The sequence below is a fragment of the Molothrus aeneus genome, chromosome 1 (assembly GCF_037042795.1).
Source record: "Molothrus aeneus isolate 106 chromosome 1, BPBGC_Maene_1.0, whole genome shotgun sequence".
NCBI lineage: Eukaryota > Metazoa > Chordata > Aves > Passeriformes > Icteridae > Molothrus > Molothrus aeneus.
This window is the reverse complement of record NC_089646.1, coordinates 142,417,203-142,705,560: the sequence shown is the minus strand read 5'-3', so window position 1 is coordinate 142,705,560 and position 288,358 is coordinate 142,417,203. Positions and strand designations below refer to the sequence as shown.

The following is a 288,358-nucleotide window of genomic DNA, read 5'->3' as shown; positions in this document are numbered from 1 at the left end:
AGAAGTAGAAATAAAGAGCTCAAAACATTCAATGTCACAGCAGATGCTGACTATGCTATGGAATCCTGTCTCAGTTCTTTGCATTAGAGTTCAGCAACTTCTGGTTTAAATATTTCAGCTGCTCCTTTGCTCTTGCCTGTTACACCTACAGAAACACTGCAAGCCTTGAAGCACAGTGTGAAACATTAGATATAGTTTATGAGGACAGCAACTGGTAATTTGGAATCCAGAAGTGAGACCAGCTTGAGCTGTTCCCTTTCTCCCCTCTTTAAAGGCTACAGCTGCTTCTGCCAGGATAGCAGGGCTTTGGTGAACATTACAGCTGTGGCACAGATATTGCCATCTGCACAACCACAGGTGGCTGCACAATCAGCCAAGCACATTTCCAGTGTTACACAGAACCACCTTCCCACTGCCTCCTTTTCCAATGTACATCTGCTCACTGCTACAATTAACTAGAAACAAATCTGTTTTTTAGCTAACTATGTCAGTTTACTTGCATGTGTCCCATCATGCAAATACTTGTAGGATATTACCAATGGTGATGGCTCACAAATCCTGAATTACAAGCCAGTGTTACTTAGAACAGTCCTTCCTTCAGAAGGTTGAAGTTTAGGAAATATTTATGTTAGCAATCCTTGTTATCAATGGTTTGCAATGGAAAGATTAAAACACTGACATTAAAAAAGCCACAATATTAACCAACATGCAAAATGATCCAGAGAAGAGCTTTTCTATCCTGAAGATCAATGCAGGCACTTTCACTAGATGGTTTTTGAATTTTATAAAATTTTAGACTTGGAAGAAAAGGAAAAGCCACATAGCTAAATCAGTCTGTAGCAGCGAACTTTCCTGCCTTCCCAGCATTCCTGACACTGGTCTCACTCCAGTTCTAAGAACAGATGAAAGCAAGACAGTGAAAACAAACCTTTTTTGTTTATCGTGCTTTTTTTCTTTTGAGTCTCCTTCAAAGCATAAAAGGTGAGATTAACTTAGAGGATGTAGAAATCACAAATTGCCTTGGCATGGCATTGTATGGGAAGGAATAAAATTGATTATCAGGATCAAAGCACCAGTGCTCTGAAGTAAATCATGTTCTGCATGCAGAGATTTAGTATGAACTATGTTTTCAAATAGAATAAAAGAAACAAAAATGTAATGCAATACAGGCATGTAACAGAGGATGTTACAGAGAGGCTGAAGGCTCCAAACCTACAGGGACGTCGTCTATTCTGGGAAAGACACACTTTCAGATTAATTTATTTGTAGGAAATATCAAGATAACTGAAATGTTACTTCAGTGGGGTTCTGGGGTGAAAAAACCAACCAAAGAACCAATAGAACAAACAAAACACCAACCAACCCAGACCAGTAATGAGTCTGTCAGTGTGGATGCTCAAAAAAACAGATATGATTCCATCCAAGCCCCAAGAGCAACCTTGGCCTCCATTCTCCTCCCTATAGCTGCAGTAACTGCACCTCTTAAATCAGTGACATCACATGGACACAGAGGGGAGAATGGAGCCCCAAGCCCAGCCATGATCTCTTCTTCTGCCTCTTCAATGGGGCACATCAGTTTCTTCTGTTTCCAGGGACCATATCTGAGGCTTATGCAATTGGACTTACCTTATATGCTCATATGCTCAAAGCTCATAAGAATGCATTCATGAAGGACTGGAAGTACTCCATTCCTCTAAAAACCAGCATACAAGCCATGGAGACAGGATGGTAGAACAAAATCACACAGCAAACTCCTCTTACCTGGTCTGCCAGGTCAAGAGGCAAAGCTCCTCACAGAGGTGGGGAGGAAGTTACAAAGCTCTCAGCCCCAGTCTTTTACAATATGTTCATATTTGCCTCAAACTGTGCAGAGCCATCCAAGGAGTTCTGAAAAGAGGGCTGAGATCCCTGCTGCTGCAGAAAAAGAGATTGCACTTGAGCTCTCTCTGCATGCAGGTCTCATAAGCATGATAAAACACATAAAACACTTCCTTTGACATGGGAAGCTGAGCTGCTTCAGATGACATCAAAACTTACTTGCAGAACTACTGTTCTTGCTGTGTTCTAGCCATAAGACACGTTGGGTTTTTTTAATATAAACTGTTGCTCAAAAATCTTGTTTACTGTGCCATTCAGTTGTCAATAAATGAAGCAAGACAAAGGTAACTTTAAAGAACGTGTTCAAATATTTAAAATTACATTAGATAGAGCTCTGACTAACAATGCAATATTCTTCTACTTCATTTATTCAGTGCTCAGTAGTCTACTGTATAACAGTAGCATCTGGCTGTGTTGAGAATCTTTTGTGAGACCTCAGAAGTGAAAATTCAGACAATAAAACAAATATCCCACAATGCAAGCTTAGCTGTTAGAGCCAAGTTTAAACCCAAATATATTATTAACAATGAAAAACATTTTTCCAGACTTTGGACAAATTGCAGGACAGCAGTGTCTCTCATGGTGTGCTGTTTAACTATGAAGGCTCTGCAGAGCTCTCCTTCCCCTGCCCCATAAAAGTCACACTGGCTCCATCAGTACACCTGCAGATGAGAAATGACAAAGGAGGAGGCAAAGCTACACTTAGCATCTGCCATCCCTCACAAACTGGAAATATGGAAACCAGAGGGGGTGAATATTCCCAAAGGAGTAGGGGTGTCTGTCTTGTCTTTTTTCCTCCTAGAAACAGCACAGTATTTTGTGAACTAAATCAGAGAAAAGGCTTCTCACCATTACAGCTAATTCCAGGGGAATTAGTAGTCCTGGGAGTGCCATTCTGCAAGTAACATGAAGGCAAAAAATATGAGGACAACATTGTCCCAGCCTCAAAAGCTTGCTGCTCTTATTGCAATAATGGGCTCTCCCAGAAAACACTGTCTGCCCACATTTACTGGCTAGTCCTGATCAGACCAAGAGGAATTAAATACATGTTTAGAAGGAGTGAGTACTTCCAAGTCAATACTTGAACTGATTGGATTAGTGAACCAACCAAAGGTTTAAATCAATCAGTTTGCCCATAATGATGGGAGACAAATAGGAACAACTAAAAAATATTTTGTGGATAAAGACCAGGAAGAGCAGTAATTAGCCAAAAATCTAAATAATTATTTTATTGACTGAGAGAAATTATTGTTATTCCTGATAGGAAAGGAAGGGAAGGAAAGAAGGTTGGGTATGTGTTCTGCCATGTAGAATCAGCTGTTCAAGTAATACAGGACAGACTCACAACTTTTGCAGTATCTGATGAAAGTTACATGGAAATTCACTGAGTTTGGAGAATGGGCATCTTTGTTCTTAAAAGAAGATTGCAACCTGCTTCATGCTGCAATTTTCTGCATTTCAAGGGAGAATTTGTTGGTTTTTTTCTTGGTAGCTTTTTGCAAATATCCCTGGCGTCCTTGTTGTGAGGGGAGGAAATTATTAAACCAAAGAGTTGAAGAATAATTACATTTTTCCTCAGAGATGGATGTGAATGGGGAATGCAGGGACTAACAAATTCTTAGAAAACTCCTGGAGGGAAAAACCCTATCAGCCTGGCCCAGGTGCAGAGACAGACACCATGCAAGTCCTGACATCTGCCTACAACAAGGAATGAACACCCAGAGCAATGAGTGTTAAACCTTGCAAGAAGCGAGAGACACCTGCCTCTATCACTGTTCAGCTGCCTAAAAGAAAAAAGCACATGGCAGATGCAGCTGCACCAGCTGGGCCCACCTTTGCAGCAAAACTGGAACTTTTGAATGAGGGCAGGGCAAGAAAAGCATTGGGAGTTTTCATGAGTCTTGGAACCCGGTTGAATCCAACTTCCAGAGAAAAATTACTCTCTGATTATAAATATAGCTCACAAGCTGCTGGGCCTCCAAGAGAGGGAAGATGACCCCACCAGACATCTTTGCTCAGGTGTAGCTGGCTGTGATCGAACTGGGAGTGCCAGACCACATCTGTGAGCAAGAGATGCAAACAGTAGAGAGTAAAAAAAATCTGCTCTCACCCCCATTGTGGCCATTTGAAACCCTTCCCACTGGCTTTCTGAGGCTTCCTCTAAAACTGGTTATGAGGTGCTGTAAAATCAGAATCTCCAGTGTCGGATAAGAAACTGTAAAATAAAGCATTGAGCCAAACAGAAAATGGCTATTCCTTACTCTTACATATGCAGTTCCTCTTCCTAACCACCCCCCCCCCCCCCCCAAAAAAAAAACCAAACCAAACAAAAAAAGCCTACAGCTGTTTAAACTGCTGTTTGCTTTATCAAAAGTTGACTGGGTCTTCTCAGTGCATCCTGTTTTCTGGGCTGTTTTGCCAAGGGTGGGCCATGCCAGTGCCCTCACTATGGCAGTATCCTATGTGAGTGAATCCAACCAAAATCGGCTCTGGCTCACACTTGCGAAATACCCACTCCCCTGTGAACAGACACAGCAGCAGATTGAGCAGATGCTCAGTAAGAGCATTCAAATTTCTAAATAAATGCTTTTCCTGTCTGCGATGCTCTTTCAAAAGCAGTACAAATAAACATTCAACGATCATAGCTAAATCTATCGTCAGGTTCCACTTAGCACTTGTTCTAAATTGAATTTTATGTGTTTGCATTAAACACAATTGGGGTAGGGGAAAAAAAAGGAAGCCATCAGCAGAAAAATCTTTCTTAACTAAATTCTATTCCTTTTTTCTATCTGTAAGTGAAGCCACTCTGTTCTGTGAAACATTGGCAACAGTTGCTTTGCACCAGTTCACAAGTAGATGGAAATCCTCATGAACTGGAGAATATGAAAAAAAATGTTACTTACCAGTGTAATCATATTCTTGATTAAATCAGAGACAAGTGTGAAGTGAAAGTAACTGCAATGGAACTACGACAGTTTTAGGTAACTCATCCTGTGCTCTTCAGCAAAACACTGAGCAAGTGGGGGCTTAGTGACTGCCACAAAAGGTGGGCTTGAGACAGATGTGAGTGGTTGACAATGCATGGCCTCTGAAATGCAAGAGGGCATGCTATATAATCAGAAAGGACTCTGTAGCATGGGAATGTATTAATTTATGATAACATTGCTCTTAGATTGGCCACAAGGCCCATCAGGTCATGGAATATGCTGATAAACTTGACAAGCAATCAGAATATATGATTATTGGAAAATGTTCACAGCTGTTAGAAGTGAGGCAAAGGTGTTCATACACTGTTATTGAAGACTTGGCTTTATGACACCAGATAATTAAAGCATTACCCATTTAGCCTTTATGGCCAGTATATTACCGTTTATTTTTCAAATGCTTCAAGCTACTAAATATGATGAGGAATTAATAATAAAAGAAATAAAGCAGGAAAATAATTCTACTGAGCCAAGTTTCACATGTATAATTGATGCTCATTCCATTACCAGAGGCCAAACGTTCCTTGTTTCACTGACATGAATAGCCCCATTGATATAGTGCAAGTACAAAGTGATCCAACCTCCCATGAGATGCTTATGTGGTATTCCAAGCTCAAACAATATTGTACTACTTTAAACGGATGATAAATTCTCAGAGATTGAAAAATATTGATGTAGCCCTTTTACTTTGTAGACTTAAAAAATTACACATGGTCCAATATTTTGAGTGCAGGCATTTTACAGCAACAGCCATTACTAGAAATCCTTACCAACATTTCTTCAAGAGTTTGTTAAAACACTTGGAATGTAAAGTATTCACAGATTACTCTTACTTTTCTTTGGCTGAAAGGGAACATTGTAAAGTAAGACCACTCCTGGAAGCTTTCAAATGACACTAAGTATGGTAACCAGTGCCCTTTTTTCAGGGCAGAGTAAAGGTCTGCAGCTGTTGTTGCTTTTGTCAAAATCTGATTCTGTTCCCTTGAAGATAAGGTAAACTACATAAAAGCAAGAAAAAAAGATTGATGCAGTGTCTGTGTCAGATAAAAGCTCTTTCTTGTAGCTCTCTTTTTTCCTTAGTTTGAGCACAGCACTCAGTTTTACAGGCCAATCTGAGATGTTGCAGAATTGTTGTTGTATCAGGCTTGACAAAGTGTTGCTTGTCCAGACTCAGAGTGATGGTCCTGGCTGGCTGATTCAGGCTTTAAAAAAAAATGGAAGGAATTAACAGAAGTGATGAAACAACATGTGAAAGAAGGTGACAAAAGGAAATTCAAGTCCTATATTCTGGATGATATATGTTAATAGAAGTTTAAAGTCTGCAAATACAGCATATGAGGCTCAAACTGAGCATCCTGGTGAGTGCCAAGGCTGTGTGATCCCCACTGCTGTGCAAAAATTTCCCAAGGGAACATATTAACTCCATACAGAAAAGAGAACTGAAATCAAATTAACCATCCAGGGTCACACCACAGAGACATTCTTCTTCTCTAAATTTAGTGAAGACCATGAGATTATGAGTTACTTCATCCATCTGTATCCTGCAATATCCTGTATTTCAATCCATGTATCCCAGATCAGTGGAAAGCCAGCCTGAAGGACAATCCATGTATCTTATGGCACCATTCTGAAAAATTTAATAATTGCCTTTTCCTACGGGTGTTCTCTGAAGCTGCAAATAGCAGTGACTGAAAGAAACTGAAAAGTGTTCAGACTTGCAGGCACCTTCCAGAAATATCACAAGCCATGTTTTTATGTCTGATTAGAAAGAAATCTTTTCGTGCTTCTTTCCCAATTCTAGTAATAGAATCCAAATGCACTATTCAAATAAGCAGCCCTTATACTTGAAAAGCAATGCAGAAAAGCAGGAGTCTTAGACATGTTCAGCACTTAGGTGAACTGAGGAAAACTTCCATTTTCAGTGCTGGTTCTTTTTGACACCTAAACTATCTGACTAAAATCAGCCTGGTTTCAGAAATTCTGAACATTCTCACCACTATGCCTACTTTTGAGTCGTAGTTTCCAAGATGAAAACCTGATTTTAAAAAGAAAGATCAAAGCCTAATTCTGTAGTATCTGAATATGGTGTGGCTGCTTGCAATGCAAGGATCATGTAGGACTCAGCCAGCTCTTTAAAAGCCAGGGCTTTCCACTCTTAGTCATAGATTCATATTTACCCCGAACACCATAACCATATCCCCAGAATTCTTGGTGTTAAATTCAGAGTTAAAATGGGAATAGATGCTTTTCCTGCTGAGCACAGAAGTAAATCAAAATGAAGCAATAAAATGAAAGCTTCATTGCTGTCTAGCAAAGTTATTTTGTATTAAAAATTTAGTATACAAAACTGTACTCATGTTGTGCAAAATGTTTGGTATACTTCGATAAGAAGCCAATGGTAATGGCTTTCTTAGACAATTTAATTTGTTTTATACTGATTGTAGGACCTAATAAAACCACAAATTCTTGACTTGGCATGCATTAAAGGAAACATAACGAAAATTGCAAAATGCCCTGTGCACAAAAAAATCCAGCTATAGAATGAAGGAAAATGTGACTATCCATAAGGAAGCCAAGTGTGTGGATAGCAACATTGAAACTTACCTAAACTTTACATTTGCACAGGAAGAACTGCCACTTGCAGCACTTTTAAAAGAAATTTAAGGAAGTTTTGCCTTGCTAATGCAATATACTCTTTCTATCATGATAAACAGCAAGGTAAATGAACTTATAGCAATGAGTCTTCCTGACCTCCCTATCTTATCCAAAAGACCATGAACTACAAGTGTCAGGCAAAGAACCCAAAGAATGCCATCTCAGTAGCTACTTTTATTGCACTGGCACCAAACAATAACAATTAGAAGCCAAAGTAGGAAGGAATTCTTACCCCAGAGGGCTCCTATCCCAAGGTCTCAGTTCTGCAAAAATTCAGGTAGAAATAATTCTTTGGATTTTTTAAAAAGCAGCATTGGTGTGCATGAGCAGAACCTGATGTCAGGTGTTTGAGGAGGGTTTTCTACCACAAATCTCTCTCTATCTCTCTCCAACAGATAACAACTTTGACACTGCAACACACACGCACACTGGTTGCTCTATCTAGGAGCAGATCCAAGAGTGCAGATGATCTGTCACCTAAACTGAAGTTCTGGGATTTTTACATTTCTATGCATATTTTTTAAAAAATTGCACTCCTGAGATTTTCTGTAGGGAAAGTCATAAGACCTGCAGCAGGTCTAGTCTACTTTTTATTTATATAGTAATAAATCAGGAGGAACTGCACCAAAGTTGTTGAGAACTCAGGAGGGAGTGGGATCAGTCTGCGGCTATCAGGAGTCCTTCCATTTTATTTGTTATATTTACCTCAGTCATTTTGACATCAGAAAACACAAGAGGACTAAGCTGAAGTAGCAAGGGCCTTTGGCCCTGTGATTTGAGGGATATAGCAGTTAGATAAGGACCCTTATTCCTTTGGCTTATAAACACAGCGCCCAAAGCAGTTTAGAAAGCTGAATCAGCCTGTTGCAGATGTGTCCTTCACTCTGGACTCTGACAGAGTGCAGCCACTGAGATCTTCAGACCTGCTCATCAGGATGGCCTCATGCCCCTCATGAACCCATAGACTAAAGAACCTAAATTTTGATGTCATGATATGTTCAGAGATTTAATTCAAGCTCACACTCCAGACAACAGCCTTCCCTTGCTTTCCTACAGGCCCAGGCTCCCAGACACCTTTAGAGTAGACCCATCTTTGCCAACATGTAGCACAGAAAGCCTACTCCATTTTCCCTGGTACTTAAAGCCCTGAACTATAGCAAGGAGACACACACAAACAAGTCTTTGCTATGCCCCAGTTGGAGCAAAACATTGGACCCAAAGGGGTCTCTTTTCACCAGCCTATTAAGCATTCCCTGTTAAGGATTTCTAAATTCTGCTGAAGCTGTTAAACTCCACCAGAAAATTACTCTCTGAGCCAGAGAGGAAGGAAAACTAAATGGTTGAGAAAGGATGATTCAAGACCATGCTCTGAGGGGTAATGAATTCTTTACAAGAAGTAAAACAGCTTCACAAGCTAAATTTGTCATTTCTCCTCCAAGAGCAGCAAGATCCAGTGTTGAGTTTCTGAGCACAGTCTCAAACCTGAGTATCTTAAAACTCTTCAGGCTTGTATAGCCAAACACTTAACAGTTCATCTTCCAAAGGTCTTGGGTTTGTTCCTGATAACTTCAGCTGTAAAGATTAATCCAACAACAACTAAATCAGACCACAGAGGAGAGAAACAAAGTGGACAGATGATCAGAAAGCCCAAAGAGGCCATAGCTGAGTGACTTTGGATACCCCCATGGGACTGTGGATGTCTTGGGATGTTAAAGCCCAATTTGTAGCTGAAGAGGCTTTGAGGCTTTCAACAATGCCAAAGCATTCAGTTTAGGTACTCAATGAGGCTTTTAATATTCCAACATCATTTATTAATCAAATCCAAAATATTTTTGCTGAAATCCTGCAGTTCCTGCACCTTTCAGACCTCTACCCTTTATTTCCCAACCAGAAGCAACCTGTTAGAATGAATGGACCAAAAATCTGACACTACAAATTCAGTCCAAATGAAAACCACCTTACAAATTCAGAAAATGCTTATTCAGATGACTTACTGGACTATATCTAAACCTACTTTTGATTGTTAAATGTTAATGGAAACCATTGTAACAGTCTTTTAAGAGAGAGAATTTTTATAGCAGTTAAAGAACATTTTTACTAATTGAACTAAACTCTGATAGTTCAGTTACCAGTGGCAAGGAGCAGCCTAAAGTGAGTCAAATGTTAGGGGACAGGGACATAGCTCTGCATGTCAGAACATCCAAACTGCTTCTCTCTCCTCAAGCAGAAGCTTAGCCAGAAATTGTTAAATCTCTGTACAAAGCTGGCATGGAGCTTCCACTCTCCTTTCATCTCTTTCTCTCTCCCACAGGTGTGGAATTAGCAGCACACTTGACTTCTGATTTCACCGTCTACAGAGAAAAATCTTTTAAAATACTCTATCTCAGCTCCTCTCCTTGTGGGGAAAAAGTCATATCAGCTGCATACCCTGATGTCTCCAGCCTCCAAAGGAAAGGGCAGCAGGTGCAGGTCCAATTAAATGTCTGATAATGTTGCTATTTGTCTCAATATTGTGGACAGTAAAACTGCTCTAAATAGAACTTCAAAGCATAAATCCTTCAGGTTTACTGTAGAGACATGTAAACCACAATTCAAAAGTCTTAGGAGGGAGACCAAAACCTAGACACAGGTATGGACTCTTTGGGGTAAACAGGCTTCTAAGAACTCCAGGCAGTGCACTGGGGTCCATAATGGCTGAGTACAGTTCACATCTATAAGAGCTATCCATTTCCCCACAAGGAGGGCCTGAGCTTTAAGCAGCAAATTAGGATGAAGAAAGCAACAAAGAGACCAAGGTATCACTCCAAAGAGACCTGAATAAATGTCAGAATTTTTACTTTAAAATAAGCAACTTACATCTTACTGCCATATACTCCAGAGTCTGCCCCAAGCAGCACTTTGAGATGCTCAGACTTCTAGAACAAGGCCATGGAGGGAGCTAGGCACTTGCACAAGGAAGCACAGTCCCTATACACTGAGCAGAGACCCAAGTTGGGGCACCTTGGAGACAACAAGGTGTAAAAGGTGCATCAGACCTCGTTCACAAGCATTCCCATGCTTCAGCCCCCAGTACGGCTGGCAGTGTGTGCCTATTGCTTGCTTATGGAAGGAGTCATTTTTCCTAAGACTGCACCATCAGTTGTGCTGTAGGTAGTCATTATTTGGCTACAAGCCATCATGTAGGATCATTTGCCCAGCTAGCAGAAGACCAGGGTTTATTTCCTGGTTCCACTGCCTCATCTGAACCTGAGCTTCTCAAATTGTTCCCTGGAACTGCTTTTAGACTGCACCCTCATCCATGGGAAACATGGATTTGGATTCCCCAAGGGAGTTGCCTTATGTGTGTTGGAGTGCTCTGACTTCTCTGCTAGCAAACAAACACAGGAGTGGTGTTTATCCCACAGTGGGACCCTCTGTGTTCCATGGTACAATTTGTGAGAATGTATTCCCTGGGTGAAGTCCTCCAACTAACACTTAGAAAAAAGAAAAGAATTTCTGACTTCAGAGGCACTAGGATGGGAGATAAGCACTGAACTCTTCACCTCTGAGAAGTCAAGATATTCCTGAGCAACATCAGTCAACGGATGGATGGATGGATGGATGGATGGATGGATGGATGGATGGATGGATGGATGGATGGATGGATGGATAAGGATGGAGCCTGTCAGTTTAGGCAATAGCTGAAGTTTGAAGATGTCCTTTTCAGATTAAGGCCTTCCAGCCCCACCCATCTGTATGGCATTGTGGTGGTTTGGTTGTCTATTATGACACTAGGAGTTTGGGAGAGAAAACAAAGCTACAGAACATCATCCTTCAGAGAAATCTCAGGATCTCTGGACCAGCTTTCCTCCCCTGGGTCACATAGGAACCCATAATCTTCTGGGTCACAGCCTGAGTGATACTTTTCTCAATTTTATGCCCAAATAGAAGATATTGGGGGGAGGAAGTAACCTGCATTAGGGTGGAGTATTTTGGCTTTACTATAGTCCTGGCAATAAATACCTCACTGGTCACTCTGTTGACAAAGTACAGCTCCTCAGGCATTCTTGGGACTGTTACAGTGATATATCTGTTAAAATTTTCAATCCACTCCAAAATTTAAAAAAAAAAAGTATTTTTCCCCAGTTCATTCTGTTGTCAGGAGACAAATGCTGTAGTCCACACTCCTTCAGACTAAACAGCAGAAAAAAACCCAAAAAAAAACCAGCTGTCCTCCTCTTTATTAATCTATAGCAAGGTAGGGAACACCTCTGCCTTCAGTATCAACAGAAAAAGAGAGAGAGCTAAGAAGGCAATGCATCTCACCTTGTTCCTCAAAACCAAACCAACTTTCCTTTCTTTCTAAAACAAAAAGTAGGGACTACATCTTCCTTTAGCGCACTTTCACTGCTATGGGCAGTGGTGTTTTACTCCTAAGTCACCTTGTCGATCTGTTTAGAGAAAACTTCCTCTGCTCTCCCTGTTTCTAACCTCAAGCTACAAGAAACTAGCTGGGTTTAAGAGCAATGACTGGTTAACCCATACTCTGTAGTCCTTAGCAGTCCATGTGAAGCTGAATTCCCACTGTGAAAAGAGATTTAATTGCCAGCCCAGGTTGGTTGTCTCATGGTCCCACCACAGCAGGTGCTGGGCTAATTCACTGCAGGCCTTCACACAGGAGTCAAGTCAGTTTATTTTTCAAAAAGTATCTTTGTGTTGCTGAAAATTGCCAAAATACAGGTAAGAAAACCACAACCTACTTTTCCCGTGGAGTCTGAAATTTCTGACTTATCTACAGGTTGTTTCACCAAAAGCCAAATTCCATACTGGGGGAGCCTATTCCCATTTCCTCTTTGCTTGCATAAATCCCAGACTACACAAATTCATTTCAAGTTCTCTTTATATTCAACATTAGTGTCAATCCCATTTTCTCCAAGTCCGTGCAAAATTGTGGGTTTGGCCTATGGGAGCTCCCATGCAGTCCTGCATGAGCATATGCTTCAAGGGATGGTCTGAAAACATATTTTCAGTGACAACTCTGACAGAACTTTAGAAGATAATGCTAGAAGGGTTCAGTTCTCTTATGAACCCAACCCCAATGCATCTTGAAAGAGACTGCATTGCCTTCTATGAAAATATCTATAAACCCAGTTTATTGTTAGAGATATATTTCTAAAATGTCAAGGTATGCAAGAGCATTTTAGGTAGTCTGTTGAGGGATTTTTTCATTTTTCAAGTTTTCCATGATCACTTTCCACATATCTTATCTGAAAAAGTGCAAGATACTGAGTTCTGTGTTTGCAGTCATTAAGGAACTGAAAGTCACCAAAAGGGTTATCTGGGCTACCAGAAAAATGAAAGATGCTCGTCCTGGTAGCAGACATTCTCTGGTATGACTAGCACTTCTTTCTTGCTCACACAAACACTGAAAAATCCAGTGGAGGCAAGTGCAACTTTGTGAGAAAATAATATGTTAGAAAGCCTGTTTCAATAAATATAATGTTGCATAAGTGGAACTCGAAACAGAAATAAAAAGGCACCTTTGCCTTTTATTAAGTGTTGATTGCTAACAACTTGGACCTAGGCCCTCCTAGTTCTGTCTCTTCTTGCCTGTGGACCCTGCATCACTCCAGACACACTTTTGTTTCAACACAGCCATTTAGGCTAGAGGGTCTGCTTCTGCTCACAAGGATTTTTGCGGAAGGAGAAAGCTGCACTTGTATCTGGGACATAAGTCTTGAGCTCCTTCATCAAAGAATTCAATATTTCAGTTGTATTCTTCATTCCTGAAAACCTTTTCCCTAGTTCTGAGGAATTTCAACTGAGGAAAAATTAAAAAAAAATCCATATTTCAATGTGTTTATCTTTTAAGGAACCTTCATATAGGAATAGCTTAAAGGATCCTTAAAATTTTCCACTATGAGTGAAAGACAATTGGATGAAGGAGTTGAAGGAGTTGGAGCAGAAAACTATCCTCAAAGCAGCTGTTCCAGAATAGAAACACAAAGGAAGACTCTTGTGGTTTTTGAGTGAGTTTGGGGCCAATTGGTTTCTCAGAGGTCATTATCCTCCACTTCACCACCATTGCACTTATTGGGTTAAGTCTGAATCCCTGGAGGATTCTGAACTATGTAGCTTAGGCTGCCAGGGTGAAAGAATCAGGAACAGGTGTTTATAAAAAAGTGAAAAACATATTAAAATAGAAACCTAGCACCCAGATGCAAAAGATACCTTTTAGTTCATTGCTAAAAAATAATTGATGCAAAATCTCTAGATAAATGCTGAAATGCCAAACTCATCTTACCTGCTGCTGTCATTGGGCTAATTATAGTGGTTTCTGAACCTCTGCAGTTAAGCAAATGACAGGGTTTCTATTATAAACTTAATTTTTAAAATTCATCAGTGAAAAAAGAGCCCTGCTTTGAACTAAAACTTGCAATCTAAAAAAGTACATGATTTTGCAGACAGAGAAAGCTTGTTTTATAGCAGGAGAAGTAAAAATGTAGCTAATAATTTTGATTAGTAACTAGTTTTAAAATATCTCCTGCACTGGATTTACCTCTAGTATTTTTATGATATATTTTGCTGCATAACCTAAACATTTATATTTCAATAAGTAGGACTGAATAAATTTTAAATGGTTTGAATATAATAGCCGTAGAAAAAAAATAGCAAACAACACAATTCATTCCAGTAGAAATAAAGAGATCATATTTCAAATAAATGTTTACGCTTACACAATGGATATCTAAGACATCCACTATTATTTTTCAGATTTTCCATTTAGACTATTTGAAAATATCTCCCTAAGTGTTATTCCCAGCATATTTACAAGTATTTTTCACAAGGAAATGCAATAAAGATATGATAAATAATCCTATCTGGCCATGCCTTTCAATATTGGTGTAATCTTCTGGAGTCAAGGAGTGCCAGTCTAAAACATCATTATCTAAATATATGCTGATGGCAGGCAGGGCCCTCTCAACAGCAAGGTCCAGGCTCAGAGAAATGCAGCGAGGCACAAACCCACTGCTTCAAAAAGGAGATTTTCTGTTTAATGATCCCTTACTGAACTTACTCCTTTTCCTTTGCCATGAGCAACCAAGAAGTAACATATTTAGGATCATCTCTTACTGATCCCTTGCTCCATCATGAGCTGAAATTCAGTTTTCATGGTGATGGGCACTAAAGCCACACAGAGAATAATTTCTGCAAAAGCATCAAGCACTAAGATATTTCTGTCCAGCAATTCAAGAAAACAGGACTACTTTTTATTAAGAGGGTATTTTTTTAGTAAGAGTGTATCTTTGAAGGACCTGGACTGCACAGTAAATACTCACTGTACAACTTTTCAACATTCACTTCTCCAACTTCGGACCGCTCTAATAATACAAAGGGTACAAATAGATCTTTTACTTACTTGCTGTCCTTTTGTTGTACTTTACACTGAGGTTTTCATTCTTTGTGAAACAAAACCTCCAAGTGACTCCTCCAAAGAATACTCCTTTGCACCATCAATCAGCCTGTTCCTGAAATTCAAACATCTGTAAGTCCCTGTAATGACATGACCCCAAAACATTCATCCAGCAGCCTCTACCCAATGAGCCCTTTGTGGCCCTTGCAAAGAGACCAGAATTCTTAAAAGAGGTTACTAAAGTATCAGTAAGCTAAAATAACATTTTAAGTATTCGGAATTCACCTGAATACAAATACATTTCTGATTTTTAAAGATTTATCTGTACATTTATCAAAATTATTTTACAAAGGAAGTCATATTGAGCCTGGAGAGACTTCAGTGATTTTACTTTATATACCATCACTAATCTATGGTTATCAATTCCAACAATACAAAATAGCTGCAAAGAGAAAACAGGACAAAAATAAGCCACTGGAATAACTGGTCATTCATAACAAAATTAAATATTCTGAAAACCAGGGTCTACTTTTAATTGCCACACCAGCCCAGTATTTTTATGAGTGCTATTTGTGCACTAAATTATTTAATAATTATGCAAAAAGCCCTGAAATTATTCAAGTTCAAAGCTATTTCTCTTTAGCCTTTGTCCAGTATGTAAAGTAAGAAAACTACTTGTTTTTGTGCATTTTTTCATATTCTCTGAAGACTGTAGATTCACTTTTTCATGCGAACATTAAAATACCAAACATGAACAGATGTTATAAATAAACAGCCTGTACTCCTGCAATAAGTTGGGTACTTGCCTTTTCTTGGTGTCCAGTTGCTACTGGTTATTCCTTTCTCTTGTTGTTTTGTTGTTGTGGGGCTTTTTTCCCCTTCAGTTGAGTATCCAAGGATCTGCTCTCCATCATCAGCTGAGAAACCAAATCCTGAGTGGCAGGTGGTCTGTCCCACACTGAAACAGACTGGGATGGGATAGAAAGGTTTCTGCTTTTTCAAGTTGTACTGAAAAAAAACTGTTTAGTTTGAACCATTTTCCCTTTGACAAGCCCTGTGCATGTCCTCAGACTCTTTGTGATTTGCTGGAGTAGGGATGTTTTGGCCAAGAGCAGATCCATTTACCAGACCTGCAGAGCAACCAGGGACCTCAGAAGTTTTCTGGCTGGTCAAAGTTCCTCTGCACAAAGCTCACTGGTCAAAGCTCACTGCAAAACTGCAGCTCAGGAAAGTTTCTGACCAGATATAAATTTGGGGGGTTTGGTGCAACTCATTCTCAAGCCAAGCTGAAATAAAAACCACATGGATGAATGTGGTAAATGTATTCATGGCTGGGAGGGATTAGCAGGGAGTAGAACAAGCTATACCTTTCTGAGACAGTTCACTGCTTTCATCCTTGCTTTTGGTGCTGTTAATATGCTCCTGTCTTACCCCACAAACAGAGCAGCAAGGCTGCATGCTGGAGAGAAAAGTCAGAGTTACAACCTAACACAGCAGGTTAAAGTTTCCCCCAGAGGACAGTCTTGTACTTGAAATATACCATTTCTTATAGTCCTGAACATTCAGTGTAGAAATCCTGATTTCTATAAAAACTTTGTTATAAGAAAGTAAAATAAATCAGTGAAACCTCAAATTGCAATGCTTATATTTAACTCAATACCTATGTTTAATAGATATTTTTTCCTTGAGATCTTTGTAAAATACATCTATTACCAACATTCAAGTAAGAATTAAAAGGTATTTATTTTGTTGAAACACAATTACCTAAGAAATCCAGCATTAAATATGTATAAAATTTCCACTCCACTTGAAATTTCAAATTTGCTAGTTCTACAGCACTTTGTAACAAGTTTTGAAACCCTTTCTCACAATACAGGAATTCCTATTTTTGCTCTGATCTCCAGTCTCTTACTTGACATAAATCATACACACACACCCCTTTCATACAGCTAATGAACACGGGTGGAATGCCAAAATCAATACATTATTTTATAGGTGCTGTCACTGTGTTCAGTGTTGGCACCCAAGGCATCCAGGGAGCTCACAAACAATTGAACGGTGTGGGTGGATCAGTGGAGCATAGACCAGTACCCAGCTGCTCATGTTTACCCAATACTGGTTATATTTGCTAGGATGGTGACAACAATGAGAGGATACTTACTCCTGAGTTGAAGCAGGAAGAGATTAGCAACAACCAAATAATAACTGGAATAGGCACCCCTCAGTTTGACACAGCCTCACCCTAAATGAGCCACTCCTGTCTCTACAAATCTTTCTGTACCTCGTCATTTCAAATTCTTTGACAATGATATAGCCAAATATGAAGATATAGCCAAATATGAAGATATAGCCAAATGTACTGGAGCTAAACATGAGGATCTGCTTAACTGAGGCCATTTCATAGCCATAAAATGGATCCCCTTTCCTCTTCAGTGGTGGTTACCTTCTTGTTTACCAAATACATTAATTAGAAAGCAGAGATCTTGACTAATTTTAATTTATGTGACTAACAGATTGAACACAAGATGGGTGATGCCAATTCCAGAATATGAATATTTGCCACCTGGATCCATTCCATTTCTGATTTAAGAAGATTTTTCAGTGATAAGAAATGAAGCTGCAACTTCTGTATCTTTGACTCTGTAACCACGGAAACCAGCATTAATTATATGTATCACTAAGTTTTAAATATATTCAAATTTAACACATAACTCTGAAAATATTGAGGTTGTTTTTTCTTTTCTCTCTCACCTTAATATGTTACAGTTTACCTTCTGGCTTATTTGGCTTATAAGCAGTTTCACTTATAAAATGATAAAAATATGTAGGTGAAAATTACACTCATTTTCTTTTATGTAACCAAGAGGTAGAGCCATGTAAATGTTTGATCACTCACCTCCTACCACTGCTGTAATCACATGTGTGGGGTTACATTTATGTTAAGGACATGCCATTCCCAACAGTGAGAAAGCAGCAAAGTTCTGCCAATGACTTTACAAAGTAGCAACATCTCTATGGAGGACAACAGTGAGGGCTCATGGAAATGTGAAGGAAAGGAAATAAGGAGGAAAGAACCCCAAAATTTTCTCATTCTTCACACTGCTGTACCATAACCCCATAATAAATGTCAGAGAAAAAGTTTCCTCTGAGGAAATCTTCATTCCCAGACTTGCAACCAACATTTTGGTTTAGTGAACTGCCAAATTTCTAACCATGACTGCTCTGTTTTACCAAGTTCCATGCCTGATGCCTGAAGGATCCTGAACCTGCACATTCATCATTTGGGCCATGAAATTATCAGAGACACATTCAACTACTTCATACTTTTTTCTGCAGCTAAAAGGGCATCTGCTATAGTCAAAATATGATGTGGAAGCACCAGAGAACTGACAGCATAAAGGTTTTAGATCAAAAGCCTTATCAGTTATTATCCCTTTTTTAATTCATACCAATAGCTGAGTATGGACATGCAGCTCCAGTGCCAGAACACAGGTGGATGACAATGATCCAGGCTTGGACCAGAGCTTCTGGGTATGATCACACAAATGAGCTCAGCAGTATCTGGGATTGATCCCTGGAAGCAGAATTCAATCATAGCAGTGTTAAATTGTGAGGCACATCCTTTGGATGTTCTGGCCAGAAAGAGTTAATTTTCCAAACAATTCCCAGACACAGCTCGAGAGCTGACACAGATCCAGGACATTTTGTAATGCATATTTTGGGTGTGGCTACTCTATTTTGGACACCAAAGACACCTATTAGCATGGACACAGCCCATAAGTGCCAAAACCCAGACCCAATATGATATATATTATAGCATAAAAGGGAGCACTGAGGTAGAAGTTTGACTTGACACACACATGAACTCGGCCATGCAGAGGAACTTGTTCAGTTCTTCGTGACATCTGGCTGTTGGTCTCCATCTGTATTTCACAAAAATTTCTCACATTGATATCAATCAAACTGAACTGAAGGAACAACACAGAAATCTGAGAAGGCTACAACATCCTCCAGGGCTGTGTTTTCTCTGAAAATTTTAGTGTTCATAACCAGCCCCTGCTCAGGAAAAAAACCTACCCATCCCTGGAGTCAACAAAGGACAAGGGTTGTTTGGGTATTTAGGGAGAGGTCACAAGCTTTCCTAGGTTCCTTATCTAGTCACTGCAGAGAGAGATCCCTCCAGTAGGTGATTCAAATGAATTGTTGAAATTCAGCTGCAGTAGAGGGCAATTCAGGGCCATGAGCCTCCTTAGACAGGTTAACTTCAGGTGCCTCCCATCACAGATAAATTCCTCAGAACATTTCAAAATAATTTTTGATCATTTATTAACTTAAATCAAACACTTTGCATTTCATCATAAAACTTCAACAAGCAACTGCAACTTCAGAATGTCACCTCTAGTAGATAAGACTGAGGAAAAAAGGGGAATGTCAAGTGAAAGTCTTCTGTTAAAGGCCACAGGCAAATCAGCTTAAACAAAATCTGATATCCATAGAGAGTTTGATTCTCTGTGTTTAATAATACCCAAGAAATGCAGGTGGGAAGAAATACCTGAGGCTATCAACTGAAAAGAAAAAAACCCAAACAAAGCAATACTGAAAGGGTTGCCTCACTTTATCCTGTCCTGGTTCACAGAAGTGACTTTAGATCCGGGTGCTTCTTTCTACGTGGTCTTATTGTGCCAACGTTGTGAATCAAAGATCATGTTTATTCAACAACAAAGTACCAAAATGATCACTTCTTGTTTCTTCCACTTCTTGTGGAAAATAACAGATTTGAGAAGCAGAAGTAGATACCACTGAACCAAAGACACTAGCAAAAATATATACATTCTCCTTCTTATGCTATTGATTTGCTCACTGGTGTTGAGATGCAACATTTTTCTTTGGTTTACTTACTTTTAAGGGTAGCTTTCAAGACACTAAAATGTGGGCACTGTAATGATTCTCCTGAAGCCTATGGGAGCAATTTAGTAACCTCTGGAAATGACATATTAGGATTGCATAGACCTTCTTATTTATATTGTAATAGCTCCTATTACTAGTGGACATTTTGGAGACAAGCTGGTGCAGCCCCTGTGCCAGGCTGGGCCAGCAATTATTTGTCCTTGCTGAGAGTCAGGGCACTGCACTGCTATGCCAATGGGCTAATTAATTCCTGAAAATGCAAGCTGCCCTAATTAAAAAGCTGTAAAAACACAACACATTTTGAAACAACCTGAGTTCCACATGGCGTAGCACTAGTTGACACTATTGATTTTTCTCCCCATTTTGCGGGGCCAAATGAAGTTAATGGTCTGAGGGTTTCCACTCAGCAGCCACTGAATCTGATCTACTCTCAGTATGTATCCCCATGCAAAAATCAATTCAACTCAGATTCCTCAGCTCAAAAAGATCAGCTGGAAAGAAAGTAGTATGCACATCTGTACTGTCACAGTAGGTGTGAAGGAGAGAAACAAGGAATGACTACCAGCTGTTTCTTACTAGACAAAATTTAGAATCAACTAATGAAGTTACCAGGCAATAAGATGACAATAAGCGAAAAGAAGTTGCCTACCCCTAAGAAACACACACAAAACAATAATTAAATTACACAGCTTGTCACCACAGGATACAGTGGTTTATAATCAAGTTCAAATAGGGATAAATTCAGAGAATCCACCAAACACAAATGGCCCAGGTGTAGGATCTCCTTGAACACTGTTGTAATATTTAAATACTTGCTGTAAACATTTGTAAACATTGTCCAACCAATGGCCAAGAGAGAAGGCAGGATTTGTACCTGAGTTATTGTGTCTGTAGTTCTCTTTGTTTGTCTTGGTCACATCCTCAGGGCTTAAGAATGAGAACTAATTATACTTAGTACAGACACCAAGGGGATTGCAAGGCAGTTTTGGAGACACATTTCCCTTTCCCAGTGGATCAAGGGCCTGATTACGCAGACCTATTCCTAAAATACTCCCAGATGACCACACATCCTCTGGCAAACCCTGCAAATGCTGTTATGTTGTATCACCATGCAAATCTTGCTTATTGCACTTAAGAATTTAAAAATCTCCATTGGTGGTTATTTTTTGCTATGTTTATGAAATATTTTTTCCATATTACTAGATTATTGAAGTCCTAAACTCATCCCCTTATTATTTTTCAAAAGATAAAGAGCTGAAGGGAGAGGGGGTAGAGAAGAGGATGGCAGTGCAAAATAATGGAGTTTGCCTCCTCTTTACTTAATCAAGAGGTCTATCTCTAGAAAACAACCTCTTTGTTACTACAAGCTTCTCACTACACAAAGTCACTGCTCTATTGATCCTGGAAAATAACACTGACCTGGAAAATAACACTGACAATGAACTCTTCTCAGGCCCAGGATTTTCCAAATCTTTTCAGATTTTCATATTTTTAACAAATTAAATACCTTACATTCAGCTATATTCTTACAGAAAAATTACTCCAATGAGAGATATAGTGAGACTAAATGAAAATGGTCTTTGAACCTCTCTCTGAGGTTGCTGAGAAGGCTAACTCAGATGGGTTTACCTTCTGAGTTCCAGTTCCATTATTTCCTATTCACTGCACGTTGGACTGGCTGCCAGGACTCACTGATATTAACCCTACTTCTGAACTCACCCATAATTATCTCCAGAATATCTGACAGCCAACTGAGTGTAAAACTCATTGGCATTTCATCCTATTACAAGAGAAAGAAATGGGCCCATTGAACTGGCTTCTTTGTCCAAGCACAGCACTCAGCATCTGCGTGAATCCCTATTCCCTTTCCCACAAAGCAAACACTGCTCTTGCTGTAAGAGGGTAGCAGCCCTATTCTGCAGTGCAGCTCAGCACTTCATCCCATTGTCTGCAATACATCTCCTATAAAAGCAAACTAAGCCCACCCATGCCTGATACTCGTATTAGATAGTGGAATCTTAACAATCCATCCAAAAAACTGCCAGCATCCATTGTAGTACAAGGCTGTTGCAAGGAGGATTTACAGGTAGCAGGTCTTCAGTTGATGGTGGTGTTACACATCTGTGAATTCCCATTGCTGAGCATAATTAGGAAGTATTTACATATGCTACTGCTTTTCACTGTTCTGAGGCACTCAGAGGATGCCAAGCTATTGTATCATAAATCTCATTGTTGAAGCAGATGGAGCTCCTTGCTCAGTTAAAACTTAGAGTTAGGCTTAATTAGAAAAGCCTGTGCAGCATATTCTTTATTTCTTTACCAACTTATCAAGTTCTTCATATTGCAAAGCAATTCAGATGAGAGGTTTTTTGAAATGTGCTGCTAATAAGCATTTTTACACTGTCTCTTGCAAACAGCTCAATCACTAGACACTGAATGATTATTTCCCACCCTTGTCCAGGCACAGTTACACTGCAATTTTCCTCTCTCTTTCCCTCTTCCAGAAAAATTACACAAGTGGCTGTTTCTCTAGTGTTGCCCTTGTAAGGATCTCAGAACACTGCTCCTGTGAATTATCACAACACTTCTTCAGGATACTAATCTCATACGCTTTTGAAGAAATTGAGTGCAAAGAGATTAACATGAAGATTCTTTAAAAGCTGATGAAGGTTTAGTTGATTTTCTTTTTTAGCTCACACTAGCCTCACTTTCAAAAGCACAGCTCAGCCACAAACCCGGGCACTGAAAACTGTGAATGCTTCAAATCTTAGTTAATTTTACAGAGGACAATTTGGATCTCTTTTGGTACCCTGACTAAGGTACTGTTGCAATTCAAAGCTGTAGAACATCATTTTGCAATTTTTGGTCAAAGGGTGGGCTGGACAAGCCTGCAGAGTAGGAAATCTGTTTGGTATTTAAAAATAATTTAAGGAATTTAGTAATTTCCCCACACTGTTTCAGTTTTGCAAGGCTTCATCACTCGGTCCTGGGGTTGTGTTTGAGAGGTTAGAGCTTCTCCACAGCACAACCCCATGCTCAGCTGGGTGGGCCATGGTGCAGACCAGCCCAAAAAATCACTCCTTGCCTGTAGCAGCCACACACAGCAGCCAAGAGGGTCTCCAAGTCATGTGTTGGGGAGCAGCTACAGAGACACAGCTTCTGGGAAAAATCACCTCAGATAGTGCACAGCTAGTGATATAAAACCCAGCTAAAATCAGTGCTGTGGCCCTGGCCTCACTTGTGTTCTAGAAATACAATGCTGAGACCTGAGCTGGATCCAAAGGGATTTGTTTATTGGTCTTGGTGATGTGTTGGCAGCCAAGTGAGGTAAGCAAACAGCATTTCTAGATGCTGAAGTGATGCACCTCAGCTGAGTAGACCCTGCCAGATCCAAGCAAACTCTTCCATTGGGGCACTGACAATCCACTGCTTGTGTCCAGGGCATTGGCAACTGCCAGCCAAAGCAGATTGTTGGTGCTGCCCACAAAACCTTCTCCCTCCTCCCATCTGTTCACCACATCTGGATGAGGAACCTGCCCTCCAAACTGGGATCTGTGGTCCAACCCTCTCTCCCCCTCAGGCTTCTCTGCAATTTAACAAACTTCTATCTTTACAGCAGTCTGGAGATGCAATGTCTTCAGAAGCACAAAGCTAATAGGAGCGACAGCAGCAGTGTCCTCCTTTCCCCACCCAGTAACACCAAACATGACATTTTGAAACAAAATTTGGTCAGTGTTAGGAGCAAGATTACAGGATACAGGTTGCTTCTCATTCCATGTAAACAAACAGGAGACTTTGTAGATGGATTCTGAGCATGTAGTTGCACTTTCCTTAGCAGAACAAGTATTTTGAGGCTTCTGCTCTATTCAGCCCTTGAGGATATATTTGCATTCAAGACAAAATTTCTTTCCTCTATTTCATGATTCTGTATATCAATGTGGCTGCAGCAAGGCCAGCATCCTCTTAGGGGTATCAGACCAAGCCAAAAGCAAAAGAATAGAAAGAACAGTAAGAAGGTAAAGCCCAGTCAAGCATCAAAATGGACTTTGCACTCTGGTAATTCCCAATTTGTACTCTACCCAAAAAAAAAAAAGCAAGCTATGTAAAATAATTTAAGAACTGCTGGGAAAAGCAGGCAGGTGAAACGTGCAAGTGCACATAAGCTATCACCACAACCCATCATAATCATGCTGTTCTCATGTTCCTGCTGTGACCACCTGCAACTCCTTAGCTCTCTTGGCACGGGAGAAATGCCAGTTTCTGGCCTCCCACCTTAGCTTCTTCTGATATAACTTAGTCAGAAAATTTTGTCACATACTACTACAGCCTGAAAATGCCCATACTGTATCTGACTCACCACTCCTGGCCCTTCTTAAACAGGGTTAGGGCTTTCAATTTTGGGATTTGCTAAGCAGCAAAATCAGCTGCTGACAGAACACGATACGTTCAACAGTCCTGAAACCTAAGGAAACACAACAAAGCTAAGTGGCTAGGCAAAGCCCACAGAGGTAATAAAGGAACAAAATTATTTACATGGGAAGAAACTACAGCAACTTCTCAAAAACAGATCTGTGAGTACATTAACTTCTTGTTAATCACAGTAAGGAGACTGAGAGATCACATACCAGTCACTAACTACTTCAAATGTCACCCTTTTATAATTCCCTCAAGCCACAGACAACCTGTGTTCCAGAATCTCCAGATTCACACCAGAGACATAGCACCACCAGCTGTGAAAGTCAAATTATCTGCCTTTCCAGTTCACATCCTCCTGAGCAATGGTTCTTCCACATTCAGAGAGTGTGCATAGCAACTTCTTTCTTCCATCAACCTGTTACCTTCCAAAGATACCCATTGCTCCTCTTCGGGCCAAAATGTCTGTGGAGAGATCTGTGCTGTGAGTTCTCTGCACCCTGGTCTCTCTAATATTGTTAGTGACTATTGTCTTTTCATCTTTGTAGCCTTTTCTTGTCATGCCACATTCAGAGGCCTTGCCACAGCTTGATTTCTCTCCCTGGTCATAGTCTTCCTCTTCCCATTTTCAAAAGCTAACTACAAAGATTTCCCACACGTCACCTTTCTTTTCTGGTAAAATATCTTTCCTTCCCATTGTGCAGGAAATGTGTACTTTGGTCTCTCCACCTGCTCAGAACTTCTTTCTTCCCTTCACACTGTGCAATTATCTTTCACAAGCTGCTTTAAGCTCTGCAGCAACCCCAAGTGCTGAAAATCCCAGCAAACATCACTGAACAACTGCTTCCTCCAGTGTGAAAATCTCATAAATGTCAGATATGCCACTATGTGCAGTGTTATCTGTACATCTCCCTTCAATCTCCACCTCCAAAATAATCCCCTCACCTCTGAACAGAAGATGCTTAACTTCTACAGCCAGCAGCTGCTTGCCACAAGTGTCAAATTAGCAGTAGAGACTGAACCCTGCTGAGTTTTTACAGCTTTCAAAAGCTGTGTCTCACTCTATCTTCTGGTTTTTGAAATGAAATCTCCCCATTCACCCCATTGTCCTAGCTCATCGACTCCTTTTAATGAGTTAAAGCTGTTCTTGCATCTCATTTATTCCCTCACAGCAAAGTTCCTTGCCTGAAAAATTATGGGCACATTTGCTCCTTATATGTTATGATTCCAAGGTCTTTACAAGGGCACTTTTAAATTTTCCGTGCTCTATACAGCACCAAACACAGCAGGTCCTAACTTTGTGCATCACTAAGCACTACACAGTGAAAGCCAAATAATGAATAGAGCTGTCAATATTTAACTTACTGAGCATTTCCCTGGGGCCCTCAACACACCTCTCAGAAACTCCTGCTTAGAGGTTCTTTCACAATGAAGAAAACTCATCCATTTGTTCAACTCATTTTTTTGATTTTTCTGTGGTGTGACCTGCAAAACACCAACAATACTTCCATATCAGGTTCATCATCTCTCAACACAAGATCCTCTGGCTTTTCACTCCCTCTCAGATCAAGGAAGCTCATTGAAGTGTGAGACTCCCTAATCTAATATCTTCAGCCTTTTCTTACCACACATTTCAAGTTCAATTAGTGAGAGTGGAGAGGGGACAATACTGACATGCAGGACAGGCTTGAACAGGCTTTTTCCCTTTTTCCCCCGATGTGGTTTAACCCCAGCTGGCAAGCAAGCCCCAGGCAGCCACTTGTCACCCCCCCACCAGTGAGATCAGGGAGAGATTCAAAAGGGGAAAAGCCTGAAAACTCATGGGTTGAGATAAAGACAGTTTACTAGGGAAAGCAAAAGCTGTGCACACAAGCTAAGCCAAACAAGGAATTAATTCCCTATTTCCCATGGGCAGCCAGGTGTTCAGCCATCTCCAGGAGAGCAGGGCCCCATCACACATGATGGTGACTTGGGAAAAAAAACAGCATTACTCCAAATGTTCCCCCCTTCTTCCTTCTACCTTCCATTTAATGTACTGAACCTGATGTCATATGGTTTGGAATATACCTTTGGTCAGTTTGGATCTCCTGTGCCACTGTGAAGAAAATTAACTCTACCCCAGCTGAAACCACCACACCCCACAGACTGTGCTCAGTAAAAAGTAGGCAAGGGAGAGAAACTTTAATGAAAAAGTTCCTTTTTCACCCTTAAAATTAAATCTGTGTCATCCTTAAGGAGCTCTGAATATTCCAAGGACACCCAGACTAGTCCAATGGACAGGAGAAATTACATGCCTACAGGCTGATTCAGAAAGATGTATTCTTTCCCCAGAAAAATGGAAATTTCTGCAAGCTAGAACAGTAGTTGGGTTTTTAAAAGCAGACCTCATGAGCAGAACAAGGCACAGGAAAATAAAAAACAAGGGGAGAGAGAAACTGTCATAAGAGTGTGTTTAGCAACTATGCTTCAAGGTCTTACTGAGCAGTGTATAAAATGTAACACACCAGGACTTTTCAGCTTGAGGCAACAGGGAAGGGAAGGAGGGCTAATTCAGCAGGTCCCACTGCTCACTGGTGCTGTGCCAGCATTCAAACAGGGGAAAACCATGAAGATAATCTCCCTTCAACTTGCAGCTTAAAAGTACATATATGAGGCAACTTCAAAATATATTAAAGCTTCCCACACAATTTTCAACATAAAGAAAATTAAGAAAGTCAGGCTTTGTCTTAAAGAATCACTTTCTTCAAATTGAGAAAGTGCTTAAAGTTGAAAGATTCATGAGCTAGATTCACAGTGGGTACAGACATAACCAGAACTTTTGAAAGGAATTACTCTGACTTTCCTCTGATGAGCATCTACCTCTGTTGTCCTAGTTGCAAAATCTCCCCTCTCAAAAACAGATCACCTTTTTGGAACCAAAAATGCATTCATGTTTATATGTTCTTTGTTGTAGCTTTGAAGTAGGATTGCACAGTCACTGATGTTTAAAGGAATTTATTTTGCCATGTCTGGATGTCTGATCCTGCATAAATAGATTTTTGTTTAAGAAACCCTTTGTTTCCTGCAGCTTTGTTGCCCAGGGGTTAATTTTGGCATGCCACACGCTAAGGAATATATTGCTTTGAGTCAGAAAACAGCAGGGATGCTGTTTGTCTGGAATGCAAAGAGAATGGAGCCAATCACTGCAGAAAATAAACTCTGGGCCCTATGCTTTGTCGCTGCTCTGGTTCTGAAGGTGGCACTTGGTCTGCCTGATCACAAAAACTAGACATTTTTAATTCAGTGACTCAGTCCATGTGTGTTTGCTGCAGAGTGACACACTGCTGTAAAACACTGAAGCATGATATCCAGAGGGAGGTCCTGTCCCACTGGATGGAACAATTAGTGAAATTTTGCAAGCACAGCTCTATCCTGAAAGAATTCTGACTCACCAGGATACCATGGGAAACTTGCACTGGATTAGAAAATACTTCAATCAATAAGACTCAATGGGTGTTCCCATGCAAATACCCATGCAAAGGGTGAGACCACCAAGAATTAGGGGACAAACAAGACAAGCAAAAAGGCCAGTATTAGTGGCAAAGGATATTCTAAGACTAGCCCCATGACTCAAGAGCTGCTAGAGGATTTGTTCTGGCAGCCTTCCAGGTCACTGCATACCAGCCTCATTCAGGTTGTCAGAGCCAAGCAGATCTGAGCTGATCATGTCCACTTGTCTCATCCTCATTTACCATGAGATGGCTCTTAAGATATCCCAACACCTGTGGCACTTTAACAGGAGAGAGGTACAGAGCAGGGGTGTAGCAATAAGAAAGGGAAACTCATTCATCCTGTGCCCTTACGTTTAGCCAGAAAAAGAGATTGTAGAGACAGTTCTCTGGAGAAAAAACAGGAGTACATCATTTCTGTAGCAGGTGGCAACATATTCTGCCTAGTACAAGGGCAAAGTGGCATCAGAATTCTTGAAAATCCCACATTAAAAAAAAAAAAAAAGAGGAATATTAAGATCTCCAGGGTGTGGCCCTCCAGGCTTTGTTTTCTGATTACCAGATTGGAGGTTTTGTGGCACTGGCTTTGTAAAAAGCAGTGAGAAGGGACCAAGTGACCTCACCACTTAGGGAAGAATACTTTTGTCCTTCAAATAACAGCCTCTTTAGCCAGCAGTCAGTTTGGTTGCAGTGGGGAAGGAGAAGTAGCCACTGAAAATGCCCCACATGAGGAATCCAGGCAGAGAAGATCAGTCCAAGGTTACATCACTGCCCCCTCATGCCAGGCTAGAAGCCCTGTAGGTATCAGATAGTCCTGCTGCCCTCAGTTGTGCCCACACAAGAGCAGCCTTCCTCTGGGACAAAAGGGCAGGAAGGTTCCAGCATCGCCCCCGTTCCAGCACCTGATGGAGGAAAGGGGAGGGTTTACCCACCATCTCCCTTCTCTGCCTCAAGTACTACAAGAGGTGAAACCTGTCTCACACAGCTCTGACCAGGCCCCTGGATCCCTGTTCATAAGAGAAGTGGGGAGAGTGGTGGAGGCAGTCTCTGAAAGCTCCATGTCTCACTTTGTCCTAAGGAGAGGGCAAGAAATGGGTTCAAATACTTCCAAGCTCCTTCTTTGTCATTGCCCCTCTTCCCATCTCCACCCCTGTAGCTTACATCTACAGAGAGGGGCCTGAGAGACTCTCCTGCTTTCTTGCTTCATGCAGATTCTCATCCTTCCTTTGTCAGAAGCCTTTAGCCTCTTTCTATTTGAAAACAGCTTTCAGGCTTTCTGGACTTCCCAGCAAAATCCAATCCAAATAAAAAAGTCCTATTTCCCTCTTAGATTTCTTCCCAGCCTGGCTTTGGGTCCACATCAGCAATGCCAGTAATGACAGAGACTGCAGGAATCCTCTCAGCTCATGCAAGAGCAGCCAGCCCAGAAATCCTTTAGGATTTTCCTCCAGAACACGCAGAGTCGTAGCCCTGAACATTTAAGCCAAAGATCTGGTTCTCAAGCACATAAAGAGGCAAGAATCAAAGAGGTGGTGCTGGTTCCCTTCTTTTGTCTTTAGGGCAGGGAACAAGTATAGGGAGAATACAAGGACAAGAAAAGGCAAAGGAAGGCTGTACCTCAAGATCTCTGCTTCAGTGACTCTCAGATGGGAAAATATGGCTGTACTGGTCCCCTGGAAGTCTGGAGAAGGTAGGTAGATTTTGGCCATGCAGGCAGTCAGACCTCAGGAGACAGGAAAGCATCTACAACACAGCCCAGAGCTCAGCTGGGCTGTACATGGTGTATTTGTTAACAGCTTAGGTTCACAGCAGCCCCCAGGCTCACCCCTCTTTCCAGTCTGTGTGCTTTTTCTCAGTATCTGCAGAGCCTAGAGCGAGTCTTGCTCTTGGTCCTTGGCCCAAATTACAGCATGTAGCCCACCAATTCCTCATGTTCTCTTCTGAAAAATGCTGTCTGGACTGTGAGATCAAGAAAAAGGAGTGAGGTCTCCATGTTTGACCACAGTGAGGTTCCTGCTACCCATAATTGCCCAGCTCCAGCTCTAGTTCCATTCCTATTCCCAGCACAAGTACAGTGACAAAAATTTCATGCTTTGGGTCATGACCAAGCATGGGCTCCTCTGACTGCCCTGACTGCCCGGACAGCCTCACCCCCTGGGAAATGCACACATGAAGGACCCATAACTGCAAGACCACGGAACCATGGCCCCTATCTGCCTGTCTTCTCTGTCATCCTGACACAAGGCATCCCCAAAGTAATGTGCAAATCATCATTGCCCCACTCCTCTTTCATTAGCCAGCAGTTTTCTTATGAGAAATATCCACTAAATCATTGCCACACATCCAAGAGCACTTCTGCATCCACCTTCCCCTCTCCTGTCTATCCCTATAATTCCCAAGCACCCTCACAACCCCATGCAAAGCAACCATAGCCTCAAGATGTGCCATGAAAGCTGACACTACAAAACCAACTACTTGACTTTCAAAGCCATCCTGCCTGTGGGGAGCTATCAAACACAGCTGTTGTGGATATGCCAGCAAAACCAGAGTGAAGCAGCAGCATTACTGGGACTTTAAATCAGACATGGTTTTCCAGCAGCCATTTTCCTGGTTGATCTTTTAAACACTTCTGAAGATTTCTCTCCTGCCTGAATAGAAAAAGCAGCAGTTCCCAGTCCTGAGCAGAAATTAACTCATAGCACTGCTCTGAAATCTAAGCCTGTGAGCTGGTGTATTCAATCTCAAAGGACTGGACCAGCATCCATGACCCAAGCTCTGCTCACAGATTCATTTTATATCAAAGGCCATCGTTTTTCACAGTTCTTGAAGCTGCTGGGCTCTTTCTGCTGCCTGTTGTATACACGCAGTACTGAACAGCACTGTGGGGTATGTTTACCCTGTAGGGTAAACCCAAATGAACAATTCAATCACTAGGAAGGAAAAGGGTTTTACTGTGGGGCAAATCTATCTGAGTGTCAGTAACTGATGCCCAAATGGTATAAAGGGTTTAGTCCAACTCTCATTAATTTCCAGGACAGCTTCTTGGCTAAGTTACACACACTCCTTTGAACCGTATCTTAAGGCCTTCATCCCCAAAGGAAAACAGCTCTTCAGGCAAAAATTAATGCAATGAATAAAACATTTAAGCAAGATCCTTGAGATTTTATTTTCCCTGAGTGTTTGCCCAGTGGGGGCCTGGCATAAACATGCAGGTCAGAGACAAAGCTGCAGAACAAATAATTGGTTATTACTTCTGCCAACCTTAGAACTAATCACTACATGGATATCTGTACCACTCCTTCTGTCTTCTGCTTTTGACCTCTGCTTTAGTATGCTCTTTAAACAGAGAATTTTGAAAAAGAGCTTATGCATTTTGCCACTCCTCTCCTCTGCAGCTTTAGGGAAAGCTCAGCAACACAGTTCTTTAGGTACCTTCAAAACTGCCAGCCCTGAATATTAACCCATTTCCCATTTTACCCTCATATTTCAGAGTTCTTCAGGACTAGAAAAGAACATCAGTAGACTTTAAATTCTCTTTTTATAATTGAAAAACATATTCCTCCTTCCTGCTGCTATGAAAAGTAAAGGATGCAAGAAAGAAAAGTTAAATGCTCCAGCAGAGTCTTAGATGTCCAGCCAGTTATCAGTATCCCTTTCTTAATGCTGTTTTTAGATCTCATGCCTTTATCCCTCCTTCATTTCCCAAGCCAATACAGGCCCACTCCTACAGCACTGTTCCCCAGCTTAGTGAAGGAAATATTTTGCTGACTAGTGAAGAAGAAATTCTAATTCTGTTTTCTTTACAGAAAGACTGGAATACTCTCCTGAGGAAAGTCCTACAAGGCAAATTGAGTGAAACAGTTAAAACAAGGTATTTTTCAGGAACAAGGGGGGAATACACTGTAGAGAACAGTCCTTAACTGGCAAGAAGTAATGTTACACCTAAATGTACAGAAAGTGCTTGATGATAGTGGGATGATATGGCTTCCACAGGGATTTTCTGCCAGGAAGAGGGAGAGTAGCTGAGACGTAAAGGGAGATGTTTGTATCCACCCATTAGCACTGCCAGTGCACAGGACTGAGGAGACATCACACAAAGACAATGCACTCCAGCATGTCCCTTCCCTCCCCTTAGCAGCATTCATGTCCTCTGGATCCCTTTCCCCCCCTGCTTTCCTTCATTTGCCTCTAGAACAGCTGTGCTATATTGACACTTCAGCAATCCTGACTTTTCTGCTCCTGACACAATCAAATTTTGTAATGATAGGGGAAAGAAAAGAGGGGGAAAAAATGAGCTTGTCTACCACAATTTTTATTCCACTTCCTGCATTTTTAGTGCATTTCTAGGGCTTTTTGGAAAGAATTATTCTGGATTGGGTCAAATAACAAGTGCTGTTGTGGGAAGCCCCTACAAAGAGAAAAATAACTGAAAAGCGGTAAAATCTTGTCGGAGTGCTGTGGAGTCAATCTGACAGAAAGTGTTCATTAGGATCTAGAAGGGCCTTTTCAAAGTCAGTATTAGCAGGGGAGTGGGTAGTTTTGCAAATGAGTTACAGGATGAGGGGAAGAATCAAAGCACAGTTCTGCCAAAATCTCACCCACCAGGCATCACTCCTGACACATCCTCCCCTCATGCGTGAACTGTACAGTGCTATGGCTTCTGTCCAACATCATGGCCCCACCACATGAGGCTGTGCCAGGGACTCAGACCCACCAAGCATCTGCACTGGGGACACAGTCTCAGTGCAGGAGGGAGGAATATGACATCTAGTTGAGTCTTACTACACACATGACACCTGTACAACATGCTACTCCCACCTCCAGCCCATTTTATGACTAGATGGAGGAGGTCTCACCCACTGGGGGAACAAAAACACACCAAAAATGTGAGCATGGAGCTGTCCCAGAGATAACACTAAATCCCAGACTCAGTATCACTAAGCAGTGAGGGATCTGACACTAGTACAGCACACGAGAGCATCCACAAAATATGTGAAGAACAGTCAGGCCCAGCATAAAAAAACAAGACTGCAGTTAAAGTGAGTGCCTGAACATAAGTTCTGTACCACAGCACTGACCTTACAGAAGGTCTTCCTATAATTAAATCAAATTCCACAGCAACTGTTTATGCTATACTGTAATTGGACCAGCTGCAAGATCTGCAGTGATGGAAACCCTTTGAAAAGGTTAGAATTATAATTCTATAATATGAGCCTATTAATGGACATTTTACCATTTCAACAGTGAGTCAGGAAAAATACTTCTTTTTCTTTCTTTCTTTCTTTCTCTTTCTTTCTTTTGCTGTGGATGCAGACATTGTGAGCAACTGTCACTCATACTTTTTTTATTTGCAAATGTTTCTCTTCCTTTGGGAATAGCAATCATGAGATCATTTGAAAAGAGGGCTTAAAGGCTTAAAAAAGTTGTAGCTTTTTGCACTAAAAGAAAGCTTTGGAAAAAAATCTCTAAAGCAATAGGGTTTTATATTGAATAAAAGCTACGAATAATAATACTTTCTTTTCCTTTCTTTTCTAAATGTCACTTTGCAACTTCAGAATTTAGAATTCAAAAATCTACTTTATTCCCAGCTAAATATAGCCCTGCATTTAGCCCTGGCTGAGGTTAAGGTGTTGCTACAGGAGCTCCTATTAGTCTGCCATATTCTCCAACCACAGCAACAGACAATTGTTTGTCATTATTTACGTGTGGTGCTGCATTTCCCAATGTTCTTGCAGGAATATGAATCACACTGACATTCAGCAGGATTTGTGCTCCAAGATAATATTTGAAAATTCTACCCATAAATATTTATATTCAAAATATTGCCTGAAATATATCTCAATAAAGCCACTGTCCCAGTTGCAGAGAGTAACGACAGAGTAACATAAATAGTAACAGCAAAACCCAGGCACTGCACAGGTGAGCCATAAAGGTGGGTCTCACTGAGGGGGAAGGCTGAGCGTGGTGCAGTGTGGGGTAACACAGTGAACCATCTCACTACAACCCTGACAGACAGCAGCAGAGCAGAAAAGCCCAGGAACAGCTGGTATTTCAGGGGCATTTCAACCCAGCACTTCGTGTACTAATTACAGCAAATGCTAATATCCTGTTCCAATGGGACAAGGGGCAACAGTTTCAAACTGAAGGAAGATTTAGTTAGAATAGATATAAGAAAGAAGTTTAGAAGTTTTTTATAATGAAGCTGGAAAAACAGTGGAAGAGGTTGCCCAGAGAATGGTAGATGACCCATTCCTGGAAACATTCAAGGCCAGTTTGGATGGAGTTCAAGCAACCTGGTCTAGTGGAAGATGTCCCTGTCCATGTTGGGGTGGGGTAGACTAGGTGACTTTTAAAGGTGCTTTCCAACCCAAACCATTCTGTAGTTCTCTGATTCTATGAAATAACACAGCCCTGCCCTGTAAAGCTCAGTCAAGACTATCACTGGCAGGGAGGCTATTTACAGACCACGAATGAGACGGGGCTGCTGTGGAACATGCCTTGAGCTGTTTTATTTTTCAGCATCAGTCTCATTACATGATTATGACAATGGGAAGATGCCAGCAGCTCACATTCCAGGCAGCAGACAAGGAACTTAATGTTACAACTTACTTTATAAGCTTCTTGACCAATCACACAAGCAAAAGCATATTGACAGTAGTTCTATCCAATCACCATAAGCACACGTAGCTTTGGTTAAAAAAATGCTTGCTTATTTCGAATACAATACCTGCTTGTGAGCCTTAAAACACAATGCACAGAGGTCCATTATTAAGCTTTAACCTCCCTAATATCTTGTTAGATAAACTTTTCTGTAGCTTAGAGAGCTATTCTACACAAGCGTTAATACACAGATCATTGTTCTATTTGTCCTTGCCTTTCTACAGTTTAAATAATTTTTCTGCTGACCTATCTCATGGCTGCTGCTTAGCTCTAATCACAGTTCTGCTGTCTCTGAAGCCTGCATTTTGCAGCTTTCCCAAAACCCTCTAATTCTGTAGATTCCCACAAAGACTCTTGCACTCCACAGAGCCCATGTGCATGGGCACAGCAGGGCTTTTACCCCCACAGCAGGGCCACGGGCAGGGGGCAGGCATGGCTGGCTCCAAGGGGCTGCTGTGAAACCTCCTGGCTGCAGGGCCAGGCTTGGTGGGCTCACATTTGTACTGTTGGACTCAGAGAAATGGCAAGCCAGCAACCCCAGACTTCCATTTCCAAAGGTGGAGCTTGGTGGAGCAGGGAGATAATTTTGCAAGGTTTCAGGGATTCACCTGAAGTGCTGCATGCTGGGATGGAGGTGTGAAAACAGGAGAGCTGGGACATGGCAGCCCCAGAGGATGGGCCAAAGAACAGTTCAATGTCCTTCCAGATGGCCCTTGGATGTCAAAGCAGAGTTTCAGCAGTGAAATCATTGTAGGAAAACTTTCCTATCAGAAAAGAGGTGTGGAGGAGAGGTAAGTATCAACTGAGTACAAAAGCTGTGGAGCTGGAAACAGCAAATCTCTGGGTGAATTGGTATCAAGGGATCAGATAGTCATCTGGCAATTCTTGTCTAAGATTTATATAGCCCTCAAAGTAAAGTGAGGAAGACAAGAAGTTGATGTTGCACAAGTATTTCTCACAGGTGGTCAGGGTGAAAACCCTTAGGAATAAAACCCTGGAGTGATCCAAAGAGACCCAGAAGCTACAAGCAGACACATAGAGCTGAGAGAAGACTTTGATAAGCAGTTTTCCTATGTCAGAAAACAGCCTGCACACATGCTCCCACAGAAAGTAGTTCCAGAGTCCCATCATCTCTCCTGCCAGGACATGGCTGTCTTTGAGGGAAATGTACCCACACGGACCACACCAGAAGGAAAAAGAGAGCAGAAAAGCTAATTCCATGGAAGGACATTTAAGAAAAGGAAGTTTCTTCTGTAATACAGGTATTCACAACTTCAGCTTTGCCCCCAAAACAAAGACACAAAGCTCTTAAAGCAAACATTCCAGCACTCAGTGTAAGTGCAGAGCAGTGGTGCTGGTCAGGTATGAGATCCTCAGCTCTGGCTCAAGGGCCACATTCCCCTCAGCACTTACTTATATTCTGGGTATCTGGGTACCCAAGAGTGGTCTAGATCATCTTAGCACAGCAGCAGAGTTACAGCAGCTCATGCAGCCCACAGTAAGAGGCATGGAAAACTCACCTGAGCTGTGGTCTGCTGTGATGACTCTGCAGCTGATCCAAAAGCCAAGTGAGAAGCTGCTGAGTATCTGCACAAGACTGCTGAAGTGCCCTGGCAAAATTTCCCCAGAAGAGTAGTGGATGCCCAGCAACATGGCATCTTTTTGTTAAAAAGCAATAATTTCTCAGTTTCCACAATTTTGCTATTCACCATCAAGTAAGAGAGAGAGGTTTCAAATATACATGTGACTGATCAGATTGCCTGGGTGATCCAGTGATTTCCTTAGGCAAATGAAACAGAAATGTTAATGCTGTACAAGAACTGAACCGGGTACAGCAATACCCTTCTCATCTGGCCATTGCCTGTGTCACAGAGAGCAGCAAATGGGCTTACTTTCATTAAAGCCACAGCTTCAATAAATCTGTTGCTCTAGCAAGAGCTACCTGTGCAAGCTGGTTTGAAAAACATTAAACCCATTTTTTTTCTGTTCTAGTTGGCAGCTCTTGCTAACCCAAGTGACACCCACTTTTTATAGAACCCTTTCTCTGCACACCACAGTGCTAGAGCACTCCCCAGCATTGAAACACCTTTGTCTCACATCTACCACTGTCATCAGATTTTTGTATGAGTTCACCAAGCCAAGAAGCCAAGCAGACCAGCCATAATCTCCAGCCATGCATGATGCACTGCCCTTGATTCAGTGCTTCTGAAACAGCTACTGAGTGGAAGGCTGGGCTGATGCCCACATCTCAGCACAATTGCCAGGGTGATGTGACCCAGCTGGGTTACACATGGTTTGGATACATACTGCAACCACATCACCCTGCTGCACTAGAAATAAACTTTCGTAACTGCTATTTGATAGGGGAAGGAGTGTGGTGAAAGGGCTGGGTGGGACAGAGTTAGGATTACAGTAAATAGGCTGTAATGTCACAGGCAGCAATAGCAGCCATGAGATCAGTTACATGCCATTAAGAGTGGTAACTCCTCTCATTTCTTTGTTTTTTTCGGGGTCTGAGTCTAGCATGTGGCTGCCTGAACAAATCAGCTTAATGTGCTTCTCCATCTGTTGGGATACAGTGTGATAAGCTTGTATAATTTGTAAGTTAATTATTTACATATGTTCCTGAAACTGGAGGAAAAGAGAAAATTGCATGCAGGGAATGAGCAAGGATGGAGGAGAGGCTGGGGGACACAATGACTGTGTTCACCTCTGATCTCACTGCAGCTCCAGGATGGCTTGTTGTTCCTAAGGATTTTCAGAAAAATAATATGAGTGAAAGAAAAGAACCCAAAATGCAGTCATTGGGTTTCCAGCTGAGAGCAACTAATGCTGAAGGAACTTAAGGACTGCTACAAAGTCCAAAGCTACCCTGCTGAAGCACCAGGCTTCCAAGTCTGGCAGGAGGGAGGTGGGAGCCACTGGCACCCTATGATCCTGCTCCCCTAGTGCAGCTCACCACCCCGGGAAACACACTCAGACCTGTGCAGGGGCCAAACAGTCCCTCAGACACAGGTGCTCCAGGCAATGTGAGGAGGAATCTTAACAATTTACCAAACCTTTTATAATTTCAGTGTTTACCAAAACCAGTTTTTGTGAAATAAGTATATTCCCATCAAAAGACAATATTTCCCCCAAACCTTCTACAGCTTGTTATTAGCTAATTTCACATCACTCCATCCTAACTTATAAGTGCACCTTCAAGACCACATTGAGGCCATGAGAAGATGCATCTGGACCCTACCTACCTCCAGCTACCCTGAAGTGGTGCTGTCCCTTGCTACAGCATATTATAGTAAACACATTCTCATAAGAATTCTGGCCTGTGAGAAACAAATACAAAATATATTGAATTAAAATTTCCTCTACAATGTCATATTCTGGTTAGAATTTTATTCCTAATGCAGACTTCCCACAAAAATCAGTGAAACTCATCTTTAACCAATCAGAACAGATGACCATAATTGCTGTGATTCATTTCTTATTTCTGGGAATGAGGGTCCTGGCTGGTTTTGAGAAACAGACAATGCTGAGAAGAAAATGCCACAATACTGGAGAGATTTTCTGCAGCTCTTACTCAGAGAAGAAATTCTTACCAAGACAAGTAGCACCATCCTCTGGACAGCAGTGGGAATCCAGCACAAAGCAAACAGGTTTGGTCCCTCAGGTAGTGCCAGATTCAAATCTCACTGTCTGTGGGGTTCCTGGTCTCTGCAGCACTTTCTGGAATTCACCATGAGGTCTCCATCCACCCTATGCTCAACAGTCTCAAAAATTTAATTCAGTATAAAAGAAAAGCCACCAGAGTAACAGATTAGGGTTATAAGGAAAAAGAAATCAGCTAAAAAGATAAAACCAAGGACAAGCAATATATATGAGGCTGTAAGCAGAGGTCTTCTGAGAGCTATTTACTGTACAGTTTTACAAAATGTAGATCACTATCACATTCTCCAGATTAACACAGAGTCATTGAGTCAAAGCACAGAGTTCATTCTGAGATTTACATTAAGGAAGGTTTTGACTATGCATTAATATAAAAGAAAAACTTGGGGTTTTTTTCATATTTCATTTATTGATTTAAGGACCTTGCAGAGAAAGAAATCCAAATGCTGGAAGATTTATAGTTCAAAACAATTCCTCTGTCAATAGATTCTAGGATATGCCAATTTCTTTATGTTATTTTCACATTTCTGTTTATTTCTAATCTGTTTTCAAGTTTGCATGCAACTGTGTAAGAACAAATTAAAAACCTAACAGTTTCTTCTTTAAAACAGCACTAAATTGGGAAGTTCATTCTTGAGCAGAGATATCTGATTTTTAACTGTCATGGGACAAAAAAAAAGATTCAAATCATCACCCCAGCTGGAAAAATCAATGGAGAGGTTCTGGCAGTAGTTTATCAGAGAGCATTGATAATTCCTTCTTGTTCCTATGATGTCTCTAACAGCATTTTAATTAAGTAAGCTGCTTAAATGACAGAGCTTGAAGGCTGACATCACTTGTGCAAGATACAGAAGCAGAATTTATGGAAGAGGTGAAATTCACAGCTCTTCAACGTACAACAATGCTAGATGATACACAGGCATTGCATTAGGGGATTTCCACAAACATCCATTTGCAAAATCTCAGTGCTTATTATAGCTTATAGCTGCTACAAAAAAAAAACCCACCTTTTGAATGAGCAGGGATAGTGACAAACCTAGGTCAGATGGGACTGTAAGATCATTCCATTAGGTTTTCAGACAGTGTCCTGAAAGGAAAATCATTTGGACCTTTAGGAAAAAAACCAAAGATCTTATTACTTTCAATATAGAGCAGAAATTAGATTTAGCCTTTTAATTTCCCTAAATACACTCCCAGTGCTAGAATCTGAATAGGAATCAGATGATCAGCCTGACAGGTTGGTGTCTTTCTCCGTTTCACAAGATCAGATCCAACTAATAGCATCATCCTTATTGAGAAACTTGAAAATATTTCACACCAACAACTGGAGTTCATTCTAGGACACATCCTTGCAGATGTTGAGAGTCTCCAGTTTTGGTGACAGCAATGGGAACAAGTGTTCAGCTGGGCCCATTCAAGGAAATAGTACTTGACTTTTGCTCCCCTGTAAGTGCCTCCTATGTAGATATCAAGCACAGATCAAGCTAGGGTTTGGGGATGGTTCATTATAAACCTATCTGGGTCTTTGTGCAATGGCAATAATTGATTATAGCAACAGATAGGACTGTGGACCAAACTTGCAATATGTTCTATGTAGAACCACATCTTGGCTATAGAAAAAAAAGGCAAAAATCTCATATTCACAGATGCAAAGACATTTTGCCCAACTTTGAACTCTCTCCAGACATTGCAATTGGGAGCAGAGCTCCAAGCACTGCAGCCCTGGCCTCTTGCCAGCTCCCTGCCCCAGGCTGATAGTGCAGGCTGCTGCTGCTGCTGCTGCTGACAGAAACTCTGAATTGGTTCAAGGCTGTGTTTCCCAGCCCAAGACAGAACTTTGCAGCACAGATTAGGAGAGCTGAGATCAAGGACTGATGTCCAGGACAACAACAAACCACAAGGGCCTTGCATGGAAAAGAGGCAGTTGCTCAGTTCTGCTGTTCTTGTTGGGTGGTTGTGCTCTATTAGAAGGGAGCCCACGTTGTGTATGCACATATCCAGATGTGCTGTGCCTTCCTCTCACCTCAGGAGCAGACAGATGGGCCCTCCCAACCTCCAGACACTCTCCTGTCCAAGTGATGCTTCTTCTCTCTTGATACTGAATGAAGATCCACTGGACCATCCTTCTCCTTGTTGTGCTCCAATCCCATTCTCCAGTGAACTGCTTTAGTGACATGTTCCTTATATCTATAATTGCATGGAAGTAGAAGTGCATGTCTTCCTCCACCTGCCATGCAATCTTCCAACACCCATCCATTCTTTGCAGATGAGTTTCTTAAATGGAAAATAGCTCAGAGCATGATCATTTCTTCATGCAGTCAGCCTAAAAAAAAATCTAAAGGTGAGGGATTTAAAATATGTAGTGCAATGACTGCAGTTATCAGATCTAAGGAAGATGAGAACACAAGGACTTGAGCTGCACAGTAGCTTCTAAAGAGATGAATGTACTGATCACAATACTGAAAAACAAACATACTTCTGTCTTACCTTTTCTACTAAAGATGCAGAAAATTTTCACATAATACCTGTGTATTCTTCTGCTATTGATGTTGAGCTCCTATGTACATTACACTGCTTAAAGCTGAACTTGTTTTATTTAAGTTAAAAAAGCAGCCTGCCTACTTCCCATTTCTTAAATGTTACTATTGTTCAGCCTTTCTTCACAATGGTTTCCTAAAACCTCTCTAATGGCTTGGTGGTTGTTTAAAACAAACACAAAACCTATTTTAATTGCCTTTTTTCCCCCTAGAATGTTTTGGCCCCTGAAAGTGGAATCACAACCCCAGGGCCATTGGTTTGGGGAGATAACTACCCTCAACCAGTGCTGGGAACCTTTGGCCTCAAGATTCATGGCTCTGAAATGCAAGAAAATATGATACAGCCTGTAAGGGATGAGGGCCTCACTGCTTTTGCTCTATGAATGATTCCCCCTCTGCTTGGGAAGAGGTGCATCAAGTTCGTCCATGCACAATTCATATACAGCTCAAGGACCCAGCAGCTTTTATCTAGGATGCTGTAGGATAAAACACACAAAAATATCTTTTCCCCAAGTTCAGCAAACCAGAATTCTCCTTGCTCTAGTCTCCTGCTGTAATTCATGAATTGCACTGAAACGGAAAACTGCCTGGAAATCTAGTGATCACAGATACTCTAAAAATGTTCCCAGTAATTTCTGGTTTTCTGTCTGGCTGAAATTATCTGATATTTCTGATCACTTTACTAAATGTCTAGAATTTCAATATGTGGTAGTAAACATTACAAACTAGAGGGACAGTGCTTGAAATACTTGCACTAGTAAGAGAGCAGGGAATGTAATACATGCTCATCTTCATCCTGGAGAGCATTGAACTAGACCTGCCTTTGCAGGGTCCCAGTGTTCAGCATGTGCCATATCCAAAAACCCTGTTTTTTCTTCAATAAAGCAGACTGTAGCAGCTTTGCTTTCACAGGTCCACTTCTGGTCCAGTGCTGACCTGGACGGAGCTGGGGGAGGGAGCAGGCAAGAGGAGGCACAGAGGATGTGGTGCTAATGAAGGATCATCAGGCCTTTAATCCAAAAGGCATTACTACTTCCACAAGGAGGATGTTTTATGGTGTCTGTTCTCCTACCACAATCCCTGAGAAATTGCAGCAACTGATCTCCCCAAAGGAACCCCAGTACTCATTTTCTCCACTACAATTCTACATTTTAGAGCTGATTTTCTTCACCGTCTCCAAAAAAGCAGTCTGAATTTCTCTAGTTTTATGATGCTGCACTTTATAGTCCACTGGACAAAAAGTTTAAAACACCATGATTCTTCCCTTGCATTTATTGCACAGTTACTTGGAAGAGAAATTTTTAATTGCTAATTAAAAATTGTTCTCTTCATTGCAGCCAGCTCTTGTAGTTATTCACAGGGGGTTTTGTTACTGTTGCAGGCACAAAACTCTAAGTGATGCTAGTAAAGTTGCTGTGGTGTAAGGCTGAGATTTTCTCATCCTAGAAAACTCCTGTAGCTTCATATTGTGACCTTTTGTAAATCCTCTCCTCTGTGCTGGTCTAGATGCATCTCCAAATGCATGACATTTGAAAAGTAAGAACTCTACATATGCTGTAATTACACTTATTTTTGTCAAGGTCTATGCAACTCTTTGAAACACTTGCAGTAGGCCACAATCCAGCATACCCTGTAAGGCAGAATCAACTTCTAAGGAAACAGATTAATGTATTAAATATATTTGCATAGTAGTCTGCACAGCACATTAGTGAAATTTTCAGCAATGAACCATCTCAGTATTTTCCATGAGCTATTTTGAGTAGAGCATTACTACAACTCCTTCTGGGGCTGCTTCAGTGCATGCAGCAGTCTGATGTACTCAGTGAGGAGAAAGGGAGTCCCACAGTGGACACTGGCCAAGAATCTGAATCCTTGTAATTTTGCCAGGCTACTCCAACAAGCCTTGTTCTCTTTCTCATAAACAGTAAGATGAAAAGGCTTTATCTGTTTACCTACTTCAGGTCAGAATTCCTTTGAAATGTCTGTGTCTGCTCTAGAGAAGAAGAAAAAGTTAATACTTTCCCTAACTTCTTTGCATAAGCCTTTGTGCTAGTATTGTCCTGCTATTTTTTATTTGTCAGATCCCTTAAGGCCATTGCTATATGTATCTAAGCCCATCACAGCTTAAACAGAAAGGCTTCCTGCTTAATAGTAGTACTGATAATTCTCTTCTTGTCAGTACTAGAAGCATTGTGTCCTTTGACATTTCTGTGATGTATAAACCTGTTGTCTGGAATACAAATGTGAGCTGAGAACTGATTTCGTAACAGAGTAGATTTTAATTTTCTTGGAAAAGTGATTCAACCATTTTATGTTCTGATTCCAGCTTTTCCACTGGACAAGCAGAATTTGCCATGATTACACAGCTGTGAATGAGTACTTCAACATGAATGTTACCTGACAGAAATGATTACTGCAATGCCCAGGAAGGGCTAGTTTTAGTGAAATGTCTTCTATTTGTTGCCTGTCCTTAAGGTTGCTTCTGCTTTGCAGGAGGTGCTGAGCTTAAACTGCAACTGGTTCATTGAGCAGATCCATTAAAACCAAAGACTGCCAGCACATTGCTTCCCTTTGAGTGAAGGCTACAAGATAAAAATCAGGATGTAAAATTGTAGGTTCCAAAATTTTCTTTAAGCCTATTTACAGAAATGTCAGACAGAGGATTGTCAGACTAAGTCCAGATCCCCACTGGAGGAGGCTGCTCACTCTCTGCTCATCCCCTGGGTGAGCCCTTGTGCTTCCAAAGAGACCTAAACACTTAGACATTAACTCCCCTCTGGAGAAATGTAGTGCTCTCCACTGATTGTCTAAGCCTCTGGTCTTAGAGACCATTGACTTAGTTATGGGAAGGTAGGTACTGTCTTCTCCACTGCCTCCACAAAATCAAGCTCCACTTTTCTCTTAAAAAAAAAAATAAAAGAAAGAAAGAAAGAACCATAGTTGCAGTTATAGAGCTAATGTGGTAAAGACAGTCTGAGTTGAAGATTTTAATGAGAAAAGTTACCTTAACCAAACAATAAACCAGGTCTTCTAACATAGTTTGAGAAACTATGTTCTGGATAGGTTTAATTCTCTTCTGCTTGAATACCTCAACTCCAAAATTTATTAGGGTTTATTTAAAAAGTTGCCAACCAGGTTCAGACTGTGACAGTGGCTTTTCCCTGAATTAGTGGTGAATCATTCTCTGCAGTCACACATTTTCAAAGTGGTATTTCAGTGATAATGATATGACTTAAGGGGAGGAGGGGAGGTTAATAGACCTGACTTGTTTGATGAAGTTCATGAAAAGCAGTACATTATGTACAGCAGCAGTACGTATTTTACAGCAGCAGGCTCCATAGCAAGAGCTGCTCGATAATCCCATATTGCCTGGCATACCTGTGGCATGTATCTGCAAAGCAACACTAATGAAGAATCAATTTTTTTTCAAAATCTTAATTCACCACTATCTATTAGCATGTTTCAAAGCCTTCTGAATCTCAGACTCAGTTGTAAATTAAACAGTGTTATGGGAAGATGAAGGGGAGTTTGAAGTTTTCATTTAAATAGCCTTTGCAGGTAAGATAATTCAGGCTCACTTTTCCCTGCTGCAGCTGTGTGCAATTTCCAGTCAATAAGCTGCGCAAACGGCGGCTGCTCACAATAAAGCAACCAGCAACAGCCACAGCAACTGATAAAGAAGCAGAAACATGTCCTAGCAGGGATTGCCCTTTTCCACAAAAGCCTTCAGGGCCAGGCTTATGCAGGGGAGACCACACACAGACAAGGGAGGCAACAAGTTCCCTGTGGCCCCAGGGCTGCTCCTCCTCCCAGCAACACCGGTTCGGCAGCCGGCGCCCTGGAGAAGCCAGCACAAGGTACAAGAGGTGTCAGCAACCTCCCAAACCAGGCACAGGTGACGGCCCTGTGCCACCCTCTGAAGGGTTGGTGGGGCATGTCACCTCCCTGAAGCCAAGAGCCCTTTGCAGTCCTTTCCCACCATGCACAAGATGCCTTTCTTCTGCCCAGCTTCCTTGCCTGACCCCTTGTCAATGACCACTCTTCCTTGCCTCATTCTTTTATTCAGTTTCTCTTTCATATACTTACAAATTACTTATTAATACACTTAAGATTCAGCAGGTCTAAAGCTCCCTCACCATTAAATGAAAAGCAAAAAGACAGCCTAGCATGGCTCTTTTCTCAGCTGCTTCCCACTCCCCCACATCCTCCTCAGCTGTCTCCATGTGCCTCCTCTAAGACAGTGAGACTTTGCTGTCTCACTGCTTTGGCACAGAAAGTACTCAGATATTTGCCAGCAGCATTATGCAAGTGAGCCAGAGGTGACCCAAATACGGGGTTTGCCAGTTGGGGTGGCCCATGAGCAAGATGCAATCCAAGAATGAATTTGTCTCAGTTCTGGTGCCATCCACCACTGGGCAATGAAGCACACAAACCTATGACCAGAATGCTGTCTTCTTGTCCCAGCAAAACATCAGGTGCTGACTCTTCCATCATGCTGTCTCAGACACTTGTGCTTGCATTTATGAGTCTTAATCAGCAGTGAGGATCCACTCCAGTGCTTGGTTCCCAGGCAAAAGTTACAGCCAAGCTTGGAGAGGTAGGATCACCCCCCCTGGGAGTTTCAAAAACATCACCCTTTATTAATTTCTCAGTGGCTGTGGTTTTTAAAGGAGAAAAATCATCTCTTTCAACATCATGGTAAAAAAAAAAAAAGAAGTGAAACACAGACTTTGAAGTGGTGGGGAAGCACCATTACCTATTCACAGACAGCAGTCTGGTGTTCATGACTTTTGATAGAGAGGCTACATGCAGCAAATGCATGTAAGGACACATTTCCTCCAGAGAGCAGTAAAAGTGCACTCTTCACACTCACATGCTGTATAAGGTTATTTTCACACAGGCTGGCTCCACCTGTCCCCTGCTCTGGGGAGACAATTGCCCATCCTTCTTTATCCTTTCTTCTTTCCAAGGCATTCCAAAGTTGCTGAGTTCATCATACAGGCAGGTGGATTGTCATCCAGCTTTGGCCTTCTCAGTTCAGCTTCTTCTACCAAAATTTGCTTCTTCCAGCTTTCATCTCCTACCCACTCGAAAGGCTCAAGTCCTTGATCTAGTTATATTTTATGTATTCCCAATGTCTGACAGTATAGTCAGTAGCTCTGAGTTTGATATCCCTTATCTTTTCTCTGCTTCTACTACTGCTCCTTTGTCCATTCATAGGTTTACTACAAATCCTATAATGGAGGCAGAATTCCCAAAATACTAAGCTGGCTTTAAAAGTTAATACTTGGCCCAGGTCTAAAGAAAAAAAAAATCTATATTTAATTTGTCTAAGAAATTACAGTTCCTACTAAATAATAACAGAATATTAGCTGAACAGATGATGAAGATAAATAGAAAAAGAAAAGGCTTTAGCTTTATTATTGCATTTCCTGGTTAGTCAGAGTTTATTTTCTCCCCTTGGAGACTGCATTGGCATTTTTTGCATTGAATACTGTAGTCAGCCTGCACAGTGTGTTACCAAAGTCACTCATGATGATATAGTCACTCAAAAAATATCACAAAGATATCTCACAGAGAAATATTGCAAATAATAAGACTATGACTAGGGCTTTACATCTAGGACTATTCTCTCCTTTTCTTGGCTCTGTGGATTATATGTTTCCCTCCTACAAGCCTCGCCACAAACTCACCTTGCCCACACAGCCCTGAACAGTCATAATTCTACAGACCTGGGGACTGCTCAGTTCACTTGAAAATTTCCAAATCAGAAGGCATTCACTAGGGATACACGAAAGTATCCCCAATGTCACATCCACTGTCAGGATGTAAAGACAGCAAAATCATCACTTTCCCAAGGGATTCCCCACCACAGCAGATCCAGAGAGTTGGATTAACACACTCCCCATCTTCCCCAAAGTGCACCCATCCCAAATCTCTCCAATGCCCCTGTCATCCTCTGCCAGCCCCCAGCAAGCCTCCCCACCTGCCTGTGCAGAGATCTGACAGGCTGCGGAATCTCAGGGGGCTGTGGGGAAGCAATTACAAATGAATTTTGGATTCTGGATGAAAGAGCTTGACAACAACTGCTCCAGCCTTTCTGGGAAACACAGAGAAGCCAGATCCTAATCTCTCAATCCTGTCCTGACAGTGTGATCTTGCATCAGTCACTGCCATCTGTGTGTTCAGATTTCTCAGGCACCAAACAAAGCCTGGCTGTGCTCATTTACCTACAGAAGTGTGGGGATGCAGAGTGGATTAATTAGTACTCATGCAGAACGCAGAGAACAAAGTAGCCCTATGCTTCTAAATTCCTTCAAGCCAAAGTCACCTCTGAACAGTCAGGTTCAAGAATGGATTTGGTCTATCATTCCCAGGTATTACTTTTCCTCTAAATAAGAATGATTTCAGCCTTTCCCAAGTTCCAAACCTGATGGGGACTGATTCCATGAAACAAGTATTAAAATTGCTTTTGACCTTCCTCTATAAAAGTAGAAAGATTAAATACCCACATTTAGAAGGTCACAAGAACCATTCCAGCAATGCTCGTGTTCTACATGTTCTAATTATCTCCCTATGGTATACTGGGGGAAACATTCAATTTTGTTAGAAGGACCTCACAAGTGGTTGGGGTTTCACCCCTGGTTAAAATAAAAATAATTTCAACTGTACTTTCTCGGCTTCATTTAGATTCAGGCAGGATCTGAGCTCCCCCTGCTGTTTGCAAGGATAAAAGTGACGTATGGCTGAGCTAGCTGTATTCCTCGCACCGCGTTTCTCTGGCCAAGGCAGGCTCTAGGGGTCACGCAATTTGGTCTTTGGCTTGGGCTGCCTCATGGAAAGAAATAAGTAGCTAAGCATCAGTAAAGGCCCGTTCTTACAGCCACACCACTGAACACGGAAAATATTACGTTCAGAAGGAGAGAAGATAGCTTTGCTTAAAAACAACAATTTGATGTATGAGTCAGAAGAGGAGAACATTTACACTAGCTCAAAAAGGTGCTGACCTTAAACCATCCTCTAATCTGTGGCCAGAAGAGGATCCAGCCCTTTTATAGCAGGCAATATTCCCAGCAACATTCCCAGAGCTGAGGCTGTGTGATGCTGAAATTACTACATCCTTTGTGCAAAGAGGTAGTCTGCCCATGGAAAGATGTACTTTATATGTGTGAAAATATTCTGAGCCCAGTGCCCCTGCCAGAACAGCCCTAAGTCAACAGGGAGCAAGTTTACACTGGGGAATCAAGGGTTTGGGGATGCTCACCCTGACAGAACGAAGAGTCCGGTTATCACGAGCCAAGGGTTTCAAGTCCCATTATTAAAATGCCTCTGGCACCTCGGTGTGTGGTATGAATTCCCCTTAGATTAACCACTCATTGCCCTCAGACTTTTAATTCTCTCATCAAAGAGGCAGACATCTCTGAACTGCTCTCCAGGGAAGGCTAAATTAGATGCTCTGAATCACCCTCTGGAAGGGCCCCTTGCACAGCCCAGACGGGGAGCACATGGCAGATCCTGAGCCAGCTGCGATGCGCCAGTGCTTCAGCATCAGCCCTTGATCTCCCCATCTCATTTGGTGCTTTTTTAAAAAATAATGTCTTTTACTGATGTTAACCCCAAGGGGGGGAAGAAAAAAATAAATTTTTTAAAAATTTAAAAGTTTGGTAAAAAAAAAAAAGAAAAAATAAAATAAAGGCAAGTTCTTCTAATAAGGATTCCCAACTGCTAAAATATTTTCCTGTTTTTCTGGTTGTATGTCAAGTTTCATTAGACTGTGTTAATGAACTTGTTCCAGGCAAGTTTTGGCACAGTTGTTGTTTGTGGTTTTGCCTAACACATGTTAAAGAGCAAACTAAGTCTGGCTTTTTTTCAAGTAATTTTAACAATCAGAAATGTTGGGTGGGAATACAAAAGGAGAAACAACTTACATTTGCAATTCAATACTTACTCTACAACAGTAAGAAAGAAAAAATTTAAAACAGTGTTCTGCACTTAGATTTGTCCCTCTAACATGGTACAGGGATGAATGGCACTTTTAAGGGGGATTCAGTATGGTTTTGTCTACATTTGAGTTCTGTTTCAAAGAGCAGCAATCAGAAGGTTCTTCACAAAAATCCTGCTGTGCTCTTAATGCAGAAAGTATTTACACCAGCATAGCCATTGTCATTCCTAGAAAGTTTCAGTAGATTAGATACATCTTTGTGCTGTAAACAGAAAGGTCACATACCACTTTTTGGGGGTAGAACTTCCCAGCTTCCAAGTATACATGGCACAAAAGAAGCTAGGTATGAACAGCAGAGATATCCAAAGGAATGAGGGCTACTAAAGCAAGAGCTTAGCATCATCAGTATTTTCAATATCTCACCCCAGCCACTGCATTCTTGGAATATCAGCACTGGTTTCTGAAGAAAAGGAAGTTAATGGCACTAAGGAAAAAAACTCCATCTCCTAAACTTTGACTACTGCAACAGAGATATTCTGCAAGAGAAATTTAAATCTCTAACAGCATCTGGATGATAACAGAGGGGATGAGTCAGCCACATGTTGTTACTGCTTGCTTTGTTTATGTTTCCCATACTACTTTGAGTTTCTCCATTATTCATTTTTATTTATTTTACAGCACTGGGATTGCAAAAACTGAGAGCTATTACAAAAACAAGGTCAATGCCCTGCTGAAAGCAAAGTTTAGCAAAACTATCTGTAGAGATGATTCTGCAATCCTCAAATTGAAATGAATTGTGAGAGCCCAAAACAACTGCCAGATCACAAACTTCAAGTGGAAGGCTTGCTCAGTCTTCATCCAACTACTATGTGCATCAACAGAAATCTAAATAATTTGTAGATGTAAAGATTTCCACATCTCTATAATCAGCCAGGTACACAATATGCACCATTCAGGACAAGCCCCTTAATACCAAAAAACCTAGATGAAAGCTGTACCACTCAAGAGCCACGTTTGACACGTCTGTGCTACTGTCACTGACAGTAGTACACAGCAGTCACCCTGGTCCTAGAGAACTGCCTCTTCAGGACAGGTTTCTGAGGTGCATTTCTTTGTCCCACTGTTATCCAGGTGACAAACTGCTGTGGAATAGGAAGATGTTTATTCCTACCACACTATTTCTCTCTGTGTTCTAACTCCTGCCTTTATGCCACTGCCATCTCGTCAGCTCCAACAAGTATTTCTCAAATCAATTTGGCACTGTGTTAACAGCTATCAAAATCCCTTGGTTAACCATCAGCCAAAGAACATCTTTCCAGCCCTATTCCTTCCTCCAGCACAATGGCAAACAGCACCCAGTAGTTTTCTCTTACCACATCCCAACTCATACCAAATAGGCTCCCTTTACCATTTTTTCTACCTACCAACATCTGCAAGCAGTACAGGTGCTTAACCAAGACCTGAGAACTTTGGCCACATTGCATCACTATCACACACCTTTAACAGGCCAATAAAGGTGGCTACACCACATGGCACATTGGCAGCACACAGAAGCACCAGGAAAAGCCCATAGCATCCTCTAATGCAAAGTTGCTTAACCTGCCCCAGAGCAACACCACTATCCTCTGCTTACACCCTTTGGGCAGTTGCATCCAGGTTTCCTGAAAACTGGCAATGTAAACACAGCTGTGGACTTGGGTTCTGCTGAAGCCTCATTACTGCAGTTCAATTATTGCTGGCTTTTCTCCTCCAAGTTCCCAAATTACCTCCAGCCTCTATGTTGTTATAAACTAATTAGGCTTTAATAAGTCAGAAAAGAAGGCAGATTAGGATAATTAAGCCCTATGATTGATTACTGGGGCTGTTGTGGAATATACCAGGTGAAAGGCAATGAAGGAGAGAGTGGATATTTGCAGAGGCTGGACAGGGCTAGAAAAACAGACACCCAGATAAACACTGAGAAATATTAGTCTTGAGCTAAGCTCAGTCAATTCATCATAAAAAAAAATAAAACAAACAAACAAACAAAAAAAAAACCTTAGCATAGATGCATCATTCTTTGGTTGCAAAGGAAATACCAAAAGCTTAGACAGAAGATGCTGAGGTGTGGGCCCGCAGCATCTCACCTAATGTGCTCATCTCTCCCACTTGCTGAGGTAGCAGCCTGAGGGGTGCAGTGATGGCAGTGCTCTGTCCTTTGCATCAACCTTTCACACAGACAGCACAGGAACAAGGAAAACACTGAGCCCTCCTCAGCTTTCTTTGCCTTGGGAGCTTTCAGTGAGGCTTTGAGTCAGGCAGAAGTACCTGCCCCTGTGGCCCATTGCACTGAGTGCTTGCAGCCACCCAGCCAGAAGGGCTTTAGCAAACACCCCAGAACAGAGCCAGCTCTGTGCTCTGACTCATGCCCTCTGAATCCAGGCATGCCATTTTATTTCCCACATGATAATAAAAGGGTAGTAACACTCAGCTAGTCGGCTCATCACATCAGCATAGCAAAGGTTTTATTTAATAACCTAACCCAGCTCTGAAATACATCCAGTTTTAAACCAGTTTAAAGTAAAAACTTCTCCAAGTGGTTATGGATGAGTCAGTTTATCATGTTGCTTTAAGTGAACTTTGATAAAATGTTCAAAGAAAATTGCTGTCCCTGTGTGAGGCAACTCTGACTAACAGGGAACATTTTCAAGAGACAGCTACATTTTGAAAAACACCCAAAGTAATTAGATTAAACCAAATAATTTCACCCATCCTTTCTTCTTATTATGTATCCTCAACACATCTGAAGATATTTAAAAACCTGCAAATGTTAGTCATATCTGGGCAGAATACAATTATGGTTCATTGAAGCTCTGGCTTATCAAACCCTGGGTAAAACTGTGTGGCAAAATTAGGAAAGAGCGAAATTACAACCCTGTCTCCTGTGAAAATTAAAAAAAAAAAAGTTTTGTTCCAGAATTAGAAAGTTCCACTTGGCAACATTAGGATTATGATTACTTAAATATGCCAAGTTATCGGTCCCTTGACAAGCACATTAGAGACAAATCCTTTTAAGTTGCCAGCCCTATAAATACACAGATTTAACAGGAAGCAGGTAGGCACTGATGAAAAAGAACCTCTTATCCAAGAGCTTTCTCTGAAAAGTATAGCAATGAGGTGTGGCTGCTTGATAAGATGAACTCAGGACCCAGGACTAAGTCACTGAACTTACACGTTGCAGTAATCTACAGGACAAAGGTTTGTAGTGAAATATAACTGCAATAGCCTAGTCTTAGAAAACAGCTCTTAAGTAAAGGTCTGTGGGGTCAGAACACTCAGCTAAGGCGCAGGAAAACTATTGTGTCTCCAACCTGCATGGTTTTGGGCACATCATCAAATACTACTTTCATTCTGGATCCAGCACCCACATTAGAAATAACTGTAAGCTCAGTTCAAAGTTGTGAACATGAACGCCCCTGTTCAGCTGCCACATGAGCATCTCAGGTCATGACCCCACATCTTTTGACAAAATGCCAAGTTTTGTGAGGTTGAGCTACTTCAAACCTTGTTCAAACCTAAACCCAGCATCCAGGTGTTCAGTCACAGCTCTTTCACAGGCAGGCTCCTCAGGGAAAACTGTAGCACCTGATGCTCTTCTTGCAGAGCAGAAGTCTAATGATTGACACTCTCAGCCAGTAAGTGGGAAGCTGAAAGCTGAATTATTTCTTCTACTATCAGAAACAAGAAGCCCTGTTTCTCCTCTGCTAGGTTACACATTAAAACACAAACACTCTGAAACAGAGGTACAGGTGCACTTCTACCCTAATAGTTTGGGAGTTTGCCTGCAAAGAACTGAAAGGTTGGGGACAGTTCTAAAGAAAACCATTGCCACTTTATGCTCTTTCTGAAGAGTAAGATTATTTTCTGCTCAGTGACAAGATTTTAAAATAAAGTACAGATGCTATGCTCATATAGCAGCCTGGATTGTGATATTCAGGGCATTTTTCAAGGAATTACTATTTGCACATTTGAAAGACTGGAGGTTCAGGAGAGGACAGCTTCTCCATAGCTGTTGGACTGGGTAGGTGATATCCTCAAAGTCCTTTTCTGATCAAAAAAAATGAGACTCACAGTCAAAATTTAGAAGGTGTGTGCATTTCCCAGCTTCACTCTTTTGTCCCTGCGACCCCCCCTCATTTTTGGAGCAAGTGTTTCTAAGTAGGCACAGGGTTACAGGGAGGTGCTTGAATTAAGGCTTCTGGGCCTTGGGATTTACCACCCACCCCTGTTCTCAGCCACCCTGACTAATGAGCTGTAGGCAGCTGCACGCTGCATACATTGACTCTGGGTGATTCCCTGCTTGATGTTCCAGCTCTTTGGGGTCATCAGCTTTTCTGTGCCTCAGTCCTCTTCTAGAAAGACTGCATAGCCCTGAGGGTACTTGTGTACATGGAGAGTGGCCCCAGGAAGGAGATTCTATGGAGATGCCAAGTCCCTTTTTTCAACCCTTCTGATACATTGAAGACAGTGACAGATTTGGATTCTGCTCTAATCTCTCATCACTTGACTTTTAGATGTTGGAACCCTTCTCTGGGTCTCTTCTTGTAATCCCCCTCTCAAGAGCAGTTACAGAGAGGTGGGACTGACTCATGGCACTCTCAGCTGATTCTGCAGCACTGTTGCTAAAGGGCCACACTTTCTCTGCAGGTTGCTGAGATGCATGCAGGGAGCTGCAGTAATTAATGTCAGGCAGATACAGAAGAGGAAAGGGTTGTTTCTAGTTGTGAAGAAGCAGGTTTGGCAGAGGTTCTGCTAAGACAGTTCCCACACTTGAGCTGTAAAGCAAATGCAAATGTTTCATAGTGCCCTGAGCAAATTTCACAAAGTTCAAGCCAGGCCAGCATAATGGCTCCTCTGAAGAGCCTTCCTCCTCAGCTCCTCCTCACTTTCTTCCCTGCTGCTCCTGTGCAAGAGAGGGAGGCACCAAGAGCTTCCTTTCCCTGGTGGACTGCTGAAAATGGCTCCCTCCACATAAGCCATAAAGAGACAAGCAGAAGTGTGGACAAAAGCTCAGGCTTCTTTTCCTTATATGTAGGGATGATTGCCATTATTAATCTCACAGCAGCAGAGGTAAATATGATAACTACATGACTCAGGATGTGCCTTAAAGGTCATTCTCTATTCCTATCCCAAGCCAAAGGGGAAGAAGGAAAAAAGCCTGTTGTATTCATGTTCTCATTTCTCTCTGAGGTGAGTCACCCTACCAGTTAAACGCTATAAAATGACAAACATTGGTAAATAAGATAGGATTAATGATACTGATGACTCAACTGAAATAAACACACATCAGTCACAGCTCAGCAGCCTGAAAGAACCTTATGAAAAGAAAAAACCTGCTTAAATCAAAGACAAGATGATGGTTGCAAATCTGCTATTAATAAATATTTTTTTATGACAAAGCATTCCACGCAGTATTTATATTTCATTATGCATAACACAAACCAAGCGACTGAAAACATTACTCATAACAATTGTGGAAAAAAACTGTGAGAACTCTTTTTCATTTCTGCTAGGGCAATGCAATTGCCTCTTTTTAAAAGCAACAAACTTTCCTTTATATAAAACCCTTTTGTCCCCTGGCCTTGAAGATGAGGCTCTATTCACAGATTTGCACCTGTTTTTTAAAGCTAAATCTGAGAAACAGCCTGAGTGCCCAGCCAGCAGAGAGTGCCTGGCTCCCCAAGTCATCAAGGAACTGCACAGCATAACAGGTGTACAGGTATGGAGTGCAGGGAAGTAAGCCTGCAGCAGCTAGAGGGTGACAGATTGGCTCTTCAGCTGCTGGTGAAAGGACTGTAGCTTTCACCATTGGACATGGGAAACCATGGGACATTTCAGGGCAGAGCAGCCATCATGGTCTTTGATTGCATTGCTCTTATGCCTACAAATATTCCCTAAGGGAAAAGCATGAACGGTGGCACAGCATCATCAGCAATGTTTTATCACCAGCATTTTCTCAGGATATGCTCACCTATGCACCTGTGGCCTCCCCTCTCCAGCAATGGACTCAATAGACCCTGTGCTTCCTGCACATGCTCTTCCTCCTGTATTTTCATTTTTCCTAGATTAATAACTCTCATTCATCTGATAGCATTTTTGTCCCTAAACAGTGTCTTCATCTGGAAGAGTACAAATTAAAAAGACTGAGCCAAAATGAAGCCTAGCTATTACAGGAATTGATGTGTGGGTTTTCTTGCAGGAGGCAATTCTTTTTCTGCCTCTGCCACAAACTCTCTCCCTGATAAAGTCTGGAGATATAAATCTTGCCTCCCAATATGTGGCTCTCACTGAAGTCACCAGCAGGTGTTTGCAGACAGAGGGTGGAATTTGCACATGGGGAAGAATCACTTGCAGTTTGCTTTTCAGAGCAGTTAAGCCTGATCTGTTGGAGATATGTATGTGAGTCATCTCACACTCACTCACTTTTCTCCCCTTCTGAAGAGTGAGAAAACTTCAGTCTAGTAACCACATATCTGCTCTACAGCATCTTTATGTTTTCTTCTCTGAATGCTTCACAGACAACTTACAGAGGGAGAAAATTTGCACCAAAATATTGAACAGTTTTAGGCCTGATCTTGTGGAACAGAAATTATGGACTTTCCTTCTTGATCACATATCTCAGAGTGTTTTAATATACCAGGATATAAATACAGAGAAAATGAAATGTCTTTGGGTGTAAATCAGAAATAACTCAAAGGAAGGCACTGGAGGATTTTTCGTCATTAATGGCAGTATACACCATATATCACATAACAACAGACTTCAAGGCAAAACTCTGTTCTCATCTAACATGGTATAAATCCTGAGGAGCTCAGCTCAGCACACCAGTACTAAATGACTGAGCTCAGCTTAGTCTCCCCAGTACTAAATTCATTCAGCTGTGTTTCTGATTTAGCAGCTGCAATGCAAATGTCAGTGCTGAAAAGGCTCTGAGGACACCAGGCAGCTCTGCAGTTAACCTTGAGGCTGGGAAACTTCTTTGGGCAGCTGGCTCTGTCACAGGCTCTGTTCTCTAATTTCCTCAATCCCAAATCAATTTTGCCTCTTGCAAGCATAGTTTATTGTTTTTCCCACAGCTTCTCTCATTTATCAATTCTTCATTACAAGGACAGGCCCTTAGTAGAAGTTAAAAATCTCTGACTAGGTAGAGAAATTAAGTGCTCTGTTATACAATAAATGCAACTTAATCCCCACGTGGCACAACTCTGGCATTGAACACTGTCCATTTCCTTGCTCTGCTTGGCATTAATCGTCCTTGTCTACAGGCTTTTTAAGCAAGAAGACTTTTAGGAGGTAAGTATTATTGGCTATGTGGCCTTGTAACAAAACTCTCCTTTGGAACTTCTGAATTCTTCCCTGGGCAATTGCAATAATTTCAATAGCTCTGTGTCCCCCCGCTGAGTTCATATGAAAACAATTAGGTTCTGAGAAAGCATCTACACAGCTGAGCTTCCAGTCCAAAGGAATGAGGAAATCCCTCCTCCAGCTGCTGTGAATTTTACGTAAAATTATCAGTGAGCACAGTCCCAAATACAGCTTCTCCCCCTGAAAATAGTTTCTCCAAGTTAATCTCTAGGACTGAGCATTTTTCCATCATTTATTTAATCTGCTTTGCTTAAATGATTCTTAATAAAAAATTTGGGTTTCTGAATGCTCTGGATTATTATCAAATCATTTACAGACACAAACTGGAATTACAAAAAATAGCCATGGCAGGGGAGTATGATTAAGATGCCTGTTCCAGGTAAAGCATAATTTTCACATTTGAAGAGATATAACAAATAAAAATTTGCAACATGAAGAACTGAATCCTGAAAAAATAAGATAAAACAAGTGGTTTATCACACTGGCACAAATGTTACAAGGGGCAAAGGCAGTCACTGGAATCCCATACTGTGAAACTAGTTATGTTCAAGCAAAGAGCTGCTCCTGCTGCTGCCGCTGGCCTCACCCACTGCTTTCCATCTCTCCTGTGCCACTGTGCCTCTAAGAAGCCCTCTCCATCTCAGTAGTCCTTTCCAAAGAGGAATGGATCCCATCATTTGCAACATCCAAAATAGAATAACTCCTTGTAATCTCAATTACTGCTTATTACCAAGAGAATACAGGTGCCCTGAAGTGCACTTGAATTTTGCCTGGGTAGCTCTTGTCCTTGGAAGGAGTCTCCTGACGACATTTCAGGGCTACTTACGTAGTTTCTTAGGCAAACCTCTCTGCATACCAGAGCTGATCAGTACATTTTCTACAAAGTAAAATTTGAAAATTGAAGTATTCTTGTCAAGACATCAGGTTTTGAGAAAGTTTTTTTTCAAGAGTCATATAATTTACATCCTGTTGGTTAGGAGATGGGGCAGATGAAAGAGCTTGGTGAAACTCCTTTCCCTGCACAGTGGAGGAAGAGCTGCAATGAAATCTTTCAACCAGGAGGAGGGATGAGGCTTAAACAAGACTCTCACACTCCAGGCACCAAGTGCCTCATAGATAAGGAACAAAAAAGCAGTCTGACACCTTGAAAATCACTGCAAAACAGAGTAGTCATCTTCTAAGTCAGTTCTGCATATACAGCAGGCCTGAGAAAAGTGGTTTCATGCAGAGAGCAGTAATTGAAAACAGTCATTGAAGCAGTAAACAAAACCAGAACCCTAAATATGAATGTGCAGTAAGTGATGGTATACGTTTTCCTTCAATATTAAGGATTTAAACCCCACAGTGCATTTGCAATAACCCAGCCTTGTTTTTAAAACATTTTGTTCCAGATAGCACAAAACCCCGCTCCCTCCTGGCAAGGAGAACAATAGTTTCCTATTGGAAGCTGAGGATAACTTGTGCTAGGGTGAGAAATTCTGCAAAGTTCAACCAAGGCGCTCACAGGCAAATGGGTTCTGTAGCAAGAATAGTGGGTCAGAACATTTATTTTTTTTACTTCTTGTCTGAAAAAGACACCTCCAACAACAAAGAGCCACATAGCAACATGCTCGGGCATTGACTCTGCACTGAGTCAGAGGGAAGAATGCCATTTCATGACTCACCAGCACCACTTATGCTGCATTGTATAGTGCTAAATAATCTAATCTGTCTATCTACTTGAGAGCCTTTAAAGAGCACTAGTATGCAATGTAAAGAGTTTTCATTGGCATACATGAAAGGCATTAAAGTCTGGATCGCACTCAATGGAAAGCTGCCATCATTTCCACTGGGAGTTGGACCAGAGTTTATATATGCAATGCATCATGTTTGGGAAAGCTCTTTGGGGGGAAAAAAGGAGGCTTTTAAAATCAAAAGGTAATAGCTATCAAAGACAGTGGTTTCTGGACAAAGTTTTGTTCTCAGGTATTCTGCGTTATCGGCAGATGCAGATCTTTCTTTGATGTCGATGAGAAACCAGCTCATCAGGGGAGCCCTACACTGACAGCCACATCTTCTCTTGCAGAGGAGGCAGAGGACAGTCGGTCCTGAGCTCCCCGGACAGGCTTTGGGTTTCCCGGCGCGTTCCTGCAGGTGGCACTGCTAAATTTTTTAACAAAACTGAATTTTGTGAACTTGAAGTTCTCAATCGTTTAGTAATCTTATCTGAGTGGAAAACCCAAACCATGGGCGCCATTTCCCTGTCCCAGCAGCATGCCTCACAGAGGCACAAAGGAGCCTGTGTCTGATCTTTTATCCAGTGAAAGTCCAGGGGAAAAAGAAATGAAAGGTCAAGACTTGTACTCGTGTCATCACCTGAATACTTTCCTGCTAGGATCTCAGAGCAGATGGACAATCCTGGATCTAATTTCCTCTCAAGAAGACAATTACAGGATCTCCCTACCTTCTAGGTTACACAGTAATACACAGGTGTGTCAGAGATGTTTCTTGCCTCCAATGTAAAACCTGTGCTTCTCTTTCAGTTCACAGCCTGGGTTAAATTAGCCATGCTGCCTACTGTTGGCTCCTGCTAGCAATTCCAGTGCCTCACAAACAGTGCTGTAAGATTACCACAAGTGCCATGTTGCTTCTTATCTGGCAGAAGAATCGTTTCTTCTTCTCCACCTCTACTGACAAATACAGATGTTTGCAGCAAACTGAAACAGTCAGTCAAGGAAGGAAAAATCAAAGTGGCAGTGGGAAAAAAGAGCCATCTGGAGGGTAGAGGATAATCCACCCCAAGGACTGTTCACCCCTCATCATCCCTGGGTATCCCATCTCAAATCTCTAGGCCACAGAACTTCAGTGCATCTGCACACAGCATACAGCTGACGAAGAACCACTCATCAAAACATCTCCCTATGCAAGAGCCAAGTTGTCAGCTGGCTACTCAACAATGGGCTGACACTAGAAGGGCAGTCCCAGACAAATCCAAATATGTATGAAAATATCATCAATATGTGTAGTTTCTACTGCTAACACTATCTACTTAACATTTGATACATAACTTCTGAATAAGTTCTCTGAAGCTCAATATTTTTCTCTCTGAATAGTGTATGCAAAACCACAAGCTTTCAGAGTCCTGCAAAAGAACTGTGTTTGAGGAGCATCATGTGGTAGGAATTTCCAAGTGTTCAAGAAATTATGTTACAAAAACATCCCTCTCTTGCCCCAGTTATGGCTCTGTCACCATCAGTTTCCTTGATCCCTTTTGTCATCAGATGCCAGGAACAGTAACTAGCAGGGACACATGTGCTTGGAACATCCTACACAGAAAGCCTTGTTCCTTTCCAGGCTATCAGTCCAGAAAAGCTTCCAGTTTCCCCCCACCCTGGCTGCTTTCCTTATGATGGGAAAGGAAGTCAGGCAGTAATCTGAGCACACCAAAATTATAGCTTCTTTGCTGGCCATATTCAAGGAAACATTAGTATAATCATAAGCAGAGGCAAGCTTGTGTCATGACTGCCTTCTTTGTACCTCTTCTTCTGTTAATGGAGGATCTCTCAGCTTCTTATGCCAGCATTGAAAGATGAGAGAAAAAAATATTCCTCTTTTCTTTTTTTGCATCTGTACTCATTTGACAGGCACTCAACCCAAGGACACTTCTTGCCTTCCAAGGTGAAAGCTCTCAAAAAATTGATGCTGATGTATCTTGTAAACCCCTAGTTTTTACTGTCATCATGGGAATCAAGTATCTGGAGAAGAGATTTGACTTATGAGGGATGGCAGCATTGGCAGCTCAAAAGTTCATTCATCCTCAAGAGCATATATATCAGCTGAAATGAGTTTCAAAGGACAATTCTCTTCAACTGATTTACAGGTACACCAGCAGAGACAGAGACACTTCTTTCAATGACATAATTTTATTAGGCCAGGAGCATTTTTGCTACTGCAGCCAAGATCGGGATATTTTTATTTCGTTTGTCAGAAGGGAAGCTTTACTTTGCATGCATTTAGCCTCAGGAATAGAGTTTCCTGACAGTATTGCCAAGAGCACATAATTTTTGCAACAGAGGCAACACTGGGAAAATTATGTGCTTCACTGGTCTTGACTGGAGTCCATAAATGCTTTTGCAGCCGTCACAAAGGGCCTGAGCCAAAGTGTCCAGCACAGGTGTTCTGAGTGGCCACATGATTCTAGCACTGCCCTTCTCTGTCCTGAGGCAGAGGCAGCTGCACTGGGCTGCTCGTGCCTGCCAGCACTGGGGCAAGCTGCCCAGCTCCACCTCCAAGGAGACAAAGGCGCCTGCAGGACTGCATGCACTGCCGTCACAGGCACCACCTTGGAAGAGACTCTAGAGAAGATGCAAAAATGCTTTATTTGGATCTACTGGGGATTTTCTCATTCCCAAGCTACAGGCAAACAAGGCAGTCAATGGTGCAGTGCATCAGCTCACCAGACAATCACACTCCCAAAGCAGAAGTATGAGCAATGCCCATGCACAGCAAAGCTGATGGTGACATGACATGAGACAGCTTGTAGTGAGAAAGGGTAAATTGCATAACATTTCCCACCTCCTCAGCAAAGTCAGCACTTCATGAGGAAAAATGAGGTGGCACAGTTTTATATTTCTTAGGTGACATTTTTCCCCCCTCCATGAGAAAAGGAAACTTTTCAGCCCTGGCATTGTCACCTCCAAACTGAGCCTGTGGGACAAATTTTCAGCTGCTGACTCAGACAAATGCCCAGTGCTTTCCATGGGAGTTTCACCCAAGCTATGACTGCAGGATTTGGTCACTATTCTATATGAAGTCATTTTAACTCACATCTATGGCACTGTTCATGTAAGAGGTTGCCAAAGTCCATGTTATTCCAATGTCTCCTCAAAGCTCTTCTTTAAGTCAATGCAAATTTTTCTCTATCCCAAGGGTGGTGGGCAAAAAATTAGAGAACTGTGAATGTGAAAGCTAATTCCTCATTTAAACTTCTCAGAGGAGAATGGGGTTTAAATCTAGGAAACACTAAGTATTGTTAGGTAGGGACCATTTTTTGTGCTTCTTCTGTAACAATAAGCATTTGGCTGAAATTTAATTAATAGCTCCTTTGGATGGAATCATTGGCCCTGTAGAGGATCCCATACTTTGCTGTCACATTAGATTCATGTCAAATACAATGCATTCACATTATGAATATTCTAACAGCAGAGACATAGTCAAACTTTCTTCCAGATACACAGGGCTCAGCCTGACCCAGCTGATCACAGAAATACTTCACCCTGGAGCAAGGCAGGGGGTGGTGAGATCAAAGAATACTCTCGTTTGTCTCAGATGTTTCAGCACTGGGGTTGTTGTACAGCAAGACATAATCGGGTACTTGGATGGCAGACAGCCATCTGCAGCACTGAGGTGAAAATTATCGTGCTATAATTCAAGCCCTGTCATGCCTCATTCCTTAATTATATAGTTGTGATTACAACGGAATCATCTTTCTATAGCATGTCCCAAGCTGACATCACTTTGATTAACAACTCATTTATCTGATTACATAGTAACTCAATAACATTTTGAATTGGAAGGAAACCAGGAAGCCCTTTCATGCCCATTCAGCTTCCTAGCTAGTGTGCATATAAGTACCCTGTAATTTTATCTTCTTTATTTATAGCTTAAAGGATGCTTTAAGGACCTGGGGAATGGAACAAGCAGTAAGGTACAGAGATTTGAAGATAATAAAAAACCTAAGAGCCATGAGAGAAGGAGATAGATCCCAGGGACCTGTAGCATTCCTGCAGCTGGTGCCATCTTCAAGCTTATGTACATAACCATTTGTTACAGAGGGACTCAGAGGCCCCAGGTATGTCATAGCCCTATTATGTTCTGAGCAGGCCTCTAATTGAGGAGAGTCTGTTTCAAAGAACTCACAGTCTTAGGCTTTGATTCAGAAAAGAACTGAGGCATTAAGTCTCTGACTTTAGGCTTCATTATCATACCTCCTCTTGCAACACCGACTCTTTCTTTTATGACTCCTAACGATTCCCATAATATGGTGCAGTTCAAATCTTCAAAGTGCTATAAAATATAAGTAAATTAAGCTTTAAAACTGACCCAGTGAGATCAACAGAGTTGTTTCAAAAGCAGAAACTGAGTCATAGAAATATGAAGTGACTTACCCAAGGCCCCGTGTTAAATCATTGATAGTAAGTTAAACAGAGAAATGCTAGTTCCTAAATCTCTGTTAGCTCACCACACCTTGCTATTTTTTCTTTTTTCATCCATTTGCTTTAGGTAACTTCATATATATGCTGTTGGAATAAGAGAAGATGGCCACTGCAAATGACCATACAGCCTTAGCCATGGGTAGGATCCAAGGGAGAGAACTATAGGACATTGCAAGCACATTTCAGCAGAAAGGATGCCCATCAGAAAGGGCTGGTTAAGTGAGATCAGTATTGAACAGAAGTGCACTCATTCCATTGAAATTTCCAGCTAGAGTCAAAGTGGCTGACAGAGCCATTGCTTGGTTCATTCTTCCTACTGGACTTGAGCAGCACTTCAGGGAGCAGGAATGTCCACTGCTGTGGCTGGCATCTCACTGTAACCCAGAAGGCTTTCCATTGCCTCATGTCTCCATACAAAGCTAAGGCATTGACCAGAACTGTTGAAACAATTAAAAATCATGTAATCCAAAATCGGTTTTTAAGATCTATGACAATTTTTTTTAAAGCTGATTTTTCACTCCAGCTTGTTCAGAACAGTTTTGATAACAAAATCATGCTTTTCTACATTCCACACAACAGTTTTAGCTGATTAAAATAGCACTCCAGCTTGTAACATCCTGAGGAAAGGGATGTCTGCTGCACATGTAAGGCAGTGGTAACACCTGCCTTGTATGTTGTTCATTGTCAGTTCATGATTATTATTACTTCTCTTACCCTTTATATAAAGCTCTATTCAATTTCCAAGGCATTTCCAAAGCCAATGTGTGGTGAACACATTGTTATCAACTCTGCATATAAATGTTGTGGAGGCATTTCATTAATTGATATCTGCAGGCTGCTCTGAGTTTCCAAGACACGGTTATATCCACTAAACCCCAGATCAAGCCCCTCATGATGAGATGTGCTGCACAAATGCATATGGAATAAGTCACTTGCTGTCAAAGTTCACAACCTGTGTGACAGATCCAATGCAGCAGGTGTGACTATCACGTTCTCTAGTTGTTTCCTGGTCCAATGTCTGTTTATTGACCTCCCTGCAGTTAATCTGTGAATACTTCCCATTTCTCTTCTTAACAACACAGACATGGCATGCAGCCTGCTGCAAGAGAAAGATAAAGTTCATCATGTGGATACTCCACTTGCCTGGAAATGTTTTCCTAAGTGCCACTAGAATTGAAATGCTGTGTATGCATTCATGGCAGATTGCAGTTGAACTGAACACAAAATGGCAGCTGCATGAATACTACAATACCTTCTAATACATTTAGAGGGGCAGCAGAAAGCAAATCATCAGCATTTTACCATCACTGTGAGTTCATGCTGAAATGTAAAACCAGAGCATGATCAATTTTATTAACAAGCAGCAGGAAGAATCCACAAGAAAATTTCTAACCTGCTTCAAAACCACCAGGAACAAATCTCCACTGTACAGCCCATTGCAGTAACAGTTATTTAGCTGTCTCACCACACAAAGCCATCTGGCTTTGGTTTTTGTCCACAACCCAACATTCATTATTTGAAAGGCTGGAAAATGTCTCAGGCCAAAAGTTGTCCATCTCTGAGCAACTCTGGACAGATTGGGATTGTGGAGTGAGATCCATCATTACAGATGTCGGGATCCACAGATCTTGGTATAAATCCAAACTCGTAACTCATGAACACCCATCCCTCCCCAAATCTGAGCAAATTTGCAGTATCCTGAAGGGCTGAAGCCGCTGCATTTGCTCTAGACATGCTCTGCTTTCTAATGGGGAATAAAAGACAAATCACAGCGAAAACATGATTGTGAAAACTGATTGCATGACCCGTCCTGCTTCACTTCTAGCCCAAGGCATTGATGCTAGGGGAAGACAGCTATAAACAAACTGCACATAATTATTCCATTATTACAGTTCATGCCTACTGCGTGGGTGGGAATTCTTCTATCTCTAGTATGTTTCCCTGCCTAGCTTCCTCCATCCCCCATCATCTGTTCGATTAAGTAAGCCAAACAAAGGACATTACCTCAGTGTATTCACAGAGCCTACCAAAGCAACAGCAGACAACGTTTGAGGAACTTTCAGACAGGTGTGCATTCATCTGATTAATAATAATAATAATAATAATAACAGTAATAACAGCACTCCCACAACCTCCGTGTTCTTTACTTCTTTTCTTTGACTTTCCAGCTATACCAGGTGTAAGTTATTTGCATTTTATTATTATTTTTTAAAAAGCAGTCATTAGGGAGGGTGTGAACATAGAAGCACACTGCATCTGGCTAAAACTTTTGCCAAACTTTGACTCTTCCTTGCATTCCAGGGTTAGGATCAGAGAAATAAGAGCTCTTGTAATGTGGTGCTATAGAAACATGTACCTCTCAGCCAGGGCCTGATTCTTTACTCATTTATATGGATTAAAATCAGGGTATCTGCTTCAAATCAGCTGAACATTACAGAGCTGGAATTGTAAGAAGAAATTTTCTTTTTTTCCCTTGTTTTGAAAAAAAATTAGGGAAATAAAATGAGAGTTTTCATGTGGACAGGTTTCCTTTGCATATTTATTCCCACAAGTACAGAGTTTTGTTTGTGTGGTTAATGACAAGGTGTATTAATTGGGCAAGAAACTATGTATGAAATAGTGACCAACAACCTCCCTAGAATATCCTAGTGCTTCCATCAGTTGAAAGGATTGCATAATGAAACAGAAGTTGGATAGCTCTTACTCTTTCTGTCGAAAAATGGGATGGACTAACTCTTTGTAGGGAAAATCTTTCCCACACCTTTATGACCCAAGCCTCAGTGGGCCTGGCTGGAAGAGATCTTGCAGCACTCAGGAGTACCACTACTAGATACTAAAAATCCTAGTTAGTGAATAGTCCTAAATGATAACCTAAATTAGCCGTGTTCCTGAATATTTTGTCTCAGAAGTTGTGCTTTTCTTCCTCCACTTTGATTAACATCACACCAGCTAGGATGGGTACCTCACCCACAAGGACAGGCTACATTAGAGTTGCCAGCCTCATATGTATCTCAGCAATCTGACATTTCTATTGAAACATTAGAGGCCTTGTCCAGTTTCCAAGCCCTTGAATTCACGCTCAGCTTTCAGCTTCTAGAGGATCATAGACAGATGTTATTCTACAATAGCAGAGAAATGAGGCAACACCTTGGCTGGCACATCACTACACTTTTCAGATCTGTTCACCTGTAGGGTAGGTGGGTCATTAACTTCTTCAAAGACTGCATTCCACTACCAGCTCTCTTCCAACTGAGCCCTACTTTTTATTAGCATCTCTTTATGGAGTAAAGGTTCATTTCTTCAGCTCCAGCTCACTCCTGGACTGTCCAGCCTGCCATTGTCCTGGGCAAGGTGCTGATGTTTACAGCTGTGCACCATGGAGGGAGGATATGGTGCCATCACAAGTAAATGTTGATTCCTCCTTTGTGAGCTGCTGTAAAGGACTGTGCAAAGTAGAGGGCAATGGAAAGACAGTTGCTTGTTCCCTTAAAGGACGACAGAACACACTGAATTCTGAACACGCAAATCAACTTTCTTGCCCAAAACCAAAGAAAACAGGGCTCATGCAGCTTCCTGATCCCTCAAAATTTTTGCAGTCAGGTTTTGCTCATAAGCCTACATTAAACTTCTGAATTAACAGAAAGTAAAGGATTATTCTCCCTCATCTAGAATTTTCCCATTTTGTGAAAAGAAAGAGATCTCTGTAGAGGAGATGGTTGCTCTGCCTTCTGCAGAACTGCTTTTCTCCATCAAAAGAGCAGTATGCTATAATTAGCTGGTCAGGATTTGAAATACAGTTTTAGCTTTTAGATCATTTCATAGAAAGAAACATCTACAGCCTTTTAAACTGTAGTGAAGAAATTATTTATGTTCAGATAAAGACTAACATTTTGTACTTTGGAGTTTGCTAATAGCAAACAAAACTTGCATTTATTATTTGCAAGGTAGACTAAATTTGTGGCAAGACTGGACAAGGATGGTGTGACTTTAAAAAGACCTGCTTTCCAAAGGGCTTCAGAAGACATCTTACTATCACTAAGATCTTCAAAAATGCTGCTCAGCTGACATCTAGAGCCACAGGCAACCAAGTTCATGCCAGAAGCAGCCTCTTCCTTCTGACACTATCAAGCCTTTTTGATAGTATCTTAACTAATGCTCAAATCCTGTCTGGGCAGGATTGAACCTACATATTCTCCCACTTGTCTCCAAGGTTCCAAACCAATAAATATATTCTAGGTTTATTCTGTACATGGACCCAATTCATGGCCAGGCCTTGTACAGAATACTACTGGTGAGGTGATTTTATATTTATCACAATACCATTTTAAGCCAATCCTAGGTGATTACTTTTAGAATGGGGGATATCTATATTTATCCCCTTTTCCAGCAACTCAGGATGTGGAAGAACAGAAAAACAAGTGTCTTGTCTCTTAAATGATAGACCTAGCTCTGAATACCTTGGTACTAGTGAGAAGACATGTCCTTCTCTTCAGCGGGCAAGAATTCTAACAGCAAAATCCCACACAGTCTATACCAGGACTGTCCTGGAGGAAGGTACCCCATTCAAGGGACCCAGCTGTTGAGCTCTTTTCCCCCATTTCATGCAAGGTAAGGAAGTATGAGTGGTGAAGAGCCCAGAGTCAGGGCACCGTGAGACAGCAGGATGCAATGTCCATGAGCCCATAAGGAGTTGGCCCAAAGGGCCTTAGTAGTATTTCACAGAGAAATGAAACAGACTGTGACCATTGCAACACTTGACACCAGAACCTGCAAAGTCAGCTGATTTTGCGGAAAACTTGCTGGTGAACAAGTGTTGGCAACATGTGCTTGGTACTTGCATGTGCTTTGAAACTGTAACATCTTAAACACCAGACTGAATGTGCTGTAAATGATTCATTTTTCTCTTTCCACTATTTTTAATAAAACCACATTGCTTGTTAGAGAAAACCCTCTCCCAAGAACCTCTATCAGTAAAATCAGTGAAGCATACAAGTGCCCTTTTCTCTGTTCAACAGCCTCTTTCAAATTCCTCTTTCCAGCCCTCCAGTTGACAGAAGAAGCTAAGTGCAGCCTGACCCAGTACACAGGAACTTCATTCTGGTCCTGGACTGCCTGACCTTCATCTTCATGGGAATCCATTTCCCTCTGTGGCTCTGCAATCCCTTGCTCTTGTTAGACTAAATTCTCCTAGAGAAAGACTGCTTCTCATTAACATGAACTCTTTTACTTAGTAGAAGTCTGACATAAACCCAAGAGTTTTAATGCTTAAATGATGTAACTGCCCACCTAGGGGAATTTAAAGAAGCCAACTACTAATGATACATTCAAAAATGATCCTCAGGCTGGAACTTCTTTAAGCTTTGGAGCAATATCAAGAGCCTGGAAATAATTCCCAATATTTCATTTGTATGTCTTGATTTTCCAGTTCTGATACAAATGCAGCCAGCAGTAGCTGGATTCCAAGGAGGAGGCCTGTATACTGCCAAGAGAGATGATTTTGTGCAACCCTTATCATTCAATTTACAAGAGATGCCCAGAAAAGAAAAGAAAAGTTAATAAGCATCTTTTAACACTCAGCGGGCTGCAGGAGAGGCTTCCTGGGTGCATGTGAAGTCTGCAGTGTCTCAACCTTGAATGCACTGTCTGTTAGAAGTGAATTGCACAAGCTCAGATTTCCTCAGAAAACAGCAGTTTGTTACTGTGGGCCTGCAATAAGTTGCTACAGCACCGAGAAATATTCCAGATAAGCAAAATCTTCAGAATGTAATACAGTGTGATTGCTTTCAGGAAATGTTACAATGCTGACCCTGCTACATCTGAGTGAGTCAGGTTTGCATGGCAGGCAACTGGTCCCCGTGGGTGGGATTTCTTCACTCTCCAAAAGTCAGACTCCAAGAACTGCTCTAATCACCATGGGCTCACTATTTCACAAACAGTGAAAAACTTCACAAGCAATTTCACCCCAATTACTTCTTCCCTTTGACTTAAGACAAAAGATAAAATTTGTCTGCATCAAACACACATTTATGTACCCTGTATTGTAGATCCAGAGATGGCTAAACCAGCACTAAACCTTGAAGCTGGAATCAAGGCCATCATGATTCTTTCCCCTTTCTTGTGTTCACACTGCCCAATTCAAATGCTTTCACACATGGTTTAGCAACTGAGATACAGACCATCACACCTCCCTTCATAGAGTGTGACTGATGCTTTCAAGAGTTAACTTTGAATGGGAGATTAATAATACTAATGGATAAAGGTTTAAATGTCAGCAGTAATCCTAAAGACTCCACACACTAAGAACCAAACCAAACAAGCAAACAAACAAAAACCCAAATCAACAAACCAAAAAAAAAATCCAGTTACCTTCATTTGATTCCTTCTTAAGCAGCTGTACTGCAATTCAATGACCACAGCTGGAGAAAAATAATAAATTTTTAGTCAGATCCTTGATTTTCAATTACCTTTAAGCAGGGCAGTACCAAGGCAGAGGGTGAACAAGGTAACAAGGTGACAAAGTAGTTAGGTAACAAGACGAGGTGAATCTGAAGATTCATTGAATATGCTTTTCAGTTATGATGAAAGTCTTTTTGATGGAATGATGGAACCTGCAAGACATTTTGCTAATAAAATATCATCATCTTTTTTTACTAGTAAGTCTTGATTTCTAAGCATTAGGCAGAAGATTGAAATATGCTGTGAATTTCAAACACTCAAAAAATATATCCCAAAAAATCCTAAGATATACATCTGCTTGACATCACTGTTTGTACTGACAAAATTTGGCCTGGCATCTAAATCCAGGTACATCTTAAAGTCTTTCCTATGTCAGATTTCTGAGCCATGTGCCCAGTACACGAGATAACAAAAATCATCAAAGAGACACTAATTTTGCAACCAGGAGCAATAAATCTCATAATTCTGTAGGATTTTTTTTCTCCTTTGGTCAACACAGTAAACTCTCCTTACAGTTTGATGACAAGGTTTCTGATCCAAGTAGAAGATCCATTAGAAAATTTTGGGGACATAAAGTTCTAAAAACATGAAAATAATTTTGGATCAATAAGACAAGTAGGAGCAACACTTAGAAGCAATAGTAGTCAGATCAACAAACAGGATTGCTGCTTAGTTGAACATGGGCATGCTAACAACAGAAAAGGACTCATGTTTTGAAGGATTAGGTAAGCAGCATTATTTACCTACAAACATGAGAAAATAAATATATAATTCACCAAGCCTCTCTCCTTCCCCCATAAAGTAGCTTTCTCATCAAATATTGACTGAAAAAAAATGTTCCTTGTACTCTTCAACTGAACTTTCTAGTCCCATTTCAGTTGTTTCTTACAACCCTTACTCAGTTTGCTCTCCACCAGTGGGGAGGCTTGGGGTGCACCAGGAGCTGGGAGGGGACACAGCCAGGGCAGTTGACCTCATTTGACCAGAGGTATATCCCAGGGGATACAATATGGCATCATGCTCAGCACATAAAGCTGAAAGAAAAACAAGGAAGGGGGAAGGACTTTTGAAGTGAAGGTGTTTGTCTTTCTAAGTCACCATTACACTTGATGGAGCTCTGTTGTCCTGGGGATGGCTGAACACCTGCCTGCCCATGGGAAGCAGTGAATTTATTTCTTCTTTTGCTTTGTTGTATTTTGCTTGCATGTGCAGCTTTTGCTTTGCCTATTAAATTGTCTATATCTCCAATCCACAAGTTTTCTCACTTTCACCCTTTCAATTCTGTCCCCTATCCCTTTGCAGGGGCAGTCAGTAGCTGTGTGGTGTTCAGCTGCCTGCTGAGGTTAACCCATGGCAGGGGAGGAAGCACCAGGAACTGCTCAAGCCCCAACTCTCAGCTCTGTGTGCTCACAATGGCCTGCAAAGCACTTAAGCACCTGCTCAACTCAGTGCACAGGTATATCTTCATTGACTTTGCTAGGACAGGTATGCCAGGTATGCAACATCATAGGGCAAAGCTGTTCACACAGCAGTTTTCAAATGCTTCCCTGTTAAATTCAGTTTCTCATGACTCTAAATATTCATCCAAAGAGTTTAGTATCTGTTGAGTCAGGACGCTACTTGTAACCCACTTGGGGCATGACCTCTAGTGTCAGAACTGTCCTAAAGCCATGTGAGCACACAGCGAGTTTCTGTGGTGATTATATGTCAGTGTGTGACCACTACACAAGCAAGGGAAACCTCCCCTCTCTCATTACTGAGGCTGGTTTGGGCACTAGTCCAGTTCTGCCAAGTCCTTTATCTTCCCAAGTAGTTAGTAATCAGTTTGTTTCCACCTCACCCATATTTACTCTGGTAGCTGAACATCATCCCAATAAGGTGAGCAGCTCATTTGGTATTCCCTTTCCTAATTGGAGCCTTTAGGCATCAGATCATGTTCGTGCAAGACAGCAGAATAACTCAAAGTTATAACTCCAGTTACAACTCCAGTCCTAGTTGATTGGGGCAGTAGAGAGCATTGATACATATTGTCTGCTGCATTTAAGATTAATTGGTTGCTGTGACCCAACACTGCAGATGAGTTTTAGGTACCATTTTATACCACTGGGATAGAGCATTCCCATATATCTGAAATATCTTGCATAGCTCCAGTTTCAGCCTATGATTCCAAGCACAATATAACAAATTAACTAACCAAAGGAGCTAATAATCAGATGTCTCATGCTAAGAGACTAATAGCAGAAAATTAGCACAAAGGAAAATGTCATCTTAAATGACTGCGTAACTGTTAGATAGTCCAGAAGAGGACTGCTGGAACCAAGTATGTGCACTCTGTTGCAGCAGAGAAGGATGATCAAAAATCAAACGTTTGTCCAGAATGGAAATTTTTACTTTGCATTCATGAAACACTTGTAAAAAGAAATTTTTACACTTTCAAACACATACCATCTCGTATTTTGACCCTCATTTTCCATGTAGACAAGTATTTTCTTAAAAAATCAACACTGTCAGATTCATTAGCTGAAGTGACTAGACTACGAGCTAGGCAGTCCTTGAGGCTCCATCTATGCTCTGCACTGAGACAAGACTTCTCAAAGGCAATTCAATCCCATCCTAAGCAAAGTAGGTTTTGTCACCTGGTATTTTTTTTCTTTCCCTTTAATTGAATGTTGCCTTGTTGTTTTATAGCTTGAGAGGTTAAATAGGAACACCACCACCCTCCCTTTGACTTTCTCTCTCCCATTCATTTATTTGTATAACTCTTAGTCATCTACTCCCTAACAAAGTAGTCCTATTCTTTTCAGTTTCTTCCTGAGGGAAGTCTGTCCATGCTTAATTATTTTTGTTGCCTGTTCTCAACCCCCCTGTGTTTCTGCTGTCTCCTTTGTCAGGGCAAACTGCAGTTGGTAGTCCTGATTGTAGGGCTGACAATTCACACTAACAATTCACACTATGCTGACTAGTTGTGCAAGACATTCAAGTTAGGGGAAGAGAAACTCCACATATCTTGCGTAACTAACCAAAACCATGTAAATTACTACTGAATATGCAACTAGGACTGCTCTGCTTCCTACAGCAAAAACAAAAAGGATGGGAACTTGTTGGTAGGCTTTTGTGTGTGTCCTGCTTCAAAGCCAAGAAGAGCTGAGGCTGTAGGAAGAAGCAGGAGCGCTCCACAGAAAATTTAAATACAGTCTCAGACAGGGTGCCTTACTCTCTAAGCCCCCTGCTTGTCCTGTTTCACTGTCGTGGTTGTTACCTCACAGTCCCTTCTCCTTCCCTGCAACCCCTGCCTGCCAGCCTGAACACCAAAGCAGCTCCTACCACTCCCAGCCAACAGCCCCTGAAAAGCCCTGCTCTCTTACTCTGCCAAACTCACCTTTCTACTTCCAAATCCCCTCTCAGCCCATCCCAGTGGCATAGACATCCCACCCTGACCCCATCTCTCATCCCTCCTCAGATCTGCCCTTGCTGAAAGACAGTGGACAGCTCAAGCAGGCAGCATGTCCATAGGAGGAGGAGGATGCCCTCTGACAGACTTTGCCCTGGGGAGGGCAGTAATTGGGCTGACAGGGCCAATTACCACAACTGACTGTGTCCCTGACCTGCTCTTCCCACATAAACAATTTTCAGTCTTTGCTCTGAAGGACCCAACTAAAACATGGGCCACACTTCTCAAAAATTCTCCCTCAATGGCACCTGAAAATAGACGAAAAGAACATGTCAAATGAAAAGCAAGAGCTGTTGAAGCCCTCAAAACTGCCTTCATTCCCCCCTTCCCCTCCCCCCCCTTTTTTTTAAGCAGCTGAGTTATTGTCTGACTGGATGGAAATGTGATGCTCTGTCATGCTGTTCAGACCAAATGCAGGTGGAAAGCTGCTCACAAAAGATCATCAACCCATGAGTGACTAACAGTGAAAAAATGTGACTGATTTCCAGCAGTCTGGGTGTGGATTACTGGCACCCGCAGCGAGATGGCCACAGGAGGGGAGGCTTTCCCGTGAACCAGTAGCAGGCTGGTATGTCCTTCTAAGCTGGTTAAATAACACAGTATTGACTCTGCCCCGTGGCTGGGCATCTTAGGTAAGAGTGAATTGTGAAATCCCAGCCCAATATTACCCTTGACACTTGCTTTTGAAGAAGTTACCACAGAAACCTCAAAAGCAGGTTTCAGTGAAACACACAAGGCTTTAGTCCTGCACCAGCCCTGTACGAGAAAGTGTATTTCATCCTTTCCAAGCCCCCAGAACTCCACAGGGGTCCTTGTCCCAAAGTCAGAACTGCCTTGATCCCATGGAAATCCCCATGGATGCAGTGAGACCATAAACCCCCAGAGGAGTCTCAAGCTGAATCTGAGAAAAGAGCTGGTTGAAAACATCAAGTAACTGCCATGCATGTTTACAAACCCTAGTCTAGGTCTGGGTATCTGGCTGATGAATAGGGATGGCAGCAGATGGCTGCAGGGGTTCCCATCTTCACCTTTGAGCCCTGCCCCTGCTTCAAGACAGCTCAGCTGCTGGTGTGGCAGTAATTGAACCACTGAAAATTACAACCTGGTGCATTAAGTAGAACCAAAGCCAGTGCCAGTTTTTCTGTTAATATTACTTGTCTGAAAACTGTGCTGGTTCAACAGCTGCTTCCCAAAGAGCTGAGCCACCTTCACAGCCTGAATGAACACTTCCGAGAGAAAGGTGGGGCAGACAGCCGGCGGCAGGAATCACAGCAGCCATCCCCGGATAAGTCATCACTGCCCATGAATCAAAGGGCTTACAAACTGGATCCAAGATGGGATGTAAAATATTACACATAGCTCTAATAACTCTGGGGGTTTTTGAGCCTCATGATGTATGGCATTCCCCCGTGGCACAGACTAAATCCATGACTGAATGCTTTCTAAGAAGCTTAGGAAGTGATTGTATAAAATTAGTATTAACAAGTTTCACTATTATTAAATGGAAAATTAAAGCTTTCAACACTTAGCTATTCAAGGTGTTTGCTACGCCAATGCTCTGTAATGCCCTCATCAACAATAATCATCATTACGGTTGCTCCTTAAAAGCTGGGGAAAAATGCATAATCTCTTGTAGTATAATCCACTTTCCTAGAGCAGGCATGAATTTAAAAATCTATTAAGAATGGTGTGTACAGAAAGTAATTTCCTGTAAGATCACAGAATGGCTTAGCCATAAATAGAGAAAACTCCATCAGTTAAGTTGCAAAGGATAATCAGACATACCCTGTCCCAGATTCATAACTTCAATTTATCTGTTTGACTGACTTGGCTTCACTTAGCATATTATAGTTTGTGGTTCCAGTGTACCAGGATACTTAAGGAAACCAAAAACCATGAAGGATGTTTTCTTTGCACCACATTTTGGTAATTTTAAAAATTATGAGTTTTATTCTCCCCTTTTTCTCTTATTTTTTGAGGTCCTCAGCACTTACAGGCTTCAGATCCATTGTGTTACCTTTAGCCTGGCAAAAAGGCACAAATTCCCCCTCCTGGGCCTGCTAAGACAAACCAAAGGAAAAAGCTAATATCACTGCCAGCAGGACGAAGCTCTACTACCAGAATAAGGGGCAGTAACTGTTGCTGTGTCAGAGACTCAGAGTTGTCCTCTTGCAAGAGGAGAAAAAGAGGGTAAAAATGCCCCAGGGCTACAATGAGGCAGCAATCTGCCAGGCAGTCCAGAGAGCTTTATCTGAGTAGAGAACAATGGAGAGGGTCCCTATAGTTTTCCTGTTTTGCAGATGAGAACATGGGGACGAAATTACTTAAGGCCATCCAGAGGGTCAGTGGTAGGGCCGGGACTAGTTTTCTCACAGCCTCTGATCTGTACACAGTTTTCTAGAATACCAAATTCTACATATGGCATTCAAAGTTAAATGATAAGGCTTGAGACATCAAGAACAAAGAACAGTTCAGATTTGCTGCTCTGATGGATCCTTGACTGCCTTCTTTGCTGGTATTCATAAGAAAGGAACAAGAGGGTAAAGGAGCAAGCTAAAATCACCCAAAAAACTTTCAGATTCTTGCAAATATTTGTGTGGGAAAAAGTTTTGTGGGACAGCCCCATGTACACTGAACAGAGAGGCAATAAGTTCTCAAAGGCAGGGCAGTCCGCCAGGGACCCAGGGAAGGCTTTAACGGATGAAGCTCTATGTTCAGCAGAGATTAACTGAATGTGAGATGTCTGAAGTGAGACACTTCTGTCTCAGTCTACATCAGAAGAACACACCTCTGTGCTCCCAGGATTGTCAGTCTTGAGTTGTTCCTGAAGTGAAACTCCCAAACCAACTTTTTCTTATTAAAACAATAATTTAAAGAAAAAACTTAATCATACAGCTATAGTTCTTGGGTTCAGATTTCTGAAATTTTTGTGTTGGGGGAATGGAATGGCCTTGAGTTTAGAACTTCTTTGTGACAAAGAAAAAATGCTGCACCAATGTATGTGCAATATTCACTAACCACCTTCTAGACAACACTGGCAAGCTTTCTCCAAATGTTTATTATAGGAGGCACAGTCCTTGCTCTCTTGAGTTTAGAACTCCTTTGTGACAAAGAAAAAATGCTGCACCAATGTATGTGCAATATTCACTAGCCACCTTCTAGACAACCCTGGCAAGCTTTCTCCAAATGCTTATTATAGGAGGCACAGTCCTTGGTCTCTTCTTAAGATGCTGTGTAGCCAAATATACCCCAGAAATGCAAATCTGAGAATCCTGTGAAGTGCCAACATGAGCAGAGGCTGTGACATACCCCATATGTCAGCCCTTGGACACTTCTGCCTATGTCCACCCGTGGAAACTGAGGTATCAGTAATTCTCATGATCGCCTCAGCACAACTCTTCCCTCTCCCCCACACTCAGTGCAAAGCACTTTCCCTGAATATCCTGGCCTAGATTTTGCCATCAAATATCTTAGTGCCAACTCACTTTTGATGAAATGGGGTCTGTTCTTTCATAAAAAGAGCTTTAAATAAATCTCCTATGTGAATACTCAGGGTACAACAAGCAGGAAAAATCGGATTTTCAGGAGCCCTCACTGTTGTTTTTCATTAAAATTAGAAGCAAATGCTCCCATTAAGCTTGAGGAGAACACTGCAACCAGTGCTAAGCTATTTTAAAATATCCTGTCTGTATTGACTAAAACCTACAGTCTTACTCCAAATGAAAATCAGTTCCATGCAAAAGGCTTAAAGGAACTAGACTATGAAAAATCCATAAATTAGCTCATAGGCTAATCATCTCTTCAAAGTCCTTCTTATTTGTTTCCTTGGAAATGTAAATGCAGCCAGAAGAAAAAGTCCTGAAGCTCATGAAAGTGCTCTCTCTATAACTACATGAAGAAGATCTGAGGATTTAAGCAAACGATGAGTGCTCAGTAATAACCTCTTCAAAGTGTGCCCTGTATACTAATGTCCTTGATTGTGATAGTCAGAGGAATAATAAAACTATACTGACTAAGATTTGCTCATTCAAGTGGTGCCTGCTTGAAGCTAATTCTCTGCATGGAGGTCAAATTCAAGCCACTAAAAAACTAATTCAAGCCACTATAAAACTAATAACCAGATAGTGCAGTGGTTGGTTGAGAATCCTGCCAATGTTTCTAAAAGATATGGTTGATGACTTTCTCTTGGTTTTAATAGGTCTCTCTTTTTCCTGTTCAGATTGTAAATGAAGAGGATTTGGAGGAATGGAGCTTTAGTCTGCCCGATTTAATCCAGCATAAACCCCTGCTTCCACAAGGAGATACCAAGTAAGTGGTCAGAGGCCACTGTGAAACAAATTGTTGGGAACATCTGGGAGCAAATTTCGCAGAAGATCATTGTTGCACAGGATTTTAAAAGGAATGATGAATTCCCCTATAATAGACACAACTGAGATTAATGCATTCTGGTTTAAATCTGTATTTCCCTTCATATTTCCCCATTTTACAGAATTTATTTCATTACATCTAATCTCAGGAACACTGACACAGACACTTTCTATTTTTGTTTGGATTTTCCTACATGACAGGCAGAATTTTTTAAAAAGCAACACACCTTCTGTTATTTTGCTAATCAGTTATATTCTCAGATTCCCTCATTGCTGAAGAACCTGTTGATTTTACTGAAGTATGAGTTCTTTCCACTCAATTAGCAAAGACCAATGTTTTAAATGTATGTAATTTTTAATGTTTTCAGTCCTCTCTTGTGTAGACACAAAAATGCAGTTCCTATTCTTCCATGCCACCAAAACAGAGCTATTCCTAAAGAAGCCTTCTCCTATACAAGCATTTGTGTCTACCTCCTAACATCCCTAACCAAAACCTGACCTGAGAATTAGGCCACCCTACCACTCTACCCAACACTATATCAAGACATTCTGAAATTACTTCTTCAGCAAATGTATCATATTATACCTCTTTTTGTCAGACAAAGAGAGCATGACTGCCCACTTACATAGTCCTAACTACATCTTCCCAGAAAGTATAGCAGCAGGGAAATGTTCAAGCTTCCCTCTGGCAACTGAGGCTCCCAAGTCCCCTGAGCATGAAAAGGGCAAAACCCCATACTAGAAAGCACAATGTCACTTGATCTCCAAAGGGTTATTTATTGCCCACATCACAGAAGCATTTTCACAGCACGTTCCCCAAAGAAATTCCCTCTCTAGGACTTCTGATGCCTTTGCTCAGCCAACTGGGAGGCCCTTGTGGATAATAAAACAAAACTACAGCGTAGTTCCTACCCATGCATGGCTCTAGGAGAGAAAAGCCAACCTCCCTAGGCACCTTTGCCATCTCTCGCGAGGCTTTTAGGAATGTGGAGTCGCATGTACTTTTCTATTTGATGGGAAAAGAATAGCAAGACATCTAATAGTCCTCTGCATGTTTACAAAGAAAGTAAATTTAATCTGTGCATCAGGAATTTTGTCCACCCTCTTATTCTACTCCTTTCCACTGAAGGGTTGGCTTGAGGAAGCTTGGCTGTCACCAGGGCACTTGCACTCTTACGCTGCCTTCTCTGAGAGTCCATCCTGCCCAGATGAGCTCTCCAGCCCTGAGACAGCAGCGGGGACCATCCCCTGCCCTGCCAGGCTCTCGCTGCAGCAGCGCCAGCTCCGCTCTGCCACCCGTGTCAGACCCTGCTCCGTGTTCACTCCCTGCTCCCTGCCGGGTGTGTCAGTGCCCACCCCAAACCAGGACGGCTCTCAAAGCTCAGCCTCCTTCCAGTCAGGGCCCTGACTGCTGCTTGCAGAGGGTCCTCCCTGGCATGACCAGCACCCTCCCCATCCTTCAGAGACCACACGCAGGGTGAAGAATGTCCCACCCTGAGACAGCTCCCAGCCCACTGACTGTGACAGTCATACTGGAGATGTGGCTCAGACTTCCTCTGGTAAAGGGATGGAGGTTATATGTCCCACACCACAGGAACATCTGGGTGAAACTTTTAGAAGGAAGTTCTGACTTCATATGTGCGTTCTGTGATGTCTTCTGACTCAGGTCCTAAGTGATAAATAGGAGTAGGGGGAATCATGGATCATGGAGGGGTGTAGGCACTCCTCTACTCAAAGCAAAGCAGAAGCAGAAACAGAAACAGAGCAGACATGCCTAGAAGCAGAGTTCAGGGATTCCCAGAACTTTGTTGGTAAAAAGCTGGTGTCTGCTAGCTTTATATACCTCCTAATTTGTAGTAGATTAGTTTGTTTAATGTCTGGGCTTGCTCTTCTCAAGGGCTGAGTTTTCAATGCTGAAGTTGTGCAGTGAATTCATCTTGACTATAATTAAATGGCTGGTGTACTAAGAGCACCATACCAGCATCTGGGAGAGTCACGTTCCAGTCCCTGCTCCAAATAGTTGTGTTGTTTTTTTAATGTGAAACAGAAGCCCACCATCCAGAGGCATTCATAATGATTCCCAAAGTCCCAGCTGACATGGAATTGCATGCATATCCCAGGGCTCCACCACCACCCAAAAGCAGATCTGAGCCCTGGCTTCCCACATGCCATAAGTGCTTCCCAGCATTCTCATCCTCTCAGACATCGGTGGATTTTTTTCATATGTTATTCCTGAGACAGACTGGACCATCACAGACAAACAGGTAGAAGTACACCTACCTTGTGAATCTCATTAATGAAGAAGCACACCATGGCCTGGTTTCTCCAGAGTAATCCAGAAATGCAAACATAGAAGCAATGAAGCAACAGAGACATTCCTGGAAGAAATGGTACTCCTCATATACAAAAAAATGAGAGAGATGTTTTGAGAGCTTAACTTGACAATTAGCCATTTAAATGTGCCTTTCAAGCTTATCTCCATGCTTCTAGATCATGAAGATCTTCAATGTACTTCTACCTACAGTAGCTCAGCACCTTTCTACACTACCTGTGTTTGTTCAGTAGAAGAAATACTGATTTTGTTGTCCCCATACATCACCCTTGCAAGGACTGGAGCTGAGTAGAAATGAGCTCATTAAAAACTGGTAAATAAGCTATTATATCCATTAAATGTGTGTATATACATGCATGTAGTCAGGCAGGACAATTAGGTTCAAGGCATCATTATATCCTACACTTTAGACACAAATATGACTCTGGATCCTGCCTGGAAAAGGTAACTAGATGAAATGGAAAGTGGTTACTGGGTTGAGGGGTGCTATTCCCTAGCATATTACACAATTACCCTCTTTCCTGGAGCATTATAATTAACATCACAATCTTGCACACAGGTAAATACAGGGAGAATACTTTTGTGCTACACTCCTTTAGGGGCTTTAAAGGCATTTTTTCAAAAGCATTCAATTTTGATCTCTGCTTCCTGTTAAAATGCAGAGAATTTGGAGCAACACTGGGATAAGCAGAGAGCTCAGAAATGCTCAACAACATATTCAGAGCTCTTAATACACTTCTGTTCTTCATAATGGGTAGAGGAGAGGAGGGAGAAGTAGTAAAACTACATGGTCATAATCCCTTTTTGATTTTTCCTCAGCTCCTAGGGATACAATCTTAATAGAAGGGCAGACCAACTAGAGAGCATGTGACATCTGGGTGAAAAGTTTCTTGCACTCTGGGATGGTAAGGAGCAGGCTAAGTTTTGAAAGCAGACTCTTTGACACAGGGTCTTGCATTTGTCTTGCTGTCACGTTGTTACCACACCAGATCACACTGTGTGACATAACCAACAAACCCTGTTGTAACCTGCCCTAGCATGTGTCATGGGAAGGCAGCCTGCTGCTTGCTGCTTGTGAGGGTGCTTCAGGAAAAAGGCAATCCTGCTACTTCCCTGCATTCTGAAGGTTACCAGAAAGGAAGTCAAACATAAAGACCTGCTCTCCTCCTGCCCATCCACAATCAGCTCCAAGCAGTCATCACTTGTCCCCCAGAACATTTCAGAAATTCCACAGCACACAGCAATATAACACCGTTGAAATGGAGTAACGTCCCATGAAGAAAGAGGCTGCCTGTTGAAACCTACTATTTCATATTCAAGTAGGAGGTGGTATAATAAGCACACCACAGCAGTCCTGGCAGTGCTCATCAGGGAGGACAAACGAACTTTTTAGCGCTGACTCAAGGCATTTAAATATTTTCTTCCACTGAAGTTTTCACTAATCCTCTTCGCACCTTGCCTTCTTCACAGCAGTGGAATCAGTTGGCAAGTGAAACCAAGTAACTACTCAGAACCTGCAAACTTTTCCCTTTCCTTTTTGCTACATTCCACAGAAATTGCCAGTTGCCTCATTTTGTGGATGTCCCCACAGATGACATTTAAACAAGCACTCTCCTGATTTATCTTGTCCCCGGGGGATTTCCAACCTATGTGGACTGTGTTTGTGGATGACAAAATACATTGTCATACCTCAAATTAAACACATTAAACTAAATTACTGTCTCTCATGCTCTTTCTCATTTGTAAACTAGTAAATATGTATCATTGTTCCTGACATCTTCAACACCACAGACTCACCTTTAAATTCGGAGAAATAAATCCTGTCCCACAGCTCAATAAGGTTCTTTTTATATTCACCAAGCAGGTCTTTCACCTCTAGGTGCCAGCTCAGCCAAATGGTGAGACATTCCCTTGCACCTTAGCATAAGGGTGGATTTCATCCAGCAAGAAAATTTTGCTTCATAGTGAACAGAATTTAACTGTGAGCCATGTAGGTAAAGAGTCAAATTATTTCTCTTCTCAACACCCTCCAAAACAGCTTTTTTGTCAACATGAGGTATTGGGAAGAAAAGATCACTCTGTGCAATGTTATGTACAGACTCCTCTGGTACCTACTTATCCCACCAAAAGCATCATAGTGCACAGGTGAGATCATCTGTAACCCAGTCATTGCAGAAGAACAGAATATTCACATATTTCAATGTTTATAGTTTAGGGTGACAAACTAGAGTGAACAAGACACAGGTCACATTCTCCCACCCAACCTGCATTGCAATGCCCTGAGCTCTGACTCACAGGTCCTCATTCCTCCACTCCCTTGCTGAATTTCCGCAGCAGACCATACAGTGTGACCATGACAGAGCTCCTGGCAACTAGCCTGTGTCTCTGCCTGCTGCAGCACACAGGGGCCATGAAAAGCCAACAAATCCCTGGGTCCTTTCATCAGGTGCTGAGAGTCCTTCAGTGCACCAAGGCAGAAATTTCACTGCGTGCAGGAGCAGCCCAGAGGGACCTCAGTGTGAGTGGCACGGGGAGAAGAGCAGCTCACCCCTGGGTGTGCAGCAGTCACTGAAGTGAGCAGCTGTGGGTACTGGGATTAGTAAGAGCTGGGATGTGCAGCTATCTCGGTGAGAGAAGCAGATTGGATTGCAGCACAGGCTACTGTTCACATATGTGCAGGGAGAAAGACAGTGTTAATGTTTCCAGGGACAAATGGGCATGGCCACAGCCCCAGCTCTAGAACCAGGCACCTTCAAGAGCCCCAGGATGCTGCAGCCATGGGCAGGTAATGAAGGAGAGGGGTGCTGTGGGCTGAGGCTTGGAGGGAGTAGGACTGACATTGCTGCTGGGCCAAAGGCCTGACAGTGGTAGAGGGACTCTACAGGCAACATCCTTCTTAGCTTTGAGGCTGCAATGTGAGGCAGATGCTGCTGCCACCATGGCCACAGACATGAAGCAAGGCTGGGATGGTGGCTGGCACTTGGGTTACGGGGTTGACAGGGCCCTGTGCTGGTGGCACGTGTGGGACACTGACACAGCCACTGCAGCCAAGCAGCCATCTGCCCTCAGGAGCAGGACTGCGACCAGCAGCTGCAGAAAACAAAATCTCTGCTGCTGGCAGGAAACCTGCCCTCCTTGCACTGCAATCTCATGGGATCACCTCAGAGAAAATGGCCGAGTGCCTTGGCCAGCGCCCAGGTGGGGCAACAAGGGCCAGTGCAGGTGACTCGGGCCGTGCCAGACTCCTCTCCCTCAGCAGCAGAGCCTTCCCCGTGCTGCAGCAGCACCCACTCACCCCAGCCATGGGCACCACTGGGCTCCACTCCACAGGGACCCCTGACAACATTTTTAAGGTTTTAGCGCCAGTAAACCCTCCCAGCTCCAGCATAAAATCCTCTCAGCTGTTACAGGAGCTTCTCAGTGTCACAGAATCCCACCTGCCCCAGAAGTGCCAGGCTTCATGCAGCCCCTCTCGCCCCACTTTGGTTTCAATGCACAGTTTTGGTGAATGAAATGGGAGCAAATTGCTTTTAATTATACTGCTAAGTTTTGTTTTCCACGGTTTTGTCCATGTGCAGCTCCTACTGCAAATCCCCATTTCCTACAGGGTCCAGGCTGCTATAATTAGTATTAGGTAAGTTAAGATAAAGGATAGATGCCTAGCTAATTTATCAGGGATCCAAGAAGGAATGCACCCTGAATGTTGAGGCATGTGACAGTTAAGGTCTATAATTTCTCACATCTTCACCATCTTTAGTATTTTGAGGATTCATTAGAGCAACAATTGCATCAAACTTGTTCACTGGGCATTTGAGATGCTCATCTGTAAAAGCACTGAAACAACATTCATGCTTTTCCATCCTACTTCTCAGCAGCCCTTATATACCAATTGCCCAGCTTTCAGAGGCAGCAAGGCATAGAGGAAAGGATTGCAGAGAAGGTTTTGCAGAGAACCTTCATTTTCCAGGAAATTAAAAATCCTGGGGTTTCTTCAAAATTACAGACATTAAAATGATTCAAGAAAACATGCAGATGATTGGAGGGAAGCAGAAGTCTCACAGCTGGAGAAATTTTATTGAATCAGATCATATCAGACACTACATCAATACATATCAATGCTCAGAAAGCCCCAGATTTCCAGCCTTCTAACCCACAAGCCCATGTTTTCTTCACTGTATGTCCACTACTTTGAGACTAGTACAGTTGCATATTATAGTAAACAGACATGTGCACCTCTGTTACATTGTTGTTATCATATTCCTATCTCATACATAGATTTAAAATATTTTGTGTTCCCTGTGGGTATGCTTGTTCTTCTTAAAAGCAGAATATTTTACTACATTGCTATACAGTATTTCTACAACTAGAAGCATTATTAGTAATAGAATACCCTAAATTCCAATTTACATTCAAGCATCTTTTGCTTCTGGCTGAAAAAACATGCTTGCAGTGACTTCACAACCTCCTAAATTCTAACTACAGCTATACATCCTCTGTGAAAATATAAAAACAATTTGTCATGATTCATGGGTAACCCTCTCTGTTAATCCTAATGATATGGTTAGGAGATGCAATTTGCAACCTACTTTAACTTTTAGATTTAAGGACCTTCAAAGTGTGTCCTTCTGCTGCTCTTCAGCACAAGGGCAAATGGATAGTAAAAGAGGGGCAGCACACTTGGCCATTCAAAACCAGAAGTGCCAGATGAAAACAGGAAACCAATCCAGTCTAAGAGCAGCAGCAAACTGTAAATATGCATCTCATTGGAAACAGGTTCTCAATCTGCAGTGTTCTGAGCATACACCCTTATGCTTCACAAACGCCTGGAGGAGGACAGCAAAGCTATAAAACCAACTGCAAGCAATCTCATCTTCCAAGCTATGGTCTGGCAGTCTTATAAATGGCTCAAGAATGACATTCCTTTGTCTCTTGTCACTGAGTCACTGATTCCCACATCTTAGCTGGGGAATGGAGACATAGTCTCTTCTGACCCTGTGTTTTATGGTTCCCTGACCCCATTAATGCCTGCACAACCCTTATGGTAATAGAGAAGGGACCAAGCATAGCCTTTGGATGACAGTGAGACTCTCATCCATCCCTGTACCTGTGTGTCCCAGCTAATGTCATTTGTGCTTCCCAGTCCCCATCATTTACTGGCCTCGTGACTGCTTCTTGCTGCATGAGCGAGACTGCCTGGCTGGAGTCCGTCCCCGTAATGCACTGCAGTCATCAAATTGCCGTGATGCATCCTGCCAGTGCAGACAGCACGGAGACTGCAGCACACTAAGTAAGGGCAATGTAATGCGGCCACGGGGCCAAGAGGCACAAGAGGAGCCGGGACTGGAAGCACAGGAAGCCTTCTCCATGAGGCATTAGAGATACTCATGCAGGCACACTGATTAATGCTGCCTCTCCCAAAATGAAATATGCCATCTCAAGGTCAGCACATGGATGAAGAAGCGCACCAGACTGAAACTCCCAGCTTGCTCATATTGAAAGAAGGAAAAAAGGAGTGCAGAGCAGAGGAAAGCAAGCGGTAACAACAATGAAGATTATTGAGGAACTTAATAGGGATTACTGCCTGTAATATAGTAAAGATGGTAGCTTTTTCTCTCCCTTTTCATCTTTTGATTCTTTCTAAAAAAACAGCCTTGGCTGATAATTCTGCAGACTGGCGCTAAACAGTGAGCCACTTTCAGGTCAGGAAGAAATTCCCATTACAGTTGGCAAGGCATGCACATGGAAGAAAGTTCAAAAGCCTCCACAGGAAAATTGGACAAACAGTACATGGTGTACAGAAGTCGCCTCAAATAGGGGCTTCTAAGGGTTTTAGCTAACCTTGAAGGCAAGTGGAAGGCATTTAAATAATCCACAGATGAGGAAGGAAGGGAGCAATACAGCATGTGGGGATTTGAACAGGTTTTTGCCTCTAGATTCCTGGCAGGGATATTTTTAATGGTCTGTGGGGGTGAGGTTTTTGCAGGAAGTCCAAGGAGGCTACAGGAATTGGTAATTGCTTGCAGGAGCTTTGCTTCAGTGAATGCTGTGGTTTCATTACACCTCTGTAGAATCAGGCCCCATCATGTTTGTGAGTGACACCAGCTCAGGGCACTGTCTAAAGGCAGTGGTTATTATTAGCATCCATGCACCGTGGATGTACAAGCTTTAACCACTCAGGGCCAGCCTTTGGGAAGAAACAGCCTGTGTTTATCTGTGTACATTTGCAATGATTCATGAGATTGTCTGCAATCGCTGTAAAAATAGTACTTACGCAACTCAGGAGCTACTACTGAAATCCTGACATTATTGGGTCTTCCCCTCTTAGTCACACTCATTTCAATTAATTTCCATGCTGCCAAGAGAACTTCATGCAGAAAAGGCATAAACCTGAAAGAGGAACTGGGGGAGTTAGGAAATGCAGCAAAAGGGGATGATCATTTCTTTGCAATTGTGATGAGGAAAGATTGCAGCTGTTATTCCCCTGTAGAAGTGAAATGTGCAAAGTCAACGAAAAAAGGGAGACAAATCTGTAGAGTGTTTTTCCTCCTTTTTTTTTTTTCTTTTTTGCCAAGCTGATGTTTTTCTTTACTTTTAAGCTGAGCAGCTAAGGCAAGGCTAGGAGGTATAAAGGAACCTGTGTTTTTCCATCAATTTTTTTTCCACTCAGCACCTATTAGTGCTGTCCAATCCCTTCTCCACTTCCACCTGGGCCCTGCTCTGCACTTTTTGCTGTATTCACAACCTAGGGTGTGCCACCTCAGCTCCATACCCTGGTGTGGATCACTTGAAGGATGGCTCAGATCACACATAAGCACATTAGGTTTAGCCCAGTCACACATAAGGAACCTGTCAGACCTCATCCACTGAGCTGTGGATCACACCTGAGGCCCTTGTCCCATACACCTTGGAGATTTTCCCAGCCCAGACCTTATGTGTCCACCACAAAAGCACAAACAGACAGAGAAGAGAGAAGGGCTCCTTGTAGCGTTCACAGATACTCTTAAAAATCTTTCAAAGTAGAACCTGTAGGGCCTGATGATGAGCACCTTTCCTATACTGGCAAAATAACTACAACTTCTGGTAGATCCTCTAAACACAAGGATATTTGGTGCAGGAGCAGCTCCCTACTGTGAAGAGCACACAGGGTAGCCCACAGGCCCAGGCCATCAGGACAAGGGCACCTTTGGCACAAGAACTCTGAATTCCTGTTCACTCCCATATTAACTGAAGCCTGTGCTGTTACATATGCACAGAATTGCACTGGTGTGAAAGTTCAGCCTCAGCACTGCAGACTGGACTGGATTTGTTCCTGGTTTCTTTTACAATCCATCTGAAATCCAGCTGGAAATTTTAGAGCTCTGTGCATTTGGCCCACTGGAAAACAAGGCTTTTGGACTACACTCTCTCAAAATGCCCATTTGCTGAGTCTGGGGTAGAATATCATTTGTGTGTGAAGGAGGCCTAGATCAAGGCCTTCAGAAAGTTCTTGCCAGAAAGTTTGTCATGGACAGTGAAGGAAACCCAAATGACAAACTGCTTTATGGAAATCAAATCTCCTCAACTCCAAAATCACAGCAAGGCAGGTGTACAAAACAGAATTGAAAAAGGAGCAGATGTACCTAGGCCAACTCATACAATGAAATGTGGTGCACAAGTCAAATTTGGGTCCCTTGTCACAATAATCTAGTGTCTTGAGTGTCACTGTAGTACTACTGAGGCTTCCAGATAATTTCTTCACCTTCTCACTCTGGGATTCCTCCTAATTCTTCACCTTGGCATGGAAATGGGATTTCAGAACTCAAGGTGCACAATACAAGCAAAAGCAGTGTCAGTTTCCTAATAGGGTAAATAAAACTTATACCTCACTGAGCCAAAAGTTTACTCTTCAGGGCTACATGGTAGAGGATGCAAAGAAACATGTGGGGTTTTAGGAAAATAAGAATATAGCAATCTAGCACATGTACACAAGACACTGAAAGATCCTTTAACTGTACCCTGAGGTCTCCCACCTGTTAGTTAGACCTGCAGGTGGTATGAAAAGGAGCATTTAAACAGAGAGACACAGTCAGGACAGAGCTCTGACTTGAAATGCAAACACTGAAAGGTTCTTAAGGCCATCACACCAGGCTGGGTACCTTTTATATGAGCAGTGTTTCAAAAAAATTTACAGGATTAGATCACAGCCTCTCAGAATGCTTGATCAGACAGCACTGGAAAAAGCACAGCCCCTGAAACCTGCTCAAACAATGAGCAACAGCAGAGGTGTGAAAGAGGTAGATAGGACATGGAGAAAAAAGCTCTTCTCTAATGTTTCCTATCCTTTCTAGCAGTGTGATGCTATTTAAGGACATTGGTCTAATTTAGTTCCAAAATGCTTATTTCCAAAATGCTCTCCAAAAAGACAAGAGATGTAGCAGGTCAATGTTCTTGTTACTCAACTCTCTCCTGATATTGAGACAGAGAAATGTCCTTCAGAGAGACATCCTCTGTACCCATTTCATTGGGTCTCTAATGCAAATAGAGGTGGTGATTTGCATATAGACAGCTTTTTACTGGAAAATTGCTCTTTCTTGTAGAGCAGAGAGCAGCCTTCCATTGGTAATTAATGATCCATGTTATGCAGCCAGCCAGCACTCAACACAGTGGGGCTGTACACACCATTCAGATGGGGCACAACCATTCAGAGGTCATGTTTTTCTGTCCCACAACTGGACTTCTGCAAGCAAGGCCCCTCATTAAAAAAAGGCTCAGGATTGCAGAAGAAAAAGAGAAGACCATGAAGAAGAACAGGAAGGATGACAGGGAACGATACAGATTAAGAAACATCTGGACAGTTTACTGTGAAAATATTCCCACATGTGAGATAAAGGAACGAAAAGGGTGAATCTCATTTGTGCTCCACTGATTCTCTGTGTAACAGCCTGACTGAGTTCTCTCTTGTCCAGAGTACAATCATGGACATCTAGTTCATGGCAATCAAAAGGCCAAAAGTACTCAGAAACAAAAACCTGAAGTAGCAGAAGTATAGGATACTGGATTTTCTCTGCACACAGGTAATCTTAGGCAAGGGGCAAATATTCACTGAAACATCCATTACCCCACATGTAGGGACTCCTCTGAATGCCGAGTACTTTCCTTCCAGTCTGTTCCCAAGAAGGGAGCTCCCACTGATTCAACACTCAGAAGCAAGCATGGAATTTCCATGTGGTTTGCGTCCTCATTGCATGAGCTTCTTGCTTCAAACCTCATTGTCAGAAAGCTTTTTCCTGAAATCCATCTTCATATACCCTTTCTCTAACTGTCTGTCATCCTCCCATGCTGCATATTTTCCCTTGGTCAGAGGAACTGTGACCAAGGAAAAATATGGGAAGGGAACTCTGACCAAAAAACTGTGTTTGCCCACCAACCACATTAGCTTTCCTTTAAAGGGAAAGGAAATCACTCCCACCAAGCAGCACAGCATGGGGAGCTCAGGGCAGAGGGAAAGAGAGCTGAGGTGTTCATGGCACAGCAGTGAGCAGTACCACTGGGAACCACACAGTCCTGGAGAGCCCTAATGAAATACATTGGCACCAGTATAAACCATTGTCTCTCTGATTACAAAATGGCTGTGTTGAAATGACTGCCAGGCCCTGCTAAAACACCAAGCTCTTATATACCACTTGTCAGCCATCATTTTCAAAGTGCTTTCAGAGGAAATGATTTATGCAAGGTCACTGAATAGAAACAAAATTAAACCCCTCTGTGTCTGAGTCATCTGCCAGCATCCTAACCACTGAGATACTCCAGGAAACCCTGGCTTCTTTGTCATGTTAGCCATCTACAGCACGGGATACAGCAACAGCAACAGCTACAGCTGTACAGCTGGAATATCCCCAGAGTTATCAGGACAGATTTAGTGGTGCAGCTCTGAAGAACTATATGTAAGAAACAGATCTTCTTTTCATGTGCAGCAAAGTGATGCAAATCACAGCATATTTCTTCTCTGAAATCTATAGGACAGAGGTTCTCAGTAAAGCCACACTAGTATCACATTTACACTTAAGGTCATCAAAGCAGGAAACAAATAATTTGAGAGATAGAAGAAAAACTGCAAACTCTACAGTTGCATGTGGTTAATGATCCTTCCTGTGACCTTTCAGTTTCACACCTTATCTTTTCTTTAAACTATTTATTTAGAGAGAGGGGTTTTATATGAAGCATACACTTGTATCCCTTTTCTTAAAGCATTTCAAGATTAAAGTGAGATCTTTCGGTAAGGAAGTTAGAGAAAGAGACACAATGTTTTTCTCTAAGTAGGGTTACAGAGCTAAGCAGGGATTCTGCACAGTGAGGCACAAATTAAGCTGGGGAATAAGGCTGAAGTTTTGGCTTGCCAAATCATGTCAGGTTAGCCATATCATCACCCATTTGGTACTTTGCTTGGCTGGGGAAATGGTTATCTCAACTCTCTGTACTGTGAATGGAAAGAGGTAACAATGCAAGTTACAACCTAAACTCAGAAGCAGACCTATGAAGAACTCAGGGTAATATGTCTATCAACTATAGGAACACTCACTACTAAAGCTGGATGGCCTGGCTTCACTCCTTTGTCCTAGGTCACCCCTCTCGAGCACCTCCTTTTAAGAATTAGGAATCATAAAATAGTTGTCAAGATACCAAAATGTATTTTCTTGGAGGAATAGACTGGAAGACTGAATTGGACAGGATTAAAAAAAAAAAGTAAACTAAACTTTCAATCAATACACACAGTATTCAGAAAACTCTGGAAAGCTCACTTTAATCAGCAGGGTACTTGCACATCACGTCACTTAACAGGAGCCAGAAACTCAGGCTGAGGACATCACTTTGAATGTCTCCTTGGGAAGCAGCTTCAACCAGCATCCTAACATGCTCACTCCCACTGCACAGCCTCCACTGAAGTACTGTGTGTCACTCCCTCAGTTTGCTGAAGCTGTAAACTCATCCCATTCAGTCTTCTGGGAACTGTTTTGCTGTTAAAAATGTAAATAATAGCAGCTAAAAAACTAACCCATAAAAAGCTTTGAAGTTTGCTTACAAACAAAATGCCTTCATAAACTCTCCCAATCATGTTTGTGCTAAAATATTGACTTTACAGGGAGGTAAATATTTCTACATTGCTTATTGCATAGAAGCTCATTCCTGCTGTTTATTCACATGCCAAGGCCAGTTAGTACTGCTGCAGAGCATAAAATCTCAGGCTAGAGGCTTCAGTACAGTTCCCAGCTTGTTCTCCCTGAAGTTAGCCAGTGGCAATACTTTCATTAACTTTGGGGAGAGCCAGGTTTTATTTGCCTGCCTATAGTGCTTCTCTGTGCCTTACAGTGGGCTTCAAAGGCTGTTGTGGTCTTTAGAAAGACTGTTTTTGCAAGCAGAGTGCTGATCTCTCTTGTGTCCTGTTGTTGGTCTGTGGTGCCTTGCACAAGCCATTCTACAAAGTTCCAATCATTTGTTTTTCCAAGGTAACAATCAATTCTGGAGGATATTGGCAGCTGAGTCACTTCTAGCAAGGGCAAAAGGTAACGCCTGTTTGTGCAAGTGTAAGCCATATCCTTTCTTGGGGCTGTGCCATTTGACTATGGAGGGTGATAATTTTGCCCATACTCCTCTCCCTTATATCTTGTTCAGGTTTTATTTTTCATGTCTTATTTGCAGAGCAAGGGAATTCTGACTTTTTTTAATTTTTAATCCTGTGGCTACATCTCAGAGTAAACATCTCAGGCACTGGACAAGTTAATATAAAGTACAGCTATCAATGCAGAAGAATAACCTCTCCTATCTGCCCTGGCAGAAAAGAAAATATTTCCCCAGAAACAAAATAGACCAACCTATTATATTTCCCTGACAAAGTCACTTCTATATCCTCCAACTCACCTCACTCGTTACCAGCCTCCCAAACATCCTCCCTCTCTGCTAAGCTGGGAAAAGAAAGGCCAGAAACAGCACTGAACTCAGGCCATTCCCAGGCATGGAGAAGATGGACCAAAACCAGCATTCTCAGTCCAGGGCTCAGCCAGAAGATTGTTGGAGCCTGTGGTCACAGCCTTATTGAAGAATGAGGAAAAACTCCTGCACTGACAAGCTTTTGCATCAGGTTGAGGCAGGGAGGGAGGAGAGCTAAACAGCCACACAGCTGCTGACCTCATGGTGGAAGGCACATGCTTGCTGTGTGCAGGCCTGGCAGAGGGGAAGCAGAGATAGATCTTCCTCAGCCAAACCCTTCCTCTTCCCTCTCCTGCCCTCAACACTTCTGCAGCTGAATGAAGGTGGTCAAACAGCCCAAAGAAACAACAGGACTTAAGGTATATTGTAAGTCAGTAGTGGAGGTATGACTTGAATCAGCCTTCTGGATACACTTGTTATACACACAAAAAAGTCTTCTTGTCATGCATTTTTTCTTTTTTATTCTTTTTACCTTCTTTTTGCCTGTTTTCCCTTATTTGTGTCCTTTCCAATCCCCATCCTCGGCATTTAACCAGACATGTTACCTCCCCTCACAACCCCAGCAGGAGTTTATGATGATTCCCCTTGCCAAGTTGAGATGGAGGATTTTGGAAAGGTGAGTCCACTTGGCTGAACTCAAAAGTTCAGTGCAATGCCTGCCCAATGCTGCTGGCTTTCCTGCCAGGTAGAAAAATTAATTCAGAGCTAACTACTGTGCAAATGCAGTGGCACATGTGTGGAATGGACAGATGGACTGAAAATAAGGAGATCCATACCCTAATTCTCTATTTTTTTTCACAGTCAGGAAGTTGTTCTGACTGCTGAATTTTCCCACATTGCAATGTCCCCCTTCCCCACACACTGACACACCTTTATGTAGCTTTGGGCTTCATGCTTGCAAACAAGGAAAGACTCATCTGGGATATGAAGATCAGGGGCAGTCTTGACTACAGTGAACATAAAATGGTGGAGTACAGGATCACAATGTGGACTTCAGTGTTTCTGCAGTTAAATGAGCAGCAAAAGGAAAACCAGGGCAAAGGTACCTGGTGCTGAATGGGGCAGGAGGCTTGATGAAAAGGCCATGGAAAATGCCAAGGTACTTGGTTCACATCACTTTTTACTAATGATACCTGCCATCAGAAATTGCAGGGCTTTGAGGTTAGAGGGAAGTCTGGACCATGAAATTCTTACCATTGGTGGGTGAGGACCAAGTTAGGGAATTTAAAGCAAATATGCACAAGTCCATAAAACCTGATCCCCAAGTACTAAGGGTGCTAGCCAGTGTCATTGTGAGGCCACTTTCAGTTATCTTTGAAAGGTCAGGGCAAACTAGCTTGTTTATGTGGGCTGGAAAAAAGTAAATGTCACTACTATCTCCAATAAGAGCAAGGAGGAAGAGCTGGGGAACTACAAGTCTCATTTCTGTCACTGGGGTGGTGATAAAACAAATATTCCTGGAAATCATTGCCAAACATGAAGAACAAGAAGATGACTAGGCCTATTCAGCATGGATTTAATAAGATGAAATAGAGCTTAAACCAAATAGACTTCTGTGATGAGATACCTGGCTTCATGGATGAAGGGAGAGTAATGGATCTGTTTGGGATAGTTGTTTTTCTTCACTTTGGCAAGACTCTTGATACAGTTTCCTATGAAGTCCTCATAGATGAACTGATGAAGTACAGATCAAACAACAGGATAGTGATATAGACTGACAGTTTGCTAAATTGCCAGACAGTGATTACTGTCACAAACCCAGCTGGAGGCCAATCACTAGTGATATGCCCCAGGGGTTGATACTGCAGCCAAAACTCCAAGATATTCATTGATGACCTGGATGATGAAGCATCATCAGGAGTTGTTCCTATCCCTCTGCTCAACTCTGGTGGGACACACTTGGAGTGTTGTGTCCAGTCCTGGCTACACGCTGAAGTCAATCCAGAGAAAGGTCATGAGGTTGATTAAGGGATTGGAGCATATGCTGTATGAGAGGAGGCTGAGAAAACTGGGGCTGTTCAGCCTGGAGAAGCATCTTATCCTTGTGAATGAATTCCTGATGGGGAGTTGTTAGGAAGGTGGAGCCATACTCTTCTCAGTGGCATCCAACAACAGCACAAGGGGCAATGCAATAAATTCCAATGACTGAAAATAAAAAAGTGTGGTCAAACATTGGAGAAAGTTGTGCAGAGGCATTGTAAATAAAAGAGAGGTATCTCAATATCTGGAGATACTCAAAACCCAACTGAATGTTGCTCTGAGCCACTGTTTCTGGCTGTCCCCACTTTGAGCAGAGGGCTGGGCTAAGCCATCTCTAGAGGCTCATTCCAGCCTCAGCCCTGATGTGATGCTGTGATACTGGATTACCTTAAATATGCTGCCCCATACACCCCAAGTAAAGCGAAGCAGAAAGGTCTCTAAAACTGATTCTTCTTGTTTGACAACAAGGCCCTTTAAAAACAATAAATGTGTCATTCCTGTCCTGCTTTCTTAGCTTGTCCTTCAAGCTCTGCTATCGATTCTAGTGTTTCATTCTCTTTATTCATTAGGTTGTTTGGGTTTTTCCCCAATGAGTAACCTGAATCTTTTCTAATGAAATTTAAGCCACTCTTATAGTGCCCTCACTAATCATTTAAGAAAGCTTAAGTCGCTTTCTGTATTTAGGGAATGCTCTTGTTCTCCCTTTCAGTCTTTTTTAAGTTGAGTATAATTTTTGCAGTCTCAGCATGTCAATACAATTCCTTCCTGATCTCTGATCATTCCTATTTCCCCCTTCTGGCCTCTCCCCATCTGACCCAAATCTTTACTGGAGTGCCCCAGACTCAACATAATCCTGAAGCCAAGGCCTCGCCAATGATAAGTTGAGCAGAAGGATGACTTCATCTGTCTCGCAAGCTGCATTCCTCTTACCAGAACCCAATACAATGTCTGCCTTTTTTGCAATCTCATGACACAGCTGATTCATGTTCAGCATGTGATCTACTATAACCCTAGAGTCTTCTCTAAAGAGAACTGCCAGCTAAACAATTGTTCCCTGTCCCAAATTGGTCTAGTTGCTCTATTTCTGCTCAGATGTAGCATTTTGCACCTGCACCACTGAGCTCTTCCTTTTTTAACCTATTTCTGCAATTTGTCACAAAACATTTTGAATTCTGACCATGGCTTCTAACATACACTCAGCTTTGTCATCACCAGCTGGTTATAGAAGAGGGTGAACCAGCACAGGCCCTTGCAGAATTCCACCAGCTACAGTTTTCTAGATGGATGGTGATTAATTTATAGTTAAACTAATAGTGCACTGCACAAGCACAAGATAACAGTCACTATTACATAGTGACTTATTCTAGAGAGCATTTGTCTGTCATGTCAGACTACATCACAACAAAAATCAAGATGGAAGACCCTTCCCTTGTCCGCATCCCCTAAACCATTAGCCCTACTGTAATAGGAAAGATCTGCTTTACATGAGTTGCTTTTGATAAATCCATGTTGACTGCTGCTCATCTTGGACTTGCATGCAATTTGTTTAATACTTTTTCCAGAGTTTTCCAGGGTCTGGAAAATGGACATCAGTCCGCCTCTTCCTTCTCTTCTCCTCTGTTCCCCATTTTAAAGAAATAAGCAGTCAATATTGCTCAAGAATACCTACTTTATGGAAGAGTCCATAGGAAAAGTACTCAGGAATTTGTGTCAGAGCTTCAAGCTGGAACCTCAGGACTGGCCAGGTCTGTGAGACTTTTATACCAGCTCCAGGTCTCTATCCATGAGTTGGCTCTCTTGTCTGGCATAAGACAGAGGACACTGACCTACTTATGCATGAGTAAACTTGAATAGGACTTTCAAAATTGCCACCTCTAAATGTCAGTGCTTGAAGAATGATGTCTAACTAGCAGAAACTGATAACTCCTGTGCCAAATACTGGAAAGATCAAGAATTTTAATATGCAGGTATCTTACACTTAGTACTAGAGAGTAATTGGTTTCAAAATAATATATTTATGTCCTGGCATTTTACTATGAATCTTTTCTTTATTACTGCTCTGCTTTATAGCTTTCTTGAGATAAACTGGTACATTTTATCAGAGGTCTCATTTATCAGATATAGTCTTAAAAGTAAATTATGCATGCCTTTGCTAAACATGTGCACTTCCAGGCCACGCTGCCTTAAGCAGTCAAACCAAATCAAGCTGCTCTAGGCAAATCTCCCACTAAACTTTTCCCCTCTCTCACCTTTCCCCTGACTGGCAGGTTTTCTCTCCAGTTTTACACTTGATGGCTCCCAGTCAGGTTTTGTTTTCCAGCAGCCCAACTGTCACTGTCCCTGTTTTCCCAGAGATAACATTTCTGTACGTCAATGTTCACTATCTATCCAAGTCACATCCTTCCTTAGATTTTTGTTCCAGGACTTTGCAGTCAGTACCTGTTGCAACAGGGGGTCTTGCAAACTCAGTTAGGCAACCTGATTGTGTTTGATGGAAGTATCTTGAGTAAACAGCTCGTTATGTGCATGGCCACTTGCTCAAGAGGTTGAACAGTTGCATTACTCATTTACACATGGGATGTTTTGAAAATAAAACCCAAAATACTGCCTTCTTATCAGATAGTGTTTAACTCATTCATGTTTGCAAAAGATGATTCTGAAATTCCCTTTCTAGAGTTCCTTTCCTCTTATGACTGTTTATAAAATGTGACCAAGTTTATGACAACCTGGGGGAGGTAGCTGCGATTAATCAAAGCACAACTGAAGTACTAACATCCCGCCTATCTGAAATCTCCCTCTAGTTTCAATTGAACAAGGTTTTCCTTTCCACTTCCTAGCCTAAATTGTTGCTCTGGAATGTTAAATATTTGACACAGATCACTCCAAAGCTGGCAGTACTTCAGCAGGAGATAAAGTGACCTCTGGGAACTATTTGCAACATTTTCAAGAGGTTCTGAAATCCTATAAGGAGGCAAAAAAAAAGGATCTTTACCCAGAATAAGATTTTCATCATTATTAATTAATAAGCATTGTATTAATTTTGCAAACAGATAAACTGAATCAGAAAACCCTCAAACATACCTGCATACCTAAACTAGAGCCAACTGTAACTGAAGAACACTTTCAAAAATTTGACACTAATATCATGATGCCAAATTAAAGGGCTCGAAGCCCCAGCTTGAGTGTCTACAATTACAAGTGAATCTGACAGAAATTCACTGCAATTCAGGATATAGCCTGGTCCTGGGATTGTGCTGAATGACCAGCACAGTAGGAATGAGTTTGAAGAATGTTGTCTCCAAGTAATCACGTTGATCAAGAGGGAACATGCTATAATGAATCAAGTTGCATTTGAAATCTTCCTTGTTATTAATATGACATGAATTAAAGGGCAGTAGGGGATATAATAAGCTGAAAGATATGAAAAAGCATATATTTCTAAAAGACAAAACTCCTATTCTGATAGTCAGTGGGGAAAAATAAGGTTTTTGTTATAGTGCTAATTAGCACTATTCAAATAATCAGTTTAATTCACCTGATGCTATGTTTTTAGTGCTGTGGACCAGAGATCAATAGCCAAAGCCTCAGTCCTACATTTTTAACAATTCCTCTTCTTTTTCCCTGCTGGACTCTCAAGGATGTAACTTTCTAGATTGGCAATTTTCTCTGAAAAAAGGTTGAGTAGCCAATTTTCTTTACTCTCACATCCATCTGGCCAGCCACAATAAGCCACAAATTTCAGAAACTGCAATAAATATAAAAACAAACAAGCAAAAAAAAACCCAATCCAAACTATCATGGAAATAGCAAATTCAACTACTCCTATTAAATTATGCTGCTTTAAACACACCCCTGGAGCCAGGTTTTCAAGTGTTTATCATGCCCATTTACTGCTGGTTTGTTTTTTTTTTTTAAATAGATCCATATTGGATGCTGAGCACCCACCCTCTTGTAAAGACCTGGCATATGCAATTAGACCAAGCAACTATTGTGCAATCCTAATTACCTGTTTACACACACTTAAATAAGTGGTCACCACCAAAGGCCATGTCTATACTGGTAAAATAAATGTTCCTGGGACTATTTCTGGCCCTAAGGCCAACTGGCATGTCTGTACCATTAAATTCCCTTATCCATCAAGACAGAGCAGCCATATCCAACCTTTTCATTGAGAGCTGAATAACCTCTATGGACTCCCAATGCTTTGGAATTGTTTGGAAGCCTGCTGGTTAACACCATCCAGCATTGCACAATGGAACTTTTTAACTATTCAATACCATGGATGATTGTGTATCAGAGGCCAGGAATGTGTGCTTCTTAATGTACTAATATGGACACAGCCTGAGAATCAACTATGACCTGAAAGTCTCATGTTAGATGACAATTACTTTTTTATTCAGAACAAAAATAAATATCCCTCTGTAAAACCAATGAAGGCTGTCTATGCCTCTCTATAGACTTCATTCAATTTTAGCTTGGTTGCTATAAAACATATATATTCATAGTGCATATTGTTAGTATTTATGTTGCAGATTTTCCAAGGAACACTAGTCAGGGGCAAGGACCCTTGCATGAGTTGCAAATGCAAAAACAAGAAGTGTCTACTTGAAAGGTTGCAAATTCAAGACATATTATCAACATGTATGGGACTGACTGCCTTGGCTGATGCAGATGCTGATGCAGATAGATGGCAGCTCCCACTGCCCCTGCTAATCCCAGGGTTGGACACGTGGGAAGCACAGTGTTGAAAGATTCATTTGAGCTGGCCAGGAGCCAGCTCCAGTCCAGATGTAGTCTAGACAAATCAGGCTGTAGCTGCCAAGAGCTGGGGCTTGGGAGCTCGTAGGCAGCGCTGCGTAAATACAGCCTGGCTTCTGCAGCCTGCAGCGAGACAGACCCTGGCTGTGCCCTGTGGCTGTGCCCTGTGGCTGTGCCAGCTGGGTCTCAGCTACCTGGGGCAGCCCCCCTGTGACACGGCACCGATGAGCTCCTGCCCCACATTGATCTCCTGCTGCAGCTCCCGGCCACTGCGGTCTGGATGTGTCCACATCAGAGCAACTGGGTCAGTGTGCAACCACCTGCCTTCAGCCAGAGCTGGGTGCAGGCTGCCAGATTCACCTGTGGGTTTCCCCCAGCTATTTCTGTTCTATGGCAGCACCACAGGGCACGAGGACATGTCAGTGGTGGGGAGAGCCCGTGGCTAGTGCGTGTGGCTGGGTCAGAGAGTGACAAGTTTGTGGCTGCACAAACCTAAATTAATCTTAGTACTTGGGCGTAAATGAGGTTGATTTGTGCCTGACCCATGCATGAATGGGAATGATATTTTCCCATAGTCATTAGTTTTATTATTGAAAATTATATATTTTATAAAAGAAAAAAAAAAGGAAAGGTATTTGCTCTCTGTCATGCTCTTTCAAAATTATTTATTTTTTTCTCTGTCTATGATAAACAAAAAAAACAGCAGCAAGCAATCTGTAAAAATGACACTATTTGGAAGTAGCAGTAATAGAGTTTCCTGCGTTCAGCATCACAGCCTTGGCTGCTGCTGGCCTGTTCACAGCCTCCCAAGGCACCGATTACATTCTCCATATCAATTCATGGACTTCACTGAGCTACTGCTCTTGAGAAACTCCTGACCTTTTAGCTCAGCTGTGGAGCCACCGTACATCCATGTGAGCCCCTCCTATGGCTGCAATGTGGGGAGCTGCTGTTGGCTCCAGGGCTGCTCATTCTGCAGCCTCCCCAAGAGCCTCTGCTTCCCACTGCTTCTTCAGAAAAAGTCTTTTAATCTTAACTCCTCAGCTGAGTTCAGAACTGGGCATTTTGATGTCCTCGTCTACTGCAGACAAGCTTTAGGGAAGTCTGAGCCCAGGTGAGAGCTGCCAGTTCTGCATTGGTGGCATGACTGCATTTTGTGTTTGTTTTGTGTTGTTTTGGTTTGTAGCACTGCTGCAGCTGCTGAGTTTCTGTGCTCAGTAACACTGTGTGATGAACCCAGGCTTGCAGTATCTCAGAAGGGCAGCTACAGAATTGGTTCCTTATTCACTCTAATTCTAGTGCTTCTGAAGGAGCTTGGAGTAATTTGGATTATTTACAGATATGGCAGGAGATGTTTTAGCATGCAGCACGCTGGAGTGTCTGTGCACAAGATGGAGACAGAGAAAAGCTGCCACTCCATGACTCTCCCATCAATCTGTGCTCTTGAAATTTGTGTTAAACTCTGCCTAGAGGAAAAATATTAGTCAGAACCCGCACCCACTCTCACAGTGAATGATCTCCATCAGGAGCAAGTACTGAGATATACATTATTTTGTTTAAATTTAGTTTCAGGTTCAGAACTGTGCCAGGGGCTGTGGTGTACTGCTTTCAGGAAAGGGCGATTCCCACTCAAACAGGTACTTGAGAGGAGGGAGGAAAATTGGCCAGCCACATGTGAGTGTTCATCACACAGGACAGAGATGAGCCCCAAGCAGGTACAGGAGGGCTTTATTCAACCAAGAACTACCAAACCAAGCCCTGAAAAAGAAGCAATCAAGTAATTTCTGGGAAAATGGGTAAATACTGCCATGCTCTCTTAGAGGATGTCCAGGGGCAGGCAGGCTCTGAAACTATCTGGATCTACTGGGATGGATATCTCAGGGGTCTCAGAGCCTAAGAATGGCAGCCCCTCCTCCTCCACATCAGAAGAAGCAGTACATGGTTGTGATGTCCAGGACAAATTCTGCAGCTTCATCCTAATGTAAGCAAGGGTGGTCTCCATCTCCACCCTTTAGAAATGAGTCCTGGCTATTTTTTCCCACCGTACATCTGTGCTTTTTTTTTCTGCATCTCCTGCCCCACTGGCTGGGGCTCCATTTGGGGGTGATGTTGAGATAATTGGAAACAATAAGGCTTTCCTCACCCAAGGGTGCGCTGAGTGAACAAAGAGAGTTGTGAGACACCTCAGCAAGTGCCCTGGTTCCCTGCGCAATGCCAGCAAAGCCTCCTTGCCCAGTCACCCTGCCTCCACAGGGGTGTCTCTGATGACCAGGGAAGAGACTCACAGTGCTGCAGCAGCACTCCAGCCCAGGGTCCCCGGGGACCTCCCAGCCCTGCCACATCTCCTTTAGCTATAGCCATGCTCAGGTGCCAGGGCCTCCAGGAAATGTGACCCCTGCCACTGTAACAGGTGTGCAGGGCTGGGCCCTGCGCTGGGATGTCACGATGCCACAGCAGGCAGTGCCAGCTGCATACCTGGGCTTTGCTGCAGCCCTGCCGCTGGAGGGGTTCCAGTTTCTGCTGGTTTTCCCGGGTGATTGGCTGTAATCACAGCATGGAGAGTCACTGAATGCCAGCACATATTGTCACAGGGCTGCAGGCAGGAAGGGCTTCCCAACTGCCCCCCGAGATCATCACCTCAGCCTCAGCAAGCACTGAGTTTCAGCTCCCCAGCTCCTGAGGACCCCTGCACCCAGGGGGAATTTCTATCCACATCTTCACTGCCTCTGCTCCTGCCATCATCCCCAGTTGCACCAGTGACAGCCCCTGCCTCAGAGGGACCCACCTTCCTTGGGGGTGGGAAATGACCTGTTCATCAGTGGGGTAGGCACAGGAGCCCAGCTCTGAATCCTGTCTTCCCAGAGCATCCCCAGCATGACACCTTCTGCCCTCTCTTTTGGTTATTAATCACAGGTTTTCATGGTTTTGGTTTTTTTTTTAATGAAAGGCCCAAGCAGGTCCAGCTGTCAGCTATTCCTGTTCTCTGGGTTGTTGATCCTAGGGGAGATGTCATAGCTGGCAGCTCTCCGATGTCAAGCACAGACACTGCAGAGGAAATAAAAAGAATCTTGCTGCTTTCCAACAGATAATTAAACATTTGCAAGCCAATTATTTTACCTCTTTTCCCACTTCTTTTTTTTATAAAGACTACTTCACCATCACCTTCAGAACAGCTATTGCTTCCCTCCCTGCTGTGCAGCAGCCTGGCAGAGAGCAGCACTTGGAAGAAGAGTGCAGAGCAGCTTTGCCATAAGCATTGCATCCCTGAGAGATTTTTCATTTCTTCTCCAGCCCTCCCAGGACAACACAGGGTTCTACTTGCAGCCTCACAGACAGCCCATAGCATTAAACCAGGTATCAGCTGCTGCTGACAGGGTACTGGGAAACTTTGAGACACAAGGTTTCCTCTGCCGACTGCAGAATCAAAAAATGAATGCATATAATGAATTTAACCTTATCAAGTTAAAATTTTCTCTGTGACTATGTATAACAGTCACATCATAATATCCTGCAAGGTGACATTTCCTGTGAATAGTCAAGTTGTCAGGAAAGACAACAAAGCAAGTGAAGTGATAAATTAGGAGCAAATACTTGATGAGCACATTAGCATACAAGAACTTGTTTCTTTAATCTTCTATCAAGCATTTAGTAACAGGGTGTGGGGGGGTGTTAAATGAAGGGCTCTTGCAGTTATTTGCTGGTGGAAGTTGATGCATGTGCTGGGAGGAGAGCAAACAGTCAGTGCTGGCCAGCAGGAGTAGATCTTCTTGGCCTTGCTGATGTCAATGCCTGCTCCCTGCATGGCAAAGATGCAACATGTGTTAGATAAGTGAGTCATCCCAGGTCAGGCCCACAGCCAGCAACTGCTGAGCTCTTTTCCAAGCTCTGCTACTGATTTGCTTGATGGCCTTTGTGGGTTTGTCAGGTCAGAAATTTGTTATTGCACTCTCAAACTGCCCCTTCAGAAAGCAGCTGGTTTCTTGGCACCCACTGCTTCTCACAGCTTCCTAAAATAGCAGCTTGTCTCTCTTATGTCCTTGCTTTCCTACCTGGATAATGGAGACAATTTCTCCAATGTATCCTAGTGGTGTGCAAACAGAAAGATCTTGCCAAGACAAATGTGTAACATCAGGATCTCTAACCCTTTGCTGTAGGATGGAGATGTTTGAGTCACACAGACTGAAGCTACAGAAACACTGAACTCCATGTGACTGACTTCACCCCCTCAAGCATCCCTGGGCTGTTGCTTCCCCATTAATCTCCCATTAATAACTACTTTTTTACATCTGTCACTTGGCCAACTCTTAGCTTGTACCCTATTCATCCTGTGTAATGTGAGCTCATTAATCAACCTGTCGTGTGGTGGAGAAAGCCAAGAATACTGTGTGAACCAGATCTCTAATCTTGTCCAAAGGAAAAGGCAACAGGTTTCTTTGACAGAACTTACTTTCTCCAAAACCCTGCTGATTAGCATTGGTCCTATTTATAACCTCTAATGGCTTGTTCTTGGAGACCTGAATGAACTTTTGGTGATTGTGTTGAGGGATAATGTCCTACTTACCAGCCTATTGCTCCCTGGTGTACCCCTTTTACATGTATTTAGTTCCAGAGCTACTCTGTGAGTCCCCCATGCCTTTAGAATTCCCCTGGATTAGTAAATATAAAACTTTACCAAACATTTTAATCTTCTCCTTTAAGATACAAAGATAGCCAGTACAGATGATGTAAAAAATGTTTAATTTTAGCAGATGCTGCCTCACATCTCCATTGTTCCAGATGGTAAATGATGTACTCATTCCATCTGCAATATCATAAGGGATGAACATCCATCTTCTTCCCAAATGCAGAATAGAAATAGACTTTTTTTTTTTTTAACACAGTTTGTGATTTTACCATCTGCATTTGGCAATTGATCTATACAGCCATGGGGATGAGTTTGGGAGAAGAGGCAGCATTGTTCCTGACATGATTATGTCAATGTTTTCCATATTTCTTTCCCTCTCTTGGCTGTTGATAGTCTATTAATCCTTTGGTTTCCTTTTATCAATCACTTACATTGTTTTAACTTGTAATTTATCATCATCGTTGTTGTATTTCCTGTGGGTTTTGCCTGATTTATACATCATTTCTTCATGTTATATTGCTCTTTCTACATCTCTTCTAAAACAGGCTATTTCTTACCCCACATATCTATTTACCATCTCCATGATATCATGGTTTGTTGAACAACCAGGAGAATAGTCTTGGATATTTTCCAGTTTTCATTAACACTTCACATTTTATGTGTATGTTCCTAGTCAACTATGCCAGCAACAGTTTTAAATACATGCAAACACGCACATGCATGAACACATAAACACAGCACAACCTTGACCACTCAGACATAAGAAGACCAAAATAAAAAAAAAAGTCACGTTATCAATAATTTATTTGAAGTGGGAACGCCAAAGAACAGACTTGGCAATGTGTTGTAATGACATCAAAGTGAGAGACTGCATTTAACCCACCCTCAATATGGTGAACAGGCCTTCAGCCATGTCATTACTAAAAAAATTTTGTAATCTTTGTCTCCTGGATGGTGGTGTCTGCTGCTCCACAGAGCTCTCAGTGAAGTAATGTGATGTACCAGCCCGTGTCTCTTAGAAGTTACAGTCTGTCAGCATGTGCTTGGGCTTCTGACAATGACACACATTCTTCAGGTCTGCTGACTTCACCAAGGGCACCAGCATCACTAAGATTTTCTTCTGAAGAGGTTACAAGCTAAAGATTTGACCGCAAGGTTGCAAGGGCTTAGCTTGCCCCATGGCTACTAATGTTTCATTGGCAGAAACCCAATCTTCGATGCAATCTCTTCCAGTCTTACCAGGCCATGCTCTTGTCTATGGCTTAACTGTTGTTCCACCACAAGCTTTGCCAAATCCTCCACCTCCAAGATACCATCTTCATGGACAAGCCCAGATGTCTGGAGCATTAAAAGCCATTGATGAAGTGAAGATTGTCAAGCATTATAGATGCAGAGATCCTCCTCCCCACATAGGGCAGCAATAACATCCCATTGGGTTTTGGGTTCAACTTTGTTTGTATTTCTGAATATAGAAACATATGGGTGTTTATGTTCACAGATATGTCTGTACAAACTGCATACATAGGCTGATAATTAGTGCTCTAATCTACTTGAATGAGATAAATGTAATTTGATTATGGTCTGTGGTACAAAAACAACTTCTAATTTTTAGATTGAGTGATTAGTCCTTCCATTTCTGTCAGAAGGAGGGTCTCTTTTGAGCTAGCCAGTGCTCTTTGAAGTTTAAGCAATGTACCCCTACTTCTTTAAACTCTGGGGAACTGCTGTTGGCAGCATGAAATGATCCAACTAACAGTGAATTAAAATCCTGGTGTGGTTTCCTTCTCTGAGCTGTGAAGAGCTGACTGGAGAACTGAACGCCCTGTTCTCTTGAGCAGTGTGGTGGTCTTTTCAGCCACCCATCAGTATGTCATTTCCAGTTTTATTAAGTGGAACTTCACTCCATAAATCACATCTCATTTCTTGCAGTACAAGAAGGAAGACATTTCCTGCTGGTACTGGGCACAAATGCTGTGCAGGCTTTTAGAGCTTGGCAGCTATACAGAGCTCATCCTGGTGCAGGAGGACAGAGGTCGTGGGTTTCTGAGAGCATCAAAATGCTTTTGACTCTGGCCCTTTATAACTGACCTGAGTAGACTGCATGAGTCCATGTGGATGCTATTCAATTGATTCAAATCAGGAAGGTAGGACAAGCTAACAGCAGTATGAGAGGAGAACAGCAGACCAGCTGCTCCAACAAGCCTCTGCTAGGCACTTGCCTCAGTGCCCAGAACACCTATGTGCAGTCTGGGGTTGAGTTTCTGTGTGCTTTTCAGGTTGGATATTTACCTGTACTTAACAGCTATGTATCAGTATCTGCTGCATTCCCCCCTCAGTGTGCCAAACAGTCCCCTCAATAGTACAGTAAACAGTTGCTTTGTCTTTTGTCTTTATTAGTCCCACAGGAGACAATATTGTCTTTGCTTATGACCCTGTGCTCCTGCTGGCACGGCTGTGCTCCTGCCAGAGCACGTATTAGTTCCTGAGCTCAGGGTGCTTACAATGTCTTTTGTTACATGCTGACACAGACACACACACGCTGGCTTTCCCTAATGACGTGAGTCTCTCAGAAAACTGAGAGCTAAATTCCACGTGGCCATGGGGGCTATACAGGATCTAAAATACTGTGGGATGTCTCCCTACATCTCAGAGCTGATTTCAAAGGAACAGAGAGGCTAAAGCAGGGGTGGGAAGAAAGAAAGTAAAAATGGTGATTTACAGGCCTTCTGGCATTGATGATCCTGATGTGGCATTCTCTTGCCAGAGAATGGTCTTTTCCTAGCTGAGCTGCCCATCCTGAGAGCATGAGGGTATCTGAGCTCCCTCGGGTCCTGCCCCAAATCCCTGCTCGCGGTGACATGGGCCCTGCACTCCGCTAGCTTCGGTTTCATCATTCCACACATCTCCTGGCGCAGGCAGGCATGGGAAGCAATTCTTGGCAGCTGCCTCTGGAACCACATTAGTACTGTACTATAGGAGTTACTGCCACTGAGATGTCCTCATCTTCATCTGGCTCTGTCAAAGGGAGCCACTGCCCTTCCTCCAGGAGAGACCACAGTAGGAGCACAGCAGGTACAGAAAGGAAAGCCCAGCATCGAGAAGGGATAGACATCTGCTTCAGCTGGGAAGCCTGGCTGTCTACAAAGCAGCTTAAAAGGTTATCCTAGGTAAAAGGAGGCAAACAAAGCAAACTTGTGGGCTTGTTTCCGTGGATACTTGCCTGGAAGTGGAGGCATCCTTTAGAAGTCTTCATAGCCACAGTGCCATGGATTGTTATGAATCACTTGGGACAAATACATCCTCAAAGCAACAATGACTTTTTAGTCCATTGTAAGTAGCTCATGTGTTGATGTTTTAGAGAATAACATTGCTTAATGTGTTTATACTTTCTGAAGGATGACACAAGAATGTCTCTTTATAAGGTAACTAGCTCTTGTGGAAGGATTCATATGGCAGGTACAGCATTCACAGCACTATTATCCAGAGCATCCTGTTGTCATTTGCACAGGTTTTTTTTCAGGTGTTTGGACATATACTTTGTCACTGTTAATATTTTCTTACTCCAGCAGATACGTGCATGGCACCCTTTTACAGCTCCTTCCAATTTTGCTTGCCGCAGGGGCAAAACATTTTTCAGAACATCCAAAAAAAATTTAGTGAGCTCCCTTATGTGTGTTTATGTAGCCTTTCATCAAAGACTATAGAAAGAGGCCATGTGGTCTTGTGGCTAGATCAAAGCTAGAAACTCCTGAGATCTAATCTGGGCTGAGCCAGTGACTCACTGGGTGGTTTTGGCAAGTCACATGATCTGTTTGCTCAAGTTCTATCCAGCTGAATAAAAGCAGGAGAAATACATGCAGAGTCCGACCTGAGCTTTCCAGCACAGATGTATTTACAGGAAATAAGCTAAATTTATATACCACACTGCATGCTGCAGTTAATACTCTGTAACAAGGATACCAGGCTTCTGGCAATACATACTGGCTTTGGGCCTGTGGCTCTTTCTTTGCATCTGCAGTTCTCAAACAATCTCAACACATGCAGGACTACCTGAAGAAGGGTAGCAATATGGGTGCAATCCTTATGGGTGAATCCTTAGGATCTTGCTCTGCAGCCATGTTCTTCATTTTTTAACCCACCTCCAACAGTGGGTTATCACACCTTGTCCCCTGCACTGGCAAAGAAGTGTGTTCAGTTCTCTTTCCAAGCTAACTTGTTGAGAGAGTTGGGGCTGTTCAGCCTGGAGAAAAGAATACTCTCTGAAGACCTTGTAGTACCTACCAGTACCTAAAGGAGCTACAAGAGAGCTCCTACAAGTAGAGGAACCTCTTGCAATGGCATGTAGTGACAGGATAAGGGAGAATGGATTTAAACTGAAAGAGGGTATGTTTAGACTGGACTGAAGGAAGAAATTCTTTACTGTAAGGGTGGTGAGACAGTGGAACAAGTTGCCCAGAAATTTTATGAATGTCCCATCCCTGGCAGTGTTCAAGGCCAGACTGGATGGGGCTTTGAGCCACCTGGTCTAGTGGGAAGTGTCCCTGCCCATGCTGGAACCAGATGATACGCTAAGGTCCCTTACAACCCAAACCATTCTGTGGTTCTATGATTCTATTATTTTATTACCCTTTTACCAGACCCTCTCAGGACTCAGTGTGTGAGGTGCACAGGTCCTTCATGGATGCATACAACAGCATTTTTCCTTTGCTCATGCCTGCAGCCTGTAATGCTGCTCTCAGGCTACATCTGAGTGGGAAAAGCCCAACACAGCAGCTGCCTGATCCCAATCTTCAGTTAGTATTTATCCAACAATTCCTCCTGGAGAGATTCTCCACTGGCAAACAATTTCCCTCATGTCTTTTTCCTTTACACCAGTTTTGAGGCTGAGAACATTCAGAAGGCAATCCTGATCCCAATCTATATTGTAATCCTTTCAGCCCAGCACAGGATGGTGTGAGCAATCTGTTTGCCTGACAGTCATCATACCTGGAGGATGACTGTGTGCCTGGGGTTACCCTGTCATGTGCAGTGCTGTTGTGTCACAGGCCAGGGGGTAGGAAGGGGAGTAAAAGGCTAAAAGTAAAAAGTTCCTACACAAATCCAAGATTTTCACTATTACTGAAGCTCTCCCATTGTCTGCTCATGCTTGAAAGCCCAGTTAATGAGTCCTAGGGTGCTTCTTTGCTTTCATTAGACTGGGTGCACCCTCAGAGTCATGCAAGCACATGCCTTGCTACCCCTTTTTCTCCCTTCCCCAAAGTAAATAACCCAGGAGGCTGAGCTGCAGTCACTTATTGAAACAGGGGAAACAGGAGCAAAGTGGCCAATGGCCTGGCATCACCCACACAACTGTAAAATACAACCATCACTCCTGGTATCACCTGGGAAATTCCCACCCTCAGTTGCTCCAGTCCCAGGTCTCCCTTCCACATTTTCACTCCTCCTCTCCCTGCCAAAGCACTGGTGGGTTCTCGAGCACAACATACACCCTAACACAGAGCAACATTTCCAGTGCCAGAGCATCTCATGGTGCTGAATATGGGTGTTCCCATGCCTCTAAAATCTCCATGGACTGGCTTTACTTTCAGAAATGGCCATGTTTCTCTTATTTGCAGTCATTTGCAAATGAAGCTGCAGCTGAAGAGCCCAGAGGATGTCTCATTGCTGGAAGTAAGCTTTGAAGATGTTTTTGGGAGCAAAAAGAGATTCAGACCCTAAGTCTAAATCTCAGAAGCTGTTTTGAAGTACTAAGGAGCCATCCAGATTCATCTGCAGTGAAGGGAAGGGAGTTTGAACCAAAACTAATCAAAGCTCTTAAAAGGATTAAAACCCACTCCTACTTAACACCCTGCCACTGGCCATCCTGCTGATTTTACTCTAAACCCAAAAGAAATTATTCATGTTTGTGCCCCAGGGGAAATAAAACCAGTTCTCCCTGAAAATATCCCTGGATTTTCCTGATGGGCTGTGACCAGATTTTTGGTAGTGGGAGGCTTCAAGGATGGCTACTGTGAGAAGCTACCAGAAGTTTTTCCAATGTCCAGCAGAGCCAATGCCAGACGGCTCCAGGATGGACTCACTGCTGGCCAAAGCTGAGCCATTCAGAAATGAAATGTTATCACCTCTGTGCTAACACGTTTAAGAAGGAAAAAAAGTTATTGTGCAGAATGTAATTGCAGCCAGAGATGAGCAAGGTGAGAACATGTGAGAGGAACAGCCCTGCAGACAGCCAGGTCAGTGCAGAAGGAGGGGCAGGAGCTGCTCCAGGCACCAATGCTGAGATTCCCCTGCAGCCCCTTGTGCAGCCCATGGTGAGGCAGCTGTGCCTCTGCAGCCCATGGAGGATCACAGGGATGCAGAGATCCACCTGCAGCCCTTGGAGGAGACCTAGGCTGAAACAGGGGGATGCCTGAAAAAGAGCTGTGACCCTGTGGGATACCTGTGACCTGTGGGCAGGGACCTATGGAGCCATGGAGAGGAGAGTCACCCTGGAGCAGTGTCCTGGTACAGCTTGTGACCTGGTGGGGGACCCCTGCTTAAGCAGCTTGTCCCTGAAGGACTGCACCCAGTAGAATAGTGACCCACATTGCAGCAGTTTGTGGAGAGCTGCAGCCCATGGGAAGGCTCACACTGGAGAAGTTTGTGGAGGACTGACTCCTGTGGGGGCCCCCCAAGCTGAAGCAGGGGAACAAGTCTCCCTGAGTAGTGACAGAAACAACCTGTGATGAAATGACCATAACACCCATTCCCATCTCCCTGTGCCACTGAGGGGGAGGAGGTAGAACTTGGGATGGAGGTAGGGGTGGGGGTAAGGTGTTTCCAAGATTTATTTTACTTCTCATTATCTTACTCTGATTTTGGTAGTAGTAAATTCAGTTTATATCTCCAATTTGAGTCTGTTTTGCCTAGCATGGTATTTGAGGAGTGATTTCTCCCAGTATTTCCATGGACTGCAGTGACTCCTCAGTGCTGGGCTTGTCCTTCCCCATCACAGCAGCCACAGCCAGACACCCACCCCCACTGCCCAGGCTGGACAGGGAGCCATGGGACTGCACAGCTGGACAGGGAGCCACAGGCTGGACAGAGAGCCACGGGAGTGCAGGTTTACAAGTCAGGGTCTGAAACTTGAAACAAAACATCATCAAACTCCAGCAGTGTTGGCATCCCCTGTGCTCTACTGAATATATTAACAAGCAGGAACACAGTAAATTCCAAGATGCAGTGGAGTAATTAAAACAATTAAATCTTTAAGACTGAGATTATGTCTTTTATTATCGACCCACAAGGTGAACAGAAAAAGAGATCTTTATATCTGTATCAGCTCTTCAGAAGAGATTCCTGAAAACAGCCTAGGAAACAGCACCCTTTCCCAGCATAGAAACAAGAAGGGACAGAAAGGACAGAAAGCTCAGTCCTCTGCAAGGCTGTAATCCTGTCCTGCTCCTTCCCATCTCCTTATCTCCTGCTTCCCCCAAAGCCTCTCCAATAAACCTTCCACACTGGGACTCATTGGATCTGAGATGAACAATTCTTGCATTTTGCACGTGGCTGAATTGCACTCCAGTGAGTAAAAAAACAACCCCAACAGCTGAATTTGGGAAAAGGAACTTCCCATCTGTGTGTCAAGTATGGGAAGAGTCACAACTTCTGCCCCCAGCTCATATGGCTCTGTCTTGGACAGTAAAGCCCAGAGCAGGGCTTTACTTTGCACAAAATGCTGATGCCAACAGATACCATAGTAGTGGAAGTAGCTTTAACAAAACCCTGCTGCTAGCACAGCCCTTCTGAACCCCAGCTGCCTTTTCTTTTTTTTTTTTTTTTCTTTTTTTTAATTGTTTTGAAAGTTAATTGTTGAGCCTCACAAAAAAAGTAAAAAATTTGAGTTAGGCAACTATGCCAAGGTTAAATTGGGTCAAATCCTGAAATCTTGACTTCAGGCCAGACTCTACAGTTCCCACTGATTTATACAGGAATGTTGCATGCACTGGAGAATTTCTCCCTGGTTTGCTCCAAGGGCTCTGCTGAGTTTGAATCTCTAGGTTTGACCCAGTAGAATGGCATCGCAAAGTGCAGGCCAAGCCTGATTTGCCTCAGATTACAGTGGTTGTGTTATAATTTATGCCAGAGCAAAACTCCTGAGTATACACTGAATGTAGCTGCCTTAAATCAGAGCTACATTTCTAGATACACCCTTATGATCTGGGTGGGGATTTTCTGCATGTGGGATCTGTGGAACTAAATACCCCAAGCATGGAAACTGGATCATCCCTGCAGAAGGCTTGGTGGAGCTGCCAGGCTCTGCTTGCTCAGAGGCATCTGGTTTGAGTGCAGCCTCTTGAACTCCCACCAATGGGGACTCTCATGGGCTCACAGCAGAGAGCTCAGTGCCCTGCTGGTCACTCCTATCCCTGGCTGTCTTTGCTTCCATAACTCCTTGGCACTTTTTAACATTTTGCTAGCAAAGGAGGAGAAACTGGGATTGGAGATGGCTCCATTGGTTCCATGCTGTGTGTCCTTGTCACCAGGAGCATCCTCAGCTGGCCCATAAAGGAAAGACCCAGCTCCCTCAGGCTGCCCAGCATAGAAGCAGATATGAGATGGATTCTGTATGATTTCTGAGCATGCATTTTCTATACACACTCAGAGTGACTTGTTCCTCCTTCTTTTGAACAGCTGCAGCAGTCTGGATCAAGGCCATATCACTATCCACGTACTTTTTTTTTTTTTTTGTTTGGTTGATTGCTTCTGAATTTAACTGCTTACTATTAGATCTTTAACTGAAGAATTTCTCACATTGTTTTTGAGGACAACCCACATCCCTTGGTAGCTGCAAACATATGTAAGAAAAATGCATTATCCAGTCAATTGGTAGCTTATCCTGTTGGGTGTTTAATGTGATGATCACTGGAAGAATTCACAGTGCTGAACTGTACATTTTCTATGTTTGGCATGTGGTGAGACTAAATAATCCTGTCTGTTACAAAGTCACTCATGCTAGTGGTTTCCAAATGAATCAATAACCCTTTTAAAGCCACAGCTCTGAGACCATCTACTGCTGTGATCCATCCACCTCTGGCTTTTGAACTGCCTACAGTCATACCCACCATCTGTTACTTTATGCAAGTCATCCCATTGACTCCAAATGGAGCTGGGGGTGTTCAGGGCTTTATGTTTAAGTGGCAAACCATGGAGACACTTCCACTCCTCTGGAGCTGGGAGTCCATTGCAGCTGGTGTGCTTTCCAAAATGATTCATCCTGACCTTTGCTTGAGACATACAATGGCTTCCTAGCAAAGATGAACCAGATTTCCAGAAGAAACACTTTAAAACCATAGTGGAAATTTTCTAGAAATAATTAAATGCAATCATTTGCAATGGTCAAAAGATCTGGACACCTGTTTGCTGGAAAAGCAGTGAGGAGGGAGGGGGCAGCTGGACCATCACTCAGCTATCCCAGTGCCCAAGGAAGATTAGCACCTGGGTAAAGGGCAAGGTGACAGGTGCTGAAGACAGCAAGACTGAGGTCAAAGTGATGGGAAGAAGAGACATAAATATTGTATTGCTTCTCTAGAGGCCTCTACACAGCACAGAATAATGCAATGATTTGTGTTGGTAGGGACCTTAAGTGTCCTTTTGTTCCAACCCCCCTGACATGGGCAGGGACACCTTCCACTAGAGCAGGTTACTCAAAGCCCCATCCAACCTGGCCTTGAACACTGCCAGGGAAAGAGCATCCACAGTTTCTCTGAGCAACCTGTTCCAGTGCTTCTCAAGCTTCACAGTAAAGGTTTTCTCCCTAATATCTAATCTAAATCTACCCTTCTTCAGTTTAGAACCATTCCCCCCTATTCTATCACTACACTCCATGACAGAGTCGCTTCTCAATGTTTCCTGTAAGGCCCCCTTTAGGCAGAGGAAGATGCTGCAAGGTTTCTCCAGAACCCTCTCTTCTGCAGGCTGAACAGCCCCAGCTCTCTCAGCCTGGAGAAGTACTCCAGCCCTCTGATCATTTTCAGGACCATCTCTGGAATTGCTCAGCAGGTCCATGCCCTTCTTATGGTGGGGGCACCAAAGCTGAATATGGTATTTCAGGTGGGGTCTCACCAGGGCAGAGGGGAATGCATGTGGCTCTGATCAATCTCACTCTGCCTTCTTGCTGTGGAGACTCTCAGCTGCTTGGGATGTGTGTGCTGGGAGCCCCCAGGAGCTCCTTCAGCTCTGAGACTGCAGATGCTGAAAGCAGGCACTGAGCTACATTGACAAACCCAGCCTGGGGAGGTTCCCTTGAACCCCTGACTATGAGGTGGGAGCCCTGGTTAGCATCAAACCCCTTCCTGCCTGTCACAGGTGCAGGGATTTTGCCAAGGGAGGATGTCAGCTGTAATAAGCAATCTCTTCTATCAGCACACAGCCTGAGCTCCCTGCACCACTCTGCCTGTCACTGGGTGAGGCCTTTTCCTCTCAGGCTCTGACTCATGCCCACATGCGTGAGCAGGATGTGCATCACGGGCCAGTCCCAGGTCAGCAGCTCAGCCCACGGCAGCCTGCCAGCATCCAGAGCCATGCCCAGGGCTGGGGACAAGCTGCATGCCACTGCAGCATCTTCTCTCCAGCACACCTGGACATCCCAGGATGGACCAGCTCCTGCCAGTGGCTAATACTGGCCATACTGTCTGTCTGCAGGTAGCAGGGCTTGCCCGAAGAGCCTGCAGGCAGGGAGGTACCTCCTATCTGGGGTCCAGACCCATCCTGACACAACAAAAGCACTCTCCCTGCAAAGCCACCCCTGCCCCTTGCTGGAGGGAGATTGCTCAGGGCTTTGGCTGCAGTTGGCACACACACATGAAGCGCCTGGGCCACAGCACAGCATGTAAAGGTGTTCCCTCTCCGCTCAAAACACAAATCCTGCTTTTCCCCATGTGCCCAGAAAGAAAGAAGAAGAGGAGATTGAGAAAAATGTTACTAAGTCAGGAAATCATTCTGGAGGAGGGGCAGCAGTTCCTCTAACCTTGCACATGGGGAAAGAAAACTATTTGCTGACTTTGCCTTATTTTTTAATTTATTGTTTTGCCAGCTGCTCAGATGAAAGGACAGAACTGCCTGCTGTAATGAGGCAGCCAGTCAAGCATGTCTTTGCAGCATGAAGCATCTGGCTGGGACACTAGTAACAAGTAGGGAATAGTCCAAAGGGTTCATGGACACATCCTTTCACATCTCTCTTTGAACAGAGAAACCGGACATTTGCTTGCTCTTGCTCACATGAAAATCCAAAATCTCCTGGAGATCATTGCCTTCAGCAGACAGTGCTCTTACATATCAAGGATCACAAGACCCATGACAAAAATTCCCATGAGTTCACTGATGAAGCCTTTCTGCCCACTGGGCTCAAGTCCTCACCACTCTGGGGGCTGTGGCTGCCTCAGAAGGCTCCCGACCTGCACAGAACCCAGTGTCACCTCCAGTCCCCATGGGGAGTGAGGGCAGCAAAAAGATCCTCCAAAACTGGGTCAGCTGCTCCTCTTTAGTCATTCCTGTGATATTGCTGTTGTTTGAAACATACTCCCCTTCCAAGCAAGGTAATTTATTGAAGCAGTGCCAAGATCTGCTGTGGAATTCATTGCTGCAGGATTTTGAGACCTCAAGGTACCTCAAGGTAATAGAGTCAAAGCAAGGGCCGAGCAAGGCTTCCAGTGATAGGAAGGTCCTTGGAGGATGCTTAAATACCAAGGTGGGTACCAGTGGGCCACAGTTTAATGGAATCATGCAATGCTTTGGGTTGGAAGGGACCTTAAAGACCATCTAGTTCCAAAACCCCCACTGTGGGCAGGCACAACTTCCACTAGACCATGTGGCTCAAAGCCTAATCCAGTTTGGCCTTGAACACTTCCAAGGTTGGGGCACCCTCAGGTTCTCTGGACAGCCTGTTCCAGTGTCTCACTACACCCACAGTAAAGAATTTCTTCCCAACCTAAACCAACCCTCTTTCAGTTTAAAACTGTTACTGCTTGTCCTATCATTACAGTCCCTGATAAGTCCCTCTCCATCTTTCCTGTAGGTCCCCTTTAGGTACTGTGTCCCCGCGCTGCAGGGAAACACCTCAGGAGGTGCCTGCTGGGCACCAGCCACACTCCCATGCATATTTGTAGGCATCAGGCAAGGGCACGTGCTTCTCCTGGGGCCAGATGGACCTGACAGCATCCTGCCTTCCCCCACATCCAGGCAGCTTGGGCACAGGCAGGAGGGTGGGGAGGAGCAGGGCTCCCCACCACCCTTGTCAGCCAGCAACTTCATAAATGCACCAGGTGGGTTTTGCACTTTCACCTGATGTTTGAGGGTTGTTGCCCCCCTGCTTAGCAACAGAGGCTGCTGGGTGAACTTTGTGAGCCTAACTCTGCTGCCATCAGTCACTGGGGGAACACTCACACCATGTATCCCACTGCTCATCTGCAAAGTCATTCTCACTGCATGTGCAAGTCTTGCCCCAAATTATGTGGGTATTTTTTCTCCAGTTGTTAGTGCAGCAAAGGAAACTCATGGTATTAGAGCCTCAGTGAGGCTATGAATCTGACAAGTTGAGACTTGACAGGGATGTTATCACAGGGCCCAACAATGGCTTTATACTCAATTACATTTATGGTTTCTTCAATTAATCTAAATGTTTATGGCTTTTTCACTACCAGGAAGTTAAGGAAATTTTTTTTTTTTAAATCACAGAAAGGAAAACAAATTTCTGTAATGAACAATTTGCTGGTGCAAGGCTCTGAGACAGGAAAGAAACTGAGCAACTATCTTGGGTGGTGGGGAAGAGTCATTTTCTGTGGTGACCAGAGCTATATTTGATTTCTTAGGCAATGTCAGCTTTTGCATGCTACATTCTTTGGCTAATTGCCAGCCTGATGTGTAATACTTTAGCCACACTGTTGTTACTTAATCCTTTCCTAATCTGCAATTTGCGCAAGAGGAGTAAAATCTAAGCAAAGCCACTGAGAACATCTCCACTAATAATTTATCAAACTCAACTTTTGTTGTTGGCAGGAGACGGCAGTTGATGGAGGTGAATGTTTTCCCACAACAGCGCCGTATCATAAACACAGGGCAGCTGATTCACGCCACACTTATTTTCTGTCATCCACCCTTGGTGTCACCCTGATATTTCTTCGAATGATAAGCCTGTGTGTGTGTGTGCTCACAACACACCGCCGAGGCCCCAGTTTCATCTCTTTGTGCAAATTACACATTAATTAACCATTAATAACAGTGGGAGTTGCAGGCAGAAATCCACACCCGCCGTGATGAGACTGTGCCCTTGGTGAGCAAGTGCCTTTATTAATCACCTGCACCTCAGCTGGAGCTCCTGCACAGCCCTGCCAGACAAGTGCCCCGCAGAGGGAAGCGCTCACCAGCCCTAATCCTGACTTAAAGAAAAGCCTTACCTCTTGCTCTATGAATTTTATTTATTTTGGTCCTCTGGGCAGTGCTTGCTGTTGTTAGAAACATGATTGCTTCATACAGTTATGTTAATGTTTGCATTTGACAGAATGTAATTGATACTTGGCTGCTCCAGTTTCAAAGCCAAATTAGGAAATGAAGTGCTGCACATTAGCTTGTTTAGCTGGTTAAATACTGTAAATAAATACGTACAGGGCAATGAAAACTAATGAGTTTTCTTTAAGGCATTTTCTAAATAGCTGGCTTCACAAAAAGAAGAAAAAGATGCTGCTGTGAACTCATATCCTGAAGGATTTCTCATTTTGCTGCAACAAAAGTTGATCCTGTCTGAAATCTGAACACTGGGTTTCACTTAGAGAAAAGGATTTTGCAAGTTATGGAGGAATCATGGCAAGAACTGTTGCAAATTTCATGGTACTTTTATCAACAATACTTCTGTGACATTGCATTTAACAAAGCCATTTTTTGCAAGGGATTAATTCAGACCATGGTTATATGTCAAGTTATTCTTCTCGATGCTCACTAGAAAAACATCTTTGTAAGAAGTATTTGTGCTGCTAAATCTGTGCACTGCCATAAGGCTGAATGTTAGGCTTTTTTCCCTGACAGAATGCAACAGCATGAAAAAAGTAGGGAAAAAAAATTGGTTTTCTATAAAGAGATAATCTGTTGAGAATTGCTTGACAGAGTGCACTTAGCACTGCTGGAATAATAAGTGTTTCTCAAGTTCTCTGTCAGGCCTGCCCTCAGTGCATTAAAGGAGAGCTAGAGGAGAGTATTGCACTGGCACTGTGATCCAGCCAAGGGCAATGAATTTTCCTCTTGTACATCTATAAAATAACCCTGTTCTTTCACCCCTCTGCTTTCATAAATACTACATTGATGCAGAACTGCCTTTGCCTAACTTGAAGATGTTCTACTAAAATCAGGGCACCGTTTAGCATAGGTAGAGCTGAAACTCTACCAGTCCTTTTTGACTGCAAATAACCTCAGCAGTATCACCTCCTTGGCAGAGATGTTGACCTTAAACCTGAGCTTGCTGAGCTGGCTGTTTTATCTGGCACTTTCAGAGGAAGCTGGTTTACAAATTCTGCTGTGCTACTTCAAAAGAAAATTATTGAACTGGTGCCTAAAATGCAGCTGAAGTACTGAGAGTTGATAAAAATACATACTTAGGATGTAAGGTCCATCCTGACTGGGAGGTGGTTCGATGCTGGCTTAGGACGGAGACCAGGATGTTGTGAAAAACCTCAATTTTTCCTGCGTTTTTAGCAACAACAGAGGACTGAAGTCTCACAGCACTTTTCAGAGAAGGCAATTTCAAGGTGAAAATGGTGACCACGTCTGCAAAATACCTAAGAGATTCATGTGGTCCTCAGCCAAAAGGACCATTTAAAAATAGACAAACTATGACTCTCTCAAAAAGAAATGTGTGCATTGCATAAATCAAAGTTCTCACACCCACCATCAAAAGTTTAATCACTTAATATGCTGGTTCTTTCAACACGTTCTGAAACTTTGTATACAATAATACAAACGATGGGGTAACGAAGCAATAGCAATTTATTCTGCTGTACAAACGGATGTTGCATTATAATCCCTAAAGCAATACAGAGGCTGTTTGCAGATGTTACTACAATTTGGCGTTTATTTTAATTGCTCTGCAGCACAGCTCATGTGAAACAAAGTCACGGGATGACCTACACGTTCACCTACTGAGGGTGACTTAACTGCAAGGGGGAGAAAAAAATGTTTTGAAAGTTTTCAAGGTTTCACTTAAATACGAACCTCCTACAGCTGTTTTGAAAGGATGCATCAGGGCTCCTGTCTAAGCCTGAAAGCATGGTAGGGCAGGGGGTAATTTAATCAGCCAGGCTATGCAGTGTGCATATTTTCACAAGTCTTGCAAGAATGACATCAGTAAAGTAACTTGAGATATTTTGGTGTCTGACATTCACTCAGCAAGTGCTAAGAAAATATGCTTACTGCACAGATCACTGGCTTCACAGAGTGGGAGTCAAGGTAACTCATGAGAGTCTGCACACTTTCCTTTATCACTGACCAGGTCCCTATTCCCTCCTTTTCACTTTCCACTCTCCTTCTAAAAGTAAAAGCTGTTTTTAAAGTTGTTCCTGCTCAAGGAGCTGCCTAGAAGCAGTTGCTCCACTAAAGAGATTTCAAGCAAAAGGACAAAGTTAAACATGAGGCAAAGTATAAATAAAAATCAAGACTCTCTTCCTCCTCCTTTCCACTTGTGAGCGATGATCTCACCGCTCCGGGTGGATTGCAAGGGTGGCTTGATCTCTTTCACGAAAGCACATTCTCTAACCTTGATACTGCAGCTATTTATACTTCTCTCATCTCACCACAAAGAAAAGCAGCTCTAATAATCCTTCCCTTCGTTTTAATGAGAGCACCGTGCAGCAGCAGGGTCAAGCCTCTGCCCACGAGCTCTAGCTCCCTGTAACACCAATGCTCTTGGTTACTGCCTCTCCTTCTGGCTGCTCACTTTTAGACATCTGAGATCGGATTTTCCACTGGCTGAAGCATCACATTGCCAGACACACAGGTGCAGGATGACAGCCCTGCTGTGCCACAGCATCTTCTGCTCACAGGGCACAGAAGGAAACAAATGCATGGGCTGAAAGGCAAGAGGGTTTCTAAAATTCAGAGGCAGAGTTCTAAAACTCCTCTCTCCCTTGTTTATCAGAGGAGTAGGACATCCCATTTCACATAATCCCGGGGACATCCCAAGCCTTTTCCACCTCACAAGAGGCAGGATCCATCCCCTGTCCCCACTCTCCCTGGAGATTCAATCCCAGGCTGAGTTGAGGGAGTTCAGGCTAAGGCATGATGGAATGCATATCCAGACCATAGAGCAGCTGATAGTCTCTGAGGCCAAACCCCATATTTTCAGATTAAACTAGACACACTGAGCTGCATTCCTCTTGAGACACCATAAAAATTGGGGACAAACATTATGAAACCAAGTTTATTAAAACTTTCTACAAGTCAGACTTTTATCATCCAGGTTTCCACAGACATATACATATGTACAAATTGGACATAGTGTTTTTAGCTTTTCTGGCAGAATTTTCTACCAATATATACAAATGTACTGTTTTTCATAGAAGGGTTAAACTGTATCACAGATACAAATGTCAAGCAATCATGAGAGGTTTAGTGCAACGGAGAGCTGGAGCGCTCTGCTCTTAATGCTCATGATTCTGTCAAGTTAGTATTGCCAACAATAATTCACATTAAACTGCTCTTCGACACCTCTTATTAAGACAAAGTACAACAAAACAAGAAAACAAAACCCCAAACAGTAAGGTATGTACAAAGTACACAGTCCATGAGGTATACATGGTATTCTTGCAACGCGTGGTGGGACTGCAGCTTGCCAGGGTTAACCCTTAAAATGACTTAACTCGAACTGGGTGGTGTTGGGAACATGCATCACCCACCTCATGGCCATTTTAGAAGCCACACTCTTGCCTAAGGTGAATGGACATCTCTGCATAAACCACTGGACACATGTGAAACTAAGCAGAAATCTTAGGCAGGACTAAGCTTTACTTACCCCCAACCCAGGAAGCTCATGATTCAGATATATTCATTATTCACACATATTGGAAAGACTATGAATAATCATGCAAAATAAAAACAAAAAAACCAAAATTTTAAAAATTAAAAAAAAAAAAGGAAAAAAAAAGGCGGGGGAGGCTGGAGGCAAACAGCATACCTGAATAATCAGCTTAGGGTGTACGGAGATTTTACTCTTAAGACTAACTTTTTGTGGGGGTGGAGAGGGAAAGAGGAGGTGATGTGGTATTTTTAAGAGTTAAGCCGGTTGAAAAACATGGCCATGTTTACAGGTACTGTACAAGACACCCCTTATCCTTTCCAGGGGAAGGTGCCCCAGCCGATAGTGTTACGGTTTGGTAAACGGATACGTTTTGGCACTCGGAGCTAACGAGACCTGCTACTTGACAAGCTCGCTGGGGGCATAAAGTTATATAGGCTACACCGTGGTAACACGAGGCTTAAGTCTATTTAAAACGCTTTCCTGGACAGCGAATGGAATCAGAAGGGATCCAGCTGGGAGATCCACTGGTTTCTGCTTCAGAAAGAGCCACAGCAGTGATTTGTCTTACGGGTGGATGTAGGAGCTTCACGCCTCTGAAAGCAGGATCAGCTGGAGGAGCAGCAGCGAGCAGAGAGCTGGCCATGGTGGGTGAAGACCTCCTTCCCTCACTATCGTGTGCTTACAGTCAGAGAGCTGCTTCGTGGGCTGGCTGCTGGGGCACGCTGAGGCGATTCCCCTTTTAACCATTTCTGTCAGATTTGTTCAGGCAGAGGTGCGCCACGTGCCCCTCTGCCCCTACACATTGTGGCCAGGGCTCCACACCTCTGCAGCTGCTGCAGGAAAGCAGAAGGAGCTGCCTTTCCATCCCACACCTCGCCAGACATAAGACTCTGCAGCCAAGATGTGACCAGTTACACCGGAGGAGGATGCGGGAGGCAGAAGAGCCAGCGAGTTCTCACAAGGCTGCACAAGTCCTCCAGGGCTGGTGGGACCGACCAGCAGAGCAAGAGGATGGAACTCTGAGTACACTTAGGGAGTGGAGACCTCCAGGGTGGCATTCATTTAGACAAGGTCACTTTTCTGACCATACTGGCACTTTAAGATGCTGTTGAGTTTGCAGAAGTGGGAAAATGAAACCCTACAAAGATGCCGGAGGTAAGAACTGACGAGGTTTTTGAGATTTCGGGGTTAGCAGAAGAAGGAACTAATATCATCACTGTCTCCATGATATTCTGGGACAATCTGATCTGAAGCTCCTGTCTCCTGGTCTGTATATCCAGGCTCCAAGACTGCCTCAAACCAAGGGTGAAGCAAGATCTCTGGAGCAGTGAGTCTTTCGGAAGGCTCCCGCCGCAGGAGGCTGCGGATGAGGCAGCGGGCTTTGGGGGAGACGTGGTCAGGAATACAGAACTGTCCGCGCCGGATTTTGGAAAACAGAGTGCTAGGGTCCGAGTCATGGAAAGGATAGCGTCCCACCAGCAGGGTATAAAGCATCACTCCCAAACTCCACACATCGGCCGATTTTCCAGAGTAAGTCCCCGTCGTGTTTAGGATCTCAGGGCTGACGTACGCCGGGCAGCCGTGCTTGTCTGACAGTGCATCGTCTTCACCTTTGATGATGTGTGTGTCTTCCAGACTCTCCAGACGCAGCTGAGTCCTAGGAGGGCAGGAGAGGAAGCCACATGTGAGAAACAGCAACAGTAGTCGTGAGCAAGCACAGCAAGCCCCTGCCATGGCCCCATTCTCTCTGGCATTGGCACTGAGAAAGGAAACACCTCAACTTGCAGCAGAGAAGTTGCCCAGACGCCCGGGAATGTGTAATGGAAGTGCTGCTGTGTGCATCGGGCCGGCATTTAGTGACACTCCTGTTTTTTTATTACCTGGAGATTTTAACAACACAGAGGACTCTTGAGGAACACCAAGTCTCTGCTACCCACGCAGGTTGCAGTGCCACTGCAGGGGGTTAATTGGTGACATGGCACTTTACAGCCACTGTGTGCCGTTCAGGCTTTGAGCAAACAGCATCCAGCTGTGCGATTCCACAAACCACAAAGCCCAGCTCCCCTCTGCACTGGTGAGGATCATTGCCTTCCCTCAGCCCTCAGCTTTTTTTTTTTTTTTTTTTTTTCATTTTAGTTCATAATTTATTCTTTTTGCCTTTTGGAGCATATCACCACACCCACCATCTCCAGGTGGAGATGGGTCCACCCCAACCTCCTATTTTGGAGGGTAAGGGGAGCTCCCGTCGGCAGGGAAGCCACCAGGCAGCCCTGGAAGGGCTCTGCACTGCCTGGCAGCCTGCAGGGGTGTAGATATGTTGGCTTCAGCCTGTCCTCAGCCTGACCTCGGCAAATACCCATTGGTTCTGCAAACGGAAAATATGACTCAACGAGAACCGTGGGCCCGGGATTGGCTGCGGGAGCCCTGAAACTGCACCTGTGCAGAGCCCGCGTCGCCTGCCATTGCTTAACCCTCTTCTTGCCAAATGTGATGCACATGACATCGCCTGTGCAACACGTTATTTCCAAATGAGCGAGACTGTGCGCAACGTAACATTTCAACAAATGTTTCATCTTCTTATGGGAGGGAAAAGCTGCAATAGTTTCCTTCAAAGGAATAGCTTTCTTTACGTGTCAACATATGGCTGTTTCAGAGGGGCAGTGCTGGTTAATTTTCTTATCAAATTCGTAAAAGACATCCTGAAGAATCATTAGCCCAGTTTAACAAAACAAACAAAATCCCTTTTTCTTTTGCATCAGTAGTATCACCTTACATTTTTATGATATTAAGCACAACTCCATTACAGGTTTTACTTAGTTTTTTAACATTCCTTGGGATAAGCAGCTAGTCAAGAGTCAGTTGCTGTATTTCTGACTCTGCCATGTGTGGTGAAGCACTGCAAGAGCAGCAAACACTCCAGGGGAATACTGAATTATTTCCCTAATCTAAATTTAACAACTAGATTCTATGATCTCTTCTCTGAACCTAGGCTTTAGGCTAAGTTTTAGAAAAGTGATTTTCTTTGATGCAGGATTCCCAAAGCATTATTTAACCACATCCCACCTTCCCTCCTGTGTGTGCCCACGATCCACGGGCATGGGGGGCATGGGAAGCACAGCGGTAGAGGGGGGATAAAAGCCTCGAAGGGTTCATTCAGCAGCATCACTTTCATCAGCAGAGTGGTTCAGCAAGGAGACCCTACCCAAGTGCTGGGGCTCCACCGTGGGTCACAAGGCAACTCTCCCGAGGAGGGACCAGAGCTCCAGCTCCTCACATTTCCTGCTCCCCCAGCTGGGCTGCTTCCTCCCGCCGGTACAACACCTCAGCATCTCCCCTCTCCCTCTCTGCTTTTTATTCATTTGACACTGAATGAGTGGCACACATGACATCTTCTGGCGCTAACGAGCATCTGAGCTATCATCCCTTTGTCTGCCAGCGGGTTTCACTGAACTTCTGCTGAATGAGAGGAAGCTCCCGGCGAGCTTCCTCCCTTTCATCAGTCAAGATCTAAGAGGGAGTGCGCCCCGGTTAGATCCGTGACCTACTACACACACGTGATGAGGACCTACTCGGATTGCTCGCAGGTGATGCCCGGCTGACGGGGCTGTTTCCACTCCCTGGCACGCTTTTTGTGTCTCTGGATGTGGCGTTCCTCCCTCCCCACTCACCCCAGGGCTGGCTGCTGACTTACCTCTCTTCATTAGAGAAGACAAATTTCCTGAGCTTGAGGTCACCAAGTACGATGGCTGACTGGTGGCAGTGAGCTACAGCGGAGACAATCTGCTTGAACAGCCGGGCAGCCTCCTCTTCCCTCAGCCTCTTGCAGCTCCTCACGTAGGAGTGCATGTCCCCAAAGTCCTTTTCAAAGAACACATAGGCCTTGGTGTCCCCGAGAATGACTTCGACAACCCCGGTGATGTTTCTGTGTGACGGCAGCTGAATGTAAGGTCGGATCTTGTCCTGGTAGTGTTTGAGGGGGAACACCTGTATTGAGGAAATTAAACCCAAATTCATTCTCAAGGGCGTTGAAAGCTGCAGCTCGCGTAGCAACTCTCCCCAAACAATGACGAGAGAGCGGGAGGGGAGCCAGGGCTCGGCAAGACCGGCAGGAGCGGCTACCGAGACCCTTCCTGTTCGTTGTATATTGAAAGGCTGGGGGGGAAACTAAAATAAACCACTATTCCCACGGCCTCTGGGGGGAAGGCGCTTCGAGGTAAGCCGGAGTCCCGGCTCACTCGCAGGGCGTACAAACGCCGCCGGGGGCTGGCCGGGCGTTCCCAGCCGTGGAGCACCGGGAGGATGTTCGGCAGGGCTGTCCCCGCACCGGCAGGACCCGCTCCCCACCCGCGCGGCTCCCGCTCACCTTGCAGCGCAGCTCCCGGCCCGAGCTGACGCTCAGCGCCCGGGACACCTGCTCCCGCTCGGCCAGCGGCAGCAGCAGGTACGAGGCGATCAGGCTGGGACCCGCCGCGCCGCCGCCGCCGGCGGGAGAAGCGGGAGCACACGGCGAGCCGGGAGCGCTCAGGCAGTCCGGGGGGCCGCATTCGGCGAGCCGAGGGCACTTGGCGGCCGGCGCTTCCTCGGCGGGGCCGTCGTGCAGGGGCTGGAGGCGCTTGGCCGGGGCGCTGCGGCAGCGGGCGGCCGGCAGCAGGGACGCGGGGCGGCTCATGGGGGGAGCGGAGCGGGCGCGGAGCTACAGGCGGGCGCTGCGCGCTGGGCGCATCCCTTCGCTCTCCCCGCCGAAACCTCGGGCCGTGTCCACCATCTGCTGCCGAGTCCGCGCTAAAGTAGTTAGAGGCTTTAAAAAAAAATTAAAAAAAAAAAAAGGTGATTCTCCTCCTCCTCCCGGCCCTGACGCACGGGGAAATGGGAGGAGGGAGGCTGGGACACGCCTGCTCCGCTCCGCCCGCTGCTCTCCGCGCCCCGGGCCCGCCGTGCAGCCGGGCGGGGCGGCGGAGTCGCTGCGGGACTTGAAGGGGGCGGCGGGGACCCCCCCCCCCTTCGACCTTAAATAATTGTGTCGAGAAAGCGAGGCCACCTTCCTTTCCAGGATCTTCTTGTTCATACAATTGCAGATTCCCAGCCCCAGTCCTTACTTTTCACTAATCCTAAATAACTAAATCCCTCACCCCAAGGTTTGCATCACAGCGCTGTTGAGTGAGCATAAGCGTTTACTCATACGCGTAGACGTAACGTGCACCATCAGAAATACTTGGCACTGGGTGTTTCCCATGTTAAAACTATATCTGCTGTCCGAAAAAGGAATAGCTCGGAGAGCCAGGCGGCAGCCAGCAGCTGCATGACCTGCGAGGAGCAGACTGAGAGGAGCTCCACACAGCTCAATAGCATGGCTTTAAAGGAGTTGTAAATAGACTTACAGCCGGGACTGGTAGTAAATGGAAAAGGAAAAAAAAAAAGAGACAAAACCAGACAACAGATCATCCCTGGGATAAAAAAGCAGACAGCTGTAGTTTTTACGAGAATGCTTCAGAGAAAACTCTACAGTTTTCTGTTTATATATATGCAAATTTTCTGTAATTTAGCGCTGAAGCTTCCCTAATATTAACACAGGGACCCTGCATTTTGTTATTCAGTAGGATCAACTCCTCTGTTTTGGTTTCCCCAACCCGGGTCTGTACAAGAGGCAGAGAGGGCTGAGTGAGGATGGGTCACCCAGCTCTGAAGCCTGTGATGCCACGTGTGCAGGTATTTGCTCAGATTCCTGATAGATAACTGCACAGCAAACCCATGCATGCCTTCAGCTACTTCTAGTGTATTTTAAGAAACACATGAAACTCTTGTGCAGGATGACTCATAGCATAGCAGTCCCATTAATGCATTTAAACATAAAACACATATGCCATAAAGGGATATCCCAGGGCCTGCATTTCTTTCTTTTTTTTTTTTTTTCCCCAGAAATAAAATTCCGTTAATGCCTGCAGATTGTTTCTGAGTGATTCACCACAACTCTCAAAGCACACTATTTTATTTGGTTCCTCTCATAGGTAAAACACATGCAAGTATCTATCAGACCTTTTGTTTTACTTTTCCCTTCCTGGAAGTTTAATGATTGGAATGCTGCTGCTGCTGGGTGAATTTAGCTGGTAGGATGCCACATGTGTGGGCTGCTTCCTACATCTGAGACAGCACAAGGTGCAGGGTGGGGGGGAAGGGTATCAGTACCTTTGGGGACAGGGGAAGGGTGCAGACAAAAACAAAAGAGCAATGGACCTGCATAAAGGTTCTCATGGGCATTAGTAGTGTGTACTGGTGTCCCCTGTAGCTCTCTCAGAACTGAGATGCAATGTGAGCAGGAATGAAGGTGTCAGTGTTCCCACCCTCCCAAAGATCCCCCCTCTCAGCTCATGTCAGATCACTGTCCCTGCTGAGGAGAAGGGCCATACCAAGGATCTGCTGCAGACATTGTTGGAAGCTGCATCCTTCATCTGCCCAGCCTCCCATTCATCTAAAACCTCTAGCTCCACACCATGGGGACACAGTGGCACCTGAGCACAGTGCTTGGTTTGAGCTACTGCAGCCAAATGGGGGATGGCACCCACTGGTCCTGAGGAAGGGAAAAAAACACCTCTTGTCATCCTGGCTCCCCCAAAAACCACCTGGCATGTGAGGAGAGCAGAGCTACACACAGCATTGTACCTCACAGTCCTGCCACATTCTCCTGGTGCCTGGGCAGCCTTTCCTCACAGGGATTCCAGCAATTTCATGCTCTGTATGTCTGTCTCTGCTAACTGGAGCCCTAAAACTGGGTGTGCAGTCTCCAAAGGCCAGGAAAAGATAACCCCTGGGGCATTCATCCCAGAAGCACTGGTGGGTGCCCTCTTCTAGCTGACTGTATATACTGAACTATAGTTGACTGTCTACATGTGACTGAGACGAACCAAAGCTTAAATCTCCCAGGTCTTTGAAAAATGGGTGAAGTTCTTGACAGAAGGAAACCTTTGTTGCTTCTTTAAAATGCCTGGCATTCTTTCAGTACTCAAAACCTTAATGCCATGGCTTAACATATAGTTGCATTTATTACTCACATTAGTATTATGTTTTGGGTACAGAATATAGGAAAAGGTCCACATCCAGACTCCCCTCCATCCCCACCAAATTCCTTTCAAGATGCAGAGCAGAGAAGTGATTCCCACTTTGGCTTTTCTGGTTTTTCTAATTTTGGCCAACCCCCAAAATAAAAAAAATAAAAAATAAAAAGAAGGGATGCCAAGGATATTGTCTGATGACCTGCATGGCATGTTCTTTTGCTCTTTCTCAAAGGGCTGAAACTTGTCCTCCTTACCCATCTCTGCCAGTGCTTGCATGCAGCCCTGGTGTGGTTAGGAACCAGTGCTGAGAACAGGAGGAATTCCAGGAAGAGATTTGTGAAAAACTGTTGCAACATTTCAGTATTATAAGATTTTTGCAGAAAATGGAGCTACCACACTTGACACAGCAGCCTTGTGTTTGTTGCCATCATACCACTGGCTTTTAAGCATGCAGGCTTATCTCCTGCACTAGTCTCCTCCTGAAGTCAAAAGCTATCTTTTGGGGTCTTCCTTCTATTCCCTGTGTAAACCTTCATCATTCCATCTCCCCCTTCCCAAAAAGAGACTTTTCAGGCTTAGCATGTGTGATGAATCCTGTCATGGTAATTCCCAGTTTTGCCTGTGGTGAATTTGAGCCTGAATGGCTTTACAGCTCTTCAAAATGAACCAGGGCAATGTTACACATCTCCAGTGAACAGCAGTGAAAATCATTGTGGAGCACACATCAGTGCACAATTACAGACCTAATGCTGGGATAAAACATTGACTCTGTGGATAAGTACTGCTATCCAAGTGCCAGAAAAAATAAACTGCTGTGAGCCAGCAGAATAGAACAGGAACCAACACTCAGATGTTCCAAAGGGACTTGGTACCTGTGAGGTGGGCAGGGATGACCTTTGGAAGTAGAGTTCAGTAGGCTTCATGCTTGGCAAAGGATAACAGTGTGCAACAGGCACCTTCCCAACACTACTAAAGTCTGAGGAGCTCTCAGTCAAAGGACATTGCAAAATTGTTACAAAAAGTAGATCCTGCCTTGGAAAAGGCCAGTCAAAGCAAGCAGGACTGCCGGCTGTCTCCTCACTTCTGGAGTCCCAGCTGCTAGGCAAGGATCTGGGACTGCAGCAGAAAAAAGAGCCTGTGGGATGTGTATCACAGAATGGGCACATCCTAGCAGAGGGAAGGGTCTTATCCAGCACAGATTTGCCAGAGCTATGACAAGGTGAATATTGCTCTTCATATATTTTTTCTCTTTTTTGAAACAGATAAGCAGCTTAGTGCATCTGTGAGATGAAGACTGAAAAATCCAGAATTCCTGGTGCTCAGGCATTGATCCTCCCATTCCTCTTATTTTATTTTAGGGAATTTTTGTTACGTGGTTTTCAAGCATCTACCTGCCTTGCCCTCAGCCAGTGCTTACACTCACCTGAGCAGCTGCTTTTCCTTAGATGCTCACAAAATTATCACTGTTGCTCCAGTTCTCTGACCCTTTATAACTAGAGCAGCCAGAGGCAATGAGAATTGTGTAACCATCTCCCCACTTCCCAAGTGCTTGGGACAGGTCTGGTAACTTTGACAGTATGTCTCATGGGACACACAGAATAAATCTCTATTAGATTAGGGCACTTATAAATAAACTGGCTGCTTGTCACAGAAAAAAATGAAAAGGTCCTTATTTTAGTTACCAGATGACAGAAGCAAGGAACACAAATATTTTGGCTAATATTAAACTATTGGTAATCGATGAAAAATCAGTATCTTTATTTTAAAAGTTATCTCAAACCATGTAATGAAAATTAAACTACTGCCAGATTGAAAACCAACAATTTAAAACCAGCATGTCATCTATAATCTAATGGTGTACAGAATTACCCTGCACAGATGGGGCTCAAAGAGTAGTCGTATGGCCAGGTGATAAAGAACTGAAAGTGATGTTTTTTATAGCAGAGCAGCATCTGTGATAACCCACAGCCATCCTCAGACACTGTGGAACTTGGCGGCAGATTCACCGCTGAGATATAAAACACATGACGAGCACGTAGTGACATCAAAAGCAGTGCAGTGTAATGGTGTTCAGATGTCTCCCCTCAAGCCCACACAAAAGCTGCTCTCAGGGCTGCTGTAGCTCAGAACACTCAATGATTCCCTTTTGATAAGCCTGTTGTTAACAAATCCAAGGAGTCTTATGAGCAGCACCTCCTGACTTTGTTCCTTTGCTAACTGGAGAGCATGAAGGCTTCTTCTGTTGCCTGGAAGACGTGTGAAGGTTCAGGTTTTAGACCTCAAATCCTGTTTTTACTTCAGAAGTCGATTGCACAAGCGGACAGTGAATGAGTGTCTCCGTTTCCCTTGCGGTCAGAGAAGATCCTATTCATACTGAGTTTACAAGCAAACACTTCCTTTGGTAAGCTTCCCATGCAATTCAATTCATGTGCGTGCTTTCGGGCTCTGTCTTTGGGTCTGGACTAACATCAGAACAAGCAAGAGAGGCAGGCTCTCTTCTCAGCCCACCACAGCCTTTTCTGCAGTGCTTTGAAATGATGAAACACACAGTGTTTTCTGCATACTGCTGCAGTCCTGTCAAGTCACTGCGATTATTCACGCATCAAGAGGCTAAGCACATACATGGGTATCTACTGGATGATGTACACCCATTCCAGAATTTTACTTGCTTAACAATCAATCTAATGTTTTTGCTCTTTATAGTTACTGGCTGGGAGCCTAGAATCTGCTGGCACCTACACACAGGATTTTCCTCTGAGCATTCTGTGACCACGTCAGGTGTTTGAAATATTATGTATTAACAATAAGTACTTTATGACCAGCAAAAAAATTATTATTTATGGAAGACCTGGAATTTGCCATCAGTACCTGTAGTGAGGGGCCATCAGCTTAAGGCTTTGACTGTACTAACAGAAAGAAAGACCGGTCCTTGGGATATTCTTACATTTTCCATTCCAGGAAGCCCTTTTCTAAGTGCATCTTCTTCACTGTATAATAAAGCACTATCCATTAGGCAAATGTTTAGTTAATGGACACAGCAGGATCCATATATGAAGATTTTTAGGGAAGGTAAGGATTAAGATTCACTTGAAATGGCAATGAAACTTAATAAAATTGCACAGTGAATTCTAAGCTAGTTCTGGCCACAATACTGGAGCTATTCTTGAGAAAAATGTCATGAGGTACTTGTGACCACAGGTAGGTAAGACCTTTGTCATCAGCCACTCATGAGGAAACATGAGTATCCAAGAGGACATTGTCTAAAATACGGCAGTGTGTTGGCCTTGGCTGTTGAGTCATCAGTATCACTTCCTGCAGCCCCTGCTTTTGCTCCAGGTATTTCTCAAGGGAGCACTGACTTAGTCTTTTTGATTCTTCTAGAATGAATAAGATCACAGCTCCGGAGCAGTAATGATGAATATGTCCTTGATTCAGAGGAATGTGCACTCCTTTTAGCACAAGTGTGCTAAATCTTCCATGAGATGCCTGCCTGATTAGTTTTTATCTTTATATGGCTTCACTGATTTGAAAACTTCAGACTCTCTAGTTGTAAAATGGAAGAATCTGTTCAAGTGAGAGAGCAAGCTTAAGTGAGCAAGTGTTAATGGCTTGTGCCTCAGGGTACCACTGAAAGCTGTTGTATGTGGATCTCTCTTGCCTTTAATTCACTATTTGCCTAGACATTTCTTTAATCCTCCAAAATACTACATGGAACTTCTCTAGCAGAGACAGATTCTCTCCAGTTTTCAGTGACAGATCCTTCCCACCTACCCTGAGGTTTGCTACATTTGTAAAGCACACCTTATGGGAAAAAGAAAATAAAAAACAAACACCTGACCTCTGAATTTCTTTTTAAAAATATCATTGCAAAATTTCTGACGTCAGACAATGAGACACAAATTACCCTGTGAACTGTTAACATATGCCTGTTTACATATGATATCTTATAGCCAAAGCAGATTAAGATTTGAAGGTTTAACTGCTGTTGAGTTTCCACTATGTGAATCATACAGATCATACAGCTTATTCATCACAGGCACTTATTTTTATTCTTTAACTCTTTCAAGCTACTTCTTCCCAGAGTGGAGTTTAGGGGGAATGTGGGACACGTGGGAACAGAGAGATCACAACTGCACAACAAACCCTGAACTTTGCAAATGAAGGAGCAAAGAGCTGCCATTAACTGCAGCCACCCCAGTGAATCAGTAGTGGTTTGTATCTTGCACCAGGTGAGCTGACAAGCACAGAAGCCTTCCCCAGCTGCCACGGTCAGTCTGTCCTTCCACCTAGTTAAGAGCCAGCTGCAATGATGGCCAACCCTGGAATCTTTCAATTTAAGGAGGAAAATTACTTTAAGAACCAACAGGAGAGAACCAGCCATGACAAAATCAACAGGATAGCTCAAGTTCCAGGTTCAAAGAAAAAAAAATACCATTCAAGATACTAGGATTCCTTGGGTGCTATGATATAGTTTAAATTCAGAAATGCCAAACATTTTGGTGAAAACTTCATTGATTTTAGTAAACGCAGACAGTTTATTCTAGCACTTGAATCTGTGTGGTGCATCACTGATTCTAACGGGACTCAAGTAATCTCACCAGCAACACTGGCACAAGTGAACAAGTATCTGTCTTTTTCTGGATAACATGGCCGTATTTTAAAAGAGGCATCTCTGCTGATAAAAGAAAGAAACCTACCTCTGTTTAAATACACATGCCTATTCACCTCAGATGTGATTGTTACTAAAGCTAGGCAGGCCAGTGCTGCCAAAAATCAGTCCATTTCTTTCAGGTAAAACCAAGAAAGATTTCAGAACTTCACTTGCTGTTCAGATTCTCTGATTCACTGACACTGCTTGGCTCAGGCTAGCAAAGGAGAGAAGGAAGATGATGTAGTTTGAAGCAGGAATATGAACATCCAAAAATACCTTTCCTCTTGGAGTGGCCATAAGTGACTGTTTGACTATTTGCTCTTTTCATTTAAAGTGTTGCTTCAGATTTGTTTGGTTTTTTTCTCCCAGCTGCATCATCTTAAGCAAGCAGTCCACCTTATTACCCGTGGATTAGCTAACAGAGGCTGAGTGCAGCACTGTGATGGGTCAAGCCTTTTTCATGCAGGACAACAAGGTGTAACCAAGGCAGCAATCTCCCTCACAGCATTACTCACTGGAACATGAGGGCAATGAACCATATCAGGAACTGCAGCAATCCAAGGCTATACTGGTACAAATGCCACAAGTAGCAAACCAAACCTGCTGCCACCAGTTTGTTGGTAGGAATCTGGGTATAATTTACCATTTATAATGTTATGTGTTATTGGAAGGCACACTCAGACACCAACACAAGCTAAATTTGAGGTGCAGCACTTGTTTGTAGCCATGGAAAATGTATGTACATCTTTGCATCTGAAAACTTGGGAGGCTGGTTGTCACTAGGGATTGAATTAGGTCCAAGAGGACAATCTTAATGCACCTCTGCCAGAAACTGCAGAACTTGTTTAACCAATGCAAGTTTCTGTTTCTGACTATTCTGCTTAGAAATGGTTCAAGAATAAATTTAACCACAAACTTAAAGATGAAACAAAAAGGACATTCCCTCCCCCTCCCAGTTTTTTTTTTTTTTGAAAAATGCTATTGTTAACATCCTCCCTTGTGGTATTTAACTGAAAAATGGTGACCCACCTTAAAAACTATAGGTTTGAGCCCTGAGGTATTTTAAAAGGGACCAGATTTTACATATAAAAATACAAACAGGTACATACTGCTCAACCACCCCCCAGTCCCTTTTCAGTTATTTCAGCTGGGATTCCATGGCAGAAGCACCCACGCTCACTGCAGAGTTGGGAAAGGATGGACCTTGGGGGTTAGACCACATAATGAAAATTAGCCAGCCAATTCCCATCAAGTGTTTTGAACACAAAAGCCCAGTACAAGTAATAATGGTTCAGTTCTCTTTTTCAGCTATGAAATCAGCTTGCAGATTAATATTCTTCAATTACAAAATAACAATTTTCAGTTTGAAGTGGTTTGTGCTCTTAAGTGCAATTGGGGTTAATAATGGTCTATGAAAGGAGAACTCTTAGCAAACAGTAACCCAGAGTGAAAACCTTAGCACATGGGTACCTCAGCTACATTTTACATTAAATGTCAGATTGTAAATTCAGAGAAATTACATCTAGCCCACTAAGGATCCCAAAGCTCAAAGAAACCTGTATTTTCTGCTCACATATGCCAAGAGATAATTGTCATCTGACTGCCAAGGCAGCTTCTTTTACCTATGGCTATTTCTAACTCATGTATATATATGCCTCATCTGTCTGATGTGTTCAGATCAATTTAGGCAATAAATAGTGTCACAAAGTTTAAGTTCTTTTCTGGATCTGTGCCCAAAAGCATAGATATCTGAAGCTTATACAAAAAGATTAACTGTTTTTCAATCCAAGGCATATGGTTACAATATATTTGTACTATCTGAAATTTAGTTATTGGAATACCTCTGTAAATAATTGTAATCTTCTAGCCTACAACATTAAGGTAAAGCCTTCTGGGACTCCCAAATGAAAAGAGCCTGTATTAAATGCTTCTGAATTTCAAAAGAAAAACGTAAGTCAGGGCAGAGAGTTCAAAATTATGAAAAACAAGGCCAAATCCTCAAAGCTGAGTGGTTGTTCTCTGTGGCCACAAACAAGGTATAAGTGTGCAACACTTTCTGCAAATTGATCTCCAAGGTTTGTGTTACAACATGGGCATGGTCCCAAGCACTGAAATCCTTGGTGACAGTGCCCTACTCCAACCATGCCCAGTAGTTACAGAGACAGTAACAGAACTATCTGCAACACAGAGCAAAGCACTCATTGTTACATGCTAGCAGGATCTGCATCGCTAATATGCTGAAGAAACTAGCACACTGAAAAGGAAGTTTAAATGCTGCAAAACATACTTTATTTACCAAATGCAAGCTTTTAGAAATTCAGGAAGGTAGAAAAAACCCAAACAAGTTCAACTGGAGTTCCTTATATTCCTAAGTTTAAAAAATGCTTTCAGTTACAGCAGAGACCTTCAACTTTATAAATAAAACATTTAACAATGATTTACCTATAAATGAAACACTTAACAAATAACAATGAGTTATACAACCTATTTAGAATCAGCAACTTATCTCACAAGACCTTTAATAACAAATTTAATTTTCTTTGTGGCAGTAGCATATCCAGCTCACGTGTCCTGGGTTGACCAGCTTTGTTTTTTCTGACTGTCAATCAGTCTTCTAAGTATATCATCTCGTACAAGATCTGATCCTTTTACATCAACATGGCTACAGCCCATTTTAGGACATCTGTTAAAATGAAAAGAGAGACTCTATTAAATTGGAAGAATTGTATTTTACAGATATGGGATTTGCATAACACCTGCTAGATTTATTTTTTTTTTCATTCTTTCTCTCAGTTCCTTGTTACCTCTTGTCCTCTTCACCACTTCTATGTGGAAAAAAATAAATCTATCTCAACTGGTGAGAATCATCAGCTAAAGGAAGGAAAGAAGGTGCACAGTGAGAGAAGGAGCCTTTCACCTGTATATCACTCTCTTGCTGCAAGCACACAAGCTGCCTTCATCAGCAATGATATCAGCACTGCATGGACACCTTTCTGTGTTGCTTTCTCTCTCTGCAGTCCTCTAAAAACTGCAGGTAGATACTGCTTACCTCACTAAACTGCAGTGGGGCAGTATAATCTTCACTGGCAGATAAGCAGGGAGATTATTTTCTAGGGAACCAAAAGGGAGTGAGTCTTGCCATGACTGACTGGTGAATCAGTGGACTATCTAGTTGGTGTAAAAATCAACCTGACTTTTTATGAGCTGTGAAAGCTCAGAAAGGAGAAATGGGGCCAAATTAACAGCCTCTAGATGATAATCAAATACAAAACGTCTTACAACTACTTGAAACAGCCAGATAAAGACAGCAGGGTAAAAGATATTCAGGGACCAAAGGTCATTTTCCTTCGGTGGCAGCCCAAACATACACAGATGGTATCTATAGTAAGAAGTAGCACTTTTCCTGAAATTTTTCCTCTCTTAGAGTAACATTTGTCTGAGGTGCTGAACTTATTTACACTCAGTGCTCATAACTTTTACTCCAGATTCGTCCACAGGTTACTGTGTTTGTCATAGATCAGTCATTTAATTGCTCTGTGCCTCAGTTTTCCCATTTATCACCTTAATACAGCAATAGCTTGCCAGATTAATGAATAACAAGTGCTCAGAAAGCTTCCCACATTTCCTGTAAGCATAAAGTATTAGTATGTCCTTCCAGGCAGTGGAAAATAGTGAGCAGAGCAAGAGACGTAAGAGTTGCCTCAAGGAGTGTGTGACAAGTCTGTCAGCACGGGCTGTGTGTACGTCAGCTGAAGGCTGGCAGGCAGGCACTGCACTGCCAAGGGCACTGAAGGCATCCTGTGGATTCCAACTGGGAAGTACTTGTGAGGAAACAGCCACTGTGTGTCTGCAGAGTGAGCAGCAGCTCCGATTCCAGAGCCAGGCTAGCGAGGATCCTGCCCTGCTCTGCCAGGACACCTGCTCCCACAGGAATATCCCTGGCAGGAGCACAGCCCAGCAGCCAGGCCATCAGACTGGCATTCTGAACAGGGAACTTGCTGCAATAGCTGGCCTGCTAAAACCCATCATCTTCCCACCACAGCAGATGATGGGTTTTCAAAGTAACTGCATTTTCATGAGAAAGTTTAAAATTACCGTAGGTTGGTCAGACTGGGCAGAGAAAACCAAGGAGTCCTTCTTAATTTAGTTACAGGGAAGCTGTGGCATTGCTCTGTGTCTGCTTTTCTAGCACTGGAATAACTGCTGTAAAAATGGTAAGGCTGCCAGCTAAAAGCTCAGGATTAAGAACTGCTAGTGTTCAGACTGCACAAATAATTTTGGTTTGAGGATAAGGTAGCTTTTAAAGCTGGGTGTTGTACAGCTGATATGACTTTTTTAACTCCAGAGTTTCTCTAGTCTTCCATTTCTTAAAAGGTAAAATAAAATTCAGTCCTGTGAACCTATTTGTTTTTCGGCAGAGCTGAAACTTTTGGTCCACTACAACAATTCCTCCTAAATTGACATTGTTCTGATGGATTTAACAACACAGAGAAATATTTAGATACAAACATCCTAAATTCAGTATCAGAGAAAGTATTCTTGTCATTGGGCTGTTAAGCACATGCTTTTTAGCCTCTCCCTATCCTCCAGAACACTCACTTTCCTCCAACTTGAGAGCTATTACCCAATTCCTGTTCATTTTTCCAGCTAAGTTTCTGTCCACCCATGTTGCTGGTTTTGTTGTTATTCCCAGTTATTCCCATTGCAGATTTTTCCCTAGATCTTGTAACACAAGCAAGGTGCTTCCATCTAGTTCTTCAAGCTGTCTTGACACTGAGATAGTGGCTGAGCATCCCAACTGATGCTTGGTTTTATAGCAGTGCTTTCCTGTAACAGGGAAGGAGCATGGAATAAAAACTCCAGCTCCACCTTTGTAACCCTCATGGAGGACTGTGTAGAGCCTCACACAAATGCCAGAGCAACAGATGGAGGAAATAAACTGCCTGTGGCATTATCTTCAGGGAAATCAGGTTGCTGGTCCCCAAGAGACCTTCCTAAGCAAACTGCACATTTATTAAGAAGTCCACAACTGGTAAGTTTCCATGAAATCATCAGCCCCAAAGCAGGAAGGTCTAGCATAAATGGTATAAAAACAAAGGTGAAATCAATGATGAGATGATATGTCCTCTCAACTTGCTCCCAAAAGCATTAGTGTTCAAGCCTCTTATTTTTCTACTTTTTTTCTGTTTTTTTCTTTAAATCATTATCATTTTCAAATTTAATGTGCAGATTTTGAGGTTTAAAAATGCATCTTTTACATCTTTTCATTCAAAAAAATATGTCCCATGTGGAAAAGTGACAGACTATTTTGGTGATATAAGGAAAGAATTATTTAACTGCATCATGGTAGGAACTGCACTGCACTATCTAATCTCATTCTTTAATTCTATCTAAAATGTTGTGGTTTAATATTTCTCACTTTAACAGTTGTTTTAATATTTCTCAGCTGTATTGGAATATAACTGCAAAAGAAGGTGCACGGAGGAAATTTTTTTTTCATTTACTTCACGGCATGCTACATAACCAGTGGGAACAAATCAGCAACTAAATTTTAGGAAACTGAGGTCTCTCTTTGTTGGTCATGGCTATATGAAATCCCTTTACTTCTGTTGTGCAGCTACAAGTAGCTGTAACTTCCCCACACAATTCCTGAATATTTCCTTACACACTGTTTTCATTAAAAAGAAAAGCACCTTCACGTGTCTAGTTCTAATGAGGAGGCTGTGATTTGGGCAAATGCTGAAGTTTTACTTTCTGCAGCCTTTTCAATCCAAATACATTTCCTAGAACAAGTGGAGTAAAATTCCACTTACACAGCAGAGCAAATAGCCTTTCCACACATTCTTTTTAGCTTACCGGACTTTTTTCTTTTTCTGCTTCTGAGTTTGGATCATTTCTAGAATGGCATCTTCTTCATAAATATGTCCACAGACCTTGTTCCTCACTGGCCTCTTCATTGTCACCTGCAATCAGTAAGGATTGATTTAAAGGAACTGATAATGCCCATGAAAATGCTTCTTCTGAGATTCTATGTGAAACAGCAGAAGTGTGTTTGCCACTCATACATGGCATTCCAGTCACATACGGGATGAGGTCCTGCTTGGTACACTGCATTCCCACTTACATGGGTTTTCTTCCCAAGCTCTATTGCTCTTTTCTGAAAATGCTTAAAATTTATAATATTGTTGTTATATATAATGTTGTTTAATAGGTACTGCAGATTTGTAATACACAAACCAATGAAGAATATGAAATAACTACTTCTCTGTCAATTACTGTAGCAGTGATACATACCTGTGTAATGGGACAAATAAAGTTCATCTGACTCCGAGTCACAGCTAAATCTTCATCGATTTGTTCAATGGTGTCATTACCATGATCTTATTTATGAGAAAGTAGAATGGCAAAAAGAAAAAAAAGTTTCTTGTTTAATGTAGATTGCCAATATTTAAAATAAGCTAATAAAATCCAACATTTGCCAAGCACTGTCTCACAGTGATATCTAAAATACCACAGCATGTTTCTGCACCACTCCATGAACAAGACACTGCAAAAAATACTGTACTAGAATGTCTTTTAGAAAATGTGGATTTTTATATTGTAACCACTTTGCGTGTGTGTGTGTGTGTGTGTGTGTGTGTGTGTGTGTTGCTATTTACAGGCAATGCCAGAAAGAAAGGCTGGGAAGGAGAGCAGTCTGGCCTGAAGATATGCAAAACCTTTGGTATTCACTATTCAAGTTCACCAAAACCCAGTTACACAGAGGTGAGTCCCCAGAACCTAACAAAAGATGAGGTGGAGCAGATCTGGCAGTCCTACCCTCAATATCAGTTTGTATTTGAGTGTCATAAATGGGCTTGCTGTATAGCCTGTACATACTGTACGCACTTTAAAAGGAATTTGTACTGTTTATCATAATGTATCATTTATAAAGCAATGCTGTTGTTTTTTGATAAGACTATAATTAGTGAAAAACAAAAGCCAAAAAGTGTCACGGTCAACAGAAATATTATTGAAGTAACCTTAAAGAGGAGAGGCAGAATGAAATTTCTGACAATTCCCAGAAAACACCCAGTGGCACAATGCCAGGGGATAAAGGGCAGACAAATGAGAATAAATCCATCTAGAGCTGGAGGATCTGCAGGTCTCCACCTTTACCAGAAGAAGAAAGCAAGATATAAGCAACTCTGTGCACTCAGGGGCACACTAACTAGTGTTCATGCAGAAGTTAGTTAGCCAAAGTCAAAAGCTGAGACATGGGAGCAGCTAAGGAAGAGACAAATGTGTGTGTGTGTGTGTATACATGTATTTATATTTATATTTATATTTATATATATTTAGAGAGAGAGAGAGAACTAAGTATAGCCTTAATGAATTACATACATGTTGTTTTATCTTCTAGCTCTCCTCTGTTATTGCAAATCTAGGCTTTTAGTTGAATGCATTTGTTTATCTTTGAATCTTATCTGGTAATAGTAGCAAATTTAACACCTGCCATAGCTTTCCATTCCTTTGGGGTAGTTCTGCAATGACTTTGCAGAGGCAGAGAAGGGCCCGGGGGTGCAGTCCTCAAGGTGTCCCAAGCAAAGAGAACGTTTTTCTTTCTAGCTGCACAAGCTGCACCCCAAGGGAGGAGTGAGAAACACCACTGAACACAGAGAGTTCAGAATTACTTCATGATTTGCCTTCTACAGTGCCTCAGCCTGGGTTCCCTGTGCTGCTGTTGCACACTATCAGCCAATCTCTGCCTCCCTGGTATTCAGTCTTCCACATCTGTTAAGGACCAGTGTTTCCTAACTTATGGTCAGTGCTGCATGCCTGTGTGATACTATCACCTTCCGGATGATACCAGCAGACATCACCCATGGAGCAACCAAATCCTCTCACACCCAGCCTAGGCTGAGCTCGCTGCCCTGGGAGCCAGCACAGCCCTGGCTGGGGGACTCCTGGCATTGACGTTGCAGCCATTGCTCCACCACAGCACCTCTTGGTATGCCAGGCCTATTTCCAGACCTTCCTCCTTAACAGAGCTTGCCTTTCTTTCTATTTCAGTATTCCAACCATTTAGGAATGTTTCTGACCCAGTGCTCTTACCCCAGGTATTGGGGTTGGAACTAGGTGACCTTTAAGGTCCCTTCCAACCCAAACCATCTTATAATTCTACTCCTGTGAATACCACAGGAATACTCAGGCATTCATCAAGGGTATTTCTGTGTCTGCTACTAAGGTCTCATGCAATCAACAGGGTGTGGATTCTGGGGGAAAAGGAGCTCAAATGTCCAATGTCCATCATAATTTCAAGGCTTTAATCTCCAAGAATATTAACATACCTTCATCAGATACTGACCACCTAACAAAAGGTCAAATCAGAAGGAAAAAGTGGGCACAATTTAACTATAAATACCAAAACTGCAATGGTATGGACACCAGAAATGCACTTGTGTTAGTCACCAGTTTTCAGAAAAAAACTCTGTGACATATTATCCTTAAATTGCTCATATATATGGTTTATTCTATCATAAGCACATAGTATTTGAAGAAAGCACAACTTTTGCACAACTTTGGGAAAGAGGGGTTTTTTAAATAAAGCTTTTGAAATACCAAGCAATGGGTGAAATCCCACTAGGACAGCAAGGCTAAGCAATATTGGAGTTATTGGCATGTGGCAGCTTTGGAAAGAGCAAATTATCCCAGGCTGGGGTACCTTTTTCCCATACTGGCTTTGGAGGTGATTCAGATGCCTCATGTTTAATGGTTGAAATTTCATGAGTTGAGACCTAATCCTTGTAGGTGGGGTATATTAATCTTCTTGGATTCAAAGTGTCCTCTTGCTGCAATCTTATCTTAAACACTTCAGGTTGCACTTCATTTGCAAAGATTTTGTATACAGCCTATCAGAGTGGGGCCCTGGCTTCAAGGGGTGATCACAGCCCAAATGAATCATTATTTAAAATATTTCCTTTTCATAATCAGCTAATATTTTTAAAAACAAATATGCAAGACTGGGATGATGCAAGTAATACCTCAAGCATGTCAATAGCAAATTACCATAAATCAGATAAACCACCCACAGATTTGTTGCTATTGCTTGATGTTCTACATTACAGGAGAAGAAAGGAAAATCACTTTTTTCAGTGACAGTAAATTTTGCAGACATTACACAAGACATACACACACATCCTAAGCTGGTCAGAAAGACGCTCTAAACTGTAGCTCTATATCTGTAGCCTCTTATTGAAAAATGTTTTCATTAAGGTCAAAGGGATTTTTTTACCAAATGAAATGTATGAAAATTTTGAGGATCTAAATTGGAAGTCTGACTATTCTACAGAAAGAAATAAAAACACTGGATCATACATACTTCAGCTAAGTCAGGTTATAGTTTTATAAAATTGAGTTTTCCTTGCAAATTAAAACCAGACGCAGAAAACACTAAGTTATTGTTCCCAAAATTGCCTTAAGTAACAGAAGTGTACATCTTAAGTAACAGAAGTAACATCTATTTTGGTAGTCTGAAAGATCACATATTAAGTGCCTTAACAGTTTCTAGTTTTCCATTCCAGCCAACTGAAACATGTTATGAGTATTAGTAACACATTTTCTATCTTGCTATCTCAGCAATGATGTTTAAAGCTGTTGTAATAAAACTGCATTCTTATAAAGGTATCTATTTTTGGTAACACATCATAATGAATTTTGCAACTGCCAACGGTTTTTTTACTTCTTCAATTTTAATTAAAAGCTGGTATTAATTTATATCTTTATCACTTTCATCTCTTGATAATATTGTGACTAACATGCCTTTGCTCAGTTTTTACTTTGCTGAGAGAGACTCAGGACTTTTAAGACAAGAAGAACTTTTAAAAATAGGAAAACCATAGTGCAGAGACATTAACTGCTGAATTGTGAATTATACTAAGCATAGATAATATACATGTTAAAAAAACATGAGAGGAAAAATCCTCTCCACTGTCATTGTTATTTCTGTGACCAAGAGACTGCTGCCTGCTCACTGCTCCCAGTGTCAGCAATGCCCTCTCCCCAATTTCTGTTTCTCTAACCTGGTTCTCAGTGAGTACATGTTGCAATGTAAACTCAATTGATTTATTTCCTTTTGTGCTGGGCTGTTCTGCCTTCTCACCTGCCACAGTCAGACACTAATCCTGAGAATCAAAGGGTAATGTTAAGCATGTGGGATTGAGTCTTTGTAAGCCTGAGACACCAGACAGACAAGGTCTTGGCTCCCAAGAGGGTCTATTGTACTGCTGACTCCATAGAAATAACAGCAACTCATCCAGGCTGGGAAAAATCCTATCTCTGAGAGCTCCAAGAAAAACATGAATGTTATGAGGACAAGTCAGATGCCAAGTGTTCCTGCCAGCAGGGCACAGAAAATAATGAAAGGTGGGGGAGGTGAAGGACACTGTCACATCCAAGAGTTGTGTTCTAGGAGTCAGAAGACATCTGGGCTGAGGAAAGGCCAGGGCCAAGTCTAAAGGAAGGACCTAACACTGCTGAGAACAGCAGGTAATGCTTGAAAGTGGGTCAGCATGCCCATCACTGCTCTGAATTTGGGTTAGCCTTCAGTCCAGAGAAGCACACCAGAACAACTGTCCAGTGTCCTTCCCTAGGGATGGATCTGCAGTAAATGGTGTAGGAGTGAAAGAAGAGGGGACACAGAGAGTAATACCTTCCTGGCAAACTCTCCAGTCTCTAGCAATTTGTGGCCAAGGACTTCCTGAGTCAGAGGTAATATCTTCATACTTAATAAGCCCTGGAGTTTTCCTTCAATGAATCTGTCTAAACTTGGAGAGGGGAATTTCGTCCTGGACCTTTCAGCTTGCTTAGAGACAGTTATCTTTGCTAGAAAGGTTAGCAACAGTTTAATTTTCCTTGAAAATTACTGCAGAGGCTGCAGGTTACAGTTTAATTTGATTTTTAAGAGGGAAAATAAGGTGTGCAAGCTACAGCTGCAGTCAAACAGTTCAAAGGCTTTGCACTTTTTGCTAGAGGCATGTGATAGTTTAATTTGCCAACCAAGCCAAACTAGGCTTTGCATTGAAGTACATTACAATTTGATTACTTGCTGGTGTTGCAATACAAAGTTGATCTAAGGAAGGTGGCCTCTAACATGTTGCTCCAGATTGCAATTGCAAATTTACTTGCTCCTGCCCAGGCCAAGCAACTTGCTGGTAATTTACTGCCAAGTGCTTTGTATGAGCCCTGTTTGACAGGAACTTGTGTAAAAAGCACACAGAGGTGCATTTGGTCCATCCAAAATAAAATGACAATCCTGTAAATGTAAGCCATTCTTATTTTCCTGGAGTATGAAATACAAATTAGATTAATGTATTACCAAATTTTTAGTTCCTTTACATAATAGTGAAGAAGGAAAGGATCATGTCTTGCACTAAATATCAATCCTCTAAAAACTCCTTTAATGCCATCAAATTCAGAGCTCTTGTATATTTTACAGTACTTTGTCCCACTAAGCTACAGGTCTTATAAAATACACTATTCTAAATGGAAATACTGTTCCCATTTTACCCATTCACTGCTGGGTAGAGCTGCTTGATGCCAGTTTTCCAGAATGGCCTTTAAATGAAGAGAAGCTGTGATTTGATGGAAATGTTATTGGACAACTCTTACAGAAATAATGTACGTGAAGGAGATTTAAAGACACTTGCAGCTAGATACAATTTTCTGTTTAATATATTAATAATAAAATATGACTACGAATCCTAGGGAAAGAAAAAACAACAAGAACTCCAGAAAACCCTGCGAAATCTCCAACTCACACACTAATCAAAGTGAGAAGAGAACAACTTTGCCTTTAGATTTTGGAAAATTCAGACTGTTCCCACTGAAATTCAGTGGGAACTGTGTCTGTAGAACAGAAAGGATATCTTTGATTATAAACCACACAACTCAAACAATTTGGTAGGCAAACAGAGAGGCAGCTTTCTTGCTCCTTCTGTTATTGCAAAAAAAACATGAGAAATCCACACTTCAAAGTCCTGGGATGACATTTTAAATGGCAGTTTCCTCATTGCTGCTGCTTGGACTCAGCCTGAAGAAGCTGCTGGGGGAGATGAAGATTACCTAAAAAGATGTCATGAAGGCTCATCAGTAAGCTCAGAGGAGCTACTGTTTCTGGAAAACCTAAGGTGGTCGTATTTTTCCATCTTAACTACCATCGCCCACGATGACATGTAAACTTAAGAAGCAGGTTAAGTACCAGAGACTTGCTGAAAATAAACCAAACTGATAAACACTGTTCAAAAAACCAGGAAACTCTAGGTCTACATGAATGCAAGCTAGGCATGGGACAATGGAGCACAAGTATGAAGGATGCCACAGTATGAACAAAACATGAAAACTGGAATATCTTATGAGGAAAAAATATATCAGACACAAACTACTAAATTGTAAATACATTTTTATTACTTGGGCTTTCTCCTGCTCTTCAGAAGAAAAAGGGCTGAGCAATCACTGCTTCATGCAGTATAATAAAGGCAATTGCCATGCTTAGAGAGCATAATTTCATGTATCAGAGATGAGAAGAATATCACACACATTTGGAAAATGAAGAAATTCACTCCAGGCACATGAAAGAAGAAGTTGCAAAAGATGCAACCAGGAAAAAAAAAGCCTACCATTTCATTAGAAGATGAACCACTTTCCATTACTAACATTGTGGTCAGAATCTGGAATGTCACTGATGCAATGCTAACCATCAAATGACATGAACATGTAGGGCTTGCCTACACAGGGAAGTTGTTGCAAAATAAGCGAGGGTGTGAATTCAGAATGCATTAACTACTTGGCACTAACTCAGTGTGTGGACACTTCTATTCTGCACTAGGAGTGCCTTTTGGCTGTTTAGCCTAATCCACTTCCACACTGGACTTGAGGAAGGCACTGTTAATCCTGGGCTGGAGTGGTGAGAGGACAGCTGTTGGTATTGACAGTGGAGGGGAGGCCCATCCATTTTTGCAGAAGTCCCTAGCAGTCCCTGGATGGCCTACTCTGTAAATTTAACTCATATTTTCTCAGAACAGTCCATTGTAAGTATTCTCTACAAGCAGAAATCATGTCTATGACAACTGTCAACAAAAGGTAACATCATGTATCTGGTAACCCCTGTGGCTGGGAGTCACTTTGCCCATTTCAGTATGTCATTTGTGTGTTCTTGTAGACATCCCCTTCTAAAAAGGTGCACTGGTGAGGGATTTTCAGGTGGAACATTCTGCTAGAATATGCTCCTGAACAGAACTGTTCCAGGATAACAGACAGAAAACACTAAGAGCAGTGATGGGGCAAGCACACCAGGTAGCAGTGTCCCTGCAGTCCATCCAACAGGCTGCTATGGAACCAGGGAGCAGAAAACCCCCCAGCTACACCAAATGATCATACCCCTAGAAAATTAGCACTCAGATTGCCATTTCAATCTGTCTCTTCACATTCTCCTCACAAGACTTTTTGACAAAGACTTCTCTGTTTTCCTATTCTAAACAGCTCTCTGAAAACACCTTAGAGTAATAACTCACCTGCCCTGGTGCCAGGAGAGTTGTGAATACAGACACATGGAGTTTGTCACGTGTTGGGGGCACAGGTAGGAATATCTATAAACTATACCATGAGAGGGATGAAGCTCTAATCCCTGAAGACTAACCTGTTGATTTTGTGATTGGCAAGAATGACACAGCCTCAGCACCTCTGAAACTGCAGAGAAAGCACAGGAAAGAGCAATGTGTCACCTTTGAGAATGGGCAGATTTATAATACAGAAAACCAGCTCCAGCACCCCTTTCATCCAAAGAAAGGAGGGGAGAACAGATGTGCTTCTCTTTACCAGAAGACTGATGTAAAATATTGTTCTTGAATAAAGACGTGAGTACCAATAAGAAAATGTGAAAACAAAATGGTGAGAACAAAATACCCTTTTTTCCACCCCCTAAATGTTGAAGCACTTGAAATAAATTTTTAGGTGCTATATTTTATCTTAAAATAAGTCTTAATGAAGACAGCATTTGGAATTTTCTTCTTAGTGATGCATTTTAATACTTTACAATGCTTTCTAAAATTCTTACCTACTTTCAGAATGAGTTTACTTAATTTTAAAATGTAACATCAAATGAATATAATTCAATGTGTAGTGAAGCACTACATATATCCACATAACCTTTTGAGCTTTATTATTAGGATGTATAAAAAGAGAAGTTGTGTTAATTTCCCAAGTTTTTTAATAGAAATATTTTTTTTCTGTATTTTGCATATAAATTTCACCATTCCAGTTGTTCTGAATTCTTCAGCTTTCCACTGCCTGGAACACCTCTGGGATAGCCTGGCACTGCTTAAGACACTGGCTGGGTACTTGCTTGGGGCTGCATCTCCTGCTCTGCTCCTGCCTTGGTTACCAGCCCACAGTCCTGACAATCTCCTTAGAAGGGGAATTTTTCTTAACCAACAAATCCTGTGTAGAAGTACTAACACCCTTCTGCTTCTCTTGAACACAAAGCACTCCAGAAAGAGGTCAATTATATGATTGTGACCATTTCATTGGTGGAAAACTGAGGCACAGGGCAGGAACACATCCAGAACAACCAGCACCCTGTGTTTGAGACCATTGTCTTTCCCATTAGACCTCACTGTCTTACCCCTGACAACTAAGGCTACAAATGATTTCCAAATACATTCTTAGTGAATGCATCAGTTCCACACTAAAAGCAAAAAATACAACACAGAAAAAAACAAGTATGTTCTAGTAATTGCACAATATCTGGTTGTTTATTCTAAGAACACCAACACTTGCACTGGAGAACACATGGTAATTTTCTAGTAAGTAATATTTATAAAATAATACATCTTTGCTAAGTTACATGAAAACAAAGAAAAAATAATAATTCATATCAAAACAAAATAAGAAACAAAACTGAGTTGTTGTTTAGGGGGGTTTTAAGAGGGACTTACAGCAGTTGGCCATTGCTCCATCATAAAACTGCATGGTTTCCATTTAGATTAAAGCAGGTTGACATATTGCCTGTGTGTGTATGAAGACATTCTGCATTAGCAGATCTTCACTGTAAGAGCCCTCAGTAAAATGTTCCCTAAAAGTAAAAATGTTCCTAATCCCAGTATACAGAGCATCCTCCAAAACAATGTCATGGTGGCCAAACATAATGTTGGCATTGGTTTGAGATGATTTTTCTCAACCTGTCCTGTGATGTAAGATTAGGCTTCTTGAGTGGCAGTCAGTAGAAAAAAGTCTAATGCTAGAGCCCTGAGCTATAAATACTCCTGGATTATAACTGCAGAAGCCTTGTAGCTTCTGATGGTAATTAGTAGTTAATTTTAAGTCTGATTGATATTTATTTTAAATCCCTTTCTGCAGATTCTCATGTGCCAAGGAGTGTAACTGGCAGAGTGCACCTTCTTTAATGCTACATGCATCAGAAAACTCTTATCATTCTATCACTGTCATTTATATCACAAAACATGCACTTCTGACTTCACCTTGACATTCTGCATGGTGCAGATAACAGAACAGAGAATCTGGAAATGCCTGTGCTTTATAGCAAACATGCTGGGATGACTGTGAGGGGCTTAACTAAGGTCCAACACTGGGCACAGTCTTTTAAACCCTCAAGGTTGCTCTATGCCTACACTTTCTTCTCCAGATCAGCTTTAATAGGGGAGTGAACTGGGACAGAAAAAGGACCTGAACAGCCTCAGCACAGATGCACACAGCAGCAGAAACAAGAATGGCAGAGCAGGACAAGCAGAACAAGGGAATCTAATGTTGAATTGATGGGACAGCAGTTGCAGTGTCACTGGTACTTTTTAATAGGGATAATAAGCACACAGCTAAATCACAGGGCACCCTGCACAGTCTTCATCTTTCTAGCAAAGGAGTTAACATTACACTCATTATTTTAGTCTTATTACCAGAATGGAATAACATCATAGTTTACCTCTTAAGAACTATTAATTTTTCTTGCACTATTTGGTTGGCACTTCAGCCCTTGCAGAAACACATACAATCCTTACATGATGCTGAGGAAGATTGAGGGTTTATATCTCAAAATAAACAGTTTAATATAAGTGAAACAATCAAGCTGCACTAATTACATAAGGAGACCAAAACTGAATACAGAAGAGCTACTCCAAGGAATCACCTTTTTGTCGCTGTTTCTTTCATATCAGCAATCAAGCAGATTGTAGCCTTACAACCCAGAATTTAGGGTAGCTCAGTGTTACTGGCACTTTCTGGTTTGTAAAGGTAGTTTAAGATTCCTCCTTTTCTATACATTTGGATAGAGCTAGTAATAATATGGAGGAGCTGGGTTCAGTAACTGGAAGGAATGGAAAACTTTTAAGGATTAAATCAATATATTAAAGGGGATCAGAAGAAAATTGGAGAGAGACTTTTACCAGGGCCTGCAGCAGCAGGGCAAGGAGCAGAGCTTTTAAACTGCAAGAGTACAGATTAGATTGCGTGTGAGGAAGACATTCTTTACTGTGAGTGTGGTGACACACTGGAACAGAAGAAGCTGTGAAAGCCCCATGCCTGAAAGTGTTGGACAGGTCTTTGAGCAGCCTGATTTTGCAGAGTATGTCCATGGGAGAGGGGTTGGAACCAGATAATCTCTAAAGGTCCCTTAAACCCAAACCATGTATAGTATTTCCCTGATTCCAAGGTTTTATTTACAGATACCAGTCCTGGCAGATAACAGTTTTTTGAAATCAAATACCACCTTGGCATGGCATGCATGCCAACACTAGAACATGTAACACAATTTAGAACATTATTTGTTAGATCAAGAAAATGAAATGCACTTTTAGTAAAGACCAAAAAGGGAGTCTCTCCTTTAAAAAATGGAACAATAGAAAATTCTAGTCACAGACAAATGGCACAGTTAAGCTCTCCCTATGACAAAACACACTCAGCTTTTACTGAAAAACAGCCAAGATCATACACTTCCTAGAGGTGTCCTGCTAGATTTTTCATTGCAGAGCTAATCAAGGTATAGCATCCCATTTCATGTAAACGAAAATATAAAGTTAAAGGACTCTTCAGACGGCACATACTTAAATAATAACTATTTCTAGCCTGAGAGTCCAGGGGAATCTGGAAAACAGCAGCAAGTGCATTGCTGTTTTTGTAAACATAGGAAATGATCACTTCCAAACTTTCAGCTGCTTGAGGTGCTGGCCACCCATATATGACAAACCTAGCAGGGAAGAGTCACCGTATTAGTGACACCCACAGGTATGTGGAAAGGGCAGTCATTTAGCAGTAAGCACAGTTCCTTGGGAAGTGACAGTCTTTGCAATCACACATTCCTGGGTTACTACATTTGGCCTCTGGCTTGTACAGCACAGAGCTTGAAACCAGGAGCTCGATTATCACTGACAATGCTGATCTGGAATTTCAGGAATGGGTTGTAGTGGGTCCCAGGAAGCAAACAGCACTTATGAAGTGAAGAAGCACTCTATGCCTTTGCCAACAGAGAATGTTATGTTGCTCTGAGATGTTGCAAGAGCATGAAAGCAGTGTGGGAAAAGTGCAAACAGAGCTAGTGCAGTAGGAACTACAAAGAGAATCACATTATTAACCAGAGAGGCAGGAAGGTGTATGGAAAGTCACACCACTCAGTGCCTGAAAATTTTCTTCAGCAAATTATTGAACAATTGGACTGTAAGCAGCTCAAGGATAACAAGGTAGTAGGAGACAGTCAATAAGTTTATTGACAAATCAAATCATGCCAAACCGACCTAACCGGATGCTCTGATAGATGAACTGTCCCTGCTGGACGAGAGAAGTCAGCTCACCTACATATCCTGATCTTAAATACAGCTTTTGGTGTTTTCCACATGACAGCCTCCCAGGCAAACTAAAGAAATCAGTATAGATCTTCACCCAGATCCAAGAACCAACACAATAATAAGCTTTCTTCTGATTACAGCTTCTTTCTTTGCTAAAACAGAACACTGGTGTAACAATCATTACAGCAATGCCTAAAAACCATAATGGAGATTAAACAAGATTGTACAAGACACTATACACATTCATGAAAAGACAATTCTGGCATTGCAGAGCTACAGTCTAAACAATCAGACAAGGGAATATTTCACCAGCACTTTCAGAGATGGGAAACTGAGGCAGAAAAAGATTAAGAGCCTGATTTACAAATGAGCTCAGCCTATTTCTTGCTGAGCTTGCTTGAAATTCTGGCCATAATCAACAGCATGGAAATCACTAGATACTGAGCTCCTTTGAAAACCAAACTTCAATATGAAAATTTGGCCCCCAGAGGTCTTTTGAAAATCAACATCAAGAGGCTTACCCAAGGTCACCCAGGAAGTCAGTGGCAGGGCTGGGAACTGAACTCACATCTTCTGACTCCCACTCTGGTGCATAACTAATGTCGCCCTGCGTTCTTGTTTTAATTAGCTATGGGGAGATCTCAAACCAGAGAATGCTTTTGAAATGAAAGAAAAGAAAACTCTCACAAGTGTATTTAGTTCCCTTTAAGAAGCATCAGCACAATGGGCTTCCAGCAACTCACAAGCAGGAAGGATTTCTAGCTTCTTTAACAAGTTTCTGTTTTCCTCAGAGAACATCCATTGTTTGTTGTTTACATATATAAAGGGATTCATTGGTGAACATTTTTTCTCTAATATTTTTTTTTTAATTGCAGTATGCCTATGACCCATACAAATATTTTTGCAGTGACAAATGAGGATCGAAAAAGGAAGCCTGCAGAGTGCAAACGCTCCTAAGGATTAGTAGACAACCTCTGGGGCAAGGAGTGGAGACTTTTGCTATTGCTTATTATTACTACATTTTTCCCTAGGTAGAGAGAGTTGTTTGAAGTGGTTTCCTTGCTAATGCAGTGGCAGAGCAAACTATTTACTTTGCATGTACGTGTGGTTGCTTCAGTACCTCTCCTGCTGTTCCTGTGGAACACCTAAGATGCACTGCAGCAGTCCACAAGTGCTTTCTGGAACATCTAGATTGTCCATATTTTCCATGGCTTTGGCATCATCCATAGGTCTCTAAGCACCTTTCCTGACAAGATTTTACTGGAGAACTACTGCAGCCATCTCATGAACAATAAAATATATAAAATTATTGCAAAGGTAGAAAACAAGCCAAGTTTGTAACAGCTCCTTTCAGTTCAACACATTTAGCTAAATCCTAGATGTGGAATTATTTTGTCAAAGACAGAATAACAGCTTTGTATTTCTATTCTTATTTTTTCCATTGAAAGCTTCAGCCTACTTTTCTGCAAAAGACTATAGAGGTTGATCTGCCAGATGAGCTCTTCAAAAGGAGGAGCAGGACACTTCCTTAACTCTCTAAGCTTAATCTGCTCTCTGTGATCACAAGTGACTCTGCATTTACTGGGAATCTGAATGATAAAAGCCAATAAATTTTGCTTAGTTTTCCTCAAACAGAAAGCTACTCAGTGGATAGAAATGGAAACTATGGCTCATGCTCATGGCTGGAGATTTCATAAAAGAAGAGCTGCTGGGTACATTATTCCCAGATTTCTGTCAAAAGAAGAAAAATGTCTTCTTCTTTCTTCTTTTGAAGAAAGATATTTTTCTTCTTTCCAACCTTCATTTTTCTTGTACCTCATCAGTGCTATTTTCAAATCTGTTGTATCCTTTGCGATGTGTTTCACTTAGGTTTAGAACAGAATCTTACTTCTCTGTCAAAAGCACCTTCTACTTTTCTTCTTCATAATTTTCACTGCTACAAGTTTATGTGTCCAGCTGCAAAGTTGTGCAACTTTAAAACCAACTTTATCTAGTAAAGCCAAGAAACACTTCACTAAAGGCAAAGCAATAGTTTTGGGAAGCAAACAGATGGTGGAGTGAGAGTGATTGTGTACAAGCAGCATGTTTGTTTCTACAGATTAGCTGGGCATACAGCTTTTACTTAGGGAGCATTTTTAATTTCTTTTTATCAGCAAAAAGATAGGGTTAGCTTAGCGCTGGTTCAGGGATTACTAGTGTTTCTACAACAGAAGTCATTGAAGGGGGAGTTTGAGGGAAGGCAAATTTATTTTACAGGGCTCCCTTTCTGCTGGAGAGTGTCTCATGAAGGGGTGGCACGAGAGAAAGCAAAGGGACACTTTGGAGTAAACAAGTGAGGCTGGGAACCAAGGCTGTCAGTGGTGCCCCAGCAGAAGGGAAGTGGTGATGCCTTGGAGCACCAGCACTGCCAGGTGTGGCTGCAGCCAGGAGGTCCTTGCAGGCACATGCTCCCAGAGCCTGCTCCTGCCTATCTGTCAGGTTCTTTTTTGCCATCTTATCTGTCTCTTGTTTTATTCCACACCCTCCTCTTCTAGTATGGCTTTCTCATTGTCTCCTCTCACTTATCTTGGATCACAAGATTCTGGGGGAGGGAACTCATCTTTATATAGTAAACAGGCAGTGCTGTTATGGCACTATACACAGAATTAATAATAACTCATGCAGTATATAAAGTGGAACTTCTCAAGCTCAATTGTCTAGAAGAGGAGATCTCTTCAGTTAATGGAAACTATTACTGAAAATCTTAAACAAACCACGACCACTGCTGAACACGCAGGTTACACATTCTGGAATGCTGAATGAACAGGCTTATGTGGGATCATCCAAAACCTTTGCAAGATGATAAATCTGAATAATTAAGCTCTCCCTCATTACAGGTCTCCAAAGCACATTAATCAGGTCTCCACAAGAGTAAAGTTCCCTCTGGAAACAGGAATACATCTTTGACTATTTGTTTGTTTTGATTGGCTGGATTTGGTAAACTGAGGCTGCATTTCAGACATTGGGGTTGACCATATACACTGTTATATGTGCCATATAAGTTATGCATTCTGCTGTCTGCATACTGACCCAGCAATAGATCTAAGAATGTACATGTCTTTTATCTCTTTTTACTTGTGACAAGCATGAATTTCCAAGGGCCTTATGAAATACTTTCTCCTCCTCCAAGAGAATCACAAATAGAGAGGGCTCTTTTCATTTTGGTTTAGTTTTGAACTAGTGAATTTGACTCTATATTACAATCCTGACTATGCAGTGAGCTCCACGAGGGCAGTACCAGCAGTTTTGCTAATTGTGTTTCACAGACATCTTGTTGTCCCTATACTCACTGAAGGATGGAAATCCCTCTTTACATATAGTGCTGTCATGGCCAAAATCTTGAGAAAAAATTTTCTAGTCTGTTGATCATACAAAATTTAGAATTTAAGTAACACTCAGACAAAGAATACAATGCTTTTGAAGACGCAGGGGAAATTTTATTTGAAAGAATTTAATTAGAACCCTGCCAACACTGATCTAAAACCCTGAAAAAAGGATAAAAAAACTGGTATAAACCAGTAGCATCAGCACCACCCTACTGCACTCTCACTTTAATCCTGCAAACATGTCTGGCATAGGTAGCCACAGGCATCTTTTCTCATATGCAACATTATAAAGATTTAGTTATTGGATGTTTGAATGTTTAAAGTGGGTTAAGGATTATACTATTGTAAAAGCAAGTCTCCAACTGAAATCTTAAGTTAGCAGTACAACATTACAAACTTCTTTATAAAAGTATTTAACTGTCTTGAGATAATACACAGCTTTTTAATGTTATATGTAATTTTTTTTTTAAATAGAGTACTTAGCAATATTAGAAACATATATTCAGTATGATTGGAAATTATGGAAACTTTCTTATCAGAGGCCAACAGAAGATTTAATCCACTGAGCACTACTTGTCATTAGTACACATGTAGATGGGTGAAAATGCATAGAGTTATTAACACTTGAGAAATTAGGAAACCTTATAATCAAAACATTATTTTACAAATTGATTTAAATATAGAAGAGGAATATGTTCAGGCAGGTTTTCTATTTCAGACATGTTATTTCCCTTTGAAACTTCAGAAAAAGAAGAAGCAAAAGAGGACAACAGACATGTCAATGGCTGAATGGGTGGGTCAGTCTTCCTGGGAAATGAATCATACTTTTCATTCAGTTTTATGAAAGCCTTGCTTCGAGCATGCCTCTAATTACTATTTGTTGCAGTGGCACACCAGTCAGCCATGCAGTCCAGTTTACAAGGATTAGGTAGTTTTCTGAGTGTTTTCTGAGGTTTTCTCTTTAGGACACAAATTACAATGTGATTCCCAGCATGCAAATGAGGACTGGGAGAGCTGATAAAGGAATTTTAGTATAGGATGGTCAGGAAGGTTCTTATATTAGAACCTATTATATTATTATAGTAGTCCAACTTGCTAATTGAAAATGTACAGCAATCATCAGTATGGAGTGAGATAACCAAATCCTGTGGCCACAATTAGCTCTGCCTCAGAACTGGTACTACAAGGATATATAAACTAACCCACATTATGGCATGTTTTTATCAGTTTTGGTATTTTATTCATGTTTTTATTATTGCCTTGCTTGAGTACCTGCTATGTAAAACTGAAAGAGATTCTTCTGTGGGTAATTCCAGCAAGAGTGCCCAGCCACTGTGTTGGCAGAAAGAGCACCAAGTCAGGTGCTGGAAAGTCTCACACAGTGCCTCAGGAAAGTCAGCTAAGCAAAGGGATCTACAACTGTTTGTAGGGACCTTGTAACTGCTAAAGATTCACAGAGCACATGTTGATAGCAGCACTTTTGATCTCTCATATTTAGGAGTTTGGTGTTTTTTTCTGCAACAGCCTCCTACCATCAGAGATTTAGAGTTCTAAGGCTTTTTTAGAGTCCAAAACTCTTTCTTTCAAAATACCAAGAGACAATATTGTTTCTTTCAAAATATGCCAGGAAAAGAAAGCAATAGCAGCAGTCTTTCCCTTTCGTAGTAACTAAGAAATAGGAGAAAAGTTCAGCTACTCTTGGATAGTTTGCAGCCCTACCAAGGAAAGAGGCACTGAAGCAGGACCACTGTGCAGCTGAAGCAACAGATTGAAAACAAGAGCCAAAAACCTTGAGAATGACTTTGCAGCTCCAAGAGCAGGGCATTCAGCTGGGATAAAGTTTTAAGCTTTTTCCTTTGCTTCCTGGGTTTTTTCTAGTCACATGCTGTCTGATGCAGTTCCTCAGTACCTTGAAAGCAGTACCAGTGCCAATACCTGGCTGCACACTACACCACTAATCTTTTAGCACAGATTTGTGTATTCTATGCCAATTTCATTTGAAGTGTAGACTTGTGTGCTCATTCCAATGAAAAACAATTATAACAAGGGGAAAAAATAAGAGAAGAGCTACAAAAACTACACTTGCTTAGAAACTAACTGTGGAAAAAATACAGCTGAACTATACCACATTGACCAATTTATTGAAACAACATTTTCTCCTTTCTGCAGCTATAAATTCTGGAACATAGTTATTAAAAAAGATTTTTTTGGTTTTCAGTTTACCTGTGTTTTATACATTCAAAATATATGTCATTTAAGTAAAACTTGAATCACCATCTCATTTTAGGCTGTCTCATTTATATGCAATGATAGTTTCTTTAGAGGCAACCTGAAAAGAAAAAAATAACATAAAACTTTTCACAGACTATATTTACAGAATTCTGCTGATTTAATTTTTTTGTGTCATAGAGACAATATATATATTTTATTCTGTCACTAGACTTTTGTCAGTGAGTGACTTCAACCAGTCACAACTTCAACTAGTATTTGCAGTTTATATACATCTTTGCTTTTCTAACCTCTCTCTTTTCACCTGGTCATGTATCTCAATATATACAGGCTGGGTGGAGAGTGAGTGGGTTAAGAGCAGCCCTGTTGGGAAAGACATGGGGGTGTTGGTTGATGTGAAGCTCAACATGACCCTGCGATGTGCACTTGCAGCCCAGAAAGCCAAACACATTCTGGGCTGTAACAAAAACACCGTGGGCATCAGGTGGAGGGAGGTGATTCTGCCCCTCTGCTCTGCCCTTGTGAGACCCCACTGGGAGTGCTGTGCCAGCTCTGGGGCCCCTGAGACAGGAAAGACATGGAACTGCTGCAGCAAGTCCAGAGGAGGTCACAAAGATGCTCAGAAGGCTGGAACAACTCTCTCATGAAGACAAGCTGGGAGACTTAATGTTCTTCAGCCTGGAGAAGAGAAGGATCAAGGGTGACTTCATAGCACCTTCCAGTACTAAAGGGGCCACAAAAGGGCTGGTGAGGGAATTTTTACAAGGGCATGGAGTGACAGGACAAGGTGTAAAGGCTTTAAAATGCAAGAAGGTAGGTTTAGATCAGATGTTATGAAGAAATGCTTAACATGAGGGTGATGAGTCACTGAAACAGGTTGCCCAGAGAAGTTCTGGATGCTCCTTTTCAATGGCCAAGTTGGATGTGGCTTTGAGCACCTGGTCTAGTCAAAGGTGTCCCTGCCCATGGCAGTGGAGTTGAAACTAGATGGTCCTTAAGGTCCCTTTTGACCCAAACCATTCTATGATTCTCCCCCTTTCACATATCTCAACAGTGAGAAAGACATAGAAAGGGCTGAAATAAAATTTTTAGGCCAGAACGTACAACTCAAATTTGCACAATAGCCTACAAAATGAGGAATAACAAAGAAAAATATTTAAGCTCTCTAGAATTCAACATCAAACATGAATTTGAGAAATCACATTGTCTGCCTGAACCTGAAGGACTATTCTGAAACCTGGTAATGCTAATAAAAGAGGGACGCCTTTACAAGGATGACCCTTACTTCTAAGGAAGTCACAGAATCTTTTTTTTTGCTTTTTGAACTATGAGTTTAGTGAGGGAATACCTGTTTTACATCGCTATTCAACAAGCAACTCTTGAATGTAAACTTATGAGAGTCAGAAGATAAAGTATATAAATAGAAAACCTATAGAAAAAAAGAGCAACAGACAGAAACTTGTCTAATACATCACTTGCAAACTGACTTTTAGGCACCTGAACAAAAATGTCCTCATTCACAGGGCGCTCTTATGCAGGATTTCTTTCACTTGTGCCTCTGTGTTAAGAAATCAGGACACCCACTCCCATGACTAAACACGGGGTCAATTTGTGCCAGTAAATGTTGTAATAGTCAATCAGCATCTCTTCTAAGAAATGATATTGCTGGTTACCTCATGCATTGAATGAAACCTTATGGTAAAGCTGGCTCTCAGATTAGAATATTAGTTATCCACAAGCTCAAAAGTATCTAACCATACATTATTTTCCTGTCTTCACACAAAATGCTCCAACAAATTCTACATATTAATGCAATTATTTGCACATCCTCCTTCTGCAGACTTGTGTTAATGACAAGAAAATCTTTAAAAGTAAACAATTACAGTTACCTACATATTTTTGGCATGCAAGAGCATATTAACACAAATTACTGATCTCAGATGGCTCACGATCATTCCTGAAGTCCAAGGGAAAATGACAAAGAAAGTTAAGTATTCCTGCCATATTTCTAAAAGCACAGTTAAAAATGTTTGAACTTCTTCCTAGCTTTTAAATATTTTTGTCCACAACACAAATTAGCATTGTTTACTCTTAATAATTTTCTCTCAGAGGATTTGCTCTCTGCATCCTGCCAATGGTTCCTGGCAAAGCTCAGTAAGGCCATGGAACAACCTCTCTGCCATTTGTGGAGGCCTGCCAGAAGAGGCCAAACAGAAGTTAAGACCTGATTTAAACAAGTCTCAGTTTCTGTACAGCTGTGATTAGGTCCTTTGGTTAGTTACCACCATAAATCATATCAGAGAATTGTGTTCTGGGGTGGGCAGAGTGAGAAAATGGGAGGGGGGAAGAATCACTATGTATTTTACCTGGTAGATACATGAAGAATTTTAAATGCAGGACAAGAAAAGTGAATTCATTTGTTCTGCTCAGTGGTGAAAGGCCACTTTTCTACAGTTCCAGCAGATACAAAGACCCTCTAATACTCTCTGCCCCTCTAAACTCTCTGCCCTTCTAAAACTATAGAAGTAACACATGACTTTGTAAGGATTCCTGGACCTCCCTTAAACTAGAATAATTTTCAAGAATGATGCTTCATCTGAATTAATTAAACTTCACACTAACAATGAGAATTAGCTAACTATCTTCCCAAAAATTACAATTCCAAAATGTTATACCATTAATCCTTTATTCCCAGCAGATTCGTAGAGTGAACTTACTAGAAGAAATCATGGGCAGTATTAGAGTAATAGAGTAATTAAAGTATTAGAGTAATTTTCAGAAGATACAATATTGTGAAATTGTAGGGATCCAGACAGGAATTTTCTGAGCCAGCTACCTGACTGGTATATATGTTTTGATACCAAATCCAGCATACATGATACAAGTCTATTCTGAGATTAAATTATGTCAAGACACACAGTAAGAATTACAAAGTTAGCAAAATTGTGTTGTAAATAATGATTTAAAAAATATCCAATATCAGATATTTGGCAATGAAAGGGACAACATCATGTCATGGGTTTGACACTCAGCATTTCCACTCAAAAGTGGACAAGATAAATGCTTAGCAAGAATAATAAAAAAATTACTCATATCTTACTAAATTATTTTTAGTTAGGAGGTTAATATTTCCAAGAATTTCCCCGCAAACAGGAACTGAGGTGTAGGAGGTTCCGCTTCAAAGATTATTAAAAAAAAAAAATTCTGCAGGATTAGGGAATGATGCTTTAATGTACTGAAAACTGGAAAAGAATCAGCAGTAGAGTCCATGATCCCTTCTGGGGATCTTTGTTGGAACCAATTTTAGTCAATATTTTCAGTAATGACACAGAGAAATGAGAAGGTGGTGACATGTCCAAGTGTGAAGATTCCATTAAACTCAGGGAGCCAAGTGCTGTCCTGATAATGAGGAACTACATTAAAACTTCACAAAAGTAAGTGGTCAAAAAGGTGGCAGAAGAGCTTCAATGCAAACAAATGTACAGTGATTAATCTAGAGAAAAATAATCTAAACCATCTGCACAGTGCTGAACTCAGACCTTGTAGTAACAAATTGGGAAAGAGATCCTGGAGCTGCCAGTCCTGAGGCAGCTCAACGCACAGGACTAGGAAGCCAAGAAGCTGATGTGCATCTCTGGCAGTGGCATTAGGAACATGGCACTGGGACCTCCCTGCCTGGACATCAATCACTGGTGTCCCCCTCTTAGGGTACTACGTGCAGTTCTGGTTTTTGCAACTCAAAGTGGAGTTACAAAAGGTACAGTAAAAGCCCACTAAAACAGTGAAGGAGAGGAGTTAAGTGCTTTATGTGGAGAGACTAAAAATGCCAAAACTTGTAGCCTAGAACTGGGTCTGCAGAGACTGTGAGTAAATAAAAACAGAGAACCAAGCATAGGAGAAGAAAGGGGAAGGGAAGCAGATTTGGGTAACAAGTCAAGTGGCACATGGCAGATGAATTGGGCAAGAATTAGGATGGTAAGATAAAAAATACTGTAGCAGTTGGGTTGCAGAATAGGTGGGAGTGACAGGCACAAGAACAGTCTGGGCAGCAGAACGTCAGGAAAATCTGGAAAGGGTAGCAGGAAGAAATACCCAAGGCTGCAAGAGAAGATTTTCTACAAATACATTATGTTTTCCTTAAGTCTGAAATGAAACTTGAAACTCCAGAACCTCAGCACTGGGAAAATCTCTCATTAATGGCTAGTCAGAAAACAAACATAAACTCTTGTTTTGCTGTTATTTTGTAGTCTTAGTTGCAGGGAACATCTTATACCCAAATGTTCCACATCAGCTGATAACATGCAGGCTCTGTACAAATTTATCCTTTCAATCTTTTCTGGATGGTTCCACATGAATTAAATTGCTTGTAGTAACATATTGAAAAGAAATTTCTTTGATAGTTCTTGACCCCACTTCTCCAGTGGGTTTGCAAAGTATCTTCTCAAGAGGTGAAGGAGACCCACCTGCACCATTCTGCTTTATTGCTTGGAATGGAATACAACTATTCAAACATTTCTGGCATTTCTTTTCACACACACATACCACCCTCGCCCCCCTCCTGCATGAAAATAAGTCAAGTTTGCTAGTTTTCCTTCTGAGTCAGAGTGAAAAGATGGATTCTTTTTTTTCTCAACCAATTCTAATCTTAATATATCTGAGATCAAAATCAATAAAAACCCCACAAAACACAACAAAACAACATAACAACAGCAACCACCAAACGAAAAGCAATACCAGTTCTTCTGTTTCTTAAGTTTAAGTTCTAAAATTTTCCTCTTTCAAGTCTTGTACACAAGTTTTGTCCTGTTCTGGCTCGACAATACAGATGAAGTGGGGTAGTGGGCTAGCAGAAGGTTGGTAGGTGGAAAAGAAGGGAGGAGTAAGGCATAACAATGAGACATATTTCTTAAGTTTTATAAGGCTATTTCTGTGACATTTCAATGAATCATTTTCTAACACCAGTAAAACTTACAAAATACTCAAGCCTGTTTATTAGCCATTGCAATAATGGATAATAAACCAACAAGGGATTCCTTACATCCCTAAGAGAGAGTTGTCTAAGTCCACATATGCTACTGAGTATACAGTCTTCATGAAAATACAATAGCTTTTGTTCCATTTTAAAAAATTAAAACATTAAGACTAAAAAATTCCCCTCATTTTGAAAATATCTCATTTTTCAGTTGAAATACTCATACCATTTGTGGTGAGCACTCCTTAACCCCTGTAGAAAAATGGGAAGCTCTGCATAATCCTGATAAGATCGGTTTTACAAAAGAATGTGTCTAAACACTGCTTACAAAAATTTCAGTTTACAGGAAAAAAGGAAATCCCCACTGAAGGAATTGCACAAGATGTACCAATTACAAGGTATAACGTTGTGACATAAGGATGTGTTTTTATTTTGATTTCTGATGACCATATGAACTGCAAAGGCAAGACTTCATCAGGTTGCATCGTGAGCATGTAGCTGGTGTCAGCAGGCAATAAACTCATTTCAGCCACTTTATACAGACAGGTAAGTTTATTATTCCTATCATTTGTATGAGAAGAAATAGGCATTGAAAAAGAGAAGTAACACTTCTAAGTATAAAACTCCAGGCAGAACATTACAGAATCGATCACTTTTTTCTCTCATGAGAAAACCAGAAATTAGATGAAAATGTGACAAATATAGTTCTATGAGCTGCTTACATACTCTTTAATAAAAAATATTCCCAAGTAGAAAATAACACTTTCCTATAACATATATGGCTGATCATTTTACTGAAAGCAAAATAAAAAAAAACATGAACATTAAAAATGTTGAACTATGTAAATATATTTGGTTTCTCTAGAATTTAGGATGTACCCTTTTGACCTCATGTCTAAGTAAATAAATGTCCTTCTTCAAGCTATTCTTAAACTAAAAATCTTTTAAGTTGATTATCCATATCTAAATATAATTCCATTCATACTTATCCATATCAATAGTTTTGCCTTGAATAACAAAATATTTCCTAACAGCAAGTGTGATTAAATACCTCCACCTTGAAGTGCTTGAATTATGCAATACTCTTCTGAAACATCTTGCTAGAATATTCCTTGACACCACTTGTATGCTTTCCTTTGTATTAAAAACATGCAATTAAAAAAGTATTCATCAAAATTTGCTTCCAGTCTTAAGTGCCCCTGTATGTTCACTCTAGAAAGACATTATCTACCCAAGTAGCCAACATAAACTATTTTCTGTATTTTCCTGAATTATGATTCATTATACTGGGGTTTTTTGTGTTAAATTTTTGTAAGTCTTGAAACCTAAAGAAGAGAGTAGGACATGTCATATCAAAAATATTTTTCAACAGGATAACTTTATAAAGTACATAATTTCTTTCTTAACAGTATTTGCATATATTATAAAACTCTTGGGCAGCAAAAGAAATCTATTCAGTTGCTCCAAAGAGAACTGTATACAGACTCAATTAACTACTTCTTCCTAAGATTTTAATGCCTACTCATCTAAAATTCAGCGATGTAAAACATCAAATAAATTTTAATAATAGCTACACTGTATTCACTACATGAGAGTCCTCCAGTCCTCCGTTCCCATTACCATCCAAATATTTCACAATCATTTTGAACAGATGAATGGGAAGAGCTATCTAACTTTGACAAGGCTATCATCTCCTAGGAGCATGGCTTAAGAGCTATTTAATAGTTTTGGCATTCTAGATGCCTTAGACATAACTTCATGCATCAGTTGTTTCCCAGCTATCCTCACAGGCTTTGTTTTGGTTTGGCTTTTTTCATATTAAAAGCTTCTATGGAAGCTAGTTTTTTCTTTTTTTATTAAGGCAATAATTTAACTTCTAGGCTTATTTTCTGCCTTATTTTAGCTTATTCCTCTTATTTTGCATATCTTATTTATCTTTTAAGAGAAATATATTTGTGTTGTTCTTGTGTAATTATCTTGCATTTTTTGCCTATTTCCTGCACAGACATTTTAAAAGAATAAAACACAAATTCATTAGACTACATTAACACTATGAAAAAGAAACTCACTGATTTCTGCACTTTTTTTTGCAGAATCTAAATTTAGGAGATGAGTGCTTGTCCATAAATTGTCCAGGAAGTTATGGAAAGAAGGAAAGCTAGTGAGTTTCTAATATATATAATTTGTGGTTTTGCTTTTAAAAACCAAGTGCATTTGACTTTTGTACTGGAAATTAAATTAAGATTTTTTATTGGTTTTACAAATTTTGAATTGATTTACTTGCATCTTCTGAACAACTACAGTGGAGCAGATGAATATTTTGATAACATCACTCTCTCCTGAAGATAACCTGTCATGTGCATTATGAAACAGTCCTTTAATTATACAGTTTCATACTTAAAAAAAAAAATACAGCATAGCCTGTGTTATTGTCAGCACAAGAAGGCTGCAGAGCAATAAATAGATCAGTCTAACATTTCATTCTATCATTGTGACTCACTCAGTGTGTGGTTCAGTGTCTCATTCACTAGAGACACCAAAACCAGAATTACACAAAGACCCATTTCCTCCTAGGCTCTTCCAGATGCTGCACTGACTGGTGGGGTGACCTTCAGAAAATAATTTTCCCTTCCAGTGTCTGAATTTCATCATTTGACGTGCCTTCGTTGGTAAAACACATGAAGACCTAGTGATTAAAACCAAGGTATATATGCAGTAGTAATTAAGTAAAAGCCAGTTATCTTGTACATATGGTGCCCATAGAGCCACCAGCACACTCCCCAGTCTGGGGACAAGGACCCATGACAGTGACTACTGGCTTTGGTATTACATGACTACCAAAGCAGTTATCTTCTGTACACATGCTGACAAATACCAGATTAGAGTGAGGAAATTCAACATGAGGTAAAGAGGAACACTAAAAGCAATGGACTCCTGAATGCTCATTCATCCTTCACTTTGTGTTCTCGGTGAACCTGCTGATAAGGAACTAATTTTACTATGTTTTTTTCCTGTTTCCAGCTTCTAAAGAAATTCAAAAATATACTCAACATATTTAATGGAGATGAATATACAATCTAAAGACAAAAATGCAAACAGTGGCAGTGAAAGAAAATAACCAAGCACTGGGGCTTATTGCTGGTTGTCATCCAAAAAATCCCAGCTATGTGTGGACTCACAGTGCCAACAGTGATGGACAAAGATGCCAGAGGGAATAGAGGAGCAGGAACCTGCACTGTTGCCACCCACTACACCTTCACAGAAGATGATCTTTTTGCATGAAGATATATTCTGTAGTGCTAATACTTTCTGAATCATAAAATGACAAAATTGCTGCTAGAAAAAGGGACTGCTGGATATTTAAGTCTATCAAAGAGAGCTCATATTACAAAAGACTCGGAAAGGATGTGAAACCTCACTTCCAAGTACTTATGAAATAAAGCATGCTTAAAGAAACTTCTGCTAAAAATGAGTAAATGGCACATGATTATGCTTTGCTTCTCTATTTTAATATAAACTCTCCAACCTAAAAAGCTGACTTCAATTGAGAAACTATTTCTGTGACGGTTAGTGTTCTGCCTTACAATTTCTTACAGTATACCTTTGCTTATTTAATTTAGATTGGGACCTCCCATTCACTATTTTCCACCTTCTTTTAAGAATATGACTTCAAAATAAGACTCCAAGTGTGTAATAAAAATTACTTACAAAACCAAAAAAAGACCCTTTTTACCACACTCTCCTCCTTCAACCCCTGCAAAGTAATAATAATGAAAAAAAACCCAAAAGAAAATAAAACCAACCCAAACATAAATTAGTAGAGGCTGTAAATATTACTCCCAATAAGTGTTTTGAAACATGCATCAATCTTCTTGCAAAGGAATAGGTTGGGACTTAGAAGATCTGGGCATTATCAAGTGTAACATTTGGGTTTGTGCTTTACAGAAATTAGGAACATAACTGAATTTCTCACTGTTCTGTATCTAGACTTAGTTTGTTCTGAGTGGGGATTATTTCTTACAAAACATTTGTACAGCACCCAGTCTGATGGGATAAGCATCTTAATTAAGATGGATAGAATTTATTCCTGTGAAAACTGTGAATGCATACATAAATATGAATAGCACAGCAATGGGAACAGATTGGTGGGTGGGGAGGAACTTGAAAATGTATGCAATAAGAACAACAAAGCAATCACTCAAGAAATCCCTCCAAACAATACTAATTTGTCTAAATATGCTGACAGCAAAATACAGGTAGGGGGCCTTAGTTTCTACAACTGGAAATACAAATAGGCACATGAACAGTGCAGAACTCAGTGCTAGTGACATTGGTCACAGCACTGGTATGGCACAAACACATGCAGCATTCACAGATTTCTCAGAAGAAATCAAGATATTGAATTATTTTCCCTTTTAATGTATGTTGCATCCAACTTTTAAAAAGTACAGCACTGTTTTTCTCTCCATAACTCTCCTGTTCTCTTATTGCAGCAAACATCTACAAAAGTCAGTTAAAGATTCATTTATTTCCCTGCTGATTTCCCATAAAACTTGTGACTCAGCATGTCATCTGAACCTGTTACTCTGTGTACTGAGAGGACATAGAACACTTTTGCAACCATGCTGCAGCTGCACACTTTCCACCTCCTTTTTCTGTGAGCAATGCAAAAGTCATCGCTGAGCCTGGGCTGATCATTACCCTGTGACTAAACTGAGCCCTGCATGTGAGAGGGCACGCACACTCTCTGCTGGAGCCATTGGCCTTCTTTAGGCACTAGAAATGCAGCTACTTTTTCTCTGATCACTACAGCAGAATGCTTTCTTCTCTCAAAATAGTTCTGATGTTCACTACACTCCTGAGGGATTCCCTTGCATCACTGTCCTGCAATAATTCTTTCTGAATGAGGTCAACTTTTAAAATCGTAGATATCTTTTCAAATGCAGCCTGGAATGATTCAGATGTTAATTTTTGAGTATTTATTAGAAATATTTACAAGATTCTCCTTTTCACATGCTTATGATGAACCCTTTCAGTCTGAATGCCTGGCTGCATCACAGACCTAGGACTAAAACCGTTTCATTCTTAAATCAACCTTTCTCACATTACTTACTCCTATTTGGTCTCTGAATTTCTAAAAAGGTTTGGTTTCTGGATTTTCAGAATATCTTTTGTTTCCTAATATAACCATTTCAGGAAGCTACTTATAAAGTTTTTGGGGGTTTATTTGAGGAGGCATTCAAAAGACATACTTCAATTCTTGGGTTCAATATTGTATTACCCTAAGTTTCTGCATTTAGGATAAAGAGAGTGCTTCACTCTGCAGGTTTAAACAGAGTCGACTTGAATACTGTAGGCATATCTTTATCCAAAACAAGAAGACTGTGCTCTCTAATTTGTTTTCTTGGCATGATTTATCACTTTACAAGCCTTTCTTCTGTCTTTTCATTTCCAATCTAGATTTCTTCATATGGGAAAGTATTTTTGTGCTTTTAATAGTTTTTCCTGCCTGTCTCTGAACTCTAACTGCCTTCTCTTTGAAGATAAAATCTCTCCAGAGGAATATGGCATTCATGGTGAGGATTCATAATTTGGATCTTATCTCTCAGCTTTTTCTATTCATTTTTAATATGATGCTTTTCCTCTTGCTGGACAGTGATGAGCCTGATTTGGGGGATCCAGAAAAGAAAGCGCTCATTATTTTGGTCCCTTCTTGTTCCTTTGTTAGTTACAAAAAATCTTGCTGGAGAGGTTTCTGCTTCTAAGGAGCTTGGGAGAATGAGCCTGCAATGGAGACAGCTTCATCCAAGGACCCTAGTGTATTGCTGGGATCACTTCTTGGGAGGCTCAGAGCTCTCCTCCACAGAGTTATTCTAAAGAACACAAGTGTAGAACAACAAAACCATCTGACTGTAACATCTACTTGACCTCATGAGATGACTCTGTTTTGAAGTGTATTTTATACTGACTTAAGTAGGAAAATTTCTGGCAGAAAAGAACTTAATTTCTCCTTCTGCAATGCCTTGATTTTCTGTACCACATCCTTTGGAAGAAGAGACTGCTGGCTGCCAAGGAGAAGCCCCTTACTGCACTCCTTGTGCTTGTGCCAGGCTGTGGGACCCAGCTGACACTTCCCAGATGTCCTGTGGGCAGACAGGAGGCTTTGAGTTTAATCACACCTCTGCAGACTTGAAGTTCTCTTTTCTGTAGGCATTACCCCTAAACTTAGCTGTGCCAGCTTGAACTGATCTATGGTATGCTTACTACAGCTCACAGTTTTTCTACTCTAGACCAAGTATATCTTTATTTTGTTTTAATTTACTCAATAAGTTATTGTGTGATGTCTTTTGTTCTGAATGGACTCCCAAGTCACCTCAAACTGAGTCTCTTTCATGACAAAATGTTACTTATTTCTGCTTAATTCATCCTCTCCTCGTACATGTTTAATTGCTTTTTGAAATAAAATGCTTCTAGTGTGACATAGAAAGGAGCTTAATTTTTCCAAATCTGATAAAGACTTCATTAACCACAACAATTTCAGATTTTGTATCACAGGTCAGGAGACCAGACTAATTCCATATTTCAATAGTACTTTATTGAAATTATTCTCATGCTTAAAAAGCTCAACAATGTTAACCTGTTTACCACCTGAACAGAAATACTTTTAAGGCTTTCTGAAAGCTTTATGTGTTCTGGCACCCTAACTCTGAAAATTATCTCTGTTCATTAGGGCTAAGTTTCACTTGCACAACTTTACTCCTGGTTAGCAGGCATTTTACTGGGGCTCCTTCAGGCCAAAGTTACTGTACAGCAAGTGCCCTCCAGGTTTATGTTCTGATTTAAGGTGTGTAAAAAGACTGTCTAACAGGGGAAATAAAGAAACACTATGGTTAAAAAAGGGATGATTTGAAAGAAAAGGTATTAGCCTGTGACAGAAGAGAAATGGATTCTGACTCTGTTCAGACACACTTTCTGGAAGCTACTGTACAAATCACTACAATTTACATCCACAAAGAGAATGATGTGTCTAACTCCCCATGAAACTCCTGACAGTTAAGGCCCCCCTTTTTTTTTTTTTTTTAAATAAGTCTTCTTTTTCTGGGTCTCCAGTATCCATCCACAAAATAGGCATTACTATAAAATAGCATTCCTTCTGAAGCAGCTCACATATTCCAATTAATATCCACAGTACAGAAATCCTAGACTGTACTGGCTGTGTGTGGTAACTCAAATAGAGAGGGGGAAAACAGAAATACATTTCAATCCCAAAGCTGTACTTGTCTTTAAAATAAACAGTCCCAGTATTTCAGCAGTCACAGTTTCTCTGACACACACTGCTGCACTAGGAAGATTCCAAAAGAACAAAAACCTTAGTGACTCTATTAAGATGGAAAAAAGTCTACCAGCAAGGGTATAGGAACCTACCCTTCCTTTAAAAAAAATTAATAGAAAGAAGAAACATTTCTACATTTGAAACAGAGTCAAAGATTTTCTGCCAAAATATTGCTGTCATTAAGTTTTATGCATTTGATTTACTGCTGCTTCCTGCTGCTCCTATTTAAACTCTCCTTTCCAGCAGGCATGTAATCAAAAACATACTGTGTTCCAACAGCTTGCTTGTCATGGCTATTTATAGGAAATAATTACTGATAGAAACTTTAAAAGAAAAATAAAGTCATACACATGCAATTATTTGGAAAATACTAATCAAATTCAGTTGGATCAACACTTCACTACAAGATGTGAAGCTCAAGGCAGAATTGAGTCACATTTTCTTATTTTTAGCAGCTATTTCATATTGCCTCACTAAGAAACTACAGTGCAGTTGAATCCTAGCATGTCACAGAGATGTGAAGCTAAGAGACATTTTTTTCAGCATCAAGTTATCTCATTAGGTATGAAAAAAGTTTTCTCTTTATGAACTCTCACATTGGTGAGAGCAGTTGTCATTTGCTCAATTTATTTACAATCTATTCTAAAAAACAGTGTAAAACAGGTCTTGGGTTCGATGACAGCAAAAGTTTTTGAGAAGACATTCCTTGAAGTTCCTAGAGTTTGGAACTTTCATGTTCTGCTCAAAAATAAAATGTGCTTGTTAAAAAGTTCAGTAACATAAAATGGAACAAATCACCATGTATGGTGTTCAACAATCTGCTGAACAGATGGAGATTTAAGGCTGCAAGACTGCAAATTAAAGAGCACCCAAACATTTTCAAGAAACATTAATACAGCAAGCTTGTTGACAACACCAAAATCCCTTATTTTAAGGCTTTTCAAGACTTAAGCCTCTTGTTTTTTGATGAAATTGTCAACTGCATCTTTTCAAGCTAACTGTCTCAGCACACTAAAATTGTAATGAGAGACAATGATTCAAGGAGACATGGCAACAGACTACTGGAGGTCAGGTATCACGAGAACATGTGCCTACAGCTGGAGCTAATGAAGGTTTCATGTATTAGATACCCTGATGTGAGGGAAATGGATACCAGCATGAAGAACTCCAAGGAAACTGGCTGCCAGAGTCCACTCCATTATTAAGAGATGGTGCCCTAGAGATGGTTAACTCTAGAGTTAACCTGTTCCACTGGTAAGAGTTAGTATAAGGAATCCAAAACCAAGTCACATCCATAAAGGTGCAAAGAAACTGGAGAGCAGCTGTGTTGGTCAATCAACAAATTACAGGCAAGAGGAACATCCATCTGTCCATCAGAGCTCTGATGCATAAGGTATATGCTGCTATTCTATTACCAGCAAAATAAACCACAGAGGACAAATTGGGTAGTGAGAAAATATACATCCTGGCAATCCAACAGAAGATTTTCTGTCAACAGGGCAAGGTTCTAAGAACTTCTGGGATTTTTAGCTTGGCTTTGTTACCTGTGAACGCACAGTTATTAAATAAACAGGGCAACAAAGAATAAGCTTCCCTCTATCAATGACCTTCACTTAGCAGCAGCACTTTAGTTTTTCCAGGGTTGAAAATAAGGCAGCTTTAAGACAGCCAGCTGGCAATATCACCCAAGTCACTCCATGGGAGATGCTGAACTTACAGGTTCTTCTGTGTAAAGAGAGACACGTCTGTATTTCACCAGCATACTGATGAGCCTGCTTTCTAAATTCTGAAGTGATGGCTCTACAAAGCATCATAATAAACTACCTGTGAGACAGAATATGGCCTTAAGGACTGACACATTTCAAAACAGTTGATGATGACATACAGTTGTCTGCCAGCACCTGCTAAGCCTTTCTCAGAAGTGCATGAAGAGCAAGAAGAATAGCCTCCAACATATCAGCAATGTCCCTCAGTCACCAAAGCAATAAACCACAATCAAACGTTCTTTTTGCCATTCAGCAGAAACACGATGATGAGGCAACCTAGATCTGAGAGCAAAGAAATTAAAGCAGACAAAGCACCTAGTACAAAATACACAGCAAAGCCAAACTTGGCCTACAGCCTTTCCAAACGTCCTTGACAGGCAAATTCAAACTATTCTTTACTCTTTTTTTTCCAAATGGAAGAAATCTTAGTATTGCTGAAGTCAAAAGCAATACTCTCCATTTAACAGTGCCTGTAATTCATCTGCAGGAAATTAACTGCCAGGCTTTAAAGCATTTTTCCTCTTGGGTAATACTTGGAACATTCATCAACTCTGTAGCAGGATCCCAGAATTTCTGTTTAGTTTTCCTCTTGGTAGTTAAACATTGCAGCAGCTTCTATGTTGCTACGTTTATTTACATTTTTAATAACCAAATAATAAACTTTCTACTTCCCCTATATTGATGGCCTTTTTTCAGTCTGAGCTCTTCGTGTTTCCTTCATGTTTCTGCAGGTGCTAGTAAGTGAGAAGCTGTTTTGGATCATTTTGAGTGTTCTACCACTTTCTGCTCAAGAAACATGATTCTAGGAACAGACAAGGCAGCTGTCAGGAGATTATTTCACAGATGCACTTGGCATAATGTGAAGCCATTTTCAGCTGGCAATGGCTGGAATAAATATGTAATACCACCACAGAAAAACAGCAGGCTTAGGAAAAAAATGATGATGAAATCAAGAGTACGCAACAGCACTGCTGAACTGTGTTTTGGTGTTCAAAATGCCCTTCCAGAACTTTGCATGTATCTCAGTTGTGTTTAGCTCTACAAGTCCACACTCCCTTTCAGGAGGCACCAAACGCAGAGGCAAGAGGAGACTTAACAGGACAGGGACTGACATAAGGCTATCAACAGCCTAGGTCAGTGGCACATCAAGCTGTGCACATTTAGTGCCTTGTTTTACCTATCAAACTCCACTTTTATAGGGCAATAAAAATATTTCCTTGATTACACAATAGGTGGACATTCAGTTTTGCTGTTTATATCAGGAATTTGCTTATGCTCCAGTTTCTGTTGTGTTAACAATTATGAGATCACAAGCCAAAGTGTAGAGAACAGAGATTTTGATGTTGAACACTCTCTTATCTTGCCATCCAGAGTCTACACTGCAGAGCAAGTTTGATTACAGACATGTAAAATTTCTCACAAGCATGTTTAATAAGATGAAATATTTCTGGATCACTTTGTGTAGCTGGAAGAGAATAAGTGAGTTTATTATTTGTTACTTTTCAGGTTTATCTGTATTCAGGTACCACTCACCTGTGTATAGTGTTTTACCTGAAAGTTTTGCTTATGTTCTCCCAGAGCAATTCCTAATCAAAAGAAACACAATAGAAGAAAGATGCAGCTTATATACAATTAAATTAAGCACTTTTGCTTCAAATAAGAGGCTTATTCACAGTGCTGTAAGAGGAGACTGAAAATGCACACTGTATTGTGTGGATACAGAATCCATAGCTAATCCTACATAAATGCAGTAAAGTGAAAATTCCAGAATTAACAAACAATGTGCATTTTCTCTTGCACATCACATTCCATAAAGCATTTGTACTGTAAGCTGCTTGGAGCAGAGACCTGACACTGTTAATTAATCTATAAGAACCATGTACATTAGGCACCACGTTTAAGACTTTTTCTTCTTTTCAAAGTTCAAAAGAAAAGATTTGATTTTACAGCTCTGCTATGAATTAGAGTCCAAGGAACAGAAAGCAAAATCTCCTTTTAAATAATGTAGCTGATTACTTGGGGTTTGTTTTCATGATTTTTTTTAATTTGTGATTTACCTTAAATTATAGGAAAGCAGTTTTGGGGGTTTGGGTTTAATGTTCAAAAAGGTGTTCACATCTAAAAATCTCCAGTCTCTTCCAGCTATACCACCTGCCTAGTATCTGGAAGAACATTCAGGATCACATGTTCAGGACACATCCTGAGCTATAGCCAACATTCACAATTTCTACAGTCATTAAGGGATAAAAACATCTCCTAGAGAAGAAGCTTTTGTTAAATCAAACACTTGGTTGGGGTCTACAGAAAGAATAATTACTGGAACACCACATTTTGGTGAACTTTGGACTATATCTATTTCTTCTTAGAAAGAGAAGACAACAAAATTACAAACTTCCTTAAAACTCAAGAAGAGGAAATTAAAATCTTCCCAGTGCCCAAATTCATAACTAACTTTTAAAGTGATTTTTGAGAACAAATAATCCATATCATGAACACATTATGCCCTTATTGTTCCTCCTATTCTGCTGACCACACTTTTAATACATGCTAGCATTGTTTTAATACAACTCAAAAGAAGACAATCCAAAAGGACAAAAACTGAAATGCAATTGGGGAAAAAAAAAAAAAAAAAAAAAAGAAGAACCAGACTGGGCATGTATATTTTAAAAAATCTGACATTGTGTGAGTTTATAAATCAAAATTAGTTGTTGTTGTTTAATAGTTTTCACAAGTTACTTCCATACCCAGAACAGAACAGCAATTGAAATGTTCCAACTATAATATGCCTTTGCCCAGATATTTTCTTCTGAGATTGTTAAGAGGATAAAATAGCATGGACCAAATGCAAAATTCTTTGATGTAGAGGTACATCCACGATTGCTTATCTTTTGAAATCAGCCTCTCCTAGAAATTTAGAGCTTCCATACAGATGTAGCTGCAGCAAATCAGACTGTTCTAATTTATGATAAGAAAGGGCTCCCACACCTGCAGCTTTGACCACATTCCCTTCACCCTTTCCAATCCACTCCTTCTCAAGCCATTCCAGCATTATCTCTCCCCTGATACCACTTGTTTGCCACAACTATAGCATTTAAGATTCAAACCTAAACAATCCCTGAGGGAGCTGAATACTCTTTATTCCTATGAATATATATCATTATGAATACAAAACTATCATGAACAAAAGCATTTTTTCAAGAGCAAGCTTTGAGTGTATTTTGCTACAGCAAATAGAGAGCCATTGCAAAGGCAAGTATTTTGAACAATAGGTGTCTGCACACCTGGGAAGTTCACAGTCAAAATGTAGGCAACCAGCCTACATTACAGAATGTAATGTTCCTTTAAAAATCTCAAAATACTAATCTGGACAATTAAATATAATGGCTTTTTATGTAGATATATATGATAACTGTATAAAACACTTGTGAATTTTTCAATTCTGAAAGTTATATTTGTAGTTTAGTACCATTTATAACACGGGTCCTGAAATGCTATTCACTACTGTGGTGCTTTGTGCATCCATGCTATTTAAAAAAATATTTAAAACTAACATTTCTTTCTTCAAGGATTTCCAAGATAAGACTCCACTCATCAACAGGCTGTATGCCAGTGGTTTTCAGTCTGGTGATCTGTGACACTGTAGAGTTTAAGCAAACTTATCCTTGTGAGGCTTAGACTTGCTCTTGAAGGGCCAAAACTGATAGTGTGTGAAGCCTGCATTTGAAATTGTTAACTACTACATTAGCAAAAGATAAATCACACCTATATGAGCAGGATAAAGATCTATGGACCAGCCCGCCTAAATAAAGAGAAGCTGTTTAAAAGATGCCTAGTATCCTGGATTTCCATAAATACTCTGTTCATTATTTAGTCCATACCATGTACTGGATTTACTAGTTTGTCAGGCTGTCTTATAGGGTGGGCGTAGACTTCTGCTTGTCAAAAAAAAAGTCACTACCTGTGCCTTTTTCTGCTTCAAGAACTGAGAGGAGATCACTGTTCTCTGGAAAAGGACTAACTGTAACATTCTCTACTGTTAAAATATGGATAAAGTCTAAGCTCTAATCTTTCCAAAGTGCTACAAGAGGATCATCACTAGTCATCACAACTGGATGCTGTACCAGCCCCAAACTTTGCCTGCAGATACTCAGGTTTTATTGCCTCTTTTCTGTTGCACCTGTAAGGAAAAACCTAAAACACTCTACTGTATAGAATGCAACAAAATAGTAGCACTTCAATAAAAAATATTAATTACTAAAGAAAAATATATAAATTTCTTTCATGTCCCCACGTAAAGCCATCTGACAAGGCTAGTATCAAATAAATTAAATTGATGGTACTTGGTTCTCAAACATATGCACAAACAGATCACATTCAGCAGTTTCATCAGAAATAGCATTTTCAGTAATACAGAAAAACAGAGCTTCCAATTTTCCTAAATGGTATCAACTTGGACTGAAACTGGTTGAATTTCAGTCAAAAAAGTACATCCAGGCACCAAAATCACAGAGCCAAGGAAAATTATGCAATTTTACCTCATAATTCTGACAACTTGTTCTTTGGACAGCTCCATTACCCATTTGTGCTGAACTAGGGACCTGAAGTTGAGCCCAAGTGTAGGGAATAAATATTTGTCTTCCCTATAAGGTCTGTCCATTTTACTCAACATTAACTTTCTGAAAAGCCAACGCATTTGCTTCTGGGCTTAGTAATATTGAGATGTAATCTAGACTCGGCATGAGTCCAGGGAGAAGAAAGGAATATCATCATTCCCCTACCTAAGCTAAGTGGACTACATGAAGAAAGAAACTTTCTGATCAAAGTGGGATAAGATGGAAGCCTTGAGGAAGAAAGAGGAAGATTGGGAAAAACAGCCTGAGGGGGATGGAATGAATAGAAGACTGGTAGGGAAAGGAAAAGGGAAGTTAGGAAGGGAGTTTCCTTATTCCAAATTTAGAAAAGGAGTGATTTGAGATGACCTATGAAACCTGACGCAAGACTGCAGTCTGCTTTGCATAAACCCTGAAGTCAGTGGGAACTGTGTGCCACGTAACAGCTCTGATACTATGTCCTAGGTTTCTCAAAAGCTACCCAAAACATTTATGTTAATCTCTCTGAATTTCAGTTTCCCATCTGTCAAGTAGGAATAATAATAATCTTCTCATTTGGATAATGTAAAAACAAATTCATTAATGCTTGCAGATACTGTAATAATGAGGATCATAAAAAAGCACAACAGAAATACTAACTCTGCATTAGGAATAGAGTTTAATTAGCTCGTAGTAAACAACAAGTGGGACTTTTGTTCTCTATGTTTATATCTTAGCAAAATAAAATCTTGGTATTTAAGAACTCACAGACTAAGCAATACCTCTAAGAGCAGTAAGTAAAAGGGACTGACCATATAGCCAAGAACGAAGACAATATGAAATACTGAACTAGAATTGAGAGGAAAAAGTAAACTGTGATTGTAACTTAGAGGCTATCTGATTGCTTAAGTTGGAATGGATAAAACAATAATTGAATTCAGACACTTTTTAAGATTGCAACTTTCTTAATTGCCTTTTGACTCCAATAACTGCCTTTTAACTCCTCATGATGTGTGTGCTTATACTGACATTCATTCAAGCACTCACGAATCTTCCACACTGACACTGTGTGCACACCTGTATATATGTATTAAGTAATTTTCAGTTAAACAAATAAAACACATCCAGAACTAACACATTCAGTGCTACTACATAATGACGTTAACAAATTCACTTGTAGCATAAATTATTCCTGTACAATAGCAGCTTGAAAATGTATTTTTCAATTCTTTTGAACTTATACTAATCTTAAAATAACAAATGATGAAAGTTCAAACAAAAGCTAATTTTATTTAATGAACTAACCAAAGAGGTATTGTGAAACTATTGTGCAACCAAATGCTAAGCTAATTATTGTGGGAACAAATAACTGTTGCCATAGTTACTGGACAGTATTTTCCATAATCACTTTTATCTCTTCAATAAATCTTTGTGACGCAACAAATATAAAAAGTTGACTGTAAAATGACTATTATGTTTTGAACAGCATTTAGGTATGAGTGATCTGTCATTGTACTTGTGTTCCCATGTTTGTCAGAGCGTAACAAAAGACAGGTATTTGCTCAAGTTAACAGGGAAACAATTACAGCTATAGCTTGGCTTCTGGACTGCAGTTCATGTTGCTGATTTTTAGCACAGACATTTTCTTTTTTGTATTAGACACATTTGTGTTGCTTTGTTTGTCTTTAGACTGTAAAGTATCAAGAAGGCTGTGTTGTTCTCTCTTTTCCCCCCATTAGTGTGATACACTTTTATGTTAGTTCACATTAGGGGATGCAGTGAACTCTACAGTAACTGGAAGCTAAAAGCAAAATTTGGGTCATAAACAAGTGAACATGAAAGCCAACATCAAAAGCATATATTACTGCTGACTGAAACAAACTCCTCTGCTCTGACTGAATGCCCCTGTAAAGGAGCCCAGTCTATATTATGCTACAGATTCCTTAACTGGCTTCTGCAAAAAGTGCCCTGAACTAACAAATATTCTATGTTTTCCACATTTTTATGTCCACAGTTACACCAGTGGATTCATGACTAAATCTAATGCCTGTAATTAATCCCAGTTTAAAAGGTCCTGAAAAAATAACTAGTTTTGACTGGCAAACCCCAGATAATAAAGACAAATAAGGATACCACAGAATGGCTATCTATTTGGAATTTTCCAAATTCAACATTTGAGCATAGACATTGAAATGAAATCCCCAATATTAGAAAATGAATAGATATTTGTATTGATTGTCTTTTAGATATTTGTATTAAATGGCATTTCTCTGCTTCTCTGATACCCTGAAATTTCATGTAACTCCTGCCATCTTACATAGGATGCTGCAGATAGTCCCACAGACCAGATGTGGCTTTAAATAGGCTTCTGTCTTAAATTTATGAGTAATGGATTATCAGCTAAAGCTAGCCACAAATTCTAAAATGAAAAACATAATGTTGACCGATTTCATATGTTTAATAAAAACACCTTGTGTATTCATGAACCTTTTTTTCACGTCACCAGTATGCTTCTGATTTTTTTATGAGTTCCTGAAGGGGAAAGAACTTCTCAAACATAGAACAATCTCATTGTACAAGGTGCTCCAAATTTGCAGCTCCAGAGGCAGGAAGTCTGGCCATTACAAGGTACACAAGATTCAAAGCCATGTTACATGACAGAAGCTCTGTTGCCTTTATAGTTTCTCTGACTGTCCCAACAACAGACTGTAGGTGTTCCAAGACTGGGAATATGGCAGCCCAGAGAGGCAGGAAGAAGGTCTCACAAGGAGAGGTTGTGTTAGAGCAGTCTTAGGGTTCCTGAAGCTGAAAGTGAAATTCCTGATAGTTTCATAATGTTTACATAAACAAGAACACCCCAGTTCAAGTCAATACTGGGAGATTGTGTTGTATTTCAGAGCAACAACTTGTCCATTTTTTACCAGCAAGTATTTTCACAATTTTCAATACATAAGAAATCTTCTATTTTAATCAGTTCAGCAAACAAAAATCATATTTTTGGCTGTTTTCACCATATCTGTCAAGCACAAGGACAAAAGAGAGGTGGAATTTACAATCCAAAGAAACTTCATTTCTATAATAAGCCCTACAAAAAGTTGCACTGGTTTCTATCAAGTTTAGATCTATGCAGATTCCACAATGTTCTTTAAACTTTGCAGGTCAAAACACCACCACTGCTTCCTGAGGAAGCAGCACAGCTCACAGAGGGGACGACTGGCACAGGCCATCTTCACATTTCACTGATTTTTGCTGCTCCTATTGCCCTCCAAAAGTCTCATGGCACCTGTGCAGCTCAGATCTGAGCCTAGAACTGGGACTCAAAACTCTTTATCTTCCTGCTTCTCAGCTGCATCAGAATCTAACGTATTGTTTTAAGATAAGAAACAAGATGCATAAAAAAGCATGTAATCAGAGGGTTAACAGAGGAATCAGGTAAGTGAGAAGGCCCAGCATAGAAAATAAGCACTTATAAAATAAGATTTGAAAACAGCAAAGAACAAAGAGGAAATCAATTCTACATTATTACAGTAAAGAATACTTGTAATAGTCTAAAAGGGACTCTAAATGCTGAATTTTGGATCACATGTTAATGACTCATGCATTCCTGGATAATTTTTTCCTCCTTTCTAATTTTTCCAGCCCGGTAAGAAGCTTCATTATTAATTTACCTAAGTTTGAATGCTCAACTTAAACTAATCTTTAGCATGCTTTTCAGTGTTTCTGTAACAAAACCACCATCTGGACATCACTGCCTGCACTGTCACTTACTAAAACTATTTGTCAGATAGAAAATAAAACACTGTATCTGTTGCAAGGATAACTTGTTTAAAAGAGACAACTGGGTTAATTATATTCATATCACCTTGTAGCAATGAAATTTTAGAAAGCTAAAAAGCCTTGAACAAATAACCAATAATACATGCTGCTAGTAGCCTAAATAAATCCTCACAGTGCTTAATCATGGCAAATGTGTTTTGTTAGAGAAAGGAAAAATTGTATTGCAAGAATTGTATTCATAGGAATTACAGGACCAACTTATTTTACATCAATTCTATATGGTGATTGAGAACATTCATTGTTTTAGTCCGGGCTATGCTGGAGATGGAGACACTTCCTGTAGCAAATAAAACTTTTTGGTTTTCTTTTAATATTGTTCAACTTGTTCACAAGACTGTGCAGATCTCGTGCTGCGATGGATTTTAGCTTTGCTGGTATTAAACTGCAAAGTATTCAGTGTATTACACAGAAACTTCACAAGGTCAAAAAATCCAGTCTGCACTCCCTGGGCATGGGAGCACATTTTGTGCTGTGAGCTGTGATGCAGTTCTCAAAATATTTTGATGGTTTTTACTTCTTAGAACACCTAAGTGCACAAAGTTATGCAGAGACAGCATCTCTTTGTCCATGCATCACACAGACCTTGATTAAACTTTGAGCACCAGCTTGTAGGTGATACTGAAGCTTATTCCTCCAGAAACGTCACAGAACAAAATCCTTATGAACCCAGGTGATAGGACTGAATAACCTCTGTCAATACAAGCCATACGATGCTGCCAGACAGCCCTAAGATGCAGAAAGTCCATACAGTGGGCAAAAGAGGTGAAGTCAGGAAGGAAAGTTGAATAGAGGCTGAAAGAAGGAATTCAGACTTCAGTGGCTGAGGAGATTATCAGATTTAGGTCAACAGCCTCACTGGAGTGATCGCTAAACTTTTCTTTCATAACCTCACTTCCAGGATTACAACCCTATTTCCACTGCAACTTTTAATAGTGTTCATACTTACAAATTATATCTCTTTACAGTAATTTTGAAGTTTTCATAAAATTTTGTGAAGTTATTCCAAAGCATTAGACACAGAGAACAAAATACACAATTCCTAACTCTGCACACACTTGCATCACTTGTTTAATGGAGCTTCCCTTGAATTCTATGAGTGTAAATGAAAAGGAGGACAAGGCCCTGCATCTCTTTGATAAATAGAAAACATTCCTTCTACCATTCCATAAAATTTACTTTGCAGAAGACTTCTTCTAAAGCCTTTTCGATATTTTACTTATTTCCTTGCCTGATTAGCTTTTAACCAAATGTAGATGTTTTCCCTGACCTATTTTCAAAGCTAACTAATCACTAAATCCCCCAGTTATGCAATCCTGAAGGATTAAACGTTTGTCATGAAAGACTCTGGATTTGTTTAGACTGAATAAATTTCAGTGGTTTACATACAGTTCATTGATTAAACTACATTCATAGAATGCTGGCTCTTGTCACAGGAAGTCTGCCAAAGTAGCTCTATTTAGATGTATATAAGCTTCTGCTCATAGTTAAACACACAAAATATTAGCATGTGGTGCACCTTGGAAAAGAATTAGGCTCTTTTTATATATAACACTTGTTCCACCTCTGCAGAAGTACTACCACAATATAATATCTATATTGTAGTACCACCTGAATGTCAGCCCAGTCAGAAAACCCCTGTGTAATGTAAAATGACAATCTCTGCTCCAAAGCAATCAACCTAAAGGGCAGGACAAACCAGGCAGAGGAGATAAACAAGTGGGTTGGTCTGGGGATGGTGGCAAGGACAGGGTAACAAATAATAGGATGCACAAGATTTGCAGCCAGTGAGGAAGAACAATCCCAATGTGCCATCTGCCCACCCATAATTAGATTAGAGTTCTTTCTATGCAGTGCAGCAGAGCAGTTTTGAAGAGACACTTGGAAGAGACCTTCTCCTATGTCTTGAAATTTCTCCTGTGCCTAGTACAGTGTCGTAAGACAAATTAAATAAAGATGCCCAAGGAGATGCCCAAGTGTCAAGGACCTAGTGAGGTAACAGGTCACACAAATCACCACAAAGGTATTTTCTTCTTGTTTTTTTAAGGTTTTGCTCACACAGTAAGAACATTCTTTACAAGTCACCTTCATGGTGGTTTAAGCTGACTGGTTTTACTTCTCATTTACAGTGAGCTGGGAACTGCTATTTCCAGTTACATTTCGTTAAAAAGGTAAAACCTCAATTTCTTGGCATTGAACAATTGCTTTTTACTTCTTAGAACACACTGAGATCATCTGCAGAGAAACGAAGATGTCTTTATTGTAAGTGTCATTTAGAAGAACTAAAACTGTATTTTTTAGGGTATACATGAACCTCTCTAAATGAGGAAGTCAGTAGGATTTTTCTTCCTTAGAAATAACAATCCCTGCTTGAGTTTCTATCCTTTCTTATAAAACAGTATGTCTGTCTCTCCTGGGACAGGAAATCAGAATGCATGACCTCCTTTCATCAATTGCTGCTTTCACCTACTGTAGCAACTGCTGTTTTAAACAGCTGAAATAAAATGGTCATATTCACCTTCAAACCTTCTAAATATGTAGAGTCAAAAATTATTTAATGCATCAAGACTAGTGTCCTTCAATTCTGAAGTGAAGAACTTGGGATTTTTTTTCAATTCATTCTGATAAATAAATTACTCTATGATGTGGGCAGGGACTATGCAGTAAATAGCCATGGAATTAAAGTTTAGCAGAAACAGTTATGGCATTGCAACGGATCTACTGAATATAAAATGCAAAAATAGTACTTTCCATGTTCTGTAAATTTTCTGTAAATGCACTGTTTTCCACAATTATATGCTCCATTCTTTCTGGAAATGTAAGTAATTTTCAGTTTCTGCTAGGACAGGAAAAACAGCTCACTGAACTTGCGGCCTCAGTATTGCAAAATTCTGTATGGATAAGCCAGCTCTTAAAAAGAAAGTCACACTACTTGTTCACATTATGGGTGGATACTCCGAGTGGCTGCAAAATATGACTGAAACCATTACCCTGTAGATAACCACAGCTTTACAATAGGTACTGACAGCTGCAGATTTGCTGCACTTAAGACAAAATCTGGAGGAAATTCATAGCTGACACAGCTGTGTGCCTGCATTTGTAGCATCCCAAAACAAAAATACTGATCAAGGATGAAAAATAGCAGAGTAAAACTGAAAGCAGAAAAATAATGCCAACTACTGAAAATAATAGAAATTAAGGAAATTAAAATTAAGGGAAACTAAGCATGTCTAAGGCCTTGAAAAACAAGAGGAACTGTGTTAGTACATGTGCCTTGTGCTGGGCAGCCTTGTCATGCTAATACTCATCAGAATACAGATTAATCAAAGCAAGTTTAAAAAATCACAAGTGGTGGTGAACAAGAAAATTAATACAAAATCTATTTCCTTGAAAATTAGTTCACCAAACTAAACCAAGAATACAATATTAATAAAAAAGCAACGAAGGCTTTTTTTGTGCATTTTACTTTCCTAACTTTTAAAGCAGGTATTTTGATCCTAAAAATTATGGGGTTTTTTCCTAAACACACACCATCACAGTACACTATCAAACCAGTTAGATTTATTTACTATTACACAAACTAGACTGCACATCAAGCAGCTTTTACTGTAGGCTTCATACAGAAGAGCCTTGATCTTGCTGGATTATCAGCAGAATTAGCAGAAATCACCTGGAGCACAATTCCTGTTCCTACTTCACCAGCAGGCAGAATTTACGAGTACAGTTACAGGACTTGTCATTAGGGGTTTCTCAGTGTAACTCCAGGCTGAGGCATGACCCTCCCAGGACCTGGGGACACACCAGAGGGGCACTGGATATCCAGGTCCTCAGCAAGGTCAAACAACACTGAATGTACAGAGAGGGCTCTGGTTCCAGACTGTTTCTCAAGGAAAGGATCTTCTATGAAGATGTCAAGCTGGATCTGGGCAGAAGGCACTGCCACTGTGAGAGCAAAACTTCAGAACACATTCATCAGCCATTGACCAGAAGAGGAAAGACCACAGGATTGTAAAGCGGGGAAGTGACATACGGGCACTGCAAGGAAGTGAATCCCCAGGTTTGGGGGATTGGCACAACACTCAGCAGGAGTAAGTGGCAGACACAACTACAGAAGTGGATGTATACATAGCACTTAACACACACATGGTAGTTGAAAAACTTCAGGGAAGAGGGAAAATTCCTGCTTAGACTGGTCTTACTGGTAACTATAAAAGACCATAAATGCAAGCTTAAAGAATCATGGTGCTGGGTCAAGTCCTACATTATTTTTGGGTACATGCTTAGCTCGTGAATTTTGCATTCTTCAGTGTTTCTGGGCAGACTTTGAATTACTTGATAGTACACTCAAACTTAATGCATGTAACCCCTAACACTCCTAACAGCTTTTCAAATACATTGGTATTTCCTTTGATGTGTGCTTAAAATACTTATTTCTGAATGTAAAATTCATGTATCTCATCCAAGAAAAGAAAGCCATTTCTACATTTATTCTGAAACCTCAGCAGAATACTGTACTTTGCTGGATTCTGGAGGAAGAGAAATCAAATAGCTTCCAGTTCTACTTTTGAAGAAAAGGTAACTGAGAAGTAAAAAAGACTGTCAATGTCAAGAGTTACAACAGGATCTGGGGAAATGACATTGTCAGCGGTTACAAAAGAACTCACACACACAATGACTAACCAGATGGAAGATGCAATTTCTCAGAAAAAAAAAAAGTGTTAACATTTCTTTGCCATGTTTAAGTCACCAGGTTTAACTTAAATATTAATTTTTACCTGAAATAATCTTGAAACCAATTATTAAGCCAAACATATATGGAACTTTTGGAGGCTCACTGTAGAGTAGGGATGACATTTACTTCAGTGTTGACCAGCATAAAATCTTAGCATGTGTTATGATGGTATGAAATGCTTGCTGTGGCACATATTTCCTGTACTGTCTCCTAAGCTTTATTCCATGCAATATGCAAGGTTTTCCTGATTAAATTTTAGTGTTCCTGTTATGAAACATCCCTTATTATTTAATTATTGTTTATTAATTAATTTCTAGAGGAATTTATGTTTTTTGATTACAACAGTATCATCAATTTAAAGAGATTTCTAGAAAAGGAGCAGGACAGAAAACATTATTTAAAGTTAGCTCTTTTGTTCAAGACTTTGGTTGTTTATTTTAAAGACAGTATCTTAAACAATTTTTTGTCCAATGACTGCTTTTCTATTTTAAACTTTAAACAATCTGTTCCATGAACCACCTGGAAAAAAACATACTGAAAAACAGTTGAAAACATCCTTTCATTATAATTCCTGGAAAAATGTGACAGTCATTATCTATAATGAGACTTTTGTATTTACAAAGAGTTAATTTAAATATCATGCTGATCTCCCCTCTCCAAGGAGCACTGAATGATCAGAATTCATTATGTTGCCTGTTATAATGCTGTTATTTCTTGTTATAATGAAGCACAAAAACCACAGCAGAATAGAAGATACATCTGGTAAAACTGAAATGTCATTTTACATAAAAATCTTTTTTGGATTCCTCATACTTGGGTCAGACCTGCACTACAAGGCAGTGCCTGAACACTGACCACAGCTTTCATGATCCACTCTCAAAGGCTGACTGACCCACAGAGATAATATCAGAGGTTCTATTACTCAGCCACACATCCTAATGAGAAACTTTCCCATTTCTGCACCACAGCCACTGGCAGGTTGGCTCACAGACACACCTGTCTATGCCTCATCCAGGCAGGTCAATGGTTTGTAGAGATGGCCTGAGACTACCAAGGCAGAGGAGCCAGGGAATGCTGCAGTGCCTTACGTTTCATCATGGAGCTGTTCTGGGTTTTTATGCAACTGCATCTAAGGAGGTTAAGGAGCTGTAATTAGCACACATCACCTCACTGTCACTGCAGCTAATCAGGCTGAAAAATCCCAAGTGTCTCCACTCCTGAGCAGTCCTGCTTCTTGCAATGGAATTTTCAAGCTCTTGCTAATTGCTTACAGTGCTTTCAGACTCTCTGGCACCATGGAAAGCTTCCTTTTGGTGTGGAAACAGGGGGGTGGGAGGGGCAAGATTCTGACTATGGAAGTGACCTTTTCTCTCTGCTAGGAATCTCAGCAGAGGCATGGACTCTTCTGAAGACATCTATTGATATGAACAATACAGACCAATTTGAAGGTATATTCATTTTATTCTCACTGAATTTAGGGGTAATCCTAGGCTCTGTCTACACTGTAAAGTGAACAGCTACTCAAAACAAAATATTCTAGGTGTTACATCTGGTACCACACTGCCAGCTGCCAGCATAGCCGTGGCTCAGGCTCAAAGCATCCAAATCATGACAAACAGCCGAGGTTATGAGATCTGCTGGTGAGTTGTGGTTGTTAGATGCTCAAGTCTTCCTTGCAACTATTCAGATCAGACCACATGATTGACAGCTTGGGGTCAGGATAGCAGCCTCAAGCTTTCCTCATTGAGAGCATCCTCCCAGAGTGAGACCTAAGTGTGCACCTGAGCACACCCAACATACACAAGGTGGATAATGCGCAAGTCTGTAGCTGAGAATGGGCTTAATAGTTCCTTTGTTACTTTGAACAGCCAGTGACTCAAACTTGAGAATCTGTAGCCTATTAAATTGATGCCTGTTCAGTCTACATCACAGACACAGATTATCTAAGACCCAGCTGCTGTAAGTAACCATCCAACCAGCTGCCTCTTTCCTGGTTGTGGCCAGTGCCTGTTGGGCTTCTCTCTTCCTTGCCTTTCCAGGACCAATGGTAAAATAATTTTCATTGCAGGTCTGGCCTTGTCAGCCTGCTCTCTTCAGGCTGTGGAATACTGTCTTCATTTATCAACTTCAGAGTAATTTTTTACTGAAGTAATTTTGACGATTACATGACTGTTTCACAATATGAGGTACAAGTGTACTTGTAGCAGAGTCACTATTTAGGGAATGTCATAAGCATAAAAAAATTCTAACAGCCAAGAACTAAATACTGTTTAGATGTTTATATCTTTCTCATATCATATCATGTTAACATGATTTTATTTTTGTTTTGTAGCTATCCTTGCAACTACACAATTTTTAGAAATGAGGTTTCATGAGTTCACCTTGAAAAAAGAACCTCTTATCAACTAAACAACAAATAATTTTGTTGTGTTGCTATGTCAGATGGATGATACATAAGTTGCAACAGGAAAACATACTTTAATGTCAGTCACTCAATATCAGAATTATTTTTTTACAATTAGCTGTGTTGCCAACATAAATGTAAACCTTAAGTAGATCTGCACATTAGAGATTAATAAAAAGGTAGAAAACACAAAAGCTTCTGGATGTTTTTCTAAAGGACATAGTTTAAAATGTCAAGGACAAATTTGATATGTAAAAATAGGTAGTGCACTATACAGTCATTGAGTTTTTAAGTTAAAAAAAAAACAACAACAAAAAACAAGCTAGCAATCTCCCTTTTTATTGAAAGGTCACTGTAATGCAATAGGACACAGTAAGCAGTTGTGAAATTAAGCCCTCCAGAACCTGGTTGCAGCTTTGGAATGTGACCATTGTTGTGCAACGGAGTTTGTCACCATCATATGAAAACCCCATTGGGAAATACATCTTTTGTTTACCTGCTCATCACAGATAACCATCAACTGATTCACATTCTGTAGTATTTTATTAAGGTCTAAAACAATAACCAAACTCCAAACATGATCTTTTTCACTAAACACCACTATTCAAGAAATTTTAGAATAAGTTTCATCCATCCAACATACAAAATGTTTTCTCTTTTTTTGTGTTTCTCTTTAAATAGGAGGTATGTCAACAGGCTCACAGCCTATTAAGAGCTTCTCTGTTCTTGCTGCCTAATTTTACCCACCTAAAAAAATACAATAATGATGCTGAGCTGGATATTCAGTGGAATATTAATCATGCTGATGTCTCAAGCAGAGGCTTCACCTCTGCTCAGGAGGAACAAGCAGCAAAAGCATATTATCCCACACATTGAGACATCTATATAAGCAGAAGTATGAGCACATTGTTCTAATTACAATCTCAGTTCTCTGGAATTCTGGTGAATCTCAGGGCACATCTTCACAGGTGAGTGTAAACTGAGCTCCTCTGCCCATTCCCTTGGTTAAACTGATGGAGACTAGTGCTGATTCAGAATTCGTATAGCCACATTTGCATGGCACTGGCCTTACTAGATGTAGAGACAAGGCAGGCAGAGGAACTCAATATGTCTGCACATGTCTGTAGACATTCATCCTGAGGTGCAGAACTTCCCCATCCTACAGAGGAACACACAATAAAGATGTTAATCAAATTTCTCAATGAGGGAGCTAAAGAGATACTCCGAGTTGATATATAAACTAAATATATGGCTCCAGACTTATTCCTAAATGTTAAGGCAAGTTAACCTTCAGTATCTTAATTTCCTCAAATAACACAATTGATCTGAAATACACAAGCTTTAAGTTATGCCTTAAAGGAGGAGTTTTTAACTCATTTAGTGAAAAACCTTTGTCAGCACTCCCATCACCTTTGGTGACTTGACGAGGCCTCTCATGACTTGGAAGATCTCTTCATTTGCAAACATCTGTTTGTCATTTCAGATCTGAAGTTAACCTCAGGGCAAATTTGTCCACTAACACATCACAGATACACCTGCTACAAGAAGTATAAAATGCTTGCCATAGGTTCTAAGTGTGTAAGAAACAAAAAACAGAGGCAACGAATTCTGCTAGACTAATGGCTTTTGAAAAAGGAAAGCACTTGGCAGCTGCTTAGAAATGAGCATTTTAACATTCAGACTCTTTACAAAAGGTGACAGTGATTAACAGTTCAGTGATGCCATTGGATCCTGTATGACTATGCTTGTGAATCAACCTCAGACAAACTGTAGCAAAAAAGGGCTACTTTTAAGATTAAAGGCTCACAGGACAACCTTAGTCAGAAAGGTTGGTTCTAATAGGCCACAGTCACATAAAAATTGTGCAACAGACAAAGAACAGTTTTTTCTGGCCATCTGTAGCTCATGCTGTGCAAGTAATTTAATGGCAAATTTGTTTAGTAATAACTATATTATTCATTACTCCATGGGAATAAGGAATTACACCCTCAGCATCCTATCCATTCATTACATATGAAAGAGTTCCTCAGGTTAGATGTACCTGATAAAATCAATTTGAAGGGTGGGGGGGGGAAAAAGCTTCTACTCTGGTGTTGAAAGCAGTGCAGGACCTGGATATATCCACAAAATCTAATTTGTTAGTCCAAAATTCCTGTCACTTTTCTGTTGACAATTCACAGACACCATGGTGCCAATACTGCACCTCAAGCACACTTCAAGACTCAGGGAAAGAATGCAGCAAGATCTTCAGCCTCACAGCCTGCAGTGGTTAAGTGGGTATGAATTCTCTCAGCACTCTGCATGATTTACAGCTTTCTATAAGGTGTTCTGTTTGCTCTATCATGTGAAAATATTAAAGAAAATCATCTTGGATTCATAACTGGAACAGCAAGTGATCTGAGAACTGAGAGTTTTCACCTGTCATTTTTAGATGCACACGTAACAGGATGTTGGTTTCACTTCAACAGAGTATTTTGTATGTATGTGTGGGAAAAAAAAGTGAATACTTTGTAATAAAGTTCTCATTAAGTTTTAGACTATGCTTCCATGTGTCAATCTAGGACTCAGCACATGGTCTTTTGATGTCCTAGAGACTCCACTGCCTTGCTCTGTCAGTGTGTGAACATGTACATGGAAACACTGCACAGGGAGGGGAATAATTTGCTATAGCTTAATAGAGACATTACTTACACGGCGTGTACAGAGATGCCCAAGAGATATCATGCCTTAGGCAGCTCCAATCTTTCTGATGATCCTCTGAGCAGAAAAACCTCCTACACAGAGCTGTCTTTTAAAAGGCACAGTCTTACTCCTATCTTATATTCTCATGTCTATATTCTGCCTAACATGCCTGGAGGTGGGGCTGAGGCACAGCCTATTCAGTAGCTATGAAGAGATTGCTAAAGAGCATGTACCATGAGTAATTACTGAAAACATTTTAATAACAGGGATTTGGGGGTCACTGTCAAAGAGTTAACACAAAAATAAACCAAAATCCTTTTCCACTTTATACTGTTTGATATAACACAATCATTTTTTTATTCTAGGTTTAGGAAAAATAACATGGTATCATTTTTAGTATGATTGTTAGTCAGGAGAACAAAGAAAAAATACTTTAAGCTTATTTAGTTAAATTTCCTGAACAATTTAAAATTTTAAAGAGAAGTCTTCAGTGCAGTGATCACAAATTCGTGTTGAAATGAGACAGAAGAGTGCATATCAGGACAATGCTTAGGATGTCACTGTTAAGCTTAATTAATCATTCTTATTTCTCTCTTGAGTCATCATAATGAGATTTTTTAATAGGGAAACCACTTCAAGAGAAATTTTTGAAGTTGATGTTCTAAGAGATTAGACAGAGAAAATGCTTTAGCTTACAAAGATCCTGCACAGCACATATTATTAAATATACAGATGAATGTAATTTACAGTCTCTATTTCCATAATCTGTAGTTAAAGGAAGAGATACATAGGAGGCTTCTTCTCCATACCAAGGGGTGTGGGATTTTACAGTTGTAGGTGAACTTACATTATGAATATTTTAGTTTGATTTTTGGTACCTCTTCTGATCACATGCAGAAGGTTGCATGCTGGTAGCATAAGATTTCTCTTCAATTATCATAGTGATATTTTTAAGTAGAAAAAAAATGGAAAATATTAAAGGATTTCCTTATCTATTGTTCTAAGAAGTGGCTTTTAGTTAGAAATAACATTTAGGTGGAACCAAAATTGTAGCAGAATGAAAGCGATATTTGGCTCTGCCATTTCAGGATCTCATCACATGGTTACTTCAGCAAGTTGCTTTTGGTTTCAGCCCTCTCTCATTACCCCTTCCCATCTGACTGGAATCAGCTGATCTTTCCAGGCATTCCCACAGCCAGCCAACAGGCTACTCACTGCCAGCTACCCAGCACCATATTTAGGGTGTGCCTTTTACACACAGAGGCCAATAGGAAAGCAGTTGCCTCATTTTGTCTGCCCCTTCAGAGCTGTCTGCCCTCCCACCACAAAATCCTTGCCAATCAAGAGAAAACATTCTCAGCCTACAGGCTTGGCTTTCTGATTCTACATATACCTTTGCCGACAATGCAAATCAATAACAACAATAAAGGTACTTTAATATATATATCTTACATAATCTGAATAAAATGTAATTAACTTTTAACATCCTTGCAATGATTTCATTATTGCAGATAAAAAAATAATTCTCAGAATCCATCTCTTCCAGAATCTCCAAGAAAAATACTCTTTGTTTCACCATTTTCTGATTAATTCGACTTTGGAAGGAAAATAAACACATTGCTGTGTTCAATATTGTTGCACAAGAGAATTCACAAGAATGAAATGTGTTCAAAGTTCCTAGAAAAAAATGCAGCAATGCAGGCTGCCAACTTGTTCAATGTCAAGCTCTAGGCAGTATAGCAGGACTAGCAGTAAATGACTCATAGTGAGTCACGCTTTAGCTATTTTTGCTTTTAAAGTAATGCCAGGCGCTGTGTTAATATTCAACCCTGAGTAAATTTAGCAATGCAAGAAAACAAGTGTTTCCATGGTTGCTCCTTCACAATGTTTATGGTATATACACAGCCATTAGGCACAGGAATTAAGCCAAATTAAGAATATGGAAATGTTCCTCTTTCATTTACAACTGAATTTTGCTACACTGGCTTTCATGACTCACACAGCTACTAGTTTTTCCAACTCTAACGAAAATGTAAAGCCATAGCTAGCACACCACTGTTATGTTAGTGGTCAATAGCCACTACTTTCCTCTAAATTACAGCTTGTGCTGTGTACACTGCTGAGCTGGAAGCATGACAATGTCTTCAGGACACAACAAGACTGGCAGGAAAGCCTCACTAGTGAATCTAAGTACATTCACCAAGGGTAAAATGTTCTGTGACACTTCTAAGAAGGAGATGGCAAAGCTAAAGCCAAAGAGGAGGACTGAAGGGAGGCAGGAGGTTGTGGCATCACCTGAAAAGGGAAAGCAGCTCCAGAAAAAGGAGGAAGGATGTTGATTGAGGCTGGGGAGCAGTTGGGTAAAATGAGAGAAATGGTGATGACAGAGTATGACAGAGCTGGAAAATATCTTTTCATGACATAGCTGTGATATGACAAAACCCATATGCAGGCATGATTTCAGTGCAGCAATCTACACAGCCATGTCTTCTTAGGTGAGCAGGTATTTGTGGAATTCTGGAATATGAGCCCAACTAATGTAGACACATAACAAAACAGATATAGACATCAAAACAAAACTCTTCTGGGGATCAGAAAAGAATTCAATCTGCATTATAGGAAAAAAAAAAGACCCACAAAACACCCAAAGCAATGGATGCTGCAGCAAAGGTTAGGTGAATAGCTTACTTTGCCCACACTAATAACAGGGCTGCTAAATGACTACATATGATTGCTAGTTAAACTTTTTTGTTCCCATTTTAATACAGTGATTTATTCATTAGTCTTAAATAGCAGTAATTACGATTTTTATTGTAGAAGCTGATAAAGCAATCAGAAAGCTTTTACATTTTTTCCCTCGAAGGAAACTCTTTAGCTTTTCTGCATGAAGTCTTCCATCCTGCAATAAGCAAGGACTGTTTTTCTGCATGTTCTCCTATCTGACTATAAACTAGCCACTTAGTTTATACTGGGAGCTCAGACAGATCCTGACGAACAGCCTTCCTGCAAAAACCTCTTTTGATTTCACCTAGTCTCGAACTGACCCTTCAACTTTCAAATAGGAAGTGAGAGGGTGGGCCAGATCCAGAGAACTGAAGCAAACTATTAAAGTCCAAAATGAAAAAATCTGTTCCATGGCCTCTTAACCCTGAAGGTAACTATCTCCAGTAAGTCTCTCCCTGGTTCTCCAGGGATCTGAATATTTGAGTTCTTTACTTGTCCAGAGCTGCCCCAGCCTGAAGATCTAAGAATACATTGTTCGTCCTGCAACCCCTGGCTCTTGAAAGGAGGCACAGTTCCATTCAGGTGGAAGCAGAGAAGGAGATGATGGAGATGTACAGAACCCAGATTTCTTTCCATTTCTTGCTGCAAGTTAATTACTGGAGTACACAGTCATGCACTCTCTTCCACTCTTCCCCTTCCACTTCCATAGCCATGGTGGCATTTTGCTACAACTGAAGGACTGCAGAGTGCCCTCTGCACACCTGCCTGCAGCCAAGAGGTTGCTGAAAAGCCTGTGAGCAATTATGTGATGTCAGATGTAACCTTCATCCCATCCAGCAGCCCCTGATGATGAGTAATGAAAATTGCTACAGAGGGCATGAGGCAGGGAAAGCCAAAGTAATGTTTTCCTGGTATCGTCCAGTCTCCAGTAATGCAGTCAGGGGAGGATCCAGAGAGGAGTCAAACATGTCATCTTCCTCATAAGGGCTTTTTTAGGTGCTTATTTGTGAATTTATTGGCATTGCTTCCTGCGAAACTGCTGTAGTCACAAGGCTATAGCATAAACCATAAGCACTCTCACCCTCACTCCATTAACTGCTTCTCTCCCTCAACAGGTATTTTTAGTGCCTGTTGGAATACCTGTTAAGCAACTTGTCTTTAATCCTAAAATCATTCACTGCAAGTATGGTAACACAAATGTACATCCACATTTGAGATGATACGACACGATAAACCTATCCACACTTGTAAAGTCAGGTGCTATGTCTGAAATCAGAGCTAATAACTGCTGAAAGGTGACAACTGAAACCACTCCTCAGTTGTGACAAAATATCTGAATGCTCCAAGCCTGTTTAAGTGTTAATGCCAACAAAGGTGTTTGATTTCTTTGACTTTGTGCTAATGGAGATTGAAAGCAACATCTCTTAGGTTACCCCTGAGAAACAGTACACAGAATTAGCACTCCAGCTCCCCAATAACATCAGTAATCTTTTGAGAGCCTGAAATTCTAAATCTACAGATTAGACCCATGGTCCATTTCCACTCCAGCTACATAACACAAGCAGAGGTGCTCAGAGTCACAGTAAAAGAGATTCATTACCTTTGTGTTACTTTAAAGTTGGCACATTTTTAGTCAACTTATGCAATACCATGATTGACATACAGATGTAAAGCACGCTGTGCTGACAAACAGATTTGTCACTGAACAAAGCTGTTCAAGCAGGTGTGCCTAGCCCTCCTCCTGGGAGCCAAGACACATAACCCCAGGTTCCAGCATCCAGTCTGAGGTCCACAGACCTAAAAGATGAGTGTTGCAGTCCTTTAGTGCTTCTCTAGCTTTATTCCTCCATTTCAGCTCAACATCTAACAGATTTGGGGGAGTGCGAAGATGATCTCCAGTATATTAATGGCATAAAATTCAAGTTGGAAAGCAACCAGGCTCTACTGTGAGTTGAAGAAGGAAATGAAATAATATGATATCAAAAATTACAGTAAGCAGCTAATGCACAGGAACATCTGATATGTTTATTGATCTTGCTGTACACTACTATTTTGTATGTTATTATATGTTGCAAGTATAGATCAGGGAAAAGCAAAATTCCACTGATTTCAAACCTACACTGGCACTTATCAAAGCAAGGTCTACCTCAACCTGCCACACTTCTAAAGGACACACCAAAGAGCCACATGGCAAATAGTTTCAGGACCCATAAAAGCACCAAGAGTTTTACTTTCTCTGAACTGGAGTATTCTGAAGTTACCATGCAGTGTGATAAGCACTGATGAATTATTATTTAGTCAGCATTATCTCAGAACTACTTGCCTGTTTCTCCTCAAATGTGTTTTGTCCCAGCAGTCAATACAAATGCATTACTTGGAGTAGTAGAGTTCTACTTGAATTAGAATTTCCACTCATCCTTGTGCATACTGATGGCACAAAATCCCACCATACAAATGACTGAAATTAACATGTAGAAAGAGTGAAAAAACCTACTGTCCCTCCAGTTAAATATTCAAGTAACAGGAAAAAAATGAGTAAATAAAGTTCTCTAATTTTAAAGCTCCACTAAGCTTTAATTTTCTCCTTCCCCCTCAATATACTAACTTCAAAATGAGAGCATCTAATTTAAAAATTTTAATACTGAGATGCTTTTCCTTTCTTCTTTCTTTGATTTTTTTTCTCCTTGGACTGTTCTTCACCTGTTTTCTTGTGATCACTCTTAAAATTTAAATTGTAAGCTCATGGCAAAGGATTGGAATACCTGTATCATCTGACTTTTAAACCTTTCTGAATAGTGGGCAACAGATATAATGGCAAGTAAAACTGTACTTAGTTGACAGAGGCAGTCCTTGTATTTTCACTGCTCAGATTTGCAAAATAGTATGTAGTACTACACTAGGAAAGAAGAGAATGAAAACTCTAAGTGAAATCACAGGTGATTTATTACCAGAAGACAAATTTCCCACTGGGTATAACACATCTATTTAACATTTCTGAATTTTAGATACAGTTGAGGTTTAGTACTATCCCCATGCTTCTCACTCATCTGAAATTTATAAAATATTTCTGATATGTTCAAGCATGGCCACAAAATATGAGATTTTATAAGTTTCCATGTTGCATAACTGGATTACTATAGAGTCAAGAAAGACAGAAACTGACTGAATCAAACTAAACTCCATTAAGGGAGAGCATCTCTATAAGCCAGAGTACAGTGCTGGAACAAGAACAAGGAGCAAAAACTTGGCAACAGACTTATTTTGCTTGAAAATTTCTCACCCATCTGAGCAAAGTTCTAAGTTTTTCATCATTCTTCCAAGAGAAACAACAAAGAAAAAATTAATATATTTCAAGATGGCATTTTATTAGCTATTGTGATTAAATGCAACATCAAGGGAATAGAAGCAGCATCTACAAGCTCCCTTCCTGACCTATATATTCATATGAACAGTAAAAATGCCATGCTGGTAGCCATCAATGTGCTCACTTAAGAGAGAATTATCCCATAGCAGTAACAATAAATTAACCTAAGTATTATCCCTAAGTGTATAATAACAATAAAAAATTATTTCCATGTAACACTCTATTTCCTTTCTAAATTTTATAGACTCAGTGCTGACCTGAAAGTCAGGCTGATATAAAACCAAGAATTACATCCTGAAAAGATTTTTGCAATGGAATCAAATGTAGCTCTTTAAAAAATATATGTATAGATTAGATGGTAGACATAGAAAGAGATAAGATCTTATCCTTAAGCATCTGCTGATTAGAAGGGCAGATATTTATAACAGGAAAGACCTACATCAGATGCTCTTTCTGATTTAGATATGTCCTCTCTGAGCTGAGTGCTTTACTATAGGACTAAAAAGTCAGTGTCTCTCAGTATTTCCTTCTGCAGTTGTTGCCATTTTGATATATAGTTAAATACACTGTGGACAGAGAGAGAGGGAAACTGATTCCAGAGTTACAGGTCAATCACTTAGTAGGCCCAGAGTCAGTCAAGTTCTGATTTTACATCACCAAGACTGAAACTCAGGTCTCTTATACTCCAGGTGACTCATAATGGAGAAGAGTTGTTGGAGGGGGTGAGTTGATTCCTCTTTCATTTTAATTCTGAATTACATGTCAGAGCTCTAAATGTCAAAGCAAGAAACTTCTTATTTCAATCAATTGCATTAGAAAGGCAATCATTTCAACAAAGAAACCCTCACCACATCTATTGGCAATTGATATTCTTCATTAATCCACTAACACAGTTCTGTTAATGCAAGCTTCTGCATTTTCAGAAAAAAAACCCCACTAATTATTACCCTGGAAAAGTCATCCAGATTGCAGGAGGAAACTTCTGATGGTTTCATTCATTCTGGTCTTCACAAACTAGCAAGGATAGTAGCTGTGATGGTAATTTTGCACTCTGGATATTGTTCTTGGGTACCATTACAGGTCCCATTGCTATATTATGTGAGCATTCCATTTATCTAGTTTATTTCTCTAGGTGATCTTTTCAAAAACTGTGAAATAGAGTAGCTTTGACTCGTTCCATATCAGGCCCTCATCTCTTAATCCTTCAAAACTACAAGTGGGCTAGCTGACTCCTGAGCAAATCAACTAGTTCTTTCCAGGAAATACCCAGACAGGACAGTCCCAAAAGGGAAAGCCATGCCAAATTTCTCTTCTCAGGACAGTCCTTATGCCCTACCCACAAGTCAGCTCTCACTTACACAAATGCCTCTTGACATACTTACTTTACTCCTCTGGGGCTGCAGTTTTCCCCCTCAGCATCACGCCATGAAAACATTACTCTGGCACACTAAAACACACTTAGGTTATTATCTACAGTTCTTTGAACTCAAAAAATCACAAAAATAGAATAATGATGCTTTAGTGCCACTAGAGAAGCAGGGCAATTGAAAGTTTTGCACTCAGCTGGACATGGCTGCTTTGCTCCACAGGCCACCAGCCCAGAGCAGCAGGATATGAGCTAGTCCAGGTCTCTTCTTGCACACAAACACAATACACCCAGAACTGAATTCCAGACTTGGGCGTAAAGTCCAGACCCACAAAGTTTTTAGGGACCCAACTCCCAGTATCTGTTCTGAAACTAAATGACTTGATCTAAGACAAGAAGATAACAAAGCAAAGACCTAAACCAAAGACTCCTAGACTTCAAATGACCGTCTCAAGTGCTGGATCCTCTTTCATTTCTTTACTAGCCAAGGGGCTGTCTGTAAGGGATTTTACATAAATGAAAAGTGCATATCCCACACACATCACTGAACTGTCATAACACCAATCCCACTTTCAGCTGGAATTTTCAACTCTTGTGCTGAAGTTGTTTTCTCATAATTAGTCAGTAAGGGGATTTTAAAATATTTTTTACATTGAAAATATAAGGAAAAATACACTAACATTACTTTTCATCTGATTCTCTGCCATCAGAGCTAAGTATAGGGACAAAAATAGGCCAACTAAGAAGTAAACTACAACTGAAGAGAAACCCAGATCTGCAAATCAGTTATGTGAGTCCATACAAGAAATTTCAACTATTTCCTCAAATTTCACCACTGCTGTGTGGTAGGAAATAAAATTAACTTGCCTACCTCAATGTGATGTTGTGAGGATTAATTGGACAAAACTCATCAAGCAATGTAATACACAGTATCTTGCTGCAGCTTGTTTTCTTATCCTACTAAAAGCAAATCAAAGACCTTAGTCTTTGCTGGAATCTGTGATAGACTGTTTTAAAAATTTAAAGATAATTTCTTTCATAGTGACATTTTTTCTATCCCAAACTGTATCTAAAAAAAAACATTTTTTCACACCATTTTTTCTCAGCATATGCATCACTTAAAATACACGTATCAACAGGGCATATGGCACCTACTTGAATTAAATTTAAAATCTTCTCCTTTCAAAATATTTGCTTATTGATAATGACTATAAATCCATACTAGCAAAATGATACATACTTATTCCTTTTAAAGACTCAGAGACTTTTTTTCTTCAATGGAGAATGCAAGAAAGATCCTTACAACTGCAGTGTAGTTACTTTCCTAACTACATTACAGTGACTGATTTCCTGTGACAAAAACTTGCCTAAACTACTATTGAGTATCAAAATTATTTGTCCCCCATTTAAAAAAAAAATATCTTTCCTACATTTGCCAAATCCTTAAATTGTTTGGCATAATCAGCAATATTGTCATTCACAAACTGTTTGGCATAACCAGCAATATTGTCATTCACTCAAATCTTATCATTTTCCACAAAATCACTACTGAAGTATGCATCTGTTGTGTGTTTGCAGAACCTGCAGTTATCAAGGATTCCAAAGTGCACGTTATCAGCTGCTACAAAAGGGCTATGAAATCTGTCATCCTTTGTGCACCAAACGTGACACTAAATAACCTTCAGCAAATACACTAGTGGCAGCTAGGGTCACAGGAGTAGAGATTGTACCTTCTGATTAGCTCTCCATACAGAGTATCATACATTTAAACTGATACATGGAGAAAAAAGACAGCTCTTAGTTTCATTCTGTGAAGACAAAATTTCTCATACTTTCTGCCAGAAGATAGATGCCTTTGATATGTGTATATGTATGTGTATAAATATGTGTATATATATATTCTGGCATGAAATAAAAAGACTCAGTAATACAACTTCAAACAGAAGGTGGGATTTTAAACTTACAGAAGACAGAAAATGCAAAGTTACTATTCCTGCATGGTTTAGTTCCTATGGGTTCGCTCCTGCACAGCTCTGTACTGTGGTCATGCTCCAATAAGGAAGTGAAACATGCCAGCAATCTCACTCATTTCAAAGGATCTACTCATAAAATTTAATTTATGCAACTTGCTTAAGCATTTCACTTAATCAAAAGGAGATCACTAAGCACTCTGCAGATCTGGGACCCTTATGTCTAAGGACAGCACCAGTCATGTAGTGTTAAGGTCACAAAAAACTTTCCTTACCACCCATGCAGTCATTTTGAACTTTTTGGTATTACCAAATTTAGTGAAAACTCTTCCAAGTGCTCAGTTATTTGGAAAAAAATAATGTAGCCATATGGGGGTACAAGTAATGGTTAAAAAAAGGAAAAATCAACCAACACTCTTTCCTACTGCTTACAGTCCAAGAAGGTTTGAGTAGAAAAATGAAACTGTTTTCCATTAAAAATAAGAAGTGGGAATTTAGGAAACTAAGATTGTTCTGAAAACAGACTTCAGAAAAATCACTTGCTGTTCACATAAAACCTGTCTGACAGTGTTTTGACACATATCAGAGGTGAAGATTTTTCACCACTTCATAAACCCCAGCTAAAGTAGCTGCATAATAAAGGCTCACAGATTGAGAGAAAATGTCTGAAAACTGTCTGAACGATGAGCAGAACAGAAACTGCTCTGAGGCATGATCTCATCCTTACTGCCACAGAGATGTACTTGCCCAATTTCATTTCTGCACCTTGGCTGCTGCTGAAATTCAAAGGTAAGAAGGTCTCCTTCCCACAGAACTGCCAAGGGAAGACAAGCTGAAGGTGACACAGCACCATTCTCCTCCCTGAGTACTGGAGCTACCTATGGCACTGCCTGTCACCTGTCAGGGGACAGGGAACAACCATGCACCTTCCTTTCATCATGGTGGCAGAGAAAAATATAGAGAAAATATATGACCTTAATTTTCTGTTAATATAAGCTGTATTTAACTGCTTCACACCATACCTAAAAACTGTGTTGAGAAAGTTTTTCTCTGTCAAATTTCAGTTAATTTTTAAATAGCAAAACAATGTGAGAATATAATATTTCCTTGTTCAGCTGTTCTAGAATACAGATGTCAAGCTTTGCATAAAAGATACATAATCATTAATGGTAACTCATCCTAGAAAGCAAATCATTTTAGTATCTACCCTGTCTGCTCCTTTGAGATAGAAAAAATTGGAACAAAAAAACCAAACCAACCAAACAAACAAAAATAAAAACCAAAATAGGAAAGCCCCTCTGAGAAAACCTGGCAGGAGTTTTTGTTTTATCTAACTGAGCAATAAAACCAAATTCCAGAAAAAAGCTAAAAACTGAACCTCAATGGTGTATGTGTTCTCAAAAAAAGCCAGGAATCATGAACTAAGTTGCACCTGGCAAGGCTAATAATTGAAAACAAAATATTAACCTGTAGTTGTTGATGAAGTTATTCATACATGTAACTCACATCCAGCAGTTTTCAAGTGTGTCCCAAAATCTGCAGACACATTATAATGTGCTGTTGAGATGAGGCCAGAATTGCAGGACTCGTGCTTTTGAAATCACAACTCATACAGGAGAAGGTAAAGAATACACAGATAACTTGGCTTAAGCATGAATGCTGAAAATTTAACAGGATGACCATAATTTCTTCTTACAAAATGACCCCACCAAAACCACATGTACATATAGGATGTTTTAAGGAAAATCACCAGCTTATGGAAACTAGTATTATCTTTTACAGATTTTATTAATCTTCAGCTCAGCTGGTATTGCAAGTGAAGCATTTAATAAGACAAATCTGGATTTCAGGCAGCAGTAGCAGAATAATGTCCTCATATTTTTTTAAGAATATTTTCTATTGTGTTTATTTAATTTGGGGTTTTTTTCAACAGGTCGGCCAGTTAGAATTTAATCCCACAGCTTGAACTGGATGTATCACTAGAGCATACACCCCTTCCTCAGGCAATTACAAGGCAGAAAGTAAATCCAAAGTCAGTTATCAAGATTTTTATCTTCTCAGTTACAAACACCTGGAAATTAGAAATTACAACATAATGGTGGGGCAGTAGTAATTTTATGGTTATGTAGGGAGTGAAAATTACACTGTTTTGTGGTCTGCAACTTGGTGCGTTCATTCTTAGAGTAGTGCCAAGAGCTTTATTAAACTCAGAAATCAGTGCTAAAATGCATAAAGATGGAAAACAAATATATTAAGCCTTCAAGCTCTAATCCTAGGGAGTCTTAAGATACCAGATCTGAAATTCACCTTCTCAAGCACGTCCTATAAATCTCTATAGGGAAGCAATCCAAAGACCAGTGGGAAAATTCTTTCCACTGGTTTCTTTGGATTTTGGATAGGGCTTCAAAAAACACAGAATTCACGGAGAGCTAGAGGAGAGCACCCAGAATATCATTTTCCAATGGTATAAATCATTAATCTATGACTCCTGAAGTTCCTGAGATACCAGTTTATGTTGAAATCAAATTGTAAGATGGGAGGGAATAGGTACAGGGGTCAAGGGGTCAAGGGACAGCAAGCAGAATAATATGATTTCAGAACATAATCATGATTAGGGAAGAGCAACACAAACAGTGTCAGAGCCCATGAACTTTCCCAGCACCAGTAATCAGAGTAATATTTTAATGACTGCTATATGTGTGGGGCAATAAAAGTAGACAATTTTGTTGTGTTGCATAAATAACCAAACTGTTTACTCTTCAACTTTTTTGGTAATTTAAGCACAAATAACTTAAAATTCTAACACTTGAAAAATTCCATGAATTTGGAAAAAATGGATTTTAGTAATCTGCAGTGTTGGACAGTGCGTGCACAGAAGCTGTAAACCTGAGAACACGTACAGTAGGCATTTTCCAACAATACAGTTCTACCATTAAAGCAAAGGTCTTCTTAGTGTTGCAACACATCCTGTGTTGTGAAACAGGAGCAATTTGTTTAAGTGACAAATGAAAACAGCTTACCTAATCCTTTTAGGAGATCCTATCAGTTAAGAAAATAAATGCAAAAGGTCTTCAAATTAAAAAGCCCACCTTACAAAAAAAAAATGGTTTTCATGATATTTGTGTTCAAACACAGCAGGAGCTGTAGGAGTCTAAATAAAACTATCAAGGTAGCTACACTGGTTTTTTTTTCCACACAGATATCAATTTAAGTAAGTTTTAAAGTTTTTAAGAATACTCACCATCAGTTTGAGCCATAAGTGACAGTTCTGTATTTCAGGGCAGTTACTCAGATTTTACTACTTAGCATTCAAAGAATCATTTTCTTAAAACTCAGACTTACATTGTTTTTTCATCTCCTTAAGTTGATCCTTAAAATACATATATTTTTCATTCCTTTGTAAATCTGAGTCACTGTTCATGCTCTCCATTTCAAGGAATTTTTCTTGCGCCAAGTTTTCTAAATCTGGTAAATTTTCTGGTTTTTCTTGTTTTACCTGTAGGGAAGAAGAAATAGAATGTATTCATTATGATACATTTTAATACAAAGCAGAAGACATCAAGCAAAACTTCATTAGCATAATCTCAGTTTCTTTTGACTACAGTTAGGCTTCCTGCTCTGAAGCCATAACCTCCAAGTAACTCATTTCAGCAAAAGTAAGTATGAAATGTAGATATTAGATTCTCAGTGTCATTTAACTCATTTCTGGGTATTTCTCACAGTAGCAAAAGGGAAAACTGAACCTTGCAGTCAAATTTACCTCTGTGAGTGGCGAAGATAAACATGTTAACAGGAACCAGCGTAACACTTGATGAGAATGAAACCAAAGTCTACAACTCTGTCCAGAAAGCAAGAAGATAACAGAAATCTAAAATAACTTTTAAGAGTTTTGCAAAAACCTCCACTCTCATCACTTTGGAATCAGGTTTACAGAAGCCCATAATCTACATGCAAGATTAGTGTGATAACACCAGCAAGAACAGTACAGATAATGTGAAAGGAAACCACCTCAATTTATTTGTGCTATGTGAACAAGAAGCATTAAGCCACACAAGCAGGCAAAAACACATTTTCTTGAAAAGTACTTACTTACAGCAAATACATCTGGAATGATCTGAAGAATAAATACCCAGAAAAGGGAAGTCATCACATAGGCAATATTAAGATATTCTAAGAATGCAAAAATCACTTTGGGAACCCCCTAGAATCAATAATTGGAGTTCTATGTTTCTCAAGGCAACATTAAATTCTAGTGAAGTGTAACTTTGACAGTTCTTCATAAGAACTAGCTCAGGGACTGTGTTAGGGACTGTGCTGTGCAGTAAGGATCAGCAATAGCACCAAGTCAGAAAGAAGGTGGACATCTGTCAAATCCTTAATGCTAAGCATTTTCTGAATCAGAAAAAAGCTACTTCTATCCCAAAATCATGTCAAAATATGACAATCTGAAAAAAAAGGAGGTAAGCACAATTTCTGCTGAGCCACTCTTCCCCTACCACACATACTAAATTATGCCCTTCACCAGACCATGACACTATTCATTGTGAAAGACAGGAAAAAAAGGAACCTACTGAGAAAACAGTCCCACTTCATCAAATCATTTACAGGTTTAAAAGTTTACAGAGACCTTGGAAATCCTACAGAATATATTTTGTTTCAGGAGTCAAATAAATAAATGTTCACATAAAAATGGACTTAGCAGATACATAAAATGAAAAAGAGCCAAACTTTACTATTGCTTAAGCAAAGCAAAGTAATCCATAGAACTAGTACTTCTTCCAAGAGCAAATGCAGTTTGGCACATTTCCTTTCAGCAGACACAAGTTGTGGCAAGAAGAAAAATAAGAAAAAAACATGCACTGCCAGGTGGTAGCATGAAGTTTTCAAAGGCACCTGGAGATAAAAGATCACCTACCAAAACATCCAGCTGTAAAAGGGAAAGACTCGGTAACACTTTGGTACCAAAGGAATACAGTGAGGTTTTATTGATTTGTAGAAGTGTATTTCATGTAATTTTGATAATAATTTTAGAATGTGTGTTCTCAGAGGCGAAGGGTGGAATGTCGTGGTTTGACAGGTTTTCTGGGATATGCTGTGGTCAACAATAGGTGTCCAGATTTTAATATTGGCACCTGGTGTGGCCACTGGGGACAATGGATACACCTCTGAGAACACAGGGGTTAAAAAGCAGAGCACTCCCGAGGGAAGCTCTCTTGGGTTTCGGATCTCTCCCCCGTCCAGCTGCTGCTGCTGGGTGGGGGACGGGAGCCATGTGGCCGGGTGAGGTAGGCCGGGGCTTTGGACAGACATGGGAGGTGAAGAGGCCCTGGCATGGAAGGGTGGGAGAAGCACCAGGAGGTATCAGGCAGCCCCCCAGGAGAGAGAGAGAGAGCACAGCCTGTGCCTGTGACTGCTACCTTGGAACTTGATAACTTGTGCCGGCAGCACAGCCGAGAAGGAGAAGAAGGGGGGGTGCAGCGAGAAGGTGTCCGGCCGCTTGTGGGAGCTTTTAACCCTTTTTTGGTCAATGAAAACTTTGCAGAACATTAACCTTTCCTAGAAGAGAGATAGAGATGAAATGGAAGAAGGAAATGTGCAAGTGTGAAGGTCTGGGCAAGTGAAAGATGTCGGAAGAGTAAAGAAGAATCTTAGGTGGGAAGAGATGATGGAGTGGTTTTAACTGGACTCTTCTTGTTATAGCCATGGACAGAACCATGGTTTCTGTGACAGAGACTGCATCCAGGGGGAGGCAATGGCTCAGAGCCAAGAGGGTTCAGTGTTGAGACCCCTCGGCCCCAAGGGGTGAAATTTGGGGGGGACAGGTGTCCCAAAGGTGAGACTGTGCTCTTTTTGGAACGGGACAAAGCATCCTTAAAAGGACAACCCTAGAAGCAGCTCTGGTCCATGTGCAGTGGTGAGAGCACTGCACATGGAAGAGGTCACGATGGCAGATGTTCTCCGGGCAGTGCCATGTGTGACAGGAAACACATGAGGTTTCAACGGTGTTTCCGGGGAAAACCTATGGCACAAGAAGGACTCCTCTCCTCTTGATGAATTGAGAAGTGATTATCTAAAGGGTGGTGATGGACTGAGAGTTGAAATTTGGGGGATAGATGTATTGGAATTTGGTGGGGGGAGGAGGAAATGTTTTTGGAAGGTTTTTATTTTCCCTGTGTGTTTCTTTTTACTTAAGAGTTGTAGTTTAGTTAATAATGTTTTTTTTCTTTATTTCTAAGTGGGGGCCTGCTTTGCTTATTCCTGGTCACATCTCACAGCAGACACCAGGGAGAAGGTATCTTCATGGGGGCACTGGCATTGTGCCAGCATCAAACCGTGACACAAAGGAATACAGTGAGTATGAAAGACCAACAGCATGTCATCAGAGATGCTTAGACTGCTGCAGGAGCCAGGCAGGAATGTAGAGTCCTTATCCCGTGAAACCTGACCAAAGGAGCAAAGGAAAACAGCATCCTGTGCCCAGTGCAGTGAGGACAATCACTCACACTCAAGTGGTTTGCCTGTGCCAGCATCACAGCACACTGCTGCAAAAGAAGACCTATCACAACCCCAACCAGCATTGTTCAGTACTCAGCTGGAGAAGAAACTTGGCTATCAAGTGCATGCAAGAACAAAAAGGCACTTACTAAATCAAAATTCATTTAAAATGCAAGACATTATAAAAGAATGCTTTGATCTGGACTCATGTAGTGCAAACATATTCCTTTCTGCAACATCACGCTGATTTCACCGACATTCTCTCTTTAACATAAAAGTAACATGTAGACACACACAAGAATAGTCCAAATAACAACCCACCATTCAGATCTGCCCTCATGACAAATGAGAGCACTGTAGACATATAGAAGATCCAGCTGAGTATACTAAAAGTAACCCTGAAGTGCTTCTAAGTTGCTGAGACTGACACCCAGAGTAAAATAAATTATGGGGACATTCATCACAGGCATCCATCAGCAGTAACGATAATGTCAATAATCTTTTCCTCTCCACAGGGACCAGATTACACATTGATAGAGTTACATCAGGATCTCTTTATCTTGACTCATGGAAGATTTGAGTGCAGATATGCATCAACATAACATCTTCAATCATACCCTCAGACTGAGAGGTGAAAAGAAGGGCACAGTCAATGTTAGTTCCAACAGTGGTTCTCAACTCCAACTTCCAGAATTAAAAGACTTTACACATATGAGCAGAAATAAAGCCAGGAACTGTAACTTACAGCATTATGCTACCAAAAAGAACATATGTTTGAGAGGGTGCATTACATCACTCTGTGCTGGTGCTACCTCACCTCAAGTGCTGTGTGCAGTTTTGGGCACCACAATCTGTAAGAAAGATACAAATCTGTTAGCAAGCACCCAAAGGGGGGCCATGAAGATGGTCAACAGCTTAGAGGAGGAGCTGCATGAGAAATGGATGAGGTCAGCCCAGAGAAGAGGACACTAAGGAGAGAACCTCACTGCAGTCTGCAGCCTCCCCACGAGGGGAAGAGGAGGGGCAAGTACAGACCTCTGCTTTTTGGTGGCCAGCAACAGGACCCAAAGGAACAGCATAAAGCTGTGTCAGGGGGATTTAGGTTGGGTATTAGGAAAAGGTTCTTCATCCAGGGGCTGGCCAGGCACCAGAACAGGCTCCCAGGGAAGTGGTCACAGCGCCGAGCCTGACAGAGTTCAAGAAGCATTTGAACAATGCCCTCAGACACATGGTGGGATTCTTGGGGTGTCCTTGGCAGGGCCAGGAGCTGGACTCAATGGCCTTTGTGTCTCTCTTCTAGCTCAGGATACTTTTATGATTGTATGCACACAAATATTCTTTGTCTGTGCCACTGTGGAGCTACAAAAATTTGCATGAAGACATCTCACCAACCTCAAGAGAATGCTTATATAAAACTCTCCCTCAGCACCTAACTAATCACACAGCTTGCTGCCATAGGTCTATTCAAGGAAGAGTAGCCTGCTATTTGCTAAGGGCAACATGAACAATTCCACCAGCTATCGAGAGGAAAAAAAGTCATTCACACCAGCTAAATTCCCAATAGCAACACATTACTAGATTGTGAGGACAGCCCAGAAATGCAGCACATATGACAAAGGCTCAGACAACCACCTCATACAGAAACCTAGAGTCAGATGTGAGAGATGCTCAAAGAATGCACTTTCTTGTAGTTTAACTTCTTTCATGTTTACAATTTAAATTCAGTTTCTGTTCACTTCCACATGATTGCTTTCATTAAAATGATTAGTAGAGACACCATTCCTGACCACACTCAGTACAGTACCACACACATGCTATTACTGAAATGCCAGGTAGACCTTCTGGATAGTCAACACATCACAGGTGAATAATAAGGCATGTCCACCCACTATAATAACATGCAAATATTTTGCTCTGCACAAGCAATTTCTCTTTGGTGCTGCATATCCTATGCCTAAGAGAGGGTTAGAAGAGGGTTGAGAATGGTCTACACAACATAAATGAAAACAAATGAAAGAAAATGTCCCATCAGTCCTAGATCCTTACAGTGGGGCAGAATTACAACATCTTATACACTACATCAGCACAACACCTTTACAGGTTCATTACAGTTTTCTTTAGCTCTTGCCACCCACCCACTCCTACTCTACAGATTCTTGATGGATATAGGAATGATGAGATCAGCATAACAAAATGTCTGAGGGTAATACACATAGGGTATGGCTAAAGGGACAAGGCAAAATTATCAGTGTTTAGGGCACCAAGCTGGGGTCATGCTCCTTCTTGGTCTCAGCAGCATGTCAGATAAATGCTTACCAGCAGATCTGAAGTCACTGACATGTTCAATTCCTCAGAATAAGTTACTTCACATGAGAACCATGAAAGACACGTTAAGCAAACAACTGTTTAGCAGCACTGTCAGCCAAAACCAGCATGCTAAGTAACACCTTGCAGCCATTAGTCAATCCATTGAGAGCTACATTGATTTTGAAATGGGGTGGAGGCATACACACCCTACAAAGCATCCTGGAAATTACATGTAACGATGAACTGGGAGTGTTCAGGACATATGGTGGAAAGAAGTATCAGTCACAACATCTTGTTTACAGCAACAAAAAAAGCAAAAGCATCTGCTGTGCCATAGCAGCAAAGAACCACACGGGTTTTTACACAGGGTCAGCAACAAGGAAAACAGGTATGTTATATATAACAGACATATACATACATGATCTACCAGCAGTCCTGATAAGAAAACACATCTGCAAACACTAAACACATAATTGTTTAGAAAAACAGCTGTAGTTAAACTATCAAAAGATCCATTTACTCATGGCCTCACAGCACACCACCTGGTCAGAGCCATACATGCAAAAGGGTTTCTGTGTTTGACAGGCAGTGCTTATGGAATGAGCCACTTCATGACATGTCTTCTGCCAATATCTGTCTGTAAGGATACACCTTCCTCTCATGGATTCTTCCACCGGGAGTGTGTCTATTCTATGCCTAAACTATTAAAACTATGCCTTCAAAAATCAGGCTTTTTGAAAGGCCAGCTTGGAGAGCCTAAGGGAAGAGTAAATGCAGGGTATTCCAAGGGACAGTTGGGGTATTTTTATTTCATCAATTACCATAACCACCAAGTCAAAAATAAATTATTCTGTTCCAGACAAATCTCAGAATGAGTAAGGTCAAAGGTAGCATAGACTAAAACTGGACCAGTTTGCGGTATTAGTCTCCATAGAGCAAGGGATCAGTGTCTAAAAAGGACTAATTAGCATAACCCTGCATGCTGCACTGCAGCATTTAATAATTGTCCTGCCCAGTCCCAAAACACTTCGCAAACATTAAAGAATTTAGCCTCAAACACCCATTGTGACATGTACCATGTATTTTACAAATGGAGTGGCTGTGGCATTTGGAGATTAATAACTTGGCCTAAGGTTGCACAAGGAGACTGCGGCAGAACCCAGAATAAATAAATCCCAGTTCTGTGCTTTGAGCACAAAGCCATCCTTTTACCTTCTCCTTTAGCTGAGGGAAAGTTCAAATTAACATGTGCATTTGGTTTACTCTCTATAAAGAGACCTAAAACAGCTTGTGGCTGCTTGGCAAACCTTGTGATAAAAGAACAGCATTCTGCCTGTCACAGAAATGCTCCACTGGTCTTTGCATTGCAGTGGTTCAGCATGTGACACACCATGGTTATTTTTTAGCCTTTTTGTTCTTCTCTCTCTAGCACAGAAGTCCTTTAGCTGCATATTTTTGTCCTGTCACTGTTCCAAGGTACTCTTTCTCAGGGCTATCTTTTATGTCCCTGGTATTTGGAGGCTTGCCAGTACCATCCATTTTATCTCTCAGAAATTTCTTACCATACCTGAACTATGTTGCAGTTTCCTCAAATCTGTGACACAATCTACAAAAGAACTGTCTTTTCATAGAATACAGAATTCTCACCAGTCGTTCAAACCATGCATTTTTTGTTCCCTGTAATTTAATTCCTGCAAAATATGGACTTTTGAAGTTTAATTCATGGATATTACTGACATTTGAGTTTTGTGAGGTATAGAAACATTCCTGCTTGCTAATGAACTTTTAAGCGACTTTTAAAAGTCAGCTGACAGGGCAGAATTTCTTCATTTTCCAGATTCTTTGTTGTTTCATTTATGAAAGGGAGGGTGATTAGTCACTCAGTGCTATAAAGCTCAGAGGTATGCAGTTATTTAGATATTTATATTCTTTTGGGACAGTGTCTTGGTCCCTCTGGGAGCCTCTCAGGAACCCTGGGCCAGTCCCGAGTCGGCAGACACCGGGGGGCAGCCCCGACACGGCCACAGCGGGGAGACACTCTCTGTGTGTGCCCCGAGGGTGCTGAGGGCACCTGGGCTGGCAGGGAGACACTCTCTGTGTGTGCCCCAAGAGTACTGAGGGTACCTGGGCTGACAGAGACACTCTCTGTGTGTGCCCCGAGGGTGCTGAGGGCACCTGGGCTGGGGGGAGACACTCTCTGTGTGTGCCCCGAGGGTGCTGAGGGCACCTGGGCTGGGGGGAGACACTCTCTGTGTGTGCCCCGAGGGTGCTGAGGGCACCTGGGCTGGCAGGGAGACACTCTCTGTGTGTGCCCCGAGGGTGGTGAGGGCACCTGGGCTGGCAGGGAGACACTCTCTGTGTGTGCCCCGAGGGTACTGAGGGCACCTGGGCTGGGGGGAGACACTCTCTGTGCCCCGAGGGTACTGAGGGCACCTGGGCTGACAGCAGGGAGACACTCTCTGTGCCCCGAGGGTGCTGAGGGCACCCGGGCTGACAGCGGGGAGACACTCTCTGTGTGTGCCCTGAGGGTGCTGAGGGCACCTGGGCTGGCAGGGAGACACCCTCTGTGTGTGCCCCGAGGGTACTGAGGGCACCTGGGCTGGGGGCAGACACTCTCTGTGCCCCGAGGGTGCTGAGGGCACCTGGGCTGACAGCAGGGAGACACTCTCTGTGCCCAGCTGAGGGCACCTGGGCTGGGCACCTGTGCAGCACAAGAGACACCAGAGACATCGGTAGAAGAGAAAGGGCCGACTCTTAGCAGGGGTTAATCCAAGGTTTTATTAGGAGTCCCAAAGGAGCTGCTGCACTTCAGGGCCCTCCTGCCGAGAGCTCCGGGAGATGTGCCAAGGTCACATTTAAAGGGAGGTGGAAACCAAAAGTAGAGAACATTTTACCAGCCAATGAGTGACCCTAAGGGATGGATGCTGGGGGATGGACACATAGGACAGCGTATGGGGCAAGGCTTGGGGGGCTGACCCCTGGCCTCTGGCTGATCACTCAACGACCTGGACCGAAACTTCTGGATGGAGGGGATGGGATGCAGAGTGATTGACAGAGAGCCAGGATTTGGGGATGATCTCATCCCAGGAGAGGGATAACACAGGTAAAGGGAGGGGGGTACAGTCTGGGATAAACCATTTGGGAAAAATATGGGGATACAAAACAAAACTACTTCAAAGTACTACAAAGTATAAAAACGCACTACAACAGGACAGCACAAAAAAGGATATGGTGATACCTAACTCCAAACTCAAATTAATTTATAGTGTATTTACACAACAGCCATGTGCCTCTGCGTTTGGTTATCAAACACTGACAGCAGCTGCATCTTTTGAGGAAAAACTTCTTATAGTTCCTGCTGGGACCTAATTTCTTACCTTTGTGAATTTGATTTTGTGAAGGAAACCAATCAATTTTTCAGACAGCCAACTTAAGGTCACAGCCAACTCCAGGAACAGGTGTGCCAGCCTACCACATCCTACACAGAGCCAGTTCAGAACCTGGAAACTTCACATTTTCTGAACTGACATAACTTCAAAATGTCTGAACCAGACATGGACATATCTAAATCTGCTTATTTCAGAGAAAAATGCCAAGAATTGGCTGAAAATAATAGTAAGAATGTCAAAACAGCCTCTCTGAGCATCTCATATCATAGAGAAAGTAGCTATTCTTCCTTTATTTATCTCTGCTATGCAACAAAAGCAAAAGAAATGCATGTCACCTTTCTTTCTTGTCTAACAATTCCTACATCCCATTATTTCATCCTTACCTCACTAAATACTTTATTATTACAAATATGCAGCCTTTCAACACACGTATTTATTTTACCTCAGGGTAAGTCAAAGTTTGCTGTGATTATTTATTATAACCTTTTTTTTTTTTCACTGAGAGGGAAAATAACATGGGAGCTAAGTAAATTTGTGGGTTGAGTCACCCATACACTTTGTGAATCATGTGAGAACCAACTCTAAGTGAGTCACCACTGTAACTGAATCAGGCTGCAAAATTTCAGCTCAACCTAAACAGTCATTTGTTATTCTTCAATGGCTAGATACAAACCCTTAGCAAATATCAGATCATTTGTTGATGCACAAATAAAATACTGCACTTGAAAACATCTGCAAGGACAGTCAAAAAGTTTATCATCATTCAGCAGCAGGAGCTGCAGTATGAACACAGCTCAGGTGCAGCCAGGATTGCCTAAGGGCCCACATCTGATCAGGAGATTCAACACCTCTGTACATCATGGCTGCAGGGCTGGGACTCCAGTTGAGCAACACCTTTGCAGACTATTGTGAAATACCAAGAGAGGCAGATTTGTAAGGGCTGACCCACACTTATGACACATACTGCCTTAGTAAACCAGGCCAGCACAACAGAAAATCACTGTCAGCAGGATTCAAATATCCCAAATACTGCTAAAGGAACAGTATGAAGGTGAGGCAGGGTTGCTGTGGTTCCAAAACAGCACATCAATGAAGTGGTTGTAGCTAAGGTGTCCCCAAAATAAAATTGCCAGTACCTTCCACAGTTTCCTTTCCCTACTTTAAACACAGCTGCACACGTTCCACCCTTAAAAAGAAGATAAGCAGTGAGAGGCACACACTGCTTCCAGGGGTACTGGGGTGTATCCAAGCAAACTCTCTCAACTCCTGACAGTCATTTCAGTAAGGCTATTAATGGACTTGGGCCACCCTGGTTGCTTTCTGTCTCCTGTTTAGAAAGGAACTATATATATATGGGTGGGATTAATGTAAATGAGCACCAGGTGAAGAAACAAAACTGCCTGTGTGTGTGCAAAGTTTACAGTCTGAACAGCATCTCTTGGGGTTCCCATATGTTAGAAGTTTCACCTCAAGCAAAATGTTCTACTCCACATACATTAGAACAGAAAAAATCCACCTGTTTGTATTTACCCCAGTTACTGACTATGGCAGAGAGAAGATGGTGAACACCCCTTTGTTTTTCCCCAAGACCCTTTGTGCAATGCTTTTCAAAGTGCAAAGGGGTAAAAATAAGCAACGAAAGGGGATTTTATTGAAATACCAGTACTAAAACTACCTGTTACCAATAACGTAAAAATGGCTCACAAAACCAGCAGTAAATGTGAGTATTAAAGGTGTGGTTTTCCCAAGGTACCAAACTGAAGAAAGCTCAGGGATATTTAGTGCCTTAATCTTTTCAGCATTTCTGAAAGCCTGTCATTTGCTGTAAGGGTTGCACTAAATATTCTTAATGACTTTAACAAAACAGAAGTCTGTCTTCATCTTGTTTTCTGTATGTTTTATTCCACATATGAAGTATGAATATGACAAAGCAAAAACTTTGCTTTGGAAATAAGCTACACAGTTGGCATTAGTATCTGCATCTTGGTTCAAAGCCACCTTGCTTCATAGTCTCCACAATAAAGGAAACCTGAAAAACTGTGAGCAGTGTAAAAAACTGCAACTAAGCACAACAGTAGTAATAGCAATACCTAACTGTAAAGTGGACTGGATGAATTCTGGTAGCTGATTCTAGAACAGGAAGCACACAAGAAGAGTTTTTAAAAAGTCAGGGATATTTGTTTTGCAATCCTCTTGCAATTCATACACAATATTATGGTTCAAGACATGGTGAAGGAGCAAGGCTATCTTCTTCTCCTCATACCTAAAAGTTCTGACATAAATAGAATTTATATGAAAATTAATTTTGGTGCACTAGAGATACATAGCATTTTGTGCTAAGTAGTTCTGCCTGAGCACAGATGAAGGCATGTAACAGCAAAACCAACTTACAATTTTATTCTTATAAAAATGTTGCTTTGTTTCACCAGTGTTTTAGAAACTGTGAGGCAGATGGTGCATCTGTTTTGGCAAGGTTGATTCAGCAAATGCATCAGGCTGCTGAACCAGTTTACCAAGCTGCTGATTAATTCTCATATTTAGCAAATACATTAACATGGATATTAGAGCTATTTTTCTTTCTTTATTATCCCACTCAAACTGATGGGAATTTAGACATTGATTTCAGTGGGAGCAGAAGAAGGCCCTAAGGTGATCTTGGATTAACAACCTGTTTACTCTTGTATGGCTCTGCTTGTTTGACTACGATCACTAAAACCTATGTTTTCTACAGTATGGAAATAAAGGGCTAAATCCTAAAACAAGTACAGTTCAGTTTTATCTTCAGAAGCTCCAACAAAACACTGATTTATGCCAGATGTGTAGCTTATTCCTGTATAAATACAAAGTGGGACTTATCCTTCAAAGACCTTCATACAGCAACCATTGTTAAAATCTGCTATTTTTCCAGAGGGATGTTTTCCATATTCTCTGGGTGTACCTCCAGTGAAAGTCAGGCAAGCTTTTTCAATTTTTACCCCTCTTGGGTTTTTTTTTTCATTCATCTGATGAAATTCTTGTCCTCAAAAAGTTCTTCAGCCCTGACAGCATTTCTTCTTCATAGTCTCCAAAACAGCAATGTGAGTCATGTTGTCATTTTTCATCAGGAGTAAATGTAACCTTTATACTTTCAAGAAACAGCAGTAAGATATCTTAAGTACAGACTCATGCTTCATTCGAATTGACATTAGTTGAAAAACACAAATCCTGGTTGAAACTTGAAGCCTGGACCCATCAAATTAATATATCTTTATTAATATACAGATCAGGATGGCAATAATTCCATTAGAGTGAGCTCCACCTTTAACATAGAGCAGTGAATTCAGTGATAGCACAGGGCTGCACTAAGCAAAACAAGCAAAACACCCAACGAGTGCAATTTCCTTATAAACTGGGAATACCAACCTTCCTTATAGTCAGTAGATACAAAGACCTCACTTGTCCCAGTCTGGGTGATGGCAGAATTGCCTTTTTATTTTGCACTTTACTGCAAATGCTGGGGAGACAAGTCTCTCCTTTGAGCCTTTCTACATACCACATTCTTCCATCCATATTAGTGATGTTTACTTATCCAGCTTCCTATTGGGACAGCCCTCAATGGAGTTATTAGCCACTGAATCCCAGGCCTTACTTCCAGTCTTATCCTTCTTGATTTACCAGTTCTGGGTGACAGCTTGCACCTCTTCCCTTGTCTTGCCAAACACTATGTGCCCTCCTAGTTCATGGAGTGATTATTTCCCTTGCACTGCACACTCTGAAATGGTAACATACCCTTTCTGCTACATGGGTGTAGCAGGACATCCTCATTCCCTAATTTTTACAGGTTCCCTGCAGGCAGGCAGAGAAGGATGCTTTCAACTGCTGTTCTTTTCCTCCTCTTTGCTTATAGGTCCATCTTTGTAATTTAGCTTCAGAAAAAGAACTGGACCAGAAAATGAGGATTTCAACTTAGCCTTTGCTCCTAGTATGCTAGATAATGTTGCTGTTCCTCTGTAGTGACCAATTTTTGCAAAGAGAAGGTGTGCTGTGTGGCAGACTGGATTAATCTTGTTTACATAACCACCCTACGCACCCTTCCCATTGACCTTCCAAAATCCTTACACCTTCCCTGTTATCTATCACAGTATCAAGAGGCTGATTCCTGCCATCAGATAACTGATGATGCCAGTCTCTGTCACTCTACCTGTTTGATTTTCAAAACAAATGCATTTACTCTCTCTCTCTCCTGGTCCTCCTTCTGGAGGAAAGCTCCTAACATACATTTGGGAATATATCCTTAAAACCTTTACAAAATCCTGGTTTAGATCATTTTCCTTTATTATGACGCCAAGAAATGCTTTCACAACTGATTGTTTCTGTGCCAGCTGTGTGTCCTGCATGACTCAGCCCAACTTCCTGATTCCAGCACGTCCCTTTTGTACTGAGCCTCCAAACTGGGTCCTCAGAACTTTGACAAAACCTGAACACCTTTTTTGTTATAGGTCATTACATTAGTATCTGCATCTTGGTTCAAAGCCACCTTGCTTCATACTCTCTGCAATAAAGGGAACCTGAAAAACTGTGAGCAGTGTAAAAAACTGCAATTAAGCACTATAGTAGCAATAGCAATACCTAACTGTAAAGTGGACTGGATGAATTCTGGTAGCTGACTCTAGAATAGGAAGCACACAAGAAGAGTTTTTAAAAATTCAGGGATATTTGTTTTGCAACTCTCTTGCAATTCATACACAATGCCTTTTTAAAAAGCTACATGCAAATTATCAATCCAGGTTTAAAGTTACGACTAGAAATTAAATCATATTCCTGCTCTCTAGCATGTATAGGCTCCCCCATTACACACAAGCCCTTGATTTTGTTGTTGGAAGTAATTAAAATCCAATTAATTTCTAAATAGTTCATATTTAAAATAAGAATTTCTGTAAATGAGACTGTGTGATTGCAGTAGCAATTTACTCATGTCTTCAAAATGTGACAGCAGGGCAAGAAGAAACAGGAAGAAAAGAGTCCTCATCTGCAGTTCTAAGGCTGAAGGAAACAGTTCTGCCTGAGAGTCTGCAGGGCAATAGGAAAAGCAGGAGCACGAACCAGAACAATTCCTAAGTGGAGTACTCTTCAGATACGCTGTTAAAGTGCTGTTTGCAAAAGCAAAACAAATTAAAAAGCTTAGCCTTAAATTTAAATACACTTTTCTTAATATTGATCTGGCTGACAAGAAAAGGTGTTAAGAGTAGAAATCTTATTTGTCTCTCCAAGAACTTACTGACACAGGAAGCCACACCACTACAAGTTTGGACATAATACTGGAAAAAAAATCACTACTTTTTTGACTATCAAAAACATTCTCCTTATGCTGTCTGATGCTCACAGAAATTTTATGCTGCCTGATTAGAAACTGTCATTTACCATAAGATTTAAAAGCATAAAAAAGTAATTTTTTTCTAATCTTATCAGTCTGTGCCTGCAGGTATTTTCTTTCTGTTATTTTTAAATTCAATATATAGATTTTTTGTCTTATTTCTCAGTTTCTACAAGGCTATCACATTTGTCCTCCAAGTTCTCTCAGGCTGCTAGCACAAGCCCTATGCTAGCCAATTCTCTTAGTAACACCTCTCCTGCCATTTGAACTTCTCCCTACATCTTCCTGAATTTACAGCCTTCTTATATTTGGGTTTTGAACTCGTTCTTCCTCTTTCTCATATAACTTTGCTTTCCCTTTTTAGATTCTTTTGACGCTCATCTCATCACCATTCATCACAGTTTTTAGTACTGCACTTTCCTTATAACCCTATCAAACTTGCTTTTCCTTCGTTTCTCTGACTCACTGTCTATCACATGCTAAACTGATTCCTGTCTTATTACTAGCCCTAATTATGGGATGCCTCCATTCTTCCTTTTATATAATACATTCTCACTGAACACCTGCTGAGTCACTGGCAAAGGATTTCGGGAGCAGACACGGATGCAGGTTGCCTCCCCTGCACACAGGGGTCAGCAGTCTCGCAAGAACAGCAGTTTACACTGACCTCCTCACAGCATCTTGCAGTGCTTTCCCTCCCAAGTGCACCCACTGGTACCTAGGATTATTTTGTTCTGAGTGCTTCTGCTGCACAGTTTCCTCACTGTCAGTGACCTCTTTAAGTTCACCTCATTATAAAGTGAAAATACACCATCCAAAGTGGAACAGTATAACTCAGTGTAAGTAATTAACCTTGTAATTGCATCTCACACTTCAACAGGAATCTTCCTTATGAGCACATGTCACACTAAAATACTTAATCTGATTCTACCCAGTAGTTATTTCCAATCAGATGAAATTTCAGCTCTATCTCAGCCAATCACTTTATATTTTGGTCAGTGCCTGTAGTATAACTATTATCAATTCCCATCATAGAATCATTAAGGTTGAAAAAGATCTCCAAGATCAACTCCTGACAATCACCATGTCAAACTAGATCATGGCACTAAGTGTCACATCCAGTTGTTTCTTGAACACTTCCAGGGATGGTGAATCCACCACCTCCCCGGGCAGCCTGTTCCACGGCTTAACCACCCATCCAATGAAGAAATTCTTCCTAATATTCAACATGAACCTCCCCTGGCACAGTTTGAGGCCATGTCCTCGTGGACCATGTCTTTGGTTGCCTATGAGAAGAGGCCAACCACCACCTGGCTACAGCCTCCTTTCAGAGAGTTGTAGAGAGTGGTAAGGTCTCCTCTCAGCCTCCTTTTCTCCAGGCTCAACACTCCCACCTCCTTCAGCCACTCCTCATATGACTTCTAGACCCTCCACCAGCTCCCCTGTCCTTCTCTGGACTTGCTCCAGCACCTCAATGTCCTTCCTGAATTGCAAGACCTAGAACTGGAAACAGTACTTGAGATGTTGCCTCACCAGTGCAGGGGGACAATCCCATTCCCCTTCGTTTTTGTCTTCTGCCATGCCATATAGAGAGATTATAACATTTATTGCTTCAATAATTTCTCTTCTTCTCCAACCTCAGCAGCCCAGTCTATTGTTCAAGGGATTTTAGTTTTGACAGGAGACACAGCTCACCTCAGAAAAATACAGGGCAGTTGATATGTGACCTTGTTCGTCAAGTTCATGACATAATTCCTGTGATGAGCAATGAGGAATCTCATCTTGTTATATAAAATACTACATGCAAAAGAACCCAAGAAGAACAGGACAAACAACTCCCCGAGGAAGTTATGGATTGCAATCAGTAAACACATGCATCATTAACTGGTCAACCATTTCATTGTTTGTATGACAGAGTAAGACATGCCCACTGCAAACCTGGGTAACAAATCTGGGAAAAAAAAAAAAGAACACCCAACTCACTGACAGAAGAAAAAAAAAAAACACTCTTTTGCAGAGTCACTAACTCAAAATGGAATAATTAAAACTCCCACTTCAGAAGCTGCCACTTTGAAGTGGAACTGCAGATCTCTATTTGCATACTAGGAACGCTTGTGTCAATTTCCATGCTCCATCTGGGTGAGAGATTGCAGATGAGGATGACAAGGCTCTGAATTAGGACAAATCAAGTGGATGCGGACTCATGAAATCCTGCAGAGATAATTATCAGTCTCAAGATGATGTAATTAGTATATTAGCATGGTTTCCTCCTTTAGCAGTAAATACATTTTAACAATATGTAAGGTCTTTATGTCTGCTATTTAATATGTCAACCTTGCTTAAACTCTTTGCATCCTTCTGTTTGGTCTGTTGCACTATTATAACTCCCTATTTTGTCACAGATGGCTAACTAAATGCACAGAAAGACTATGTTGTAGCAAAGATGCAAACTGTAGTCTAAAGCTTAGAGATCTGGCTATCCAAAGAAATCCCCTCCCTAAATTAGACATTCAGACCTTGTATAAAACAGATGGAGAAAGTCAGTGTCAAAAAAACAGGAATCACAAAAGCCAGCTATTAAAGCAGACTGTCTAAGAGACAGGGAGTTCTACTCCTCTAATGGCAATGGGTGCCTCCTCCACAAATCCTTTCTTTTAGTCAGTTGCTTAAGCCAGACAAATCCTTCCTCATAAACAATGATGAGAGAAATCCACATACTATCAGATTTAATATCTCAGTGGTTAAAACAGTCATCAGTAAGGTGAGTGACCCGTTTTCAAATCTCTGCTCATCCCATATTAGCTGTCCTAGCCCATAGGCTATTGGGTATTCAGGGGTAAGACATCTCGATCTCTCCTGTTTGAAGTTGTTCCACTTTGTATAACTAATTAAAAGATAATTGCAGCAAGTATTTGAACCTGACTCTCCCACATCCCAGATTATTGCCTAACCATTCAGCTGTGGATTCAGTTTCTCATTTTGTTTCTTACATCATGTAAGCACTTTTGAAAATCCTGCTCTCTGTATTTTACATACAAATATTTACAGAGCAGAAAGTTATTTTCATGTCAGAATTACCCCTACAAATATCTCCCATTCTTCTCCTATACAGTCCCAACTCTCTTTCTCAGTGGTGAAAACTAGGTGGGTTTTTTGTTTGGTGGTGGTGGCAGGTGTTCTTTTTCAAACCCTTTCTCACCATACAACCCCGTTGTGCAAGTACAAAACCAACTTTTTCTGTCATTCTTAACTTTGATTCCTTGTCTGAAGAAGGCAACGAGAAGCCTCAAGCAGTATTCATAGATAGCTGAATAAAAGGATATTGATATTTCACAATGATTGATGATCACTCCTTGGAGTCTAAAAATATGGTATGCACTGCAGCAAGCACATGAGGTGATGAGCAGCTCTCTGCCCTAAAGAGCTCACAGAGTAAATGATGGAGCTGGCACAAAAGCAAAGACATGGTATCAACCACACATCAGGAGAAACACAGATTACAAATCCAGCATAATGATGCACAAGTGAAAGCTTGCAAGGTGTTTCAAAATAAGGAGAGCCTGGCAAAACAGGCATTTGTTCAAGGAATATAAGGGCATTGTAAGCTGATTAGAGAAAGACATCAGACTAGGGAAAAAGTACTTCAAGAAGTAGTGCACATGACAAAGTAATTCAAGGAAGGCTGTTCAACTGGTCTACACAAGCAATGCATGTGTACATTTATTTTACAGTTATCCCAGTATAAAACTTGCAGATTCTTTTTATTTCAGCTTACATGTCCTCTATGAGAATTTTTAAAAAACAAAATAAAGGAGAATCCTACCAAAATAAAAAAAAAAAAAACCAACAAAACCAAAGAACACAAACACTTACGAGAAAAGCAAGACTGCAGAGAACACTGATATAACTATTTCAATTCTGTTACTGGCAAAACCTCCCCCATAAACAAAGCCTGAGTTTCAAAATGTGAAGTAAATATAGTCCGAGATGAGGGAAAATTTTAGAAATGTTGTGTGAACATTGAGTTAGGAAAAACTAAGACTGCAACACCTATTATGAAATGTTAAATGCAACATTACACAGGAAGCAGACGAAGAACTGATTTAAAAAAAAAAAAAAAAAAAACACAACAAAATTTTGGCTGTGCAAAGACATACTGGCTCATGTATGCTTTCCCAAAATCTTTCTGCAATACAGCATCCTGTTAGTTTTCAGGTCAGAGGAATTCTTCCCCTTAGCAGAGGCTTATGGTGATACAGGCACAAACTCCTAGAACAAAATGTTAGTCTTTTACAATATTTAATTTTTGTAGAGACTTAAACATTTAAATATGCCATTACAAAATTAAATGACTCAGTATAGATGTAATTCAGATGTACCAAAATGTATTAGTCATTCAATAAAAGAGGCACTGAGGATTTACTAAAAATACTTTACAGAACAAAATAACAACATATATTTACTTTACTGAATGGTTGTTGTGAAAAGCACATAAAACTAAATCCTAGATAAACTGCCCTATTTTGCCTACCCTGAAACTAGGAGTTCTAGTTCTTGACCTGAACCAGCACAGCTAACTCACATCCATCTTCCAACCCATGTTTTGAACAGCAGAGTAAGAGAAGCAATGTGTGATGTGATCCCAAGGCAAACAAACTGGGCAGGAACTCAGTAACCAGCAGGGAGCTCCCTGCCAGGAGGGAGTCTCACCAGGGACAGAGTCAACCTCCATCAGCTTCCTATTCATCTAGAGGAGACGGTGTTCCTTAGGGAACACTACCAACAAGGAGCACTGCCATCAGGGCACAAAACCAGAAGCAATGCACTTTATATGCCAGAAGGATTGCAGGGAGTGGAAAAGAAATCCCAGAGATGTCACCAAGAAAAGCTGCTCCCAAACAGTGGTGAACACAACACACGTCACCAGTGGTCACCACTGCAGTCTTCCTGGTACTTTGACAACTCCTAGGAAGTGGTGAGGGTGCATTCTGCCATCCAGAGCTTTGACTGCTCAGCTGTCCAGTGCTCCTCCCAGAATAGGCAGCCATGGAGCCATGCTTAGGTCAAATCACTGCTCTGCTCAGTGAGGAGCAGCCAAGAGGAGTCAGTGGGCTTCACTTCAGGGGTGCTGCTCAGGAGAGCAGTAGGATCTTTAAAAAAATGTCTCCAAGGTATAACCTTAAGCTCCACTGGAGTAAGAATTACAGATATCTGCTAAAAATACTACACAGAAGAGAAGGAACAGTCCAGGAGGTTCTCAGAGGGTATGGAAGAGGACCGCCTGACAAAACTGTGAGGCAGCCAACAAGGGAAGGCACCTGCTGGACCTGCTGTTGTGAAGAGAGAGGACTTGTGGGTGATGTCACAGCTGGAGGCTATCACCATGACATGGTGACAAAGGATAAAGAAAAGGCAGAGATATTTAATAACATCTTTGCTTCAGTCTTCAATAATCAGACTGTTTATTCTCAGGGGACCCAGCCCCCTGAGCTGGAAGAGCTCAGTGAAGCTCAACGAGCACAATGAAGCCCCCATAATGCAAGGGCAATTGGTCAGTGACCTGCTACAGCACTTGGACACACACAAGTCCATGGGGCCAGATGGGATCCACCCAAGAGTACTGGGGGAGCTGCTGAAGAGCTGACCAAGCTACTCTCCATCAGTTGTTATCAGCAGTCCTGGCTCAATGGGGAGGTCTCAGTTGACTGGAAGGGAATCAATGTAACACCCATCTACAAGAAGAGCAAGAAAGAGGATCTGAGGAGCTACAGGCTTGTCAGCCAAACTTCAGTGCCACAGAAGGTTACAGAGCAGAGCACCTTGAGTGCCAACACATGGCACATACAGGACAACCAAGGGATCAGGCCCAGACAACATGGGTTTGTGGTGAATGGAGTTAAATCCAGCTGGCAGCTGTTCACAAGTGGTGTTCTCCAGGGCTTGGTATTGAGGCCAGACCCATTTAATATCTTTATCTAAATATCTTATATCTCGTATTTATACGAGTGAGGGGATCAAGGGTACCCTCAGTCAGTTTGCAAATGAATGTCAACACTGAAGTGCTGGTGCATGTCCAAAGAAGGGCAACAAAGCTGCTGGTGGGCTGGGGGTGTTTAGCTTGGAGGAAAGGAGGCTCAGAGGGGATCTTACTGCTCTCTACAACTCCCTGAAACAAGGCTGTAGCCAGATGGGGGTTGTTCTCTTCTCCCAAGTAACAAGGGACAGGAGAAGACAAAACAGCCTGAAGTTGCTCCAGGGAAGGTTTAGATTGGATATTAAGAAAAATTTCTTCATCAAAAACGTTATCAAGCACTGGAACAGGCTGCCCAGGGAAGTGGTTGAGTCACTGTTCCTGGAGGTATTTAGAAGACATGTAGATGTGGTACATATGAGTTAGGGGTGGAGTAAGCAGTGTGAGGTTGATGACGGGACTCCAAGTTCTTAAAGGTATTTTCCAACCTTAACGATTCTATGATTCTATTCTATGGTTCCAGGCAGAAAGTATGACTGAAGGACCAAGAAGCAGATAAAAACTTGCATTGTTCGGAAGCTGGAATCCCACGACTTCAGGTAACAGGAATACAGCTCTGCTTCCTTTTCCAACTGTGCCTAGCTAACAGTTTCAGAAGCAGCTGGAGTATTTGGGGATAAAATTCTGAGGGGGTGTCTCAAGTCTTTGGACTAGTATCAGTACCAAAGAAAGCACTGGTGTTAGTGGCTTATGATGCTTCTTGAGTGAAGCAAAAGAATCCATCCCTACTATCCATGAGTCTGCTGCTTGCCTACAATATCCCATTCAATGCAAATGGACCGTTAAGAAGATATTAAAGCCACCTGACAAAAATAGTTCTGTGATGAGATTACAGTTCTAGTGAGGATGACTTTAAACTAAATTCATTGAACAACGGGGCATTTGCCCAGAGGTAAAGAAACGAAGGATGAAGTCTGTGTAAGAAAAGGGCACTTTGGAGAGTAACATATTGGAGGGAGGGCATGCACAGCCTAACCTCGGGTGTCTGGGTACTCACACACTTAGCTTGGCCTACAAACAAGAACTGGAAGTCTACACAGTCAGAGTGCTCTGATGTCATCGGGATCATAAAGATTAAATGGGATAGAATCCATGACTGGAAGAGTGTCATGGAGGCTACTCATGGAGAAAATGGAGAAGAATGGCAGTTGCACTTTCTTACAAAGCATCTCCTTGTCTATGCTGAGGTCCAGTGTGAAACCAGAGACTTATCTGACAGGAAACTCCTGGTCAAAAGCAAAGCCATGTTCAAGGGGTCAATGAACTGGATAATGCTGTATACAAACAATGACCAAAAGCAATCCAATTACCAGGCTTGGTCCTCATTAGAGCCACATGACATTGTGTAAATCCAGAGTATTTCTAGACCGGATGGGTGATAACTTTTTTATGCAAATGCTAGAGAGGACAAACAAAGGTAATATCCTATGTGACCTCTGTACACAAACATGGAAGAAAAATGGCAAATGTGGTCACAGATAGCTTGGGAGCAGTGACCACAAGCTGATTGTATTCAGGATCCAGAAGACTGGGAAGATAAGGAGAAGAAGTAGGACTGAGGATTTTAGGCCAATGGCCTTTGGATTATACAGGACAGGGCTCCTGGGACACTGAAGCAAAAAGTGCCATTATCTTAGCTGATACATTTTTGCAGAAAACTTACTGCCAACTGAGGAACTAATAATAATCCTATTTTACACGATTGGCATTTCAGTAGAAGACTCACTGACTAAGCAAAGAGTTTCTTTATGAACTGCAAGGCAAAAGGACAGCATAGAGCAAATAAAAAAAAGAGTACAAAACCACTACTTTGGCACTTAGGAACAACACTGAGAAAATGAAAGGACATTCAGAATGAAAACAAGTAATGGATGTAAACAGTAGCAAGATAGAGTTGTGTAAATTCAGAGGCAATGTGAGGATGTTGCTGAATGAAGGACATAACCCCGTGGTTCTGCAGATGAAAAAGGCTGAGGTATTGAATTCATTTTTGCCTCCATCTTCACAGGCAAAGGTTACTCCTAGATTTCCAGATGTATCAGGATGGTTAGAGAAGAAACATTTTAGGGACAAGTTAGGAATGAGTTAGAACAGCTGATGTATCCAAATCTATGAGGACAGACACACAATCTGAAAGTGCTGAAAGAGTCAGCTGATGTGTCACTGGACCTGCCTCTCACCTCTAAAAAAACATGATCATTGAGGCAGACCCCTGAAAACTGGAGAAAGGCTAGCACTGTGCCTGGCTTTAGCAAAGACATAAGAAAGGCAACTACAGGCCACTTAGCCTACCCCCAGCTCCTGGAAGGATTACATACCACATCCTTCTGGAATCTACCTCCAAACATTCAGAGAACAAAAAGGTAATCACCCACAATCAGCACAGACTCACAAAGGGCAGTTAATGCTTGATGAAAGTGATGATTCCTTCCTGTGATGAACTGACCAAAAATGCAGATGTGGGGAGAGTGGTGGATGTAATCAAATGGTCTGTTGGGTATACTGAAAATTACTAGGCCAACCAGCTCAGAGGGTAATGCTCACAGCAAACACCAGTTTGCCATCCAACTGGTAGCCTGTACCAGTGTATTGTAGTGCTGAACAGAAGAGCTGAATATGTTCAATATCCTCACCAAAGGCCTGGATGATGAAACCAAATGCACTCTCAGCAATCTCCTAGGCATAACTAACCAGGCAGCATTTGACATATCAAGCAGTAGAGCTTTAATCAAGAAGGGCCTTGAGGAAAATCAGAACTGGTAATGCTGAGCTCAAGAAGGAGGGTTCTACAGCTTTTCTAGGGGCAGGATTAACCCCAGGCATCAATAGATGTTAGGGACTGACTGACTCTGTAGCAGCTCTGCTATGGTAGATGCCAAGTGACATTTCAGGAAACGTTTTCACTGCTAATTAGCAAATTGGATTTGGCTGCATGTGGAGCAGCATGGCCAGCAGAAGTTATTCTTCCCCTCTATGAAACACTGATTAGGCAACAGCTGAAATACTGCTCCCCATATCAGACTTCCCAGTTCAAGAGGCATTTGGAGAAACCCAAATCTGGGAATGGGCCATGGGCTCATGACTGACAGAAGCTGAAGAAGCTGGGTTTTTTATACCCATAAACATGAGGCTAAGAGAGGCAAAAAAACTATTTGAAGAAGAGTTACAAAAATGGTGGAGCCAAGCTTTCCTCAAGTAATGAAAACACACATAAAATTGTGGGGTTTTTTCTGACACTGCTATGAACCTAATGTTTTCTTTTTTAAGAAGCAAGACATGCTTTGTTGTCTTTTATCCAGTATCTCCGGTACTAAGCAGCCCACAATCACAACTTAGTTGACCAAATGTATATATCCCAGTTGGATCACATATTTATTTTATGACACTGCTGATGGGGATATAAAAGGCATTTTTATATTCACCAATCCAGAAATCTCAAGCACTGATCTTAAAATTTTCAGATTATGACCCATCAAAATAGTTTAAAAACCTACATTGTATTTTACTCAACCATACAGGAAAACATTTTATCCCATTTGGTGTGGTTGACACCAGAGCAGGTACTTCAGCTGAAATTTCATCAAGTTTACAAGAAGGAGTCCTAGCAGGTACTCACCCAGAGCTGTAGTTCACCTCCTCCCATTAGTACTACAAGATTTGTTATTTAGAACAAGTTATTAAGGGGGTTTTTTGGGCATTAAGGGAGAAAACTGGCTGCAAGACAAGGATCTAGCCGAAGATTCCTCCCTTTTTTGGTCCAAGTGGGTGTAGCTCTGCAAACTTCAAGTTGGATTTTATCTGCTACTACCTAATTATTAAATGGTTTATGTGGTTTTACATTATATGGATTTGAAATGAGCTTTCAGATTAAGAATTTTTCAATTATGTAACAATGCCCAGAGCAGGAGCTGTTCATTTACTTATTTTTTAAATCATCAACTATATAAGTAAGAACAGAGAGATAAATTATTAGATATCCTGAAAACTTTCCAAATATTTTAATTATGGAGGTGGAAGGTTGTTTTTAGATAGAATAATATTCCAAAATAGGTTTGAAACAGAGAATAAATGTAATTAATCTAAAGCTCCATAGCCATTTAACATAAATTTCAGGGTGCATTAGTGTTTGTGGAAACTGAGTTTTCTATGCAGTTTATTTTCTGCTTCTTTCAGATATGGTACTTCACATCAAAGACCCATCCAGCATATTCTCTTCACTTTAACAATGGCATAAGAAAAAAGCTGGAGTAGGAATCTAATGACCACCAAATATAAAGACCTTTTCCTGTTTCTCACCATATACTTTCCCTAAAACTAACAACTTGCAGTTTAGGGATTTACCAAGACAGTGACTGTATTTGAATCTTTGCATCTAACAGCTGTCAAGGATTTTTTTCTTCTATTAATTTGTCCAGTAGCTTTTGGAACTCATTAATGATTTGGTCTCCATAACATCCTGTGGCAACTCATTCCACAATGTAATTATTCACTGTGTAAAAAGTTACTTCCTTTTGTTGATTTAAAACCTGCTGCTGGATAATTTCATTAAATGGCTCTTTATGTGACACATAGTGAACAAACACTTCTGTTCCATCCCTGACTACACACTGCTATTATAGTCACCTCTAACCTGAATTAACTGACAGTTTCTCCTTGAGCATAAGCCACACCTGTAATCCTGTATAGGTGCTTTTTGCTTTAGCTGGATTTTCTACTTACCATAAAACAATCTCTCACTATTAAAAATTTACCAGGTAAATAACTGCTGAAAAGAGCTAGTAAAAGAAGGGACTAACAGAAGGAGTTTGGGTCTGAGTTTTGTGGGGCTTGGAAACGGCCAAGTGTAAACTCACGCTGAACTGTAGCGGCCATTACAACTACAGTGACCTGTGCTGTGCACATAAACCTGGTTGATAGGATTTGTCTGATATTTGTTTTTAAGCCTGACTGATGAAGGTGGCCAGGCACCAACCTAACTGATTGATTGAGGAGGATGGCTTGCTGAACTCAGGTCAAATTAGTCCACAGAGAGTTGCTAGAGACACACATAACTGATGGGCCAGCTCTGTGCAGATGCAACTGATGGGCCAGATTCTCCTAAAATACTGTTCAATGATATTTCCACATGCTCTGTCAGGTTATATTTGCCAAGAGATACAAAGCACTGCTGTCAGTAGGAGAAAAGGCAACAGCGCTGAGTCTTCTCCAAGGGCAGGTGACCAACCAACAACAGCCAACTGTGGGTTACGCCAAAAGAAGGTAAGAGAGATTCCAAAGTCTGAACAGGATGAAAGAGGGGAAGCAAGAGAAAAGGCAAAGAAGCTGCCCACCAATCTGAACACCAGCATTCCATTGAGAGGAGGTGGTGGTGAGGGCTATGGCTCATTGTTAGTGGAATTTAGCAGAGAGCAGCGGGGAAAGGTGGGGTTGTTTTGTGAGGACTAAGGGCATACAGTGGGGTTGTTAATAGCTTCTCCAGAAACTCCCTCTTTCAAGAGACAGTTTTACTGAACTGGACCAAACTGCCTCAAGCGCAGCCCAGCCTTTACCTGCATCCCTTGATCACCTCCAACTAAGCATAAAAATATCCATGGAGAAACATTTCATTTAGAGCCCACACTTTGTATTACAACAATTATCACACCCCACAAAACCACACCCTGTATGTTTTCCCTTACCAGAGCTGCCATCTTCCCAGCAACTCTTGTAAACTCACCACTGCATGCAAGCCCTCGCTATCCAATCTTCTCCCCACACAACAGAAGAAAAAAAAGCATCATAACAGCTTTGAACAGTGGATGAGTACCCAGTTGAGCAAACACGGTGAATTGTTCACACAGAAGCAGTGGCAATGCAGTGAGGCACTAACATTTGAAGAGTGCCAGCAGAGTTAAAAGTAGCAACATCACTGAGCTTTTAATTTCTCTGGTTTTGTAGAATTTATTAGGTGTGGTACGTGTGAGCACATGTAAACATGGGAACTTTACACTTTATGAGGAAGTCTGGAGTGCATTTGATGTACACACTTATTTTCTTAAGTCTTTTATAATATTTTTCATTTATTGTCAGTGTTAATACACAAGTCTAAGGACAAAAGAAATACTTCAGCTGGTGAAATCGGTGTGCTCAAGCTATGCACGTAGCTCAGATGAAAAACACGAGAGCCCAGAAATTAGCTCAACTTGCCAACCCTTATTATCAAGCACACTGTTTGTAACTCACAGTAGGTTAACACCAATGGGGCCACATTTGGGAGATTCTGTGACATCTGGTATTGATTTCTGGAAAGATTCAGGTATTTTTTGAATCCTCTTCTTCAAATTGGAAAGATAATAAAATGTATGCATACTACTAGGCATAATTTTTTAATTTTTTTAAATTTCAGTAGGCACTGGAATGGGCATAGTTACATACTCCAGCACATCACAAGCACAAAGAAGTCATGCTGCTGCTTTGAAATCACAGCACTAGCTTCCCTCAACAGGAGCAATGTAGAATTTGAGAAAGAAATACAATTTGACATTTGCAGCACAGGTTGAGCACATGTGTTAAAAACTGTGAGAAACCCATTATTCAATTTAATGAAATAAATATCAAAAAGCTACTCTTAAATCCCAGCATCAAAAAACAAAGTATTTATTTTAACAAATTTAAAACTCCATTTTAACAAAAGCTCTAAATACACAGTTCTGTAAAAGTGAAAATATTCACTATGAAACCATACTACAAAGTTGTATGACTTTGGTCTATTCTAAATGATATGCAATAAGTTGCTTGTACACTCCTATTTACACCCACTAATGAACAGCTCAACAAGAAAAAATCCCAAATAATATAATTCATGAGGAAGCTGGGAATGAGAGTCGCAGCTCCTACCACTAACTTCTTCTTAGCTGAAATTCTTTAACAAAAACAAATTCATGGAAGTAGGAGCCACCAAAAAAAAAGTGTGATCTAGTTAATGCTGTAAGCAACATATCTGTGATTCATTATAAATCTGCTAAGAATTTTGCTGAGGGAAAATCTGGGTAACTGAGTATTTTTATTGATAAGATCAGTTTAAAAAAATACTAGGAGAAAAAGTGAATGTTTTTAGACGAGTGACTTAACATTTAAAATTTTGGAGAAGGAATTTTAAAGTATCCAACATATACATATAACTTCTGGAAACAATTACAATAATTAAAACAATACTCAACCTTTGGAGGGAGACATTTTATGGATGGCATTCCAGAAACTGCCTCCCCACTGACACTGATCAACTTGGGTGTGTTCAATTAACAGCAGAAACTAATTTAAAGCAAAACTCCTGCTGCTGAGAATCATCCAGGATTTAACACTCAACCTTCAACCCCTGGCTCCAAGGATTTAAATCCTTGACTGTCAGCAGGAGCTTTCTAGATGAGATGATTAATTTGAAGTACTATTTTCACTACTGAGCAACTGAAACTACAACACCAGTGTTTCCAGTAATAAATTTCATCTACCAAAAAAAATTCCATTATTTGAGATTAAGATAGTTTTTTAATCTGGATATCTTACCTCAACACCTACTAGTTTCATTACATTTCAAAATTTTATCTTCTTTCTCTAGGCTTGGCTAAACCAGACAGAGTTAACTCACATTGACTCTGAAATGCAGACACTGCCTAGAAAAGTAAGGATACAAATCACAGAGACCTTTAGTTGCTCTATGTGTGACCTTCTGGAATTTCAGAAAAAGTTCAGACTGCCAATTGCAATCTTCAGTGTTAAAATAAAATCATTAAAAACTGAATTCAAATAGCTTTGAATTCTTCAAAAAAAAATATAAATCTCTTACAGACTCTCTTACAGACAGTGATATGAGATGCTGTCCATATGACTGAGATCGTGGTTGAGCGAGACGGTAAATTCAGTTTCAGGATGCCTCGTATGAGATCAAAACCACCACAGATGCATGACACACCAACTGAGTGTAACCCACACTGCCAATTCTAATTTTGCACAGTTAAGCTCCATCAGGTAGTGTCTGTCCTGCAGCCAGAATACAGCCAGCATAAACAGTATCATGTGATCTGGCTTAATTGATGAGCATGTGCTACCAGGTGATTTGGAACTGCACAAATGCAGTGTTAATAAATACAGGACCACAGCCCAAAGTACACAGTGAAACAATTTGTCAAGGTCAACCACACAAGCTGCTAGTAGACCTGAAAATAGCATCCAGTCCTCCTTAATCGCAGGCTAGTTTGCTACCTACTGGGCAGCACTGCTGCCCAACATAGCAGACACACTTTTCAAATTACCATGTGGTTCTCAGGACCTCTATGGCACATTTGTTCTTAATACTACCCCTGCTGCCAACATATCTACAGAGGTCCCAGTTCCATGTGATGGCCCTAGGTCCAGAACATTTTTTTTCACCCAAATCTTCACTGCTGTCTAGCTGCAGCCCCTGCTGCCCCACTCCTACCCACACAAGCCAAGGGCCATTTCAGCAACTTTAATGTCGACGCTGCAAATATTTAGGAAAATGTTTAGCTTGGCCAATGTAAGCAACCACAGTGAAGTCAAACAAACCTATGTCCATATGCAAGAGTTTCCAGGGTTTATTCTCCAAAAAGCAGGACACATTTTTATGCTTCCTAGGACACACTAAGACACACTGCTGAAGATGTGCTATATAACCCACATAAAATTAAGCACTATTTCTACTTCTTTATATGTTTATATTTTTTTAGTGCTACTCACGAAAAAAAATATTTTAATTGCAGCTCACCAAATGTTGACTCTAACATATTACTGTAGAGAACTACACACATAGATCACTAATTCTCAGAAAGTAAAAAGCGGCTTCAATCAAATGCTTAGCCCACACATACAGAGACACAGAAAAAAGTAAAGCAAATATTATAAAGTAAATATTAGAAAAGTGTTGAAATGCATCTTTGTCCCAGTTTCTGCAAGAAGCAGAGAACATGCCTACAACAGTGCTGTATTATTTGAATTACAGTTTGGAGATGGCAGTAGGACAGAGCAAGACAGATGGCAGTAAGACAGAGCAAGCATTATTGATTAGAAATTGTATCAAGGAGTATTGAAGAAACTTTAAAATATTAAAAAACTCCATAGCTAGCTAATGCTAGAAATAAGCTTCCCTGTAAAAGTTTCAGTAAGTCCTGTGGCATTATATATATATAGATACAGAGGCATAACTGTAGAGTCACATATTATTTTCCTCTACTATCCTGCCAAATTCATTATAAGGATTTACTCCAATGCCCACATTTTGCTTATTCTGTAAGATGAATGATCAGTCTCAAGTGGCTTCATTAGTGGAAAACAAGTAAACAAGAACTAAAGAGGAATTTCAATTAGAATTCAAGGTACCAAAATAAAAGCCAAGAGGAGATCCATTGTTACAAAAAAATGAGGTTTTAAAGATGAAGTAAGTTCCCCAAAAATCTCCAAAGACATTGGCATTGGTACAACATCTTTCACCAGGGTTTTGACTTGTTGCTGCTGATGGTGCACCTCAGTACACTCTGACTGAATTTCAAGATAGAATCACTTGCTTTTACAATTGGAGACTCAGGATAAATGCAGCAAAAGACTACAAGGGTTCTTTTATTCTCTCTGTCAGCCCAAGAAAAGATCTATCCATTCCACTAAACCCATTTTTCTGGTACTCCACAAAGACCTTCCTGAGCAATTTCAGTGCAGCAGAGAACCTTTCTGATAAAAAAGAAGGTCCCAAAATTGTCATGGCTAACAGACAATATTTCAGAATCAAGAAACACTGATGGCAGAGGAAATGCTCTGAGCTCAGCTGTACAGTGAAGGTCAGAGTTGCAGATATGGATATCATCAGTGGATTTTGCCCTAAAACATGTTGTCATGACAGTGTAGCAAGAGGGAAAACGAAGAGCAAAGTGCTTATTAAGAAAGTGTCAGCACCAAACATGAAACTAGAAAGTTCTATGTCAAGAATTGTTTCACTGACAACACTGTAATGTGTAATGAGTATCTCAGTGCCAGTCACTGTCAGAGAGTCCCGAATCAGCTAAAAGACGTGAATCCCTTGGGATTCACAGTCTTCCTGGTACTTATCCCCACAGAAAACTAAGTGACAATCTGATTTTTAAGTACAGCCCTGTCTGTAACAGGCAGCATTTGCCACATACACTGAACTCGGTCATCACATTCATTCTGCTGCCATAGCTGTGCCAATGAAGATGGGACCTGGCTGGAAGGAACCACATCCTCTGCTTGACCTTACAGTTCCTTCAAGGACCACTGCAAATGGAGTTACCACTGCAGAAGTGTTTTCTTGCTTTATTTTGCTTTTTCAAAAGAGACTACTTGGACATATTGGCAGAACCTTCTCCAGTAGGACTCCTGGCCTACAAAGTTATGCTGGCAGAGGCTGGTTAACAGAGGTGTTAAGTCCCTTTCATTTTTATGAGACCAAGGAAGACCATCCAAGTCATTACAATATTATACTACAAGTTTTAAATGAGGAAACTAGAATTTTGCTATACAGGTTGCAAATCAGAGACCATGAACTGCACAGTAGTTTTAAAACAGGATTCTTTACTTTTCTGCAGATCACTCACAAGCTGCTTAGATCACTCACAAGCTGCACACTTGGAATACGACCTACATCACTGAAGGGAATTATCCCTCTGCAGGATTACAACCTACACAGTTTGACACTAAGATAACAGACCCCCATACTAAGTAATCTGCTCTAAATTACTGACCCATTGGACAAACATCCCCTCTTATTCATACTCCAAGGACCTTGCTAGTCTAAAGGGAAGAACCATTTTCAAAAACACAAAACAATTTTAAGAGTAATTTCTATGTATCCTGTAGAGACAAAATCACTCTTGTAAAAGGAATATGGTGCACCCCTCACTTTTGCAAAGGAAGAATGAACACTTGACAAGGTGTGAAGTCACACAGGCATAAATGACCAACACATCCAGACTTCAAATCCTCTCAAGACATACACTTATGTCAGTTGTATGTAGTAGTTTTGCAGATAAAACCCAACAAAGAACATTTTAATTTCACTTCCTGGGTTCAAACTATAATTAACTTTGAATTAAATTACTATTATAATTGCTCAAATCAGTCTCCATGCAGGATAATCAGAAAACAAAGATGTCAGCAGCCACTGACAGTGATAGATATGATTCACCAACACCAGAAGTAGTGACAAAACCCAAGCACCAATGCAACATCTAGTATTTCCATCTTTTCTTCAGCTCAACACCACCTCCTTCCTAGCACTCTTTCAACCAGTCCCTTCCCCATATGTCTACATGATCTCAAGACTTTCCAAGCCCATGTCCTTTACCTTTTCATCTGCCTCTCCTCATTCTGAGTGCTTCCTTCTCTTGTTTTTTTTCTTAAATATGTCTCCTGTGTTTCTTCCACCTTGCTAAGGTTTGGATTTGATTCTGTCACAGTGATCAGGTTTAGCAAAAGGCAGACAAAGTGATGTTTGGCAAAGAAGTAACTTGCAAAAGGAAGCACTAAGCAGTCCTTGCCAGAGATATGATTACCACATTCAAAAATTTCCTGTCACCTGCAAAAGAAACAAAATAGCCCAGGTTCTCTTTCCCTAAAGGAGAAGAAAAGAGAGGTGGGAATAATGTGACTTGAGAAGTTAGTTTTGCCTTCCTTTTCTCTAGTTTGATCTACAATACACTGTAATTCATTTTATGTAGAGAAGTCTGGGGACTTCAGAAAATTTACCCCAGCTTTTACAGTCCCAAAGAAACCAAATGCTTGAAAAGCTGAGAGAGTGGTGAGTCCACCACCACCACCATCTCTGCTAAGCCATAGAGCAGAGTAGAAGTGAGGGAGCAGGCACAACTGTTGAAATGAAGCACCATGAGACAGTACAGGAAAACTAAACCTGCAGAACCAAGAGCCATGACCCAGGAAAAACAGGAGGACACAATAAATCAAACTACAATGCCAAGTACAACTTTGCTTGAACATTGTGCTCATTAAGTAAATTCAGTATAACACCTGTCTGTAGGGTACAACCATGTCCTGCTCACATAAGCCACTTCCTCAGAGAGCATGCACAGCAAAACAAATGTGCACTGGGTCTTACATGCAGACAAGAGAATGCAAAGCCAATGACTTCACAGTTAGGTTGTTACATATAAGGGAAATGCCAATTTTTTATTGTTCACAGTGTATAAAGAGGAGCCCCTGGCATATTGAAGATGTGTTAGCATTATGGATTTACCACCTAGAACCTGTTCTGTGCACAGACATGAAATAAAATCAAGAATATTGACTCTGTGTGTGGATTGTCTTCCTGAACACTGGGTGAAAGAATCCATATTTAGGATAACACAATATGTTGGCATTCTGGCCACTTGAGAATTCTGTCAGAGTAGGGAACATTTGAGCCTGGGCTCCAATCATTTGGGTCCATTTCAAGAGTATAAAAAATTTCTGCAAGAGGTACTGCAGCTCCATCAGTCTTTCATTGTTACACAAAAAATAAGAGTGCTGTCTGGACTTTGCATGGTAAGGACCTGAATATTGGCTCATTTCTTTTAAAAATACCCATTAAAAATGAAAGAAGAAGCAGGAACAGAAGTCCAGTCATTACACAGGTACAAGAAAATCCAGTGGCACAGGGAGTTTCCACAGACAAAGGATTTCCCACAGCCTATTGTCGGAAACACTGTGATTCAACTGCTCACTTCTTGCTCAATAGGCTGCTGATTCAACCAGAAGAGGATGCTGGTATGTCTCACCTTCTGCATTCCACCTACTGCAGACTAAATCAACAAAAAAACTGGCTTTGAGAAAACATGTGACTATATCTCATGCTAGTTTCAAGTTATTTACATTACAATCCTTTGGTTGTACAATATCACCTTTTTGTCAATGCCATTTAAAGATACGTATAATAATATATCAGGAATTGTAACTGCTGCTGTCTCTTATCTTGCTAAATTCCAGTGGGACATTTCACTAGAAGCAGCTGGTTAGAAGGAGAAACACAGACTATAAAATACTTTCAGATTCACTGCTGTATGAGGAAACTACAGACCAGAAAAATCATCAACATACAAGCTTATAAAATAATCAGATAAAATGTGTTTTACAGCTGGAGACAAATCCTGTCTATGAAGAACAGTCTGCTTGTGAAAATTAATGACCTGCTGCAACTCCCCAGAGAAAGCCCTCAGGTAAGGAATTCAGATGGAAGCAGGCAGAAAGTCAGTGGAGGCTATTTTAAACCCAAGCTATTCTACAGCTACTTCCAGGTGCAGCCCTAAATTCAGCAACAGTATCTGTTTCCCAGAAGCAGATTTTAAGCTGTCTCTGACAGGTAACTGGAGATGGGCAGTGCAGCTCCAGAGGCATGGCATGCAGCTAGCCTCCAAAATAAAGCATGAGCTGTTATTTTTCAGAGAACAGATTGTTCTACAGCACAAGTTATATGCATTTCTTTCTCATATTCACAGAGGCTTCTGGATGCTGGCAGGGGAAAGGACAAACAATTCCCTAGAGTGGAGTAGGAAGCAGAGACAGGAGAAGAGTGGCTAGAGGCTAACAGATTAGCCATTACCAAATTTATAATCCATGTAGACTCTAAAACATGTTAAATATCTTGGAGCTATATTTTTAGCACCTTAGGACTGAAATAACAGGAAATGAGCTTGTTTTAATAACACAAAGAAGCTGCATTAGAGAAAAAATGAGGGGAAAAGGAAAACTAACCCTTCCAGGTGTATTTTTTGCACACCAGCACAGATATGCACACAACAGATACTGCTGAATTCAATCCTAAAAATCACGAATGTATCACTGCTCTGCCGAAACCAACAAAAATACCTTCACTTCAGTGAAGCAGCTGCACCTGCGCTCCACTTAAAATATCATGAGTGATGCATCTGAAGTAAACAACACCTGAGTGTTTTGTTGGTGAAGGCACAGACTTGCTCCTTAAAGTCCTAAACTTGAAAAAAATGCTGATAAATTGAAATAATGAAAGAAGTTAAAAAGTCATTGTTTAAAATTACTTGAAATTCCTATTAGAACAATAACACATCAATTATTAATTGGCTTATAACCAAAATATAAACCAACTGTGTTTTGATCAAGTCTGGATACATCTCATTAGTCTCTAACAATGAGGACTGTGTTACAATTTACCAGGAAAGCTTTAAAAATCATGAATAGTCCAAATAAAAGAAAAAGGTTCTGAACCATCCAATATAAACTAGGAGGTCTGCAATTATGGTGACATCTGAAATGAAATGTATATTTAAGGACTACATGGGGAACAGTGCCTGTATCTACTGCTGTCCAACACTTGCTGAAGTAGACATAGTTTTGAACTCCTTTTAAACATGAATGTTTAATTATCTAAATGAAGATTTTTCAGTTAAGCATCTGATCAGATGATTTTAAAAAAAATTAAAGGAAAACCTTTCTAAAAAAGAAAAACCATGCACGCATCTCAACAGAACTAGTGGGAAATACATTGCTTTGCTCTCCTTGTACTGCTTTTAAAAGAACAAAAAGCAATAGCAAGATAATAGCAAGACAGGTTTAATTGAAAAGCTGCACTACCTTAACATTTTGAAACACTGACTTCCCACCTTGAAGGGAAATCAGGGATGTGCTTTTGCCTGTTCTAGAGAAACCCACAGAAAACCGACAGCGAGAAGTCTCTGTGCAGACACACACGGCAGGGAGCTGAGTTCTCCCGGCACCGCCGTGCCCTGAAACTGAGGATCGGCCGCGCCGGACCTGGACCTGCACCCGGACCTCCCCCGGACCGGCCCGGCTCAGCCGCGGAGCTACCGCGCGCTCCTGCCGGGCCGGGAACGCGCCGAGTCCCGGACGGGAACGCGCCGAGCCCCGGACGGGAACGCGCCGAGCCCGGGATGGGAACGCGCCGAGCCCGGGACGGGAACGCGCCGAGCCCGGGACGGGAACGCGCCAAGCCCGGCCCGGGAACGCGCCGAGCCCCGGACGGGAACGCGCCGAGCCCCGGACGGGAACGCGCCGAGCCCCGGACGGGAACGCGCCGAGCCCGGGCCGGACAGCGCGCGGGCCCGGCGCCCCCTGGCGGCCTCTGGCAGCGCCGCCACCGCGCCCGGAGTTTGTCCGTCCTTTGTCCGTCTGTCCGTGCTTTGTCCAGGGGCAGAGCGAGGCCCTGGTTCATAGAGCCAGTAAAGGGCTCACCCTCTACACGCAGCAGCCAGGTCAGGTGGCAGGAAGGCAGTGGGAAGCAGATTTAAAACCTCGGTTCTCTGCAGCCACAGCCATCAGTTTTGTTCCTCAATTCAACTGCCACACTACCCATCTTCCACAATACAGAGGTGGCATCACCTGAGAGTGGAGTGTCTAAACTACAGTGTCCTCAATCCTTCCCAAAGCACTACCCATATTCCCAACGCTGTGGGTTTGGTGGGAAGTTAAAAACTCAGCCACCCTGTAGGAAGCTGGGAAGAAAAGTTAAGAGAACTGGCAACTTCAATATTTTATACCTGCTGAAGAGATGTCTTTGCAATTGTGTATTGTTTAAATGTAGCATTTGTGTCTTTTGAAAGATAATATTTAAATAAGGGTATGTTTTAATCACTTAATGAAAAGAGATAATTTACCTGATTTATGGTTTCTTCAAATGCTTTTATATAATGATTAAGTTCTCTGTCCATTGTAGCATATTCTAACATGACTTTTTCCATATTGTTTACATCTTCTTCATCATCTGCAAGATAAAATATGTGGAACATGCATGACCAATTGTATTATTTTCAGGCAGCATTTTTTTTCACAGATGTTTTATTTACAAGTATTCATGCCATGAATATCTAATGCATTTGTAAGTCTCAGCAGGTGTTTTCAAGCTATTCAAACATACATTTTTTTTCTCATTTTGCAACTGGAATCTTTGACATTTCTTGGGTAACCTGATCAAACAGCTTATTCAGAAAGACACTTCCCTGGTTTCATGTGAACAAGAGAGAGTATGTGTAATTTCATCTACCAACACCTAGTCATTAGGCAATCAGGTTATTTTCTGCAGAAGTTGTATTTCATGACTCATCACATTGCCTCAGAAATAGAAGAAACTTAAATGCCCTTGCAGTACAGTATAGTTCACAGCTATAATTAGACCTCTTATCCCCAATAAACACAGCTACAGGAAAATCAAAACAAAGCTAGCATTTTATAACACAGGAAATGATGGAAGAATGGATAGCATTTGTGATTCAAGCAGTAAAATTCTAATTGCCAGGGAAAATCAATTAACACAGGTCATGTGATTAGTAATTCATTTCTACTTTTATTCTCTTCTGCACGCCTCCTAATTCCACTCCTTTCATCTCTACACCTCTGCTTTCCCATTCCCACGTTGCTGTGCATCTGCTTAGATAAGAACCCTGTCTAGATGCCACAAGGCTGAACAGCCACAGCTGTTTATTCCTGACACAGCTGCATGTACCACACCAAATGCTGCCAACTGCAGGAGGACAGCCAGCCACAAGCCCTGCATCCATGCAGGAAATCAGGAAGCTAGGAAACCTATGTTTCCACTTCTGCTACTCCCATTTATTCCTATCCTGCAGTTTCCAGGTATAGAGAAAGCAGCTGGAAGCAGCTGGACTGTGAAAGAGCCCCAAAGTCTGCCATGCAGCATCAGGGATTGTCATTTGATGAAGGATTCTTTAAAAGCACTTAAGTACCCAATCTGTGCTGCTCTTAGGAAGAAAATTGTAGTACAGCTTTTCAATTTACTTTTTTCTGTGAAGAAATGAAAATTGTCTTCTGATCTGGCAAGCTGGCACATTGCTTAAGTTGCTAATTATATTATTATGTCAGAACATAAAAACCTATCTCTGCAGAAAGCTGACACAATTGTATATGGCCATCAGTTTGGGAGCAAAATCTGGAACACATCGCTCAGAAACAGAAACATCACACCATATTAAAACAGTGATGGATCAGAGAGACAAAGGAAAAGTGCTAAGATATATTTACACAAAAGAAGTTACATAATAAGCTATGCTATTTTGTGAACACGACAATTACAGTCGTGACATTTCCCTTAATTATATATAGGCTTGGTATGTATCCATTTTTCATTAAGTAGATGAATGGATACTGCAGACAGAATCCTGGCATTCCTGCAATTTTCTTCTGAATAATCAGCATTTCCCTCTCCCCTTTCCCTTCCCTCCCACCCAGTTTCCATGTCCTATCTGGTAACTATGATCACACTATTTTTCCTTCCTGCTAGGAAGCATATGAAGTGCCTCCTTCAAGGCTGACACAAAGGACACTCCATGAATCACAGGAAAGGTTTGTGTAGCAAATAACTGTCATTCTCCTCCCATGGCCAAAATGAATCATATTCAAAGAAACTACAGTGGCCTAAATGTTTTAATTTTTTTTAGGGGAAAAGAAGTACATTGTTAAATGCCAAGAGAGTTGTACAAACGCTGTCTTTCCTAATAGTATAAAAATAACTTCAGGTGAAGTTGCATGCAACTTGAGAGATGGATTAAAATAAAGATCAAAGAGGTGGAACACATCTCAGCAAGAGGAACATTATCTCCAAATACATCCTGCTCTACATTTTTCCTGTACTGACCATTCCACTCATCCACCAGCCTGCTTTAAGTCTCAATACTGTTCACTGCTGTTTCCCTGATACTGTTCCTTCACACACGTTACACACATCCTGGGAAATTGCTGAACATGTCACTAACACACAATCATATCCTGCCCTTGGAGGCACTATGGACATACAAATAGATCTGAAGGACTGTGGACATGTCAGTTGTTGTCCATACCCTATTTCTGCTCATTGACAGATACTACAGTCCATTTTCTATCTGAGGTTCAATCCATAGGGTGCTGAGAGCTAAGACTAGATCTCTTATGTTTTACCCAGCCACTTACCTCCCCATCTCTTAAACAAGATTTAAAAGAAAACTTACATTACAAGCTATTCTATTTGCCTTTTAAAAACTCTCATTGTTCTACATTACACACAGAATAACCTCCTCTGCTTCCCCTTCCCCTGAAGAGCCAAGAGCATTTCTGCCCCTCCTTAGTAGGGAGCAGATGAAGGGCAGAGCTTGGGTGCACATGATAAGAAACTGAGTGACTGTATGGGGGTGTAAAGTTTATAGCTCACCAAGGCAGGGATCACAGCACCTTCAAGGTTCCTTTACAACAGACTCCACCATAGGTTAATCAGAACACACCATCTGACCTGATCTTACTAAGGAACAAGAAATTAGAAAAGACTTTTCTCTCCTCAACACCATCCCACAACTCATTCTCACAAATCCCACAGGTTTAGCAGCACTACAGTATCAAAAATAATTAAAATGTAATAATTGCATCAGGCTTTTGAAATATTCAAAAGGCGTTGTCTGTTATTCACTCTGCAAGCCCTGCTGCTGCTTTTGTTTCATATGTGAGGGTGACAGTGGAGATCCATGTAAAGGCACTGACCACTGATCCATGCAAGGCACTGACTCTCTTCCAGCAGACCATGGGAACACTGACTGCTGAATACCCTCCAGCCAGACTCCAGCTACAAAGCCAGACAACTCTCCAAAGTACTCAAACCTTGCACTCTGCAGACCAACAACCTAGCTTAATGCCAAAATCAAACACTTTGCAAGTGCTGGATGAGTGCCTTTCTATTATCTAATCAAAAGTTATCCTAATCTTATTTCTAATTCATATCTAAGGAATGCATTCCAAACTGTCTGCATATGCTTTTAGCTACTGGCACAAAATACCATTGAAGTGCATACTGTAGTCTCCTTGTTATCTAGGCTAAATATGTTGAGTTTAGTAAGCTTTTCTTCACAAGTCATTTCCCTCACCACTCAGAGATTACATATTTTGCAATATTACATTTTTTACTCATATAAAGCCCAGTTCAAGGCCATAATTTCATTTTCAAAGGCCCATGTGCATCATGTTAAAATTAGCTGGCTGAATATGCAGTTTGCAGTTATGAATTCCAGCTCGTACAACTTTATGATCTCTTATTATAATGGAAACAGGGATATTATTCTGAAAAGTCTCCCTAAATATTAAAGAAAAAAATTGCATAAAGTGACTAGCAAGTGTTCAATTTCTCACTTCTGAAGAGACCAATCACGCTTAGGTGCCTTAATGCTGATTTAAACCATAATCAGTCAGGACTAAGTTATGTTTCATGAACTCACAGTGTTAAAACAGAAGTTGCAACAACAGAGTCCAGTCAGCACTGATTTAATGCATCCTGTAGTAACGCTCATCTAAAATTTATACAAAACTTGCATTTCCTAACATCTGAGTTCATATTTACTTTAGTTTCCTGTGTACACCCACAAGTTAGCAGAATTTCTGAAGATTTTTCACAACTACCTCTTTCTGTGCAAAAGTTACCACATCAGTATTTGTTATTTAGGGTATTACAGCTGTGCTGCAGCCAGTACACACCAATCTAAATGAGCATTTGCTTTCACTGCAGACTATCTTAAACACAAAATAGCCTGGAATACCATGAAATTACAGGAAGCCTCCAAACTTACAAATACAAATGTACTTAAAATGAATGCTTAAGCACAGACAATGTGGATTAAGATGAATACATACATACTTTCATATCTTTATATTATTTGCTAACAAAAGTCAAAATTTCAATTTAAAGAAAGCAGGACAAGTCAGTTCTACCTCTGGCACAATGTATTAGTTTGTTTTGAAATTCAAGGCTACACGGTGGTTTTCCCATGATTCAAGGCAGAAGAGGAATGGTATACCATTGCCTGGAAATTTTGACTGTAGATTTCAGACTTTTAAAACCCAGCACTTGAGCCATTAGCAACAGTGGTAGTAGGCAGTTGTCTTCATATGCCCCAGCAGCAGATAAAATACACACTTTGCCAGCAGGTTTCAAGTTACTGCTGACAGCAGAGGAACACAAGCTCTCTGACTCCCTGATTTAGTTCCATCTTTTGGAGGAAAAAATACAGTCTCAATTCAAGATAAAACTAAGTATTTTTGCTGTCATTTATGGTAAGTCATTTACAGATCCAAAAGTGCTGACTACCCTCTGCACCTCCAGTTCTACTGGGTCTACTGAAAACTATTGATAATTCAAGTTGGACAGTAGATCTTGAAAAAACTCTTAACCAACCCACACTCTTTAAGAACAGATTGACAACACGCTTGGAGAAGACACTAGTGATGCTCAGCAGTGAGAGGACAGAAACCAACGTAGGAGAGCACTGTCTCATCTTCCCCCTCTGTCTACACAGGAGTGAAGCTTGCCACAGCACTTCAGACTATACAGACCAAGAGGAACTTAAGCAGGACACTGATTGCTTTTGCAGCACTGAGGGTACATGGTCACTTTTTCTCCTGCAAATACATGGACAGCTCCTCAGAAAACTTTCATCAAAGATTTCTTTCAAAATCTCATTTCCCTGACCTGCAACATACTGTACTTATTAGGCTGCAGAAAGAGCAGCCTACAGAAAATTCTAAACAGAAATACAGAAAATTCCAAACTAAAAGAAATGAGAAGCCCTACAAAGGAACAGCAAAAAACCAGAGAAAATCAAATTCATCTCCCAAATGCAGGTTTCTTAACATAGAGAAATGGTTGAACATAGAATACCCAAAAATCCGTGGAGCTGTCTGGATAGGGCACTAACCACTGCAATTCATAAGAGAAGAAAAATTACTGCTGATAAGAGGAGCAACAACCATGGGGATGGCAATTGGTGGAGTAAAGGGGAATGTGGGGCAGTAATTGCAAAATTTCCCTCCATGTATTAGTCAGAAGCTACTTACTGCTGAAGCTAGTCATAATGAAATCTCCAGCTTGTCAGGAAATGCCTTAACTAAGCTTTAGAGTATTTGAAGCTGTATTTCCCTCAGTGTCCCCTAACAAAGCCACTCTTTCTGCATAGAAAATTTTCACACACACAGAGTTAGAGACTGAGCATGCATGACTTGAGAGACCAACACTTCCACCTACATACCAGACTCACAAAATGAAATGACATGAGTGACAGAAAGAGAAACCTACACTAGATGGGTGGGCTGGCTCGAGCAGGGGATTGGGGAAGACGACCTCCAGAAGTCCCTTCCAAACTCAGCCATTCTGGGTTTCCATTACATTCTTCAATATTCGACAACCTCATCTCTAAGCCATTTTTCTGGAAGATGGTTTGAGTTCAAGTTCAAGTCCTCTCAAGGAAAGAAGGAATTGGAATGTGAGTTTCCAGTATTCTACCAAAGGAAAAAAATCTAAGTAGGAGGAGCAAAATTGAGAGGAGAGTGTGAAGCAGGACTAGCAGTACTTGTAAAGGAAAGACTAGCATAGAGAACAAAAACACAGGTAGCACCAGAACGATCACTTGTGAGTGATTTTTAGATTTCATCTTATTTTCTATTGGGCTTCTGTTGAGAAAGTGCAAATTAAACTGCAATACTTGAATTTAGGTCAAGCATCTTCCTGTTCCTAAGTCTTCTGAGGTTGTATTTTAGAAAAGAAAGGGCTGTGCTTTTTAGTCTGGATTTAAACATTTGCTTTATCCGCCAAGTAATGGGAAAAAAATCTTCAATTATCTGTTTCTCTTTGCTTAGGTTTTTGGTTTTTTTAAAGTCAGTTGAGCCAAGAGTATGTCTGTTAGATTACAAACTATGCCTGATGAAAAAACCCTTGTCTTGTATTACAAACCATTTCCCTGTAGGCTATGACTGTTTGAAATAGGAACAGAGTCAGTGACCCAGGAGACTCCTACCAATCCCATGGAAAAGAAACCCAAGTACATTACATTGTAGAGAACCAGAATTTCAATAGAAACAGACCATGAATGGTCTGAACACCCAGCTTGAAATATCTCAGTTGCTGAGTGCCCATTTGAAACATCTCAGGGGGCCAGTATTTCCAGTGAGTGGGTGTTGCACACACTCTGAAAGCAGTCAATTCAGAGTGGGCACAGGGAAACTGAGGCACTTGGCATTACTAACCACTTTTCAAATTAACTGTGTTACTCTATAATAATCACAACACTTTTCCTCAACCTGAAACTCCCTTAAACTCTATTGTAGGCAGAACAAGGCCAACAGTGCTTTTGAAAGCAACTTCCTTACAGTACTTTTTTTTCCTCCAGTACTTTTTTTTCCTCCAGACTACCAGGGGAAGGCTAAAAAGCTATAAAGATCCCAGTTTAGACATGAGAGCAGTAGCAATGATCTATGTAACCAGGTATATCAACCATGGTACCCATACAGACTGCAATGTAAAGAATGGCATTATCTCTGAACAAATGATCCTATGCTGAGCTAATGAAATAAACAGGGTTCTCACACAGAATTTGATGTAGCAATACACTCCAACATGTGCTGACTTGCTTTGCTGTATAAAATCCAAAGTAAAATATTATTCAACACAAATGGAGATGGTTCAATTTAGGCTGAGACACACAAGCAATACAAAGACACAAACTAAACTCTTACAGAAGTAAACATTTGCTATGAACAAGAAAAATAGTTTTATAGATGTCTACATATTTTTTGCTATTGTAAGCTCTATACTTGATGCCACATGCAGCACCAAGGCATGAAGACAGGTAGTATGCACAAAATTTTCCCAAACAAAAATGGCATTTTGCTTGACTAAACACTAAGGCCTGTACCATTTCCAGACTATTTCCTGTCCTTCTGACAAGAGACCAGCCCTTGACCAGCATCTCTTTTCTCCTTACTAAATTCCAAGGTCATGGTGAGGATAATCTTTATTTTACCAATAAATGCCTACTTCATTTTACAGAAAGATCAATTTAAAGTTAACAAAGACAATATAACTAGTAAGCAGAAGCACTGAGAGGAGGATAAAGTATTTACAAGATGCAATAGTTTTGAGAAGCAACTCAAGCTCTACACTATCACAATTCAACTGGCATTACTGTGATATCCATCCAGAATTACAGTTCTCTCTTCAGCAAATGACTAAATCAGCATTCCTCAACACTAGCACAACACAAGCTCAAGAAGAACAGAAACACATGTTGACAGACAAGCAGCTAGAAAACACCAAGGCTGAGGTTGACATACATTTTCTTTGGCAACAAAGTGAGTTTCACAGGTCATTTCCCCAGGCACTCATCCCTGATGTTGCTCTTATGTTCCTCCTCTGCTGCCCATCAGCCAGAACAATATAGTCTTTAATAGGGTCACACTATAAATTGGATTAATGAAACAATTCAAGCTAAAAATAGCAATCTGTCCTCCAAACCCAAACCCGTGCCATTCCAGTAATGGAATCTGAAGTGAGGATATTCAAACAGTAGTATGGTGGAGATGGGGGGGGAAACTTCAGAAATCAACTTGTTTGCCAAGAAGAAGGTAAAGGAACCCCACCTGTGTATTTTCAATATGAGCAAAAGGCATATGTTATCTTCTCAAAGAAATCTGATCAATCTCTCATAAAGTAAATAAAAAACCTCGCCCATGTTTTGCTAAATATATATATATATATTTACAATATATATAAAATACATACTGTGCATAAATGCACACACACTCACATATCACTCTCTTCCCAGTGGATTTTAACATATGATGAAACTAAGGCTGAAAACAACATTTACAACTAATTTTAATGGAAAAGAATTTTCCTATGACTAACAAAATATTTCTTGCCTCTGGAAGCATGGGGATGTCTGCATCACACAACAGAGCCTGGTTCAGTGCCCTGAGCTGCTGCTGACCTTGCCTTCTTCAGAATGAGAGATGTGAGGGCTGGGAATATTTAAAAATAAGAGCTTTAGTGCTGTCCTTCTTCTACCCAATTTGTCCTCTCAGAACTTGATAAGGTAACACTGGAATTTGGGAAAAAATTTCTTGAAATATTTTCCCTTAAAAGGAGCAGCAAAATATTTGTTAAGACCTTGTAATTGCTATTATTTGATCTCTCAGAATACTTTGTAAAACCAGTATTTAAAATGAAGAATTTAATTTCAAGACTTTTAATGGGTCTTTACCATTCTATAAAAGATTCAGAGGCTGCTTTATGTATGATTTCCCCTGGAAATGAATCAACAAAATATTTTTTTTTATTGTTCCAACAAGTTCAAGTCCTAATTTCTGACTTGATAGATATTTTTTAAGCACAATTTCTTCTGTATTACTCAAGATCTCTACTGGCACATTATGAATTCTACAGAGATAATCCACGCAGTTTTTATTTACAAATCAACTGTATTAATGCTTTCTCTTGCCAAAACCCAATTCTTCTCATATTTTAAATTGCACTGACAGGTGAAAAACAAATATTTTAGTGTGAAGTGCAAGTCTGTCTCTAATAAAAGGCATGATTGTTATGAGCCAGCAGTAAATAATACCATTAGTTTTTTCTCAAGAAAAACATGCTTCTGTTAATGAACCAATTATATTTCTCATCTTAGAGAAGCTCATTCAAGAAGTACCTTCATTAAAGTAAATGCAGTAATTACTTAGAATTTCCTCTATTTAGGGGAAATGGGAAATGGGTTGGAAAGACTTTTCAGAAAAAAAAAATCAGTAACATAGGAAAACAAGCCCTTTTCACCCAAGATCTTTAAAATTCTCAGAAACATTACTTCTCTGTCCCAAAGTGCAGGCAGCCTAGCTCAGAGCTAACAAGCCCTCATCAGAGCTTATTTAATCACTGTAATGTTTCAGCAAATGTTGCTGTCTTGGTTCTGGGCTTAAGCTACCATAGTTTCTGAGTCTGGTGCAGCAGCTACATCCGAGCTGAAATCCAATTGCAGGGATGAGACTTGTGGCACTACAGGAAACAGGAGGCACATGGTGCATCAGCAGTGCGCTGGCTGGACATGAGGCTGTGACCTGCAACAGAGCATGGCACAGTCACTTCCCAAAGTGGCCAAGGGCTGTATCATGCACAGGTCTCACCTCAGACCCTCTCTGCACATGGGTCAGTCCTGCTGCTGTGCACAAAGTGCTCAGCAAAGCCAAGTGACCACTGAAGTGCCCAGCAAAGCCCAGGGACCTGCTCTCTGCAGTGCACGCAAAGCCCCACAAGCAGGCTGCAGTGTGCACAAGCCCTTGTACAGGGGAAAGCAACAGAACACACATCAAACAGGAAGGTAAGACCAAGATAATCCCCTCACTCCAAGAACAATCCATCACTGTCTTACTTCAGCACAGTTCAGTGGTCATAGCTACATTTACACACATTAAAAAATCCACAGAATCCAAGCTAAGCTTCCACAACCAGCTGCAACAGCTTCATGTAGACACAAACGAACACTCATCAAGCACTTAAATGTTAACATTACCAACCCAAAATGAAACAGATGGGGGAGGAAAAATGCCAAAATATGTCTGGTTTTTCAATGCCCAGTATTTTGATTAGATGCTTAAAAACATTTTTTTTTTCTCTGAGCCCACACAGCCTCCCAATCTAAATTTTGATATTTCTGCTTCTACAACCCTTGGCATTCCTGACTTCAGAATTTAGAGAAGGTTATCGGTAGCCCCAGACAGAGCACGGCTGCTCTTTTGCTAACCAGCTGGGGCACTGGCTGTGCTGCAGCTGAGCAGCAAGCTCAGGGTGGGAAAACAATCCAGTTTTATAGGCAGCTTTTGAGACAAATCTGGCTGGCAGCAACTCCACATTTTGCACCACTGTGAACAAAGCAGTGAAGTCTCTTAAAACAGAGCTGACACTGGTCCATACACATAAATGAATAAACAAAAGACAATTCAAATTCATTAGATACAGCTGACAAAAGAAAGGTTGATGTTTTAAAATCAGAAACACTGATCTGTAATATTCTCAGAAATGTGAAGGTTACTCGAAATTGATATGAGTATCATCTCCAAAGTTAATTTCTGCAAATGCAGATACTTCCATGTGCTTTGGATATTTTCCAGTTTCTGCTGAAGAGAAGTGAAAGACAGAAAAGAATCAAGGTTAAACTAAAGGAATCTAGAAAAGCAGTGTCTCATGTAAGCAAAGGTCAGGTGATGTTCCCCAAGCAAACATCCAGTTCATTATGAATCACATACTGATGCAGCACTTGAAGTGCTAACCATGCCACAGTACTAAAGCTACTGCTTTCAGAGCCCATAATTCCTCAAAATTACTGAAAAAACCCCAAAACCGTGACACAAAAAAACCCAACCCACATAATCCTCTTACACAGACAAGGCAAAGGCAAAGACTGCACACAAACTTAAGGTGTAATGAAAACCAGCATTTCTTTCTGCCTCTATCAGGCTTCCTTTGCATAAAACCTCTTCTGTGAATTGGCAGATCTCCTCTTTTTGGCATGGATTGCTGGTATGTAGCATTCATTCTGCTGCTTGAATGCTGGTAAGTGACAGAGCTAAATCTTTCCATTGCTGAAATTTCACTTCCCACAAAATTCATATAAAAAAATGTCATATTACAAGGAGCTGCTACTTTCTTATCATGTGGAAAATGCATATCTCTGTGTAAAAAAAAAAAAAAGCAATGCAAGTCTGTATTGCCTAGGTCTCATACAGACAGAAATATTTATGATTTTGAGAGGAAACAGGAATTCTTTGATGGCTTACAGTACAACACAGATGATGGTCTCTCAGCATGTTTTTTATATACTGCTGTTATCTTTGTCCATAGTAGGAAAGAAGGAGCTTTGAGGGGCCTCATGGCTTCTCAAAGGGTAGTTTTCAAAAAAAACAAGAATATAAATTGAAACTGAATGTGGAAATGTTCTGTAACCAGATAAGAAGTAAAAGGTTGCCTGTGTTTCAGCTTAACCAGAACTGGTAAACTATGACATAGCTATTAGTCATTGTGTTATTAAAATAAATTAAATTCAGAACCATAGGACTATGGTTGAGATTTGTGTGGCTAGCATGCACTATTTGAGAGAATTTTCTCTCCTTTAAACTAATATGTTTTTGAATTTTGTTCCATTTAAAATCTGTTTTTCTAGAAAAGTGATTGGGCCAAGTCTGTACACGAAACTATTCAGCAGAGAAGACTTGATTACCTTGAGACATCCGACCAGACTACACACCTCTAACAAAGCATGGATAAAATCTAAAAATATCAAGAAAATACAGAATTTGAATGAGTTATGGCATACCTAATTCTCTCAAAAACAGCTGTGAATTAGATCCACACCCACAAGTAATAAACTTCAAAAAATGAAGTCTTGTGAAAATGTCACATTAATCTACCCATGCAGTAAATGTCTACTCACCCACTGCTTACTAAGATGATTAGTAAGGAAATCACAAGTTAAACTTTATTCATCTGAAGAAAAATAGGAAAGAGGTTGCAAGGTTGATTTAAATCAGAAGATATTACTGTCACTTGACATTTACATGCAATGTATAATTCCATTCCCACTTACAGTCTGGGGAAAGCCTGTTAAAATTACTTCCTTAATGTGTGAACACTTCTTTGAATTGTGTTCTCTTCATCTGCCACCTTCTCCTTAAGCCAGCTGCCTCCTTTTGTTAAGTCTTTTTTAATAGGAAAGTTCATTATATGTAATTTAGGGAGCAGTTTGAGATTGTCACCTTCTGTTGAGTGCTACTGCAGATGCATGTTTCAGAAGCACTCTATAGTATCTACTGATAATGTCAAAAAGGCAAAAGGTTCACACACACAAATGTTTTAACAGCTTTAGCATGGGACTAATCAGAATGACCACATCTATCTTTTCCATTTTCATCCACATGGACCAGTCCTCCTTTCATTTATATGCCAGACTACTCTTCCCCTTTGTGAAAGCTAACACCTTTGTGGCAACTACAGAAGTTGCTTACATGGAAACACTATTAGGAAGGCATTCAATTAAGTTTTGTCTTCTAGAGACTGATCAGCATACTGTCCTGCTTAATCCTGTTGATGTGGCTTTCCTATTTCTTACTTTTCCTCATCCTTCATTACACATTTCTTTACCACTTACTCCCCTTCTATTCTTTCTCATCCAGCTCCCCCATTCCCGCTTTTTTTTTCTCCTGAGCATTTGCTAGCTGGCTTTTTGATTCTTTCTCTATGTCCAAGTGCTATCTTCCCAGTGATTACCATCTTTGGGGATCACCTCTCACTTTCTCCCATCCTTTTATGTAATAGCAGCTCCAACAGACTCATAACTATTGGGTTTTTTTATTGGCATAAAGGTCCATTAGCAAGCTAAAAAACCCCAAACTGAAACAATAAGAAAAAGGGCATAAGTTCCCCAGTCATTCGAGGTAACTGCAGTTTGGGAACTCACCAAACATAAACACTGCCTGAGGGTGGCTGGACAGCCTGAGTGACAGCAGTGACTTGGTTACTACATGCCCTACACACAAGGTTTGCTGTATGATGCTCATCAGTAATGTCAGACCCCTGTTCAATGCCTAAGAGGGGTACAGGGATTGTTCTGGCTTTTAGGTTTTTTAAGAAGAGGCTGACTGTGTGCTGATGATTTGGCAGATGCATCCCTATCTTTAACAGCACATAGTGTATAATTCAGGCAAAGACTAAATCCTGCTAATTGCACTGTCCTTCAATAAGCTCTCTCAGTATTTCAAAGAAAGAACAACACAAATTACTCATGCCTGGAAAGTGGGTCTTTCACCAAGACTGACTAAAGCAGCTCAACTTGTGAAGCTGAAGATGCTAAAGGTGACTTGTTCATGATCTACCACTAACATCTTGAAGATTTCTGAACATATTGGGCTCTTTGATTATCAGATAGAAATGTAAGATCCAGTGCCTGAAAACTGCAACACAAAAGAAAACACAAGGTTGAACAGTTTATTCAGAGATAGGATGGATTCTTCAGCCTACCTCTTGCTGAACTGTGGGTTTCACTGTAAATTTTCTTTCTGTAAGCAGTTCTAGTAGCACATTTTTTTGAATCAGTGTAAAATTTTCTCTTTTCACATAGTATTATCCCACTAATAAACACCAGACTACCCTCCTGTAGACATGGTTGTATCTCACTCGTAAACTTCATCTAAATGCAAATCTTCACTTAGTGCCCTGTGTGTATTTTAGTGGTTCAAACCATTTCATATCACCTGTAATTGTGGGATCACACCAACAGTTGTGACACTTCCTATTTGTCAATTCACTAAAAGGCAAGGATGATATCTTTGCTGGTCTGTTGTCTTCCGCTGCCTTTTATTTCCCCTGTACACATATTTTTCCTGGCTACCTATCTCCTACTTTTTCCAATCACCTACCACCATCACAGACAATTCACATTATTTTTAGACTCTTGTAACACAATTTCCCCAGGCACAGATATCATAAGCTAAACCAGAAGTGAATATCTACGCAGGAGTTTGAGATATTCATACATTCTCACAAAACACTCCTGACACCTTTTTTTTATAGAAGGCAAATTCATGTTTTGTGAACTCCAGTGACTTCCTCAAGGCCACAGTGTGATGCCAGTTTGAAAGCACAGTTAGTCCCAGCCTTGAGGACTCAGAAAAATTAGACTCAAGAGTACCTCAGTTATTTTATCTCATTCATATAATGTGTTCCTTGTTCTTCTTCAGAGAAAATGGTAAACAAAATGAGAAGGGAAACAAAATAATCTATGAAAATTATAATTAAAAGTATTTTAAATCTCCAATTCAGACCACCAATCCCTGCCTATCCTCCAAAGGATGGTATTTTACATCAGTTTCAGTGTCAGTAAGGAACACAAAAGTCTTACACACAATTCTAACTGAAAAAGCAAATATTCCCCTTTAAATTCCTGGAATTTAATCTGTACATATTACAATATTCATTCTTCACTGGAGCATCAATGCTATATAACATTGGTGTAAATTTCATAAAACACGTCACAAAACCTGGATTTGAGTCAGAGGGATTTTTTTAACTGAAAGTACTAAAAACCTCTAGTAATTAAGTCTCCGTTCGCTTACAAAAAAAAGTTATTTGAGTATCAAAAAAACAAGGTAAAAACCAGTACCAAGGTCTTGAATTCTTGAAGAAGCAAACAAAAAGACAGGAAAAGAAAGGAAAAATAAAATTTTGACCAGTGTCCTGTGTCTATTCGTAGGGCTCTGGATGAAGTTTCAAAATTATCACATCTACTTTCATGTGTTGACCAAACACCAAGAACTTGTCAGCACAATGCTTACTTTTTACCCAGATAAATCTTTTCCTAGTGGAAAGAATCAAGAAAAGAAATACAATTGCTTTATATTCCTAATCTGTCTGAATGCTGCCAACCCCAGCTTTTCTTCTACTTTTGTGGGTTCCTCCTCCTTCCCTAATTTTTTATGCACAGAATTAGATCACTGAAAGCTAAATTCTGATCTACTTAAATTGATAAAAATTAAAGCCTTCAGTGTGGGTTCTTCAAAGCCCACACTACTTTCTATATATACTGTATGCCTCTACATTTAAGCAGGAGTTAGTAGTATTTTCTTATTGCCACATTTCTGTAGCAGAAATATGATGATAAGAAAATGACAGATTTATATACTACAGAGAATATTTTCATACAGTAAATTACTCAGATAAAATATTCCTCTTTGGCTTTTGTTCAAAAAGGTTGATTTATCTTTGTGCTAAAGAGCCCACACAGGACCTCTGCAGTACTTCATGGTATTTCTAAGCTGCAACAGACCATCAGCATCATTCTGCTCTGATCTCATGCATAGCAGAGGCCAAAGAACCTCACCCAGCAATTTCAAGCCTATAACTCACAGCCGTAAGCTCACTCATTCTCTCAAGGTTAACATCACTAGTGCACAGAGGGTCTCCAAAAAGGTCTGTACAGCATTTAAATCCCACTTATGATCTATTTTGAAGACTACTGAGATTTTATGAGGTCTAGGACAGAGAAATTTATAGTAACTATGGGTACATGAGGTAACCCACCAGGTGGCTGCAAATCTCTCTGACTCACAATGACCTTTGGGGGAGAAAACTACCCACTGCCTTAGAAAGATACATAGGAAAATGGAATAAATATTCACACATACATATGCATGTATTTGACATCAGACACCATGTAAATACCACCTACCAAAAGCTGTGAAATAAAACTGTGCAGTTTTTATCTGAGCACTCGTAAAAGTTCTGATAAAATCCAGGTCTGTCCAGCTCTGACCTTCTGCTCAGGGGCACACTGTTAGTACATTTCCATGAGAACACACTAAGGACAGTTATTCTGTCCAGTTATTCAGCTAAGCTTTAAATCAAGCCTGGATTTCACTCTGGTTTGTACTCTCTACATCAACCACAACATAGCAGCTTCATGCAAGAATAAATGTATAAAATGCAATGATCTGTATTGATCTGATAATACAAATTCTCTTTCTATTCATCTGAATCCTCCATTTATATTCTCTTGTCACTAAATGCAAGAGCATGCAGCAACACCTCTAGATCCATCCTAGGAGTGAGTTCCAGAGTGCCACAGCCAGAGAAGCAAAAAGCAAAGCCTCTACTGCCACCTAAAGGGTTTCTCTGTCCTTGGAACTTCTGAAGTTGAGGAACAAAAATACTTGGATGCACCCAGCTTAATGAGCACCCAAACTGAAAAAGAGCTATCAGAACAAAAGCATGCTGCTTAAGAGAATAATACAGCTGCTTAATATAGCTTATTACAGCTTAATTTAGCTGCTTTCCCCTCACTTCACTGTGCTGTTCTTGCAGTCGAAATTACAGCTAGGAAATAGTAACAACACTACAATATTTGTTTCTTTCCACTTTTTAAGATTACAGACTACAGTCAGAGTGGATTTGGATAAATATAAAAGAACAAAAATCTTTCATTACAAGTCATATTTTTCCAGATTTTGAAACAAGGCACATTTCCAAACCCTCCTTTTTTGGACTGCTTTGAAGAACAGCTTCCAGAGCCAACCAGTGCCTTCCAGCAACGGGCTCATCAGTGCTGGATATAAACATTGCAAGTAAAGAGAGGTAGAAAAAAAAATTAATCCAATTCTCTCTTCTCAAAATGTTTATATTGACTGCAGAGCATAGTGCAAAAAATGTAATTTTTTAGTTTCAGAAAAGCATTTCACAAGAACTCAACCAGTCTTTCTTGTTTCAAAGAATAAAATTACTTGAAGAAGAAATACTCCAAGTGTAACACCATGTACTTATCTACTTCCAAAAACCATATCTTTCTCAATGTTAGTTGAAAGGTTAAATATCTGTAAAACAATACAAGAAGCACAGCACAATAGAAGCGTAAGTTAAGATTAAAAGCACATCTTCTCTAAAATGATTAATCTTAAGCAAGGGATTTGAAGGAAAGTAAAATTAGTATTTTTGAGAAAGGAATATGGAACATTTTATTTCCCATACCACAAAATACAAGCTTACTTTGGACAACAGGAAAAGAACTTCCCCAAGAAAGATGTAATTTTGGTGCCTACACTGAGTTTCTGCACATCACCAATCAACACCACAGACACTGGTGTAGCAACAAAGCAGATCAGTGAACAAACAGCTTCTGGCAGAGAAAAAACTGGGGTTAGAATAAAACTTCCTCTGAGAACAGCATGGTATCATGAGGGAATTCTTGCAACTTCACAGGAAGCATCTAGCAGAGTCTAACACAGAAAGATGAACTTCATGCATCATTGGCCTCTCTTCATTTTCTGCCTTCTCATAACTAGAAAACATTTCTGTATAGCAAGCGTCAGTGAAAAGTCACTTATCTCCAGGATGGACTTTGACATTCTACACTTATATTCTCCAACAAGAAAACAGAAAATCTACATTTTGGTTCTCCAATAAGAAAAATCCTGTATTCCTACAGAGCATATAAAACTGTTTGCTACTTTCTTCTCACAAGCACCTTCACAGATAGATGGGCCTAAGCGTGAAAACCAAGGTCTGATTTCTCATTAACTGTCCCTGCAGCACAGACCACAGCTTTGACCATTACGAGGCCACTGTGAGGTGGAGACTTGACCAAATCACATCTGTATGTGACAGAAGGCAGGATGTGCAAGAAAACATCTTGACATGGCTTATCTTGCCATGGACAAGGACAGGGCAGCAAAGCAAAGTTTATCCTGCTTATTTCCTCAGTCAGAGGACTTTCATGCTCACTCCTCTTACTCAAGCAAGTCATCACAAAGTGTCATTCCACCCTACTTGCTACAGCCTGTTCTCAGGACAAGTACCTTAGGTTTGGATTATTTTTATGAAGCACAATGATCTCTAACACCATGGAAACTAAGAGATCATAAACATTTTAGAAGCACAGGTGTCAGCAGGTTGATTTCTGGATCCCAGAAGAAGTACATCATAGTCATTTCATGCACAAGAACCTGATCAATGTCAAGATTCATATGATGGGATGATACTGCAGGAATCCTGCATTTGAATTTCCAAGGAAAAATAAGCTAGGAAAAAAAAGGAACAAAGAAACAAATTAACCAAATAATTTGATATTCCAGCACAGCTACAGAGTCCATTTTCATACTGCAGTTTATACCATTCCAAGTAGAAGTTTTAGGTCAATGACAGAGAAACTTGCATAGAAAGGGCCCCTCTCTCAGGGATGAACAAGCTTAGAATGTTCAAGTGTCACTGTTTTAGGCTGCTGCAATGGGTTTAGAAAGTCACTCCAAAGAATAGTGGATATTCCATATAAACACATCCAACTGTCTATCAAAATGCTGGCAATAACTTCATAAAACAAGGCTATCTGCCACATCTGTATGCTCCACTCTTCTTCCTATGTCAACAACCCTCAGCAACATTTAGAGCTGCTCTTGCTAAAACCATTCTAAGTGAGCAGTGATATAAGTCAAAGTAATGTGGATAATCTCACAGGGTTAGAAGATCCTACATTATCAACTACTGTTTAATTAGTACTGAACAGGCATGATGATACTGGATCTCAATCAACTGGAGATGAGAAAGCAGCCAGAAAAGGAGGGCATTGCACATATGAGATGAAGTGCTGCACACTGCTTGAAGAAAAGTGCAGAGGCAGCCCTGGGACAGGGAAACAGACACATAGAGTAAGCAGACAGAATTGAGGTAAACTCTGCTGGCAGAAGGAGCAGGTTATGTAATGACCAGACAAGAAAGAAAAGCCAGAGCTGTAACTCTAATTTAATCTGGGGAACATGCCAAAGAATTGTATCACTGACATTTTTAAGACCCCTGGGCCTGTTCTGTACACAGTGGTGAGCAGAAAAACCCTTCAAAGGATGGTAAGAAAACAGGAGGAATTCTCAAGCAGATCCTGATAGTGCTACAGGAAGATCACTGCTCTGAAATATAGGTGGCAAACAGCCATGGGCAACAGCTGACCATGACATTTTCAGCAAGTTTTTGAAGAAAAGGTAGCTCTTTCTTTTCCCTCAAGTAAGATTAGAATTTACCTGCAGTAACTGCTTCCCAAAAACAGCTATTCCACATTTAATGGCCTCTACACTTCACACTGGGAAAACAATGTGTGGTTGAAAGGATGTCCCAGACATCAAGGCAGCATCTTGCTTTCTACAGAAAACCCATTCAGCTAATTAGACAAAACCCTAACTGTCCATTCTTGAAAACACTTTTCAAAAGTTTAATGCTAAGAAATTCTTATCTTGTCTGTAGTTAGTATACTCTCCAGACCTCCAAGTTATTTCCCATTTGTACTGGACAATCATCCCAGTTTGGACTCCAACCCCATCTACAGAGCAGCTGTGGGACTGGAAGCCTGCAGATGACCATGAGTTAGATTTCTTCATTCTAATATCCACAGCTCTCCATACTTTACAATCCCATATTCTTGAGAAAGTTCTGTTGAAGAGTCACCTGAAACTGCCATCCTCAGCAAGCTGACCAAATTTACACCCAAAAATTTTGAGCAAAGCTAGGAATGGATGTCTGTCATGGATATGACAGATTTGTCCTGGGCCAGCATATTCTTACCATAATCAGCACATCAGTCAACATGGAATTGCAGGTTTCACCAATTCCAAAAACACAGAATAAACCTTATGGTTCAAGTATTTGACATGGATGTCCATCAGTGCTTTCTAAGTCTACAGAACTACTCCAAGTAGGTAAGTAAAGCAAGTTCAACCAAGAGAAGTTAAATTAGCAGTGCAAACAGCTGTTCCTCTGTGTGCAGAGGTGCCAACGAGGGCTCAAAGTTCAATACTCAGAGCATTACAATTCAGAGATGTTGCCAAACAAGTACTTGTGACAAGTGATTTAATGAATTCTCTTTCTGCAATCACACTACTAAAGCTCAAAACCAGAATGAGGCAATATTTAGGAAGATGCAAATTATAGCAGAACTGAGAGGATTTTACTTGCATTATAACTGATTTTGAACAGTGTCATCTTCAAATTCTCAAATCTATTAGGTCTCCAATCCAGCAAAGGACATAAGCATGTGCTTTAGCTTTAAAATATTCAGACCCTTGGAAGGCTGATGGACCAGTCACAAATATCAGTGTGTCCTTTCCTTCAGTATTTTACTAGCCTGGGCCACAGAATGTCCAAGAATATTCTGAGCACACGCAGACATACTGAAACCAAGTGTGCACAGTCTGGTTTTTTGCTTACATAATTTATTTATATAGTAACTTTCAAAATGCTTCTATACAACAAGAATGTTCTTTAAAGAAAAGAAAAATACAACTGTTAGACAATGTCAGTATCTAAAAGATAATCAGCAGAAAGACTGAGAAGGACAAAAGGTTTATCTTTCTTTTTCACTCATTAAATAAAATGAGCTTTTAAATTGGCTGTTTCCTTTTCACACTCAATTTGCTGAAACTAATTTTCACCTCTAGATCCTTAAGCCCTTCCAGGATCTTTAAAATTCTGTCTCTTTGTCAGCACATGTTCATAACACCAATGTTCAATGCTAAAAGTCAGCAGGTTTTCAACTGACAGGGAGATCTTAATCAACAATTTAACTTAATGGACATCAACAAAACCCCTTAAAAATAAGAGGTTTTCATGATCAGATACATTAAAATTATTCTGCACTCATTTAGCTATTATTAATAATAGCCTTATTAATAAGAAATAGCCTTATTTTTCTAGAGATTGTACAGGTTCATAAATGAGCAATGCCTGACCCAAATACTGAACACAAGCAATTTCTTTTCATAAATCTATACAGGAGTAGAACAAAATAAACATTTAATAAATACATTTAACAGTAAATGTCTTCAGGATTTTGTCTGTGGAGAATAGGAATTAAGAGAGAAAAAATCACTCACTGAACTAACCTTTCTGTCTTTTCAGTTATCTTAAGAGGCAAATGAACTGAGAGGATTTTACTTGCATTAAACTGATTTTGAACAGTGTCATCTTTAAATTCTCAAATCTATTTTTTCCCATGTACTATGCTATGTACTTGCTATGTACTTAATTACTATTCACAAAAAACAGCATTGTCCATTATGAAAGATTAAAGGAATAAAATAAACACACAGAAAAAGTGCTTGTAAACTAAAACAGTTGCAAAAGAATTCCTTGCTTCCACAAAGCCTAGCAATGAAACCTGTCAGAAGCTGGACAGTCAAATTTTGCAAAGGAAATTAAAGCAAATTAAAAACAAAACAGAAAGAAAAACACAGAAATGTATTATCTAACTCTGTCTCAAAATTAAATTATTTTGCCTCAGCACTTGAAGGCAAAGGAGGATAGATGAGCAACAGCTTTAGAAAAAGAAATTGCCACATATGAGCTGGAGGTGAGAGCTGAACAGTCAAAACCAGCAGATCAGATGATGCTAATTCTAAAATACTGAGAGTTTACCACACATGTCATGCCACAGAAATCTGGTATCCTTCCTGATGGCATTCTGCAAGGAGCACAAGAACTTGAAATCCAAGCAGAGTAGTCAGGGGAATGAAAACCAAACCTTACAGAAGTGAGGACCTTCACTATCTGTTCATTCCATGTAAATACATCTGCAAGGAAAGGTGTAGGAGTGAACAAGACAACTGTTGTAGGTGAAAATGTAATTTGGGAACACCAGACCAAAGAAGTATGACCTACAAATCCTACAAATCTGGAACACCTTCTCTGTAGTGCAATGGGATGTACTGTGGTAATAGATCATGCTTGATAATTCTGTAACCATGATTCAAAAGGAAAGTTGCCTCTGCTAGAATAAAATGTGTTATGGTCTAGGTAGGAGCTATTTTCCAGTCACAGGATGTAACTCAACTATAACCAGGTACTTCATCAGAAGTAATCTCCTCCTCCCAGGATAGAATGCTAAAAATGGTCCTTTTGGTCACTGAGTTAAGTGAACAAAATAATTTCAAGCTTTTAATTAAAGATTAATGTGTCAGAAGCAGATAAATGAGGAAGAGATATTTCCTAGGAGTACAAGGCACAGACTTGCAGCTGCAGACATGCACAGTTGAGCTTAAGTTGCCTTACACCCCTTCCCAGTAGGAATGAAACAGGGGCTTCTACTGAAAAGTGAAAAGAAACTTTTAACTTTTATATAAATAATTAATTTCTGTGGTCTTGGGGATGAAAGAATTCAATATATTCAATGTATTTCTATGCATTGCTTATGACAAAGTAGGAGAGATGGTGACTGCTAAAGCAGAGGGGAAATGGAACTGGTTACAAGAGTTTTACATCAAAGGGACTCCCCAGATGACTGTTCAGACAAGCTTTCCATTTCCTCTTCCTGCTAGAAATGGCATGTCAATTGTCTCTGACAGCAGTATGGATAAAAAGGTGAAAGGAGAGAGAACTATCACACCAGACAAAGAGAAAAACATGAATCTTGATTGTACATAATCCTTGGCTTAGTTGAGTGCAAGATTTATAATGAACAGTAGAGCTTTTCTTTCAGGAGAGTCTTGTTCTCCACCCTTTATTAAAACTATCAGGGGTTTGGAGCTTTAAAGTTTTTATTTTTCCCTAGTGAAAACATTAACACAGATCCAAGATAGGGAAATAGGTCAGCTAATGTTTGTCCTTGAAAAGTATCTTTGCAGTGCTCCTTTTCTTGTGAAATAGCAATGACAAGACTGTTGGCAGTAATTGGAGATTTAAAGTACCCCACTTTGGAAATGTCGAAATTGAAGCACCCTAAAAAAGGCCTGATTTTCAGGAGAGACAGCATTTAAAAACCTGCAGCCCCTAACAGGTGTCTCAAGCTTTGTATTCAAGATCTTTAGCATTATTTTAATATATTTTGCCCTGAATGTCAAATAAAACACACACAAAGAAGCAGTATGATAATGAAAACTCATTTTATTCAGCCATTTGAGGGACCTTCTCCATCTCATTCAGCAATGTTAAAGTTTCTACAAAGCTGTAGGGTAACAATCACTGGAACACAATTAGTCTTGGCTGTCACAAAAGCAAGGACAATGTTTGCCTGGTATTTATGCTTTCACTGAATCTATGATTTAAATGAAATTTTTCATTTAAGTGAAATGATTGTAATGAAAATACCCTGGCCAGGCCAGAAGAGCTATAATAAAGATTGATATTAATAGTAACTAAGTTAAAATACATAGGTCTGGAACTTATCTGCCCCAGATGATTCAGAATGCAATACAAGAGAGAATATACTTACTGAAACTTTCCACAAGGTCGAGGGCAACCTGAGTAGCCACATCCATTCCAGAGTTGATGTAGGACTGGCAGTTTTTCAAAGAAGAAAGAGCAGAATCAATTGCATTGAACGAGACTCTTGGACCACCTGACATCTTGAAATTGTCACTCTAGAAACAACAGGGAGAACAAATTAAAAGCAGTTTGCACACAATGAATTTGGGAGAGAAAACATAAGTTCTAATAGATAGCTAAATATAAAGCAGAGTCAACAGAATCACTGAAGCATTAGAGAGCAGGGATGAAAACTTCGCTCCCAAGATGTCAGTAATTTCAGGGAAGTGCAATTCATCACAGGTTTTCAATTCACCTCCTATTCAGTATTAAGCAAAACTACACCACTAAAAGCAACTGGCATTTTCCTCTGCTCATTTCTACCACTAAACCACAGTGAGGTTCAAAGTCCACAATTACATCTGCTTGAAAACTACTGCTCTATTTCAGATCCAAAAGATCCAAAAAAGCCCACATGCCCAAAAACTTGTCTGGGTTATCTAGGCATGTAATCAATTAGCCTAGGAAGAAATATGGTTTCTCACATTCTATTTAGTGTCACCAGCAGCTAGCCCTTGGAAAAAAATAATCTAACAAAGGGTCACTTTACTAAGAATGTACTTAAGAGTAAAACATCTAGCATAATTTTTAAATAAAAGCCCACCTTTAAAATGCTGCCTACCTCTGCCAAAGATGCTACAAACTTTTGGTACCTATCTTCCATTAGCACAAAACAAAGTCACCCAGGTACCACTGTTTATCTTCTTTACCACCCTCTGGCTCTGCAATACACACCCACAGCCTACACCCTTGTGGGGATTAGCTGCTCTGTCATTAGTAGAACCTTTAAGTGTTTTTGCTTATGCTGTGCCTATCCACACTGCTCACATCCTTGGATTTCTTCTCAAAAAATCCCCAATTTCTGCTCTTCCTTCTTCATGCTTTGCCATAACCCACTCAGTCACATAGCTACTCTGAGAAACAAGAACCTGGTGTGAAGAATTTTATACTTCAAGTTGCAGATTAGAAAAATTCTGCTTCAGCTTTAGATACACCAAAAAAACCCATTAAAATAGACACAGCAAAGGAGAACTCTTAGACAGACAGAAATACTGCATTAGTCTATGTAAAGAATAACTAGTATGTTCAAGGACTATACTGAGATGCCATTGGGGGCGATAGAGAGCAGAATCCACAAACGAATCTGGGGTTTACCAGAGGGAGAAGGCTATACTCCAACAGCAATCTGGAAAACATGTATAGAAAGTACAGTGCTTTTCCCAGGTTTGTATACCTAAGGCTGTATCTCTCTCTACTGCTTTTCCTGAGACTCCAGAATTACACCTTGTGCTCCCCCTAACATGAACATTGCCACACGCCTCACAAGTACCATGCAGACTATGAGACCTGAATACCTGCAGACTCCTAATGTTTATTTCCTATAATTTTCCTTTTTTTCCATTTATAAAATGTTCTTGGCCAGTCAATCCTATCTTTTAGTACACCATCTTTAGGTCATGTGGTTCCAGCAACATTTTAACAAGAGTTCAACCTCACCACAAATTGAACTTCTTAATTACATGCAAATTGTCTTCCTCTCTATCCCCTTCTAAAGGTGCATCTTTCCATAGATGCAGCAGGCTTCAACTACAGCTCTTGTTATGTCAGCTCATGTTCTCCCTGACAGAAGACTGTGACTGCTATCATTAAAGATCTTTAGAGCTGTCAAACTGACAACAGAAGACAAGGGAAAAGTTCCATATAGAACTCCCTGGAAGTAAAGAAAAAGGATGCTCTTGAATATTTAATTACAAATACCTTCAGCTAGTATATTATTGAACTTTTTTTAAGGTACTTGTTTGCTATCTTAGCAAGACTGTTTGTATAGAACCTCTGTGATCTAAACTTACACTACTGAATAGTCACATAAAATCATGTTAGCAGCTTTATCTTTCTGAGCCCATTCTGTGTACCAAAGCTAACAAAAAGAACATAATTCCCCTCTTGAATTTGATAAATCTCATTGAGAAAGCCTGTTGTTCTTTTGGAAATTTCACAGATACACACTGTGAAAGCAGGAATCTGAAAAAAAAAAAAAACAGTGAAAAGTTAAAAAGGCTCCTTCATTCTCATGAGCAAACTACACAGGAGCAGAAGTTATTGGTTATGACATTAAATCATATTATTGCAGTGGTAGGTTCACCTCAATCTGTCTTTTGGAAAGTAATTTCTTTTGGATTAATTTTCCTTTTTTTGTTTTTTAATAAAAGATTATTTTTCTCAGAAACTGGTTACAATCCTGTAATGCCCCAGCCTACCTGAGGGGTTCATAGGAAGGCAGTGGGATATACCCTGGGCAGTGCATGGGAAAAACAACCAAATTACCAGGAGACAACAACAACTTTTATTTGCAAGCTTTAGAACTTTCAAGTAGAATAAGGTACTTGGCAAATTTTAAAACATCCAGACAAAAATAAAGCACTTCCCAAACTTTAGCTCAGCAAACTCTTAAGTTCTCCAGACACAAGAAGACACTGGAAGTTTTTGGTCTGACTTACAACATATTTTGAGAAGAGTATGTAAGAAAATCAGAGAAAGAAAGCAAAAGAAAATGGGGAGAGAAAGGCAGATGGCCACCACCCCAGGATTCAGCTTTGTCTCAGCAGCTTCTAAACCCCTGGCAGTGGAGAGTGTTTGGCACATGTGTTGCTTTCCTTTTATCTCCTATGCTCTGCCACTTCTGGGCTTACAGGTCCTGTTCCCCCATCACTTCCCAGCCGGCTCTTTTGCGCCAGTCCGCTGTTCCTCAGCTCTCCTATAGATCCCAAGGAAAAGATTTCACTCTTGAACTTTCTAAGTGAGTTCTTCAACTTCAGCTTGGAGCTGTCCAATCTGCCTTCCAAGGGAGGGGCACATTCCTCCCTGGAACTGGTTTCACTGCAGTGTTTCCATCACACTCTTTTCTGCCAGGAAATGGAAGGAAACTTCAATGGGTGCCTCAAAGCACCCTTATGATGTGCAACCCCCAGCCCCTCACTTCTGGAAAACACAACCAGCAAACTCCGTGCTGAATGGGAGACTACTGAGGACATTTTTTTTTTCTTTCAGCAAGTGATAAAATGGTCCAGACAGGAAAAAGAACCAAAAAAACCTACAGTTTCTATTCTGTTCGCTATTTTAAATATTTGAGGACATTACCTAACTTTCTATGCTTCAGTATCTCAAACTATGAAGGAGAGGTAAGAAAAAAGTATTATTTGCTTCTGTAACAGCAGCCCTACAGGTGTCAAGTGCTCTCTGAGCACCAGGATCAGGGTCCAGCCCCAGGCACACTCGGTGATGAGCGGCCCCAGGGAGACCCTTCCCTGTACGGGCGTGGGGAGCAGCGCCCGCCGAGCCGGAGGCCCCGCGCTCCCAGGGCCGCCTCACCCGCTCCAGGGCAGGCCGGGCAGGCCGGGCAGTCCCGCACCGAGACACGGCCCCGCACCCGTCCCAACGCCGCTCCCGCGCCCTCGCCCGCGGAGGAGACGGGGTCGGCGGGGACAGCCAAGCTCGCCAGCGGCCGCTGCTCACCTCGTCCCCGCAGCCCGAGAGTGCGGCTGTCCCAGGAGCGGCCTCACGCCGCCCTCCCGGCGGTACAGGCAGGCGGGCGGTAGCGCCGGGCACCGGGGCAGGCGGAACCGCCTCATCAGCCGGCGCCGTCATGTGATAGGAGGGCTCGGCTACGTCGTAGGGAGCGCCGCCGCCTCCCTCCCATCCTTCCCACTCTCCCTCCATCCTTCTGTGCCCGCAGCCGCCGCCGTCCCTGCCTGCGGGCGCTGCCGGGGCAAGGTGAGCGCACCGGGCGGCGCGGGCGCCGGCGGGAGCCGCTGAGGGAGCGGGGCCGCCCGGGTGCAAACTGTGAGTTCTGGGGGATGGGAGCGGACCGGAGCGGAGCGGGTTCGGAGCCCGTCCGGCCGCTGCCGGTCCGGGGCCCGCTGTGCGCCCTGTGGAGCAGAGCTTGCAGCGGCACTGGGGACCTGGGAGGGCTCCGGGCGCTCGTTCTTGGTCGGAACTGTCTTGGGACAGCTCACTGTCATCTGAAATGTATCGCAGCGGTTCGGGAAGTGTTTGCTGAAAAGTCAAACCTGGTCATGACTTCCCGTAAATGTTTCTGAAGCGCAGACGCGTATTTTTGGTGCTGCACGTCGTGTCCCGCAGGAAACGTGGGAACGAATGAAACTGAGCAGGAAACGCGAGCACAGCATGGAAGCTCGTCCTTCAGCAATAAATGAAGGAACAGAGCTGTGTCATTTCCATCTGCTATGAAAGTTTTCCTTATTGCTAAAACTCGTTATGATCACTTTGGTTGTATTTTTAAAGGAGCTCTTAAAAACACATTTTGTGAAGTAGTTTTGCTTTCCTTGAGCCCAGTCTCCTCACCTGGTCATAATTGCTTCACTCTTTGTGACTGTTTCATTCTTCAGTAGTGTTCTTCAGCTGTTCTCCATAAGATCACACTTCCCCTGCCTGCTCACACAGGTCACTTCTCAAACTCAGTGTACATGCTGAAAATTAATTCTGTGTGTTTCTTTCATTTTACAAAGCTGTGGATAATTTAGATTTCATTATTTGAAAGATTGGAGAGTGTGCTTAAATATCCACAAATTAAACTATCAAAAACATGAATATAAACCACTCTGGATGTGTGTGTGTTTGTTTTTTCAGGTTATTAATGGCGCAGCTGGTTTCTTCATCAGGATTTCTACTTGCAGTAACCTAAAGAGTAAAGATAAGAATCAGACTGCAGGACTTCTGCTGCTCTGGCACATCCAGCTCCACGATGGTGGATTTTCTGGCTGAAAACAATCTCTGTGGTCAGGCAATTCTTCGGATTGTTTCCTGTGGAAATGCCATCATTGCAGAACTTCTGAGGCTTTCCGAATTTATTCCTGGTGTTTTCAGGCTAAAGGACAAGGCTGATCAGCAGAAGTATGGAGATATCATATTTGATTTCAGTTATTTCAAGGTAATCCTTTTATTGTTCAACTTCTTAAAGCATTGCTGTCCCACATGAGGATGTTTTGGGTTGTGAAACAGCCATTCCTGACTATTGTGTTTATTACTACTACATCTTGCAAAATGAGTCATCTGGCCTGTGAATTTTGATAGATACCAATTATATAAAATGTGAGTATTGGATTCTGGGGAGGCAGTAGTAGTAGTAATTCCTGCAGGAGCACTAAATTAAACTTCCTCCAGTAGGTTCTGAGCCTGCATGGTTGGTTGTTTTCCTTCAGAGCAGTACTGTGGGCAGTATGCCCATCTTTCTTCTGTTAATCTGTAGCTTATTCTTTGCAGCCATGAAAACTGCTTTCTGCTTTCCTGTCTGACAGTGCTGTGATTGTTCTTCCTCTGGACTTGTCACATGCACTGAATAAATAAATAAATAAGTCAAGGAGAAGTATCCATGGAAAGTCTTTATTTCCCTTTCAGAATTAGGCTTGCAGTACTAAGTTCCCTCTGTCATTTTCCAGCATGATTAAGAAGGAACAACAGAGACTCTAATCTGACTTTATTTGGACTGTACAATAAAAGAAATGGTAATAATAAAGCAAGGGAGGCACTTCTAAAATTTAATTCTATTTCATTGTAGTAAAAGTTGTAAATTTCAGGCACTGTGAGGCTTAGATACTGAAAATCCAGAGCACAAACGATTTCACAGTTACCTTTAGATCTAAGTGCTTGGTAGAAGTCTTTTTTTTTGTAACACAAATTACTTGCAAATTTAAAAGCAGATCGCTGTAATTGGTGAGAAGTACAGTAATCCTTAAAGCTTCAGTATTTTTGAATGTTAAGAAAGCATAAGTGCGCTGTTTAAACCAAATAAATCCACAGAAGTCATACTGATAAAGCAGAGATTAGAGAATTTAGATATTTTTACTGTAAATGCACCCCTTCTGTATACATGCCTTGGTTTGAAAAGACAGGTGTGTGCTAAGGAAGGCAAGAGCCTCCCCTAAAATAGAAAATGTAAACCTTCTCCCTCCAAATTGTTATAAATTTGAAATTAAGGGGGGCTCTCAGGCAATGTTATAGGAGCAGGAATAACAGTTCTTTATTAGGGAAGAAAATAAAAACAAAATAAATAATGCAGTAAAACAAAACAACACTGACAGAGTCAGAATATGACCTGACACCCTGTGGGTCAGGGTGTTGGTAGCAGTCCAGTTGGAATGGTAGCTGCAGCCCTCCTGGAGTGGCAGATGTGGTTCTGTTGGAGCAGTGATGCTGTAGAAGGGTGTAGTCTTCCTCTGACAAACCAGTGGAAGAGGCAGCTGCACCTCTGGGAATCCAATGGAAAGGCTGCCCTGGTGCCCCAGAATCTCAGATTATATCCAGGTAGGAATGCTTGGCTCCTCCCCCTGGGTGGAGCATCTCACAATGGGATGCTGTAGTTTGTAGCAGCCATGGGGAGACACTCACTGGCCCATTAACAGCAGATGCCTCCCTGAGGGAGGATTGGTGTGTGGAAGAGATAAAGAAAACTGCCCAATTAACAGAAAATAACCACCACACCTCTAACAGATGGCAAATAGAATACATATTGGCTTGCAATCTAGGACAATGCACAATTCTTAGAATTAATTAATGAGGATAGATTTGAGATTTGAAAAGTTGAAACTATTTACTTTGTCCATTTGAACTATAATGGCAGTTTGGCACCTGCTTTTATCCTTTGTTTTATGTAGATATTTTGCACACAAAGAGAAGCAGAAGAGTATTTGTTAAAACTCAAATTGTCAGTTGGGTATTTTCAATAACATTCTAATAATACTTCCAATGAAACTTTAGCATTATTTTAATTTAGTTGGTGATGGTAAGGTTGCATGGTGCTTATGAGAAATATCACAGTGGTAAAGGGTTAGGAAAGTTGTACTATTGCTTTAAGGAAGTCAGGTTCTTCATCCCAACTCCTTTTCCCCCATGATTGTTAATGAGAAAGTTTCTGCATTAATTCAGGAGACGAGTGCTGAGCTAGATGTAGAGTCTGTGGAAAAAACATGTCTAATATTTTCAAGCAGTTTGAATGTATGAGAAGGTACTAAGCTTTGTGACCCCTCAATGTTATAGTTTCTATCTGAGAAATCAACCAGAAGAAATGTGTAAAGGAAAAAATTCCATCAGGGAAATAGCACTACAGAAAGCACCCAGTGCTTTCAGATGTATTGGGGCTTTACTGAAAGCATTGGCTATTCTTTTCCATTGGTTATATTGGATAAATCATATTTAAAGTCATTACAGATTGTAACAAAGTGTAAAAATTTACAACTTTTATTCTTTATGGAATCAATATTTAACCATAAAGTAGGTTAGAAAACTACAGATCCTTGTTTTGGTAAGAAATGGTAAGTGTTTTGCACACAGGGATGGTTGTACATGGTCTGTGTCCTACTGTAGAGAAGTCAAGTGGAGATCAAAGTCAAGTATTGTCTCTAAAGGTGAGTTTCTGTTTTTCAGGGGCCTGAGACATGCGAAGGCAAACTGGAAGCCAAGCCTGAGTTACTGGATTTAGATGAAGAATTTCGCGAAAACAACATTGAAATTTTGACAAGATTTTATTTAGCTTTTCAGAGTGTACATAAATACATTGTAGATTTAAACAGGTATGGTGTCTTAAATACATATGGATTTTCAAAGACCAGATTACTGCTTTGTCTTATTGATGAGAAGCTTTTTCCTTAGAGACCCAGTATACTCCTTGTTGAAGCATATTCAGCTAACCTGGGTTGCTAGAGTGAACATAATGTTTACTCCCACAGTTCCCTACCAGGGAACTGTGGGAGTAATATATGACTTGAAAACATTTAACCTCTCTACCTCAATTCCTCAATTGTAAATTTGAGTTAGTTTTTCTTTATCTTAGAGATTGTCCTGAAGATTTTTTTTTAATAAAAGGAGAATCCATATTATTAAGCTAATTTTTTTTGGTCTTGCAAAACAGAATATCAGATAGTTTGAGGTTTTTTTAACTTTCATTGGCATTATTTTCTTGAACTTAATTTTTCAGTGAAGTTGCCATATTCTCAAGTTTGCCTCTCTGACATGTAAAAAACAAAATTAAACTTCATTAAATGCTGTAAGAAAAAGTTACTGAGAATCTTAAACATGAGAGTTGGTCTTATTATTGATGTTATATGAAAATATCAAATATTCGATATTACTTATTAAGTAATGTTACTGGAAAATCCTTTAATAGGAATAAATCTTCTGTTAATTCAGGTGAACATAATCTATTTCTGGCTCTACCTTCCAAATTGCCATTGAGATCAATTTATCGTATTTCCAGGAGGTATACTTAGGTAACTTGAAAATATGACAGTTTTACTACATTATTGCATGGCAGCCTTCCCAGGCTGTATCCACCCATAAGAGGATGGAGCTGTAAGCTGCCAGGTATCCTACAGTGTCTTTCACATACACCATCAGCATATGGAAGGAAACTTTTGCCAACTGGTTGGCACTAGCTAGGGGTTCCAGTCTCTCTTTTTTAGGAGAGCCTCTCTTCTTCTTTGTCTGAAAAATACCATGCTGCTTGTTCTAGGGAAATGTTCTGATGCATCTGTTGACTTTCAGAGAAAATGTCACTGATTGAGTTCTATTTTGAGAGCAAAACAGTCAATGACCAAAGTTTTTGTTGTGATTCCTAGATACTTAGATGACCTCAATGAAGGAATTTACATTCAGCAAACATTAGAAACCGTCCTCCTTAATGAAGATGGAAAACAGCTTCTAGTGAGTATTGACTAGTTTTGTACTAGTAGAAAATTAACACACTCAGTAAGAGCCAAACTAGACAAAAATTTAAGTTTACCAAATGTGTGGAAGTGCTGTGACTCACTTCAAGGAGGACAAAGAGCAAAAATCATCAGCCTTTTCATGTTGTGTTGAGTACATAGTTGACATTGGGTTAGTTTGCCAATACATGTTTTTCTTAAATATTGCTGCAAAATTGTGTTTATGTGATTTTCTTTCTTCATTCTTTCCCTTTCCAAACAGTGTGAAGCCCTGTATTTATATGGAGTCATGCTACTGGTCATTGACCAGAAGATTGAAGGAGAAGTCAGAGAAAGAATGTTGGTTTCCTACTACCGCTACAGGTCGTGTATACAGGTGTACAGGAGCACTCAAGGCTGAGATGTGTAACCTGCAGTATATTCAGTAACCTAGGTCATTGAATTAAGATAAATGGAAATATCGACACCTTTTTCATCAACTGACTTTATACAGATAATTTAGCAGAACTCTCTGAATATCAGCAGAACTCCTTGCTTTAGCTTTTAGCTGTGTTTGCAAGTTCAGCTGCAAAATGAGCAACAGATTTTTCATTCTGTTGCAACAGACATTTGAAGTCCACAAATAAACTTTTAGCTAAAGCTTTTAGGCTGCAAGGGCCAGCTGTGAAAGTGTCACAGGTTCCCAAACATGCAAGGAAACTTTCTGAAAAGTCCTGGCTACCTAGGTAACAAATGTGTTGCAAGTCAGACTTCTTGTAACACTTTATTAGGTAAATCAGTAACAAGTTTTATAGAGGAGGTTCTCAGCATCAGGGTATAACAGTTGGGGGCTTAAAGGGTATCAGTGCAAATCCTTCCACACATATAAAATGCTGCTTTGACTATGTTTATGCCTGCCAGTATATAATGAGAGATTCTTCAACTCTGGAATGCAGAAGTGAATTGACAAGGGGAATTCAGAAATAGGGAGAAAGAAAATGAAAATTTAAAAAATAAGGAGGAAAAAAAAGAAGGGAACAAATTCTTCTCTGAATATAAAGCTCCTTCTTTCTGTTTCTGAGTTTAATTTTCTGTTTGTGCTTTTTCTGCTTATCTGGAATTTCAGTATGGACATTCATCAGTGTCCTATAATATGATATTAATGGAATAAACAATCAAAAACCTCCTTTAGACTTCAGCATTTTTTAATTTTCTTGTGAGAAGGGTGTGGTCACAAGGGGTGGGAGAAAAGGAAATTACTAGGTCTTATAGCTCATACTCTTGTTCCTCTTTTTTTGTAAAACAGTGCAGCCCGATCTTCTGCTGACTCCAATTTAGATGACATTTGTAAATTGCTTCGAAGCACTGGATACTCAAGCCAGCCTGGAGCTAAAAGACCTCCAAACTACCCTGAGAGTTACTTCAGCAGGGTTCCTATAAGTGAAACATTCATTAGCATGGTTATCGGCCGCTTGCGGTCAGATGACATTTACAACCAGGTAAGCCATCCTGAGATAAAAGAGGGCTTTGAAGGGGAGCATCAGTTTGATTCTTAGGTCAATTACTCAGCCATGAAGTACAGAAAAAAATAAATGACAAAGGTTGTAGGGACTCTTGAGGTCAGCTGGTCCAACCTGCTCAAGCACAGTCAGTTGGAGCAGACTGTACTGGGCTATATCCAGCTGGATTTTGAGTATCTCCAGAGGTACAAACCACAGAACCTCTCTGGGCAATCTGCTGCAGTACTTGGCCAGCCTTGCAGTAAAAAGCACCATTTTTGTTTAATGTCTTATGATTGGACATATCTTACTTGACTCATTTACAGCATAGTAAAATCTTACTGTAGCCTGTTAAAAGTAGCACACATCTACATAGTCAACTTTTACACTCTGGAAATACATCTGGTAAATATGCTCTATGAGTAAGCATGTCTAGCTTACCTAAATAAATTTCTTGCCCCGTAGTATCTATACACTGCACTCTTTAATGTGTTCCATAATATTTTCAGGTGGTTTATGATGCACTGTATTATGTTCACTTTGTTTTGTTACTTTTTCCAGGTTTCAGCATATCCATTACCAGAACACCGCAGCACTGCCCTGGCTACTCAGGCTGCTATGCTCTATGTGATACTGTATTTTGACCCTTCTATTCTTCACACTCAACAAGCAAAAATGAGAGAGATTGTGGATAAATACTTTCCAGATAATTGGGTAAAAATTAATTCTGTTTTAAAACTGTTCCCTGTATTTAATGTTATAAGAGCAATAGAAATTATTGTTACATTATCTTTTACAGAAATGTAATAATAATCTAAAACTAGAACAGATTCTTCTCTGTGGAAATTTTACTTTGTTCAGACTGAAGCAGTCCAAGTCAAACACTCTGGATAAGCATGGAAGGCTGTCCTTTGAAAGTGTAATTTATTGTCTTAAATGCTTCAGTCAACTACACTCTAATACCATCAAGATAAAGTAAGTCCCAGGAAAATGTGTGATGGAATTTTAGGAATCTTGTAGTCCAGCCTTCTCCTCAAAGCAGGGTTGACCTCAAAGCTAAATCAAGCTACTCAGGCCTTGCCCAGTTAGCTTTGGAAATGTCTAAGGTGAAGACTCTGCAGCTTCTATGGACACCTGTGGCTGTGCTTCATCGCTCTCATGGTGAAGAATTTCTTCCTTCTGCACCACTGGAGTTTCCTTTGTTATAGCTTGTGGCTGTTGCTTGCCTTTTCACTGTGCACCTCTGAGATGGGTCTGGCTCTGTCTTAGTCATAACTTCCCTTTAGGTAGTGGAAGACCACAGTCAGATTCCTTTGACATCTTTCTTCCAGTTTAAGCAAACCCTGTTCTTGCATACTGGGTCCCCACAAGTGTCTTGGTGGTCTCCTGTTCACTTCATTCCAGTTTGTGCATGACTGTCTCATACTGAGCAGCCCAAATCTGGACCCATTTCTCTCAATGAGATTCCATGAGAGCAGACTAGAAGGAATGATTCACTTCCCCCAATCTGCTGGCTGCAGTCTGGCATAGCCCAGTATCTGATTATTCTTTGTTGTCATAAGGCTGCATGTCTGATTCATGTTTGGTTTGTCCAGCAGGACACTTAGGTCCTTTTCTGCAGAATTGTGACACAGGCAGCCAGTTGTGTTGTTGCAAGGGTTTGGGTTTGTCCCAAGTACAGGATTTTGTAATTTCTGACCTTCATGTGGCTTCTGCTGGTGAATTCTACCAGAGTGTCAAGAATGCTGTGGAGGACAATCCTGGTCCCAACAAATTATCCCACACTGATGTTCTTTGAAAACTTGTTTAAGGATTAGCTCTGTGCTATTGTCCAAATAACATAGAAGCTAAAGCTGTCACTGTGTGCTTCTATAGACCTTTTCAGGTGTAGTAATTAAAATGGAATTACTGTGTTTCAGTACTGAGATTTAGGATTTCCATCCAGAATCCCTAGTCTGCAAAAACTGCTGTTGAAATAGGCTGGCATATAAGAATGGAGTCCCTGGGTCATCTATATCAAAGGGAATCAGACTTAACAAAGAAACTGCACATTGATTGTGTATCTCTGTTGGTTTCAAGTTGTATTCTCCTGTACCTTAAATGGAGCAGTGAAGCAGGTAGGGAAGAAACTGCAATAGCTGGCTATTTCAGTAGACATTAGAATCCCTCTGTTTCTGGAGAACTACAAGCTTATTTTTAGAAACGAGAACTTGGACACTGCAAATTTTTGATTATGTCAGCGTTTTATTAACTTGAGTTCATAGTACAAATTGATCTTTTTAGACATTACCTATCTTCTTGTGGTCAGGTATGGATAAGTGAGCTGCATCATACAAAATACTCAACTCCTAAGCTGATTTCAAATTATTCTTAGCAGTTGAAGTGTAGCCTTTTGAGGAGCTGTCATCCACAGGAAATAATGAGCTTCACTTCAACAATATGTGAGAGATCCTCATATCAGCAGACCTGGGTCCCATTTGCCTTTACTTGACACTGCCAAAAGAGCTCAAAGGCTGACAGTGTCCCCTCAGTGTGATCATGCCTGTATGGAGGAATATTGTCATCACTATGACAAAACTCATAATCCCACAGCTCTGTACATCCTTCATCTGTCAGTAAACCAAGTCTTCTGTTTTTAATCAATTATCTTACAAATACTTGTTACTTACTCACTGTTCTGTATTTTTAATCATGCTTAAACTTGTGCAAGGAGTCTGACATCAGTTTCTCTTTGCTCCTCAAAAATCATACTGTTTAATCATAATTTCTTTCTGTTGTGTCACTGTGAAAAATGCATTACAGTTTAATTTGGTCCTTTGGGCATCCTCACAGTAAGATTAATTAATCTCATTTTGCCCTCCCTATCATAGTTTTTTTTCCCCAGTTGATTTTATCAATCTTCTTTAGAGCATCATGGAAATGAAAAATAAATCATGAGTTCATGGAGAGAAAAATTGAGTATCATATATAGTGAAAAAAAAAATTGAGTATCATATGTAGTGACTGAAAGAACTGTCATCTTGTTTTCAGAACTAAGCTTCTAAATAATTGTGTGCCTTTTGTTTCAAAGTCTTCTTCTTCTTGCTTTCCAAAGGTGGTACACCAAAAAGTACTGCTACCAAAAAAGTTCAGGTATCTCTTATTTATATCCACAGCATATCCCTTTTTGTCATATTGCTAAATGTAAACCTTGTATTTTTCTTAATAATAACATAAATACAACTTCTTGTTTTCTGCTTCCAATTTTAGGTCATTAGCATTTACATGGGAATCACTGTCAATCTGGCAGAAGCGTGGGAACCCTACAAAGCTGCTAAAACTGCCCTCAACTACACACTGGATCTTTCAAATGTCAAAGAGCAGGTACATAAGCCAGCATTAAGTATTTTTAGCAAGATGTGTGGGCATCTGAAGTATATGACATCAATAATGCATGGATCTTTTCTTCCTGCCTACAATGTATGTGCCATATTGTCTGGCAAACTTGGGGAATATGAGTAGAAATTTTTCCTTCATCTTTAGGGAAGAAGTTAACCAAGTCAAACTCAATTAATAGTAAGTGTGGAAGGGGCTCAAAGCTGGTCTGTGAGCCAGAAGGGGTTAGTGAAAGAGAGGAGCTGATAAGAGTTGCCTTTGCTCCTGAAAGGAGCTTTACCAAGGCTGTCAGCCTGGAAACAAAGGAGAGAGAGAGAGAGAGAGAGATAAACATAGGGCAGGCTGCCTTGCTCCAATGAATATTATGTTACTTTATTCTACTTTATATTATTTATACTTTATTCTGACTAATGAATAAGTATAAGCTTTGTGAAAGATTATAAAAAGACAGCATGCTATAAAATAAATCTAGAGAAGCCTTCTTAAATACAGTGTGTTCTTCAGTTTGTTATGACCAACAGTGACAAATAAGTATCTCCATTCTGTGATAGGTTTTTGTTGTTCTTTCCCATTAGGCAATAAAATATTAGTACCATTTTTTAGGAATAATTCCTAGAGAGTATTTAAGTGACTATATAAAAAGTCTACATTTTTGAAACATTATGCTTCCTGTGTAGCTTGGACTCTGGAACTGCTTTCTGTGGGAACATATGTGCTATGTGTGCAGGCTGTTTTCTGACATAGGAAAACTGCTTATCAAAGTCTTCTCTCAGCTCTGTGTGGCTGCTTTTAGCTTCTGGGTCTCTTTGGGTCATTCCAGTGTTTTATTCCTAAGGGTTTTCACCCTGACCACCTGTGAGAAATACTTGTGCAACATCAACTTCTTGTATTTCTTACTTTAATTTGAGGGCTATATAAATCCTAGACAAGTATTGCCTTGCTTTAAAGTTTATCTTGCATCCTTTGTCGTGCACTTGCAGTGTATAATACTGCCTACTAGTAATGATAATAATTTTTAGAGCACTTTTGTTAACTGTGTGCCCGCTAAGCTCTCAGGAGCATGGCGTATTCCATTGGAGGCAAGGATTCTGTTGATGCAGGCGTTGTGTGTTTCAAGGCCAGCAGGTACGCTGCAGTGACGGAGCGAGTGCACACGCAGGTGCAGCAGTTCCTCAAGGAGGGCTGTCTGAGGGAGGAGCTGGTGCTGGACAACATTCCCAAGCTGCTGAATTGCCTGCGAGACTGCAACGTGGCCATCCGCTGGCTGATGCTGCACACTGCAGACACCAGTAAGGCACTGCTGAGCTCTCAGTCCTGCTCCACTGCGGGGGGAAGTTCAGTTCTGCTGCTGTTGAAGTCAGCAGTTTCCTCTGCTGTTTGCAGGAGATTGTTGAGCTGTTGTTCTGCAAATAGTTTCCTAAAGCCTTGTCTGAAACGGCACATGCGTTTCCTCAGTTCTTGTGAGCTGAGCACGAATACAAAAATCAGCAGAAGTCATGATCTTGTTGAGTAATATTCTGCAGAAAAACATCATTCTGAAAATTTTACCTAGCTTCAAAAAGAAAGCAGTGGCCAGCTTCTTAAAATGTTAGTAATTAACAGGTTGAAACTAAGGTTTTTGTTCTGTTGAACTGAAATTCAGCTGAAACTGTTGAGTAATGTCTCTCATGTGAGTTTGGGTGTGTAAACTGACCTATTTAGACATTCCCTTATTTGAATGCTTGTGCTGTCTTTGAGGCTTCTTGATATGCAAGAGGGCTTCTGTTACACCTTCATACAATTTTTGTAATGGTTTTAGAAATACTGATCTTGGGGCTTCTTGATCAGAGGGACTAAATTTACATTTAGTTTCAGAAGCCTGCAGAAGTCTTAAGAAGGCTGAAGCACCACCAAAACCGTAATTATATTCTATTCAAAGGAATAGTTAGTCCATGTAAATGGAAAACAAGTGGGGGTTTACATACCAGAGCAAAATTTTTTTGCCTTCAAGCTCTTAAAAAGAATGTATTTACAAAGATTGAAAAGTTTGGCCAAATTCTGTGTAACAGTGGAGAAATGTTGTCTTTCCATTTTCAGCTTGTGATCCAAATAACAAACGTCTCCGCCAGATAAAGGATCAAATTTTAACAGACTCAAGGTACAATTCCAGGATCCTTTTCCAGCTTCTTCTGGATACAGCTCAATTTGAATTCATTTTAAAGGAGGTAATGTGCTGCAAACCAGAGTCTTCTAAGATCTCTAACCTGAAAAATTCACTAGGTATTTTTAAAAGTGGCTAAAAATAAAAAAATCTTCATTGTACTGTTCTATAAAATTCAGTACGCTTCTGTCACTGTATGTCCATCACACTGTCTTAATATTTTTAATTTTGTTTTTATATTCTGGCAAAATCTTGAAGTTACATAGTAATCACTTAGTCAGTTCCATCTGTTTTCAGTATTTTATTTCATCTATTGTGATATGCCTCCTTGCCAGTTTTGTAAACCAAATGCTTTGGGTTTCAGTAGATGTTCAAGCAGATGCTGTCAGAAAAACAAGCGAAATGGGAGAACTATAAAAAAGAGGGATCTGAAAGGATGACTGAGCTTGCTGATGTCTTCTCAGGAGTTAAACCTCTTACTAGAGTGGAGAAAAATGGTAATTATTAAAAATTATACTGTGAGGGGAAAAAGTTATTTCAACTTATGTTTCTAAAGTGACACCAAAATAAAATACATGAGTCTAATAGTAATAATATAGGAACAATTTTCATGTCCCTCAGCTGCCAAAGAGGTCTCTTTAGCTCTTGTCTTGTTTAGGTTTTCAGCACATATTTCATATGTAAACAATATTTAGGTACCTAATATTTAGATGGCCCTATTTTTAAAACTATTTTTCATTCCTTTATTTAGATATACCAGTTAAAATTATTAGTTCACTTCTGTATGTATAATGGAGCTCACATTACCATGTTCTATGTACAAAGGAGTGAGAAGACCATGCCCATTAAATTTAGGGATAGTTTAACGTCTTCCCTAATTCTTTCCCTGGCTGTAACCTGGATTTCAATTGTATCAGCATTTTTAAAAGAAGAAAACCTTCTTTTACTTGTTCTCTACACTGAGTGGTGTTCTACTAGTTCTCTAAGGACTTAAAAGTTGAATCTGTGCTTCTTTCCAAATTCCTTGCACTGTTTTTTGAAACACCTATTTTTTTTCTCTTGAACTGGTGAAAATAAGATTTTTTTTAATGCCCATTTATGTTGGTAGGTGTTTTTACTGTTGCAAAATTTACTGTTGTGAAATTTACCTGAGCATTTGCCACTTTACAAATGTACATGTTAAAAGACTATAAATGTACCAGTGAAATAAGAACTTGTAAAAATAATCTCGTGTATGTATAGCTTTTTGTTTCTTTTGACTAGCAAGTATTTTTGGTGCCTATCATATATGAAGAGATTTCATTATTTTTTTCTTAATTCTTTCATAGAAAATCTACAGGCTTGGTTCAGAGAAATCTCCAAGCAAATAATGTCTCTGAACTATGATGATTCCACTGCAGCAGGCAGAAAAACCGTGCAGCTAATACAGGCTTTGGAAGAGGTATGGCAAAGACATTTTGAGTTAAATGACCTTGTTCTTCTGGAACAACAGCATTTTTTACACATGTACTGACTTCTGATAGCAGAGATGCACAACAGATTTGAATTTTAACAACTGTTGAAATCTATTTGATCTTTGTTGTTACATATCTACAGTAAGCAGGAGTTTTGTATAAACCTTGGTGTTGTGAAATAAGGGATATAGTATAAAAGGTCATGCTACCTTTAGCTGAGGATTTGTAGGTTTTTTCAAAGAAATTAATTCAGTATTTAACATTATTTGGCAATATTACTCATTTTTTAGAAATGCTGAAAATAAATTAATTTGAAACTAAAAAGAGTGTTTTGAAAGGCAAAATAAAAAAAAATCTGTATTTTTCTGTGTGTGCTTCTTCTATTTCCAGTACATAAAAGAGTACTCAGAATGATGTTTCACAGTACACCTCCTTTAATAACTTTGTGAAATTTGTTGTTAATACACTCCATAACAGGCCAGGATTGAAGTGTCTTACTGCTGCTAGCATCCAGAAGTAATGTCAGTTTACTGATTATGTTTGTATTGCTGTCCTTAAAGATGAATAGAAAACAACAAAAAAAAGAGTCCTATTATGAGTTTTACTTGTTTGTTTTTTAAATATAGGTCCAAGAGTTTCACCAGCTGGAAAATAACCTGCAAGTTTGCCAGTTTCTGGCTGACACCCGCAAATTTCTCCATCAGATGATCCGAACTATCAACATTAAAGAAGAGGTCTTGATCACCATGCAGATAGTTGGTGATCTTTCCTATGCTTGGCAACTAATTGACAGGTATGTTAGCAGGAACTTTTTCTTCCAGTCAGTAACCATTTGTAAAACTTGTGGGGAATCACATGCATAAATGTTATTAAAGCTATCAACGTTCCAATTTAAAAACAGTCTTGAAGCATTGTTCTGTGAGTTGTTGAGTATACTGAATTATAATCAGCTTGAATAGGAATTAACATCCATCCTTCTCAGGTTGTTAACTGCAGGTTAAATTATAGTGTAACTTCTTACTGTCTATCCTGTTCTAACTATAACAGCTTTGTTAACTTCCTGTCTCCATCCTTTAGTCTTATTAAGTGTTCTCCAAAATACTGGAGTTCATTTTTCAACCAAAAACAAATGAGGAAAGACTAATGCTCAAAACTCTGTTTCCATGGTGGGATTTTGCTGACCTGCTGCTTCATCCCATGGCTGTTCACCCTCCCTGATGCCTCATCTTTCGTCCCACCTCTCCTTTCTCACATAGGGTTTTTCTAACCAGTATCTCTTCAGACCTAAATTCTCCTTTAGTGAAGTTTGTTAGTGATCTCCTGTGCCATTTACACGTTACACTGGTGCTGTTGACATACAATTAAACAGTTGAAAATAACAGTTCCAGGGGAAGAAGCTGATTTGTTTTGTTTGTTTCCTACCCCAGCTTTACATCTATTATGCAAGACAGCATAAGAGTCAGTCCATCTATGGTAACTAAACTCAGAGCCACTTTCCTAAAGGTAAGTAGGAACAACACTGAATGTACTTGAACACTGCAGCTCAATTCAAGCAGTTTGTTTAAAAGGCCTTAAGCTCTGAAATCAGTTAAGACTTCCTTGTACCAGATCTTCTATGTCCAGTTTTTTTAGACAGTATTAAATTAACTCAAGGTTAGTTTTAAGGAAAATAAAACCAAGTTATGCACATTTTTATAATGCAACAGTTGCATTCCTGCTGTTAAGCAAATAAGTCTCTTGTCCAGCCTCTACTCATTACAGTTGTTTTCTAGGGACATGGGTGCACAGATGGGATCTTCTGCATATGGATCAGAGCAGGCTGAAGGAATTTAAAAAGTTATGTTCTCTGTTCCCTTTGTCTGTTGATGAAGCTCTGGCTTCAGATGAAAATATCATGTGTAGAAATAAGAATAGGGATTAGTGTGAGTGAGGATATAAAATTACAACTGAAATGTCCCATGAAGCTATTTAGATTTTAACAATCTTAGGGAAGGTAGCCTGATGGACTGTTGGACTTCTTTGACTTTTAACATTTTTTTTTTCTCATGGAAAGCATGGTATAACACTGCTCCTTAGGAAGAATCTAGTACTCTGGGTTGTAGGATAAGAGCCTGAGCAAAAGAATTCAAGCATATAATTTTCCTGAGAAAAACAAACGTGGAGTTAAAATATTAACATCATTTCTAGCTTGCTTCTGCTCTTGATTTGCCACTTCTCCGCATCAATCAAGCGAACAGTCCCGACCTCCTCAGTGTGTCCCAGTATTACTCCGGAGAGCTGGTCTCCTATGTTAGAAAGGTGGGTGCTTATAAGGCATAATTGCTTTGTTCTCTCATTAATTTTTTCCTAATTGAGGATTATTTTCTTAATAAGAATATTCTGACTCTGGGTGTTTCTTCTCTCATTTACAAAGGTTCTACAGATAATTCCAGAAAGCATGTTTACATCTCTTCTCAAAATCATAAAGCTCCAGACTCACGATATTATTGAAGTGCCTACTCGCCTTGATAAGGACAAACTACGAGATTATGCTCAGCTGGGACCACGATATGAGGTGCAGTTAAAACAGGGAATTCTGAAAAAGCAAACCTTATAGGTGGCCAACTTTAACCTAAGTTTAAATCTACACAGCTCCATAGAGTTACAGTTTAACAGTGAAGTTAGATTTGTTGACTTAAAGTTAAACTGACAGGTGTTATTGTGAGCATTCCTTAAGTTTCACAAGGACAGATGAGTAACTTTTGAGCTTCTCTTTGTAGAAGTTTAAACTTTGAATCTTGTAGAGAAGGAGAGAAACAAAAGCTAAATAAATGTATAAATGAGCATAAATATATTTTTATTTATTGGAGGGGATGGAACCCTGAAAACCTGAGTCTGAAATGAAGCCCTCCACATTTGGCATTCTTGTTCCAAGAGGAGAAGGTCAAAGACTGAATAAGCCAGAAAGGTTAAGCTTTTTGCTGTTCTCAAATGAGGAGAGGATGAAGGCATGTTGATTTGACCAGATAAAGCTGCTGTTGCTCATTTAGTCTCTGGTTTTTCTTCTGCATTGTAACCAGTCTGGAAGAGTGAGCAAACATTAAAATTACGTGGTTTTATTTTCAGTAGAGGAAGATGCAACACAAAAACCTGAGCAGATCAGTAAGTCTTTCTCCCAGAGAATCTAATAATCAATTAAGATCCCAGCTTTTCCCTGGAGATTTTGCCAAAGTGCTCACTTGTTAGGTGCTTTCTGCCAACAAGCTGTGATCTCTGATTAAGCTGATGTTCAGTCCTGAACATTAGGTTTAGCTCCCCCATGAGACTTTTTAAAGTGAGTCTGGCTTGTGTGTGGGTGGGAGTGAAGGAGAAGGCAGTGTTCAGTAATGCTTTATTTTGAGACAGTAAAAGGAAAACAAATTATACTAAAGTTGTTTTCACTTCCAATTTCCGTTGAACTGTAGATCTGAAGGGTCTTCTCTATTCTGTATTGTAAACACCTGAAAGGCAAAAGACTGGCTTGTCTGAACTTTGAGCATAAAGATAATAATAACTGTAAATAATTGTAAAACTTCAAGTGAACGTGCTACCATATTAGATCAGTGGAAATACTGAGGTGGACTCATGGTAGCAGCAGGCTTTATTATAGAAGAACTACTGTGAGCTGTGTTCCCAGCCTGCTCAAAGGTACCAGCTCAGAGTTTTGTCCATAATATTTGTGCACACAAGATATGGCTGGTCTTCCCTTCTGTAAGCCCTCTGAAGCCTCTGAGAGATACCTGTTCTTTCCTACTGCTAATACACTTCTATTTATCTGACTAAAAGAAAGGTAACTTTATAAGTCAGTCTAGAACGAGATGTTGTTGAAAGTTGAAAGTATATCAGTGCAACTTATTTAAATCTAAAATAGGAAGCTACCACTGGGAAACACAGATTTTTGTTTTAGAGTAATTATTTACATCTATTGAATCCCTTCAGTGAATTTTTTTTTTTGTTACAGGTTGCCAAGCTAACCCATGCAATTTCAATCTTCACTGAAGGTATTCTCATGATGAAAACTACTTTAGTTGGTATCATCAAGGTAATGATCCATTATTTCAATAGGAAAAGGTTGTTTGGTGGCAATTAGTACTTTACCACAGATTTCAGCACAATATATGAGACCTCAAGGAAAAATAAAACAATAAGAAAATATAAGTTTGCATGCAGTTTTCCAACAGTGATGCCTAAATTGGCAGCCAGATAAGAACTATATTTTTTTCAGGTTCCTAGGAACCCACAGTCCCTATTATTAATAGATTCATCCACTGTACTTGGTGATCATTGGAGGTTTTTCCTGTTGGAAAACTTTTCTGAAGAGCTGTTTCTTCCATTGGTATAATCTGTCCTGCAGTTTTACATTAAGGCTGCATTGATACCTCTTTGAGAACTAGAAGCAAGTATTCTTGAAGAAACATACACTTCTTAATGCATACTGGCTTCTTAGAATTGTACAACATTCACAGCAGATCATGAACAAAATTTGAATATGGGAACTACAAACCTTTGCCTTTAAGTTAAAGAAATAATTTATTCACTAGTAGAAGTATGTAAATTGTTTATTCTTTGAGCAAGCTCTGGTGGTTAAGTGCATCTGTTAACAGCACTTTCCTGTTTATCAAAAGTATTTTATATCTTCCTAGGTACAAAATAAATCCTTTATATTTTTATACCCTTCTGACTTTAAAGGAAAAGTGTTTATTCTACTTAGGTGGACCCAAAACAGTTACTAGAGGATGGAATAAGGAAGGAGCTGGTAAAACGGGTGGCCCTGGCTCTTCACAGGGGCCTCATCTTTAATCCTAGAGCCAAGGTTGGTTCAATTTTTTATCTATCTTTTATTATACTGCCTTCTAAAAAATAATTTATGCTTTTACATGCAGATTTCCTTTTTGTAAAAATAGTTTTGGACTACTGAAGGTTATTTGGAATTCTTTATTTGATGTTCAAATGAGTTTATAAACTGCCAAGTGTACATAGAATTAAAAAACATCTTTTTATTCTATTCCAAAGTGTCCTGTCAATTCTGAATTCATAGTACTGCCTTTGTCTGTGATGATTGACAGGTTATATAAGCCAAGTAAACATAGATAGGCATTGATAAAATAAGGAGTCACTCCTTGTTTTGATCCTGTCCAGATTGTTGAATCTTCTAGATCAATCAATAGTACCACTGAAGGCAAAAATAAATACAAAAAGGTGGAGGAAAAAATATTTAGTAAGAATTAATTCAGATATCAAACTTTGATAAATTTCTCAACGCTTTTCAGATCCAGCTGGACCACATTGAAATGCTCTAGAGGTTGTTCTCTAAGGGTATTTAGAAGCCTTTTACATTTTCTTTGAATTCTACATGTTCACAGTTCTGGTTTTATCTTTTTGTTCTTGTTTGTCTCCAGCCAAGTGAACTCATGCCCAAACTGAAGGAAATGGCAGCTACAATGGATGGGTTCCATCGATCATTTGAATATATCCAGGATTATGTCAACATATATGGTTTAAAAATTTGGCAGGAGGAAGTGTCTCGTATTATTAACTACAACGTGGAGCAGGAGTGCAATAACTTCTTAAGAACAAAGGTGCTACTCAAACCCAAAAATAACAAAAAAGTTGATAAATGCCTTTAGAGTTGGCTGTTAGAGCCTGTGACTGATGGAGCATGTGTACCCATGGTTCATACCACTGTAACTTTAACTGAATGTGCTAACTACTGTGTAAAACTGCCCCCAGTTTATTCTGAAATGTTGCAGCATCTCCCCTGCGTTATTTGTACATAAAAGTACCCAAAATAGAATATTTTAGTATATTTTTGTAATAAGATTCATTCTTCTCTTTGCTTTATTCTGCTTTTATAGTGTTCTGCTATGTGTAATTTACAATATTGTGTTGCAGTGCGCCCCTTTTAAATCAAACAAAAGGAAAATTTCTAAATTAAAAAGGTGCAATGGGAACACTACAAATTACTGTAAAACTTATTTTTCAGATTCAAGACTGGCAAAGTATATACCAGTCTACTCATATTCCTATACCAAAATTCACACCTGTGGATGAATCTGTAACATTTATTGGTCGTCTTTGCAGAGAAATCCTGAGGATCACAGACCCAAAGTAAGTACTTTGTGTCACCATGCATGGGATAGCTCCAATTCCACCATACACAAACCAAAATACAAGAGATAGGTTTTCCTTAGCTGTCATATCTTTATCTAAAACCAGATTTACCCAGTCCATGCTGTACATTTTAAAGGTTAGTCTAGAAAAGTGGTGATTTTAGTCTAAGAAGGAAAACAGTGTGTTCAACAAATGGAGGAGAGAGAAATCAGGGACGAGTGACAGAGCCCTGGTGGAGAGAGGAATAGCTAAACATCACCGGAGATACTTGGGGAGTCTTTCTCATTTGTCTAAGAAAGGTAACTCATTACTGAGAGTATCACAGGAACTATCTGCAGCTTTTTCTGAAGTTGTTTGCTGATTTTTTCCCTCAGAATCACGTGTTACATCGATCAGATGAATACTTGGTATGATATCAAAACTCATCAGGAAGTAACCAATAGTCGTCTCTTCTCAGAGATCCAAGATACTTTGGGTACCTTTGGTCTCAATGGCTTAGACAGGCTGCTGTGTTTCATGATTGTAAAGGAACTGCAGGTAATTTTTGGAACTTCAGTTTCTCAAGGCCACGATGCTTTGTTGTTTAATAATGAAATTTTTAAAAAAATCTGTTCATTACTGAAATGGTAAAATTAAATCAAAAGCATTTGAAAAATGGTTGTTCAAGTGCAAAAGCGAGAATTTCAGTTACAGATAAAATTAGGGAAGTTGGTGCTCTTAAGTAAATGGTGCTGTGTAATTCCAGGTTGTGTGGGGATGCTTTCTGAAGGTGTGCACTGTGTGTGTACTTAAAAGTTGATTTCAGGTCATCTTCTGTTTTTCAGTCTAGAATACCAACAAAGATTGTTTGGGTCTACCATGATGCATAAGGTGTCAATTCTGTGAAATTACTGTTTCCCTAGTACCTGTTATGTGAAACCAAGTTTTTTTGTTTCCTGAGAAGAATCTAGTTCTAGCCTGGTTAGAGATTTTAGGGGAAATAAGTATCAACAAACACAGTTCTTCCTGAAAAATTGAATTACTACTTGTCCAGAGTGGATATTAGATACTGACAAAGGGGATCTTCTTAATGTCCTAACATTGATTAACATAACTCCAAAAAGCAAAAATTGTAACTACGCAATTCCTCAACTCTTCATCTATGGAAACAGTCGTTCTGCTGTTAAAAAATGTGGCTCCAGTGCCATCAAGATTAATCATAGAGTGCGTGTGGGATAATTTTACTTACTTATTTCTTTCTTTTATTTAGAATTTCCTGAGCATGTTTCAGAAAAATATATTGCGTGACAGGTCAGTACAAGATACCTTAAAAGCACTCATGAGTGCTGTCAGTCCCCTCAAAGGAATCATAGGTAAGTGCTTACTGGTTAACATGGAAGAAAGCAATTGTCTTTGTACTCTTGCATTTATTTCTCTTCTTACTTGGTTTTTTTTTTTTTTAATGCCTCACCCTTCTTCTTTTCTCAGCAAATTCAAACAAGGTTTATTCTGCAGCTATTGCAAAAACACAGAAGATCTGGACAGCTTATTTAGACTCCATAATGAAGGTAGGTTCATGTGACTTATTCAGCCAGAATTCATTCGAGGCTCTTTGGTTATATTGGCCCCTCAATTCAGGAGGGACATGGGGGTGCTGGAGCATGTCCAGAAAAGGGCAGCAGAGCTGGTGAGGCTCTAGAGGATAAGTCCTGTGAGGAGCAGCTAAGGGACTTGGGGGTGTTTAGTCTGGAGAAAAGGAGGCTCAGGGGGGACCTTACCACTCTCTACAACTCTCTGAAAGGAGGCTCTAGCCAGGTGAGGGTTGGCCTCTTCTCCCAGGTAACAGTGACAGGACAAGAGGACATGGCCTCAAACTGCACCAGGGAGGTTGAGGTTGGACATCAGGAGGAATTTCTTCATAGAAAAGGTTGTTAAACATTGAAACAGGCTGCCCAGGAAGTGTGGAGTCACTGTCAGGTGTTTGAGGACAGACTGGATGTGGCACTCAGTGCCAGGGTTTAGTTCACAAGGTGGTGTTTGGTCATAGGTTGGAATCAATGATTTCAGGGGTCTCTTCCAATCTTAAAGGTTCTGTGATATTTGAATCTGCTTATTTTACTATGTTGTATTATATTGACTTGGAATTATGTAGCATCACAAGTGAAGCAGTTTTGGGTTTGCAAGAGCTCCTGAGCTTCATTTGTGTGGGCACCTCATACTCCACAAAGTGCTTAGCACTGAGTTTCATAAGAAATCACTCACCAAAAGCAGAGTCTGGCACTAGAGATCTGATCTGGGCAGACAAGGTTAGTGTTTAGTGCCAGGAACTCTTGAGCCTCCTCGCAGTGCCTTGTGACCATGGTATGCCCAAGGATAAAGTTTGGAGCAGTAGCATTTCCCAGACTTGCCTTGCCACAGGAGGCATTGTACTGTGCTGAGGATTTAAACAAGCTGTCCCACTATCTTCCTCTTTATCTTGTCTCTGTAATGATATATGGGGAGCAGCATTTCTCAGAGTGCTGTGGATGTTTATGTTACTGGAGTGAAGAGGAAAGGGCAGGGAAGGAGAAGGTTGACTGCAACGAGCCTCTCTGATGCTTTCTTACCCCGCTGTGCTGACCTTAAGATGTACAGAGAGGTGGGAAGCAGAGTGCAGGCATTTTCACTGACCAATGAAAAGCATTTTCACTGACCAATGAAAGTAACTGGGGTTTTATACCTGGTACTTTTTTTGTGCCCATTCCCTTTGGCCTCTACCTGTGACCAGGAACTGTGTGTAAACTTCAAGCACTGTGACTGCATCTCTGCTCTGAGTGCACTGTGCAGTTGGGGTCAGTCTTTAGCTGACTCTTCCTTCATTGCATTCAGTATAACACACCACCCTTTTTGTGTTTTTGTCAACAGGTTGGTCAGATGCAGATTTTAAGGCGACAGATTACCAATCAATTAAATTATTCCTGCAGATTTGACTCCAAGCATTTGGCTGCTGCTTTGGAAAATCTCAATAAGTAAGAAGCAAAATGTGCTGAAGAGTTGCTTGTATCTCTGTGATGTAATTGTTATCAGCTCAGCAATCCTTAAAATCTAAAATTAGAAAAATCTATAATTACAAAATTTAAAATCTATAGCAAAATGTGGCATCTGATTTGTGTGCTGGTTTTTGTTGATCAGTATTTGAATTTTAACCCAGCAAAAACATTAAAAATAAATACTTGGCAAGTAAATAGTTTGAACATGCAGTTTCTCATAGCATTTGGTTATACCTGGTTCTGAACTCATATTTAGATGAGAAAAAGGAACAGAATATGTGTGGTGCTGATTTTGAATCAAATATGATGTTTGTAAAAAGGTACTCCAGAGAAGGTGTTTTACTCTTGATTGTGGCCATGTAGCGGTTTTTGTATCTTTGAAATTTTTATATTAATATGACATGTGGGCATCATGTAAGGTTTATTTGGGGATAATTTTTAAAATCATTTAATATAATCTGTTTTCCTTTTAGAGCAATACTGGCTGACATTGAAGCACATTATCAGAACCCATTACTACCTTATCCTAAAGAAGACAACACTCTTTTATATGAAATCACAGCTTATCTGGAAGCTGCTGGCATTCACAATCCATTAAATAAGGTCAGGCATACATTCTGGTGCTTGGTGCAGTTTGTTTTGTTCTATTTTTTTTCTTTCTATTTTTTTTAAGTGAGAAAAAAAATAATATGTAGAAGACCTGTACTACTCTTTTTTTTTCCCCCTCAGATCTACATAACAACAAAACGTCTGCCATATTTTCCCACCGTCAACTTCCTATTCCTCATTTCTCAGTTTCCCAAACTTCAGTACAACAGAAATTTAGGTAATGTGTAAGTTGCTGTTTGTCTAAATCTAATTAAAACCTATGTGAAATTATCTGTAGAGAAGATAGTAAAATTACCTGCATAGAAAATACACAGTTCCTGACTTTATCAGGTCAGAGAGTTTTGTTATACTATTTAAGCCAAATACAATAAGGTAGGAAACAGAATCCAGACTCCTGGGTTTCTCATTCTATCCTGTGCCTCAGTTAATATCATTAAGCCATTCACCATGGAAGACATGCAGTTGTTACATTAGTGTTGGACTTTTTTGTGTGAGCAAGCAGAAGGGGAGACAGCAAAAAAAAGCCATGAAGAGTACATTACCTAAGTTAGCCTGTGCTGTAAGAATATGTTCTGGTTTATAAACATAAACATATATGTATTGTTTTGGGCTTTTTCTGTGCAGGAGTGGTGTGCAAGCGGCCAGCTGATCAAATTGACTGGCTGCCTTTGGTTCTGGGGCTGCTTACCCTGTTGAAACAGTTCCACTCAAGATACACAGAACAATTTTTGGCTCTGATTGGTCAGTTTATTCGTTCAACGATGGAGCAGTGCACAAGGTACCCATGTTTTACTTTTTACCCAAGTATCACCTCTGTGAAGAGGACTTCTGCAGTGAAAAAGCACTGCATTTTCAGCATTTTTGCTAGCAGAGTATTGTTGACATTTGCAGTCGTTCAGTACTTGAAGGGATCTTATAAAAAAGGTAGAGAGGGTGTTTTTACATGGGCAGACAGGGACAGGAAAAGGGAGAATGATTTAAACTAAAAGAGGGGGGACATTAATCTCAATGTTAGGAGGAAATTCTTTCCCATGAGGGAAAGGCACTGGAATGGGTTTCACAGAGAAATGGTGGATGCTCCTCCGTACCTGGAGGTGTTCAAGGCCAGGTTGGATGGGGCCCCGAGAAAACTGGTCCACAGAAAATTGTCCCTGCCCATGGCAGGCCTCTTGTAAAATCATGATCTTTAAGGTTCCTTCCAGCCCAAACCATTCCATGATTGCATTAGACAATAACAACAATATATTTTACTAAATAGAAGATTAAAACACAATTTCTATTTGTAATGGAAACACATGACACCTAATAGAAATGATGTTATTTGAAGGCTGGCATTTTCAGGTAATTTAATCCAAGTAACTGGTTGATAAGTAAGAGTGTGATCTCCATGGTGGTTTAATTTTAGCCAGAAGATTCCAGAAATGCCTGCTGATGTAGTGGGTGCCCTCATGTTCCTGGAAGATTACATTCGATACACCAAGTTACCAAGAAAGGTAAGAAAGAATTCCATGTCTCTAAATATGCCCCTAAACACCCCAACCATTTTCCCTGGAAAAAGGAGAAAGAAATGTGTGCTCCCAGTCCACTTCAGCCAATTAAGGGATCTGGCCAGGGAGACACTGCCCACACCCTCCATTTGTACTACAAATGAGCCAACATAACAAATAACAGCTCAGGGTCCTGCTGATGCAGAAGCAGCCCTCGTTTGTAGAGTTCAGTCCCATTACTACAGGAATAAATAGATGAATACTGATAAATAAAGGATTTCACCTTTGTGCTAATTTCAAAGCAGTCTGTTAAATTTAATCTTCAGTGTATAATGCTGGGGGCTGTTGGGAAGGAAAGAAATAAAATAGAAGTTTCAAGGTATTTCCAAGTAATACTAAACTTAACAGTATTCTAAACACAGGGCAAAAAGCTAATTGGAAAGTCCAAATTTTGGTGAAACACTGTATCCAGTCTTTCCTTCACTTCCTGCCAAAGGCTGATTTCCCAGGCAGCTTCCTTGTCTCACATGCAAGGGAAATGCTAAAAATCTACCTGTAGAGAGACTTTGTTTCATGTTTAAATGCAACTTAACTACATTTGAAGATTATATATTCTTTATATATAGTATTCAAAATAAGTCATAATCCTGATTGCTATATATAGGCTGTACCTCTGTGGTTCTTGAGTAAACATTCAATGGCCATTTCCCAGCTTACATTCACAATGAGGAGAGTGAGTTTCTTCCAGTCTCCTCTTCCCAGCCCACAGTTCTGTGTGGTGGAAGGTCCCTGTGTCAGTCCTGCAGCTGCAGGTGATGCTGTGTGGAGCCCAGCAGAGAGGACAGCAGCATTCCTCCAGTCCTACTCTGTTCCTGTGCCCCTGGCATCTCCTCCCAGCCCTGACTGGGCTGTTCCTTCCTTCCTTTGAGCACATCCAGGAGCACATCCTGATGCCAGGGTGGCTCAGGTCAGTAGTGTGTGTGCTCCAGTCATGGATCTGGTATGCTTGTAATGGATGAATGGACAACAAATGGATAATGCAAATGCCCCACTGTGCCCTCCTGTGTCCCTCAGGTTGTTGAAGCACACGTGCCAAGCTTCATTTTTGATGAATTCAGAACTGTTCTATGAATATGGAGATGGACCAAGACTTTTCACCAAACCTGAAATGAGGCTTTTCTCCAAACCTGAAATGAGGAGTTGGGCCTGAGGGTGAGGCAAGTACAGCTGTTCAGAACTGTGTCTTTTCTTTGCTTCAAGGCAGTGCCTACAGCTGTCTCTGTGAAATGTAACCATCAGCACTAGTCTATATAACCCTTGTTTAAATCTTGGCATGATACACAGCGTGTATCTCCTCTAAACAGTGTACATTTTGTACTGCACATTATAAATGCTGCATGTAATTGTTTATGTAAAAATCATTTAGGTTTTTTGTTCTGAAGAACTATCTGTGGAAGTTTGACTTTTGTATCAGAAATGAGCAATGAAATTGAAAATAAAGGTGTTGGATAGTTTACCAGGACTGATGATTCCAAATACAGTTTTCTTTTTAAAAGAACCAGGAGTATGCATATACAGTGTAAAGAGGTTTGATGTCTGCCTATGTGCTACAAACAGTGTAATTCTATAGAGGACATAAAATAATTAATTATTTATTGCTGAAAAGTCCTGTTCGGCTAATTAAAGGCACAAATATTAGTGTAACTGTAACATTTCTAATGTTGGGGAACAAGATGTTTAGTCACATAATTTTCACTCATGGTACATGCAATGTCCCAGCCTTAAG

General features: G+C 40.8%; 3 protein-coding genes across 3 annotated transcripts; 1 reads left to right on the top strand and 2 right to left on the bottom strand.

Moving 5' to 3' along the window:
- Positions 1–118,478: 118,478 nt before the first annotated feature.
- Positions 118,479–123,813, bottom strand: TRIB1 (tribbles pseudokinase 1). The gene is made up of 3 exons (XM_066548333.1): positions 123,453–123,813; positions 122,781–123,073; positions 118,479–120,746 (listed from the first exon to the last, which is right to left on the bottom strand). The coding sequence occupies exons 1-3, from the start codon at positions 123,756–123,758 to the stop codon at positions 120,278–120,280; spliced, it is 1,068 nt and encodes a 355-aa protein (XP_066404430.1). The 5' UTR covers positions 123,759–123,813; the 3' UTR covers positions 118,479–120,277.
- Positions 123,814–133,055: 9,242 nt separating this feature from the next.
- Positions 133,056–261,892, bottom strand: NSMCE2 (NSE2 (MMS21) homolog, SMC5-SMC6 complex SUMO ligase). Its single transcript, XM_066566375.1, has 7 exons — positions 261,689–261,892; positions 258,084–258,231; positions 235,164–235,270; positions 199,290–199,443; positions 137,084–137,169; positions 136,646–136,752; positions 133,056–133,472 (listed from the first exon to the last, which is right to left on the bottom strand). The coding sequence occupies exons 1-7, from the start codon at positions 261,890–261,892 to the stop codon at positions 133,352–133,354; spliced, it is 927 nt and encodes a 308-aa protein (XP_066422472.1). The 3' UTR covers positions 133,056–133,351.
- Positions 261,861–288,088, top strand: WASHC5 (WASH complex subunit 5). Its single transcript, XM_066566364.1, has 29 exons — positions 261,861–261,946; positions 262,823–263,123; positions 265,616–265,761; positions 266,806–266,890; positions 267,155–267,255; positions 268,178–268,370; positions 268,932–269,084; positions 271,620–271,733; positions 272,863–273,034; positions 273,822–273,949; positions 274,253–274,382; positions 275,214–275,326; positions 275,966–276,132; positions 276,767–276,842; positions 277,527–277,637; positions 277,753–277,893; positions 279,319–279,399; positions 280,069–280,170; positions 280,757–280,936; positions 281,341–281,465; positions 281,843–282,005; positions 282,718–282,820; positions 282,936–283,015; positions 284,352–284,455; positions 284,950–285,079; positions 285,206–285,302; positions 285,710–285,863; positions 286,491–286,578; positions 287,647–288,088. The coding sequence occupies exons 2-29, from the start codon at positions 262,938–262,940 to the stop codon at positions 287,701–287,703; spliced, it is 3,480 nt and encodes a 1,159-aa protein (XP_066422461.1). The 5' UTR covers positions 261,861–261,946; positions 262,823–262,937; the 3' UTR covers positions 287,704–288,088.
- The last annotated feature ends 270 nt before the right edge of the window (positions 288,089–288,358 follow it).

What these genes read in the sequence shown, in the direction of transcription:
- TRIB1 (XM_066548333.1), bottom strand. Translation starts at nt 123,758, where the DNA reads ATGAGCCGCCCCGCGTCCCTGCTGCCGGCCGCCCGCTGCCGCAGCGCC. An exon ending in GCCGGGAGCTGCGCTGCAAG is followed by an intron (nt 123,074 to 123,452) that starts GTGAGCGGGAGC and finishes TCCTCAATACAG; the next exon opens with GTGTTCCCCCTCAAACACTA. An exon ending in GTCTTCTCTAATGAAGAGAG is followed by an intron (nt 120,747 to 122,780) that starts GTAAGTCAGCAG and finishes CTGCCCTCCTAG; the next exon opens with GACTCAGCTGCGTCTGGAGA.
- NSMCE2 (XM_066566375.1), bottom strand. Translation starts at nt 261,892, where the DNA reads ATGGAGGGAGAGTGGGAAGGATGGGAGGGAGGCGGCGGCGCTCCCTAC. An exon ending in CGACCTTGTGGAAAGTTTCA is followed by an intron (nt 235,271 to 258,083) that starts GTAAGTATATTC and finishes TTTATCTTGCAG; the next exon opens with ATGATGAAGAAGATGTAAAC. An exon ending in TTATTTGTCCCATTACACAG is followed by an intron (nt 136,753 to 137,083) that starts GTATGTATCACT and finishes TACTGATTGCAG; the next exon opens with GTGACAATGAAGAGGCCAGT.
- WASHC5 (XM_066566364.1), top strand. Translation starts at nt 262,938, where the DNA reads ATGGTGGATTTTCTGGCTGAAAACAATCTCTGTGGTCAGGCAATTCTT. An exon ending in GCTTGGCAACTAATTGACAG is followed by an intron (nt 276,133 to 276,766) that starts GTATGTTAGCAG and finishes TTCCTACCCCAG; the next exon opens with CTTTACATCTATTATGCAAG. An exon ending in TTCACAATCCATTAAATAAG is followed by an intron (nt 285,080 to 285,205) that starts GTCAGGCATACA and finishes TTTCCCCCTCAG; the next exon opens with ATCTACATAACAACAAAACG.